The 288,358-nt window shown below is 43.1% G+C and overlaps 3 protein-coding genes and 1 pseudogene across 4 annotated transcripts; 1 reads left to right on the top strand and 3 right to left on the bottom strand.

Annotated features, from left to right (window-relative positions):
- Positions 1 to 69,158: 69,158 nt before the first annotated feature.
- On the top strand, positions 69,159 to 70,350 carry S1PR3 (sphingosine-1-phosphate receptor 3; the record flags this gene model as incomplete). The annotated part of the gene is made up of 1 exon (XM_079705981.1): positions 69,159 to 70,350. The coding sequence occupies exon 1, from the start codon at positions 69,214 to 69,216 to the stop codon at positions 70,348 to 70,350; it is 1,137 nt and encodes a 378-aa protein (XP_079562107.1). The 5' UTR covers positions 69,159 to 69,213.
- Positions 70,351 to 81,201: 10,851 nt separating this feature from the next.
- On the bottom strand, positions 81,202 to 229,344 carry SHC3 (SHC adaptor protein 3; the record flags this gene model as incomplete). The annotated part of the gene is made up of 12 exons (XM_079706246.1): positions 81,202 to 81,330; positions 106,245 to 106,540; positions 110,443 to 110,601; positions 114,022 to 114,109; positions 115,068 to 115,218; positions 128,672 to 128,798; positions 138,725 to 138,776; positions 143,649 to 143,702; positions 147,218 to 147,337; positions 149,648 to 149,711; positions 186,490 to 186,560; positions 228,889 to 229,344. The coding sequence occupies 12 exons, from the start codon at positions 229,342 to 229,344 to the stop codon at positions 81,202 to 81,204; spliced, it is 1,767 nt and encodes a 588-aa protein (XP_079562372.1).
- LOC307054259 (keratin, type I cytoskeletal 25-like) lies at positions 208,832 to 211,123 on the bottom strand (the record flags this gene model as incomplete). The annotated part of the gene is given in 3 exon segments (XM_079705861.1): positions 208,832 to 209,080; positions 209,084 to 209,422; positions 211,043 to 211,123. Coding segments are annotated over 3 exon segments (669 nt in total).
- Positions 229,345 to 248,127: 18,783 nt separating the features above from the next.
- LOC307054881 (kelch-like protein 7) lies at positions 248,128 to 249,230 on the bottom strand (annotated as a pseudogene). The gene is made up of 2 exons: positions 249,112 to 249,230; positions 248,128 to 249,011 (listed from the first exon to the last, which is right to left on the bottom strand). The product of its transcript is annotated as a kelch-like protein 7 (transcript).
- Positions 249,231 to 288,358: the final 39,128 nt, after the last annotated feature.

Here is a 288,358-nt window from a genome sequence, read left to right as displayed (position 1 = left end):
CTTGAAAGATATTTCAAGAGCACTTAAAAGCTTTTAAACACACAGGTCCCCACAGATCTGAGGTTCTGATGCGTGTGTCTGGGAACACTTGACCTTGATGGCTTATTAAGATGCCATCCAACAATTGGTTTTGTAGTTCTATGCTGTTACTACTGTTTTTCTTACCGATGCAGAATGAGCCCCTAATTACAGCAATCATAGAAGATGTCATTTTCATCTGTAAGAAGTATGAAAAAACCTATTGTCATTATCATTTACTCTATTTTTGTAACTAGCTAAGTTTAAAAAAAAGAGTTTTGTTCTGTAGCGATACAAATATTTGTTTTTTAAATAATTCAATATTAATTGTTGTTAAAACTGTTTCTTAATATTGGGAAAAAAAGAGTGTTGAGAGCTAAAGGTTTGAACAGCCAGAAAGAAAGTAATATCCATTGGTATTTAAAATCAAGTATGGTTTAAAATTTGCTCTAATGATAAAGCTCATTTGTACTGAGTTGTGGTTATTACTCATTGCCAGCCTCTGTGCTAGGTAGGAAGAACTTAATCCTCCTGATAAACTCAGAGGTTGATCTTGCTTTGCACCCAGCTCACAGGGGAGACGGCAGCTACACGGGGTCACACAGCTCATTCATCGCAGTGACGGGAGCCAGTGTGGGGCCAGGAGACAACCCTGTTATTAAACGCTTTTAACTTCTGCTGTGTTTTGAAATAGAAGCAAGAAGAGAGCCGTGAGACTGTAAAGACAAAAACTTCTCACGTGCTACATTGGGAGCCTCAGGGGACCACTTACCCGGGAGGAGGCAGGCTGTTCCCAGAAGCACATGGTAGTTGCGCACAGACATGCCTCCAGCTCCGAAAATGCTCATAAGACGAACACCCTTGGGTCACCAGCACCTTGATCACGACATGAAGCATGACCACCACCAAATGGCCCCTATCGACCCCTTCACTATCACTATTCTCCCAAATACGACTATGCTGATTTCCAGTCCTATACATGCTTGCCTGGTTTTTAGATTTTGGAATTGTAACCATGCCATGTGGACTTGTTTGAGTCTTCATGGGGGCTTCTTCTGCTCCACGTTATATCGGTGAGATTCACATGTGTGGCTGCGTGTAGATGTGGCTCTTCATTCTCCAGCTGAGTGGTGCTCTTTTCCAGCAGAAGACCACCACTGGTGCGACCATCCCACCGGAGGCTGGCATTGGGCGGGTTCCAATTTGGGGCTTTTGTGAATAGTTTCCACACATGCTCTCAGGCATGTCTCCTGTGGAACATCTGGACACACTTCTACTGGGCATATTCTTAGAGGTGGAACTGCTAGGTCATCCAGTAGGCATATGTTCAGCTTGAGCAGATGTTGCCAAGCAATTTTCCAAAGTCTTGTGTCAGTGTATCTTTCCACCAGCCGTGTAGAAGGGTTCCATATGTTTATTATTCATTATTGTTCCTCCTTATTGATTTGTGGAAATTCCTTACATATGATATGAGCCCTTTACTGAGTATTTGTATAAATAGCAACTATCTTCTGCCACTTTCTAGCTTGCCTTCTTATGCTCTTACTATTGTCTTCTGATGGACAAATTCTGTATGGTCCTTTTTTAAACATATTACCAGTTATTTCTCCTCTTCTCTCTTCTTCCTCCTCACTCTCCTCTTTCTTCCCCTTCTTATTCTCTTACAGTCTTTCTGAAGGTCTATCAATTTTATTAGTCTTTTCAAAGAACCAGCTGTTGCCTTTTGAGTTTCTGTGTTGCATGTTTGTTTCCATTTCATTGGTTCTGCTCTTATCATTATTCCCTTCCATCAAGTTAAACTTGCATTTTTTTCTAACTTTTGAGAGGCTCACATGAGTAATGAACTTCAGTCTTTATTCTTTCTTGATAAATACTTTTAAGGCTATAATTTTCCTTCTAAGCACTGCTGTATTTGTATCCTACAAGTCTTGATATAACATTTTTATTAATGTTCCATCTAAAATAGTTTCTAATAGTCATTGAATTTTTTTGATCAGTGGGTTATTTTAAAATGTATTTAAAATGTTCATTTCTGAACATTTATGGATTTTCTGGTTGCCCTTCTATTATTAATTTGTAACTTACTTCCACTGTGGCCAGGGAGCATACAATGTAATATGTATGCTTTTAATATGCTTAAGGTCTCTGACTCTGACCAAGGTCCCACCACCCCAGAGTCACAACTTATCCAATCACAGTTATGTGTCCTTGTAGGAGTAGAAAATGTTCAAGAACTGTGCCAGAAATACAAGTCTAAAAAGTAACTGTAGTGAAGAAGTCTAAAGAACACTGGAATACTTCCTCCAGGAGGTAAAGCTTAATTCCATTCTCCCTCCCCCTTTGAGAATGGGCTAGACTTAGTAACTTGCAAAGAATAAAATAGGACAAGGGAAAATAGTAACTTGACAGTGGAGAAACCAGGCAGACACCATCTTAACCAGTGATGAAGGTTAACGCGTACCTGTGATGTTGAGCAAATGTCCTGTACTCCTGATAAGATGTCTTGAGTAGGTGCTTCACCTCGGTAGTACTATTTCTAAAAACCCATAACCTGAGTCTAACTAAGAAAAAGAAATCAGACAAGCCCAGATTGGGGAACATTTTACAGGATATCTGGCCAGTCCTCCTCAAGATGGTCAAAGTCATCAAAAATGAGGAAACACTGAGAAACTTATCACTGACCAAAGGAGGCTGGACAGGCATGACTAGTAAAAGCAATGTGATGCCCTGGACTGGATCCTGGGAGACAAAGAGAATGTTACTGGAAAAGCTGGTGAAATGGAATAAACTGTGAGCTTTAGTTGTGACAAATGTACTAAGGTAAGGTAAGATCTTAACAATGGGGGAAACTGGTGGAGAGGGTTACAGCAACTCTTTGTACCATCTTTGCAGTTTTCCTGTAAATCTAACACTGTTATAAAATAAATAGTTTATTAAAAGAAGAAAGAGGAAGAGAAGTAGAAGAAGCTGCAGCAAACCACATGGCTACCAGTTCCTGCTCAGGGAGCTCCTGAGGCTGTTCAGGCATAGTGTTGTTTCTCCACCGGAAATCAAAACCTGGAGCTTATAGTGGGTAGACTCTCCCAAAGAATCTCAGATGCACTTGTCACTTGAACTGACATGGAAAGAGGAGTCTGGCTCTTTCAGATCATATTCTATCAACATTGAGAATATCATGCAATGCCTACAACTTTGGGTGGTAAAATTTAATTAGAGCCTTTCATTTTGCTAGTGAGAGACAACTACTAGTTTGTTCCTCCTCTCAAATCCAAACCAACCCAAATCTTAAAGTTTAATTCTGCTGGTTTTGGAAATTTTTTTATTTATGCCTGTTGTATTTTTCCTTTTCAGGTCTTCCTGCAGTCCCAGGTGGGAGCAGAATCACAAATGGCCAAGTCCTGTGAAAAGGCTCTTCTCAGCAGTGCTGCTGTGAGATTGGGATGGATGAAGTCCCAGAACCCACAGAAAAGCCCATTCTCATGTGCTTTCTGGCTGAGTTATAAAGCCGCAGGTGGTTTATATTATGGGGTTTATATTATTTTGGACACACATGTGTGTGTGTTTGGAGACACCTCCAATGAAGTGTCCAATGAACCTGAACTTTAAACTTCCATCCTGCTTCTCACCACATCACCACAAAGAAGGGAATTTTGGAGATCACTGCCCAACTGTGCTAACACTCATATCTTAGAATAAATACCTCATTTCCCTTCTTTCAAAAGCAAAGAAATGGTGTTGACTTGCAGGGGCCAAACATTGAACCTAAAAACAGGTAAATGTAAAGGATTCTCATTCCTATCTGGTCACGGCCACTGAAAAGAGCAGCAGATGTGAGCAGGTGAGCTGATGAAGGCCATTCGAGGACCCCTTAGGAGAAAGAATGCAGGGCTACCAGGAACCATGTGGACTCCATGCTTTCATCTGAGCCTTGGGAATGACCCTATAGCTTAAGCAATTCACAAACCAGGTATGAGCTGCTCCTGTTCCTGGAAAACAGCCAGGTGGTCAGGAGAGAAGGGAGGAAGAACCAATGCTGTTCCTTCTGGCTGTTGCCAGCCTCCTGGGTCTCAGGTCCTGCCTTCTGGGAAGTTCAACTGATGAGTAGCATTAATTCCTTTCTTATGATTTCAGTGCAATGACCCCTGCGATCACCAAACCAATCACATCACTTCACAACAGAAAACTGAAGCCTCCCATGAAATAAAACGGCTCATCCAGAAAAACGCCAGAGCTGAGGTTGGGCCTGAGACTCCTGACTCACTTGGAGGATAATCAACTAGTCACCTGGTACCAGCCACTGAGAGCCCTGGTGGCTGGAAGCATCTTGAGAGCCCTCAGTCTCCCCTCATTCTGATAGAAGTTCAGAATGAAATGTGTTGTTAATAAATCATGGTTAGTATTTACCCCCCAAAATTGAATTCAAGGTCTTGAAGAGATATTCGTATACCCACATTCATAGCAGCATTATTCACAATAGCCAAAAGGTGTCCACTGACCAGATGAGATGCATACAATGGAATATCATTCAACCTTAAAAAAGGAAGGAAATTCTGACACGTGCTACAACATGGATGAAGCTTGAGGGATGCATACAATGGAATATCATTCAGCCTTAAAAAAGGAAGGAAATTCTGACACATGTTACAACACGGATGAAGCTTGAGGGCATTATGCTAAGTGAAATAAGCCAGTCACAAAAGGACAAATCCTGCATGGTTCCACTTATATGAGGTTCCTAGAATAGTCAAATTCATAGAGACAGAAAGTAGAACAGTGGGTGCCAGGGGTTGGGGAGAAGGGGTAATTGGGAGTTGTTGTTTAATGGGGATGGAGTTTTAGTTTGGGAAGATGAAAAAGTTCTTGGATGGTGGTGATGGTTGTGCAAACTATGTGAATGCACTTAACCCTATTGAACTGTGTATTCTAAAATGGTTAAGATCACAAACTTTACATTATTTGTATTTTACTGCAATTAACATCTTTTAAAGATGCTAAAAGAGCTGACTGTGGGTTTTGCTGTCTTCAACCTTGTATGGATGTCATTTGCCATATGAGTGGAGGGTTGGAGCCACACCGGCTGCACAGACATTGACTGAGGAGCTGCTTTGCATGACCAGGACTCCAAGCTGCCTTTGGGGTGCCCTTGCCCAAGCCTCTCCTCAGACATTGATATGATGGTGGTGGTGGGGTGGTGGTGATGATGGTGTCACCTACTGGTAAAATCCAAATGGTACTCATATCTCCACTATATGACTGAGAAGAGTGACACTCAAGAGTTTCACAGGGCTTCCCTGGTGGCGCAGTGGTTGGGAGTCCGCCTGCCGATGCAGGGGACACGGGTTCGTGCCCCGGTCTGGGAGGATCCCACATGTCGCGGAGCGGCTGGGCCCGTGAGCCACGGCCGCTGGGCCTGCGCGTCCGGAGCCTGTGCTCCGCAATGGGAGAGGCCACAGCAGTGAGAGGCCCACGTACAGCAAAAAAAAAAAAAAAAAAAAAAAAGAGTTTCACAGAAGACACCCAGGGCCAAGGTCGGCAAGTAAAACAACTGTGTGTATGCAGAGGAGGCCATCTCTGGAGGCCATTAGCCTTTCAGAAATGGTTGCTTAAATTATTTTTTATTCCAAACCTTATTTCTCACATATCTCCCCCTACCAACCTCAGTCTCTTTGTTCTCAAGCTACTAAGAAGCCTGTATAGTTCTGGCCATCCAAAGCTAGCAGATTTCCTGGAGTCTGTTTGGATTCCTGGGAAATTCTAAGGCCCTTCTAGAATAAAGGTTTGATGTGTTTCGTAAAATACAGACATTTTCATCTGAATTGTTCCACAGACTGTAAACCCCATCATAGGTGTGGTCATTGGTGTGTCTTTGACCAGGAAGCCAGGGTCTGGGAAGGGCTAAGGATCTGCCAAAGTCCTGAGCGAAGAAAGGAAGAATAAGGGCCCAGTGAATATCCTGGGTGTAAACTGGATACCCAGGATAAACCCAGGATACCTTGTAAACAAGAGCTCAGGGTGTAAACTGATGAACAGACTGCTCTGACTAGAAGGCATTGCTGAGAGTAGGGCCACTCCTCCCTGAATTGGAGGAGAATAATCACATTTTGGAATAGCCCCTCCAGGACTCCAGGTTAAGGAGTGGGTGGGGCTGAACTTGACACCCTCAGCTCCTGCTGGAGGTTCCCCTTCAAGCTGACCCTGCCCTGCTCTTGGGAATCTCGGTCATCTTCACCTGGGTGGGGTCTGTAACGAGCTCCATGTTGATTTTAAGTCTACCTTCTAATGATGACGGATTGTATTGAAGAAACTTCCAAATCTCTTTGCCTCCAAAAAGAACAAAGACAAAAAAAAAAAAAAAAAAAAGAACAAAGGCTCAAGCCAGGAAACTGGCTGATGATGTCTGGTGGAGGGAGAGACTCAGTGGATTAATTCTGCAAGTGTCACAGGTAGCCAGGCCTTGGGATGGCAAAGTGGAGTATCTGACTACTTCGGCAGTAAGAGAAATATCTTTTCTAAGTTTCAAATTGACCATGCTTTTGAACAGTGTTTTTACTTTAATCTTAAACACACACACACACACACACACACGCACACATGGAAGATTTAGAACTTCTACCATTAACAAAAGGGGAATCCCAATGGGAATGCATAAATTCCCAGCAAATTCTTACCAGATACACCCCTCATGCCAACAGTAAGATTTACTCTACTGCAATGTTTCTTTGTATGGATCAGAAGATGATGCCAATGATGATGATGATCTATAAGAAGCAAAATCTAGAGATTCCCTGAAATCCAGTTGCTTCAATAGAACAAACAGTTCTTTTTACATTGGCTTAATAGTTGATGGTTGCTTTTAGAAACTTAGTCCCTGTGTGGTCTAAGAACAATGCAGTGAAACACCCAGGCAGAGCCTCATTCAGCTGGTCAGCGTGGGCCCTGAGGTTCTGTACATCAGCAAAGCTCTCAGGCAGTGTCTGTGCAGGCAGTCTGTAGACCATACTTTGAGTAGCAAAGTTAAAGGCATTTAATTCCCCAAAGTGACAATGAAAGGTGGCCTCAGATCCTCCAGGCCCACCCGGAAGTACTGAATAAAACTGACATTGCAACAGCATCCCCATGAGATTTGGGGGACCACCCAAGAGATCCCAAATTAGCGGGCATGGGGAGGGCCTGGGAGTCTATACATTTACAAATCTCCGAAAGTGATTCACACACAAGCAGAAGGAAGAGGGATGTGGGATGCAGGAAAACAGAGCAATGGGTTCTAAAATTACACGGTCTTTACATGACCACAGATCCTCTCTGCCCCCAAATATGTAGGCCCAGTGTACGCATTTGCTAGGGCTGCTGTAACAAAGCACCACACAAGCGGCTTAGACAAGAGAAAATCATCATCTCACAGCTCTGAAGGCTGGAAAGCCTGAGATGAAGGTATCAGTAGGGCTGGTTCTTTCTGAGGCGGTGGGAGAAAATCTGTTCCAGGCCTCTCTTCCTGGCTTGAAGGTGGCTGCCTTTACTTCACATGGGTCCCCTGTGTGCATGTTTCTGTGTCCAAATTTCCCTTTTCTATAAGGACACCAGTCATACTGGATTAGGGCTCACCCTAATGACCTCGTTTTAACTTGATTACTCCTGCAAAGACCCTATCCCCAAATAATGTCACATTCTGAAGTGCTGAAGATTAGAACTTCAGCTTATGAATTTTTGAGGTGGGGGGAGACACAATTCAGCCTATAACACCCAGAAAGGTGGGGTCAGGGGAAGCCCAGAGATATTGTATAATGCAAGCACTAGAAACCTCTGGAACAGATCGGCCCCTTGTGCACGACCAGACCCCTCCTTTCTCCAGTGTTGCAGTGGAACAAATGAACCTCAGCTGTGAGGCTGTAATGACATTTTTTGGTGGCAAAAACAAGGCCTTGAGCCTTAATCGTTGAGGTTTGCTTGCAGTTTCATGGGTTAGAAAGTTCACAGGCACAAGCTCTGCAGGTTTATCACACATGAAAAAGCAAAAAGCTTGTTTTCATCTTCAGAGACTTTGGGGCTCATTGACTGGACCACCATTGTTTCTCCTTTTTATCAGTTTCACATATGTTTTACTGCCTGGGAAAACTGAAAAACGAATGAAAACCTCAGTCTTCAGATCAGTTGTTTCACTTGAATCCAATCTACTAAACATAATAATATAGGTGTTTTTTCATTCTTATACCTAAGATCATAAAGTCGAACACTCTGAGAATCTCCAGCTTTATTTGTCCCAATATAAGAACTGAAAACTAACATTTGATTTCAAGCGAACATGTTGAGATATGGCTCATTTGAATTTTTTGTATGTACACGTGATACTTCAAGGTCATAAATTCTTCAAATCTGAAGGTCCAGATAATCTCCCAAATAAAGGTGTATAAAAAGAGCTTATTTTTTTTCAATTTTTAGTCATGCTAAAAGGATCTCCGGTCTCTCAGTACCTTTCCATTTTCTTTTGCTATTCCCGTCTTTCATTCTTTCTTCTGTGTGCTTTTGTTTCATGGCGCTAATTTTCTCTAATTTTCCAACATGTTTTCATCCTTGTAGTTTCCCACCTCTTTCTTTTCCTCGATTCTTAAGTTCAACTTTTACTTGTCCTGACAAAACACTAGTTATTAAAATTCAGTGCAGAAAGAGTTTCTTCCTTTTTCTTTTTTGTCATTTTGTGTGTTCTTCCTCATTGGATTATAAACATAGATATATTGTGGTGTGGTGACAAGATTTCAGAATGTTAGGAAGTGTGAGATCCCTGGTCTGGAGGTGCCATCCACACAGCATCACTCACTGGTGACCAGAGCTGCCAAATGTGGGGACTGGGGCAGTTTTGAATGTCACTCCTTTGGCCTCTCTGCACAGTTATCTTCACCCTCAGAGGAGTCACCCCAGCTTCAGAGCACGAAGGATGAGAAAGGCCACTTCACCAACAGGATTCTGGTTCATTCAGCTAGCTTTCCTTTGCCTGTTTCCGGGTGTTTTTAAAATGCACTACTGGTTCTCCCCTACTAACACAGAGCTTCAAGGTGGGCATGTGCTTTTTCACTCTCCCTCATATATTTCACTCCTTCCCAATTTTCTCTCCTCAGTTGTTTGCAGAGAACAGATTTCTTCATTCTCAGGAAAATCAGCCTAATCCCGGACCTCTGAAGCTGGACATTTCCATTAATCATGAACCAAGGCCAGGCTGTGCCTCTTCGCATGTGTTCTTCTTGCTGCTCTGTCTACTGAGCCCGAGGAGTTAATCATGTGGGTCCTGATTTGTCACCTGGTGGCATGCTGGCTCCAGCGCTGTGGCCTCCCTGCGCTCCCAGTGCTGGGAGAAGCTGGTGGGTGGTCGAGAAAGCCACCCTTGGAGCGCACGGTGTCACGGGGTCCATGTGACAATCAGACCAATCCGACCTGGAGATACCGCTGCTCCAGTGCCTTTGAAGAGTAAGTGCCCCTTGCAGGATCCAGACTCAGTCTCTGAAAGACAAACGTCCACTTCCAAAATGCTCCTGAGACTAAAGTGCCCACTGGGAGCTCCCCCGGTTACTGTCCACGTGGGCCACTCACACTGCTCTGCAAATAGGCTGCATGGAAATCAAGTCATAACCAGAAGCCACTTGACCAATTCACCATGAAGAAAAAGACTATCCAAAAGCCCAGGAATCAGCACAGCACATGCTTTCTCTGGAGAGGGTCACAGCAGTTAAGTCACTTACCCAGGACAGGCTGTAGGAGCTGCAGAGCCAACAGGTGACCCAGAGCCTGTGCTTTGGGCTGGCTTTCACTGCCACCAACACTGGTTTTGCACAGAACCCTCAGAGGTGTGTCACAAACACCAAGAGCCCGGTAAAACCATTTAAAAGGTTGACATTGGTTACTTGGTGGGTGTGCTAGTTTCCATTTGGTTCAGGAAGCAAGAAGTAGAAGGGTGACCATGAAGTACTGTGGAAGGATGAGCAGCTCCAGCCAGGCTCCAGCCAGCTCTGCCGCCAACCAGCTGTCGCTAACCACCTTGGAAAGTTGGGCAACCTCTCTGGTCATTCACCCTGTCCGTGGTCAGGTGAGGTCAGGCCCACTTGGGGTGCATCCTGGGGCATCACAGCTGCATCATGACCTGTGGAGCAGCTGGCTGGCATTTCAGAAAACCCTCTCCAGGTGATGCATTTTCCTGCCCTGTTAACACACCACAGCCAGGTGCCCTTGCAGATTCCTTCCAGAGCTAATGGGTTGTTTGGGGGTTGCTCTGCAGGTTTCTGAGTGTGAGGACCCACACGTATTTAAGTTTACAAAGAACATTCACACAGATTGTCTCATTCATTGGAGCACTCAAACCCTAGTGGGTGCTGTTCTTTCCCAAGCACACAGAGCCAATAAATGCCACACGAGCTCTGGGTGAGACCCCTGGACCCCAAGTCCAGGGTCTCATGACTCTCCTCCACTGGTTCCTGGGTAAATGGCACCAGTAGCATCCTCCCCACCCTTTCCTGACCCAAAACATCAACAGCCTCCTTCAAACAGTGGAGAAAACCATGTTCAGAGTTCTGTCAACTCAGTTTTTATTTTTATTTCAGGTTTGAGCCAATCCTTGTCAAGGTCAATAGCATCTTCATTAATAGAATCCTTTAAAACACTTAAAGAACCTCAAGTTGCCTTTGGCAAAACACGTTTCAGAAACATTTTCAATGGGATTTGACTGGGACAGTTGAGCCATGTGTTCTGTGGGAGGGGCAGTCTGTCCCTGGAGCATCCTTTGAGGCAGGCATAGAAAGGTAACTTCAGTGACTCAGGTAAGGGATTCATTCTTAGCAGCTATAAATATCCTCTAGCCCTTTCTCCGTCTGTATCTCAAACCTAATATCCTCATTCTTTTGCTGGGAACTAACTAGCTCAATCCCCATCTCAGGTCATTTCTATGAAAAACAGATTGTTTATTTAGCAAATTCCATCTTTCATAACCCCTTATCTGTCCAACACGGATGTCCGGGCACATGGACTACCCCATGCTGGCTTCCTCCCCATTTCTCCTGCACCTGGCAGATCAGCTATTTTTCTTGAAGAGGCAGTTGAATAGCGCTGGCGACCAGAAGGAGTTACTCCTTCAGCAGAAACTCACAAGCGGTATGAACCCCACCTGCTGCCCAGATGTCTCTCGCACCCTGCGGGGCCATTCTGCCAAAGGGCTATGGCCTCCAAGCAAGACTATTATTCCTGGAGACCTCTGAAATCAACCCTAAGTCTTTTCCCAGAGACTTCTCTCGCCGAGGAGGAAAGACCCTGCTGGGGACAGTGCAAACGTAGGCCAACCTCCAGGAACAAGAGGAGCTGCCTGTGCCAGCATCCCCCAGAGGGGAGCAGCCTTCACTGGCCCTGGGTCTACCTCCTGTCAAGCAGGAGGTGCTGGGACAAGAGTTTCAGAGGGAAATTTCCTTTTGTTCTTTTTGCCAACAAATGCTGATCTAACATGCAGAGCTTGAGCCCATAGCAGCTGCGGACCCCTAAAACTGTGGAGGGGGAAGGGTAAGCTGGGACAAATGGAGACAGTGGCATGGACGTACATATACTACCAAACGTAAAATACGTAGCTAGTGGGAAGCAGCCCCATAGCACAGGGAGATCAGCTCGGTGCTTTGTGACCACCTAGAGGGGTGGCATAGGGAGGGTGGGAGGGAGGGAGACGCAAGGGGGAAGAGATATGGGAACATAGGTATATGTATAACTGATTCACTTTGTTATAAAGCAGAAACTAACACACCATTGTAAAGCAATTATACTCCAATAAACATGTTAAAAAAAAACAAAAACAAAAAAAACTGTGAATCGCATAAACTCGTTCTATGAATGAGGTGTATCTCCTGGGAGGAAAACTGATTGTAGAGGGTGGATTTGGGATATGCAGAGGGTGTATGTAGAGAGTAAATGAAGAGGGTATATATGGAAGGTGTGTGTGGAGGGTGTTATGAACTGAAGGTTAAGATGAAGCAAGTTTCCGGTTTGTGTTTAGTGTGAGAAAGGGCACAGAATAAATGTTTTCGGTGATTCTCCTGAAACTAACACAATCATTTAAGGTCTTTGTAAACATGAAACAACTCACATCAAAACTTTTCCAGATTAATTACAAGGAGCCTTTAAAAGGCAATGGGGAGATTTTTACTGGAGCACAATGAGAAATGCTTTGAGGGCAACTTATTTTCCTCAACCTATTAAAATTTTAAATGCACTGGCCTCTCAGCAGTTTACCTTCCTCCCAAATACTTAAGATTCTATAAATCCTCAATTAGCTTTTAGGGAAGGGTTGTGCTGTGGCTCTTAAAACAAGTCTCCCTTAATTTGAAGGGGTTAAAGTGTAGAAAGAAAATGTAAAGAGGAAAGGGAGAGAAGTTTCTGGCAGAAAATCCAGTTTAAAAATAAATTGCTCAGTTCAGGGAAAGAAATATCTCTTGAGAACGGAATCTGTGAGGGGAGAAAAGGGAGATCGGTGAGATAGGGGGAATTCTGAGAGAGCGCCATGAACTCCCCACCTCCGTGTGTCCAGTGTGAGCCCATCCCCTTGCTTGTGGGTGGGACCTAGAGCCTGCTTCCAATCAGGAGGACACAGCAGAGGGGGTGGAGATGTAGCTGCTGTGAGGAGGTTACAATACTTTGTGTCTTTGTTGTGCTTCATATGTAAGAAACAGACGCCTGCTGTCCTTGAAGAAGCAAACTACCATCTTGTGAAGTGCCTAAGGATAGGTCGGAAACTCAGAAGGTCTTTAGAAACTGAGCCAGGAGCAACTAAATTATGCGAACAACCATGGGAGCTCTGGGGGGCACCACAAACTTCAGAGGAAAATGCAGCCTGACTACTCCCTGATCGCAGCCCTATGAGACCCTGAGCAGAAAACTCAGCCAAGCCATGCCCTGACTCCTGACTCATGGGTACAGTGAGATAATCAACAGGTGTTTTTTTGGGTTTTCAAAACAGTTTTATTATAATCATTTCACATACATACAATTCATCCATAAAGGTGTATAATTCACTGTATTTTAATATATTTACAGCGTTAGGCAGTCATCAACACCAATTCTAGAACATTTTGATCCCTCCTGAAAGAACTCCCATTCCCATTAGCTGTCACTCCATATTTTTCCCCCAACTCCTGCCCAGCCCTAAGGAACCACTAATCTAGTTTCTAGCTCTATGAATTTGTCTGTTCTGGACATTTCATATAAATGGAATCATATAATATGAGGTCTTTAGTGACTGGGTACATTCAGTTACCATATTATATACAAGGTTCATCTATGTATTAACATGTATAATTACTGTATTCGTTTCTTTATGGCTGAATATTATTATATTGTATGGATATACCATATTTTATTTACTCATTCATAAGTTGGTGGACATTTGGGTTGTCTCCACTTTTTGGCTATTATGAATAACACTGCTACAAATATTTGTGTACATGTTTCTGTATGGATATATATTTTGCTCCTCTTAGCTATATACCTAGGGGTGGAATTTATGGATCCTGTGGTCATTCTAGGTTTGCCATTTGAGGAACTGCCAGACTGTTTTCCAAGGTGACTGCACCATTTTACATTCCCAACAGTAGGTATGAATGTTCCAATTTCTCCACGTACTAGTCAGCATTTGTCATATCTATTATAGCTATTCTAGTGGATGTGAGGTATGTTTTGATTTGCATTTCCCTAATGACTAATGACGTATTTTCATGTACACATTGGCCATTTGTTTGTTTCCTTTAGAGAAATATCTCCTCAAATCTTTTGTGTATTTTTAATTGAATTGTCTTTTTAATATTGAGTAGTAAGTGCTCTTTATATGTTCTAGAAACAAGCCCCTTGTCACATATATGATTTTCAAATACTTTCTCCCATTCTGTGGGTTGTTTTTTTCACCTTTTTGATGTATCTTTTGCAGCACAAAATTTTTAATTTTGATGAAGTCTAATTTATACCTACTTTTTCTTTTGCTATTTGTGCTTTTGGTGTCATTATGTAAGAACACTTTGGCTAGGCCAACATCATGAAGATTCAGTCCTATATTTTCTTTTAAGAGTTTTATAGCTTTAGCTCTTACATTTAGGTTGATAATTCATTTTGAGTTCATTTTTGTGTATGGTGTGTGGTATGGGACCAACTTCATTTTTAGCATGTGGATATCCAGTTGTCCCAACACCACTTTTTAAAAAGACTATTCTTTCCCTCATGGAATTGTCTTGGCACCTTTTTCAAAACTCAATTGACCATAAATGTCAAGATTTATTTTTTAACTCTCACTTCTGTTCCATTGACCTATATGACTATCCTTATACTTTGATTACTGCAGCTTTGTATTAAGTTTTAAAATTGAGATGTTGAGTCCTAAATCTTATTCTTTGTTTTCAAGATTGTTTTGGCTATTCTGGGACTCTTGCATTTCTATATGAATTATAGGATCAGCATGTCAATTTCTGCCCAAAACACCAACTTGGATTTTAATTCACATTGAATATGTAGATTATTTGGGGGAGTATAGAAATCTTAATAATATTAACTCCTATAAACCATGAAAATGGAATGTCTTTACATTTAGTTAGCTCTACTTTAATTAATTTCAACAACGTTTTACAGTATTTAGTGTAAAAGTTTTGCACTTCTTTTGTTAAATTTACTCCCAAGTGTCTTCTTCTTTTTGATACTATTGAAAATTGAATTATTTCCTTTAAAATTGTTTTTTCAAAATGTTCATGGCCACTATATAGAAATACAATTGCCTTTTGGATATTGATATTATCTTCAGAGACCTTAATGAACTGATTTATTAGGTTCAAAAGGTGGATTTTTATGGTAGATTCCTTAGTATTTTGTATATACAATGTCATGCCATCTGTGATTATAGTTTTACCTCTTCTCTAATCTGGATGCCTTTTATTTTATTTTCTTGCGTAATGGTCCTGACTAGAACTTTCAGTGCAAGTTTGAACAGAAATGTTAAGAGCAGACATCCCTGTCATGTTCTGATCTTAGAGGGAAATCATTCAGTTTTTCACCATTAACATGATGTTAGCTGTGAGTTTTTCATAAATGTCCTTTATCTGGTTTAAGTTCCCTTCTACTTTTCTTTGTTGAGTGGTTTTATTATGAAAGGGTTTTGGAATTTTTTCATGTGATTTTTCTGCATCTATTGATATGATTATATTTTTTGTTTTTGTTCCATTAAATATTGCATTATACCAATTGATTTTTAATGATTTTTAATGAATTTATTGGTTTTAATGCAACTTTGAATTACTCAGACAAATCCTATTTGCTAAGGGTGTATAATACTATTTATATGTTGCTGGATTCAGTTTGTTTTTATTTTGTTGAGGATTTCTACATCTATATTCATATGGGGTAGTGGTCTGTAGTTTTCTTTGGTGTCTTTGGTTTCAGTATCAGGATAATATTAGCCTTATTATGAAGTTTGGAAGTGTTTCTTCTTCCATTATTTGGATAAATTTGTGAAAGATTAATATTAATTCTTTATTAAATATTTCGTAGAATTCACCAGTGAAATCATCTGGGCATGAGCTTTTCTTTATAGTTCGTGTAGTTTTTAAAATTGCTAATTGAATCTCTTGTTTAAGGTACATTTAGATACTCTCTTTTGAGTCGGTTTCAATAATTTGTATCTTGCTATGAATTTATCCATTTCATCTGAGTTAACTAATTTACTGGCATAAAATTCATAATTGAGGCTTCCCTGGTGGCACAGTGGTTGAGAGTCCACCTGCCGCTTCAGGGGATACGGGTTCGTGCCCCGGTCTGGGAAGATCCCACATGCCGTGGAGCGGCTGGGCCCCTGAGTCATGGCCGCTAAGCCTGCGCGTCCAGAGCCTGTGCTCCGCAGTGGGAGGGGCCACAACAGTGAGAGGCCCACGTACTGCAAAAAAAAAAAAAAAAAAAGTCATAATTGGCCCTTATAATTCTCTTTATTTCTATAATGTCATGTCTTCTCTTTATTTTTTTTTCTTCATCTATGTAGGTAAAGATTTGTCAATTTTGTTGATCGTTTTAAAAACCAACTTTGGTTTGCATTGATTTTCCCTATTGTTTTACTTTTCTCTTTCATTAATTTCTGCTCTAATCTTTATTTCTTTCCTTTTGTTCACTTCAGGTTTATTTTATTCTTTTTCCAGCGTCTTAAGGGAGAATCTTAGGTTATTCATTAGAGACTATTATTCTTTTTTAAATATAGTCATTTATAGCCATACATTTTCCTCTAAACCTTACTTTAGCTGCATCTCATAAGTTTTACTATGTTATGTCTTAATTTTCATTCATTTCAAAGACTTTCCTAATGTCCCTTGTGATTTTCTTCTTTAAGTCATTGGTTATTTAGGAATGTGTTGTTTACTTTCCACATATTTATGAATTACCCCAATTTCCTTTTGTTAATGATTTTTAATTTCCATTCCATTGCAGGTATTGGAATGGAATACTTTGTATGACTTCAATCCTTTTAAATTTATAAGGCTTGTTTTATAGTCTAGCATATGGTATATCCTGGATAATATTCCATGTGTGCTTGAGAATATGTATTTTCTTGCAGAAGGGTGAAGTGTTCTTTATATGTCTATTAGGTCTCTTTGATTATAGTGCTGTTCAAGTCTCTTACTTTCTTGTCGATCATCTACCTAGCTTTTCTATTCATTATTGAAAGTGGGGAATTAAAGTCTCCATCTTTTATTGTCAAACTCTCTATTTCTCCCTTGAGTCATGTCAGCTTTTGCTTCATGTATTTTGGATGTGTTTTGTTGTTATATATATGTATGTTTTTAATTGTTATATCTTCCTGATGGATTGACCCTTTTATTGTTATATAGTGACCCCACTTTATCTTAGTGACTTTTTTTGTTTTAAAGTTTATTTGGGGGATGTTATCATAACCATTCCACTTTCTTCTGCTTACTGTTTTTAAGGTATGTATATTTTCATTCTTTTACTTTCAGCCTATTTGAACTTCTGAATCTAAAGTGTGTCTCCTACAAACAGCATATAACTTGATCTTTTTAAATTTTACCCACCTGGACAATCTCTGCCTTTGATTAATTGTTTAATTCATCTGCAATTTTACTTTTTGTTTTCTGTCTCATGCTTCTTTGTTCCTTTCTTCCTCCTTTACTTGTTTTGTATTTAGTGAATATTTTCTAGTGTAAAGTTTTAATTCCTTTAATGATTTAATGATTTTTTTTACCATTTTTAAAGTTATTTCCTTAGTGATTGCTCTAGGGTTTACAATATACATCTTAATGTATCAGAATCTAGTTCAGATTGACACTAACAATTTCAGTGACATATATATAGTCCCTATAACCGTTTTTGTGTTATTATTACTCTATATATTATGTCTATATATGTTACAAACTCAATAATACATTGCTATAATTATTACTTTATGTAATTTTGTATCCTTTTTGAAAGCTTGGAGGAAAAAATGAGCTAGTATATATTTTTAGTGTTGGTTCAACCACAGTTTTTTGCTTTTATTTTCAAATATATTACATTTTATATCTATAGGGCGAATAATACAAATTATATATATAAATATATAATACAAATTATATATATATAATATATATAGCAATTTATACAATTATTTTCCAAATCAGTTAACAGGAAAGAGAAGACAAATAGAAAATTTTATCTCTTTTATAACTAACTGCATATTTATCTCTACTGGCACACTTTGTTTTTTCACGTGGATTTGAATTTTTGTCTAGTATCTTTTACTTTCAGCCTAAAGAACTTCCTTTAATATTTCTTATAAGGTAGATCTTGAAACAACAAATTTTCTGTTTCTGCTTCTCTAGTAATGTCTTAATTTCTTCCTCATTTTTGGAGAATAGTTTCTGCTATATATGGTATTCTGGTTTGATAGTTTGGGGGTTTTCTTTTGGCATTTTGAGCATGTTATCCCACTGCTTTCTAGCCACCATTGCTTCTGTTGAGAAGTCAGGTATCCATTGTATTGGTGTTCCCTTGTACATTATGCGTCATTTTTCCCTTGCTGCTTTCAAGATTTTCTCCTCGTCTTTCAATATTTTTGACCTTGATTTGTGTGTCTAAGTAATCCTGTCTTTGTGTTTATCCTACCTGGATTTTATTGAGCTCCTTGGATATATAGAAAAGAATGTTTTAAATCAAATTTGGGAAGTCTTCAGCCATAATTCTTCAATATTCTTCCTGTTCCTTTTTCTCTCTCTCTCCTCTCTTCTGGTATTCTCTTTACTTGCATATTGATGTGTCTAATGGTGTCCCACATTTCTCTGCTCTTCTGCTCATTTTGCTATATCTTGGAATTAGCCTTCTCTTTACTTCTTTTCACCAAGATATGGCTCATTTCCCCCAACACCTTCAGGCATAGATTCTCCACTTTCTGTACCAAATAGACAGTCCTTTCCACTAGAGACACAGAACTATCTTCTGGCCTTCCTATCCACTGGACAAGATGCCTGCACCAGAGCTGGGAGGCCAGACCTTGCTTCTCTGGGAGTGACACCTCTACTTTACAGATGGATTCTGGATGGGGGGTGGGTAGCAGCCCCTGGTCTTCTCTGCTTGCTTCTTCCAGCATGGCAGGGGGTGGTTGGGGCCCCTGTATACCCAGCCTGACACACAGGGGATATAATATTCACCCTATGAGCCGGGCTGTGTGGGGAAAGAGAGACCTGGTCTTCTTGTCTGTGCCTGCCAGCCTTCTTGTCTCTGTAGAGCTTCTGCAACACAGAGGTGGGGGATGAGAAACATCACAATCTGCTTATCCCAAGATGGGCCTATAGTAACTGCAGACTGGGGGAGAGAGAACCCCTGAATTCTTGGCTGCATATACCCAGGGCAGAGCTTCAATCACATGGAGCTGTTGGGGGAGGAGGGTTAATAGAGCAAGTTGTGGTTCAAATTCCATGGCTCTCACTGTTCTTTATGAGATTTAGTAGATTTTCTTAAAAGAATGTTTCACCATTTGTTGTATGGCCTTAGGACAATTTCCAGAGACTTTAAATCATTGGGTTTGGGGTTTTGTTTAATAAGTTCACCAGTTAAATTGTTGTTTTGTTGGAGACAGGATCCATGGAGCTCTTTACTCAGCCATTCCAGAAGTTCTGTAAGTCTTTTTTTTTTTTTTTTAACTGTCAAATGTGTGGTAATTTGTTGCATGGCAATAGAAAACTAATAAAAGTGTGGTTTGTATTCAGATAGCTATTCTATTGAGAATGGCAAAGCAACTGTAGCAAAGTGTAGGAAAAATACCTCTTCAGAAGATTTATCCTTTCTGGCCACCACCCAAGAGCACAAAGGCTGAGGGCATGTATTCCTGGAGGCCCCTGCCTCTTCCTGGCAAACTCATGGGGACTGAGATGGAGCCCAGGTACAGTAAAAGTCCCAAGGAGCTTCAGGGCTCTCTTTCTATTTTTATTGAAGTATAGGTCACATACAATATTATATTATATTATATTATATTATATTATATTATATTATATTATGTTAGTTTCAGGTATACAACTTAGTGATTGACATTTATATACATTACAAATTGATCACCACAATAAGTCTAATAACCATATGTCAGCAAAGAAAGTTATTACAGTATTATTGACTATATTCTCTATGCTGTGTATTACATCCCTGTGACTGCTTTATTTTATAACTAGAGGTTTATATCTCTTAATTCCCTTTACCTATTTCGTCCAACACCCTACTTCCCTCTTTTCTGGTGACCATCAGTTTGTTCTCTGTATCTATAAGTCTGTTTCTGCTTTGTTTTGTTTGTTCATTTGTTTTCTTTCTTAGATTTCACATATAAATTAGATCAGATGGTATGGTTCTCTGTCTGACTTATTTTGCTTAAGACAATACCCTCTAGATCCATCCATATTGTCACAGGTGGCACAATTTCATTCTTTTTTACGGCTGAGTAATGTTTCATTGTATATGTGTACCACATCTTCTTTATCCATTCATCTGTTGATGGACACTTAGGTTACTTCCATATTATGGCCATTGTAAATAATGCTGCAGTGAACATTGGGGTGCAAATATCTTTCTGAATTAGTGTTTTCATGTTCTTCAGATAAATATCAAGAAGTGGAAATGTTGGCTCATATGATAATTCTGGGTTCTTTTCTTTTAGGAATCTCCATACTGTTCTCCATAGGGGCTGCACCAATTTACATTCCCACCAACGGCAGAGGAGGTTTCCCTTTTCTGCACATTATCACCAACACTTGCTAATTGTTGTCTTTCTGATAATAGCCATTCTGACAGGTGTGAGGTGATATTTCTTTGTGGTTTGGGTTTGCATTTCCCTCATGATTAGTAGTGTTGAGTATGTTTTCATCTTTTTGTTAGCTGTCTTTATGTCTTCCTTAGAAAAAAGTCTGTTCCGTTTCTCTGCCCATTTTTAAATGGGATTGTTTGGTTTTTTGATATTGAGTTGTATGAGTTCTTTATATATTTTGGATATTAACCCCTTATTGGATATGTCATTTGCAAATATCTTCTCTCATTCAAGTAAGTTGACTGCAGGGCTCTCTCTTTGCCTCTGCTCAGCAACCCAGGGGTGTTGATAACACCACAGCCCAACATCTGAGCCTGAAGCACCTCTACTCAGAGCAAATTAGCCCCAAATTATGACCAAGAAAAACTATGCATTTAACTTGAGAGATTAAATGCAGATGTGCCTTTAACAGTTAAATTTAATAAGAAGTTCTCAGCAAATAACTACGATTTGTTTTTCTTTTAATCATCCTGTTTGAGGTTGTTGGTAAGTTATAACTAGCCATGATTAGATTTACTAAATTCCTGTGTCTTATTTTAGAAAAAGGGTTCCATTTATATAAGTCAAATTGACTTCTTTCAGTAATCCAACCATTGGGAAAGATTCATGCAACCTCATTTTCAGGAACCATCATATGCCAATTGGCAGGTCCATGTGTTGTAGCCAGCCATCCTAGGGGAAAATTGTTAACCTACTCTGGAGAAGTGGTGTGAGACCTTCAGGTGAAGCAGACATTACATAGGAAGGAAACAAACTGAATTGGAGGCCTGACAAGGCACAGAATCTCATTAGATGCTGCTGCCCTCCTTGGGAGGGCCAAGGGCAGAAACGCACCACCAAGTGAGGCTGGTGAGGCTTTGCATAGGAAGTTCATTACAGGAGTATCAAGACCTATGAAGATTCAGAACATGTTAGCCATCAGACTGTAGGTGAGTGTAACTTGACAATCATGCATCCATGTCATGGAAAACAGCTATTGAAAATCATGTTTTTGATATTTTATGGTATAAAGAAAAAAATACCAGTTATTTTTACAAGTAGGATAGAGACTTTATGTCATACAACACTAATTTATAGTATACAATACATGGTAGCTCCCTATAGATTTCATACATATGTGTTCTAGGTACATACAAATACACAGACAGTACATGGTATCTTCCTATACGTTGCACACACACATACACACATCATATGGTAGCTCTCTCTCTCTCTCTCTCTCTCTCTCTATATATATATATATATATATATATATATATATATATATATATATAGTGGTCCTACTGTGTGCCTTGCCGTGCACAGTACTAAGTGCTTTATAACCATTATCTCATTTATTCCTGTGACAACCTGGTGAGGGATGTATGTACTGAGTTGAATAATGTCCTCCAAAATTCATGTCCGCCTGGAAACTGACTGTAATCTTATTTGGATATAGAGTCTTTGCAGATGTGATCAAGTTAGGATGAGGTCATACTGGATTACGGAGGTCCCCCAATTCAATGACTGGTGTCTTTATAAGAAGAAGAAAATTTGGACACAGACATATAGGGGAAAAGCCTATGTGAAGACAGAGATTGGAGTGATGTGTCTATAAGCCAAGGAACATCAAGGATTTCTAGCAACCACCAGAAGCTGGGAGAGCAAGGAAGCATCCTCCCTAGAACCTTCTGAGGGAGCATGACCCTGACATCACCTGGATTTGAGGCTTCTGGCATCCAGAACCGTGAGATGATAAATTTCTCTTGTTTTAAGCCACTCTTTTTATGGTACTTTGTGGTACTTTGTTATGGTGGCTCTAGGACATTATTACACAGTATCAATATATTTATTCCCACTGGCTACATAAAGACAGTTAGAATCAGTAGGTTTAAGGCCACACAGTTAATAGGTGCAGAGACAGAATTCAAATGCTAGTAAAGTGGTGCCTGAGAGACCCAGAACCCAAGCACACTGACTCCCAGTTTTCGATAAAGTTCACAGGAAAGAAAATTTTAAACATTTCAGCATTTATTGGGGGTAGCTGAACAATAGATGATTTTAATTTTTTTATTATACTTTTTTGTAGATTCCAGTTTTTTATGGTGAATGTAGATAATGTTTATAAATCCAAGGAAAAGAACGTTATTAAAGAATTATGGCTCCACATTAGATGAGACTGTGGTCACCTGTGAAGGGCCCTTCTCACCTTTGCATTCTAGGCCCTTCCTCAGGGAGCCAGGCTGAGGCTAAATGCAGAAAACAGCAGTAAGAAACAGCAGTGATTTCTTTCCTAGGAGAAAGTCCTACAGCCAGTGGGGCAGCCAAACCACTAGCAGCTTCAACTCCCAGGGCAATTCTAAATTAGTATTGGGTGAGATTTCCAGGTGAAAGCAGAGCCCATCCTTCAAGGCCTTGGTTCCCCAGGAGACTCGCTGATGAGGCGAGAAAGTCGGGGGGGGAGGGGGTGTTTCTCAAGGGAATTCTGCCTCACTCTACGCTGCCCTATGACCCAGCAGCACCCATGTTAACCTATTCAAGAAAGCAGGCCACAAGCACATTTATTTCCACCGAGAATGCTGATTGTTTCTATTTCCCAGTCGAGGCTTTTGGAAATGCCACCACATGAGGGCTTGAATCTGGTATGTTTTCCTCTTCCTCCCAACTCCTACTCTGGAGTAAATCCCGGGGCAACATCAAGGCTGCCCCCTGGTGCCCAGGACCTGCAGATGATCCAGACAGCCCTGCGGGGGGCCTGGTGTGAACTGCAGCTGTGTGCTTGTCCACACGAGTACTCACGAAAAAGGCTGACACGGCTCAGGGTAGTGTTCCAGGGACCTGATGCTCTGCAGACCTTCCGGAGGCCTGAGAGCAGACATCCTGTTGGGCCGATGGCTCTTGGTCCCCAAGAGCAGGAGAAAACAGTCTCCTGCCCCTCCCACCAGAGACACAAAAACCACTGCTTCTTCACCCTTCCAGCCAAGATTGATATGACCTGTGTGTCGGTCCAAGTGGCCTCCCTGAAGGAACTCCTGTGGGAACTCCTCCAACCAAAGGATGCTGACATGAGAAGCACAGCGGGGTGAGTAAACGGGCCAACAGGGCATGCAAGTATAGAGTGGGATGTTCTCTGAGTCACAGGGACAGTGAAGGTGGTGATATGGCCGAGTGTGGGTAGGCAGGCATTGTAGATGATTTCAAACAAAGAGACATACGATATTTTCAAATCAAATGATGGCCTAGAACTACAAGTTCTAAATTCTTCTTTTGGGGGGCTGTTGGGGTGAAGTGAGGAGGGAGATGAAGGAAGGAAAGGACTAAAACATTCTGGAGGAACTTATTTACTGCTTTTATAGTTATTAATAAAGATTTAATTATAAATGTTGAAAACAGGAAGTTTGTTGTAAATATAATCCCAATGTGAGTCAAATAAAACTGACCGTGAGGCTTCCCTGGTGGCGCAGTGGTTGAGAGTCCGCCTGCCGATGCAGGGGACATGGGTTCGTGCCCCGGTCCGGGAAGATCCCACATGACGCAGAGCGGCTGGGCCCGTGAGCCATGGCCGCTGAGCCTGCTCGTCCGGAGCCTGTGCTCCGCAACGGGAGAGGCCACAACAGTGAGAGGCCCGCGTACCGCAAAAAAAAAAAAAAAAAAAAAAGATAACAGCACGTTCAGTTTTTTTTTGTTTGTTTGTTTTGTTTGTTTTTTTGCGGCACGCGGGCCTCTCACTGCTGTGGCCTCTCCCGTTGCGGAGCACAGGCTCCGGACGAGCAGGCTCAGCGGCCATGGCTCACGGGCCCAGCCGCTCTGCGTCTTGTGGGATCTTCCCGGACCGGGGCACGAACCCGTGTCCCCTGCATCGGCAGGCGGACTCTCAACCGCTGTGCCACCAGGGAAGCCCTGAATGTGCTGTTATGACCTACTTTCACACGTGTGTTATTTTAGATAAGTGCATTCAGTGATCGGAGAATACTTACTATGTAGAGTGTTCATTAGAAAACAATGACATCAGGAAGGCAGGCAACCTGCTGACCACCATCCTAAAAGTTCTCCAAATGACAGGAAATTTGGGAAAGAATGTCAGTCCTAAATGCATGGCTGGCTAAAGGAGAACGCTTTCCTAAATCAGAGTGACGTTACCAGAAGCCCACCATAACCCTGTCTCCTTCACTGTTACAAGTCCTGACACCTCTGCTTCATTGGTCCTGCAAGCAATGGGTCGTGGAAACTTCTCCTGCTTTTAATGCGTGGGTGCACCCTTTGGAGGAGTGTGCAGGCAGTAACAGGCCCTTTTCACATTTTTCTTGTTTATATAAAAGCAGAATCCAAATGGAAGTAGAGGGGCAGGTGGGAGTCAGGGCATCTCGGCAGAGGTGTGGACGGAGGACCAGGGAGGGCTTGTCATGCATGTGTCTAATATCTATGAGGTGAGATGTCCAGGAGTAAGAAGGAGCCAGGAGAGAGGACGAGATGAAGGATGATTGATTGGAAACATTGCATGGAAACAGGGTTTGACCCTGGAGGAAGAAGGCGGGGACCGGAAGTCAAAGGTGGATGCAGCGTCCTTGAAGGGAGTCAGAGAAAGGAGGCAAGGGATGTGCCAGTGCAGGTCGTGCAGAGGCGGTGCAGCATCTCCCCTTCCTGAGAGGGGCATGGGTGGGACAGCTGGCGTGAGGTGAGGTGATGCTGGGGACAGTGTGGGTGGGACCAGGACGGGGGATGGAATGTACAGCCATCAGCTCTGAGAGCCAGGCTGAGGTGAGAGGCTTGAAAGCTGTGGTTTTACCCATCTGTAGGATGAAGCCTTAGGGGGCAAGAAGGCAGGTGGCTGGAAGGATTTGAAATGCGACATTGACAGGGCAGCTGTGGCAGATGGACAAGAGGACCAGGAATTTGAGGGTATAGAAAAGAGGTAAAATAGTGCATGAGGAGAGCTGGGTTGTGAGGGAAGACAGTAAAACCTTGGGCAGGGGGTCAAAGGACTAGACAACTCCATGAAGTCAGAGCACTCTTCACAAATGGAGGAAGGAGAGGGCTGGGGTTATGCTCAGAATGTTGGAAGTGGAATTCTTCAGACAATCACAAGATGACACATGGCATGGGTACGAAGTGAGGTGTGTAAAGGTTGTTGGGACACTGGCTGTTCACAGACACTGTAGTGGTCCAAGATGCTGGCAGGAGTGTCCCTGGCTGGTGGGAGAATTGTGTTTAACATGGAATTTGTTCAAAGTCTAAATGTTACTGAATCACCCTTGGGTCTGCTTGCCTGCATGCAGTAAAGACAATCTACTGACACCAGGGTGTGGTGAAGGAAAGTGTAGCATTTATTGCAGGCTGCCAAGCAAGTAGTCCAACTAGCTAGTACTTAAAAGGCCTGAACTCCCTGATGGCTTTCAGGGAAAGGTTTTTAAAGATAGAGTGAGGGAGGAGTGTCAGGGGGATGTGTGATCAGCTCATGGACATTCTTCTGAGTGGTTGGTGGTGAGGTGATTGGGAGTCAACATCATCAACCTTCTGGTTCCAGTACGTCTGGGGTCTACTGCTTGTGGGCAGCATACAGTTAACTTCTTCCATCTGGTGGGGGTTTCAGTATCTGCAAAACAGCTCAAAGGATATGGCCCAGAATATCATCTACAGTCCTTGAGGAGGAACTAAAAGCCCTTGACTTTGTTTAATGGCTGAACTATTATTATTTTGTCTTGCTTGACTGTTTTCCTTTCTTTGGTCATTTTCTCACTTCTCTGATTAAATTTTCTCTTTGGAATGTGGGGAAGGCCTAGGAGGCTAATATTTTTCTACAGGCAAGAGGTAGACAGAGGATATGGGGGGGTGGAGGAGGATCTGTTCTGGGAAGGCCCCATAGGGTCCTGCTCATTTACATAAAGTGCTACACAAACTCAAGGTGAAGACCATCAATCTATTTTTCCAATAATTTATTCCTATAGCTTCAGAAAATATTATCAAGAATAAGATTCAAAAGGAACTCCACATCCTGTATTCAGATCTTTTGGTGCCATCACAGAGCTTCTGGATCAATCCCTACCTGAACCCCACCTGTATTGTTTCAGGCATGTGATTTGGGTCCTCTGTTATTTGCAGCTGAAAGCATCCAAACAGATACAGGAACTATTTGTGTAAGATTTATTTCTTTGCTTACAATTCTTCTTCCCCTCCCCTATACTAACTCAGCTAGATTAATTCTTCTAACAGAAATTAACAGTGAATTTCTCCTCAAAAAACTTTTGCATGCAAATCAGCTGCATTTTAAGGTAATGAAGCAACAAAAGTTTACTTATGAAAATGATATGCTAGAGTATTGTGAAACACTAAAATAAGAATATAAAGTTAAAAACATTTCCACAAAATTCAGATGTGTAGGAGTCCAGAACAAGAATATTAAAACAACAATCCCGAAAATAAAATTTTCTCTATTATCAAGACCAAATCTACAGGTCGTTGAAACATCTGGAAGATCGTCCTTGCAGGGGACAAAATGCAAACACGTGGATGGTCACTCTCAGTCTTTGGTAACATAAGAGAAACTGCCGAAGAGTAAATCCAGACAAACCTGGGTATGCTAGCAAAATCTGTGACAGAGAGCTTACGGAAGTACAGAGGACCAACATCATTTGTCATTTTCTTCCCTACCTGTGTTTCTTGCTGTCCTAATCTGTGAAAGCAGCCAGGCTGTTTCCTGGGGGCAGTTCGTGTATGGCCCAAAGCAGAGGTTGCCTGCAAGACTCTTCCTTTGCTGGCCTTTGTTTTCCTAAGGCCTGAGTTTATGAAAAAGACTATCCTAAGAGCCTCTGTGGACAACCAGGTAGACAGAATGGGTGTGAGGGTTGGGAGTAGAAATAAGGGAACCAGAGGAGGAGGAAGGCCAGAGAGGGACAGCCTCCAGGCACTATCAGCTTGGCTACAGTTCTCGTTTCCTGCCTGGCATGTGGGGACAGACAGCTCCCCAGTTCTCCAGGCCACACCCAGCCTAGACAGTGAGGACACAGGCAACCACCAAGATGGATTTCAGCTTAGAGGCCCCTCCCATCATGTAAACCTTCCAGGGTGCCATCTGGGGGAAAAGGAGATTCCAAGACTGCCTGAGGTCCAATTCTCCACCAGCCTAGAAGCATAAAGTTTCAGAGTCAGATTTCAAGGAAAATGAAGACATGACTGTGTTTTGCTGACCTGAGTCCATATGATCCAGCAACTCTACTCCTGGGTATATATCCCAAAAAATAACAAAGACACGAATTCAAAAAGATACAGGCATCTCAATGTTTGTAGCAGCACTATTTACAATTGCCAAGATATGGAAGCAGCCTAGGTGCCCATCAACAGCTGAATGGATAAAGAAGGTGTGGTACACACACACACACACACACACACACACACACACACAATGGAATATTACTCAGCCATAAAGAATGAAATTTTGCCATTTGCAGCAACATGGATAGACTTAGAAAGAGGGCATTATGCTAAATGAAATAAGTCAAACAGAGAAAGACAAATGCTGTATGATACCACTTATATATGGAATCTAAAAAATACAACAAACTAATGAATAAAACAAAAAAGAAGCAGACTCATATAGAGAACAAACTAGTGGTTACCAGTGGGGAGGGGGGAGGAAAAATATAAGGGTAGTGGATTAAGAGGTACAAATTATTAGGTATAAAATAAGCTACAAAGATATATTGTACAGCACAGGGAATATGGCCAATATTGTATAATAACTATAAATGGAGTGTAAGCTTTTGAAATTGTGAATCACTGTACTATACACTCATAACTTATATAATATTGTACAGCAACTATGCTTCAATTTAAAAAAATAAAAGTAAAATAAAAAAGAAATGGTATTTTTAACATTTCTTGTTCTAAATCTAACTAAAATATCAATAGACTGATGATGGAATAAAGCTAAAGACATTGGTTAGAATTCATGTTTGTTTTCATATAGAAAAGCGCAGATAGAGAACGAAATAAATGTCGATCAGTGTGCATTAAAGGTTAGCCTGCACTAAGCTCTAAGCATTAAAGGTTAGGGTCACTAACTAGCTCTGTCCACCATGAGGGTCTTGAAGCAGTGATATTCCAGGAGCAACAAGCAGATCCAGGTCCCAGATCTTAGTGTCTAAACACCAATTTCCAACAAATGGAACCACAACTCCCTGGGAAAATGGCTGATTCTAGGACAGGGACAAAGAAAATACCAGATGAGCTCAGAACATCTTGTTGTGCCAGAAATTAAGAAAGTGCTCAAAAAAAGAACAAAAAGATAACAGCTGGGGCATTTTGAAAGAGCATAGGAACCAACCTGGAAAAACTCCCAGTGGCCGAAGCTGGAACAAGTTGAGCAAGAAAATAAATAAGGAGAATATTAGGTTGTAACCCAGAGAAGAAGATAAATACCTATGAGTACACACTGACATAAGCAACTGATTGAAAAATAAATAACGGGGGAAATGGGAAAAAACTTCCTTCCCGAATTCCAAACAATAAACGTAGGACTGAGGGAAAGGGAAAATCCCCATGAGAACACCGCAATAATCATTGCTGCAGGCAAGGTCCACCGATGATGCTAAAATCAGTGGATATTGGCATAGCCTCAAAGTACCTACTGCAAAATGTTTATTAATTACTGTGGTGGTTTATCATAGTCCACATACTCTTTGATCAACCTCCAGGAGGAGGATCTTACTTCCTCTGCCCTTGAGTGTGAACTGGACTTAGTGCCTTGTTACCAACTTACTGAAAGAGGACTTAGTGCCTCGTTACCAACTAACAGAGACCCCCCTGTAACCAGGAGAACCAGGGACGTACCTCCTGATATGAGCGTATGAGGAGACACTTACCCCTATAATATTCTCTCCCGAATACTCATGAGAAAGCATCAGACACACTCACACTAAGGGACATTCTACAAAATACCTGACCCATGCTCTTCAAAACCATCAAAGTCACAAAAACAAAGAAACACCATAAACTGTCCCAGGTCCCAGGGGGAGTCATACAACTAATCTCAACGTGGAATCCTGGATTGGATTCTGGGGTAGAAACAGGACATTGGTGGGAAAACATGTGACATTGGAATGGTCTGGATTTCAGTAAGTAGTGCAGTACCAATGCTAGATTCTTAGTTTTGACAAATGTACCATGGTTACATAAGATTTCAGCATCAGTGCAATGGTGAAGTTGAGCGTGCCCTATCCTATTTTTGATGCTTTGTAAATATAAATTATCTCAAAATAAAAAATTAAATTGTTTTAAAGCAAGAAGGTAGGCCATCAAATGCTGGAGGACGAGAGGCTATTGAGGAAATAGCCATACAAAAGGCCTGATACATCTGATATATTCAAAAAATGTTGGTCTCTTCTCTTCCCATCCTAAGTACTTCCTCTTGCTGAAGAAACAGAATAGGCCCCCTAAGTAAGCCCAAAGTGGAAGCCATTAGCTGCCTTTTTTCCTTAAGAAGGGTTGTAACTATCACTGGAGAGCCGTTGGAATAAGATACATTTTTAGAGGCAGAATTTCAGGCAACAGAGACCAGTGAGGGGGCCACTTGCACCAAAGTAAAAGGCTAGTACCTCCTGTAGCTACTAAGAAAATATCCTCTCCCACTGACTCAGCAATTCCATTTCTTCCTAGGAATTTGTCCTAAGGAAAAAGCAGGTATGTGTGCAAATATTTAGCTATGAAAATATCCACTGTTGTGTTGCTTATAATAATAAAAAAGTGGAAATACATCAAGCCTCTAAGAATACAGAATTCGTTAAACCATGGTACCATCTGCCAAAGAAATATTATGAAGTCATTTAAGAAGATGTCGAAATACAATGGAATATTATTCAGCCTTTAAAAGGAAGGAATTCTGGCACATGCTACAACATGGATAAACTTGAGGACATTATGCTAAGTGAGATAAACTAGTCACGAAGGACAAATACTGTATGATTCCACCTGTATGACATCCCTAGAGGAGTCAAATACATAGAGACGGGAAGCAGAATGGTGGCTGCCAGGGGCTGGGTTGGGGAGGAAAAGCCGGGAGTTAGTGTTTCATAAGGGCACAGTTTCAGTTTGGGAAAATGAAAAAGTTCTGGCCCTGCGCCAAGGGCCCGGCTCAAGGTGAAGGTCAGCCAAGAGGGATGGTGGGGGTGTTACCATAAGGGGTGTGTGTGTGTGTGTGTGTGTGTGTGTGTGTCTACAGTGGGGGACGGCTAAGGTGTTATCTGCTGCCTTTCTTCCAATCAAAATTCTTCCTTCTATTTGGCCAAATGGATTTTCCTATGTACCCCTGCCAACATTTTCAAGTGACCCTTTTTCCTTTGGGACTGGAGAGGTGTGTTGGTTGATTTTTGACTTTCTCTAAGGCATGCAAGTCTCCGTTCATTCCAGGTGATCATCAGGAAGGTTTTAATGCTCTCAAGGCAATTGTTTCAGAGCCAGTCTGCCCTCCATCTATGGTACTGTCCCTTAGGTGGGGGGCCTGGCCGGGAGTGGTTATGTCTTCCAGGAGAGTTCTGAGGCACGGGCACCCAAAAGTATTCAAAGGGAAAAGAGAATTAAACAAAAAAATATTAACATCCCTATGAATGAAGCTTGTCAGAGAAGTACCCTTGAGGTTACAGAAAGTAAGTTTAAAAAAAGAAAAGATGCAGTGGATGCCATCACGTCGATGTTCTGTGCGAGTGCACATTCTGTAGGGAAACGTCCTGGAACAAGTCAGAGATCGCTGAGTTTCTGCACAGCCAGGAGACTTCATTTCTGGACACGTGCCTCATTCAGCAATCAAGGCAGAGCATCACTTCCCTGAGAGGTTTCTTTGTTTGTTTGTTTTTAGGTTTTTTTGTGTGCTTTTTTTCCCTCATTGTCCGGCATCTGGAATCTGACCCTGGAGGCTCAACACAGTTTATTTTAAGACCCAGCCACTCAACAATGCCCACACACTCCTTACTGATAGGCGAAGTTCAAAGGTGGCGTAGACGGTTCCCAGAATAGAAGCGTCTCTGCTGCTTCCGGCAGCGCTCCCTGCGTGACTGACTCAGGCAGTCCCAGCCCGGCTCACTGTGGGTGCCCTCGCTGGCTCACCTGCGTGTGGCCACGTGCTCGGTAGACCGGCGTCTTCATCCTTTGCCTGGAGACCAGGGTCCCCAAAACGTGCACGGACAGCAGATGAACAGGAGTCCTAGGACAGCCTATTTGTAGCACAGTCATAAAAATGCACTGTGATTTTTTTAAATGTATATAGAAATTGCCCAAGAGCAATGGAGTTCAAACTTTCATATTCCAAAGGTGACCTGACCAACCTTCCAGCACCGTGAACTTACAAGTGTGTGCATGCTCTAATGCTTACTGTTGAAAGGTTTATTTTGCCCCCTCCCTGACAAAAGTCACTACACCTCTTAACACTCTTCAAAATTTAAACCACCCGCCTAAAGAGCTGACACTTCTTTTAGGACTTATCTAATCCGTTTTGACAATCTTTCGAACAGAAGGTCCAGGCTTGATTTCACAGACGTGCAGACTTGAATAGAAAATGACTTGTCCAAATTAGTACCTGCTCATTAGGCCAATACCAATACACTCTGGAAAACCCTCTCTTTAGCTGGCTTGCCCATTCTGGAGACGCCCCTTGCAGCCACCAGCTGGAAGCTGAAACCCTGCATCGTGTCATCCATCATCCACTGAGAGTCATTGGCACCCTGTGGGACAGTCCCCTTGCTCTGCCCACCACCCTGGAGGCCCTGCAATCTCACTTTCTATACCACTGACCAACACTACTCTCCCTACAGCATGCGGTTTACCCTACCCCCACCCCAGTTCAGGTGTCCCTTTGAAACTTTGATGAAAGCCAAGGAGAACAAAGGCACTTGTTCATACAAGCATTCTGCCCGCCTGTCCTTCAATTGCCAGTGACATCTTCCCAGCCAATCTCAGCAGCTGCTGCTTCTCCTCCCTTACCTGTCAGTTACCTCTGGCTTTGCTCAAGAGATGACCAAATCCTCCTAGAGGCTCCTGCATTCTCCTGACGTCCCTGGGGGCTGGGCTGGCTCCCTCTCACACTCACGGCTTTGCTTTCTGCATGATTGTAATCACCTGGGACTTTGTTGGAGCTTGTTTATCCTATTGCGTTATTTGTGTCTTTCACAATAACACATTTATGAAACATTTTTATACAAACACATCACAGACAGAGACAAACAAGACAAAAACTTCTACAATTTTTCACTGAAATGTACTCACTGTCATTATTAGTTTAAAAGGATCAAAAGTTTCATGAGGGCTTTCCTGGTGGCGCAGTGGCTGGGAGTCCGCCTGCCGATGCAGGGGACACGGGTTCGTGCCCCGGTCCGGGAGGATCTCACATGCCGCAGGATAAATTTTTTAATTTAATTAATTTTTTTTATACAGCAGGTTCTTATTAGTCATCACTTTTATACACATCAGTGTATACATGTCAATCCCAATCGCCCAATTCATCACACCACCACCCCCACCCCCCTGCCGCTTTCCCCCCTTGGTGTCCATACATTTGTTCTCATGAAACATTCAAAGTTTCATGAATGTAAAGCTTGGGAAAATTCACACTTCTCTATTATTTACTCCTCTATTATTACTATTACAAGAATGCATGCATCCGTGAGACAGGTGCAGTTTGAAACTTAGAGAATTCAATGATGTGGCTCTTTGATCACTTTTATTTTTATCCCCATTGTTTTTAAAAATAAGGAGAGAAATGGATGGTGGTAAAAAGAAAGGGCCAAAGCAAAAACGAAGTCATAGTTGCCTAAAGGTCAAAAGCCTGAATCTGAACCCTTCAGAGAGCCATCCATCACATAGAATATTTTTTGTGAGGTAAACACCATGGGGGAAAAGGACTGAGTCGAACTGGTTAGGAGTGGCCAACATGGCACAACTTAGCTGTAGATATTGAAAAATTAATTCCTCATAAACTAAGGGTTATTTTCTTAGCCCTCAGCTGATTAGGAAGGTCAAAGCAGAAACCAGCAAAATTCTGTAGGTTTTGAATTGTTTTGACCTGCCTGGGTTCTCAGTGGTGTTCTCTGAGCTTTTGGTAAACACAGAGTGTCTTTTGACCTGCTTTTGTGTTACAAACAGAAATGTATATTTAGAAGGTGGTGCAAATGAAAACCCCAGTGTGACAATTTCACCTCAGAGGCACTCTTGGGTGGTTATTGCCACATTCTGTAACCCATGTATGTGTGTGTTTGCATGAGAGTGTGTCCCTAAGCAGATGCACATGCATCTAACCCAGCTTAACAATGGTTGCCCCCTGGCTCTTGTCCATGTAGTTCCAAAAAGTGTATTGCTTCCACGATGTCACTAGTGTGATGTTTAATTATTTTTTTTTGGCCTCGCCGCACAGCTTGCGGGATCTCAGTTCCCTGACCAGGGATTGAACCTGGGCCACGGCAGTGACAGCACTGAGTCTTAACCACTGGACTGCCAGGGAATTCCCCGTGTGATGTTTAATTTTAACTGTCAACTTGGTTAGGACATGGTACCCAGATGTTTGGCCCAATGTCTGCTGTGAAGGTAGTTTTAGTTGTGATTAACATCTCAATCAGTAGACTTTGAGAAAAGCAGAGAGCCCTCCATAAAATGGGTGGGCCTCATCAATCATTTGAAGACCTTAGGAGAAAAAAGACTTGAGATCCCCAAGAAAGAGAGGATTCTGACTCCAGATGACCTTTGGACTCAAGCTGCAACATCAACACTTCCCTGGGTCTCCAACCTGCCGACTTGCCATGTAGATTTGGACTTGCCAACCTCCAAAATCGTGTTAGCCAATTCCTTAAAATAAGTCTCTTATCTGGTTCTGTTTCTCTGGAGAACCCTGACTAAAACTCCAGATGATGAGTTCATGGCACCTTTCTCTTGAGTGGAATCCAAGCAAAGCCACCATCAGTGATGTTCTGTGATCATCATGGTACACCTTCTCAGCTCCAGACCCATGCAGTGAGACACAGTCTTCACTCTCCAGGGGCCCCAGTCAGGGAAGGATGTATCAGACAGAGACACTGGGTAGCTGAGAGGAGGCAGACATAACCCAGTCTTCAGTGAGGATGTCAGAGAGTGTTTCTGGTGGGAGAAAAGCCAGCTTGGAAAGAGACAGCTAGAGAGGTGGAACGCCTTCTGGTTCTTCTGGAAAAATGGGTGCCAGAATAATGGCATCAAGGGCCACTAGCCTTGGTGTTAGGGAGCATGGACTTAATTTTGCCTCAACTGATTTGCATTGTTATGAGACTTATTATTTTTTTCATTGCAATGGTTCCTGGCATCAGGGGCCCCTGCAGAACTCTTTGAAATGCAGAGTAAGGGGCCCTACCCCAGAATTTCTGACTTAGTCGGTCTGGGTGGGGCCCAATAATTTACATTTCTCAGGTGATGCTGCTGGCCTTGGGGCCACACTTTGAGAATCCATCTGACTGGGATAGATTTTTAAGGATCTGTGGTACTTCTAGATTGAGGGGTGGGTGAACTGTCGCATATGCTAATCTATAGGACCATTTAATCATCAACTTTACCCAGAACCCAAAAGAAAGCCACCCAAGAAAAGATGAGGTTTTTAGTACCAGCTTCTCATTGAAGGAGAAGGAGGTCACAGGTGAACCCCTCCCCAGCACTCACCTGTCTCCACCACCACACACATCCAGCTTCCTGGGTCACCCAGGCAAGAATCTGGGTTAGAAGGTGGACTCCTACACAACTTATGTCCTTCTCTCAGGATGATTTTTATATCTTTTCAATCCAACAGCCCCTGGAAAACTCTGTTTCCATAGGTGTGATCAGCAGGGTGCTGAGGAATGCTGGTTGAGTCTCATCTCACAGCCACGTTTCTGTTATGTCCTGACTGGATCTGGCTTTTTCTGGTGGCTGCCACAGTGGGGAGACGGCATGTCCAGAGGCTTGCCGTGTTCTGTCTCAGTGTCAACATCAGGGTCCCTCTGCCTCTGGCTGTCTTCATCCGCCCTCTGCTAAGACCTCACGCTCTCACAGACCAGAGTGATTGCAGGCTATCCCTCAGCCAGCTTGCCTTCCCTCCAACTTGTGGATGAAATCCCACAATTAAAGGCCCCTATCTCTGTCCCCCCAGAAGAGTGCAAGATGCTCATGCTTCTCAGAGCAGAGCATTGTCCATTGAATACCTGGGGACATTTATTTAAAATTAAAATGAAAAGCTGCTTCCTGAGGTGATCAAATCCAACGTTGTGGAGCCAGAGCCCCATCACCTGCATCTCAGAGCACCCCTGATCCCATCAGGCAAACTGAGGTTTGAGAGTCGACAAGAGGAAGCCTTATCTTTAGGGACCATGCAGGCTGCAGAGCAGGGAGGCGTCCTCAGCCACTGCTCCGGACCAGGCTACCTCCACCCATTCAGCCAACACATTCACTGTCACTCCAAGAGGGGGTTTCCTAGACCATCACAGAGAAGGGGTGGGAGAGGGGAAGCAGAAACTCTCCCAGGCAAAGGTCAGCCGGAGACCAGCTGGAAGGGCCACTAAGAAGAGCCAGCCTTCCAGGTGGCCGGGGCAGAGGGGTGCTTGACCATGTGACGCTGCAGCCTCAGCCTTGCGGACTCAGCCTTGTGGACTCTGCAGTGATCACTGTGCACCAGAGAGCGAGTCGTCTTGCAGGGAACTGATCATTTTCTCCGCTGTGATAGACCTGCCTTGTCTTCCACACTGAATTTGAAAACTCTGGGAACGGTGTTCTCTGCAGACTTCTCACCTGTGTGTATGCACGAACGCTCTGTGAACACCAACAGACCACTTGAGAGAGGCCTGCTAAACAGAGAATGTCACCTTCTGTGCAGAAACAGCCAACTGCCCCTGGGAGTTCCGGGGTGGGCTGGATCCCTGGGGTCTGCGCCGGCTTGGGGGCGAGAGCAGGAGGCTCTGCCAGCATGTTTTGTTTTTGTTTTTGTTTTTGCGGTACTCGGGCCTCTCACTGCTGTGGCCTCTCCCGTTGCAGAGCACAGGATCTGGACGCGCAGGCTCAGCGGCCATGGCTCACGGGCCCAGCTGCTCCACGGTACGTGGGATCTTCCCGGACCGGGGCACAAACCCGTGTCCCCTGCATCAGCAGGCAGAGTCTCAACCACTGCGCCACCAGGGAAGCCCTGCCAGCATGTTTTGATTCAGAGCTTCTCTGGGCCTGTCCAGGAGCTCTCTTGGGAAGCGGCCTAGACCCATCGGGTCCCACACAGGACCTCCCTCCCCAGGGGCCGGGCCCAACCCTTGGTGGAGAGCTCACTAGTGTAGCCTCAAGGCTGCCCAAAGGCCTGCAGCCAAGGAAGGGCCAAGCCCAGGGCTCCCAGAGTCAGTCACAGAGGCGGGAGCGGGGAGAATGAGGCTGCTTTAGGGTGGCATCAGGCAGCTCAGCTCAGCTCTCCCCTACTCGACTCTTCCAAGGGGCCCCCTCAAATTCACAGCTCTGTGTCCACGGGGTCAGCGTGCAGCCGGGGGCAGGCGGCATTCCTGCAGAGCCCAGAGCTGCCCCCTCAGTGGGGTGGGCCTCTGGACCAGCACAATGACAGCCCTGACAATACCATCACAGGAGCACCTGTATACTTTTAGGGATGTTCTGGAATTAGGATGCCACTTTGAAACTCCTTCAGACGCTCTATAACAGTGGTTCTCAGCTGAATGTGATTTTGTACCCCCCCTCCAGGGAATATTTGGCAGTGCTTGGAAGATATTTTTAGTTGTCACAACTGGGAGGAAGGGATGCTACTGGCATCTCATGGATAGAGGCTCAACATCCTACAGCACACAGGACAGGACCCATAAGAAAGAATTTTCTGGCCCCAAATGCCAGTGGTACCAAGGATAAGAAACCCTGCTTTACATGTTTTTTTTTTTAAAAAGTTCATTTGTGTATTTTAATGATTCAGTTAAAAAGATCTCCCAAGCATGCTGTGCTTTCTCACGTCTCCAAGCGTTGCATCTGTTCCCACCCTCACCCCCATGCCAGCTCCCCAGACCACCCCACCCTGCCTGCTGGGTGGAGCCCTAGACCCTTGACCCCACCTGGCTCCAGGCTGTTTGCGTTTGTGTCTTAGTTTGAGTCTTTCCCAGAGCAGCTGCTGAGACAAAGTTTCGTTGCAGTAGTTCATTTGGAGATAGTTGCAGGAAACACTTACTTGGAGAGAGGGGAGGAGGGCTGCTGAAGTGTGTGCTGCTGAGGCGCTAGGAGCACCTGGGTCTCAGTCCTGCTGGGAACCCTCAAGGCTGAGGGGAGCCCCTTACCATGGGGCAAGGAAGACTGTGATCGGCAATCCCAGCCGCTCTTGGGTGAGGGGTGACCCCGGGCATTGGCTCCCCATCCCTTCCTGACATTGGGGTCTGGGCCTGCTTGGGGCGGGGTGTCTGTGGGAGGAGCAGGTGACCTCTGGAGTGGGCCAGGGGCAAGGGCAGGGCTTTCGCCGCAGCTGCTCTCACTGAACTCTCCCAGCAAATGTGGGCATCACACCGCAACCATCGCCATTTCCCCATAAACTCCTGTCCAACAGTGATCATGTCTTTCAGCTTTGTGTTCCCAGAGACAGAGGCCTGGTACCCTCAAGAGATAATTGATACAGGAAGGAAGGAACTGAATACCTGTAACATCCAAGTGGCTGCTGAAGGGATCAGTTACTTTGTTTCCACTGACCCTGCCTGGTTTGCCAACATAATAAGAAATACACTGTGAGAGCCAATTAGCCAATCCACCCTGGTAAAATTATATTTGAAAATGCATTTTGTAAGGGCTTCCCTGGTGGCACAGTGGTTGAGAGTCTGCCTGCCGATGCAGAGGACACAGGTTCATGCCCCAGTCCGGGAAGATCCCACATGTGTGGAGCGGCTGGGCCCGTGAGCCATGGCCGCTAAGCCTGCGCGTCCGGAGCCTGTGCTCCGCAACAGGAGAGGCCACAACAGTGAGAGGCCCACGTACCACAAAAAAAATAAAATAAAATAAAATAAAAAATATAAAATGTGGTAAAGGGGAGTCAAAAGATAAAGCTTTGGAATGTGTTCAAATTTAGGTTACTACCAATTAAACAGGCTACTACTTAAATAGGATGTTATATATTATATGTGAGCTTCATGGTAACCACAAGGAAAAATCTTATAGCAAATACACAAAAGAAAATGAGAAAGGAATCTAAACATAACACTATAGAAAACCATCAATACATGAGGGAAGAGAGAAAGAGAAGAAGAAAGGAAAGAGATAAACTACATAAACAGCCGCAAAACAATTTACAAAATGTCAATAAGCACATACCTACAATAATTATTTTAAACATAAACAGCTAAATTCACCAATCAAAAGACATAGAGTAGCTGGAAAAAAAAAAAGACATAGAGTAGCTGAATGAATAACAAAACAAGACACATCTATATGCTGCCTACAAGAGACTCCCTTCAGAAAACAAGGGCACACAGACTGAAAGTGAAAGGATGGAGAAAGATATTCCATACAAATGGAAATAAAAAGAAAGCTGGAGCAGCTATGCTCATATCAGACAAAATAAACTTTAAAACAAAGACTAATAAAAAGACAAAGAAAGACATTACACAATGATAAAGGAGTCAATCAAGTAAGAAGATACAACATTCATAAATGTAAATTTACCCAACAGAGGAGCACCAAGATATATAAAGCAAATGTTAATGTACTTAAAGGGAGAAATTGAAAGCAATAAAATCATAGTAGGGGATTTAACACCCCACTTACAATGGATAGATCATCCAGACAGAAAATCAGTAAGGAAATATCGGACTTAGGCAACATATTAGATCAATGAACTTAATAGATATATACAGAACATTCCATCCAAAAGCAACAGAATATACATTCTTCCCAAGTACACAAGGAACATTCTCTAGGAAATGTGACATGTTAGGTCACAAGAAAAGTCTCTATAAATTCAGGAAGATTGAAATTATATCAAACATCTTCTCCAACCACAATGGTATGAAAGTAGAAATCAATCACAAGGAAAAAAAACTAAAAAAATCACAAAAACATGAAGATTAAACAACATGCTACTGAACAACCAAGGGGTCATTGAAGAAATCAAAGGAGAAATTTTAAAATACCTAGGACAAAAAACCCCAGAAATACTAAAAGGGAAGTTCATAGCAATATGGACCTACCTCAAGAAACAAGAAAAATCCCAAATGAACAATCTAACTACACCTAAAGGAACTAAAAAAAAAAAAAAAAAAAAAAAAGAAAATAGGACACTGACTCCCACTTTAACAGCACTGCTCCTTAAATGCTTCAATACATTCAAGGCCACTACAATTTATCCTGCGAATAGGCATTCAGGGACTTGTACAAATATATATTAAGTATGATGGATTATGTTAGAGTTCATATTTTGTCTATAATGGAGTATAGATGTTAGCACTTGTCCAGTAACTGACTAGTTAGATTATCTGAATATAAAGATAGCCCCTGTTCCATACAACTAATCCTGGCTTTAAAGCTAAAACCTTGAGCAGGATATTGAAGAAACCTCTGTTTTAAGAGATCTTTGATATCTCATGTTCTCTCAAGAGCATTAAATATTCTACAGAATTCTGTCCAATTAATTAAAACTGACTTGCATTTTTCTCTTTTATATATTAACCTCATATCACATACTAACCAATAAAAAAAGAAGCCCAAAATTAGTAGAAGAAAGGAAATAACAAAGATCAAAGCAGAAATTAATGAAATAGAAACTAAAAAAAAAAATAGAAAAGATCAAACTAAGAGCCAATTCTTAGAAAGGATAAATAAAATCAACACACCTTTAACTAGACTCAACAAGAAAATAAAAAAGAACTCAAATAAATAAAATCAAAGATGAAAGATGTTACAACTGATACATAGATGTACAAAGTGTCATAAAAGACTGCTACAATCAATGATACGTCAACAATTTAGACAATCTAGAAAAAATGGATAAATTCATAGAAACATATAATCTTCCAAGACTGAGTCTTGGGGAAATAAAAAATCTGAGTAAAGCAATTACTAGCAAGGATATTGAAACAGTAATCAAAATCTCCCAACAACCAAAAGGCCAGGACTAAATGGTTTCACTGATGAATTCTGCAAGACATTCAAGGAAGATTTACTACCTATGCTTCTCAAATTCTTACAGAAAATTGAAGGGAAGGGAAACCTTCTAAACACATTTTACAGAGCCAGCATTACCCTATACCAAAACCAGCCAAGGACACCGCAAAAAAATAAAATTACAGCCCAATATCCTTGATGAACACAGATGCAAAAATCCTCAACAAAATGGTAGCAAACCAAATCCAACAGTACATTAAAAATATCATACACCACAATCAAGTGGGATTTATTCCACGGACGCAAGGATGTTCAACATCAACAAATCAATCAATGTGATACATCATATTAACAAAATGAAACAATAAAAATCATATGATTATCTCACAGATGCAGAAAAATATTTGACAAAATTAAACATCCATTCATGATAAACACTCTCAACAAACTGGCTATAGAGGGAACATACCTCAACATAATAATGACTATGTATGACAAACTCACAGCTAACATCATACTCAATGGTGAAAAGCTGAAAGCTTTTCCTGTAATATCAGAAATGAGACAAGGATGCCCACTCTTGCCATTTTTTTTTTAAAGAAGATGTTGGGGGTAGGAGTTTATTAATTAATTTATTTATTTTTGCTGTGTTGGGTCTTCATTTCTGTGCGAGGGCTTTCTCTAGTTGTGGCAAGCGGGGGGCCACTCTTCATCGCAGTGTGCGGGCCTCTCACTATCACGGCCTCTCTTGCTGCGGAGCACAGGCTCCAGACGCGCAGGCTCAGTAGTTGTGGCTCACGGGCCCAGTTGCTCCGCGGCATGTGGGATCTTCCCAGACCAGAGCTTGAACCCGTGTCCCCTGCATTAGCAGGCAGATTCTCAACCACTGCGCCACCAGGGAAGCCCCTCTTGCCATTTTTATTCAACAGGCTATTGGTAGTCCTAGCCACAGCAGTTAGACAAGAAAAAGAAATAAAAGGCATCCAAACTGAAAAGGACGAAATAAAATGTCACTTTATATGATGTCATATCATATCATGTAGATGATATGATATTATATATAGAAAACCCTAAAGACTCCATCAAAAAACTGTTGAACTAATAAATCAACTTAGAAAAGTTGCAGGATATAAAATCAATAAACAGAAATCTGTGACATTTCTACACACTAATAACAAACTATCATAAAGAGAAATTAGGGAAACAATCCCATTTACAATAGCATCAAAAAGAATAAAATACTTAGGAATAAATTTAACCTAGGAGGTAAAAATACCTATACAACTGAAAACTAAGACACTGATGAAAGAAACTGAAGAAGACACAAATAAATGGAAAGGTATTCCATGTTATATGTTATATGTGAACTTCATGGTAACCACAAGGAAAAATCTTACAGCAAATACACAAAAGAAAATGAGAAAGGAATCTAAACATAACACTATAGAAAACCACCAATACATGAGGGAAGAGAGAAAGAGAAGAAGAAAGGCAAGAGATAAACTACATGAATAGAAGATAAACATGGGCTTCCCTGGTGGCGCAGTGGTTGAGAGTCCGCCTGCCGATGCAGGGGACACGGGTTCATGCCCCGGTCTGGGAAGATCCCCACATGCCGTGGAGCGGCTGGGCCTGTGAGCCGTGGCCATTGAGCCTGCGCGTCCGGAGCCTGTGCTCCGCAACGGGAGAGGCCACAACAGTGAGAGGCCCACATACCGCAAAAAAAAAAAAGAAGATAAACCATGAATAGATAAACATGAATAGAAGTATTAATATTGTTAAAATGTCCATACTACCTAAAGCAATCTGCAGATTCAGTGCAATCCCTATCAAATTTCCAATAGCATATTTCACTGAACTAGAACAAATAATTCTAAAAATTTTATGGAATCACAAAGGTCCCAAGTAGCCAAGACAATCTTAAGAAAGAAGAACAAAGTTGGAGGTATCACACACCCTGATTTCAAACTATACTACTATATAGTATAGTAGTTATAGTAATCTGAATAGTATGATACTGGCATATAAACATACAGAATAATAGAACAGATTGAGAACCCAGAAATAAACTTACACATATATGGACAATGAATTTATGGCAAAGAGAAGAATGTACAATGGAGAAAGGATAGTCTCCTCAATAAATGGTGTTGAAAAGAACTGGACAGTCACATGCAAAAAAACCTAGATCACTATCTTACACCATACACAAAAATTAACTCAAAATGGATTAAAGATTTGCATGTAAGACCCAAAAACATAAAATTCCTAGAAGAAAACATAGGTGGTAATTTCACTGTCATTGGTCTTAGTGATGTTTTTGTGATCTGACTCCAAAGGCAAGGGAAACAAAAGCAAAAATAAACAATTTGGACTACATCAAACTACAAAGCTTCTGCTCAGTTGAAGGAAACCATTATCAAAATCAACAGGCAACCTCCCTAATGGGAGAAGATACTTGCATTAATATCTGAAATATGTTTATAAACCTCATACTACTCAACAACAAATAAATAAAAACCCACTTAAAAATGACATGCTTGAATAGACATTTTTCCAAAGAATGCATCCAGATGGCCAGCAGGCACATGAAAAGATGTTCAGCATCACCAGTTATTGGGGAAATGCAAATCAAAATGCAATGAGATATCACCTCACACCTGTTAGAATGGCTATTATGGAAAAGACAAGAAATAACAAATGTTGGAGAGGATGTGGAGAAAAAGGAACGCTTGTACACTGTTGGTAGGGATGTAACTTGGTGCAGCCACTATGGAGAAAAGAATGGAGGTTCCTCAAAAAATTAAGAATAGAACGACCATATGATCTAGCTATTCCACTTGGGGTATTTACCCAAAGAACACGAAAACACTAATTTGAAAAGATCTGTATATCTCTATGTTCATTGCAGCATTATTTACAATTGCCAAGAGAGGGAAACATGGAAGCAACCTAAGTACCCATCAATGGATGAATTGATAAAGAAGACGTGGCATATATATATATTTTTAAATAAAATATACATATATTATATATATAGAATACTATTCAGCTGTAAAAAAATGAAATGAAATTTTGCCATTTGCAACAACATGGCTGGACCTAGAGGGTATTATGCTAAGTGAACTAAGTCAGATGGAGAAAGACATATGCTGTATGATTTCACTCATATGTAAAAGCTATAAAAACAAAACAAACAAACAAACAAAATCAAACAAAACAAACTCATAGATACAGAGGACAGATTAGTAGTTACCAGATGTGAAGGGGGTTGAGGGGAGGGCAAAATGGTTAAAAGGGGTCAAAGATACGGTGATGGACAGCAATTAGACTTGTAGCTAGGATCACTCTGTAGTGTGTACAGATGGCAAATTGTATTGAATAATTCTGTACACCTGAAACTGATATAATAGGGAAAAAAGAAAAGATAGAAAGTCATGGCCAGTAAAGTAATACATTTTCAAATCATCATTATGTTTAATGGAAAAAATCTGAAAAGACTATATATATATAACTGAATCATTTTGCTGAAACTAACACAACAGTGTAAATCAACTATGCTTCAGTTTTTTTAAAAAAGTGACAAACTATTGATGCATGCAACAACATAGATGGATCTCAAAAACATCATGTTGAATAAAACAAGCCAAACAAATAAAACAAACACAAAAGTCATCGTTATGAAGAGTGGATGTCCCCAGACTACCAGCCTAGGGGTTCCCCCACCTCCCTCCTGCTGACCTGTCTTGGAAACTTCTGAGGGGTCTGTGAGCCACTACGAGGCTGGTGACTGCAGAAGTCATGTGGCCTCGGTTCCCACCCACCCGGCTCACCATAGCTGGCCACATCCTGCCCTGTCTCAGACCATTCTGGGAACCTTTGGTCGCAGTTCCTGACAGCCAGTTGAAACTAAGAGGGGAAGCTGTCTCCTGTTCTCTGCCCCAAGGTAGGGCACTGATCAGGGCCAGAAGAGCCCTGCACCTCCTCAGGAGCCACCTGGGTCCTGTCACCAGGTTCTGCACGGCAGTGCCTTTCCCGTGGTGGGCTTTTCCACCTGTCACCTGGCCAAAGCCCTTCCTCTTCACGCGGGACCTATGGTTCCCTGTGATGTACTTGCTTATATGCCACCTCAGAGCCAACGTTTTTACCCCTATTAGGCCATCTGAGCCCTGGCACATCACATTGCTGCTAGGCTTGTGGGTGCTCTGGATCCACTCACAGCCCTGCTCTGGACAGTCGGCCCACATCGTACAGCGAGCTGACCTCTGCCCACACCACACCCCAGGTCCCAGTTCCTGTCACACCCTGCAGTGCTCCATGCTTGCCCTTTGCCCTGTCTGGATCCCAAGGCCCTCAGGCTTCTCAGAAACCTGCATGGTGGGGGGGGCTTTGTCATGGTCCATGGGCTTCTGGCCATCAGCTATCATTTTGGAGCCATTATTAGGGCCCTGCGGGGTGAAATCTTGCTTGGATGTTCAGTTAAAGAGGTAGTTGTAAAAGTAAATTGTCTCCATGTGGTAGGAGAATGGATTAGGCCCTGGCCTCGGCCACTTCCAGCTAAGACTCTCAGGACCTCAGGGAGAGGCAGGCTATGGTGCACCCCATCTCTCTGAATGGCACACTGGTCTCCCCCAACTGAAATGCCTGGTATGCTGAATGCCACGCTTTTCTCTCCCCAGTTCTTGCCCTGAGGTCACTCTCAAAGTTCGTCTTTTGATTTAGTGCTTACACTTAACTTTTTTCTTAAAGTAAAAGACAATTTTCAAACGTACATTTGTGATGTTTGCCTTCCGCTCTCCCTGTCATCTTGCTGTGACTCAGGCTCGGGGAACCGGGAACCTAGAAATGGCAAGTGAACATCAAACTATGCAAAGAGTCTCAGCTCTGAAGATGAGCTCATGTGAAACCTTAGGTGACTCACTTTGAAAGTGACCATCCTCAGGCCACAAGCCTGCAAAGAATCACAGGCAGGAAGAACACAGTTATAGACGCAGTTGGATTTTAATAAAACAAGTGAAAATAATTCCTACAGCATTTACTTGCTTAGTAGAAACTTCAGGACCGGAACAGATGTGTGTGTGAATGTGTGCGAGTGTATGTGTAGTGAGTGTGTGTATCATGTGAGTGTGTGTGTGTGAATGTGTGCGAGTGTATGTGTAGTGAGTGTGTGTATCATGTGAGTGTGTGTGTGTGTGTGTACCCATATTAAAGCTTAGGTACAAAGCAGAAACTAACACACCAGTGTAAAGCAATTATACTCCAATAAAGATGTAAAAAAAAAAAGAAAGCTTAGGTACCTTTGTTAGATGAGTGTTGGTTTGAGAGGAGGGTGTGTTGAATTTGCATACATGCCTGTATACCTGTATTATATACATGTATGTTGATTATACACATATATGTTGCTGTATGTTGAATTTGAACATACATGTTGGGCTTGAGGAGTTGGAGTTTGAGGTCTAGGGTCTCCATGTACCCCTCAACAAGATTCAGGGGTTGAAGCCAGGGGTGGGGAGATCACCCTGCAAGTGGAGGTGGAGACAGACGTGGATCCAGCAGATGGAGCCACTCTCAGTGCTGGCTGCGCAGGGCACCGCCTGACCAGCTGGCTGCATTGGTCTGGCCTGTGGCTGGATCCGGACAGTGTGAGATCTCGCGGGTGATGCTAACATGCAGGGAGGTGGGGAATTGCTCCTGCAGCCCAGGGCTCCTCCCACTCCCGTGCCTCCGAAAACACCTGCGGGTCGGTTAACACACAGATTCTGGTGCAGGAAGTCCGGTGGGACCTCAGAGTCTGCATTTCTCATGAGTTCCCAGGCGATGCCAGACCTCTGCCCTTGCTTCCATAAAGAAAGTGGGCTCTTTAACAAGGTTTTCTTCTGCCCAGTTGCTTGCACCAGCCATCAGGGACACACCTCGCAGTGCCCTGGAGGTTGACGGATAACCTATTGCATTTATAGAGCAATCGACGGGGAGCACACGTCACCACCTCTAAGACATTCTCAGTTAGCGATGACGCTATAGTCCACACCCACCAGTCTGCCTGCCCACACCGGAGCTCGCGTCTCCAGCGGCTAAGAGGGTGAAGGTTCTTGCAGCCCCTAGCCAGGCCTCCCCAAGCCTCAGCCTCACCTCTCCTCCGAGGCTGCACAGGGAGCACTTCCTCACCGTGTGCGCGCCGAGGCCTGAGGGCGGAGAGTGAGGCTGATGTGTCTCCTCACAGGCCCATTGGGTCAGGAAACCCCTGCTTTGAAGCCTGCAAAGGCCCTTGGTCTAAAAGGACATTTGGAAATCCTCAGTGTGACGACTGAGAGGTCGGACCCTTCCCACCACCTTGCCAACCCTGACTTCCCACTCCACCCTGATACACACACTGATCTCAAGCCGCGTCTAACCTCACACAGCGCCCAGAGGGCACACGCTCTCCAGGCTTGGCGCCGGCCACCCGGCCCTCCGCTGCTGGGCCCTGCGTGTTTGTATCCGTTCTGTAAGACGGAGGTCAGGCCCCCCCGCCTTCAGTAAGCCTTACCCACCCCCCAGTCTGGGCTGGGAGCGCCCCCTGCACCCTCCTTAAGAGCAGCCCTGTCATCGCCTCCACCTTCTGGTTCTTCCCACTCTACTAGATTAGAAGGGTTTTGAGGACAGACGTTTGGTCCTATTCACAGGATCCGATATCAGTTCTGGGTGTGGCCCCACAAATGTTAGTTGTTAGTTGATAAATTGAGTTAAAAAAAAAAAACAGGGCTTCCCTGGTGGCGCAGTGGTTGAGAGTCCTCCTGCCGATGCAGGGGACATGGGTTCGTGCCCCAGTCCGGGAAGATCCCACATGCCGCGGAGCGGCTAGGCCCGTGAGCCATGGCTGCTGGGCCTGCGTGTCCGGAGGCTGTGCTCTGCAGCGGGAGAGGCCACAGCAGTGAGAGGCCCACATACTGCAAAAAAAAAAAAAAAATGAATAACAGATGAGAAGGAGGGAGGGAAGTTGGGAGAGAGGAAAGAATTTAGCTGTCCAAAGCCTGTTTCCTATTTCTTTTTAAGGCCTTGGGACTTACTCTCCATGTGGCACCATGCATAAGCAAGAGGGCCCGCTGAAAGTAGCTGGTGCACCACCTTTATAGCCGTCAGTGCAAAGTGACAAGTGTGTAAACGTTTGTTGCTGAAGGGATGAGTAGATCTACACTTCAACTTGGTGGATACTCATGGCGTGGTTACTATCCTGCAAATTCAGGTGAAAGTGCTCTAAAGGCCAGCAGGAATATTTAAAAATTCAAGGTGAACACAGATAATACTTTGCTTCATTGTAATCCGGATCAAATAATGTTGAGAGTGGAGAGGGAAATAAGAGAGAAATAAGAATAACTTCTTCTTAAATTGTCTTTCAACACAGTTAACAGAAAACAGGGTAAAAATACTATATACCAAAGCAGTAATTAGCATAAAACTCAAAAACCATTGTCAGAGCCACCAGCCATCAGAGACAACTGCTAAGCAAGGAGCTCAGTGGGATGACATGGCAGTCACTCCGAAGGCAGCCTGCAGAGAAGTGTTGTCTGGACCTGAGACCTCTGCTCCGTACGTGCCCAGACACACATGTACACACATACACACACAGACACACATGCAGACACACACGTACATAGACACACATGCAGACACACACGTACACACACGCACACTGTACACTTTTCCCAGAGTCACTCTGAGCTCCAGACCACAGAGTTGCTGAGCCTACATTTCTTCCATCTCCGGGTTTGGAATCCATCCAAAGGGGCCGTCTGTTTTCCCAGAGCCCTGGTTCCAAGTGTAGATTTCCCTCCTGCCCACTTATATTAAGCAATCAACTGTCAAACATTTTAATTTAGTGAATGAAAACCTCTTGACCCTGGAAGGCTGTGAATTAAATGAAACCTCATCTACACACCTGGCCACCTCCGGGGCTTCATCCCCCAGGTAAGCAGCCACCCAGCCACAGGGCATCAGGATTCCCAGGTGTTTCCTGGGGCTGCGGTGAACCAGGTCCCACCGTGGGGTGGCTGTGGCATGTCAGTGTGAGAACAAAAACACTACCCACATCCTGAAAGGTCACTGATGTTACATGCGCATTTTAATTACATTAATTCAAAAAATAAAAATATCACTTCATGTAAAATATTGGAAAAAATAGAAATCACACCCTCTCCTCAGAAAAGGGGCCAGGAACTGCATACTTCTAAGCACGCCAGCAGAGTGAATGTAAATTGTGTTTCCACTACATGGGAGACCAGAACACCCTACACTCTGCGTTGGGACTGGCTGAAATGAGGCAAAACCCTCAGGAATGTGTTGCTCAAATACCCCAGAGATCCAAGCCCTCTTGATAATGGAGCCTAGGGTCTGGAGGCAGATGCAGAATCCAGATGGGGGTGAGGGGAGGAGGAATTAGGGGAGCATTTATCTCTTCCGTGGCCAGGAGGGAACACAGAGAGAATCAGATGCATCAAGGAGGACTTCCTGCAGGAAGAGCCTCTTCATCCAGAAGCCAAAGTGTGGGTAGGATCTAATGAGATGAGGATGGTGAGAGAACAGCATGTGCAAAGGCCCTGTGGTGGGAAGCAGTGTGGCAAGGAAGAGGTTTCCACAGGTGGAGGGGAGAGGTAAGAGAGATGGGGTGTGACAAGGTAGGAGGTTGGCTGGAGAAATGACATGCAGGGCACCAGGCCATGAAGAATGGGGACTATCCTAGGAGCTGGGAGGGGCTGGGGTAAGGAGAGAAGTAATCACTTGTGCATTTTTTTTTTTGCGGTACGCAGGCCTCTCACTGTTGTGGCCTCTCCCGTTGTGGAGCACAGGCTCTGGATGCACAGGCTCAGCGGCCATGGCTTACGGGTCTAGCCGCTCCGCAGCATGTGGGATCCTCCCGGACCGGGGCACAAACCTGTGTCCCCTGCATCAGCAGGCGGACTCTCAACCACTGCGCCACCAGGGAAGCCCCACTTGTGCATTTTGAAAAGATCCTTTAGGCTGCAGTGTGAAAGGAGAATTAGGGGCATCTCAGCTGTGTTTGTGTATGCCCACTGTGGAAGTTAAAGATGAGAAGGTCTTAGATCCAGCCCTGAGGAAAGTCAAAGGTTAGCCTCTAGTGAAGCCAGAGTTACCCACACAGAAGAGCAAGGGAACATCAGAGAGGAGGATAAATAGATGATGATAGAAAGAAGGACGGCCCAAAAGGTGTGTCAATGTGACAGTCGGCTGAGGGGCCACAGTGAAAGAAATAGGGTGCTGGGCTTAGCAGCATGTAGGTCCTTGGTGACCTTAGTAAGAGATGTTATGGTTGGAGCAACAGGTCCAAGCTAAATGGGAGTGAACTGAGGAGAGAGGCAGAAAGAGAGGGAACAGCAACTTTCTAGGAAGGAGAGGAAAGACGGTAGCCATGGGGAGGAGGCAGTTATCAAGGGAGGGGCTTGTTTTGCTGCTGTTGCTGTTATCTTTGTTTAGAATGAGAATGTTTAAAAACCCATCGTGGGCTTTCCAGCTGAATATATTGCATTGACCAAACACTTGCCTCCTCTCCTTCTTAAAACCCCACGAGAATGGCAATAAATGTATGAGGTTTGGAGGCCTAAGGGACAAAGAGAAATGGAACAGCGACATCAGGGAAAGACATTCATGGTACTTTTGGGAAAGAACACCTGGATGCAGGGGCAGGAACTGCCTTAGGAGGGCTTGCAGGGATAGATGCTGACAAGGAGAAGCCCAGGGAGCCTTCAGTCTGTGAGCCGAAACAGGAGAATCCAGCTGGGAGCCTATGTCCCCATCCCACCTGTTCTCAGAGCACAGCCAGTTGATGGTTACAAAAATCTACACAAGGGGCTTCCCTCATGGTGCAGTGGTTGAGAGTCCGCCTGCCGATGCAGGGGACGCGGGTTCGTGCCCCGGTCCGGGAAGATCCCACATGCCGCGGAGCAGCTGGGCCCGTGAGCCATGGCCGCTGAGCCTGCGCGTCCGGAGCTTGTGCTCCGCAACGGGAGAGGCCACAAGAGTGAGAGGCCCGCATACCGAAAAAAAAATATGTATAAATAAATAAATAAATAAAAAATCTACACAGTGATTAAAAGGCACAGAACTACACAGATACTCTCCATGTCAATTTCCTGGTTTTGATATTGTACTAAAACTATGTAAGCTGTGACCATCAGGGAACTGGGTGAAGGGTACCTTGCAGATTCCTATGCATCTATAATTACTTCAGAATAAAAAGTTAAAATTTTAAATAATTAAAAATCAGAAAAGTCCTTTTTTTCTGGTGAAAGGTTTAACACATGACATCCCTGTTCCAGTGGGACAATTGAAGGGTAAATATGTTCTAACAATATTTATGAGAACTAGGGTACAGACCCTCAGTGAGAAAGAACTGAGTACCTCTCTGTTTACAAAGAATGGGGAGGAGGCAGAAAGACCCCATGTAAAGGGCCCGTGGGCCTGCTGCTCCTGAGCTTGTGGTCTCAACGTGGAGTGGGTTTTTTCTGAGATACCCCTTTCTGGACAATGCAGTAGAATGCACAGAACTGAAAACACTTGAGCCAGCAAGTCCTGGGATCCCAAGGTGACGGGCGAAGCTAGAGGAAGACCATGGAGCTGCAGGCTCTGTGGGCGCCTGGAGAAGTATTCAGAGCCAGGGCTGCTGGCCATTTCCTCCTTCTAGGCACAAAGCCTGGCCCTGCCTTCTTTCAGGTTCTCAAGTGGCTCATTGCCTCTGACTCAGCTTTTTTGATAACCACAGTCTCCGCAGCTCGGGCATTTGTTTCTCCTGGGTTTACCCACCGTTCTCCACTGACTCAGCCTGAGCCTCTACGTTTAAAAATCATAATGCTCCAAAGGTTTTTATCCTTTTTGTCCTCTTTGTTTATTTTTAAGTGCCTAGGTGAGCATTATAGCCTATGGAGCCCTGGAACATTCCCTGTGGCCTTTATTGAATGGAATTGACTCTACTCTTTATGAATCAAAGTATATTCCTTCCAGCATAATGGAATCTGTTTTCAGATGACTGGGGAGGATTCTCAGTTATCCTGGGACTTCAGGCAGCAGGTTAGCCTTGCAGGCAGCATTTATTTCCGGTTTATGATTTGCCTCTGCTTTTGTCTGACTTTGCAAGATCCTATAGCCCATAGAACTAGGAGTCTGGGGCACTTTGGTTGGCTTTACTAGTTAGAGATTGAATCCCTGAAGCAAGGATGATCTGATGTCTTCACAGACTTCTGGGCCGAGGGACTAGAGAGATCCCTTTATTTTTTCCCTGTTGTTTGGAATAGAGAAGGGAGCAAGAGAGTCACTGTGGGAGGACAGGGTGGATTTATGTGCTGGGTTTATAGAAGACTGAAAGCATTTATACAGAAGACCTTCTGTGTTCACGCTATTCTTATTAGCATGAACCTCATGAAATTACCATATTAGTGGTTTAAAGTAGCCCAGTGTGGTCATTTCACATGGTTCATTCTAATGTATTCCTTTGGTAGCTAACCCCCTCCCTCTACCAAAAACACAGCAATGTCTTTCCTCTCTTTCCCTTCCTGGTTATGCTTCCCCAGCAAGCCTCTGCTTATTCCAAATGCTCCCATCCTAAATAATTGCAAGATTTTCCCATTCCCCAGAGACAGCAATATTTGATGTGGTTCACACACAGAGGCCTTAAAGACAAAGGGGGAATAACTACAAAGAAAAGTGAGGGAAGATTATTTTCCAGGCCTGACCCTTTTAAACTTTCCATTGGTGTGAAAGAAGGGTAAAGATAATCACAGATGAGCCTCCTTAGAGCCATCATCCAGAAAAGTTCCTTCTCAGGAAGGCATCATGGGATTTGCTCTCCACATGTGCTTTAGATTTCTTACTTTCAGGGCCCATGCTGTTCTCTTTCTTAGTTTACTCTCTCATTTTGCCAAACCTCATTCTCAAGTAACTTCCTAAGAAAGGGGCATAGGAGGAGAATTGTTTCCATACTTGCTTTGTCTGAAAACATCTTTATAATGCCCTCAGACTTGGTTGATAATTTGGCTAAGTGTAGGATTCTGGGCTCCGTCATCTGTCAAAGCTACCATTGAGAAATCTGGTGCTGTTATGACGACCATTTCCTGGCATGTGGCCTGGCTTATCTTTCCTTTCGTTGGAAGTCGTTAGGAATTGTGTTAAACCTTATATCAGTTTTGGAGAATTGACCCCTTTTAATAAGTTGAATCTTCCAATCCATGAACATGGTATATCCCTCCATTCATTAAGATCTTTGATATCTTTTTTCAGCACTTTGTAGTTTTCAGGATACAAGTCCCGTGCGTATTTTGTTAGATTTACACCTAAGAGTTTCTTTTTGTTTAGTGATTATCAGTCATATTATATTATATTTTAAATTTCAGTTTCCTTATGTTTATTGCTAGTATATAAAAATACAGTTCATTTTTGTACATGGATCTTGTATCCTGCAAACTTGTTTATTAGTTCTAGGAGTTTTTATGTTTGTTTTTGTTTGTTTGTCTTTCATAGATTCTTTCGGATTTTTATGAAGTCTATCATGCCATCTACAAATTGGGGCAGTTTTATTTCTTCCTTTATGACCTATATATTTTTATTCCTTTCTTTTCCTTATTTTGCTGTCTAGGACTTAACAGTACCATGTTGAATAGAAGTGGTGTCAGTGAGCATACTTGTCCTGTGCCTGATCTTAGGGGAAAGCATTCAGTCTTTCATCATCAGGTATAATGTTAGCAGTAGGGATTTTGCAGATGCTCTTTATCAAGTTGAGGAAGGTTCACTATATTTCTAGTTATCTGAGAGTTTTATCGTAAATGAGTGTTGAATTTTGTCAAACGCTTTTTCTGCATCAATTGATAGATCATATGGTTTGTCTTCTTTAGCCTATAAGTATTATGGATTATGTTTCTTGATTTGTGAATATTAAACCAGCATTTCATCCTTAGAATAAGTTCGTTTTGCTCATGGTAATAACTATTTTATATATTGCTGAATTCTATTTGCTAATGTTTTCTTAAGAATGCACGTGTCTATATTTATGAGGAATAGTGGTCTGTAGTCTTTTTCTGTACTTTCTTTGTCTGGTTTTGGTATCAAGATAATACTTGCTTTATAAAATGAGTTGAGAAGTGTTCTCACCTCTTCTATTTTCTGACAGAATTGTTCAGAATTGGCATCAATTGTTCTTTGTACACTTTGGTAGAATTTCCAGAAAAACCATCTGGGCCTGAAGATTTCTGAGAATTTAAAAATTATGAATTCCTTTTCTTTAATAGTTATAGGGCTATTCAAATGGTTTATTTCACATTGGGAGAATGGTGGTAGATTGCACTTTTCAAGGAATTGGTTCATTATATCTAAGTTGTTGAATATTATATGTGTGGAGTTGTTCCTAGTTTTCCCTTATTATCTTTCTGATGTCTACAGGGAATGTAGTGATCACTTGTTTCATTCCTGATACTGCTAATTTCTGTCTTCCCCCATTTTTTTCTTTGTCCGTCCTGCTAGAGATTCGATTTATTGATCTTTGAGAGAACCACTGTTCATTTCATTGATTATTTTTCTGTTTTCATTTAATGAATTTCTGCTCTTATCTTTCTTGCTTCCTTCTTTCTGCTTGCTTTGGGTTTGTTTTGCCTTCCTTTTCTTGTTTCCTGAGGTGAGAGCTTAGATTATTGATTTGAGACATTTTTCTTTTCTAATCTCAGCTTTTTAAAACATGTTTTAATCAAGAAGAGTCTGTGCATTGTTTCAGTTCAATGAATATGGAAGGAAAAACTTTTCCTTTTTTTGTGAAAAACTGTAGAATTTCTATGACCCATTTAAATGCCCAGATAGTTAGTTTAATTCTACCCATTAAACGTGGTAAAACGTACCATTTTACAGATGTGAACCCTGACACTCAGAAGTTTAACAGTTTCTTTATTAATTAAGAATGATGGTGGAAGCAAGATTCCCCACCCTTCTCCCCACTATAGCATTCCATCCTGTGCTAGCCATCCTCACCAGTTGGGGCAGAGGCTGTCCATAAGGGACCTAGGCAGGTTCCATTCAGTCTCCCCCAAACCAGCCATGCACAGTCCACAACCCAGAGTAGATGTGGGGACTGTAAGAGAGAGGGTCAGTGAGTGGCATCTACCATCCTCTTCCTGCCCTCAGGCTCCAGTCAAGCCAGATGAAGGGAGCCAGGGACCCAGATATTGGGCATCCATGCATAAAGTCCAGCCTATGTTTTTCAGGAGGGTTTCAACCTCCAAAGTGCTAAAATAAATCAGCAAACTCCAAACAGACAGGGTGTTCCAACTCTGCTACTTACCAGCTATGTGACTTTGGGCAAATGTATGATTATCTCTGTGTCTCAATTTCCTCATCTGAAAAATGGAATGATATTGGTTTTCATCTCCTAGAGTTGTTCTGAGGGCTAAGGAGTTACTCTGTGTGAAGCTCTTTGAACAGTGCCTAGCAGGAGTAAGCACCAAGTCAATGCTGGTATTTGTTCTTACTGCCCCCAACCAAACTCCTTCAGCCCTTTCTGCTTAAGATCCATAGTGTCTGATGGTGGAGGAGGGAGGAAATTGGCAACTACTGTTGCAGTTCGTCTCACCACCTTCTCTCTCCACCCCATCACCAACCAACACTTCGGCAGCCAAGAAAAAGCCAAGTTATTCAACAATGTTGTAGACACTTGTTCAAAAAGCCAGGGGCGCGGGAGGAATACACAGAAGTGGACCAAGCAGAGGGCGGACAGGTGTGCACGGAACAACCCCATCCACTGCGTGCTATCTGAATGACTGGATAAACACAACTGGGGCATTTTTGTTGAATTACACCCATCCCCAGACTGTATACATCAACAGTCCTCCATAAACGGAAAACGCTTCTCCAGCAAGCCAGCCCCCACCACGTTTTCCCAGGCGCAGCATCCAACAAGAAGGGCATGTTTTTGGACTACTTTGACTCAAAGCATCAGGCTGCTGAAGACTGGGCTACCCGGTTTGTGGGATTCAGTGCCTGCATCGCCGCGAGCCCTCAGACAGCTCTCCTCATCAAAACAACGGAGAGAATCAAGGGTTCCTCCACCCAGTGGGTACCTTCCAGACCACCCTTTCTCCTCTTACTTTCAGAGCACATGGGCTTCCGCTGAAAACACACCACGTGGGCATACACACAAACGCGCTAGACCCTCACCACCTCCCCCTCAACCCCAGGCTGAGTTCACATTTCCCTGTCTATCTGCTCCCATTGAACATTCTGTCCAGCTGACTACCTACCTACCTACTTATTTATTTGTTTGTTTGTTTATTTATTTAGCGGTACACGGGCCTCTCACTGCTGTGGCCTCTCCCATTGAGGAGCACGGGAGATCCGGGGCACGAACCCATGTGCCCTGCATCGGCAGGCGGACACTCAACAACTGCGCCACCAGGGAAGCCCCAGCTGACTACAAATTTGGAGGTTCCACACCCTCCTCAAGTTTGGTCATTTGCCGGAACAATTCACAGAACTCAAGGAAACACTTTACTTATGTCACTGGTTTATTATAAAGGATACAGCTCAGGAAAGGCTAAATGGAAGAGATACATAGAGCAAGGTATGGGGAAAGGGCTTGGGGCTTCCATGCCCTCTCTGGGTGTATCATCTTCCTAGCACATAGCTGTGTTCACCAGCCCAGGATCTCCCCAAACTCAGTTGTTTAGGGGCTTTTATGGAGGATTCATTATTTAGGCTTCATTGATAAAAATCATTGGCCTTTAGTGATTAACTCCAGCTCCAGCCCCTCTCCTCTCCCCAGAATGGGGCTGAAAGCTCCAACCCTGTAATCACATGGTTGGTTCTTTTGCTAACCAGCCCCCATCCTGAACCTATCTAGGGCCCAGCCACCAGCCATCTCATTAGCATGTGAAAGACAGTAAATTCAGGGATTTTAGGAGCTCTGTGCCAAGAACCAGGAGCAAAGACCGAATATTTATTTTGTTTTATACTACAAGGTCCATCAGCTTATCTTCCAGGGATGGTCAGACACATTACCTCCCTCACCAGGAGTACAGTCCTTCTGCAGCACACACAAGCACACACAAACACACATGTGCACACACATGCGTGCACACACACATATGCATAAATACATGCACACATGCATGCATACACACACATACACCCCTATACACATACATACACTCATGCACCTATACACACGCAAACACATACACACAGTTACACACTTACATGAACACGCATGCACACACTAGTCAGGTGTCTGAATATTAGAGATATCTTTATAAAATATTAAATGTGAAAAGAACAATTCTTGGAATCTCTGTTGTCCTTGACTGACAGTGTGAGTGGAGAAAGGGGATGCATGAGGCATAAAGATGGGGACAGACGATTTACTAAAGTCACAAAGTCGTGAGGTCCAGGTGTAGGCGTCTCTGTCAGCGAATGAGTGCTTATCGGGAAAGAGTTCGGACAGCTAGTCAGAGGCTTCACTTGGCCCCAGCCAGGGTTGTTAGGTACAAAAGTTCAAGTTTCATTTTTGCAAATCCAATCCAGATGGATGTTTCAGAGCTATTCCTCTCCAGCACTATGTAAATGACTTCCATCGTGGTGATCTTCTGGAGGACCACAAGACCTCAGTCCCCAACACTGCCCAGGGCTCCCCAAGGATTCTTTTCCACCAGGTTCCCTTCCCTGTGGCCCATCCAGCCTACCCTATGCCCTGCCCAGGGCTCCTGCCACAGCCTTGTCCGCATGTGTGAACTCATACCACATTGTCCTGACTGTAGGCTTGAGGATCGGCCTCTGAAACCCCAAAAAAGTGGCAGGCACAATGACTCAAGATAAAAGCAAGACAGAGATCCAAGAGGCAGAGGCTGGGAGGGAGGAACAAAGGGAGAGAGAAGGTGCATTTATAGGCACAATTGTCTGGCCTTCCCAGCTTCTCCGTTCCTGCAGTCGGGTCCTTCAATGTCTCAGCTCTGCTGGGGAAGGCTTCCCTGTGGGTTAGAGTCTTAAAATTGGATGTCTTTTAACCAAGTGGTACCTGCATGCCAGGCTGCAGGCACTAATGTGTTGGGAAAATAAAATGTATTTCCTTTTTAAAAATTACAAATTAGTATATAATATTATATTACATATATCAATATAACATAATATATATTTGCTCAAATGATGTTCAAGTTTGGGGCCACGTGGTTTTCAAAAGTATACAGATATAAATCATCCTATCTTTTTATTTTATTCCCATAAGCCTAGATTTGATTTGATAGTTTGAGACAGAGATGGACACATTTTTAAAATTATTTAGTACCTGGCATTTTCTTTTTCGCCAACTTTTTACTATGGGAAAATTTCAAGCACATAGAGAAGGGGAACCCATCGTACAACTCCCCCGATCCACCCCTGAAATCCCATAACTGCTAACATTTTGTCATATCAGCTTTATGTGTACATACTGTTTTTGCTGAATTATTTAAAAACAAGTTTAAGGTATCAAGACATTCCACTCTTCAATAGTTCAGCAGGCATCTCCTAAAAATAAGGTCATTCTAGACACGTAGTGTGCTGTTATCACACCTAATAACACAAACAATAATTCTACAATAGCATTCAATACACCATCATGTTGAAACGTCCTCCAAATTCTTTAATGCTTGTTAGTTGACCGAGGAGTTGATCAGGGTCCATGTTTGTTATGAATGTCACTGCTTTTTAGCTGTTTTTGTACTAGAACCATTCCCATTCTTTCTCTGACACTGACTTTTTTGAGGAGACCACGCCAACTGATACAGAATGCCCTGCTCTCTGGACGTGTCTGATCGTTTCTCCCCGGCGTCATTTATCCTGCTGTTTAAGACCTTCTTCCCCGTAAACCGGAAGTGAAGGTCACAGGCTTGACCTCTGACTGAATTTTAGCATTTTTAGCAAGAACACAGCCTTGATGATGTGTGCTGGATTCTGGATCCCATAATATCAGGTTGATCCAATATGAGAGATGCTAAGCTTGATCCCTCCTTGAGCCCCTGACAGCCAGATGTCTCCATTAAAAACAGAGAACGTTCTTCCTTTTCCAGTTAGCATTGTGTGCTTCACCAATTCTCCACACTTTCACCGTGCTGTGCATGAATTCACCTGGTTCAACTCAGTTATTTCAGCGAGAGGTGAACAATGGGAACTTCCTAATTCTCCTATTCCTTCTACCTTTATGAGCTACCATTCCTCTGTAAAGAGCTGTCGCTGCAGAGGGGGGGATTTTTGTTCAACAGACTCAGGGAGAGCTGGTTCTCTCCAGAGAAGTTATGAGCGAATATGATGTCTAGAGGTTGTGTGAGGGCACACAGGGCCCTCCAGCCAGGGCCCAGTGACTGAGCTTTAGGGCCCACGGAGGGGGGAGCAAGCAGGGGTGCACAGTAGGGCAGCCAGAGGACTGTGTTTGGAGAGAGCTGCTCAGGGTGGGGAATCTTTGGGAAAAAGGAGTCTTACCAAAAGAGGAGTTTCAGGAATCCTCTGGTCTCCCTTGGGACATTTACAGTAAACAGTCCCACTGTTTTCCAGCCTTCTGGAGTCCAGGTCCTGAGGCTGCTTTTGGAGGCATCACTAGACCTCAAGGTTGCCCTAGTAATGTCTGGATTTCAGACTTTGTCCAGTGAATGAAGACATGAGCACCAATCAAAACAAACTTCAGCCAGTAACCTAGTAGTGCATTTTTCGTAGTGTGACGCAACTAAATGAACAGATTTGTTGATGAACTAACTGATAGTTTTGGTCAGGTGTAAGCACAGTGGCCAGTACCCTGTTTGGTTACCCTGGCCACGGTGAGTGGCTAAAGATGCATAGTCTCTCCTCTCCTTTTCCTGACTTGGTACTGTAGGAGTGGAAAAATTAAGGAACCCTAATTATAAAGGTCCCCTTATAATTTGGGGCAGAAATGGCTTCTCAGAGCTTGCACAAGACACCCTGAGCCAGTTTGGAAGGCTACCATACTGGAGGGGTCTCACAGCAGTGCAGGCAGAGTACAGTAGATTAAGTGGAAACAGGGACAGGGCAGCACCAGCCCTCCACTGAGCCCCAGAGGTCAGCCAGAGCTCTCCGGTACCCCCCACCCCACCAGCCCGCTTTTTCTCCAGGGCCGGGGTTTCTCAACAGGGAACAACTGAGAAGGCCAGCAAAAGTGCTGGCAACTTGCACTCTGTTGTCTATGCCTCTCAGGGCTCAGTCCCACCCCTAATAAGCATTTGCTCCCAGCTCTAGGGGAAGGATGCTTGGGGCTCTTCCTCTGGAGGCGAGCGCAAATCACAAGCCAGGTAACTAGGGACACTTTACCCAAGATTCCCCAACTTGCTCCAGGGACCCCTGCAGTGCCTGTCTGGTCTGCCCAGGAACGCACAGCCTTGCTTTGGATAGCAGGCCTTCTGGTTCCTTTTTCTTGCCTCTCTCCTTTCCTCCTACCCTGTTCTCTTTCTTTCTCCCTCCCGCTAGAAGCTTCCAGGGTCGGTTGCTGTGTTCACTTACTCAGGACCTTCACTTTCCGTGTCCAATAGATTTGGTAGTCCCCTCCCTCGGAATTCTTCTTTCGGAAGCTCTTCGCATAGATTTTCTCATTTATCCACACAAAAGGGGCGAATCCCCCTGAGCTGTGCCACGGAAGATCCACGAACTCTTGTGCCCAGGGCGGGTCCGGGGATTCGGAGCTTGTGTGTGCCCCAGGGGAACAGCCTCTGCGCTGGAGGCCCAGAGCACGAGGGAGGTGGAAGGCGCAGGGTCCAAACCAAAACGTTGCCAGATGTTACCCCTCAAGTTGGGGGTCAGTCAGTTCCAACCCAAAATGATCATGATCGCGACAATTATGATAATGATAACAATAATCTGTCAGACACTCGCCCTCCGTGCGCCCTGCCCAAGTCCAACCCCGGACCCGGTTTGGATCTGCCGGCTGGGTCCTGAGCCCCTGGGTCGGCAGCCGGGGAGCTCAGGAGGAGCGCAGGATCTGAAGGCCGTTCTGGGGCAGAGGCGGAGGGACAAGCCAAGCCCAGGGGGACTGCGGAGGGAGGCGGGAGGCCATGGGAGAATGTCTAGGACCCATCAGAAAGGGCCTCGACTGTGTGGGCAGGCAAGGGAGGCAGGAAGACCGGAGCACGAGTTCGGGGGCGGGAGTCCGGGAGCAGGACGCAGGGCTTTGGGGGCAAGTGCGGGCGCGGAGTGCGGGGGATGCTGGGGCGGGGGGGCGGGGAAGGAGGGACGCGGAGATGGGGGCGCGGCGCTGAGGGAAGGGGTATGAAGGTGGCGGGGGACAAAGAAGTGAGGGCAGAGGGCCAGGAGATGGGGGAGGGGGCAAAGGGTAGATGGGTGGGCGGGGAGATGCCGGGAGGCCGGGGGATGGAGCAGGGTGGGGGGAGGTGGGGTACGAGGCCAGGGGAGGAGGGGGCGTGGGTAGGGGGCCGGGGCTCGGGGAGGTGGAGGTGGGGCCCGGGATGTGGGCGTGGGGCGGCCGGGCGGGGAGGCGGAGCTCGGGCCCCGCCCCGGCGGGCCGCTGGAAAAGTTTGCGCCCCGGCTGGCGGGGACAGAGGCTAAAGAAGCTGGTCTGGGAGACACGCGACAGGAAACCAGCGCCAAGCGCGGTGGCAGGACGAACCCGAGCGAGACGCTCCGGCCCGCGAACGTGCCTCCACTCCCGAGCCCCAGGACTATCCCGGCGTCCCAGCCCAGCTCGCATCTGAGCGGAGAAAGGGGTGTCAGGATGCCGGTGGCCCAAGTGCCCTTCCCAGACGGAGGTGAGACGGCACGGCCGAAGGCCCGGGGCACCCGGGGTGGGGTGGGGGCAGCCGGGTCCACTTTTCTCACAAATTTCCAGCCAGTCCTCGGCGCGACGGTGACCTGGGTGGGCGAGCACATTACATCAGCATCACCCCCTCCACACAGGTCATCCATCCTGGTGACTGAGCCGAGGCGGGGTGGGGGAGGGGATGGTCCCTTTTTTAAGTACAGTTGGAGCATTAAAATGCCGAAGGGAAGAGTAGTGACTCTTCACAGGGACGTTCCGTCAGTCGCTTTCCTGGGACAATTAAAAAGTTAGGCTCCCGCCCAGGATGAGGACCTGGGGACTCTGGAAGCGTGTGTATATGTGCTTGTTCTCTTGGGGAAATTATTCTATTGAATTTTATTCGCCACAAAATTCCAGTTTTCCTTCTATGTCTCAAACAAGGCAGTCAGGGCTGTCAGAATCAGGGGGGCTGGAAGAAAAAGTGCCTACCGTGCTATAAATGAGGTTCCCAGGGAAGATCAGTATGTTACATTCATAACAGATAAAGCTGGGGAAGGTCCTTCTTTGGCCTGGTGCAGGAAAGTGCTAACTTTGCCACTTTTAACCCTCCAGTCTCCAAATGGTTCTCTCTCCGGATCCCTCTCCTTCTTCCTTTCTCTCTCTTCCTGACATTGGACACTCCCAAGGACGTATTACTTTGTGGTGTTTATGTATTTAGAGGTAAGAGAGGGACTTCTTGTTGGATTTTTAAAGTGAACATGCTTTACTTTGAAAATGAAGAAAGGTAGCAGCATGAACTGAGTCTGGCTCTTCTGGAGCTCTGGGTGCTTCCAGAATTAGGCGTCTTTTTCAAGTCTGGAGTTAGAAGTTGCAGACCTTGTATATAATCACATGTTCCTAATTTATCTTTTCAACATTTATTTCTTCATTGATGAAAATCTTGCCGGCGTGGTTAACAAAAACATAATTCCTAGAAAGTACGAGGGCAGGATTGTGGTCTGTGGGTATATGAGTAATAAGGGATGGCCAAGCCTGTTGCTGGTGTAGGTGGTGGTTCTGGTGTGTATATGTGTGTGGAGTGTGGTAGGGTGTGGTGTGTGTGTGTGTAGTACTCAAGGAGTTGTGGAAGTATCCACATCTGTACAAGTTCTCAATTGATGCAGAGCTCAGTGCCAGTATGAATACTTTTGTTGCCGGAGGAGAACCATACACTGGATGTTCTCAGTCAGCAAACATTCACTTAGGGCCTACTAGTCCAGGCTCTCTTGTTGCCTGACACCAGAGATCTGAAACACGAAGTCAGCCCTTGAGATATAGACAAAATGCTTCCTCAACCAGTTTTCATCTCTGAAAATGCTGCTTTCCTCTTTACATGTGTGAATTTCATTAAAGGCATGACTCTCCTAATTTTCTACCATATGTGGATACTGAAACTCCCATTTCCTGTACAAGGAGCCTTACCTATTGGCCTAATGAATTTATTTCTCAAAATTTACAAACTGATTTTTCTTTGTCTGGAAATAATGACACTAATTTGATTCCATGGTCTCTCTTCCACCTCCTAAAAATGTTTCAGGACCTACAGTGTATACATATATTTTTGTTGCAAAGACATGGGGATTTGAGCATACCATAATCTCAAAACATTTGGGGTTGCCCAATTGGAGAAACCCTTTTTTTTCTGCCAGGACTTGGGACTATGACTCTGGTGCTGCCACAGGTGGCAAGGCAGCCTCAGGCGATCTGTTACGTTGGCCAGTTAGCCAAGACTGCTGTGCCGTGGGCTACACGAGCCTTTCTGTTTCCTCACATTTGGCTTCGTGATTCCTTTCTTATCAGTTTTGGAGCCATTTCATATTATTCCTTTGCCATACATTTTCTGTAAAATTAATTAATTGCCTTAAGAGATATTCCATGAACTTTGGGAGTTACTATGATATACCGAGTGGAATCCTGTCTAGTTTTAGTTAATAATACTTTTAAGTTGTTGTTACAGTTACTAGGCATAAAGTTGCCTTTTCTTCTCTTTTGTTTTCATTCTATTTTTGAGGAATTACAGCTGCATCTAGAAGAGGCCAGGCAATAGGCCAGTCAGGTAAATCAGTGCCAAGGTGGTTCCAAGGACAGTGTGGTACCGATTGGGTGGCTCTAACGTCCCATCAGCACCGTGAGCTGGAGTGAGAGACCTGAGTCAGTTGACTAGGCTCTTGGACCTTGAAGATGCCGCTCCATTTCCTTGGGGTCAGAGTTTTCCATATATTTCAGTCAAGCCCTCACATTAGCATTCCAGCATTCTGCTATCAGTTCCAAGCATGGTGGTGACACTCTTGTCACTATCGAGGTGAGGAACACATGGAAAGGTGACAGCCTCCGGAAGAGCTTATCCCTAATGTGGTGCACTGGAATCCAATGACACAGGCATCTGGCCCAGCGCAGCCTCTTCCAAGCTGTGCTACAAAGGACACTGCGCCCGCACACCCAACCCCCCGGACTCAGTTTCCTCCTATGTTCATTTGGAAGGCAGATGCTGTAGTGGGGATCAGACATGGTACCTGCAACGTGCAACATGCGGTACATGTGCAGTATCACCGAGTAAGAGCCCTGCTGTGGGAAAGGATGACAGGGACCCCACAGTTAGGACTTCCTGGGCAGAACACCTCTTATTTGCATATGCCTGGAGGAGCTCATTTCCACACACTTTCATTCGTCCTGTGGCAGTCTTGGTAGGAATTCAGTCCCGTGCCCTTCCTTAGAACAAGTACAGAAGAGAAAGTTTGATAAGGCTGGTTGAAAACCAATGAAGGTAAAGACCTTTTGCATCTAAAGCAGTTGCCCTCGATCGACGAGCCAGGATGCCCAGGAGAGCACGCACGGAGGCAGATGCTCGAGCTGCACCAGGTCCTGGGTACAACCTGCTTTCCTGGGGCTCCCTGGACTGCCCCCAGATCTGTGTTAGCATCCGACCCTTGTTTACCGAGAGAAAGAGCTGTGGAGAAGCCACTGAAAAGCAGGAATCCTGATCAGGGACCAACTCACTTCCACACTCGAGAGAAGAAAGGGGAAGTTGTGGAATCCTGACGTGGTTCATCTGTAACAGCCCTTTTCTCACTGGGAGCTCCACTAATGGGCACAGAGCAACTCGCAGGCGTGCAAGGCTGAGTGTGTGAAGCCTCTTGTTATGAACTATCTCTGAAAGCAGAGTGAGGTCACCTAAGATGCTCGGAGTGAGGGGAAATACTCATTAGCAAAGGAATTTTGCTGGGGCCATGAAATGGCCAACTCATTATTTCCTTTCTAAATTCTTCTAAACAAAAAACCCAAAAAAAACCCCTTGCTTTCCAAGAAATTTGGCTTGTTGGCAAATGCTTCATGTTTTAATTCAGTTTTGGGGATGAACTGGGAGAACGTGCCTTTAAAAATACAGTGTCCTGCATCTGACCAGGAGAAATAAATTTCTCACTATCTTATTGTGTGTGTGCGTGCGCTTTTTTGTTTGTTCGTTTGGTTTTTTTTTTTGGCCTTTACAGAGAGAAAGAAACAGACCCCAGATTGTGGAAATATTTTCCTTTGTTTTTTTCCTTTTCCTTCTTTTTACAGTTTGTTTATTTTTCAAATTGACATGTGTAGAGAAAGTGAATCGCTAGCACGGAAAGCACATCTGGAATCCATCGGCCCCTGCCGGGCTCACCCCTCCCCACAGATACTCCAACTTGGAATGGAGGGAAGAGGTGTGGGGTGACACACCTCTGAACCACCTTCTAGAAAGTGTCGTATTCCTTCTCTGCAAAAAGATAAAGGCTTGGTGTTGAAATGCCTTGAGGTAGACTTGAAGACCCCAACTGAATGAGGTTGAAGTGAAAACTCTTAGGTGTAGCGGGTCTCTGTTGAGTAGATGTAAGGGAAGCTCAGGTGTGGTCAGTATACTTCAGGGGACGGGTCTGTGGGGGTCTGGGCCACTTGAGCACAGTTTGAAAGTGAGAACTCTGCCTATGGACATAAGCAAGGCACAGCTCTGTCGGAATCTGGGTTTGTTGGAAGACCACTGCCCATAAGCAGGAGCATCTCTGTCCTGAGTATCTTCTATAACATGCCTGGCTTTTTGAATGTGTACACGACTAGCCAGCACCCAGCCACACTTCTCAGCATCAGGCTGTATTTTTAAGTATTCAGGTGGAAATTAAGCAGTGATCAGCCTTTTACAATGGAAAGGCAGATGCTGGTCACTGCCAGCCCCAGACACCTATCTTTTAAAATAAAACAAAACGTGAGCATTTGTAGTGTGTGACTCTCACCCTCTATGTGGACTTCTCCAGCTTCCTACAAAAACCATTCGCAGGACCAGGGGCTAAGACCCATAAGCCTCTGCAGGGACCCTCCCATCAAAGCCCAACCTAGACATCAATGCTAGGAAATCCACGGTACTCCTTGGAAACACAGGCACATGCTCGCCACAAGGACATCCTCAACCCGTCCTAGCACCACTGCTAAGGACAACAACACTTGGAAACCACTCCATGTCCACAACCGGGAATGAATGGAGGCTGTTGCATCCACCCACACGGTGGGAGCAATGGGAAGGAATTACCGGCATCTCCACGCGTGGCTCACAGGAGCATCACATTGAGAGGACGATGCCAGGCACACTGTATATCGTATGGCTCCATTTATATGCAGGTCAGACACAGGCTAAATTACTCTAGGGGACGAGATGTCCAGAGAGTGGTACTCTCTGGGAGTGGTTAGTGACTAGAAGAGGCCATGAGGGATAGGATAGGTTGGTCTCCCAGGAGCCCTGGTGCCCGCAGTGCCCAGCAGCAGCAGGATGGTTGAGCCAGGGAGGGCCAATGCCCCACCTCACCATGAGCAGGACCTGGGAGGGGCAGGGCGTTCTTCCGGCAAACTCGGAGTCTGTGCTGCACCCCTCGGGATGGAGGCCCAAACTCGCCCGTGAGATGGTTGGACTATGCACAGTGGTGTTCAGATGCATCCAAAATCAATTTGATCTTTAAACCAGCACTTAACTCTCAGATGGGGTCTACTTTCTAATGTTGATAATCCAAAGAAAATAAGCTTTTAGATTCCAAAGAGAGATGGATATCTTCCAGTTACGCAAAATGCGGAGATTCACATTTAATAAAAGAGGTTCTGAAAATATGTGCTCCCTGAGCGATAAATATTTAATTAAGGGAAACTATAAATCAAGAATTAATGGGAAAATATGTTCACCCTCAAGATTCATGGTCTGGATGAGTTTCTGGCACATGTTAGGCAATTTTTGTTTTGGTTGTTTTCTTGCTGGTTATCAGTTTTTATTGTTTCCTTTTGTTTCCTCCATTTTATCAAAACTCTACATATTCAGAAAAAAAAAAGTTGATGTGAGTCTGCGAAGCCTGTGGTGTATTTCCTCTGCCCTTTATTTCCAAGAGAAGTCCAGATCCAGCAGTTTTAAAGGGACTTGCTTCCCTGCTATCCATACTATACAGCCTAGTCGGAGGGGTGGAGACTGTCCAAGAGGGATTCAAATGCCCTGGAGTTATCATGGGGGAAACTAAGGCACAGGAGACAAACTTTGGACACACCCTGGTTTCAAAAGCCTTTCAGCTGCAGATGCCTAGAGCCCTTTCAGCCCAGTGTGAGTGGGAATTCCTGTACAATTCATGTTCCTATCCTTTTAGGTAATATTAGTATGTTTTTTTATCATTCAGACGGCTCTGGTGCTGAGTCAGTTACCATTATAAATCCTCTTGTTATGTTGGCCAATATCAGGTCCTGGGAGAGAAACCCCTGATGGGAAAGCAGATGTCTCAGAGGCATTTGAGGCAAACCCGACATGATGGTGTCATGGACAGGGGGGCGGCCACTTGGATGTGGCAGCAGGGGGTCTGGCATGGGGGGGTTTGCGTGTGTAGGGCCCTCGGGCCAGCCATGTGACCCCATTGCCGTCGGGGAAATAGCCGCTCTCAGGATGCTGCTGCTTTGTGGCTCTTGGTGGAGTGGCACATGTGTTCCTCTTCCCTGCCTTTGTGCCACGCCTTTTCCAAGAATGAGGTCACACGTGGTGCAGTGGTGGTGCATCTGTGTGGGGATGCAGAGTACAGTCGCCAGGGTTGTGCTCTGGGGTGGCAAGTGGTGGGAAGATAACCAGGCGGCTAAGTTCTCCTGTGCCTGGTTTCCTACGACAGCCAGGAAGGGTCAGCAAAGTGGGAGCATGGATTCTCCATTCGCCGCCCACAGATGAGAGTACTTAGAGGAGCAGTAATAAAGGGCACAGACGTTTACTGGGCACCATTAATATACATGGTGCTGTGAGAGGAGAGATGCTGCGATCTTCACGGTGTCGGCATGGGGATTAAATAAGGGGCTCCAGGGAAAGTGCTCTGAGAGTGTCAGCTGCTGCGCCTATTTCTACTCTTAAAAAGACAGCTTGCAATTTGTTTTAAAAAGTGGTGTGTGGGCTTCCCTGGTGGCGCAGTGGTTGAGAGTCTGCCTGCTGATGCAGGGGACGCGGGTTCGTGCCCCGGTCCGGGAAGATCCCACATGCCACGGAGTGGCTGGGCCCGTGAGCCGTGGCCGCTGAGCCTGTGCGTCCGGAGCCTGTGCTCCGCAACGGGAGAGGCCACAACAGTGAGAGGCCCGCGTACCGCAAAAAAAAAAAAAAAAAAAAAAAAAAAAAGTTAAAAAACTGCACACAGTCGGCTGTTGTAAATTAAGCTCGTATGATCTTAATTATATATTTAAATACTCAAATAATTTTAATTTAGAATAAGTGAGTTTAGTGAAATCCATTTCTGCCTTGGTCGCTGGGTCTGCTTCACTGTGGACATCACAGGAGGCTGATGGATAAAGCCACAGGTGGGGTGGGATGCATCCAAAGTCCAGTGGGGGAAGGACCATCGGAAGTCTGGCTCTTGGGTTTTCCACCCCGCCCTCTCACTAGTGCTCCCAGGTTGGTTTCTTTCAGTTCACACACACCGATTTAGTTTTGGCAGTTTAGACAGTTAGAGTTAAACTCTGAATTTTAAGCCAAACTCGAAAATCCAGTTGGTTGTCCTCTCTTTTCTTCCTTTAGTCTCAATAGCTGTTGATTCCACTTTTACAGGTTTGTATTTCTTCCTCCCCTGGCTCCACGCTCAGCTGCTTGCTAGGGGAGTGGCCATGTGGGCCACGCCTGGCCTGTGCTCTTCTTCCTTTGGTGGCCAGGTGGTCGGTTTTCAAGCTCTCCGCTGGGCAGACCTGGGGGCCGTCTAGACTCAATTTCTGGCCCTGGCCCTGATCCCCGGGGATCCCATCCAGGAAGTGTGAGTACTTCCCACAATGTTGCTCCAAAACCCACCAAGGATGTTTCAGAAATCGGACGGGCATTATTCCAGATTCTATTCTATTTTTTGGACCTGGCATAATACTGTTTCTCTCTCAGTAACTGGGAATAAGGGTTTACCAGCTCCTGTGCAGTAGATGGGTATGAACTGGTTAGCGTTCCAAAGTGCCTTGAGGCCCGCACACCGCGATGAAGAGTGGCTCCCGCTTGCCACAACTAGAGAAAGCCCTCGCACAGAAACGAAGACCCAACATAGCAAAAATAAATAAATTAATTAATAAACTCCTACCCCCAACATCTAAAAAAAAAGAGAGATTTCCAGATGGAAGTATTACTTGGGTGTGTGTGTGATGATGTGACTGAATGATGGTGGTGCTCATGCACTGAATTTCCCTCCTCAGCAGCTGCAGACACAGAACTGCTCCCTCCGTCTCCACGGTCACTTAGGATCTTGACCTGTGTTAAAGGCCCTCTCTGGGCCCATGCGGACCAGCCGTCCAAATACTTCCAAATTTTTAGTGCCTTTCCCCAACTTTATTGTCGCCGTTGATCTCAGGTGCTGTTACTTTATCACTGGGCACCCCCTCCTTTTATCTTTTTGCAGGAGCCTATTCTCAACACCCTAGCCGGGGTCTGGCTTGGATCACTATTGCAGCCTGAGCGGCAGGCTTTCTTTGCCCGGGAAATGGACGTTCCCAGGGCGCCTTCTGGTGGATTCTGGAGCTAACTGATCGTGAGTTCCAAGTGATGGCGACGGTTCTCACGCTGCACCCCAGACCCTACACCTCCAACGAGACCCTGCACAAACATTACAGCTATGTCGGCAAGCTGAAGGACAGGCTGAAGGATGCCCCCGAGGGCAGCACGCTCACCACCATTGTTTTCTTGATAATCTGCAGCTTCATTGTCTTGGAGAACCTGATGGTTTTGATTGCCATCTGGAAAAACAATAAATTTCACAACCGCATGTACTTTTTCATTGGCAACCTGGCTCTCTGCGACCTGCTGGCCGGCATAGCCTACAAGGTCAACATTCTGATGTCGGGCAAGAGGACCCTGAGCCTGTCTCTGACGGTCTGGTTCCTACGGGAAGGCAGCATGTTCGTGGCCCTTGGGGCGTCCACCTGTAGCCTACTGGCCATTGCTATCGAGCGGCACTTGACCATGATCAAAATGAGACCTTACGATGCCAATAAGAAGCACCGCGTCTTTCTCCTGATCGGGATGTGCTGGCTGATCGCGTTCTCGCTGGGCGCCTTACCCATCCTGGGCTGGAACTGCCTGCACAACCTCCCTGACTGCTCCACCATCCTGCCCCTCTATTCCAAGAAGTACATCGCGTTCTGCATCAGCATCTTCACGGCCATCCTGGTGACCATCGTGATCCTGTACACACGCATCTACTTCCTGGTGAAGTCCAGCAGCCGCAGGGTGGCCAGCCCTCACAACTCGGAGCGGTCCATGGCCCTGCTGCGGACCGTGGTGATCGTGGTGAGTGTCTTCATCGCCTGCTGGTCCCCACTCTTCATCCTCTTCCTCGTGGATGTGGCCTGCAAGGTGAAGGAATGTGCCATCCTGTTCAAGGCCCAGTGGTTCATCGTGCTGGCCGTGCTCAACTCCGCCATGAACCCCATCATCTACACGCTGGCCAGCAAGGAGATGCGGCGGGCCTTCTTCCGGCTGGTCTGCACCTGCCTGGTCAGGGGCCAGGGTGCCCGTTCCTTCCCCATCCAGCCTGCTCTCGACCCAAGCAGAAGCAAATCCAGCGGCAGCAACAACAGCAGCCCCTCCCCGAAGAGCAAGGAAGACCTCCCGCAAATAGCTGCCCCGCCCTGCATAACAGACAGAAACAAAACCCTGCAGAATGGGATCCTCTGCAAGTGAGGGCGCCGGGCTCCAGGAACGTGGGGTCCTTGCATCTCCATGGAACAAGTGGCAGCTAGCCCTGCAGCCACATTCTTATCGAGTGCACGCCTCACCCACGGGGGCTATTCCAGAGCTGGGACTCAGGAAACCTATTCTGCCAACAGCCTGCCTGGTGTGGACGTCTCTTAAGGAGGGAAACCAAGGAATTGCCAACCCACTTCAGTGTAGACTGCGTGCCTTGTCCGTTTAGGCTCCAGGGTCTTCCAAATGTACCAAGCTGCCAATGTCATCAGTCGCTTTACCCTGAATTCCACTGACCATTGTCTGCTGTGCCTAGAGAAGGAAGGTCGTGGACCACACAGTGTACAATGTGTGTCCCAGAACATCAGGATGACGTCTGGTAACTTTACACTACACTCTGTGCACAGGATAGATGCTGTATATTTGTCATTTCTGTGTCACAGAGCACTTGCGTTTCATGTCTGCCATTGGTACATGCATAAGCTGCAGTATGTGATACTGTTACATAACAGGGAGTACAGGTATGTTCTGACTGAAGCACCAGGTATGAGGCTATGGCTGGGAACTAGGTGGACACACTGGTCCCAGCCTCCTCAGACTGACATGAAGTCTCACGTTAAGCAGGTTTTGAAAGCCCAAATCCCCCCAAAGGGCTTGTCCGAGGCTAGTCTCAGATGTGTGGGTCTGACTCCAGACTGTCCTGAGACATACCCTTGACAACGTCTGGAGTATCCTGGTGAGAATGAGCAAGTTCTGTGGGCGTACATCCCCCAAGGGGACCCCTGATTCTCTTCTGTCATTTGTCCCTGCAGAGTCTTAAGCACATCTAAGAGCCAAATTAGCCAAATTATGTGATTGTTTGGGGTTTCTCCAAATCACAGAAAAGCCAGCCAATGTATTCCAGGAGGCTGTGCCCCAGACCAACCAAGAAAAGAACCCACGAGGGGGAAGCAGAGGACAGACCCCTGGCTCATTTCACCTTTCCAATGTAATGGGGAGTTTCTATTGAATTAGAAGAGGTTTGCAAGGCAGCACTGTGATCCTATGTTGAGTTTGAATCTGTATCAGAAAGCACCAAGTCAACAACTCCCTGTGTTGTCACAGCTGAGCAGCTGGGGCCGTCAGCAGCCTCATGGATTCCTGAAAGCTGACCCTGACCATGACTATTAGAGCAGTTTAACTGTGATCTGGCAGCTTGTGCTTTCTTCAAAGAAATATAGCAATACTGTAATCTTCCTTTTTCAACACAGGTTGACCCTGTATCACTGTTTACCTTAAGAAGCAATTACTTAGAAGGTATTTTTGTACACAGTCATCCCCAGTGATTCTTCATGCAGTACAAATGGGTGCAAAATACACAAATTTGTAGAGCTGTCATAAGCATATAGTTGATGTATTGAGTTTTTTGTTAAAAAAAAAAAAAAGCAACCTTTAAAAGGATTCTTTCTTGGGTAAGCGTCACATCAGAACCCCCTGAAGTTTTTAGGTTCAGTGGGACTTTTGCCTGAGTAAAGACTAAAAGAGTAGTCTTAATACATGAATAACTTTTCAAAGAGAAAGAGACTCCTCTTTGTTATATGATGCCAGTTCCTCTTTATTAAGGAAGATTTCTGTGGGTCCTGGGTGATCATGTACCGACCAACATCTTTCTTAATTTTTGTTACTGATGAGATAAATCCTATTTGTAAGGAGATGCTCATGGGTGGCATTTTTGTTGTCTTCATTACATCACTGAAAAGCAGCTGATTCTCTTGTCAAATAGCATGAGAAAATCCAGGGTATTTCTGGAAAAGTTAAGCATTCAAATACTGGGATAAGAGAACAACAACAACAGAATGGCCTCAGAGAGCCAAAATATTGAGTATTGCATTTTACCTTAGGTAGTGAAATGACTTAAGAAATGTATATGTTAGTTCTGAGTTGCTTGGGGGCCCCAGATATCTGGCACTAATATTAATAACACTATAACCTCAACTTTTTTTTGAGGTAGTGCAAAACTTTCAATCAATCTGAATGAAAAATACTCCAAAAAAGTAATTGTGTTTATTTGATATATGCAAAAAGTCATCAAAGTTAGTACCGATGTGTACATTCCTAACTAGCTAGCTGGAGCTCATTTAGAAGTTGAGTATGTCAAAGCCACGGAGAACCTGTGCATTAGATCTCGTTCAGTGAGTAATCTTTACTGCGTCCCATGTATGTTTGTTAAAAAAATAAATAAAACTCAAAGCCTTTGTATAAACTCATTCTTGGGAGTCCATGTGAGGGGCTGTGTACACTGGGGCTGCCCCTGGTGATGTGCAGAGTGGCAGTGTGACCTCTCACCTGAGGCCAGTGTTTCTCTAGGAGTTAAAACACTCTGAGAATTCCAGTAACATGTCCCCTAGGCTTCCCACTAGCAGAGCTGGTGTTTTAGGAAACTTCAGGGTATTGGGTGCTTTTCCACCAATTTTGGTAGGTCAATAGGGAAGGAGGTCAATGGACTACCCTTTTGATAGGGGGAAAATTGTAAGGGTCATGGCAGCCAAAGTACAGCTGAAAGAGATGGGATGATGGGTTCTGTTCCATTTGGTGTAATTGAAGCAACAGGAGAGACTAGATCAGAACTGACCCTTTCTCTAGCTTTCTCCAGCACAAATGGCTAAGTTTTCGCTTCTCCACCCTACATTCTATGTAGAAGGAGACCAGTATTTGGCATCACTAGTTGGTAGTGACATTCTGCCACCTTTGACACTGCCCAAAGCCAAGTGGACAGAAGTTAACATAAATCTCAACAGGAATGCCTTTGCCAGGCCGCCATTTTCATCCCACACCTTTGGTGTCCCTGACGGGGTTCTGCTGTGATTGTATTTTAAGAGGTCTCCTGGGGAATAATTGAGAATGTCTGCTTTCTATGGAAAGGTTTCAAACTCCACTCCTCTCCTTCATGAGGCAATACAAGATCCACCAACCAGATGAGAGACTTTTCACGATATTCTTTATTGCCTTCAGACCCACATTGACAGTTAACATCGGACTATTTACAGAACAGTTGTTTCCACCCTTGACCCATGTTGCTTCTGCACTGGTAAAGAGCCTTTCACAGAAATGTAACAAGGTGTACTTTATAGAAAACTTCTAGTTAAATGACCAAGTCCATGCTTTTAAATGTATCTACGAGTGCAAAACTTCCACACCCAAATGTTTTTAGTATCTAAGTCAAATATCAAAGGGTTTGCTACATAATCGGAAATGCACACACCACTATTCTGAAAATGAAGGCACGTTTTCCAATAACCAGTGATAAGAAGTGCAGCATTGCCTAAGTGGGTGTGACAGCCTCTGCCCCTGGGCCACAGTGATGGCATCCAGGGATGACATGTGGCATCTCCAGTTGGCTGCCCTACAAGCTCAGGGATGTGCCCAGCGTGGCAGCAGGGCTCACAACTGGAAGCCACATCATTTACTGAAGGAGTGAAGTGGATTCACTGAATGTGAGGAGGGAACTTAAGCCAATTCTCTTTACCCGTTGTGTTAACAAATATCCCAAATGTTGGCCAGATAATTTAGGTTTTATTATTTTTCGTAGAACAGAGATTAGAAAACTTGAAATTGGTTTTGTATTTCCACTCCTCAGAGATGTCCAAATACTGATTCTGTTCCAATATCAACGTAGAAAGTGGTAAATTGGCAATAAACCATAGACCTTCACAGTAATTCTTTTTTGTTTCACAAAAGTTAACAGAAAACAAAACACAGAATTTTCAAATATTTATCAATATGTATAATTTGCCATCCAAATGCTTTTTGAAAATTAATAAATATCTCATTATTACACATTAGATGTACACGGAGTTCTCTCCTAATCCTTGGATTTAAACATCAAATTTTAATTCTTATTTAGTTCTGGATACAAAGAAACATTCATGTACTTAACTTTACAATATTTATTCTGGAACAAGTTATATTCAAAAGTCAAATGAACAGAGACCATTCCACTTGCAACCAACATACAGCTGTTACAAAAAAGTTAATTCAGTGTTCAAAAATGGATTTGCCCATTGATTTCTGCTTTAGTTGTCACTTGATTTGTGGTTAGAAACTTTGGTTGTGGTAAAAATGTCCCAGACAAGTGTGAATTCATGACCTCAAACACCAGGGCCACAGTGTGTGTCCCACTTGCATATATTCCTGCCTACAGCATTTCAAGGTGAAACAACAAAAGAGAAACTTTACATTGCATGAGATTTCCTTTCTGGTGCCTTCTTCCATGAGAATGGCTCTTCCAGCCCTTGGGAGGGAGCCCTGTGTATTTGGGCCCAGGAGAGTCGTTATTCTGGGCACCTGTGAATGCAGGAAGGAGGCGAGAGCAGGCAGGAGCAGTCTCACCTCCACCTCCAGCATCCCTAACACCGACCACTTTTCATGCACAAGGGGGTCCCGGCCTCCTCCTGGGCCATCCACGCCTCGTCTGCCTGTCCTTACCCTCCCCATCCCGTCTGCAGCCTAGTTTGCAAAGCCTTTAGACTCCCCAGACCCACCCAGGAGTTCCACCCTCCAGGGTCCTAGTGAAGTTGGCCACACCAGCCATCAGGCCTGTCACGCTCCCACACCCTTTGTGCGTTTATTTCCTACTGGACTGTATCCTCAGGCAGACAGAACCTTTGCACACTCACAGGAGCCCAGAACAGTGCCTGCCTCACGTGAACGAACGTAAGTTGAAGCCAAGAGAAAGCTGGTTAGAAAAGCCGACCAGCAGTGCGGCTGTACCCAGGAAGACCACAATCAGCCCCCAAGCACGCCTGCCCGGGCAGCCTCACCAACACCCACCCCTGCTTGTTTTTTTGACATGCTGCTGGATGAACAGGGGATGTAGATCTGGACTTGCTGCCTTCTCCCTTCTTTTTTCTTTTTCTTCCTCTGTCCTCCCATCCTCTCCTTTCCTGTCTTCTCCCATGGACTTCTCTTCCCTTGTGTCCCTTTGTCACTTTCCACAGTGGACCCCCCGTGGCCCTCTTGTCCTGTTCCTGCAGCATCCAGGACCCTCCTCCCTGTGTCTGCAAATTCCAACATGTCGGTCCCCAGACTCTCCACATTTGTGTAACTTTCTAGTTGTCTAGTTGTCTAGTTGTTAGTTAAAATACCAAAACCCAGGGAGGAGTCCCGAGGTGCAAATTGCCCAGTCAACCTGCGTGTGCACACATACAGACAGAGATGCACGTCCGTTGTAATCAATGTAGGTATATGCATGTGTATATATGTATATACAGACAGATATGCACATCTGTCGTAATCAGTAGGTATATGTATGTGTGTGTGTATATATGTATATATACATACGCAATTGATATTCACAGGTCCTGGTAAAAAGTTGCAATTTTTCTGGCTGCTATAAAATTTGCCAGTTTTAAAACTGTTTATTTGTTGCTTGCAAACTTATAAATATGTATAAACTCCATTATAAATAAATTGTGGCTGGCAGATGGCATTTTATCTGCCAGCAATGATTGCATGGAGTTATAAATGCTTATTAATCCTCCACATTTAATCTCACAGCATGGACGCTGGGATCTATAACATGAAGTGGCATGAAAATATAATCGTATATTAGAGGGGAAAAACCGTCAGTGAGACAGGTAAGGGCTAGCAATTCACACCTGAGGATGGTTCTCAAAGTCAAGACTGCCTACCAGCTTCGCCCGCAATTTATTAGAAATGCAAATTCTCTGGCCCCATCCAGAACTACTGAGTCAGGAACTCCGGGAAGGACTCCCGATGGCTCTGATGCCTGCCTTTCACCCCAAGTCTGCTTATGAAGGCCTGTCTCTCTGCCAAAGGATTCCCTGGCTTGGTGTGCATCGGACTGGCCAGGACACTGGGGCTAGAAACAGCCTTCCACCAGTGCTGGGCTGTTTGGGTAAATGTCTAGCTCTCTCCCCACGCTGGTGGATTAGCTCTGAGGTATGTCCAGCCCTGCCACCCTCAGTCCCCCGTGCAATTCGTTATCCACATCCTGGTGACTTGCCTGACCACGCCTTCCTCATCAGCTTCCTTCCTTTCCCCACCCCTAAGTCTACATACGCTCTGAGCTTCTCTCAAGGTCTGCTTCTGAGGGACCCCAAACTAAACAAAGGAATAGAAACACTTCCTTGCCTGCGTGAAGGACTGATGCCTTTATGCATTTGGAAAAAAAGATGGAACATAAATGTAAACTCAAGGAGGGAAGCACTACTGGCCATTTTCCATCAGGGGCTGAGCGTTATGTACAAGCCCTAAAGGACCCTAATAAGTCCTGCACTCTGTCCTAGATTCAGTCCCTGACTGTCGCCACCCTCCAGCAAGTCAATTGGCTCTGGTTTCCTCACTGAAAAATGGGTCCCTCCAGCTGTATTATCCCAGGACGCTCCCTTACTTGCTGTCCTCTGAGGAGCAGGGACAGTTCCAGGTTTACAACACGTGACAGTCGTTTTTCCACTTCTCTTTCTCAGGACCAACTTAGAGTTTTACTACAGAACCCTAGAGTATCCTTCTGAAACCCAAGGCCAAGATCTGTGTACCCTACAGTTACCTATTTGCAATCTTTCCACAATCTCCTTCCCATTTCCCACCGGGCTGTCACCGTTCACAGAAAGGCGTTTATGGATGGCGTCCTTACATACTTGGCCAGTGAGAGAGCACAGATGTACACTTTTGAGAGTGAAGCATCCCAGGAAACAACGGTCCTCCATGCTTACACATAGTCACCGGCCCCCACAGCCTCACAGGACAGGGTCTGCACAGCCCGGTGGTGCAGGCAGAGAGCCAGGGCTCAGAGAAACTGAGCAACCAGCTCAAGGCCACATGGCTCTGTGCATGCAGGAGCCAAGGTAGGCTGCCCGGGGAGCCTGGGATCCAAGGAAACGTGTGACTGGCCTTCAAGAAGAGGCCGATTCAGGGAAATAAGGACCAGGACATTTGTTTTCAAGTGTTACTTATATAAAGGAGTCCCCCAGGCATCTGATGCTACCTGAAAGGAGAGCTCCATTTCAGGAAGCGGGCATCTTCAGGACAGCAGGCTGGACATGGAGCCAGGAGACATGAGTCGACGCTGTCCCCAAGCACGGGGCCCTCTGAGGGGTCCGCACAAAGTGCTGTTCCATCCGCTCCTCCCCCAGGCCTGCCCTGCTTTCAGGTCAGGCCTTTCCCTTCGCACTTGGCTTCTCACCATCTGTCCTCATTGGAAATGATCAGTGCTACCCTCCTCCACCGGGAGGACCCCAGTTGGGTCTTTGTCCAGCCACCCCAACAGCTGAGATGGCCCAAAACAGAATCATTGCTCAAATGAAACACAGGTAAAAGCCAGGAAGACTCCTGGTCCTCTGGCCTCTCCAATATAAAAAGTCCAGAAGTGGTGGCTTAAGCATAGGATTTAGGTGGGGAGTTATTTGATTTGAACACACCATCTGACTGTCCACCTGCTTCTTTTTTTTTTTTTTTTTTCCGGCCATACCATGTGGCTTGCAAGATCTTAGTTCCCCAACCAGGGATCAAACCCTTGGCCCCGGCAGTGAGAGTACCGAGTCCTAACCACTGGACCACCAGGGAATTCCCCACCTGCCTCTACTATGAGCTCTTCAGAGTACCCCTAGTAGTCAGGCGTCAAAGCTGACTGAAACCAGTGACCAGCGGCCCCACAGAAGCCCCGCAGGCCCCCAGCAGATAGGAGTGTCCCTGGAAAGCACAGCCAATTCACATAGGATGGTGTGAGTAGGAAGGGGAAGGGGTGTCTCAGAGCCATTTAGCAAGATGGGCCATTTTAGGACTGCTGGACCCTGCCTGGCTCTCCCAGCAGACACAGAGGCCTGGGTCAAGTGGCAGGGGGCCCACGAGAGGGGCAGCAGGTCCTGGCACACTCCGAGGGCCCAGGGTGGCCCGGCACGGCGCTCAGTGACCACGCCCTGGGAGTTGGAGGCCCTGGAGCTGCCCCGCCTGAGGCTGCAGCGAAGTTTGCCTCTGAATCCCGAGCTCCCTGTGGGGCAGAGCTCGGGAAGCGCTGAGAGAGTGGAACAGCTCTGCTGCCCACTGACCCTGTAGCCTTGAGCAAGGTGGGCACTACCTGAGCCTCAATGTCCCCATCTGTGAGTGAGGCTCCGTGATACCCAGTACGTGGCGCTTGAAGGAAGAGATGAGATGACCCAGGTGAGCTCTTACATGCTTTACATGCTTTACAAATGGGAGAAAACGAAGACTAGAAAATTGCTGCCATCTGCTACACCTCAAATCTGCTCCAATGGCTACAAAGGAGTGCCAGTTATGTCCCACTAGCACTGTTCTGTGGGAAGCGATCTTAAAACCTGAGCTTAAAAATACATATTTTGGGGCTTCCCTGGTGGCGCAGTGGTTGAGAGTCCGCCTGCCGATGCAGGGGACACGGGTTCGTGCCCCGGTCCGGGAAGATCCCACATGCCGCGGAGCGGCTGGGCCCGTGAGCCATGGCCGCTGAGCCTGCACGTCCGGAGCCTGTACTCTGCAACGGGAGAGGCCACAACAGTGAGAGGCCCGCGTACCACAAAAAATAATAATAAAAAAAAAATACATATTTTGAATGACTATTGAAACAATAGTTGATCCCCCGTTACTTTTAATTTTCTATATTGATTCTCATGCAAAAAAACATATATTGCTTATCACCATTGAGATAAACACTAACTTCAGAGCAGAGAGCTACTAAACCTGCAGATTACCATTTCTTATACTCCCAAGAGAAAAACAAAACAGATCAAGTGTTCAGGGGCTCTCAGTTCTTAACTCTTGTTCCCTACTTTCCTTTGGCCTTAACATGAGCGTTTTGGCCTTATGCAGGGGGGCGTGCAAGTCTGTTGAAAGAAGTCATTTGATCCATTTTTATATGTGTGTACACTCGCACACAGAGAAGGATCATGCATTCCCCACAGAGGTCGGATTTTTATGTATACGTCTGCAGGGCTGCAGGCCTCAAGGAGACAGAGTGCAGGGCAATTCTCACAGCCACCCCAAAGTCTACATTGTCGCAGGGGAAGAGCCCGACCTGGCTGCTGTCCGGCATCCCTGTTCAGGCCCCACTGCTTTTGGATAACTTGGAGCAGGGTATCTGTTCTGCACCTGAAAACAGACCATTCTAGGAAGAGGCAGGGTGGTCTAGATTAGTGCCAGACTCCCCATAAAGTTCCAATTCACTGCATAACATTCTAGAAGATTGAAGCCACTGTCAGCTTTGGTTCATTGGACCTTCAAAGGGTAAAAACTCCACAGAAGGCTAACATGAATCCTTGGACCTGCCCCAAGCCGTCCTCAGCCATCAGGTCTACCTCATCCTCCCATCCTGGCCACACACACCCTCTAAAAGTAGAAACAGGGTTCACACACGTAGCATTAGAACTTTGTGGAATTAGCGCTCATTCGAATTTTTTAAATCTACCATTAACTCCACATTCTGGAAGCATCAAACTTATTACTCTCCAATGCCAAGTGTGTGCAGAGCGTCCTTCCGTTGCACTGATGAAGGGGGTGCTGCCCACAATGCATTTCACTGGGACAAGAGCCAACGTGGCAGCACAAGTGAGAAGGTGCTAACGAATGAGTGAATCCTTCCATCTTTTAAAAGACAGCACCTGTAAATCATATGGTAATCTCAAGCCAAACATTTTTTAAAAGTTAGAAACGCTGTCTGTCGACTTCCTAACACCAAACGACCCAGTAGGAAATCAGTGTTTGATCCCGAAGGAAGGAGCCGGCAGAAAGCGCTGCCCAGGACATGAGTCCTTTTCATGAAGCAATTGGGAAACCATTGTAGAGACAAACCAGCCAATTTACCAGCAATCTCTCCAGAAGTGGGACCTCAAACTGATTCCCAAAGCTCTTGAGCCTGGTCCCGAGCTTCAGGGAAACCTGAATCAGCCACAGCTGATGGAATGTCTCCAGGCAGGAACTCTGAGCACACGTGTTTGCACCCGTCTTCCGCAGATCGTACACATGCTTCTTCCTCTACTAAATATAAAGGGGGCGGGGTTTTACTAGCAGGTACTGCAGCAGCCCGTTGGCTAAGAGGATGTACAAACCCCCATCTACCCCTCCACACCTCCTCATTTTGTCCTTATACAGATAAAAACAAAGGAAGCACTGACCTGTCAAGATCTTGATCAGTGAGGCTTATTTTGTGCCCTATTTGGCAGTAAAGTGGATCCCCAAGAACCCCTGGACAACCAGGGTCATGGGAGACAGCATTCCTGTGCTCAGCCCTACCTGAAACAGCTGGAGTAATGCCTACTCTTCAGTGCAGCAGCCCTAATCTCTGGTGCTGGAAACCCCGTGCACACAGGAGTGATGCAGACAGCCTGGGAGGCGTCGCCAAGGAGGAGGGACAGCCATGAGGACCAGCACTTCACAGGGCTTTACATGCAGAGCATAGACAGCATCTTGCCTTATTTTATTACAATCCCAACCCTCCTGCTGCTTCTATTCCCTGTATTGTGCTTAGTAGGTAACACCTTCCCAGTGGAATGGGTCAGCTGAATTAACATTTTGCCCGGACAACTACAGTCAAACTTTGTTTTCATTAAAAACATACAGCACGGGACATCAGTCTTACATCTTTCTTAGTCTTAAAAAATATAAATATAGAGGGATAATTTGTACAGGATGTATAGGTATGTACACCTTTAATATGCACATGAGAATTCGGAACAAGTTTATGAAACTTGCACTTTAAGGAGGCCTTCCTCCTGGGGCTTTTGAACAAAGCTCTGAGCCAGCGGGCAGATGCTTGAGTTCCCCTGGCCCAGTACCCATCTACCGAGAAGACGTGAGCCCTCCTGACTGCAGGTGCGGTGTCGGGACGGGGCAGCTGGCAGGTCACGGGTTCCTCTCCACCGGCTGCTGAAGGCAGAGCTCACTCCCGGCAGAGACGATGGGCAGGCTGTTCTCCAGGTGGTGGTTGATGAGGTCGTTGATACTGTCAAAGATCCTGTCCTTTGTGCGGATCTGTGAGGGTGCGGAGGGAAGGTTAGCACCACCCACAGGCAAAGGAAGGAGAACGCCCCCCACTGGGAGTCAGAACTGGAGACGCAGCCTCCTTAGTGACCCAGGGTTTCCCTGTGCTTTCAGAGGTGGTGTGTGCTAAGTCCCTGGTCCCTGTCACTGGCCAGTAAATTCAGTCTGTTCATCTGTCCACCCCTCTGGGACTGAGCCATGGCCTCCGCCACCTTTAGCAACCAGGGGCCGTGGTGAGATCCTCTGCCTCCCAACAGCCTCCTCTCTCTGGTTCCCCTCCTGCCCTCATGGGATCCATCCCAGAAACCTCTGTCCTGCACCACCCAGCGGTGTCTGCAGGCTCCCCTGCCCCTGCCATCTGCAGCCCTTTGCCCGGCAGTACTGGCCCAGACCACTTCTTCCACCTGGGGACCTAGCTCAGCCTCCAGGTCAGCACCTTCAGGCCCCCGCCCTTCCTCACCACCCCTCCCCAGGCCAGCTGTCAGCATCCTGTGCACCTGCCAGGAAGGAGCCCACAGTTGTGAGGAGGGGATCCAAGTTCCCACTGGAGGGTGACCCTTGCTGGGATGGAGGGTCAGTGCTGCACGTTTCTGGTCACTCAGTTCTAAAGCTTAGTAGGGTGCCTGTCCATGAACTTCTCCTGACTAGATGAAGGCCTGAGATGGGGTGAGGGTGCTGGGTGGCACTTTGCCTCTTCCCTCTGCACAATGGCCCTGTGCTCTGGTCCCTGGGGGCCACCAGTCCCCCCCACCCTGAGCCGGTACACTCACAGTATAGACTGAAGGAGGCAGTATGAGTTCTGGCCAGGAGCAGTCTCCCAGCGTGCTCTGGATACAGCCCCGGGGGCCTGCTTCTTTGAGAGGGAACGGAGATGGGGTAGGGAGCAGGCACCTGGCTGTACCCACTAGTGCTCCAGGCCCTCACAATGGGTCTGGGATGCCTGGGTACCCCAGCCTCTCTCTCCAGCCTCATTGCTGGGACCCCTCCCTCCCTTGGAACAATCAGGGAACAACCATCCCTCCCTCAAGGATCTGAAGGCACATCTATTCTCTCACTTACTTGTCCCAATATTCTTTCCCCAAGTTCTTTTTTTCTTAATTTTATTGGAGTATAGTTGATTTACAATGTTGCGTTAGTTCCTGCTGCACAGCAATATGAGTCAGTTATACATAAACATGTATCCACTCTTCTTTAGATTCTTTTCCCATATCGGTCATTACAGAGTACTGAGTAGAGCTCCCTGTGCTATACCGTAGGCTCTTATTGGTTATCTATTTTATATATAATGGTGTGCACAGGCCAATCCCAATCTCCCAATTTATCCCTCCCCCCTTTTCCCCCCTGGTAACCATAAGTGTGTTTTCTACATCTGTGACTCTATTTCTGTTTTGTAAATAAGTTATTTGTAACATTTTTTTAGATTCCACATATAAGTGATATCATATGATATTTGTCTTTCTCTGTCTGAATTACTTCACTCAATATGACAATCTCTAGGTCCATCCATCCTTCTCCAAGTTCTTAATCTCACTCTCCGTCCATAATGTGACCACCCTTGTTTCTCCCCCTCCATCAACCCACAAATGGGATGTCCATCTCTGGGTCTTCAGTCCCATATATCATTCTCTCTCTAAATCTATGCTTCAGGTGTGCATATCAGAAGCCCCTGCCCAGGCCATCTGCCCTGGGCTTTAAACTTTTTAAAATAAGGATGCTCTCCTCTCCTGGGTTCCAACTCTGATGTGAGGCTCCTCCCAACCCACCTCTGTAAGCACTGAAGGGGAAGAAACTTCCCAGGCCATGGGGTCCCCTGACTCTTGGGTATTAAGCCTCAGTAAGGGTGTAATCTGATGGGCACATTCAGAAAAAAATCTTTTTGCAAGACTTTCTGGCATCTTTGCATCAAGGTTGTTTAATCCTCCTGGGGCTCCTTAGAATTCCCCACCCAGAAAGGCTCCCTGGGTAACACAACAGGCCCCTTCCTTGGATGCTGAAGGCACCCAGGAGCTCAGCTTGAGCCTAGTATTATCGGGGTGTTGCCTTTACATCATTGACTCCTTATTTCCACTTCTTAATGATTGACACTCATTTATGTTCTGGGGCAATAGAGACAGATGAAGAAGGATTTATGCTGCGGAAGTGTCTGGGACAGTGGTCTAAACCTGGGCTCATGTTGGCATCACCTGAATTGCTCTCAGTAACCCCATGCCCAGGCCAACTCCACCAGGAGCTTGGGATGGGGCCTGGGCACTAGCGTGTTTTATGTTCCCTCCATGATTCCAACATGCTGCCAAGCTGAGGACCACTGGTCAGTGTTTTTGTAGTACATAGGCTGGCCAGTATAAACATGCACACATGTAAGCACACAGAAGAGTAAGCCATATAAAGAAATAGGCAGTTTACTTTACTCCTATAAATACTTGCTGAAACTCTGATCTGGCTCCTGCCCAGAGAACTTGCAGCCCACAGAGCCATCTGTGTGGACTCACCTGCCATGTGCTGGAAATGCCAATGGCTGATTTTAAAAGCCCAGCAGCCCAGACAAACCTAGGACAAACTTCTCCAGATATATAAAGGGATTCTGCTACAGTGATGACACATGAATGTTAACCCCAGAAAACTATGTTAGGCTTTGCATAGCCAAAAAAGCATATAAAAGTGAGGATGAAAACCTTTGTTTTAGTTCAATATGCATATATTGAAAAAGGAGAAAAATCTGAAATCAATAATCTAAGCTTCCACTTTAGGATACTAGAGAAGGAAAAGCAAGTTAAGTTCAAATTAAGTAAAGGGAAAGAAATAATAAAAATTAGGGCAGAAATCAATGAAATTGAAATAGGAAATCAATACAGAAAATCAATGATTCCCAAAGCTAGTTCTTTGAAAAGATAAATAAAATCAATAAGCCTCTAACCAGGCTAAGTAAGAAAAAATGAAAGAAGACACAAATTACTAATATCAGAAGTGAAAGAGGGGTCATCACTACAGATCTCATGGACGTTAAAGGATAATAAAGGAATATTACAAATAACTTGAAGTTTTCCCAGTAAGACCAGGAACAAGGCAAGGATGTCCCATCTCATTACTCCTTTTCAACATCATAGTGGAAGTCCCAGCTAACACAATAAGTCAAGAAAAGGAAATAAAATGTATGCTGATTGGAAAGGAAGAAATAAAACTGTCTTTGCTCACAGATGATATGATTGTCTATGAATAAAATCCAAAATAATCAACAGCAACAACAACCAAAAACAACCAACCAACCAAACATTCCTGGAACTAATAAATGATTGTAGCAAGATTGCAGGATAAGAGGTTACTATACAAAAGTCAGTTGCTTTCCTATGTACAAGCAATGGACAAGTTGAATTTGAAATTAAAAACATAATACTATTTATTGGGTTGGCCAAAAAGTTTGTTTGGGTTTTTCCCAAAACATCTTATGGAAACCCCTGAACAAACTTTTTGGCCAACCCAGTATATTTAGCACCCCCAAAATGAAATATTTAGTTATAAATCTAACAAAATACATACACAATTATATGAGGGAAACTACAAAATTATAATGAGAGAAAGTTTTAAAAACTAAATAAATGAAGATATATTCGGTATCCATGGATAGAAAGACTCAATATTGTCAAGATGTCAGTTCTTCCCAACTTGATCTATAGATTCAATGCAGTCCCAATCAAAATCCCAGTAAGATACTGTGTATATTGACAAACTTATTCTAAAGTTTATACGGAAAAGCAAAAGACCAAGTGTAGCCAACACAATACCAAAGGAGAAGAATAAAATTGGAGGACTGATAATATTCAACTTCAAGTTTTACTATAAAGCTTCAGTAATCAAGATAGTGTGGTATTAGTGAAAGAATAGGCAAATAGATCAATGGGGCAGAATAGAGAGCCCAGAAATAGACCCACACAAATATAGACAACTGATCTCTGACAAAGAAGCAAAGGCAATACAATGGAGTAAATATTGTCTTTTCAACAAATGGTCCTAGAACAGCAAATCGTGCTAGACAACCACATGCAAAAAACTAAACCTAGACACAAACCGTACATTCGTCACAAAAATTGACTCAAAATGGATGATAAACCTAAATGTAAAATGCAAAACTGTAAAACTCTTACAAGGTAACATAGGAGAAAACCTAGATGACTGTGGGTTTGGTGATGACTTTTTATTTATGATATCAAAGGCATGATCCATGAAAGAAGGAAATGAGAAGCTGGATTTCATTAAAATTAAAACCTTCTGCCCTTCAAATGACCCTGTCAGGCGAATGAGCAGACATGCCACAGATGGGAAGAAAATATTTGCAAGAGACTTATCTAATAAATAAAATAATATATAATGACAATAAATAATAAAAATAAAATAATAAGTTTGGACTATTATCCAATACAATATTCTACTATACAAAGAACTCTTAAAACCAACAATAAGAAAACAAACAACCAGACTTAAAAACGGGCCAAATCAAGAATATATAATGGGGAAAAACAGCCTCTTCAATAAACGGTGTTGGGAAAACTGGACATACAAAAGAATCAAACGAGAATACTTTCTCACACCATATACAGAAATAAAATGGATTAAAGACTTAAATGTAAGACCTGAAACCATAAAAATTCTAGAAGAAGACCTAGGCAGACACTCTCTGACATTGGTTTTAGCAATAGTTTTTTGGACATGTCTCCTCAGGCAAGGGAAATGTAAGCAAAAATGAACAAATGAGATTACATCGAACTAAAAAGCTTTTGTACAGTGAAGGGAGCTATCAACAACAAAAAAAGGAATGGGAGAAGATATTTGCAACTAATAAACCCAGTACAGGGTTAGTATCCAAAATATACAAAGAATTCACACAGCTCAACATAAAAAAAGAAAAATAACCTGATTAAAATTGGTCAAAGGACCTGAATGGACATTTTTCCAAAGAAGACATACAGATGGCCCACAGGCATGGAAAGATGCTCAACATCACTAATCACCACAGAAATACAAATTAAAACCACAGTGAAATATCACCTCACACCTGTCAGAAGGGCTATTGTCAAAAAGACAAAAAATAACAAGTGTTGACCAGGATGCAAAGAAAAGGGAACCCTCCTACGCTGTTGGTGGGAATGTAAATTGATGCAGCCACTGTGGAAAAGCAGCATGGAGATTCCTCAAAAAATTAAAAATAGATTTCCCATGTGATCCAGCAATTCCACCTCACTGTCCTAGAAGTATCTGCAAGGGTGGGAGCAGCAGTGGAGGTGGGAAGTGGTGGGTCAACCTCAGGATGTTAATTTTTGGAGTAGAATATCAGGTTTGGGATCTGAGGGCACAGGAGAGACGGAGTGAAGTCTCTGAGCTCTTCTCACCACTCCCCTTCATTGATTCTGGACGTTTTCTCCATCAAGGTTGACTAAGCCAGGTGTGGACATCTGTCAGAAGGGACACCCTATGCCCGGGTTTTGCTCTGTAGTCTGGGCTCTTCACCTTGATGAGCAGTAGAAGAGGGTAGTGGTGGACGTGAGTGCCATGAGGATGGGGTGATGCAGGGGGCAGTCATCCGGGAGGGCAGAGGAGAGGAGAGCTAAGTTGCAGCCTGGTCTGACCACACCTGATCACCTCACAGGTGAGCCTCCATGCCCTCGCAGATGTGGGGCTGCTTGATCAGCCCTTTGGAACTCTAACTTTCCAGCAGTATTGGGTTTATGAACTTTTGTTCTAACTGTTCAGAAAGTGTAATAATTCCTTGTTGTTTGTATCAACTAGCACAGCAAATTCTACCTTAAAAATAATTTGTTAGGAGCTCTGTAGATGGATGGAATTGTAGTCTCTCTAAATGCAGAACTTTCATCCCAGGAAGATCCTCCGGGGCCCTGCTAGTTCTAAGTGCTCACCTCTGTGAGGCTTCCAGGGTGCCAGCTGATAAGGCACTGCTCAAGAAAGCACCAAAAAAAGTCCTAATTCCAGCTTAAAGGAGGAAGGCTGGGGCACTCAATGCATCCCCAAGCTGTCTGACCCTGCAGAGCTCACCACCAGAGACCATGCCAAATGTACTTTGGCGGGGGAGAACCCTGGGCCCAGAATGCAGACCCAGGGAGGACACAGCCATCCCACAAAGCTAACCTGATAACTTTGTGAAAATCTGTGAACACAGAGCAAACTAGGAAGAGAAGAAGCGCAGAGTACCGTGGACAGCAGGCTCTCCTGCAAGCCTGCCTGGACTGCTGAGAAGCGGAGGTTGGACGCTCACTTGCGTCCTTATAGGTGAGGCTCAGCCATCCCTTTCCCAGGATAGAAGCTGTGTGCCTTTTGCTCCCTCTAGTGGCTGGCAGACCACAATGGCAAAGAAATTGAACTGAAAGCTGGAAGCTTCCTTCAATATTATCTGGTGTTGCCCTCCCCAAACATTTTCTTCTTAGCCGTGAGGCAACCCTGTGACACAAAGCCCCAGGCAGAGGCCCCAAAATGTACAAGCCAGGAAGGATGCATTCACTAGATGGTGGTTCTCAGCTTGAGCAGCATCAAAAGCCCCTGGGGTCTTCTGGAAGCACAGACTGCCTGGCACCCCCACCCCAAGAGATTCTGACTCAGCAGGTGGAGCCTGAGAATTTGCATTTCTAGCAGGTTCCTGTGGACAGGGGACCCCACTCTGAGAACCACTGAGCGAGAAGAGTACAGCTCGAGGCTCTGTGGGTCTAATTGCATTGTTGACAGGAACGTGACAGTACCTGTCCTGTTTATTCTGCCCCTCCACCCACCCAGTATCAAAACAGAAATGATGGGACATTCTCAAGATGCTCCACTGAGATGTAAACCAGCCAGACCCCAGCGCCTTCCTTCGTCACCCAGCTGGGTGCCAAGCAGCATCCTGTGTGCTTTGTGAACTACCATCGGACCTCCCCCCTAACCCCCAAGATAACTGTCTGGTGTAGTGACAAGAAGCCAGTTTCAAGCACCTGGGTTCCCCTCCCCACCTGCCACCTCCTAATGGTGCCCTTTAGGGAAAGTTACTGACCTCTCTGAGCCTTCATTCCCATGTAAAATGGTTATATCACAATAGTCCTACTTCATAGGATTCTCATCAGAAGTAATTGATGAATGTGCATGAAAAATTTCACACAGTGCAGGGCCCCTAGGACGTGCTCAGTAAATGTTTGCTGTTCCTGTTTTTCATACCATACTGAGTAGTTTAAACTTACCACAAGAGGGAAGAGATATGGGAACATATGTATATGTATAACTGATTCACTTTGTTATAAAGCAGAAACTAACACACCATTGTAAAGCAATTATACTCCAATAAAGAGGTAAAAAAAATAAAAAATATAAAAAGTTTTAAAAAATAAAAAATTTTAAGAAATTAAAAACTTACCCTGAAGGCAACGCCATCCTGGAGAGATTTAGAGCAGGAAATGACATTAGCGGAGCCTCCTGCTGGCAGTGAAGGGTGGGGGGAAATGCACTGACAATCCAGGGAGAGAGGGACCCTTTCAGAGATATTTAGGGGATTGGTCAGTCAGAGAATGTGGAGTGTGAGAGGGAGGTGCTGGTGGCAGAGGCTTGCTGACTGGGCAAGCCATGGGAAGGCATCCAGGGGGCAGCTGGTGTGAGGAGCTGGGAATGATGGGATGATACCTTCCCCTTTAGACGTGGTGGGCTCAAGTTGCCTAGAACACTTATGTGGAGTTGCTCTGTAGGCATTTAGAAATTGTGCATTTAAAAATGGTACATTAAGGGAGTTCCCTGGGGGCCTAGTGGTTAGGATTCCAGGCTTTCACTGCCACGGCCCGGGTTCAATCCCTGGTTTGGGAACTGAGATCTCACAAGCCACGTGGTGTGGCCAAAAAAAAAAAAAAAAAAAATCTTGCCTTAAGGAGTACACTCAATCGATGACAAAATGATTACATTCAGCCCCGTCCAAAGGGTGGCACTAGAACAGGCAAAGCTGTCAGTTGAAGATGTCTCCTGATGAAAACTCTGATTCCACAGGAACAGTTGCACCTACAGACCTGCAGCCCTCTGTCTACTGTCTCAGCTTTGGCTGGATCCACTGGGACATCCTCCCACCCCCAAAAGTTCATGCCTAACACAGATAGGATGTAGACCCACCCTGGTCACATTGCCTGGCCTCTTCCAGACTTGAAATTAAGGTGCAGTCCAGGTCCCTCCTAAACCCAATGGCCACAGTGCTGGCTCCACATCAGCCCCCGGGGCTGCAATGCCAAGGGTCGTACTTGGAATCTTGCATGCCAATTGCTTACATTTTCCAATTGATGCCTTGCTCCACATGAACACTCATTTTCCATCCAAATTGTAAGCCTGGTCATGAATCCCTGCACAGCTGGGATCCTGGACATCTTCCAATCTCTCCCTCCCACCCCATGGTTTCCCTGACCAGCCACATCCAGGGTGAGGGGGACTATTTGGGGCTGCCTGGCCCTGGTTCCTTCTAGGTGTAACGTCCCTTCCTTTTCCAGTTCCAAGGTACTAAGGAGCCCCAATCATCCTCAAGTTTGCCCAAAAGTCAGCAAAGTCTGTTTCTGATCATAGAAGAGAAAAAAGGTATAAGCCTGACCATGGTATCCAAAAGGGAAATTCATAGGAAATGTTCACCAATCAGGGTTTCTTCAGAGCCATGCCAGAGAAGCACAGAAATGTTGTGGACACGTTAGCTCCAAGTTCCCCTAGGGCACTGGTGTATTTACAGAAAAAAGGAGGGAAGGTCCCTTACCAAATATTGAGTGGGGAAGATATTAAAATGTACCTATGTGTTTTTACTTCTTTAATTTAATTTTTACTTCTTGTAATTGTTGATAGAAAATAGAGATGGGTGAACAGCTGATGTTTCACATAATTAAATGATTCTCTTTTTACAGGAAAGGTATGAGTAAAGGAATTCTAATTTAAAATGTAAGGCTGAGTATAGGCATTGTCTTATCCCATCTTCACCAACCCCAGTGAAATGACAGTAGAGGAATAAACTTCTAAAACAAAAGAGAAGGAGGTGGATTGCCAGTGGATACTGTAACATCAGCACACTGTGGGCTAGCAGAAAAGAGGAAGCCTGTTGAAATAAAAGAGTGAGGAGGAGGGTAGCCTAGAATGTAGGGGGGAGGGCAGATCCTGGAGCTGAGGAGAGAGAGGAGCAATGGTGGGAGGGAGAGCAGTTAGGCTGCCTGGAGAATGCTCCAGAGTAACTGAGCCAGCAGCTCCACCACCCCCTCCTTCCCCTTTGCCTCCTTATAGCTAAACTAGTATTTTGCCTTCAGGGAAGAAGCCAGAGAATGTTTATCCAAAGAAATTAAATAAGACGTCTGGGGAAAATCAAGACTATAGGAGGGTAAAGGTGATTCCAAGTAAAACGCTCCTGGGAGGTACCCAGCATAAAAGTCCGAGCCTCCTCCTCTCCTTCTCACCCTACAGTCCTGTAATCTGTCATACAACAGCTCCCCTTAACCTAATCCCCTCCAAAATATCCCTACCCCATGCCTCACCCACCACACACACATAATCTCAGTCAGTCTTCAATGCTAATGCCAGGAAAGACTAGAGGGAAAGATACCTAAACGTATTACAGCAGAGGAGATCCATCCCAGGAAAATCAATCTAGTCTCTTGTTCTTATATATGGCAAGGAAATGTACTGGGCATCTTAAGAATGTCAGTACCATGAAAAGAAAAATCATGATAAGCAAACAAACACCTGACCCCAGAAGTTAAGTTGGAAAATAGACAAAATATTTAAAACAACTCATATTAATAACACCAAAAAGTAAAAATGTTCTTCTTCTTTTTAACCATGAAAAAGAACAAGAAGAACAAGATGCACAAAAAAGTAAAACGATCAGAAGATAACAAATTTTCCTTTAGAAATTAAATATACAATTTGTAAAATTATACATATATTAAGTTTGGAAGATCATCAAGGAAAGCTTTCAGAACATAAGAGCAAATTTTCAAAGAACTGGAAACTTGCATGAAAGAAGAGACAGAAGATCAATCCAAGAGATCCATCCCCTCAACCAGGTGTTCTAAGGGGAAAGAATAAAGAAGGTAAGAAATTATCAAAGAAATAATATAAGGAAATTGCTCTGACCTAAGAAAAAACAAAAATTTTCAGATGGAAAGGGTTCATCACATCTCTGGAAAAATGAATAAGAAAAGGTACACACAGATTCATGACCATGTCATTGTAGAAGGTAAAGAAAAAACTAAAAATGTCTAGTAGGTAAAGAAAAAGTAATCCACGAAAGATTAAGAATCAGAGCAGCCATGCTACAGCCAACCATAAGGTGAATCAAAGTGACTTCAAAATATTTTTTCAGACATGTAGGAATGAGAAAGTTCATGCCCATGCACCTGTTTTGAGGAAGAACTCCAATTAAAGTGAGTGAAAACCATAAAAGAGGAAGACATAGTATACACAACAGGTTGAAACTCACCCAGGACTCGAATGAGACTATGTCCTTAGAATAATGGGTTTGCTTTAGAAATCTATTAGTCCACATTAGAAGAGAAAATCAGACTGTCTTCATGCATGTTCCAAAAACAGATGGAATGAGCTGGATAATAGTAATGACATGGTGAGGAAAACTTAGGTCTCTTCTCTCAAGAAGAAGGCAATTGGAAACTTCAAGATTAACTTATTTAAAAGTAATTGTATAAAATAATATGAATATAATGTAATGTTGGGCCTAACATAGAAATGTAATATATGTATAACATATTTGCCAATAACAGTACAAAGGAGGTGGGCAGAGCAAAGCTGCATTAGGCTAGGGAAATAATTTCAGAGGGTAAGGTAATATAACAATGCATTGTTAAGTCTGTAACACTAATATAATAGATTTAATATGTATAACAATAATGCCACACTAAGGGGATACATTCTCTGACCAAAATGGAATGAAACTGGGACTCAACAGCAGGAAAAAAATTCAGAAACTCACAAATACATAGAAATTCAAAAAAACTCCTACGTAATCAATGAGTCAAAGAGATATCAGGAGGGAAATAAGAAAATACTTAAAGTAAATGAAAACAAAGACACAACAGACCAAACTTATGAGCTACAGTTATACTTAAGAAATTTATAGCTGTAAATGTCTATATTAAGACAGAAAAAATCTCAAATCAATAACATAACCCCTCACCTAAAGACCCTGAAAAAAAGAAGAGCATACTAAACTTAAGGCAAGCAGAAGAAAGAAAATCATAAAGATTAAAGCAGAGATAAACAAAATGGAGAATGGAGAAACAATAGAAAAAATCAATGAAACCAAAAGCTGGTTCTTTGAAAATGTCAACAAACTTGACAAACCTTTAGCTAGATTGACCAAATTAAAAAACAAAGAAGACTCAAACTACTATACTTAGAAATGAAAAGGGGAGCATTTTCCTCACATTATAGAAATAAAAAAGATTATAAAAGAATACCATGGAAAATTTTATGCCAACCAATTTGATATCAGTGAAATGGACAAATTTTTAGAAAGACACAAACTATCAAAACTGACACAAGAAGAAATACAAAATCTGAATACACCTATAACAAATGAAGATATTAAGCAGTAAACAGATGTACCCCAAAAGAAAAGCCTGGGACCAGATAGCTTCACTGCTGAATTCTATCAAATGTTTAAAGAAGAATTAATATAAATTCTTTGGAATTTCTTCCAAAAAATAGAAGATGAGGGAATACTTCCAAATTCAATCAATGAGGCCAGTAGTACCCTGATACCAAAACCAGACAAAGAAACTACAAGAAAAGAGAACTACAGACTAATATCTCTTATGAATATGGATGCAAAAAATCCTCAACAAAAAATACTAGCAAACCAAATCCAGAAACGTATAAAAGGAATTATACACCATGACCAAGTGGAATTTATTCCAGGAATGCAAGGTTGGTTTAACATCTGAAAACCGATTGATGGAGTTGAACATATCAATAGAATAAAAAACAAAAATCACATAATTACTTCAATAGGTACATAAAGAGCATTTGACAAAATCCAACAATTTTTTTTTTTTTTTTTTTTTTTGCGGTACGCGGGCCTCTCACTGTTGTGGCCTCTCCCGTTGCGGAGCACAGGCTCCGGATGCACAGGCTCAGCGGCCGTGTCCGCGGCATGTGGGATCTTCCCGGACTGGGGCACGAACCCGTGTCCCCTGCATCAGCAGGCAGTCCCTCAACCACTGTGCCACTAGGGAAGCCGTCCAACACTTTTTCGTGTTAAAAGATACTCAAAAAAGTAGAAGGAAATTTACTTAACCTGATAAAGGACATCCACAAAAAACTCACAATATCGTACTTAATGGTGAAAGATTGGATGCTTTCCCCTTAAGATAAGTAAAAAGTTAAAGACGACCACTCTTGCCACTTCTATTATTCTATTGGATGTTCTAGCCAGGGCAAAGAGTCAATAAAAAGAAATAAAATGCGTCCAGATTTGAAAGAAGTAAACTATCTCTATTCACAGATAATATGATCTTATATGTAGAAAACACTAAGGAGTCACTAAAAACTACTATTAGAACTAATAAATGAGTTCAGCAAGTTTGCAGGATACAAGATTAATATAAACAATTAATTGTAGTTATATACTTGCAAAGAACACAATGAGAATGAAATTGAGAAAACAAGTGCATTCATGAGTGCATCCAAGAAACAAATATATAGAGAGGAATAAACTTACTAAAGTAAGTGGAAAACTTACACTCTGAAAACTAAAAAAAACATTGTCAAAAGATATTAAAGAGGATCTAAATAAGTGGAAAAACATCCCATGTTCATGGACAGAAGACAGCACTGTTAAGATGGCAATACTCTCTATCCCCCAATTGATCTATACATTCAACACAATTCCTATAAGAACCCCATCTGACTTCTTTGTAAAAATTGACAAGCTGTTTCTAAAATGTATATAAAATTGTGAGGTTCCCTGAATAGCTAAAACAATCTTGAAAAAGAACAAAGTCAGAGGACTCACTCTCTTTGATTTAAAAACTTACTACTAAGCAACAGTAATCAAGACAATGTGGTACTGCCACAAAGGTAGACATAGAGATCAACAGAATGGAATTGAGATCCAGAAATACACCCACACATATATGGTCAATCAATTTTCAGCAATGCCAAAAATATTCAATGGGGTAAACAATAGTCTTTTCAACAAATGATGCTGAGAAAACTGGATATCCACCTGTAAAATAATAAAATCGAAACATTACCTCACCCCAAATATACAAATTTACTCAAAATGCACCAAAAGCCTAAATGGAAAAGCTAACACTATGAAACTCTTAGAAAAAACAGAGGGATAAATATTCATGAAAAAGACTTTAAAATAACTTGAAGGTGCCTTAAAGATGCTCAAAGAACTAAATGAAGATGCGGAGAAAGTCAAGAAAATGATGTATGAAAATAATAGAAACATCAATAAAACCTATCTAGAAAACCTAAATAGGAACCAAAATGAAACTCTGGAGTGGAAAAGCACAAGACAGAAGAAAGACTCAGGGATCTTGAAGATAGGAAAATTGAAATTTTTGAGTCCCAGGAACAGAAGGAAAAAAGATTGAAGAAAAGTGAACAGAGCCTAAAGGACCTGTGGGATACCATAAAATAGATCAACATATGCATTGCTAGAATGCTAGAAGGAGAAGAGAGGAAAAAGAGAAAGACATAGTACTTGAAGAAATAATGACAGAAAATTTCCAAATCTGATTAAATACATGAGTATAAACGTCCAAAAAGCTCAATGAACACTAATAAGGATGAATATAAAGAGACCCACACCAAGACAAATTATAATCAAACTGTCAAAGCCAAGGACAAAGAGAGAATCTTGAAAGCAGCGAGAAAGAAGTGACTTGTCACATACAAGAGATCTTCAAGAATGTTGTCAGCAGATTGTTCATCAGAAACTTTGGAGGACTTCCCTGGTGGTGCAGTGGTTAAGAATCCGCCTGCCAATGCAGGGGACATGGGTTCAAGCCCTGGTCCAGGAAGATCCCACATGCCGCAGAGCAACAAAGTCTGTGCACCACAACTACTCTAGAGCCTGCGAGCCACAACTACTGAGCCCACACACTGCAACTACTGAGCCTGTGCACCTAGAGACCATGCTCTGCAACAAGAGAAGCGACCGCAGTGAGAAGCCTACACGATGTAACAAAGAGTAGCCCCTGCTCGCCGCAACTAGAGAAAGCCCGCACTCAGCAACAAAAACCCAAGGCAGCCAAAAATAAATAAATAAATTTATTTTTTTTAAAAAGAAAGAAACTTTGGAGACCAGAAAGGCAGTTGGTTGATATATTTAAAAGCTAAAAGAAAAAGAACACATCAATTAAGAATCTTATTTCCAACAAAACTGTCTTTCAAAAGTGAAGGAGAGATTAAGACATTCACTGATAAGCAAAAGCTGAGGGAGTTCATTTCCACTAGGCTTTCCCAGCAAGAAATGCTAAAAAGAGCCCTGCAGGTTGAAATGAAAAACACTAGATAGTAACTCAAAACTGTATAAAGAAATAAAGATCACAGTAGAGGTAAAATCATGGACAATTATAAAAGCTAGTATTATTGTAACTTTGGCTTGTAACTTCACATTTTGTTTTCTACATAATTAAAGAGATTATTAAAAATGTTAGTTTATGCTTTTGGAGACAGAGTGTATAAAGATGTAATTTTGGAACATCAACAACTGAAAGGAGTGGGAACAGAGCTGTAAAGGAGCAGAGATTTTGTATGCTATTGAAGTTAAGATGCTACAAATTCAAATTAGAATGTTATAACTTTAAGATGTTAAATACAATCCCCATAGAAACTACAAAGAAAATAGAATAAACACTAAAGAAAATTAGAAGGGAATTAAGACATTTCACTACAAAAAAATCAACTAAACACAAAAGAAGACAGTAATGCAGGAAATAAGAGGGGAAAAAAAGCTATAGGGTATATAGAACACAGATAGCAAAATTACAGAAGTCCCTTCTTATCAGTAATTACTTTAAATGTAAATGGACTGAATTCTCCAATCAAAACACAGAAATGTAAATAATAGATTAAAAAAATTTTTTAAGTTCCAACTAAAAGCTATCTACAAGAGACTCATTTTAGATCCAAAGACACAAACACGTTGAAAGTGAAAGGATAGAAATATATATTCTATGCAAATAGTAAGCAAAAGAGACTCAGAGTAGCTATACAAATATCAGACAACATAGACTTTAAATAAAGTTTGCAAGAGACAAAGAAGGACATCATATACTAATAAAAGTTTCAATACAGCAAGAAGGTACAACAGTTATACATTGAAACATCTAATAATAGACCATCAAATTATATGAAGCAAAACCTGACAGAATTGAAGGGAGAAATGGACAGTTTTCCAACAGTAGTTGAAGACTTCAATACTCCACCCTCAATAATGATAAGTAAGGAAATAGAGGAATTGAACAACACAATACACCAACTATATCAAACAGACTATGCACAACACTCTAACATCAGAATATACATTTTTCTCAATTACAATTTCCTAGATAGACCATATGTTAGGTCACAGATCAAATTTCAATAGATTTTAAAAGATAGATATCATACAAATTCAGCAAAGTAGCAGGATATAAAGTTGACACAAATAAATCAGTTGCATTTCTATATACTAACAATGAACAATCTAAAAATGAAAATAAGAATGCAATTCCATTTACAATTACACCAAAAAGAATAAAATACTTGGGAATTAACTTAGCCAAGAAGGGAAAAGACTTGTACAATGAAGGCTGCAAAACACTGCTGAAAGAGACTAAAGAAGATAGATATTTTAAAAAGTGGAAAGACATTCCATGTTCATGAATTGGATGACTTAATATTGTTAAGATGTCAATACTACACAAAGCAAGCTGCAAGTTCAATGTAATCCCTATCAAAGGCCCAATGACTTTTTTGCAGAAATGGAAAACTCCAATCTAAAATTCATATAGAATATCAAGGGACATGAATAGTCAAAACAATCTTGAAAAAAAAAAAAGTTAGAGGACTCCCAGTTCCTGATTTCAAAACTCACTACAAAGCTACAGTAATCAAAACAATATGTTACTGGTATAAAGACAGGCATCTAGACAAATGGAATAGAATAGAGAGCCCAGAAACAAATCCTCACACATATGGTCAAGTGTTTTTTTACTAGGGTGCTAAGACCATTCACTAGAGAAAGGACAGTCTCTTCAACAAAATAGTACTGGGAAAACTGGATATCCACATGCAAAGAATAAAGGTGTACCCTTAGCTAACACAATATACAAAAACTAACTGAAACTGGATCAAAGACTTAAATGTAAGACCTAAAACTTTTAGAAGAAAACACAGGATAAAAGTTTCAAGACATTGAACGTTCAATGATGTCTTAGATATGACACCAAAGGCACAGGCAATCAAAGAAAAAATAGACAAATTAAACTTCATGAAAAGTTTAAAAGTTTGTGTATCAAAAGACACTATCAACAATATAAAAAGGCAACACAGAGAATGGAAGAAAATATGTGTAGATCATGTATTTAATAAGGAATTAATATCCAGAATATCTAGAAAACTCCTACAACTCAAAAATAAAAAACCCCAAACAACTCAATTAAAAAAATGCACAAAGAACTTGAGCTGCCATTTATCTAAAGAAGATATATAAATGACCAATAAGCACATAAAAAGATGCTCAACAAAACTGATCATTAGGGAAATGCAAATCAAAACTACAATGAAATACCATCTCATGTCCATTAGGATGGCTACTATCAAGAAAATAGAAAATAAATGTTGGAGAGGATGTGTAGAAATTGGTACCCTTGTATACTGTTGGTGGGAATGTAAGATGGTGCAGCCACTGTGGAAAAAATATGATGGTTTCTCAAGAAAATATTACAAATGAATTACCATATGATCCAGCAAATCCACCTCTGGATATATACTATAAAAATTGAAAGCAGGGGCTTCCCTGGTGGCGCAGGGGTTGAGAGTCCGCCTGCCGATGCAGGGGACGCGGGTTCGTGCCCTGGTCCGGGAAGATCCCACATGCTGCAGAGCGGCTGGGCCCATGAGCCATGGCCGCTGAGCCTGCGCGTCCGGAGCCCGTGCTCCGCAATGGGAAAGGCCACAACAGTGAGAGGCCCGCGTACCGCAAAAAAAAAAAAAAAAAATTGAAAGCGGGGTCTGGAAGAGATATTTGCATACCCATGTTCATAGCAGCATTTTTCACAATAGCTAAAACATGGAAGCAACCCAAATGTCCATCCACTGATGAATGGATAAGCAAAATGTGATACATACATATAATGGAATATTGTTTAGCCTTAAAAAGGAAGGAAATTCTGACACATTCTACAATGTGAATGAAACCTGAGGGCATTGTGCTAAGTGAAATAAACCAATTACAAAAGACAAATACTGTATGATTCCACTTATATGAGGTATACTTAGAGTAGTCAAAATCATAGATACAGAAAGTAAAATGGTGGATGCCAGGGACTAGGGGGTGGGAATGGGAAGTTATTGTTCAATAGGTATAAAGTTTCAGTTTTGAAAGATGAGAAGAGTTCTGGAGATGGATGGCGGTGGTGGTTGCATAACTATATAAACATACTTAATATCATTGAACTGTACACTCAAAAAGTGGTTAAGATGGTAAACTTTATATTACATATATTTTACCACAATAAAAAGTGAAGAGAAAAAAAAAGAAAAGGAAGAAAAAGTAGGCAAAGGATCTGAATAGACACTTCTCCAAAGAAGATACACACATGGCCAATAAGCACATCAAAAGATGCTCAACCTCATTAGTCATCAAGGAAAATGCAAATCAAAACCACAATGGTATACCACTTTACATCCACTAGTATGTCTAGAATCAAAAAGTCAGATAATAACAAGTGTTGGTGATGATATAGAGGAATTGGAACCCTTATACACTGCTGGTTGGAATGTAAAATGGTATAGCTGCTTTGGAAAACCATCTGGCATTTCATCAAGTGACAAATTATAGAGTTACCATTTGACCTAGCAATCCCACTCCTAGATATATATCCAAGAGAAATGAAACATATGTCCATGCAAAAACTTGTACGTACCATTTATAGCTGCATTATTCACAATAGCCAAGTGCCCATCAACAGACTAATCATAAAATGTGGTATGTCCAAAAATGGAATATTATTCATCCATAAAAAGGAATGGAGTGCTGACACATATTACAGCATGGGTAAGCCTTCAAAACATTATGTTAAGTGAAAGAAGTTAGTCAAAAGTCCACATATTATATAATTCTATTCACACATATGTCCAGAATTGGATAATCTATAGAGACAGAAAATAGCTGAGTGGTTCCTAGGGCTGCGGGATGGGAGGTATATAGGGAGGTGATAGCTAAATGGTACAGCATGAAAATATTCCAAAATGGACGGTGATGATGGATGCTCGTATCTGCGAATATACTAAAAACCACAGAATTGTACACTTCAAGTATGTATTATGTAAATTCTGTCCCAACAGAGCTGTTTTTAAAGATCTTTATGTTTACCAGTTCATAGATAATACAAGAGACAAGAAGCAAGTTAAATAATGCCACAAGAAAGCAAGGACACAAATCACAACGTGGGAAATTCTACAGACAAATGTCCAGTTCATCAAACAAATCAAAGTGTAGAGGGAAACAGAAAGAAAGCTTCTACAGAGTGCGAATCTTAAGAGACATAATGAAATGCGTGATGTGGACCATCTATGGATTCTGATTCCAACAAATTTACTATAAAAAGAATATCTTTGAGATAATCAGGAAATTTTGAGTATGTTTAGTAATTAGTTTTGGCTTTTGTTGGCTATAACAATGACATGTTGTTGTTGTTGTTTTAATGTCCTTATTGGTAGAGATGTGTGCTAAGGTAGTTATAGTAGGAATGATAGGAGGCCCAGGACCTGTTATGAAATACTTTGCAAAGCTCCTCTTCCCCTTGCTTTCCTCTCCTTTTCCGTCCTAAGCGAACAAAAAGTCCAAATGCCAAGAAGACAGGTGTCTGTGCTGTGGGGGTCATGTAGCCACAAGGGCCCCAAATGGCATCCCGGAGTGCGGGCAGAGTGGGCGTGCCCAAGGGCTGGGTGGATGGATGGACTGGCACAGGGTGTCAGAAGCATCCATGCCAAGGAGAAGGTTGGGCAGCCCACTATGGAAGTCACAGCCAAGGAGGGGGAGGGCGTGTATGTAAGAGGATCGAGCAGTGTGGGTGTCAAAACATGAACAGGGTGAGGAGGGAACCCATGTGGGGAGCAGTTGGGCAGAGGAGTCGAAATCCAGGCTTGGTGAGGAAGGTTTCCACCTACAAGGAAGTTCATCAAATAGGTAAAAACATTAAGAATAATGGGAGTCAGGTTTCTCATTGTTGGAGAAGGGAGTCCCTTATTTGTTACGGCAGCACAGGCTAGACTGACTGGTACAAAGGAATTTAAAAATAACAACAGGACTTTACTAAGTGGAGAGATCAGGGGGCTTTTTGTTTTCTTAATTACCCTGAGAAGAAAATAAAAACCTGATAAATGTGGATGTTGGATGGTTGTCATGGTTTGGTGAGTTCAGGAATGCAAAAGCCCCTGTACACGCTCTCAAACATGCCGTAACCTGAGACCACGTTAACGAAGCCCATGGAATACCCAGCAACATGCGGCTGTAGCTTGTTCAAATGCAAGCACAGTGACCACATCACTTTGCTGGCCCTTCAAGGGCAAAGTGATGAATCAATGATAAATGACTCAGGGAATAATTTTAGACACAGAGGGCTGACTAAATGATTCTGAAAGATGTTGAAAAGAAAAAAAAGTGCACCAGACTCCATATCTGAGGCTGTTCCTACAGACCCACTCGCCGGCTTCTTTCCAGCTGCTGTTATCTAGGGTCGGTAGCCTCAGCACCTCTGCAGGAGCTCAGAAGCCCTGCCACAGTGATCCTTGTCACCCACATTTCCAGCACCCCCAGGCGCCCTCGTCTTGAACAATCAGTGCACAGTGGGAAGGCACATAGGTTGGTATACTCTGGAGTAAATTTAGACGTAGAACTGTTTTGCATCCTTACTTATCTGAGTAATCTGTTCTGCCAAGTTTCCGCCTTTATAGTCAGGGACCAACCAATTACCATGAAAATCAGATGAATAAATATTGAAGAGAATGTGTTCATCGTCTATTTTGGTGTCCTCAAAGCAAGGAAGTGACATTACGTTTTTAATTAAGTCTTTCATTTCCATTTTCTTTTTCAGCTAAAGCTGTCCTCCATAGGATCAATTAAGCTAGATAATCAGATCCAACAAAAAGCCCCCCAAAAGAACAGTTATTAGTAGGTGTGATTTACAGATTTTCCCAACCATACTGCAAATTTCTCCTCCAAAATTAAAGCTGTAGAGACAGCACAGCTTGGGGTGTTTGGGCTTGCTCAGACACCCAGTCTAACTTCATGTCCTCCTTGTCTTCTACATTATCTTGATACTGGTTCATGAATGTATAATATATTAGTAGTAGTACATATCTTTTGTAAATCATATTTTTGTCTATAAGGACTGAGTGAACAAAAAAATGAATCGTCTTTGATCTATAACGAGGTATAATTTAGCTAATTTTTTTTTTTTTTTTTTTTTTTTTTTTGCGGTATGCAGGCCTCTCACTGCTGTGGCCTCTCCCGCTGCGGAGCACAGGCCCCGGACGCACAGGCCCAGCGGCCATGGCTCACGGGCCCAGCCGCTCCGCGGCATGTGGGATCTTCCCAGACTGGGCGGGGCACGAACCCGTGTCCCCTGCATCGGCAGGCGGACTCTCAACCACTGCGCCACCAGGCAAGCCCTAGCTAAATTTTAACTTTAAAAAAATACCTAACATTTTCAACTGAAATATTTATATTCTCATAGGATTTCTATTTCCCTCCTATTTTCCTTTAGATAACTACAACTAATTTAATAGGCAGCCAATGCAAATGGAAAGAACTCTGGACGAAGTCTGTGTAGAAAATCTCATTTGTGACCCCAGGTCACCTTCTTTGGTCCTCAACTCCTAACCTGAAAAACCCTGAGGCTGATTTATGTATTCAGTTATCTAATGCTTATTGAACACCAGCTATGTGCCAGGCACTATTCTAGATGGTGGGAAATACTGCAATGAACAAGACTGCTACCCTCATGCAGATTATAGTCTAGTGGGGGAAACGAAATAATAAACAAATTAGCAAATAAACGAGTGCTTGTTTGTGACAAGTGCTTAAGGGTAAAAATAAATCAGGGTAAAGAAATAGGGGGTATCTAGGGGATTCTATTTGAGGTAAAATGGTGGGGGAAGTCTCCTCTGACCTGAGTAAGCCTAGATCATTGTAAGAGGTGTGTATAACCACGTGATCTTGACACCCAAACCAGACGAGCACACACAAGTGAAGGAAGCAAAGACAATGAAGACAGATTTCTCTTATGAACTGTGCCTGAAAAAATCCTAAAGGAAATATTAGGACTCCAAATCCATGATTACTATGTCAAGACCAAGCAGGGTTTATGCCAGGATGCAACATCAGAAAAGTCTACCTGTGTAATTTCCCACATGAATGGACTTTAGGAAAAAAATCATGGTATTATCTCAAAAGCTGCTGAAGAAGCATTTGATAAAGTTCAATACCTATACATGATAAAAGTAGTTGGGCCATTAATATGTATAAATAGGTAATGAGAGCAGAGATTGCCATTTTAACTGGCTCATGGACATATCTCAGGTGCCAAAAACAATGCCTGGATTAGTAGTCATCCAGTACACATTTGTTGAGTGAATGAATGAATGAAGTCTTTTAGGTTGATAAGGACATCTACCAAAGCTTACATCATCCTTAAGGGAACAAAACCTCAAACATTCCTTCAGGTTGGAAACTGAACAAGGGCGCCCTCTCCTGGCCAATGCTCAAAGGTGCCCTCTAATGTCTGGGATTGGAAGGCAGGCGGAAAAAACTCAGTGTTTGCAATGGCAATGACCGCTGGTCCAGTAAAACGACCGCAATCAGCAAAATTTCCAGGCTCAAGATCACACTACTTTCCTCTCCCTGCAGCCACAACTACTGAGAAAAAGTGATCAAAAATAACATACCACTTACAACAGGAACTAAAACTAGACACCCTAGGAAGTAACCTAACAGTGGAAACAGAAGAACTTTCTGGAGAGAATTTTAAAATTCTAACAAAAGACATCTTAAAACTAAATAAGTGGAGACATGCCATGTTTATGGAGGTGATGATTTAGTATTGAAAAATGTCAGCTCGTCCCAAATTAATCTGTAAATTCAGTGCAAGTCCTATCGAAACCCCAGCATGTATTTTTGGTGACTTGATAAACTGAATCTAAAATCAGAACAAAGAATAAAGGTCTAGAACAGCTAAGACAACTTATAAAAAGGAGACTCAAGAGGAAGGACGCACATCACCAGATATGAAGACAGTTTAAAGCCGTAACGACTAAAGCAGTATGGAACTTGCACAAGGAATAGACAGTCAAATCAGTAGAACAAAACTGAGAGTCCAGAAACTGACCCATGACACGGAGACTTAGTGTGTAATAGAAGGAGCATCACTACCACAGAGAAAAGATGAATTATTTGGTAAATAGTGATGGGGGAATTGGCTCACTACATGGCGATTTTTAAAATGTTGGGTCCTATCTTATATCATCTTCCAAAGTAACTTCAGTTGGAATTGAAAGGTAAATGTGAAAGATAAACAATAAAGCTAGTAGGAGAAAATATAGAGTACCATACATCTGTGATTTGTAGGTGAGAAACCTTTTAAAACTCAAAACGATAAACCATAAAGGGGAAAATTGATGGATTCAGCTACATTCCCCCCCAAAAAAGACTTTTATCTGATGAAGAATGTCACAGACAAAACTATCTGATAGGTGAAGATGTGGGAGAGTATCTATGGAGATTCCATTGCTGGAATAAACTCAAGAAAACCCAATAAGAAGATTAAAAGAGAAACATGGGGGAAAGACAGGAACATAAAATTTATGGAGAAACCTGTTAAAGTGCAATCAAAGAATTGCACAGCAAACAATGAGACATCACTTCACTCCTCACCCGCACCAGATTAGCAAAACTAGATAGAGAAGGGGTGGGTGTGGGACCCTCACACTCTGCTGCTGTGCATGTCAGTAGCCCAGCCATTCTGGAAGCAGATGCAACCCCTGATGACATTAAACGTATGTCCATCCTGTGATCAATACACTCCTGGGATATGCCCCAGAGAGACCATCCCAGGTGCAGGGGAAACAGGCACGAGGTTTGCAGCACCTTCAGTTTTTCAATCCTTCACAAGAGAGCTCAGGAAGTGATGTGCAGATGGTGTATCCAGTGAGCCCCAGATGGCCCACCCAAGTAACAATTCAGTATACGGAAGCCACCACTGACAGATCTTAAAAACATGTACCGAAGGGAAAAAGAAAGAAATGATTTGTGGAATAACATCATGTTTGTTTGCAAATTTCTGAAACACACAAACACAAAATATGTATTTTCCCTGTTGTGCATATATGTAAAAAAAATCCACACAACAAAAGAAGGTGAATTGGATATATGTTACATTCATGGGGAGTGGTTGCCCAGCTGGAGAGTGGAAGGGAAGAGAAGAAAAGGTGCAGAGGTCTAGGGAGCTGAGGTGTGCAGGCAACTTAGTCTAGACATCTGAGGCAACAAATCATCTCAGGTAACACCGCCTCTTTCCCCAAACACACACAGTTAAATTGTGTCCAAGTCCAAATGAAGACTGTCTTCATCCCTACCTGTCAATAAAAAAATGCAACGTCCTTCATAGAGAACAGACTTATGGTTGCCAAGGGGAAGGGGAGGTTGGGGAGGAAAGGATTAGAAGTTTGGGTTTAGCAGATGCAAACTATTATATATAGAATGGATAAACAGCAAGGTCCTACTGTAGAACACAGGGAACTATATTCAGTATCCTGTGATAAATCATCATGGAAAAGAATATGAAAAAGAATATATATATATATATATGCATAACTAAGTCACTTTGCTGTACAGCAGAAATTAACACAACATTGTGAATCAACTACACTTCAATAATTTTTTTTAAAAATGCCATGTTCTTAACCACTATTGAGATAACTACCTGCTCCTTTGTTTTCACTGGATAAAAAAATTTTAAACAACAATCCTGGAATTTACTCAATGGTTAGGCTAAGGTAACTACATTTATTAAACTTAGTAATTCTTGGACTGTGCCAGGGTGAAGTCAAATTTATTTATTGACTGAAAGATGGTCTATTCAGTCAACCCCATAGAATTATTTAGACACAACTGTACTGCCAGGAAGTGCCAAAATCACTGTCATGAGGTATTACTTCTCTGGGTGGGAAAGCAAGAGACTAATGAATACGAGGCTTACTTACTGCTTCATCACATTTTATAACCTGCAAATTAAAAACTGGTGATTCAACTTGTAGAGATATTTGAGGTAAATATTAAAAGCCCAGGAGCCCTGTACTTCTTTGTCCACTATGAACATATTTGGAAAGAAAACTTTCTCAGTGTTTGTATTTATTTTAAAGAACGTGAGAATTAAGCCTTTCAACCTGGGCCCTGGGGATTTCCAAGTTTTATAACTTGCACAGGAGGCCCTGACCATGGGCTCCTGTAGCCTGGCTCTGGCCTGAAAGCATAAGTCCTCTGGGCCTGGTCTCCAGGGCCCTGGAGAAATGACCATCAGGACTTAGCAGGCATATGTGAGTAGAGGAGGGAAAGTGGCCCCCAGTGCAGTGACCCAGGGTAGACTGTCGGAGGGAGGTTGGCCAGTGCAGGCCACACTCCACCCTGTGCTCACCGTGCCTTCCGGGTCCACGAGCAGCAGGTGCTTGGCCTGGCCATTGTGCATGCCAGTGAGGACAAAGGAGCCTGGGTTGGTGGTGCTCTTCCTGACCAGGAAGTCTCCATCTCTCTTCAGTAGCCCCTCTGCCTCCTTCCTGCTCATCTCCCCTTGGTACCAAGGCTCTGCTTTCAGCTCTTCCAGCATCTTGGCATCCGGGGCTCTGGGTGAGATGGGGCTGATGCACTCCACGGAGGCTGCCTTGCTCAACACAGGCCCCAAGGACTGGTTCTTGAGAGCATCTTCAAAAGGTTCTGCCAAAAACATTTGCCAGCAATACATCAATCCCAAGGAGAACAAATGATAGACAGTACAGTGTGAGGGTTGGAAATGCAAAGGCAACTTCTACCAGAAAAATAAGAAGTAGAGAAAAATGACAGGCTGGTAATACAACAAGACTCATCATAACAAGCATTTGAAAGCAAAGCCCAAATCTTGGCATGACTCATTCTGATGAGTCTGCTTTCCCAAGACAGCTGGGCATTGTGTCTTGTGCCAAAGACTCAAGCACACCCTTTGCCTCACTAGTTAGAATGACTCCCTTTTTGCACGCTGCAAGAGGCCATGAATATTACATGCCATCTACTTTCTCTGGAACATTGGCTAGCCTCTTCAACAAATGTGTTCTCTTCTGAATAAAAACCTGCCAATACCAAAGAAAATACACAAAGGAAAAGAAACGTTGCAAGGTTTTGATTTCATGCAAAACTGAAACCCAGCCCAACAAATGTTTCTTTCAAAATTTTTGTATTAGGTGAATTCTTAAAAGAGAAGAAAACTGACATTTATTGGGTGCCTTTTGTGTGACTTGCCCCAGGCTAGGAGCTCTACCTCCCCTTGACCTTCACTTGTTTCCCTGTAGAAAAAGGCTCTTGTGTGAGTGTTTGAGATTGAGCTTGACTTTATGCCCTTCAGAACATACTTCTCACTGCAGGCCATGGCTCTAACAGCAACAAATATCAGCAGTAAGAGAAGTCACCAGGCTCATCTAATTAAATCTCAATGTTCGATTTTCAAACAAGGCCATATGTACAACAGCACTCTGAAAAATGCCCACAGTGCCACACAAGTGTAAGCTGTTGTGATGATTATTTAGGACCCCACTGCCAACCTGCCACAATGCAAGCACCACAAGAACAAGAATGGTTCTCTCCTGGGCACAGCTACATCCCTCTAGTCCAACATTGTTCCTGGGACATAGTTTGTACCCATAAATATTCAGTGAGTGCTGTAAAATCAGACCAGTTTGCTAAATGTTGGTAGAGAATGGGCAGATGTGAAGTGAATACATGAAACCAAAACTAAATCATTTTGACACTTGTTAAATGATTTACAGATTTGGGGCAAAAAAGAGGTTAAAACTACAGACTAAAATTCTGTTCATAGATTTTCTCTTTTTATGCTACTTTTTTCCCTGATTACCTGGAGTAGTTGAAAATTTGTATTCTGTTCCTGTACCATCACCATCATCACCACCATCACCATCACCACAACATAATCACCACCATCATCATCACCATCACCTCAGCCCCACCACTAGCATCAACATCATCACCATCACTATCAACATCATCATCACCATCATCATCATCACCAACACCACTATCACCATCTTATCATTATTATCACCTTCATTACCACCATTACCATCATCACCATCACCATATCATTACCCTCATCACCATCACTGCCATCACCATCACCACAACATCATCACCATCATAATCACCATCACCTCAGCCCCACCACTAGCACCAACATCATCACCATCACTATCAACATCATCATCACCATCATCATCATCACCAACACCACTATCACCATCTTATCATTATTATCACCTTCATTACCACTATTACCATCATCACCATCACCATATCATTACCCTCATCACCATCACCACCATCACCATCACCACAACATCATCACCACAACATCATCATCACCATCACCTCAGCGCCACCACTAGCATCAACATCATCATCACTATCAACATCATCATCACCATCATCATCACCAACACCACTATCACCATCTTATCATTATTATCACCTTCATTACCACCATTACCATCATCACCATCACCATATCATTACCTTCATCACCATCACCACCATCACCATCACCACAATCATCAGCATCACCACCACCATCAGTACCATTACCATCACTATCAGCACCACTACCACCATCATTATTTAGCTATAGTGGTTCAAGATAAACACAGAGTGCTAGGTCTATCTTTCCATACTTTTCAATAGATACTAGCCTCTCCAGGGCTCTTTATACTTTCGGTTTCCCCTTCTCTAGTTTTGGGAGTAGGAGTAGAAATTGATGGATGAAAAAAGGGAGGTCTGGCGTTCATTTTTCCCATCTCAAACCCCAGCCCGGTCTAACTCTCCTCAGGCTCTGGGGCCAAGAGTCACTGGTATATTGACTAAATTAAACAGTGAAAATTGTCTGACCATAAATACAACTACTAAACTGAAGTTGGGCGATATCGTTACAACAGGAGTTACCACTTTGCTCTGCATCTTGAGAAGTTGCTTCATACCTCCTAGGCTATTTCCATATTTTTTTAAATGAAGAGATTAGACGAGATGATTCTACAGTTCTTCTGGCTCTGGTGATTTTTAAAATCAGAATGGGAGTCCAGTGTCCCGTTCTGGGGGAAAATAGACATTTGTTGTCATGGTACAGCCTGATTATAAAAGCACTCAGCCCTGTCCTCACCCACATACAATACCAGGTGTGTATTGTATGTGGTGAACCAGCAGTGAAGTTACCAGACCTCTAGGGTTCTCTGTTTCCTCCTCTATAAAATGGTAATAATAATAATATCTACCCGTAGGACTACTGCAAAAATTAAATAAAATAATAAGCACCTAGCCACGTGGTAGAAACTCACGAAGTGCTAGTCTCCTCTCCCTCCTTCTTCAGCCTGTAAAATTCTCAAGGAAATTGAAAAAGAAATTTGGGGATGTAAAGCTGTTCATGGCTTGGGAAGCTCTTTCAAAATTCCTTAACAACAATTTACACTTTCATTAATCAGTTCACGGATGATTTATTTTTCCCAATCTATATGCCAAACAGAGGTCCATGGTACACATCATACTACAGTGCAATCAGCAGGAGCTTGGGGTTACTCTTCTTATCCCATTTTATTTTTCATCAGAGTACCTGTCACTACCTGTAACACACAGTGGTTATTTAAACTTCATGGGAGTAGGGACTTTGTCTATTTGGTTTTCCTGTATATCCCCAGTAAGTAGACTAGTATTTGACACATGGTAGGTGTTCAGTAGAGAGGAAGAAGGGGAGAGACAAAGAGAAAAAGTGAGAGGGAAAGTGAGTGTATGTAGGCAAACAAGAGGGTATATTACAATTTCTTGCTTATATGTTAGTCTTATTCAACAGCCTAACAGCTCTATGAAAACAGGGGCCAAGCCATTTCATCTTGGCATCCTTAAAACTGATACAGTATTTGGCACACAATTAATACCTAAGTATTACCCAATAATACTTATTAATAATAATACTTATTAATAACAATAATTAATAATAATCCAATTAATACCTAAGTGAATAAATAAATGAATGCATTTATGTATATCATTTGTCTCAATACGATCTTCAAGAGCAAAGTCAATTATAAAACGGAGGTGGGGGGACTTCCCTTGTGGTCCAGTGGTTAAGAATCCGCCTTCCAATGCAGGAGACGCGGGTTCGATCCCTGGTCGGGGAACTAAGATCCCACATGCCGTGGGGCAACTAATCCTGCATGCTGCAACTACTGAGCCCATGTGCTCTGGAGCCTGCATGCCACAACTGGAGAGAAATCAGCATGCCACCACGAAGATCCCATGTGCTGCAACTAAGACCCAACACAGCCAAATAAATTAATTAATTTAAAAAAAAAAAGAGGGGGAAGCTGCTTTGCCTCTGGACTGTAGAGAAGGTTGTAATTCCAAAGCAGGGGTTGGCCAAGTTCAAAGCCTTGAAAAGCTCAATCATAACCCAGAAAAAGACAGCTCATCAGTGTCATTAACCAAAACCCCACTAGAAGAAAATTCAGTAATTGCACAGATTTCAAACAAAAGGCAATGTAAAAAAACAGCCTCAAAAGTGAAAAATCCAGTGGCAAATGGAAACCCACTCATGTCAAAGAGGTCTTTCCGTGGGCTGCTTTCTGCACTGCTGCCCGTGGCCAGCCCAGCCTGCAGCGGGATGCACTGGGTGTTGACATAGGTGGGGGCTTCTCCTGTAGGGGCCACATGCGATTTCCTTTCCGGCATGCTGTAGATGTCCAAGGACCCTGCAACAAGAAAACAGCCCTCTTTTCTCTTCTGATTGTAATGCTATTCACGTTAAGCTATCCAGTGATTCACAGAAAAGTTCCTTTAGCCCATTCATTAAAAAGATCCTTCTTTCAGATGCCCATCCGTTAAGTCTCCTCTCTGGCCCTCTCACACCCTGTTGTACTCTGCTAGGATGCTCTCCACTCCTTCCTGTCAAAATGGGACCTACTGGCCCAGGATGATGGACGCTGTGAAGGTTAGGAGCCTTACCAAGACCCTAGGCACCTCTGACCTGGGCTGGGGGAGTGGCGGGGGTGGGTGCACACCTGCTGCAGAAGCTGCCTCAGCCTCCTCATCCCCTTTACAAAGGCCTGAGATCAAAATCACTGAGCAGGGCTTCCCTGGTGGCGCAGTGGTTGAGAGTCCGCCTGCCAATGCAGGGAACATGGGTTCGTGCCCTGGTCCGGGAAGATCCCACGTGCCGCGGAGCGGCTGGGCCCGTGAGCCATGGCCACTGATACTGCGCGTCCGGAGCCTGTGCTCCACAACAGGAGAGGCCACAACAGTGAGAGTCCCACATACCACAAAAAAAAAAAAAAAAAAAACCTGAGCAGAAGAACAACGGGCCTTATTTTCATTGCTCTTTTTTTAAGTGTAGGGGAATGCTTCATATCTTAACTCCATTAGAAATGCACTGCAGGTGCTGTGACCCCATTTTATTAGAAAGTTACTTCCTCATGAATGAGGCACCTTCCTTATAAAACAGAGTCAGGCTTGTGCCTTCATGGGACTTCCCAACTGGACCAAGACTCTGTCAAGGCAGGGTCAGGCTGTCCCTGTTCTTGTTGCCTGAGGCGAATGAAGTGTGTCGCCCTGCTTGAGCCACTATCCGATTCTTTGTATGGGATCGCTGTTTCTGACAGGCTTCCACAGACACTCTCAAGATCGCCTTGGGCCTGGAGAGAGGTCACCTCTCCAGGTGGTGGGCTGTGGAAGTCGGCTCAATCCAGCCGGCAAGAGTGGGTTCAGGGCTTTTGGAGAAGTCTTCCCAAGAGCCCACTGAAGGACTTTTGGCAGCACCACTGTCTCTGGCCTGTAAGCGTGAGAATGCAGGTGTCCTGCGAAAATCCCGTCTCTGGGAAGCATCTCCACAAATTCCTGAGCTGTGTCTCCTCCTCTCCCTGGATGTGGTTTCTATGTGTCACTGGTCATTCCTGAGCTACGAGTCCTGGCTTAGGGATGACTGCCGTTCAGACGTCTGTATGAACTGCAGACAACTCAGTCTGTAAAAACGACTTTACAAGCTAATCTTTAAAAAGATCAAAAGCCCAATGAATAAGGTGCTGACGACGGACCTTTCCCACTTCAGACATTGGCAGGTGCTGAGTCGGGGGCAGGGAGACACACCCTCCCTGGTGTTGGTACCCAGAGTTCAGTTTCATTTAGGGGAAATGGCTGCTAGTAGATCAATAAGGAACATTTGTATTTGTTCTATGGAAAAGATATTTATTGCTTACAAATAAGAACTTGACATTTATTTATTCTCTTTACACAAGAACTTGTGTAAGGCTCATTTTTGCCCTGGTGAACTTCTTACATTGTCTGTTCTTGGAACAGGCTGGAATAACTTGAATATCAAAAAAGACCTCATTTTCAAATAAACCTGATAAATTTTCAATAGAGTAAATATCTCATATAAGTAATGTGTCTCCTTTAGTCTTTAGCAGTTATATGTCTATGTACGCAATTGCTGTATAATACTTTTTAAATGTATATAGAACAAAGATGAAAAATGTTAAAAAAAAAAAGTGCCTCTGGCAAAGTTATAACTTTAATGTGCTATTTCCATCCTATTCTGAGATAGAGCCATGTGGTGTACTGACTGGGTTTTAGGGATTATTGGCTGGGCAGTATGGAAGGGTCATCTTTCAGCTGGGGAAGGCAAGACATGAAATTCTTTCATCAGGGGGAAATTTTAAAAATATATTGTCAAGGGTTTCCCTGGTGGCGCAGTGGTTGAGAGTCTGCCTGCCGATGCAGGGGACACAGGTTCGTGCTCCGGTCCAGGAAGATCCCACATGCCTCGGAGCGGCTGGGCCTGTGAGCCGTGGCCACTAGGCCTGCGCGTCCAGAGCCTGTGCTCCACAACGGGAGAGGCCACAACAGTGGGAGGCCCGTGTACCACAAAAAAAAAATATATATATATATATATATACATATATATATATATATATATATATATATATATATATATATAGTCAATTACTCGCCAGTACAAATGGCAATAATGAATGGAAAAGCCTTAATGTTAAACCAACAAATGTAAATTTCTATACCCAGAAGTGTACATTGGATTTAGCTCATTTGTCACTCCGTCTCCTCCAGGCCCTGAACAGTTAGTAGTCAGGGCCCCAGAGCTATTGAAAATTATAGAAATGTTTGAGGTGGGAAAAAGTTTAAAATTAAAAGAGACTTTAAAATTGTATGTATACATACACACACATATATGTATGTGTAGAAATAACTGTCTAGAGAATAGAGACATGTTAGCGGTTAGTTTAAATTAAATGGTCCTTAAATAGCCATATAATTTTTGTGTGTGTGTGTGGTACGCGGGCCTGTCACTGTTGTGGCCTCTCCCATTGCGGAGCACAGGCTCCGGACGCGCAGGCTCAGCGGCCACAGCTCACGGGCCCAGCCGCTCCGCGGCATGTGGGATCCTCTCGGACCAGGGCACGAACCCGTGTCCCCTGCATCGGCAGGCGGACTCTCAACCACTGCGCCACCAGGGAAGCCCGCCATATAATTTTTAATGTGGGAGTTAGGTGCATGCTAAGAGTTTGGATAAGAGGTGGAAGTGTCCTCTAAGAGGACCCAGGGCTTGTGAGGGATTTGTATCCCTGGTACTATCTCTGCCAAGGGCCGGCATTGCTCCGCTCTTCCTGAAGCTGACCCTGGAGAGGGAAGGCAGGGGTGAGGCAAGGAAGGGAAAGCTACAAGCTACTGTTGGGAGCCACCGGGGTTCAGCCCTGCCAGGGAGCTGATGGACAACACAAAGCACGCCCCACAGTCTCCCAAGCCAGCCCCATTTGAAATGGGTACAGGTGCCCCTGGGGAGGTGAATTCCTCAGCCCCTGGGCAGGCGAGCCCTCCTGCCAGAGAAAGGCCTTAGGAGGAAAGTCTCAGGGTGCAGGAAGCAATGGGGCAGGTGGGGGCAGTGAGCTGGTCCTGGTGCCAGGGGCGGCATCATCTGATGTGTGCCCTCAGACATGCCCGACAGCCATTATTTCTATTTCTATGATCTGGCTTGGAACCTGCAGCCACACCCACAGCAGGTATTTCCAGTGGGTCACTCTGCCACTCCACAGGAGAGGAACTACCCACTAGGGAGCACGTCACTTTTGAAAAGTATTTTTTATGTTTCTTGTCCACCTCACCTTGCCTGACAGGTGTTTGCTGCCAGTCTTCGCCAAGCGGGTCTCCTAAGTGTCTCCCCTGGTAGTAAGTTTGCTCTTTTCCTGCAAACTATAGACATATGTAAATACACAGAGTGAAAAAGTCATCCTCTTCTTGTTTCTGCATCTTTAAAAGCCATAGTACAGTAGAAGGGCCTTCAATGGTCAATGGATTGCATGCCTATTACACCCAATTTTCCCTTCATGCTTCTCGGTTGGCATTAAGATTTGGGGAATAAGTTTGTGTGGGCATGAGAAAGAGGCTGTATCTCATCAAAACTAAAACTGCCCCCTGTTTTCATTACCCCCCACATCCCTCCCCTAAGTGTGACCATAAATTGAACTCTTTTACATGTAGCCACATCACTCAACATGACCTAAAATAGATTTCAGTTAAAGATTATCTCTGTGTCAGAACATACTGCCCATCCAGCACATACACCCATAATCATTCATGCCTTGGCAAGTCCACCTTGCTGATTCCTTCTCAGTGTTAGAGCTACTGAAACTTGGTTTCAATGTTATTTGCCACTTTCATTGGTGTCATTGTCATTCACATAAGGTAGGTGACATCAAAAAATTCCCTATAACGAAGAGATATCATGGAGATACCATAACTCTAGGAAACGAATGCCTTACTAGAATTTCGAGTTAGAGGGAAAATCAGGGAAATGAGCAAAACAGAAAAACTCAAAAATATCTCATGTTAAAGGCTTACATCCACTCTCCTTTCAGAGAACCCAAAGCACCCCAGGCCTTTTAGAAGTCTTGAACTCTCTCTTTTCCTCATTAAGTTCACAGTAGAATGGGATTTGTGCTAGGATGAAGAGGGAACTCCCAGACTCAGGAATCACAATATAGCTCCAAGGCATTTGACGTTAAAACAAAAGCTTCCCTACTTGTCTGCTTTGTGAAATTCAAGGGGAAAAAGTTTGTGAGTTTTTCTGTCTGGACCTGAAAATAAAGGTGAAGAAAGCAAAAGGAAAGTTCAGTTAGCCACCATCCAAGCAAAAAGGTATAAGACTCACCTGGGCTGTGTCAGGACCGTGGGGTCTGGCTTTCAGTCGAGCATCTACAAACCCCCCTGGAGGAGGCATCTTGCTTGGAATGCTGTTGTAGTATGGGTGGTCTGAGCCATCACCCTCCTCTTCAGTCCATGGCTCATCTAGACTCTGCATTCTGTTAAAAGAGGATTTTCAGGGACTTTAGCCAAAAGTTGAGCTTGCAGTCAAAACCAAAAAATCTAATGTTAGTCATTGTTGCCCCAGAAAGCAGAGTTTAGTCACTGCCCCTTTAGCCATCTAGGTCTCAGGCACATATATAAAGCAGATGAGTGGTTTGGCCAAATTTGCCTGACTTATTCACAGTTCTACCCTTTAGGAAATTCTGGTCATATTTGAAACAGGAAAGAACTCCTTTTTTAAAATTACACTTTAATAAGGAAAAATATAATTTATATGTAAGGATAACCAGTTTCTCAAGGCATAGACACACATTTTAGTACATTATGAATTTTACCCAAAACAAAATTAACTTTAAAATGGAGATTCAGTGACCTCAGGGAAAATGGCAGAGTAAGGACCTCTGTAATAGCAACAAGAAAGCTAGCAAAGAAAGTTTAATAATCAACTTTTTCATAACTCTGGTAATTAACCAGAAGCTTGTAGCAACCTAGAGCATGTTTATTAAACAAACAAAAAACCACAAACAGCTGTCAGAACAACAGCTTTGTTGCATTTTAACTTGCTTTATTGTCATTTCCATGGTAGCCTTAAAAACCCAAATCCCACAGTCACAGTGAAAACCAGCAGCCTAATAGCCATGGGAGGGGGCAAAAGAGCATTTCTTCAAAGCCCTATTCTTAGAGAACAGTCATTATGACGCTTCTGGTCATTCTCTAGAATCCTCCACTCCAAAGGTTGTCTTTATTTGACCTGATTCAGAGCTTGTCCAGGGAACATAGCTTCTTCCCCAGGGTCATTTGTCAAAAACAATTAGAGGCACTTCTTTAACATTGTGGCTCCCCGAAACAGTAGATAACATTTGGGGTTAAGAGTAAGCTAATCAGAAAGCTTAAAAGAAAAGCTGGGAAATAATAAGCTTTGAGATAATTCTGACAATCTAGAAGGCTACATGTATACCAGGGCTGTTTTCATGGCCAGGGTTCTGTTCCTGCTCAGAAAAGATGTAAAAAAGCTCTAGTTCTCACCTGTGACTGACTTTGAAGCTTTGCACAAGCAGGAAGTAAACGCTAACGCAGAGTTGTCAGCTGCCTAACTGAGTGTTGAAGGAGTGCCCCAACACACACACAGAACCCCTCAGCAAAAACTGTGGGACTTAGTGGTTTCAGACATTGAAGGAAATCTCTTTTCAGTCATTAGCTGTCTACTAAATGAGCTGAGCTGAGTTGTCAGTGGCCATATATGACAAAAAATACAGACTTTACTAAGTTAGTTTAGAAAAGTCATTACAACAAACAACCACAACAAACAGCAACAACAAATCCTGAGGAGGGGAGAAATCTGATTTCCAGAGTTGTCACACCATTTTATTTAAAATTTCCAATTTCAACAAAAAATTATGGGATGCAAAGAAACAAAAAAATTTGGCTCATACACAAGAAAGAAAAAAGCAATCAACAGAAACTGTCCCTGAGAAAACTCAGGTTTTGGACTAACTAGACAAAGACTTTAGCTACTTTCAATATGTTCTGAGAACTAAAGGAAACAAAAAATCAAAGACTTTAAATTAGCTACTTTCAATATGTTCTGAGAACTAAAGGAAACAAAAAATCAAACATGACAATGCTGTCTCACCAAATGGGGAATAACAAAGAGATTCAAACCTAGACACCTCATAATCAAACTGATTAAAGCCAAAGAGAAAGAATCACGAAAGTAGCAAGAGAGAAGCAGCTCATCATATATAAAGGATCCTCAATAATATTAACAGTGGATTTCTTATCAGAACCAATGGAGGCCAGAAGGCAGTGAGATGTCACATTCCAAGTACCAAAAGAAAAAGACTATCTACCAAGAACTCTACACAGGCATAGTTTGTTTTATTGTGCTTCACTTCATTGTATTTCACAGATTTCACAATTTGCATGTTTCACAAATTGAAGGTTTGTAGCAACCCTGCACTGAGCAAGTTTTCAGTGCCATTTTTCCAACAGCATTTGCTCACTTCCTGTGTCTGTGTCACGTTTTGGTAATTTTCACAATATTTCAAACTTTTTCATTATTCTTATATTTGTTATGGTCATCTGTGATCAGTGATCTCTGATGTTACTATTGTAATTGTTTTGGGGTGCCACAAACTTCATCCATATAAGATGGCAAACTTAATCAATAAATGTGTGTTCTGACTGCTCCACCAACTGACTGTTCCCCCATCTTTATCCCTCTTCTCCAGCCTCCTTATTCCCTGAGACACGACAGCATTGAAATTAGGCCCATTAATAACCTTGCAATGGCCCCTAAGTGTTCAAATGAAAGGAAGAGTCATATGTCTCTCACTTTAAATCAAAAGCTAGAAAAAGATTAAACTTTGTGAGGAAGGCATGTCAAAAGCTGAGACAGTCCAAAAGCTAGGCCTCTTGTGCCAAACAGTTAGCCAAGTTGTGAATGCAAAGGAAACATTCTTGAAGGAAATTAAAAGTGCTACTCCAGTGAACACATGAATGATAAGAAAGTGAAACAGCCTTATTGCTAATATGGAGAAAGTTTTAAGGGTCTGGATAGAATATAAAACCAACCACGACATTACCTTAAGCCAAAGCCTAATGTAGAGCAAGTCTAACTCTCTTCAATTCTATGAAGGCTAAGAAAGATGAGGAAGCTGCAGAAGAAAAACTTGCATCTAGCACAGGTTGGTTCATGAGGCTTATGGAAAGAAGCCATTTACATAACATCAAAGAGCAAGGTAAAGCCCCAAGTGCTGATGTAGAAGCTGCAGCAAGTTATCCAGAGGATCTAGCTAAGATAATTAATGAAGGTGGCTACACTAAACAACAGATTTTCAGTGCAGATAAAATAACCTCATATTTGAAGGAGATTCCATCTAGGAATTTCATAGCTAGAGAGAAGTCAATGCCTGGCTTTAAAACTTCAAAGGACAGACTGACTCTCTTGTTAGGGGCTAATGCAGCTGGTGACTTTAAGTTGAAGCCAATGCTCATTTACCATTCTGAAAATCCTAGGGCCCTTGAGAATTATGCTAAATCTGCTCTGCTTATGCTCTATAAATGCAACAACAAAGCCTGGATGACAGCACGTCTGCTTACAGCATGGTTAACTGAATATTTCAAGCCCCCTATTGAGGGCTACTGCTTGGAAAAAAGATTCCTTTCAAAATATTACTACTCATTGGCAATGCACCTGGTCACCCAAGAGCTCCGATTGAGATGCCAATGAGATTAATGTTGTTTTCATGCCTGCTAACACAACACCTATTCTGCAGCCCATGGATCAAGGAGTAACTTCAATTTCAAGTCTTATTATTTAAGAAATGCATTTCATAAGGCTGCAGCTGCCATACATAGTTATTCCTCTGATCGATCTGAGCAGAGTCAATTGAAAACTTCTGGAAAGGATTGACCATTCTAGATGCCATCAAAAACACTCATGATTCATGGAAAGAGGTAAAATCATCACCATTAACAGGAGTTTGGAATAAGTTAATTCCAACCCTTATGGATGACTTTGAGGGGTTCAAGACGTCAGTTGAGGAAGTAACTGCAGATGTGGTGGAAATAGCAAGAGAACCAGAATTAGAAATGGAGCCTGAAGATGTGACTGAATTGCTGGAATGTTATGATAAAAATTTAATGGATGAGGAGCTTCGTCTTAGGGATGGGCAAAGAGAGTGGTTTCTTGAGATGGAATCTACTCCTGGTGAAGATGCTGTGAAGATTGCTGAAATGAAAACAAAGGGTTAGAATGTTATATAAACTTAGTTGATAAGCAGTGGCAGGGTTTGAGAGGACTGACTCTAATTTTGAAGGTAATTCTGCGAGGGAAATGCTATCAAACAGCATCACATGCTACAGAGAAATCATTCATGAAAGCAAGAGTCAATCAGTGTGGCAAAATTCATTGTTGTCTTGTTTTAAGAATATGTCACAGTCACCCCAACCTTCAGCAACAATCACCCCTGATCAGTAAGCAACCATCAACACTGAGGCAAGACCCTCTACCAGCAAAATGGTTGCAACTTGCTCAGATGATGGTTAGCTATAAAGTTTTTAGCAATAAAGTATTGATAATTAAGGTGTGTACATTATTTTTTAGACATAATACTATTGCACACTTAATAGACTACAGTATATTGTAAACATAACTTCTAAAGGCACTAGGAAACCAAAAAATTTGTGTGACTTGCTTTATTGTGATATTCACTTTATTGCAGTGGTCTGGAACCAAACCCTCAATATCTCTGAGGTATGCCTGTACCCAGAAGAACTATCCTTCAAAATGAATCAAAAGTTAAAACAGTGCCAGATAAATAAAAACCTAGAAAATTCATCACTAACAAATCTGCACTATGAAAAAATATGAAAGGAAGTACTTCAGGCTAAAATGAAAGCCACTAAACAATAATTCATGTCACATGAAAAAGTAGAGGATAATGGTAAAGTTAAATACATAGGCAAATATTAAAACAGTAAAAATGTAGTTTTTGTTCATAACTCTTTTCCTCTCCTCTCTGATTTAAAAGACAACTGAATAAAGTAATAATTATAAACCTGTGTTGATGAGCACTCAATGTATAAATATGGACTCTTCATAACATAACAGCACAATGGAAGGTGGAGAAATAGAGCCGCATAGGAGCAAAGTTTTTGTATACTATTGCAATTAAATTGGTGTTAATCTGAACTAAATTGTTACAAATTAAGATGTTAGTTGTAATCCCCAGGGCAACCACTAAGAAAATAACTTTTAGAAGACAGTTAAAAAAAAAGAAAAAAAACCAAGGTAATGAAAAGAGTTCACTCATAAAATATTTATTTGACACCAAAGAAAGCAGTTATGGAGAAACAAAGGGACAAAAAAATGACATAACACATATAGAAAAAAATAGCAAAATGTCAGGTAAAATCCTAATTTATCAGTAATTACATTAAATGTAAATATATTAAACACTCCAATTAAAAAACAAAGATTGGCAGAATGGATTTTTAAGATAACGTGATCTGACTATATGCTTTCTACAAGAGACACATTTTGAAATGGAAAGACACAGATTGAAAGACATTTTAGATTTAAAACACATATTAGATTTAAAGATTTAGGTTGAAAGAAAAAGGATGTAAAAAGGTATTTCATGCAAACAGTAACCAAAAGAGAGCTACGGTAACTCTACTAATATCAGACAAAATAGACTTCAAGACAAAATTTTTACTAGAGACAAAGATAAAAGAGCAACCAGTCAAGAAGATACAATAATTATAAAGCTATATGTACCTCACAACAGACCCTAAACTGTATGCAGCAAAATCTGACAGAATCAAAGGGAGAAATAGTGCAGTACTAATATTTGAAGACATCAATACCCACTTTCAATAATGGATAGAACAACCAGAGAGAAGATTGGGAAATAGAAGATTGAACACTATACATCAACTAGACTTAATAGCATCTATGGAACACTCCATTCAATAACAGAATATAAATTTTTCTCGAGTCCACATGTAACATTCTCCAGGATAGACCATATGTTAAGCCACAAAAAAAGACTCAAAATTTTTAAAAGATTAAAATCATACAACATATGTTTTCAGACCATAATGGAATTAAAGCATAAATCAATACTAGAAAGAAATTTGGGAAATTCACAGATATGTAGAAATTAAATAACACATGCCTAAATAACAAATGGATCAGAAAATAAATCACAGGGAAATTGGAAGAAACTTTCAGATGAATAAAAACAAAAACAACATACCAATACTTATGGGCTGAACGTAAAGCAGTGCTTAGAGGGAAATGTATGAACTGTAAATGCCTATATGATAACAGACAATCTCAAATCAATAACCTGACCTTCTACTTTAATAAACTAGAAAATAAGAGCTAAACCCAAAGCAAGCAGAAGGAAGAATAATAAATATTAAGGTGGAAATAAATAAAATATTTAGTAGAAAATCAATAGAGAAAAGCAATGAAACCAAGAGTTGGTTCGTAGAAAGATCAACAATATTGACAAAGCTATAGCTAGACTGACCAAGAAAAAAGAGAGAAGACTAAAATTACCAAAACTAGGAAGGAAAGAGGAAAGACTGCTACCAGACTGCTACACAGAAAGTAAAAGGATTATAAGAGACACTATTAAAAATCATATGCCAACAAATTAGATAACCTAGATGAAATGGAAAAATTCCTATAAAGACTCAATCTACCAAAATGACTCAAGAAGAAATAGAAAATCTAAACAGAACTGTAACAGATAAAGAGATTAAATTAGTAATCAAAATCTTGCATCCCAAGAAAAGCCCAGCATCATATGGCTTCTTGGTGATTTCTACCTAACATCTAAAGGAGAATTAACAGCAATTCTTCATAACTCTTCCAAAAAAACAGAAGAGGACAGAAGTTTCCAAATTCAGTCTATGATGCCAGTATTACCCTGATATGAAAACCTGACAAAGACACCACAAGAAAAAAAAACACAAAAAACTGCAGACCAACATCTCTTATGAATATGGATGTAAAACAAAATACTAGCAAACCAAGTCGAGCAACACACAAAAAGAATCATACACCATGACTGAGTGGGATTTCTTCCAGCAATGTAAGATTGGTTCAACGTTCAAAAATCAACTAATGGGACAGGTACATGTAGAAGTATGAGATTAGATCACTCCCTAAAACCATACACAAAAATAAGCTCAAAATGGATTAAAGACCTAAATGTAAGGCCAGAAACTATCAAACTCTTAGAGGAAAACATAGGCAGAACACTCTATGACATAAATCACAGCAAGATCCTTTTTGACCCACCTCCTAGAGAAATGGAAATAAAAACAAAAATAAACAAATGGGACCTAATGAAACTTGAAAGCTTTTGCACAGCAAAGGAAACCATAAACAAGACTAAAAGACAACCCTCAGAATGGGAGAAAATATTTGCAAATGAAGCAACTGACAAAGGATTAATCTCCAAAATTAATAAGCAGCTCATGCAGCTCAATAACAAAAAAACAAACAACCCAATCCAAAAATGGGCAGAAGACCTCAATAGACATTTCTCCAAAGAAGATATACAGACTGCCAACAAACACATGAAAGAATGTTCAACATCATTAATCATTAGAGAAATGCAAATCAAAACTACAATGAGATATCATCTCACACCAGTAAGAATGGCCATCATCAAAAAATCTAGAAAGAATAAATGCTGGAGAGGGTGTGGAGAAAAGGAACCCTCTTGCACTGCTGGTGGGAATGTGAATTGGTACAGCCACTATGGAGAACAGTATGGAGGTTCCTTAAAAAACTAAAAATAGAACTACCATATGACCCCGCAATCCCACTACTAGGCATATACCCTGAGAAAACCATAATTCAAAAAGAGACATGTACCAAAATGTTCATTGCAGCTCTATTCACAATAGCCCGGAGCTGGAAACAACCTAAGTGTCCATCATCGGATGAATGGATAAAGAAGATGTGGCACATATATACAATGGAATATTACTGAGCCATAAAAAGAAACAAAGTTGAGCTATTTGTAATGAGGTGGATGGACCTAGAGTCTGTCATACAGAGTGAAGTAAGTCAGAAAGAGAAAGACAAATACCGTATGCTAACACATATATATGGAATTTAAGAAAAAAAAATGTCATGAAGAACCTAGGGGTAAGACAGGAATAAAGACACAGACCTACTTGAGAATGGACTTGAGGATATGGGGAGGGGGAAGGGTAAGCTGTGACAAAGCGAGAGAGTGGCATGGACATATATACACTATCAAACGTAAAATAGATAGCTAGTGGGAAGCAGCCGCATAGCACAGGGAGATCAGCTCGGTGCTTTGTGACCACCTAGAGGGTTGGGATAGGGAGGGAGACGCAAGAGGGAAGAGATATGGGAACATATGTATATGTATAACTGATTCACTTTGTTATAAAGCAGAAACTAGCACACCATTGTAAAGCAATTATACTCCAATAAAGATGTAAAAAAAATCAACTAATGTAATATGTCATACCAGTAGAATAAAAACAAATACCAAATACTCATCTCAGTAGACACAGAAAAACCATTTGACAAAATCCAACAGTTTTCTACGATAAAAACCCTCAAAAAACTTGGAATAGAAGGGCATTTTCTCAACCTGCAAAAGGATCTATGGAAAGACCACAGCTAAGAAAACAATTAATGTGAAAGTCTGAATGCTTTCCTCCTAAAATTAGGAACATGACAAGGTTGTCCTGTCTTTCCACCTCTATTCATTGTACTAGAGATTCTAGCCAGGACAATTAGATAATAAAAAGAAATAAAAGAATTCAGATTAGGAAGTAAGAAGTAATAAAACTATATTTATTTGCACAGGACATGATCTTGTATATAAAAAATACTAAGGAATACACACACACACACACACACAAATGATTAGAACTAATAAATGAATTCTGTAAGTTTGCAGGATACATAATGAACATTCAAAAATCAATTGTATTTTTATACATTAACAATGAAAAAATAAAATTAACAAGCAATTCCTTTTATTATAGTATCAAAAAGAATAAAAGGTTTATCTTTTTGGTAGTAAAAATTATCAAAGCAAGTGCAAGACTTGTACAATGAAAATTACAAAACACTGTTGAAAGAAATTAAAGAAACTCTAAATAAATGGAAAGACATCCTGTGTTCAGTGATTGGAAGACTAAATATTGTTAAGATGGAAGTACTCCTCAAATTGGTCTATGGATTCAAGACAATCTCTATAAACATCCCAAGTGCTCTTTTGTAAAAGTAGACAAGCTATGCTAAAATTTATTTGAAATTGCAAGGGGCCCAGAATAGTGAATACAATCTTAACAAAGAAGAATGTAGTTGGAGGACTTATATTTCCTGAATTCAAACTAACTATAAAGCTATACTATTCAAGGCTATGTGGTACTGGCATAAGGACAGACATATAAATCAATGGAATAGAATTAAGAGTCCATAAATAAACCCATACATTTATGGTCAATTGATTTCAACATGGATGCCCAGACAATTCAATGTGTGAAATACTCTTTTCAACAAATGGTGCTGTGACAACGGGATAGCCATTTGTGAAAGAATGAAGTTGGGCCCTTACCTCACACCATATACAAAAATTAAGTCAACTGGATTAAAGGCCTGAAAATAAGAGCTAAAACTTAGAAGAAAACATAGATGTAAACCTTCATGACCTTGGATTAGGCAATGGTTTCTTACATATGACACCAAAAACAAAAGCAACCAAAGAAAAAATAAGTACATTAATTGGACTTCATCAAAATTAAAAACTATTGTGCTTCAAAGGACATTATCAAAAAAATGTGAAGACAACACAAAAAATAGGAGAAAATATTTGCTAATCATATACCTGAAAAGAGACTTATATCTACAATATATAAAGAACTTCTTTACAAGTCAACAATAAAAAGACAAATAACTCAATCTTAAAAATGAGCTAAGGATTTGAGCAGAACTTTCTCCAAAGAAGATATACAAATAGCCAATAAGCACATGAAAGGATGCTTGACATCATTAGTCAACAAGAAAATGCAAATCAAAACCACAATCAGAGACCACTTTGTACTCACTAGGATAGCTAAAATCAAAATGATGGACAGTAACAAATGTCGGTGAAATTGGAACTTTCATACATTGCTGGTGAAAATATGAAATGGTACAGCCACTTTGGAAAACAGTTTGGTAGTTTCTCAAAATTTTAGCATAGAGTTCCCATATGACTGAGCAATTCAGCTCCTAGTTATATACCCAAGAGTATTGAAACATCTGTCCACACAGGAACTTGTACACATCTTCATAGCAGCGTTATTCATAAGAACTAAAAGGTGAAAATAACCCAATGTCCATAAACTGATGAATGAATAAACAAAAGGTAACATATGCATACAAAGGAATATTATTCAGCCTTAAAAAAAATGCCATACTGATACATGCTACTATATGGATTTACCTTGAAAACATTCCAATAAGTGAAAGAAGTCAGGCACATATTATATGATAACATTTATATAAAATGTCCAGAATTGACAAATCAATAAAGACAGAAAGTAGAGTAGTGGTTGTCTGGGGAAAGGGGGTTGGAAAATGGGGAGTAACTGCTAATGAGTATGAGGTTTCTTTCTGGGGTGATGAAAAATGCTCTGGAATTAGATAGTGGTGATGATTGTACTTGTGCTATCTTTGACAATACTAAATACCACAGAACTGTATATTTTTAAAGGGTAATTTTATCATAAATAAACTATATATCAATTAAAAATAATAATAAATGGAGCTTTGGCTACATTTGAATTCTTTTTCATTGTCTTCTCTGGTTTTGTGTTGAAAATAACCTTGGATTTCTGCAAGAAAAATCAGAGGAAAAAATCTTCTAAGGAAAATCATACCATACCAAAAAACCCATTCATTTAAAAGTATTGTTTTTTATTTCCAGTTGGAGATGGGCGATGAATCCAGATCACAGAGTCTCTCCCCCAGTGATTAATACAATGAACAAAAAATAATTCACGAATAAGTAAAGCCATCCACTCACTAGCAGCAAGAGAAGAAGGAAAGAGGAAGTCATGTGCCACCAACATGAAACTTTGAGATGCTGGGGCAGCTTGCTGGGACCTAATGCGGCCCCACTCACTCCACGCTCCCCTGTCCCCAGCTCTACACCGAGGAATGTGGACAAACAAGCGGACTGTGACAATTCTCATACCTCCAGCTCATGCCCAATTTGAAGAGAAATGGCCTGAGCAAGTGAGCAGAAAACCCAAGGAGAACTGCTCACAAATAGAACCTCCTGTTTTGCTGGCCCCTGGGAAATCTAGAAGGAAAATGGGCCAGTGCCCTAAACAGTCCAGGCTCCCCATAACAGGGCAGGGAGGGGAAGAGGGACATGGCAGCTGGAAGCAAAGTGCATTCTCTCATGGCCCAGGATGTCCCCAGCTGGGACGGAAGGTGGTGCATTCCCACCTGCTCCCTGGATCTCAGACCTGCTCAGTGGACACAACAAGCAGCTTGTCAGACAAGATGAGACTGACGTCAGGGAACACAGGTCCCCTTGTTCCTGCTCTGCTTTAGAAATATTATACCATTACTTGCATATTGGGTTGAAAGTTTTCTCGGTAGATAAGATCTCTCTACTTCATTCTCTTTCCGCAAAACTTCTTCAAACTTTATTATATAGAAACATATACAGGACTTCACACCTTAAGTTTGTTCCTGGAGAAGGATGGTAGTTCAATTAACTCCCCCCACTCATTTTTTGACATATTATTTTAATAGGATTTATTTGACTTCTTTGCAACATTTCAAAAGTACAGAAAAGCCTAAATTAATATAAAAGCCACCTACACATCCACCACTGAGATTAAACAAGTGTGAACATTTTGCTATATTTGATACCTTTTTTTTAAAGAAATAAAACTTGTCAAACTTGCTTTGGATGAAAAAATACGTGATATTAACTGTAAAATGCTAATGGTAGAATCTAGACAGTGGGTATACAGGTGTTACCTGAAAATTCTTTTTGTATATTGGAACACGGTTGTTATAAAATGTTAGGGAGGAAATACACTTAACAAAATCAGTTAAAGCCCACCCATGTCCCTGTTATCCTAAGACGTCCTCGAGTTGGTATGTAATATTCTTGCATGTTTTTATACTCTTTATACACATGCACTTATCCATAAACTATATATACAATTGTTTATGTGTTTTTTAAATTTCCATAGATGGTTCATATCCTTTTACACTCCATTTAAAGTATTTGAGATTAATTCTGGTAATACACATATACTGATGAATTCTGTTTAATGACTATGTCCCATGATAATATAAAATTTAGAACTTTTTGTTCACCCACTCTCCTGCCAAGGGCTATCGGGTCCCCTCCACTTTCTAACTCTTTTTTCACACAACTTGTATGAGTTTGCAGAAGTCTTTATCAACCAGGAAAAAATGGGGCCTTCACAGGCACCTCCAGAATGAATGTCTTAACAGAAATTTTCCAGTGGATGAAGGAAATAAAAATTAAAAGTCTCTTTCAAGAAAGGTGAAGGGCTTCCCTGGTGGCGCAGTGGTTGAGAATCTGCCTGCTAATTCAGGGGACACGGGTTCGAGCCCTGGTCTGGGAGGATCCCACATGCCGCAGAGCAACTGGGCCCGTGAGCCACAACTACTGAGCCTGCACGTCTGGAGCCTGTGCTCCACAACAAGAGAGGCCGCGATAGTAAGAGGCCCGCGCACCGCGATGAAGAGTGGCCCCCGCTTGCCACAACTAGAGAAAACCCTCACACAGAAACGAAGATCCAACACAGCCAAAAATAAATAAATAAACAAATGTGGGGTTTAAAAAAAAAAACAAAAACAGGAGAAAAAGTGGGTTAATAGCTAAATACTATTTCAAAATTACCAAATCATACCTCATTTCTAGCATGAAATAGTAAAGCAAAGTTTAAAAAAAAAAAAAAAGAAAGGTGAAGACTTCAGAGAGATGAAAGGAGGCTTCATAATAATGAAGGTAGAGGTAGGCACTGCCTTCACAACTAAGTCCTGGAATGTGGCTGCAGAAGTTGGAAAAAACATAAAAAGTAAATTCAGGAGAAATAAAATTTTATTGACAGCGAATGCACCATTGTAATAGGCTTTCAATAGGACAGGTGACTGAATAACCAACATGCCCCATATTATTTTTTTTTAATGCTGCATGGAATATTCTTATGTCCTAAGGAAACTCAAGGATAGACTCTGAACATTTTTTATAATAAACTAAACATCTCACAATTCCTGTTTACATTTACTATTTCAGTTAACACTTAAAATACTGCCAAGCCACTATTATTCTTATTTTACAGAGAAAACTGCTGAGACCCAGACTGGTTAAAGAACTTGCCCAGGGCCACACAGGCCATCAAGTCTGAAAGCTATGAAAGCCAATAAAGCAGAATCAATGCTCGTCATTCCAAGTGGAGCGCCTCACGAAGGGAGCCTCTGAATCAGGACTTTGGCTAACCCTGAGGACAAGGACAATGGGACAGGTAGAACCTGTGGTGACACCGACCCAAGGAAGCAACATATGGAAACATCACGTGTTTGCAGAGGAAACAGAACAAAAACATATTACAATTTTTTTTTTGTAACCTTGGCTACTGTCACTATAGTTTCAAGAAAATGTTTTTCTAAACATTGGGACCATCGCCCATATGTCGGCTTCCATCTGTCAGTTTCCTGAGCCATGGCCCAGCACCAGCCAGGTGTCTCTGGGCCCAGGAAGCCCTGGGATTAACTGTGTCTGTTCAGAGCACTCCTCGGGGAGGTGGTTTTGTGGTTTCCTCCTTTTAAGTGTTTTTAAGAGGAAAGATCAGAAAATGCAGAGAGGCCACTGCAAACGGTGTCACAGCACTACTCACCGGTCGTGAAGAGCAGGGATCTTGGAAGGACACTGCAAATATTGCTTAAACCGGAGCTCAAAGGCTTGTCCGATGGAGCCGATGACCTCCTGGGCCAGCCCGTCACAACATTCCAGAATGTGACAAGCTGTAGGAGCAAGGGACACAGGCTCATTAGAGACAGACACTGGAGCTACCCAGGCTCCTCCTTCCTGAGGGTGAAAGCCCGCAGCCTAGGGAAGAAGAGAGGGACAAGGAGGTGCCTTTCATGACATGTCCTGTCATCTCTGCGTGCAGCTGAATCCCTGAGAGCCCCCAGCGGTAACGTTTCACCGCAGAGATCCATTTCTTAATAGCCTATTCTCTCCCAAAGTAAAGGTTCTATTTGTAAGTACGTTTTAACATTTTAAAGTTCAACTTGATTGCTCTTCTATTGCTTTGGAGTCTATAAAATATCAACTCAGAACTTAGTAGGGAAACAGGGTTTGGAAGGAAACCTTAACAAGACAAAGAACCTGATAGTAACAAGAAATGAATCCCTTTAAGACCCTGTGAGGCGTAACAAATGGACTTAAACCGGCTCTTATTGAATGAATCCTGAGGTATCCGATGGACTTAGAGCAAGCTGTTTGCTTACTTCCTAGTTGGAGTAAAGTGTCACCACCAGACGTGGCAACTCAAAGCAATAAGATCAACAACCTTGTAAGATGAGTTTAAAGGGATATTAATTAACCACTATGACCATTCCACCACATGCCACCTGCACCTACACTGGACGAGACTGGATATTCATGCCAGTTCTCAGAAAAGGGGTGTTGGCAGCCAGACGAGGGCCCCTCAGAGACCTGGAGCAACCCCTAACCCCTTTGGGGTGCCCGCTGTCTTGGTGGCCAGGCTGTGGTGTAATCCATGCAAAACCTTTGGAGAAAAGAGGATTGAGTGGGGGAAGGCACCAAAGAAGGTCCCATCTCTGCTCTACAAGGAAGTAGAATGTCTTCTCCCCAGACATACGTCCATGGCATCCCACAGAAGAGTCCCAGCCCCTTCACATTGTCCCGTGACCAGCGTGACATGCTCTGTTACTAACGGGATAAAAGCATCTCCCTGGAGAAAATGACAGATGCATGTGTCACACTCCATCTTTCTCTTGCCACCAGTTAGGATACAATTGTGTTTCAAGGAGGTTCCTCCAGGAGCACAGTGGGTGCCCAGCAGTGAGAAGAGGCATTGCTACAGGGGTTGCCATTCCCCAGCAGTGATTAGGGAGCTGCAGAAGCATCCCTCTGCTGCAGGAGAAGCGAGCACAGAAAGAGGACTCATTAAGGTGGGAACTGCGAGGGAAGGAACAGAGACATCACCACCTCCACAGTTTGGCCGCTCTTCCATCACGATGCCGCCTTCTACACGCACAAAGACATCCAGGCACCACAGAGCTCACCCTGATGGAGGCTGCTAGGGTGGGGGCCTCAGGCTTCTTCTCTCCCCAGGCTCGAGGAGGGAGCATGCTCCTGAGGACACAGGGACAAGCATTTCTTGGGAAGAGCAAGTGTAACCGGATTGCTGCTTCAGACTGCAATGCAATCCCTTGGATACATTAGCCCTATCTCAGATATGGCCAAGGGATTTGTCCAAGGAGACAGGTGTCCTGGCTGTACCTTATTATTGAGCATTGATATTGTTTTATGTTATTATTGATATTAGTATTTATTATCAACCCGATTAGGCACAAAGCAAGGCCATATTAAGCAGCTGTTGGAGTCATGGGGTTGTTCGTTAACGGATAGCAGTGGAGGTGTCTTTCCAGCCAATAAGGAAGCAGGAGTCTAAGACAGAGTGAGAGAAAGACACCTGGCTCCCCCACCTGCCCTGTGTTTCCAGCCACACCTGCCCCCTTCACGCAGCATCAGCACCAGCCAAGAAAACTGGCTGGCCAGTACTTCGGAGAAACAGAATAAAAACTGGGGACGGGCCAAGAAAGTGAAGCTTATTTTTCTTTTAAGGAGAAAAGCAGTGCCCTAGCCTTAGTGAATGAAGAGCAAGGTTTCTGCAGAGGGGGCCATATGATCAATCCACACGGCCCCGTCATCTTCTACACACTAGAGAGCACGAGGTTGGAAGTGAGTCTTCTTTAAATCAGGTCCTGGGACATTGGGAAGATGCAGGGCTCTGGGTGGAAGCACCCTCACTCGGTGAGGGTGGAGCCCTGGCATCTGGTCTAGATACCAGAGGGTGACAGGAACTGCAGATGCAGAATTAAAGCACGACTGCAGGCTCTGGGGCCTGGCTCATTCCTCGGTGGACCGTGAAAACGTCATCTGTTGGCTAGGTCTGAGGATCCTTCCATAGAATGGCCCCTCTGTGTTCCAGAAACCCACTCCAAATCCAGATCTAACCCTGAGCTGACAGTCTCTCTGGACCTGTATTTTCTCTGACTGTTGCAACAGTCCTTAGCTAAAAGCCACTGTCTTCTAACCTCACCTGTGTGACTCAGCGTGTGTGAGGAGTGATGAGGTTCTCGCCACAGGTAATCATCAGGGCTGCTTGTTTTACATACCATGAGGAAAGGATGGATGGAGGTGTCATTCATGAGCAAGAAGGAGAAGAACTGGATGAGAGGCAGGTACAGAGTGGTGGGGCCCAGAATCAAGACTCAGAATGATGTTGTAAAACCTAAAACATGGCCCAAAACAAACATAGGAGCAGCAAAATGGGGTCATTCCTCATTCTATCCCTTCTGAAGGGGACGGGCTCTTTGGCAGTGGTGCAGTAGTGGGGGGGGGTCTCCAGGGTGGAGGTGGGGGGTGCTTGTCTGCCCATGGTGGTCTCACTCTCTGACCAATAAGCAAGGCTGATGTCGCTTTCCAGGAAAGCCAGCTCAGACCCCACAGCAGCCAGCTCAGCCCTGACACTAGTGAGGGGACTTCATCAGGCCTCACCACAAAGGCCACTCCCCACCTGGGATGAGCCACTTGAGAGCAGGATGTGCTGCGGCCCTTGTAATCATGCCAGATAGAACTGGGGCACAGCGTCTTTCCTCACACAGCAGCCTCCTAATGGGTCAACCACACATCTTCCCCGCACAGTAGACACTGGCAGGTCCGAAGTCCCTCCGCAAGTTTCCCAATGGCTCCAAATAAGTCCAGAGGCCAGTGGCTGCACCTGTTCATCGGTGTTCAAGACTGCCCTGGCCATCTGACTTATAAATGGACTGCAGGCCAACTGGGGCCTCCATTCATCTGAGCTAGCTCTCTGAGCCCTGCCTGGGATGGCTGCTCCGTTAGTCAGCACAGGCAAGTGATGCCACCATAACAAACAGCCCCAGCATCTTAGTGACTGAAAACAATCCCATTCTCACTTGTTCATTTCTGGGCAACTCTCCAGGTGGTGACGCCGTGAACCAAGCTGCTTTGATCTTTCAATCCTGAATTTCAACACAAGGCCTGCTCCCAAGCCAGGGAAGAAAGAGACAGCAGGGCCTTGCACCAGCACTAACTGCCTCATCCATTCTGCTCTCACACAGAACTGTCGCCTGGCTCCTCCTCCACCCAGGAGAGGCTGGTAGTACAGTCTCCTGGGAGCTTGGAAGGAGTGAGGTCAGGACATCAGTGAGCACTAGCAATGCCTATCACAGGCACCAAACACCTAAAAAGGCTTTACTTCTCTTTTTTTTTTTTTTTAACAGTACGTGGGCCTCTCACTGTTGTGGCCTCTCCCATTGCGGAGCACAGACTCCGGACGCGCAGGCTCAGCGGCCATGGCTCACGGGCCCAGCCGCTCCGCGGCATGTGGGATCTTCCTGGATCGGGGCATGAACCCGTGTCCCCTGCATTGGCAGGCGGACTCTCAACCACTGCGCCACGGGGGAAGCCCTCAAGGCTTTACTTCTGTAAATAAGAAATTGTCAAGATTTTCTCATGCTTACTAGTGAAGAACTCTCTACTATACTGAGCATGTGTCCCAAATATGCATCTACTTATTTATAAATTATGAACATATATTCCTGTGTTAATATAATAGTATGTATATTATAAAAATATCTTTTAAAAGATGTTAAAAATAATACAATAAAGATAAAATAAAGTTCAAGATGTCTTGTTGGCCGTGAAAGCATCACACTGTCATTTATTATCTCAAATCAAGATAAATACTTTGGGTGAGGTTCATCATAATGATGATGGATAGAAATTCATCCTTCCATCTTTGAAATATTTTTCTTTATCATTTTGAGTCTGGAGGGGTTGATTCCTTATCTTAGCTGATTAGATTATTGTTGGGTTTTTGTTTTTATTTTATTTTTTTTGCTTTGTAAAAGTAAGACCCCACTTCCCCACCCCCTCTGTGGTCAGGAGCAGCTGACATACAGAAAGGGTGTCACTGGCTCACTGCACCCTTTACGTATGAATATGGGGTAATACCCGCTCTGTCTCAGATCAGTGACTATAGACAGAGGCTCCAGCATGTGTTTCCCACCACAGTCGCTGCTTCCACACCCTGTGGGATGGGCCACCCCACCTCAGTGGGCATTGTTTTCATGGGGCGACTCTGCAAGTATGAGCAGAAAACCTCTCAGGATCTGTGCTGCTCTTTTAAGAAGTCATGACCCCTCCCACCCACACCCACACCAACCCAACTCATACTTCACAGCCATCTGGCCTCCACAAGGCAGCCCAGCCCTTGAAAGGGTCCCATCTCAGACTGTCCCACTGTCCTCTTATCTAGACTCACGGACTCTCCAAGAGTTCAAATTCATAGCCAAGTTCTCTACCAACTGGTAACTGACATAGGGAACCTCGGAGACACCTGGAGTCATTACCTAATCAGAAAAAAATCCTACCAAACAATGACTGCTGTCTCTTCCTCTTAGTGGGCTGATAACTCTCACCCCTTAAAAGGAACACTGAACACCAGTGAATTCTTACCAGAGAACTGGAGACTCCAAACTCAAGCATAGTTTTCAGCCAACCCTAGTCTGTTCACGTCATATATCCACATGTTCCTCATTGTTCCCAATTTTTTTGATCTGAGACAGGTAAGAACTCCAAGATTCAGCTCCCATGCTCTTAATTAAGAGTTGTTTAATATCTGTCCTAGCCCCAGAGTGGAAAACTAAAACTTATGAGGAGATAATGTTGCACCCATCAGACTGGCAGGGATTTAAAAGTCTGAAAATTCCAAGTGTTGAACAAGAGCTGAAGCCAAGGAGCCCTCCTGTGCCACTTGTGGAATTATAAAGTGAAATAACCATTTTTAAAAAACTGAAGATGTCCCAGAACACAGTGATTTGTCCCAGAGGTATAAACCCTAAGAAAATTCTTGCACATGAGCACAAGGCAAATGTACAAAATATTTACTGCAGACTTCACTCAATAGACACTTATGGAGCACCAGCTCTGTACCAGGCTCTGCCCCAGGATCTCCAGATACAGCAAGTAACAAAACCGATTCCTGCTCTCACTGACCTTACAGTCTAGAAGGTGGACACTGAAAATAAAGAAGGAAAAATATACCATTAGAATGGGTTGAATGGTGCCCCCCCCAGTAGCCAAAGCCCTGTCTACATCCTGACCCCCTGAACTTGTGAAAATGAGTCTTTACAGATGTAATTAAGGACTCAAAATGAGATCATTCTGGATTAGGGTGGGCCCTAAATCCAATGACAAGTGTCTTATAAGGGTCAGAAGAGGAGGTGACAAAGACACAGAGGAGGAGGTGATGTGAAGATGGAGGCCAAGACTAGAGTGATGCAGCTACAAGCCAAGGACTCCTGGAGCCAACAGACGCTGGAAGAAGCAGGAAGCCTTCCCCCCTGGAACGTTTGGAGGGAGCACGGCCCTGCTGACACCTTGATTTCAGACCCTTAGCCTCCAGAATTGTGAGAGAGCAAACTTTTGTTGTCTTGAGCCACAAAGTTTGTAGTAATTTGTTACAGCAGTCACAGAAAACTAATACAACCATAAAGACCATAATGTGAAATAAAGGGGGTGATGAGAATGATGTTGTAGGGTGACATGTAAGATGACCAGGGAAAGCCATGTAGGAGGTGGCATCGCAGAAGAAGCCTGAAGGAAGTCAGGAAGTGAGCCATGGGAAGGTCTAGTTGAAGAATGTTGCAGGCATAGGGCTCAACAGGTGCAAAGGCCCTGAGGCAGGTGCTTGCTTGACATGTTCAAGGAAGAGCCAGAAGATCTGTGGAGCTGGAGTGGAGGTGAGGGGAGATCACAGGAAACAAGATAGGGGATAGAGCAGGAGTGAGCTCACATCGTGATGAGTGAGACAAGCAGATACTTTGTGGTGGAAGGAAAGACTTAGCTCTGTGGGTTGTCAAGGTGAGGGGGCTAGGAGGCTTCTGAGCAGAGATGTGCAGCAGGCTGGTAACTACACAAGTCTGACTTTCAGCCAGAAGCCTGAGCTACACAGGAACATTCACAGTCTTTGGCACAGGGTATTTAGAGCCCAGGGACTGGCTTGTTTATTTAAAAAAAAAAAAAAAAACACACACACACCAAAAAATGGCTGACGAAAGCCAGATATGGGAAACAACCTAATCATTCACTCACAGGAAAATTAACCTCCCACCACAGTGTTATGAGATGGAATTTAACCTCCTGGCTTAAAAAAATAAATCATTGCTTTCACCTATTATACAGAAGAGGTTTTACTCCTAGGGGAAAGAAAAGCCAGAGAAGGTTCTGTATTATTTAAGGAGTTCATACTCTTTAAGTTTCTCCCAGAAAGTCACCTCCTGCGGCCTACAACTGTCTGAGGCCAGAGAAACCCTAAATTCAGTGTTGAAATGACCGTGAGCTAGTAGAGAAGCCTGGAGAAGGAAGCGCAGCCATGTGAGGCAGGGTCCATGGGGGGCTTCCCTCTCAAGCCCAATCACCACGTTTCCCCCTTATTCAGGAAATCCTGGGGAAAGGGCAGCAGGATGTGTTAGAAGCTATACTGGCTGAACACTCAGGCCTCTCTACCATCAGGTCAGCACCATAGGATATGACTTTCCAGGCAAGTTCAGGAGTTCCAGAAGGCACCTGAACAGGGATGCTACTGTGGTTATAAATTATAGGAATTACATGCCACCTGCAGACAGCCATATGTCTAATTAGGACATTAATTTTTATGTACTTTTGTGACCCAAATAGTCCATTTTGAACCAATAGACATTAGGTTTCAGGGAATGGCAGTCCTTGGGTAGTAATATAAATTCCAATGTGAAAAGAAAATGGTATATTAGGATCCAGCAAAGCCTGATTTGTTGGGCGTTTTATCCTACATATATCAGTAGTCACCTTCCAGGTCTCCTGTCAGCCCTGCCTTTCAGCTCTAAGGTGCCAACCTCATGAAACTTCACTCATTTGCCATCTCTATCCCCTCAGGATGGTGGTGGTTACCATAGAGCTTAATGACATGGGTCAGAGATCCTTTGCCCTTCCACCAGATTAATTATATAAGCCATGGATTCTTGATACTAGAGAGAAAAATATAATTTTTTTCTCACTGTAAATACTGCTAGATTACCCAAACACACACACCAGAATGTATAAGCAGGAATCAGTGTGGAAAGGACAAATAATAACGGTGAGGGACTTTGACCCATCTCTGCAGGATTTTGACAGAAGACTTTCTGGGCTCCAAATGTGCCTCGAGTAGCCTGCCTGCCTTGAGTAGCTCTGCCTGCCTTGAGTAGCTCTGCCTGCAGTCAGGGAACCACAATGGGGTCAGCACATCCACTGGGGCCTCTGCGTGGGGAGTTGGATATTTAAGAGTCCAAATAAGAACATTCACTCCCAGAATTTCTTGCTAATCTGACTCCTGCATGGCAGAGGCCATTCTTATTCAATTAAACTCTCTTCCCAGCCTAGGGCAGGAGGAAAGAGAAGAGAGCAGCCGGGGGAGCCCTCCCCCAGCTCCTTGCGGAAGGAGGCAACGGTGGGTGGACACATAACGGTGGGTGGACACATATCGGATGGAGGCAAAGCGTGCTCTGACATACTGTTCATGGCCAGATCTATGACTCCCCTACCTTCCCACACTGCCTCCCAGGAGGCTGGGGCTGCCTGTGTTCGTGCGGGAACAGAGATGTGATAGATAAGGAAGCCTGCAAATTCCTGTCGGAGGGCAGGTCTGGTTCCCCTCCCCTGAATCTGAGCTGCCTGGGACAGCTTTGACTAGTCAACTATGACAGAGATGAAGCGGTGCCTGGTCTTTGGCATCCACTTTGGCATCATGGAGCCCAGAGTTGCTATGTGGGAAGTCCTACTGCCCTGATTCAGGGGCCACTTGGAGGGACCCTGAGACTCCTTGCAGAGGGAGAAGGACCCTGCTGGCTTTGGCTTCTTGTCCTCCCTGCCAAGGTCCAAGGCGTGGAAGTGAAGTCAGCTTGGACCCTCTAGACCAGGCCAGCCACCAGCCAAAGACCACCCAATACCCCATTGATGCCACAGAGAGCAGAAGAATTGGCCAACTGAGCCCTGCCTGGACACTTGATACTTCATCATATCAAAAGATATTTTTAAATGATGGCTGTTAGGCCATTAAGATTTGTTACAGGCAACAGATAACTGGAAGGAGGGAGTGATCCTCCCCTATCAAGCATCTCAAAGGACCCCTATGCTGCTGGTGCCCCCAAAGCACCAGCAACAGCTCAGAGGTCTGGCGTTTGTCTTCACACCAGCACTGCATGAGGGTCCCAAAGGGAGCTGGTCCAGCAACCACGGAGCACATGGAGTGGATCCTGATTTCCAAGACTTTGAAAAGGTACTGTGGACAGAAGGTGCTGCTGCTGGTTTGCAGCCGTAAAACAAGGTATCAGCTTGTATGCTTCCACGGCCCTAAGTCAAATTGCACAGGGTTAAACTCCTTCAGGGTCTGGACCTAGAGCCTGATTTCTCAGCCCTGGCTGTACATGGGAATCATCTGGAGAGCTTTTAAAAAATACAGTTGCCTGGGCACCCCTCTCTGAGGCCTGAACATTGAGTTTTTTTAAAGCTCCCCAGGTGATTCTGAAGTATAGTTCATTTTCAGAACCATTGACCTAGGAGCCATTAAGGGTGTGAAAAAAAAAGTCTAGGGTTACTTGAAGTTAACTTAGAACAAACAAAAATAAAGGAAGAACTTCAACAAGTGTTAACTCTGGGATGAGTGCAGCCTGCCACCTCCCCCTCCCCCAAGGTTGGTGGGAAAACTGAATGCTAAAATCTCATCTATGGTGAAATTTTAAAAGAAGAAGAGTATATATATGTATATGGACAGATATAAAACTTCTGCAAAGCCAACTAGGAAATCTTAACAATGGGTACCTGGGGTAGAGGGTGGGAGGAGGTGGGAAAGCAATGGGTGGTAGAGGGAAGTGCCATTTGTAGTGTTACAAACCCCACAGGTGACCTCCGTCAGTGAGTTCTAAATTGGAGTTGTGCAGCACCCGGTGGCTGCTCGGGATTCAAGGGTAGCGTCCCCTAATCAGCCCACCTGCCCAAGCTTGTTAACATTGGAGTGGGGACCCTTTGGTTTTGTAAATGATGAAAGAAATGGGGTGGTGGGTATGGAGGGAGGGTCTAGGAATAAAGGTTCCATGAAGATGGGAAGTACTTGGATGTTTCAAATCCCCTACGCAGCCTGTGTCTGAGGCCCTAGCACCTTTGGGCAGCACCTGAGCTTGGACACTGGCTTCCAGGGCCATGCAGAGCAGCATGAGGCTTCTCGGGGAGACTTCGTTGGCAGTGGATGCACAAGGAGCTGTAGCTGGTCAGGAGGCCAGCGGTTTGCGAAGTCTTCAGGTGTAACTGAGGGCACCTTCGGAGTATGAGTGGGAGCTGCCGTGTGCAGGTCAGGTGTACCAAGCTCTAGCCATCTGGATACAGGTGTGTGTTTAAAGCTCCCAGACATCCAGCATCTCCTAACCCAGCCAGGTGTGCCGCCACGCTTCACTGCCTGCAAACCTCAATTATTGCTAACAGTACCATATGACACTGTTAGTTTGGAGGAAGAGGGCTGAGATCATGAGGACCATCTGGTATCCATTGTTAAGCCTGGCTGCTCATGAGTGAGAGATGACGAAAGTCACACATGGCTTACCTCTGCGATTAACAGGGTCCTTAGCTACGTAGGCAACGTAGTCTGTTGTATCCTGTGAAAGAAAAATGAGATGTCACATCACTAATCACAGGTGAAGACAGGACAGCAGACACATCATGCATACAGCAGCTCAGTCATCAAGAGTAGCCCTGCTGACAGCCCAGCATTTCTCAGACTGTACAGTGGGCAGGAATCACCGGGGATCTTGTGAAATGCAGATTCTGACTCCGCAGGCCAGGAGCTGGGCCCGAGGTTCTGCATCTGCAGACTGGCTCTCACGAGACACGGATGCGGCTTCGCCACACCCACACTTCGAGCAGCAAGGGTGTGAACGGCATCCATTCTCAGCATGTCGGATCACCGAGGAGCTATAAAAACACCAATACCTGAGTCCCACCTCCCAGATAAGCTGATTTAACTGGAGTGGATGTGAGGCCCAGGCATCAAGGAATTTTAAAAGCTCCCCAGATGATTCTATCATGAACCAAGGCTGAGAGCCACTGCTGTCAGGTGTCTCCACCAACGATCCTCAAATCTGAGCTGGGGTCAGAATCCCCGGCAGGGCTTGTGACAGCACAGATTGCTGAGCTCCAGCCCAGGGTATCCGATTCAGCAGGTCTGAGGCAAGGCCCCGAAATGTACATTTCTGACAAGCAACCAGGTGCTGCTGCTGATCTGGGGACCACACTGAGAAAATGAGAAGTGATGTTCAAAGGCTGGTTGCAAACATCCTTCGTGGGTGGATGAGATACGGATACGAGGACATAAGTAGTCATTTTAATCCTTTTAAGATGTTTCCAAAGCATGAGTTCTATTTAGAAGTCTCACCCTTACACATGAAATATAAGTCTCCTCGCCTGCCTCATCTACTTGGCACGCAGAGGAAACGATGACCTCAGGAGTGATCCGAGGCGACCACGTGAATTTTAGTTTCTAAACAGAGGAAACAATAACTCTCTTAATTCTTGAAAGCCAAAGAAAGACTTTCCTGCAAAGTTGACATTTTCAACATTCAAAAAGTCTCGGGGGGGGCAACTGGTAAAGGTCTCCCCACTGTTTTGGATATTTCCCCCATGTGATGGTTTTGGAGGACTCCAAGGTTATTGATGAGCTCCCAATGCTTTCAGCATCTGCAAGATTCTCTGTCGTGAGTTCCCTTCTTTGTGATACTCTATGGGCAGGAGAAACGACCCTTTCTTTCTCCACAGGGCTCCAGAAAACCCTCCCATGTGGGAGGGGAAGAGGGAAAGTGAGTGTGGAGGCAGGGGAGGAGGATGCTGTGCTTATGAGCACCCACTGCAGGGTGCAAGTCACTTTTCCAAACATCACTGCCCTGGAACTCAAAAACACCCATTAAGACTAAGAAGGGAGAGAGCTCTTCCAGCAGCTCTTGACGTATTGGACAGCTACCCTGAGGTCATTCTCCATCATGTAACCTATCTAAGCTGTTTCCCCTTCCTGCTCAGGCCACTGCCCTTTGGTGTATTCACAGACTGACCTGGGAAAGGGAGTGGGAGACCATCAAACCGGTCGACCTGACTTCCTGCCATTTCATCAAGGAAGATCGGGTCAGAATCTGAAGTTACTGGCAAAAATAAGGATTGTAGCTTGTAATCATAGACACTCTTCCTGGATTCAGGAGATGTGAATGTCAGAAGTGGACTTAGGGAGCACTCGTTTCTCAGTCTGAGATCCATGGAACCCTAGGGTGGGGCAGGTATATTCTCCAGTGTTTGAGATGTCACCAGAATCTCTTTTTATGCTTTCATTTCTATGATAATCTTAAAAGTTAGTACAGTAATATGCAGGATCATCTGAATGACACCTGTGCCATCAAGCTCTGCACACAATTTCAGTGCCAAGATTTTCAGTGGGGTTTCCAACATTATGGGTGCCAGGTTTTTAAAGAATCAGAGAGAAAAGAACAGTCAGATGGCTTTGCCCCACCTGAAGCAAATTAACGTCACATTTGTACACAATGATGTACGACTGAAGTGTTTACTTGAATAGAAGAAATTAGTGGAAGGAGTGAGTCATCTGGCGCCTGTGGTAGTAGAGAGATGCTGACCTCAAAGGCTTCTGCACCATGGTAGCCAGTTCTAGAGTCACATTGGGAGCAGAGATTTAGTTTCAACAAAACTTCACTCATCACAGTAACTTAACTTTACTTTGAATGTTATTGACTTTACTGTGTTTATTTGTACTTAATTTCCAAGTTTGATTGGGATTTACAGTTTAATGAAAGGAATAAACATAAGGAGTCTATACGTAATTTATTTTGTACATATTTGTGTAACAAAATTAAGTTGAGTCCACCTTAGTAGCATATACAAGGAAATTCTTCTTTTTAAATTCTTACTCCAGTCTGAGAAATGCTCCTCTGGCTCCAAGCTAGGAAAGAAAGACTAGGCAAGAGATGTGATGTGTCCCTGTCACTCAGATGATCAGTGGCCAAGCCAAGGACACAGCTTTTCCAATGCCAATATTGATGCATTCCCGGCACAGTGGGGGAGTGTATTGCTGTTAAAACAATGTTCTTGACATCACCCAGTCACACAGTGAGCACTCTAAGTGCCAAAGATGGGGATGCCAAGTGCTTGTTCTGTATTTACCCATGTTTGTTCTCACTCCCCAAGTTTTTCTGAGCCTGACCATTATTCTGGCATTCTTTTGGTGATCTTTTAGAACTGCTAATAATAGTACATTATAATTGTAGTATGCCTTTTTTAATTGCAGGGATTAACTGTGTTTTCCAGTCTGTCTTATTTGACATTTCAAAATACCATTTTCTTACCCAGTAAACTGAGGCACAAAGCAAAAAGTAGATACATACTTAGCAGCAGAACAAGGAATAGGACCTGGAATTGTTGGTTTTATTTAAAAGGTATACCAATTGTAATGGTTATAAATAAATTTGGAATGAGAACTCATGCACAATGTGATGTGCATTTGAATTGGTTAAAATAAAAAGTAACCAGGCTTCCTGTCCCCTGGAATCATGACATTTTCTGTATCAGAAAAAAAAATATTAAAAGTTATGAATTACTTTAAGGGTCACTGAATGTTTCCTTTTTTTAAGAAGAGGTGATAGGGAAAATTGAAAATAGTTCACGGGTCTTTGTGCATAGTGGAGAATAAAATAATTTTAACACAGGACAATGTCTTTGGCTTTCCATTTCTAGATCTCTGCATCTCCACTCAATGTCAACATGAAGATGAGGTTTGAGACAAGTTCTTGAAAGGAGATATTGATGCAGGTGTGCAACGTTTCTGCCTCTTATTTTTCAAACTGGGTTACCTTCCAAATTTAAGAAACTATGGTTCTAAGCATCCCATTAGGCAAGCAAGTAGACAGCCACTGCAAATTAACTAGATCCAGTTACAGATATAAGTATAGATATGTGTGTATGTGTAGTCCAGGTAGAGAATGAGTGTATACCTATGTCTAGATGTAATCTTCAGAAATGCTCCTTAGATGGGCTTGATTCTGGAACACTTCCACTTTCTAAACATACATCTCAGTGAGGTATTTCATTTTGCAGTGGATCATAAGACATTAAAGGATTGGAAAGAAAGTAAAGGAAGGGAAGGGAAGGAAAAAAGAAGAGGAAAGCATCCTGGAAGACTTCTGAAAATTAGACCCTAAGTATGAGATAGGGCCAAAGCCAGTGGAACCCACTGAATGAGATGTTTCAATAATGCTCTGGTCATCCTGCGACAATTTAGCAGAGGATTAAGGGCCAAGAACTATCTGCAGGGTGGCCAAATCCCTCTCCTGCCAGTGCCCTTGGCTCAAGGGTCTGAGACAGGGAGACGCCTGGGGACTCTCCCTGCAGCCTGCATCTCCCCAGCAGGAGCTCAGTGCTAGGGAGATAGGAGTGATGCTTCCCTGGAGGCTGTAGCAGGTGGGAACATGGAGATTGGAGCCAGCAGTGGAGATCACTCCCTCGATTTGGGTTTCAATGTGCCCACAGCAGTTCTGCAATCAGGTTACCCAGGTAGGAGTATGGGAGGAAAGATATATGAGTTAAACACAGGGCATGGGAAAAAATCCCCTTCCCGGGCTAGAAATAGACAAGGTTCCTGGCCTTGGGATAAGGAGTCATATAATGCACTAACTACTCAGGCTACCTTGGACCAGTAAACTCTTTCATAAAATCTGAGCATTGCCTACCGATAATTTGACAAAATAATACCAACAACAATAATGATAACAGAAACACTGCCCTGCCTGAGGAGGAAGTGGTTTTCTGAGTCCTGCCTTTCCTGACACTGAAACTGAATGCTGGCATTGTATCGCAGAATTCCTGACCGAATGTGGGGAGCAAATTCCCTTGTTATTCCACCTTCTTAATAAAAGAAGCAATGAAAACTAGAACATTCTCGTATTCTCTATCCTCTCTCTTTTTCTCTCTCTATCTCTGAAACTCCTTCCCTGTTGGCAAAACAAAGCATTAAAAGACTACAGTGTTAAATTTGGAGAGAAAAATACCAATTTCAAATATTTATGAATAAACCAGACTAAGTAAATTCACAGCCTTTGAATAGACTTAAAATCCAAAAACGGAAGACTCCAAGGGAGAGCCAGTAGAAAAACAGGAACAAAGCAGGATTAGCAGAGTCACAAGTGCATTCCAGCAACTTGAGAAACCAGGGAGCTATGTCATTACCCCTTAAGAAAGCCAGTGCTTCAGGGATTTTTGACAGCTTTTTACTAATGGAATGAAATTTAACGGTAGGTCCTTGTCCTGGGTTACCCCTAAAAAGAAAATGAGAGTCAGGAAGAGCTTATGAAAGGGAAGTGGAAATAGTTGGTATCACAGTTAACTTTCTTTATAGGGTCCTAAGAGGCATGCTTCTGAAGCAGGGGCCCTTCGCAGCAATTCTGACAAGAGCAAGAGGAAACAACTCCAAGGGCACTTACCGGGTCTCCGCCAGAGGCAAAGGAGATGGACTGCATGTGATGATTCGCTATAATCTGCCAGGTCCAAAACAAGAAATGAGATGTGCCGTTATTACCCTTCCCATGTCTTGGAAAACTTAACTGTTTGTTGGCAGGAAATACAAATCCACAAGGATTCCTGAAAATTGGTAAACTTCATACCCAATGAAAATAACAATGATAAAAGTAATAACAATAGATAACCCTGAATGAACTTTCACAACGTCAGCCGCTCATCTAGCTGCTTTGCCAGAATTATCTCATTTAAGTCTCACAGCAGCCCTATGAGGTAGGAACTATTGCAATCCCATTTTACAATCCCATGAAGAGCCTGAGGCCCAGAGGGACTAAGCAGCTGGCTCAAAGCTCTACAGCTAGTTAAAGGCAGAGCTGCGACTGAACACAGGTGATCTTAACAACCATGCCTCTCTGAGAAGGAAAACGTCTCAGCCACACACCAAAACATGTCAATTGTGCAGTTTCTGTTTCCAAAGACACATGGGGTCTTTGGTACAGACCCCATAGCTGGAGTGGAGGGAAGTGTGGCTGTCCCCTACTTCATCCCATTTGTATCATGAGCACATGAATTAGAAAGCCTGCATCCAAGATCAAAATTGGTGTCTTCTCAGGCACTCTTGTAATTTATCAATTTAAAAACCACCGAGGATGTTCCAAGTTAATTTTAAATTGGGAAATTTCCATTAGCATTATAAACTGCAGCATACAGTGGGGTTTAGTAGACATCTGAGTAAATTAGGAGCTGCCCTAAATTTAAAAGGCTACATAAGTCTTCCATGCTATTTTTATCTTTTTAAAGACAACATAGTGACATTGAAGTAAATTTCCGGGGGTGGGAACAGCACTCTCATCTCCATCCCAGCATAACCAGGTTTCTTTCTGCACAGCCCCCTCAGGTCCTCGCCGGCAGGCAGGCAGGCAGAATTTACAGAGCTGTAATCCTACCATCGAAGGGATTTTTCCAACCATGCTCCAGGAAAACTCAAAGCAAAACTATAACTGAATTACAAGATAAAATGAGATATTTTTAAATGCCTACTTCACTTGTTGGCACTTGCAAAACTACTCAGGATCTGAAAAACCCGAGTATACAGATGAATAAAAACAATGAGTCCAGCTCTGTAGCCTGTACCCAAACCCAGCTGGATCAGACTGATAGTTGCCCTTTGCAGCTTTCTGAATTCTGCCTCTAGTCCAGTCCCCAGATGATGACAAACTATGACTTCTAAAGTTGTTCATTTTTTGCTTATTGAATTTTTTGTTTATTTAATTTTTGATTCTAAAGCAGCTCTAAAGCTGGGGTTTGGAAATCAAAGTGAACACAAAGATTTAAGAAAAAAATGGAAATCATATTTGGCCAATGTGACCGTTACTGCGTGATTGTATGTTGTCCCTTTGGGTGAGATAGAAATTGAAAAGGAGAGTAAGAAAATTAGAGCTAATTAACTAAAGGATGTGTTTTGCTCTGAGGGTGTTTCATCTTGCTTCTTCTCCTTGAGAGCTCTGAGAAGGAGAGCTAGCTTTGCCTTTCTGCTGGCTCTCTGGTTTGGGAAGGGTCTGCCCACTTGGGCTCCTTCTGTTTGCTACAGCCCGGCCCTTAACTCAGGAAAGGCAGAGGGAGGTGAGCTCTGGGTCCTGCCAAACCTTCCTCAGACTGTGCTCATGTCACCCGAACTGCCATTCCCCAGGCATCCCCCCAGCCCCGCACTCCCTCCCACATCCACATAAACCAAGGGCAGGACAATGATATCTGGACACGCCCAACCAGCCCCCAACCTGAGGATGGGAAGGCCAACCATGGTGACCTCATTGTTTCTGCTCTGAGAGTCTGCCTCTCTCTCCCTATTTTTATTTTTTGAGGTAGAAGGGGGAATTAGGAGATAAGATCTCACAGAATTGAGGACTGTGGTCTGAGGATTCCTAGAAACAAAAGGTGCAGCAGCCACATGAATAAGAGTGAAAGAGAACAGACCTGTGGTTGCCCAGGCAGAGAGGGCGGAGGGACGGATTGGGAGTTTGGGGTTAGCAAATGCAAACCATTACGTATAGAATAGATAAACAACAAGTCCTACTGCATAGCACAGGGAACTGGATTCAATATCCTGTGATAAACCATAACGGAAGAGGATGTTCAAAAGAATGTATATAAATGTATAACGGAATCACTTGGCTGTACAGCAGAATTAACACAACATTGTAAATCAACTGTACTTCAGTTAAAAACAAAAAGAATGGAAGTGAGCGTGTGAGGGCAGCGCCGAGCGAGGTGCACCCCGAGCCACCACGTGCTCAGCAGGAGGCGGCTCCAGAGAAACGCTGAGCCTCTTGCACGTTCTTAATCTGCCACCTAACGACTGGTTACCCATCCCTCGGAAGGGCCGATGAGAAAAGACAGGGGATTATCCATCCATTGCGTGAGGACAAGGGAATGGAGTGAGAAGTGGCATCCACTATGTCAAAACCCAGCCCAGGTGTTGCCTCTCATTTCTATGCTAGATCTAGAATTTATTTCAACATCTTGGGTTGGGGCAGGGGTGCGGTGGTGTCCCATTCATCCTAAATGAAGCTGGGGATGCTGCTTGCTTACCTGGGGAATATGGAATCAATAAATATGAATATGTATAGCAACATGAAGGTACCCCTGGGCATCCCTGGTAATACACTGCCAGAGTCAGGAAGTGTGTCCTTCAGAGGTCTGGTGGATTGCCCATCCCTCTCCATGTAGGCACATCTGAATCCCAGCTCACACTGCCAGCAACAGAGGCCCAGACTGGGCAGAGCAAGTGAGGGGTGGCTTCGCTCCACCTCCCACCTTTATGGTTTATGAGCATCTTCACCTCCTTTGCCTCCTTTGGCCTTCAGAACTCCCCTGCTGGCTCCAGGACAGCTACTCATACACCCACTTTCCCAGCTAAAGGAACTAACAATCAGAGAAACTTAAGATATAGACACTGAAGAAAAACCCAACTCTCGTAAGAGTTTGCCTCAGTAAGCATCGTCGTCCCCACCTCAGTCAGTAAGGACCCCGTCCGCACTGGACATGCCACACATGCGCCATACTGCATCAACCCATGACCCTGTCAACTGAGAGAGGCTCCAAAATAACAACCCACAAAGAAATAAAAAATACTGTCAATTAAACCATGACATGCCACCATCTCAAAGATGATAAATGTGAAAATAAAATGTGGACTCTAGAACCAACAAAATACAATATTAAAGAAAGCAAAATAGGTCAAGGACATTGAGAGGAGACTTCTGCACATACACACACCTCTTTTTACACTGTAAGTAAACCAATGAGTTCATGCATTATCCTCAGAAAAAAAAGGTAATTTATGGCAGAATTCAAGAGACCCAATTCCATCTATCATTCTGTTGGCGACCTTGGGAAGTGGCCAGAGTTTGTGGACTGGTGAAGATTTTACACAAATGTGCTCCGCAGGGACCTGGTAAAGGTGGAAATGGGAAGCCCTGTGCAACAGCCACGGTTTGGGGGCTATGGGCAGGGCAGGGCCTGAGCATCTACAGACCTGTTTCGAGTCTGGGGTCCGCAGGTTCAGGCTGGCGGTGGATATGGTCAGGGAGATGCTCATCCCCGCAAACTGGAGGTTGCTCTTGCCCAGGATGCTGGACAACATTTTGCTCGGAGGCTGTGAAATCAAGCAGCATTATTTTAGCTTTCCGTTCACAGGAGGCCACATTGTCAAGGCCTCTACGCTGTTATCTTCCACACCTTCAACCTCCACCGTCCCCTCTCATCGGGCACGTAAAGGCAACATTCCAGGAATGAGCTGGGAGTGTGGGATCTGACACTAACACACAAACTCTAGAGTACGCAATAGGCAAACTGTAAAGCACCTAATATACACACACTGAGATGAGGACTCTGCTGGAAGGTCAGAGGTGTCAGTATACCAGGCAGCTCCTGTTGGGATGTGTTTCATGGGGTCACTCATAAGTCCCAGGAAGGTGCCACAGGCCAGGGCCTGAAGCTTTGCAGCCTCAGAAACCAGTTTCATCCTACCGGGAATCAAACTACTCAGGACCAGACTGAAATGGAGCAGCTCATGGGGCTGATGAGCAACTAAATGGACCAGTTAAAACTCAGGGGTCTGGAGCCAGCACAAGGATGGACAGACCCAGTGCTGCTCTAACTGGTGCATCAACCAGCCCTTCAGAACTGTCCTTGGCACAGGGACCCACTAGCTGTCCCTTCCTTCCTTTTCAGAGTAGAACATGCCCTCTTTTGAGATGCCCATTAAGACTAGTTCTTAACCAAGCAGGCATCGCTTTTGAATTCCCTACCAGAGCTATTTAAAAATAGAGATGTCTGGGCCCCACCCCAGAGATTCTGATTAAGCATACCAGGGGTGAAGCCCAGAAATCGACATTGTTTCCACCACTTTCACCAAGAGGCCTGAGAAGGAACCCCGAGACTTGACGGTCGGGTACCCAGTGGCTGTGAAAGATGAGGTTCCTTATCTCAGTTCTCAGATGCCCTCCTAGTCCCTGTATTCAAGATTCTGGAGCCTTGCCTGGCTTCTATGTCCCCTGTGGGCTGACTGGAACACAGGCTGGCATATCTAGATGAGTCTTCATCCAAAGTTCTCTGCCTGAAACCCAGTTGCTCTGAGGGCTCACAAGTGTCTCCAGGCTACGAAGACAGAGCTGACCCTCAGCCCTGGGAGCATCAGAGGCAATCACACTGGTTCAACCACCTCCAGGATGAAAAGGTTGAGTCCAGGGGTTGAACGTGCAGCCTGTGGAGCCAGGTGGACTGAGCTTGAGCTCAGCTCCACCACCTTCTCGCATTGTGGGTTCTCATACCTGTGCCTCAGTTTTTATCATCTGTAAAATGGGGATATTCAACGGTGTTCTAGAGCTTTCTTGTTCCAGATAATGAGAGACAATTATTAAATTTTTAGGAATTTTATGAGCTGGCCATTAAAAAGAGCTGCTATTAAAAATTAATTTACGTAAACTTACAATTAAATCAATTACGTTTTTAAAAAAACAATGAATACTCAAAACTCATCATTTCCTAATTGCTTCCACATTAGCTATTGCCTCTGCTGTTCAGGTTATTTAGTGTGGATAATGTCCTTGTCCACTTCATGTAGTGGGGACACTGTAACGGTGATCTACTGCACATCTCTTCCCAACTCCACTTTAGAAATGTCAGGTTAGAGCTTGAAATCGGCCATTGGGGAAGCATTTATGCCACAGAAACTGGCAAACACAGCAAATTTAGTGCTTCTCAGTCTCCACCTCCAGCCCCAAGAGCCTGTTGTTAAACTATTACCAGCACACCACTGAGGGCATCAACCACAGAGTCATTCTAATGAAATGAACTAATATACATAAAGGCTGAGAAGAATGCCTGGCACTGGTTTACGTGTCTTTCAGTGTAGACCTGGGGTGTTTATTTTGACAACACTATCAATTAGCCTTGATAGCTAACTGTCCTCGTCAACCACGTGGCAAAGAGGGAATATAAGCTCTTTTTGTTTTTAAAAGTGACAAGAGTCACTGTGAGTTACCTCCTTTATTTTTATTTATTTATTTATTTATTTTTGCAGTACGCGGGCCTCTCACTGTTGTGGCCTCTCCCGTTGCGGAGCACAGGCTCCGGACGCACAGGCTCAGCGGCCATGGCTCACGGGCCCAGCCGCTCCACGGCATGTGGGATCTTCCCGGACTGGGGCACAAACCCGTGTCCCCTGCATCGGCAGGCGGATTCTGAACCACTGCGCCACCAGGGAAGCCCGAGTTACTGCCTTTAAATCAACAGATGTCTCTTGGATCCCCTCTGTCCAGCAAAAAAAAAAAAAAAAGTGACAAGAGCCGGGCCATGGAAAAGAGAAACGGGACAATTGTGTATGATTAAAGATGCTGAGTGGTGACAGAAGAGAGAAAAAGTAAAGGAGACGCAGGTGGACACGGAGCCGAGAGAACAGTACCTTTCTTTTCCTGAAGGCTCCCTTGGCGCCAGGGACGGCTTCGCAAACCCGGCTGATGGCTTCCCTTAAGAGAACAGGAAGAGAGAGATCCATTTTAACCCATCCTTCAGGATTACATAACCCAGACATTCTACATGTGCCAAAAACAAAACTAAGCAAACCACATCTTAGAGCCTCTGGCTGGCAGTATCCTAATTCTTTCTGTTGCTGTGGTTGTATCCTAAGGGTGCGATATGAATCGATGCCACACTTTCTTTTTTCTGTTTTTAATGTTTGCTTAAGATTATATTTTAGAAAATCAGTACCCTGAAGTGCTGAAGTGTACTCTTCTGGATGTCCTTTCCATGACCATGGTCATGGCACAAGGCCCAAACCTAATCAAGCATTGCTATTGATTAAGATCTTTCTGAAGTGAGTCAGAATGTAATTAAAAGAAATGTGGTCCTCTGAGTTTTATTCCCAGCTTGTGCAGTTACTAAATATCATAAAATCAAGAGGATTTTGAAGGAGGACAGGAACTCCAGGGGTACACAAATGAGACAGAAATGAGGCTCTGCGTAGGCATTTCTAAAGCATCTACAGTGTGCTGGGCATTGTCTTCAGGAAGGAAGCAAGGAGCATCCTAGGTACCAAGGGGGCCTGACAAAAGGACCAGCTGCAGAGGGTCTGACCCACAGGTCTGCCCGGGGCAGGAGGGCACGGGAGCAGTGGGAGGGTGAAAAAGTAAGACTAGATAGAGGCTGCTACAGTCCAGAAGCTGGAGGCTGGTGGGGACGTGGCTTGGGCAGGTGCTTGAAAGCAAGCATAGCTCAACTTTGCGACTTGGCCTCAGTGAGAAATAATGGGTGATATGCCAAAGGCAGCTCCAAATTCAGGAGCCCAGAAAGGAGCTGGGTGAACTTCTCAACTCCCGCATGGGGAAGGACAAAATAGTAAAAGAACACAGGAAAAAAAAAAAAAAAAAAGGAATATGGAGAAACCCTGAATGATAGAGAAGATAATAGGTCCTTAGAAACATTCCACAAAAGTTCTCAGCTGAATACTTCTTGAAATTATTTTCTATCATCTAGAAACATAATTACTGTCACAATACAATGCTTTTAAGAGAAATATGACCTTGTCAAATTAGGTGAGAGACTATAAAGATAGGCTTCACATTTGCCATTCAATTCATTGTACAGAGAGAAGAAAGAAATACTATTCTAAAAGTTCAGGTGCCATAAAAACTATAGATTATGAATCACCATGACTCAGAAAAAGTTTGTTTGAAAGAAACAAATGTTTTTTTGATGTTTATCCTTAGTCATTTATTTTATAATAATATTCTAAAAGTGGTTCTATAAAAATAATCATCCAAAGTATTTTCTAAAGGTAAATTCCTTATTGAAGAGAGTCAAGTTGTTTCTCTAGAGAAACATGTATAAAAAGTATCGATATTTTATCTGTTTAATTTTTAAAGCTTGATGTGTGTCTGCACTGTGCTTATTATATTAAATGATACATTTAGCTGAGCAAAGCAGCTCAGTCCCTGATAGTCCCAATAGGCTGGAAAGACATTATTTAGTGGAAAGTTTCCAGTAAGTCATTCCTGAAATACCCTTAGTAAGCATCGTATTTCTTTCCCCATCCACTGACGTAGAGGACAAGAGAAAAAAATCAGTCTTGGATGACAGTTTTCAAAAAGGAAATGTCAAATGTCTAATTTATTATATAGGTTCCACATCATCAAACGTCTAATCTAGTCAGGCTATGAAGCTTGGGCAGAAGGCCTTGCTACTTATGTGCCACTTTGGGAGACGGAGGTGGAAACAACCAGTGAGCATTAAGAGCGGGATTGTGGAGAAAATGTTGCAAATCATAAACATGGTCTATCAAACAAATCCTCCCACAGAGAGGCAAGCAAGCATCTCAGAGAACATTCAGAGCCTCAATATTCTGGCCTTAAATTTTGCAAATGTAAGACATTCCAGAAATTTATCAGAGCTCATGGACTCAAGAAAGTCCTAGGGGTCCCCCTGTGAGCCAACCTTTAGAATCCCCTAAGAGATTTGCAAACCAAGCTGCTTTTCAGATGAATGATCTCCTTTCATCACTGGCAAAAATTTGTTTCTGATGCTCATATAAATTGTGTGTGTGTGAATTCTCACTTCAACCAGGTTGATGGTATCTATTTCTGTTTGAAATAGAAATGTGACCTAACTATTAGCAATTGCAATAGTTAGATGACTGAAATTAGTAACTTGAACTCCAAAGTCTAATTTAAATCTACCATTCTTATCGTCTCTTCTTATTGCCTAGCAGAGTGCCTTTTGGTGAGTAATGCTATTTTAATTGGTTCTTTTAGCAATAATTATTTACCTTTGTGTAAATCCATTTAATCCCAGTTGGAGCCTCAGGTAGTGACTTTGCCCTGTTTTTAGTAATGGAGAGTGCTTCCCAACATTCTGTCCAGTAAGACCCCATTTTGGTAAGCCAACCCATGACCTTGGATTTCAGTTAATATGAAAATGGAATATTTGGCACCTCCAGAGTCATCTGAAAGTAACTGAAGCCAGCCCCAAATGCTAATCCTTACTTTCTCATGACTTCACCATCTTCCCCTTTTGTCTAAAATTCTCATCATTAGAGCCAGTACCTTTGACATTTTAATAGCTTTTTCATTAGAATGTAGTATTGGATCCTTTGAAATCATGCAGCACCATCTTACTCCCTACTCACCCATCTCATTGCTACCCACCCAGCCTCCCCAAACGCACATACACACACACACACTCGTATTTTACAGACTAAAAAATAAATAAAAATAGGACATCTGGGTTACTTCTACACTCATTCACTCCTATTCTAGTGGGGGGGGGTGTGTGTGCAACAAACGAACACATATAATGGTAAATTGCAGTCAATTTCATGAAGAAACAAGAAGAACGTGTAGATAAATAGTACATGCCACCCCCAAATATGTCTCTCTGGTATAAGGATCATTTTGAGCTGAAGGCAATTGAGAAGAAGCAGATACAAGAAAAGTCCCCTGCACTTCCCCTATTGGCCTAAAAGCAGGACATAAATTTGTAAAGGCATCCCTTTCCCCTCTCTTCCAAGAAGGACAGACATTAATCAGTGGAGACAACTCTAGACCCTGATCAACTAAGAGATGCACCAGAGGAATCTGCATAACAAACCTTGCTACTAGCTCTTATCTTCCATAAGTTTCTTCATAAACTTACCTTCCCACAGCTTGTCACTCCCAGAAACTCAAAGTCTTTTTTTCTGTGTCTGTCAATTCTGTACAGATTTTTCATCTTCGATTAAGATATAAGCCCAAGTTCTAACCACTTCTTTGAGTTACTCATCACTGAATTTCACTGTGAGCGTGTGTACTTCGTACTTTAATCAAGTTTGTTTTTCTCTTGTTAATCTGTCTTCTGTTAGTCTAATTTGCAGGGTCGCAGCCAAAGAATATAGGAGGGCAGAGCACAAAAGTTTTTTTCCTTCCCTACAGAATAAATGCTGTAATGCATGTCAGTAGGGGGGAAGAGTTACCCAGTGAGTGGCATTTGAGTGCCTGGGCAACTATCCAAGAAAAAGTAAGTTGAGTTCCTATCTTACGCCTTACATGCAAATAAATCCTAGATGGATTGCAAATTTAATTTGTTTGTGATGAAACCGTAAAAGTACTAAAAGAAATTGGGAAGACATTTTTAATCTCTGAATCTTAGAATGATACAGAAACCATAAAAGAAAATATGGACACAATATCATAAAAATAAAACTTTATGCACAAGAAAAAAAATGGTAACATTTCACAGCCAAAGAGATAATTGTCCTAATATAAGTCAATAAGGAAAACATCAAAAACCCAATAGAAAATGAGTGAAAGATATGAACAACGAGTTCACACAGGAGATAAATGGCACTTGAAAATATGAAAAGATTCTCAGCTTTACTCATAATAAGAATACAAATTAAAGCCTATACTAAAAGTCAATTTTCACAGCCAAAGATTTAAGCTTGATAAGAACTTGTAGGTAAAGTATCCCACATCAGTGAGAATGAAGCTTGGTGCAGCCTCCGTGGGGGCAGACTGGTCATATCCCTAACAAAACCCTTTCATCCAGCAGTTCTACTTCTGGGAATGCATCCTCTAAATACTCTCAGAAACAGGCCAGAAGACTCACATACACACTAGTGATTGCAGCAATGTTTTAATAGAATGATAGGAAACAATCAATACCTATCAGGGGCCAGTTCAATAAATTATGGTACCTCCATAAGATGGATCGTCAACAGCGTTGTTGATGGTGCCCTCTCCACTCTCACCTCCCTTTTCTCCTCAGCTCCCCCCAGGCCACTCTTGTTCCTACTAAGTGTTCTGCAAAGTCGCCAACACCCTCCCTGGCACCCAATCGACAGGCAATCTGCTGTCCTCACTTCCTTGACACACTTCTTGTTCTTGACTTCTTGATCCCACAGTCCTCTGACGTCCTCCACTATCCTGGGTGCTCCTGGTCAGTTTCTCGCCTTCTCCGTGACTCTACCTCTAAATCACGGACAGCCCCAAGGATCCGTTCCACCCACCTCCTCTCTGTCCTCTGTGTGACCTGCACGAGTGGATGGTACAATCTGTGAACGAGTTTACTGCCCCAGCGTCTTCTGTCTAAATCCACTCGGGGCCAGCTCCTCCCTGGCCCCGGACGAAGCCCCGGGCATGCCCTGTATCTAGTCCACTCACTTCCAGAGAAGAAAATATCCTCAATAACTTACAACTTACTCCATTTTCCTATTTTTAAGGTAAAAATTCTCAGTCCCAGCATAATAATAAAAACCCAGAACATCATTTAGAGTTAGAGCTCTCCTCCTTCCCTTAGCACTGTCTGGGGCCCCAAACCTCCCAGTGGCCAAAGAAGGAGGTGCCTCCCAACCTTCTGGCTGCAGTTTCTGACCCCTTGGCTGCGATGGTGGTCTGGGGGTGCCTATGAAGAAGTCAGGGAGCACTGAGTGACACTGACAGCCCCGGCTGGGCCCTCTGGCCAGGGCTGAGGTTTGTAGCCGGCTCCTCCCACAGCCACTTTCCTTGTTTCTTTAAGGCTCCTCCCCCAACCCCGGGAATATTAGGGTGCCCGTGCTGTGAAATGGACAGTGTCTGTTCTTCATCCGCCCACACACCTTCCCCCTCCTGGCACCAACACCCATGGGGCAGGTCCAGCCTCTTGCTGCTGACACGGCCCCAATCTTTAGCAGTAAGCTTTCCAGGGCGGGTCCAGTGGGCTCATGGCCCCATTAGGGTGCCTCCTGCCCACAGCACCTTCCATCAGTGGGAGGTAGTTTCTCCCCAAACACACTCACTCCTGCTTCAGGTCTCAGTGATGTGGTCCAATGGGCTCCCCAGGCTCTGGGTGACACATGTCAAAGTCAGCGTCATCTGCTGAAAGCCCCTCACTCTATCTGAAGCAAGGGGGAACCACCTGGCCCCTCCCACATTATCAGGGTAGGGATCACAGGACACAGGACTCTAGCCAAAGAAATCCTCTCTGTAATTCCCAACCTCATTCATTATACTTTCCAGGTGAGTGTTGGACAAATAACAGCAAAATAGATTCCCACACCCATCTTGTCTTCTCAAACCCTGCCTGGGTGGTCCCACACCATAGCTCTTCAGGACTGCTGGAGCCATGCCCTGATTTGGATCTCAGCTAAACGAAGACGGAGTCTAACTGTACTCTGCAGTTACCTCCATCCACTCCTGTTCTAAGGTGTCTTATTGTCTCTAGCTCCAAAGGCCTCATATGTCTTTATCTCCAGCCTCATTTGTCTTCATCTCCCAGGATGTTGGTACCAAGATTTTATAGACAATTACCACATGCAATTGATATCTCCAGCTCATTGTCTAAAGTCTCCTCAGACTTAATCTTTTCAAACAAAGCCTTGACTGTCCCCACCAAAAGTATTCCTACACTGGTCTTCCCACGGCAGAAAACGAGACCATGGTTCTCTAGAGAGCTGCCCTCACCCCCACCCAGGAACTGTCCTTGACCCTCCTGTGCCACGCCCACACCAAATCCATCACAGCCCTGACCACCTTGGAGAAGGCAAGACATTGTGTTCTCAAGAAACCTACAGGGGGCTTCCCTGGTGGCGCAGTGGTTGAGAATCTGCCTGCCAATGCAGGGGACACGGGTTCGAGCCCTGGTCTGGGAAGATCCCACATGCCGCAGAGCAAATGGGCCCATGAGCCACAACTACTGAGCCTGAGCGTCTGGAGCCTGTGCTCCGCAACAAGAGAGGCCGCGATAGTGAGAGGCCCGCGCACCGTGATGAACAGTGGCCCCTGCTTGCCACAACTAGAGAAAGCCTTCGCACAGAAACGAAGACCCAACACAGCCATAAATTAAAAAAAAAAAAAAAAAAAAAAAAAGAAACCTACAGGGCAGCGGAGGAGATGAACAACTCATGGAATAGCCTAGAGAAAAAAGTAGCCACAGCATGGGCACTATTAACTACTAGAGGGCGATTCTGTCTTTCAGAGAAACGAGAGGGCATGTACACCCAGTCCACAGAGAAGCCTCATCACTAAAGAAGCTGGAACCCAGGGGCGGTAGAAGATCTCTGGAGAAAGTACAGGTTGGAACTGGGACCAGAGGAGCGTGACACGATGGAAGTGTGAGAAGCAGCCTTGCGGAGCTGTGGCTATGCCGGGAAAGGGCAGACTGGCTCAGATCTGCAGAAGGACGGCAAAAAGAGGCAGAGGAATTTAGAATTCAGACTCAGGCCCGAGAAGCATCCAGGGATGCGCTGAGGGGTGATAAACAGCAGAGGCCTTTTAAATAGGGCTAATGTGATCGAAACAGGATTGAATGGACATTAACCTAGCAGCAGTGTGCAAGACACAGAAAGGGCTGAGAAACAGCAGGCAGGGAGACCAGCCCAGACTTCTGTGGCGAAAATGACAATGAAAAGAGGCCCGTTTGGAGAAGAAAACTCACAGGCCTGCCTGATCATGGAGAGTAAAGCTGAGGGGAGGGCCATAGACAGCTCACTCTCACCGTGGGGACAGCCTCTCTCCCTCCCCAAGGACGCATGAAGGCAGCCAGTTATCTCCATAGTGAAGCCATGAGACAGGCAGGTAATGTATGAGAGCCAACACACAGCAAGGATGGGGCCAGGAGGCTGCCAGCCAGGGTGAGAGGGCATGCAGGGGCCCAGAGTGCTAAGAGGGGCACTTAGAGCAAATGGCTTCTTCCCAGCTTCGTCCACACAAATGAATTGAAACTTCCCAGCACCTATAACCTAAAGCATCATACAGAGTTAAACACAATTTTAGGCATCAAAAATACCTCAACCTTAATTTGCCAAAAGTAATTTCACCAGAAATTGAAACCGCTTAAATCTTCCAACCATAGGTATGTTGCAAGCATAAGTAGAGCCGTGAATTTTGAAATCTGTGCACCACTTGAAAAATCAGTGAGATAACAAAGCAAGTTCCTTAACTGTCATAATTTTACAGAGTCACCCCTGCTATTTTTATCCCAACATTCCTAATGTTTGTGATTTGCCCCAGACACACATACATAGTAGGTGTCAATAACTACTGATTGAGGATTATTAAACAGATGCAAAAAAAACAGTATCCTATAATTTCTCATTTTGAAAAAAAGCCCAATAGGAAACTAGAAAAGAGATTCCTTAACCTTGCTGTACAATATCTCACAAGATGAAAGATAAACCCTTAGGATTGCTAAAAATGTAGAACCAAAGAATAAAGCCCTCCCGAGACAATAGTGAAGCTAATATTCCTAATGGTTTAAATAACTAAAGTTCGCTCAAGGTCACAGGTGGTGTCACAGACATCTTTGTTTGAGAGATCAGGAACTTGCTTCATTCCTATGAATAGTTTCAATGAATTTTCTTTTCCCTTTTAAAATTCTAACCGTTGGGTTAGAAAAAGTTCTCTACTCCCAATTCAGCTGCTTCAAGATGCTGATAAGCCAATCAAAAAGAAAGTTACACCTCATAATTGCTGTTTACGGCAGGTACAATATTATAAAAAGCCAAGGTCGGGCTTCCCTAGTGGCGCAGTGGTTGGGAGTCCGCCTGCCAATGCAGGGGACGCGGGTTCGTGCCCCGGTCCAGGAGCATCCCGCATGCCGCAGAGCGGCTGGACCCGTGAGCCATGGCTGTTGAGCCTGTGCGTCCGGAGCCTGTACTCTGCAACGGGAGAGGCCACAACAGTGAGAGGCCCACATACTGCAAAAATAATAATAATAATAAAATAAAATAAAAAGCCAAGGTCTCAGATAATCGGGATGGGTCCACCCAACCACATTATGCTCCAGGCAAGATGGTGCCACTTGCCTTCAGAGCGCCAACCATGAAGGGGCTGAGAGGGGCTGCCCAAAGCAGCGTGGAATCCACAGACCTTGGAAACCTTGCATATATCTGTCTTTACTGCCAACTTTTTGGAGAGATGCATCATCTGAGATCAACTACCACAAGCTTTAAAGAGCCTAACTCTGCTGAAATCTGCTTCCTAATAGCAAAGCGGAAATACAGGAGAAGCAAGCAAACCTGATCCCAAAGTCTCTGACCCTTTGGATACAAATACCAAAAACACAAGGGGACCTGACATTTGCCAGGCTCTGTGCTATGTGCTTTCAAGGGATGGCCTCATTTAATCGTCCCACATCCTTGGAAGGTAGGAGCATTGATGCTGGTTTTATAGTTGAGGAGATGGAGGCACAAAGTAGTTAAGCAACGTGCCTGAGATCACACAACCAGCAAGCACCTACACCTGCTCAGAGCCCAGGGAGTGAACCCACAGCTTTAAGAACAGGCCACGTGGGAGGTCCAGGGAGATGGCACGTTTTCTGAACTCCAGTCTCTCTCTGGACCTAGGGAGAGCCCATCCGCTTGTTCCTCCGCAAGGTCACCCACAACAGGACTCAGAATCTTAAGAGTTCTAACAATCACAGAACCACATAAGGCCTTGGAAATCATCAACACCAATTCTAACCCACCAGAAGTGGTGTGCAAGTTGGGAACCGTGGGAACCAGAAACCAGGTGCCCTATGTACAAAATCTACCTTGAGTGGATAAACAAACCACGTTCAGAGGGCTCAAGAGAAACTGCGCTGGGAGTGAAAAAGAGCAGCGACGCACACACAACATCAACCAGCCTGAACAAAATTATGTGGCATGAAGGAGATGAGACAAAAAACGAGTCTGTGCTGCATGATTCCACACATATGAAAACTCCAGGAAACGCACACTAATTATAAGTGCTGATGCTGTGTGGGTGTCTGGGAGGCGGCAGGAGGAAGGAGGGGGCCTGTTCCCATACTCCCTGGGAGAAGCCTAGGCCCAGGATTTCCCATCATATCCCCCGAAGGTCAGGGCAGGCCTCCATCACCAAGTCTCTCTGTGGCTCTAGTCTTGACTGAACCGCCTAAACCTGGACCAAACAAACACCTGGTCTTCCTTCCCTCCGTCCTCTGTGTTCACTTTTCTTTGTAAAATGGTAGCTACATCGTTGTGGGTGACTCTTTGGCCAGGCAGCTCAGACACCTGGGCCACGCCTGCTCCCGTGCTGTGCTCTCGACCGCACTGCAGACTGAGAAGCCATTTCCCAATGAGACCTTTCCTTTTAGAATCCTGCGGGTGGATGGATGCAGGTCTTGGAGGAGGCAGCTAAAAATAGGCTCAGCCAACAGGAGGATCTCGAATGCAGCCCTGTTAAGAGCCCTGTGTCACACACAGACACGTCCTCTGTCATTATTTTCTGTCTATCATGACATTCTGACATCTTAAAGAACTTTTCTAGCTGGGGAGACACCACCCCTCTGGGGTTAGTCAATTCTTAGAGACAGCAAAGGGCCCATTCGGATCACCTATGACATGCAGATTAAGCAGTGCAGGGCAAGGCCTCCTCTCCTGGCCCCTGCACCCCCAGAGGCAACATTCCTCTGCCTTACTCATCTCAGGACCAGGTGCCAGGCAACTGCCACCAGCCCTATAGCTCAGAGCCCGCAGGAGGTGCCCGAACTAGCCATCCCGAGCTGTCCACCCTGCCCTGCCTTGCCTTTCCCATGGAGACGCCAGTAAAGGCTCTGGCCGAAACCTCTCTCCTGTCCTCTGCCTCCTGCCCACCCTGGTGTTTCCCCCTGTGGCCCCCGATATCAAGGTGCACTGGGGAGCGGGGAGCTCATGCCAGCCTCACAGCAACTCAGGAGGCCGTCTCGGTCAGACAGCTCCTCCTCTGTACTCTTGCGGGGGGGGCCCTCTTTTTTTTTTTTTTTTTTTTTTGCGGTACGCGGGCCGCTCACTGTGTGGCCTCTCCCGTTGCGGAGCACCGGCTCCGGACGTGCAGGCTCAGTGGCCATGGCTCACGGGCCCAGCCGCTCCACAGCATGTGGGATCCTCCCGGACCGGGGCACGAACCCGTGTCTCCTTCATGGGCAGGCAGACTCTCAAACACTGCGCCACCAGGGAAGCTCGGGGGGGCCCTCTTAGTGAGCTCCCCCTTTCGGGGCAGCTGCTGAGGGTCGCAGGCCGGGGAGGAGCCCTGGGGAGTCAGAGGAGGGGAGGGGAGGGAGAGCCAGGTGACTCCGCCCACCCACACCCCACGCCCACCTCTTTCGGCGGTCTACTTCGCTGGTCCCAAAACGTCCTCCCTGTCACCATTTTATTAATAATAAGACAACGACAGATTATTATATAACTCTAGAAGACGAGCAGCATGGAATTCAGGAAGCCAAAGTACAAATTCCTAGAAATAAATGCTCCATAGACACAATGGGTTGTTTTTCTCAGAAATATGTTTAATATCAGGCAAAAGCTACAAGGCAATCAGTCAAAAGGACGATCGCCGGGCCCCGTGGGAAAGGACGGGGAGGCCCCCAAAGAGGTGGGGAAGTGCAGGGCAGGGGCCAGGGGAGGAGCCGCAGGAGGGACATGAACAGGCCGGCGGGCGGAGGGCTGGAGAATTCGGAGCACGGGAGTCAGCACCCCCCGCCGCCGTGGGCCGCAGAGGTGGCGAGGGGTGCTCCTGGGGCATGGGGCCCCCCTCCGCGGATCCTCAGAAAGTGCCTTTCAGTGAGAGAGTACATCTGCAAGGCAAGAGAGAACATGCTGGTTTGATTCGTCCTCAGGTATAAATGGTGTTAATCCCACCCCTTCCTGGGGGAGGCACAGCCTCATGGTGGCTTTTATCTAGACAAGCTCTGTTTCCTTTCTCTGATCATTCAACGAGCTCCATTCATCATAGGCTGCTCTATTTGGAGAGGGTTCCCTTCTTAGTCCTCTTGTCTGGCTTTCTGTCGGTATTTGCCTGTTTCTATGTAGATGTGAATTTGTGGAATTTGTGGTTGAATTTGTGGAGGAGAAAGGACAAGAGGGCACAAGACAGGGGCCTGAGGGAAACATTAGGAATAAACTTTCAAAGAAATATACTTGGGCAGTTGCTGTGTGGAGGTAATTCTCTCAATTTAAGGGGCAGAGTGAGAGGGGACTGGGGGTCTGGGACCTGGAGGGTGGGTGTTCAGGGTCCCTGCAAATGAGGACTCTAAGCTGTAGGAAGGGGGCTCGCACGCACGCACGCACGCACACACACACACACACGCCGTGCTAAGTCAGCACCCCAAGAGTGAGGGAGCTAGCCTCTGCGGTGTGCCTTCACGCCCCTCATCTCCCTGAGCTGCCACCCGTAAGATGTAGGCACCACCCTTCCCCTTTGGGAAAAATAAACTAAGATAAAAGGAATTAAGCTCAGAGAAGGTACTTAATTCTTCCCAGAATCACATCGTATTAGAAGAGTCAAAATCTGAATTAGATCCTCGAGGCTCCACAGCCAGGCCTTTCCCAGCCCTGAGTCTCCTTAGAGGCTGTGGTGGGGAGGCCCTGGCCACCTTAACTCATCAGATGCACCCAGTGACCCAGGGGCCGTCCTGCCATCAGCCTCCATGAGCGAAGAAGCAGGCACCCCACGGTCACACAGGAAGAAGCGGCGAGCCCTGTCAGGCCGGGACATCGGCCGTGGGTTGTGATCTTGCCCCGTTGTCACAGTGCACAACCACCAGGGGCAGCCCCACTGGGTGTGCCGTGCTGCTCAGTGACACTGGGCACGGCCCCAGAGCCCTGTGACTTCGTCTCTCGGGAGGATGCTCAACACTCCCGAGCTGCCTTCCAAAGCTACCCAAGCACAGCATCGGGTCCACACAGAATCCCATAAACACACACGATGGATGGGCGCCCAGCATTGACGAGCCAGGTCAGGAGAGGGCCTTCAGATGCAGCGTCTCACTAAGATGACAAGACACGGGGGGCAGACATCAAACCCCTGTCCATTTCCCTCTGCTGGGGAGGCCAGCAGGTCAGCCGAGACCACGAGGCCAGCACTGGCACTGGGGTGGGCCTGGGCCAGTCCCTCCCTCATGGGGCTTGAGCGTGTGCAGAGCAGCCAGACCCTGTGGGCAGCAGGGATGGACAAGAAGAGCCGTCCACACAGGGTGGGCTCAGAACTTACATGAGAAGGGAAACCAAATGCACGAAGTGAGGAGAGGAAGGACCACATCCAGCCCCACACTATGTGACATGGCCTCAGAGAAAGGAAAGACCATGGGCCTCCCAGTGCAGGGTCAGAGCAGGGAAATCCTTGGCCCTCTGGGCACAGGCTGACCCCCTGGGGGTTTTGGCAGGCTCCCTGTTGAGAAGAGTGCCAAGCCCAGTGCAGGAAAGGGGAGGGCAAGCAAAGACACAGAAATGAAGAGAAGGGAGGTTGGGCCTGGAAGGCAGCTCCAGAGCACAGAGGATGCCCAGAAGCAGGACCTTGAACGGGAGCCAAGGCTGCAGGCACGTAAGCCACAAGGGTGGTGTCATGAACGCTGGGAGAAATTGTGTTGTTGAAGAGACATAAGGAAGAAAACTACTGGGAAGTAATATGAAGGTTTGGTAATGTAGAGACAAATAAGAAAGACTCTTTTCCTTCCAACAGCAGTGAGCACATAGAAAGGGGAATGTTGGGGTGAAGGGTGGGGAGCCCCATGCACATCGAGGCCGAAACTGTGCAAGACCCAGGATGGAGTGTAACACGTGGTGCAGGGCCTGCATGAAGACACGTTAAAATGTTACCACAGGACATAACAAGGTCTGAATCAACGTCCCCAGATATAAAGACATACTAATAGTATATGTAAATTCTCTCCAAAGCAATAACTTAATTTGATTATAATTGTAATCCTAATGAGACCTTTTTGAACTGAGCAGTATGATGTTAGACTGCATTAAAAAGTTCAAATATTGTGAAGAAATGTTTTTAAACAAAAAGAAAGTCTAGCAAGGGGCAACACCTCCTACGAGATCAGAAATAGGACACCATCACCACAAAGATCAGAGCCGTAGGTTATTGGTACACGGAAGAAAAATCCATCCGTGGACTGAAATAGGGCCCAGAAACAGAGCCAAAGAGATAAGGGAATTTAGTAGATGATAAGGTGGAATTTCAACTCAGTGGGAGATTCCAGTTTGGGCACCTGTATCTTATTACAGGTGAAAAAAAGACCCAAGTATAAAAAGTAAAGTGAAATATTAAAAAATCATTAGTATAATCTCACAGTGAGGGAGATATTGTGTTGCAAAATATTTCCAGCACATATAAAATGTGCAAAAAGCGCCCCAAAATTGATAAGACAATGAAAAAGAACCCAGTAGAAAAACAGGCAAGTGAGGTAAAAGTGATTCATTAAAGAAATGAGGGGCTTCCCTGCTGGCGCAGTGGTTGAGAGTCCACCTGCCGATGCAGGGGACACAGGTTCGTGCCCCGGTCCGGGAAGATCCCACATGCCGCGGAGCGGCTGGGCCCGTGAGCCATGAACGCTGAGCCTGCGCGTCCGGAGCCTGTATTCTGCAATGGTAGAGGCCACAGCAGTGAGAGGCCCGCACGTACTGCAAAAAAAAAAAAAAAAATGGAAATGAAACCAGCCAGCAAATATGCGTGAGAAGATGCCACCTTTCTGGAACACAAAAACCTCAAAGGAAAACAACAGCAACATTGTTTTGACCATAAAACTGGTAAATTAACAACATTAAGACCCCGTGCTACAAATTTGTGAAGAAAGGACTGCGTTCATAAATTGCTCGAGATGGTGTGAACTTGAGAAGCGACCCTGTAGCAGCCCCACATCGAAGAATCCTATGGAAATCAGATCAGCGCAAAGGATAGAGACCTGTGTGACCTTGCAGCACGGCTTTGTCCAGCAAAACAACAAAAATGGGAGGAATTGCCTAAATCGTCATGTAGCCATTATGACTTGCAACTATAAAAAAATGAGTTAGACCCAAAGCTACTGATCCATTCCTGAGGAAGGCAAATTGTGGAGAAATGAGTGTGGTACCAATCCATTTTCAACAAAAAGATGGGGAGTTCCTGTGTGTGTGTGTATGTGTGTGCTATGTGTGTGTGGTGTGTGATATGTGGTGCATCTGTGTGTGTGTAGTGTGTGAATGCAAAAAAATGCGGTTACCTGTTACCTTACCTCAAGTAGGTGTGATTGGAACAGAGAGAAACTTTATCTTTTCTTTCTGTACTTGTATACTATTTGACATGTTACAATAAGCATCTATTGTTTTAATTAAAATTTTAAAAGAAAAAAGTTTAATAGAACAAGAAATTAGTCCGTGGGGTCACATGCATCAATAATTCATTCTTTTTTATCACTGAGTGGTATTTCTAGCAGGTACGTACCAGAATTTGTTTATTTATTCACTGGTTGATTGATGGTTGGGTTGTTTCTAGCTTGGGTCTATTATGAATTATAATGCTATGAACATTGACCTACTGTGGACATATGTTTTGCTGGGTTGTATGGTAACTTTGTATGAACTTATTTAAAAAACTGTCCAACTGTTTTCCAAAGTGCTGTGCCCTTTTGCATCCCTACCAGCGATGGCACACAACAAGATGGGGGTCCTCAAAGCATTGTGCTGAATGAAAGAAGGCAGACACAGAAGACCTCATTTGGTATGAATCTATTTATGTGAACTTAGAGAAAAGGTAAAATTATAGGACCAGAAAGTACTATGGTTGCCTGGGGCAGACTTGGGGATGGCTATTGACTACAAAAAGCATAAGGGAATTTGGAAGGGGAGATAAAAATGTTCTGAATCTTCTTTGTGGTGGTAATTAAATGACTATACAACTGCCAACATTAATCAAACTGTACACTTAAAATGAGTGGGTTTTCTTTATGTAAGTCAGACCTCAATGAATCAAGGGGAACATTTATAGTCACAAAAAACTTTTTTTAATAAAATAAGAAACATAGCCTACACTTTGACCACCACTGCACACTAAAGTACATATCCCAGAGGAAAGATGCACACGTTCCCTGGAAGACACGCACAAGAATATGCATAGCAGCTGTGGGGTATCACACTCCCTGGGTACCACTCATCAGTAGAAAAGAACAGACAACAGCAGGAATTAAGGTCAAAGAGAATATGATGAGGGAAAGGAAAAAGGCAGGCACAAGGACAGCCTATATCCCCCCATTTATGAGAAGTTCAAGAACAGGGTGGGGTTTTACTAGCTTGGGAAGGCACAGAAGGCATTCTGGGGTCTGGTAATGTTCTAAGTCTTGATCTGGGTGTCAGCTATTCAGCGTGTGCACGTGTAAAATTCCAGTGAGTTTTACACTGAATATTTGTCCACTGTACTGGAGGTATGCTATACCTCAACAAATTCATTGTTAAACACAAAACAAGAATGAGAAGTCAAACAGGAAAACCAACCAGCATGATTGGAATGTATTCTGCTCTGTCATTAGGGCCCAATGTAGCTTCTGAAGCTAGAGAAAAAGGGGTGAAAATAGTTTGGGGATGGGAATATGATCTTATTTAAGGAGAAACTGGAGGAAGAAGTGTTTCTGGGCAAATACTTAGGGGTCTAATGCGAAAGTGAGTCTCTGTGGTAAAGAATGCTGGGAAGAGCTGAGGTGGGATGGAAGGAAGGTGGGAACCCGAGAAGCATTTTCAAGAAGAGCACACACAATTTGAAGACACCGACTCTGAGGCTGGTGACGGGGTGATGTTATTGCCAAGGTAGGAAGATTGTAAAAGTAATAATAATAGCCCCAACTAACACTTCTGGAGAGTTTGCTAAGCGTCTGGCCCTGTTCTATGATTTTGAGCATATTAATATTTTAATATGGGAGGAATCATTATGATTCCCATTTTACAGGTGAAAAACCTAAGACCAGAGAGGTTAAGTGGCCTGTCCGAGGTCACACAGCTGGGAGGTGGCTGTGGGGAGTGGATCTAGTTTGTAGCATAAGCCCTGGATGCTGGAAGACATTGGACGAATTCAGACTGGGGCACCTGGCGTTAGAGTCACAACGAACACCCATCACCTAGGAGGGGATCAAATGTAAACTCACATGTGAAAGGAATTTGAAATAAAAAAGCAAAACACTCTACAAGTATAAATGATCATTCCTGTTGAAGCCACAGTGAGATGCCATGTCATACCTATCAGGATGACTATTATTAAAATAAAATTTTAAACGAAGCCTAAAATAGTAAGTGTTGGCAAGGATGTGGAGAAACTGGAACACGTGTGCATTGCTGGCAGGAACGTAAAATGCTGCTGCTGCTGTGGGAACCGGTATGAAAGTCCCTCAAAAAATTAAACGCAGATTGACCATATGATCCAGCAATTCCACTTCTGGGTATATATCAATATATCAATATATCTATATATATCTATCTATATATATATATATATATATATACACACACACACACATATATATATATATATATATACTATATATCTCCAAAAAAGCAGGGACTTAGGTATTTGTACACTCATGTTCATAGCAGCACTATTCACAATAGCCAAAAGGTGGTAGCAACCCGTGTCCATTGACCAGATGAATGGATAAACCAAATGTGGAATATACATACAGTGGAATATTATTTGGCCTTAAAAAAGGAGGAAATTGACACATGCCACATGGATGAACTTTGAGGACATTCTGCTAAGTGAAATCAGCCAGTTATAGAAAGATAAATACTGTATGATTCCTCCTATAGGAGGTCCCTAGAGGGTCAAATTCACAGAGACATAAAGTAGAATGGAGGTTGCCAGGGGCTGAGGGGAGCAAAGAATGGGAAGGGATTATCTAATGGGGACAGAATTCTAGTTTGGGAAGATGAAAAAGTCCTAGAGATGGTTGATGGTGACGGCGGTACAACAATGTGAATGTACTTAACGCCACTAGGCTGTACAGTTAAAAATGGTTAAATGGTTAAAATGGTAAATTTGATGTTTAGCCAAAATAAAAATAACAGCAATCATTGCTGTCAGAGCCAGACACCAAGGGGCGTGTGTACAACCACGAGCACCCTGGCAGCAGCCTGGCATAAAAGTGTAGTGTGTCTCCCACCGGGTCATAGGTGACTGAGTGAGATTCATGGATTTTAATCTTGTCCTTCATTCTGGGTATAATTAAACCTTCAGTATTTCCTGTCAAGTGCATCATCATTTTTTAATACATTTTTTATGCCCAGAATGACAGAATTCCTGCCTGAGTCTATAAATAATTGAGCTAAGGCCCTTTCAAACCTAAATGATAACATGCTTCTCGTGGGACATCCTTCAGCACATCCTGTGCTCTGCAGCTATTAAAAGGCTTTGTGGGCGTCTGGCCACATGTCAGAAAGTGCTGCCTCAGATGTAAACAAACCACAGATAAGAAATAATGAATAACATCTATTTAGGCACATACATTTCAGAGGATCAGGGTCTACTCTACTACACGCACTAATGTTGAATACGGACAGATGAGAAAGTTGTATTCAGATGAAAACAAGAATTTTGTCAAACATACAAAATGTTACCAGCTAATAACTGGCCATGAGATGATTCTCAATTCCCCAAGAACAGGGACATCGTTACTTGCTTGTGTCCTGGATTCAAGGAGCCGGGTGGAGACTGCAAGGTAGAACCCATCCACCCCCAAGTGAGGTCTGTGCTCAGACTTGGCTCCCACCAGATGTGAAGGGCTGAGTTAATTTCCATTAAGACCCAGTGAATAGACTGGAGGGAGTGACCTGGAGATAATATATGCACATAACATAAAATTAAATTAATAATATGAACCTGATTACTTAATATTACATTTAAGAAAAAAATGAAGGCACAAAACTTTGCATAAAGTGTGATTGCAAAATTGTGAAAGATTAAGGGAAAACTTTCCCTTCCTTTTTTGTGTACTTTTCTTTGTTTTCTAAAATTTCTCTGGTGGGCGTGTATGTATGACTTTTATGATGAACTCAAATTTAGTTTTAAGGTGTGGAGGTTAGTGTAAAGCAGCAGTTTTAATCCAGGGGACACTGGGCAAGGTCTGAAGATGGTTTGAGCCATTGCAATGTTGGGGAAGGGGGTATCTAGTAAGTAGAGCTCAGAGGGGCTTCTAAACATCCTGAAATGCACAGAACAGTCACCACAGCAAAGCATGATCTGGCCCCAAATGTCAATGATGTCGAGGCCGAGAAACCCTGGCGTAGCGACTATTTTTTGTTTCCCATATGGGACCGCAGTGCCGGGACTCCCACTCTCCAGGTCACCAGCAGTACCAGGGGGGTGTGTGTGTGTGTGTGTGCGCGTGTGTGTGTGTTTTCCCAGGAGGAGCCCATGGGTGTGCTCTTTACACGAGAGAAAGATGTCCAAGGAAGGGAGGCTTGGTGTGAAAATCGCTGAAGTGGCTATACCCACTCTCCCAGTGCACATTCAGGGAGCGCCCGGTGTGCAGGCTGCAGGGATGGCCTGACCCCACCTTCACCGTCACCTGCCTGTCCTGCAGGTCTCAACAGGTCAAGGGGGAACAGGGGTGAGGACAGGCTGGGCCTCTGAGGGTCACAGGCAGCAGGGAGCATTTGCTGGTACTTCAGATGCTCCTCGAAGGGTCTGAAAACCAGAACCTCAGGATCTGCCACCGGCTTCCCTCCCCAGAAGGAGGGGCCCTGGGTTCTGGACAGAGTGGAGGTGGACAAGGGGTCCAGCAGCCACCTATGTGAGGCTGGTCCTGCTAAACTCAGGACCTGAGGAAGTGAGGATTGTTTTGTTAAAATAGAAGAGAGCATAACAAGGAGTGACCAGGGCCTCACAGAGTGTGGAAGACACTGCATGATGCAGCTGGGAGCCAGTCACCCCAGCCCTGCAAGGGGAGACTGCTGGCACAGGTGCTCCCATCCCAGGTGACAGGCAGAGTTACAAGTTCCACCAAAGGGGGCGCTGCAGAGACCCTGGGCCCTGAGGCGGATGCCGCAGAGCAAGGATACCAGCCAGGCCAGGTACCAGCAAGCAGAAGGAAGAGAAGGAGTTCATTCTTTTAAAAGAACACCAGCCACAAACCATGTCCCCCAGAGGAGGCAGGATCAGACTCACCATTCAACAATATGTCTCTCTCTCTCTCTGATACTTTAGGTATTAAAGTACATTAAGCTAAATTACAGATTAGCTAATTGAATTTAATTTCCAGTGCTTAAAGGCTTTACTTCCAAAGGAGTTATAAGTTGCTAATCTGGAAATTATCCAACAAGTCTTCATTTTTCCAGGTTATAAGTAGAAAATTAAAATATGAAGAGAAAGGACACTATCCCACAATATTATATTCCAACAAAGGAAGCCAGGTCTTCTAAAACAAGTGCCTTCCATTTTGCTCAGCACATATAGCTGCACTAATTTTCATAGAAAAGGCCCAGGGGGCAAAAGGAAGGAGAAATTTAATATCATTTTTTCCACTCAGAGTTTGTCATATTAATCACATCTTTTGGGCTGCCACTATTAGCAATTTGCTTTTTCTGGTGCTTTATTTTTAGTCATTTCCCTAGATTCATGAAACTTTAAGATTTCAAAAAACATTGATTGAGCACCTACTATGTGCTGGCCCAGGGCCTAGGTCTCTTCTAGGGACAGCCTGTCGCCTTTGTGGGCCGTGAGAATACCTCCCTGAGAGCTCATCAAGGAAACTCAAACCCAACTTTCAAGATAACTTGGCTCAGTCCCCACTGCATTCAGACATTTTGGACTTTATTCTTTTTAAATAATAAACAATAAATATTGAAAGCTTTTAATGATGAGAAATGTTTATGATTCTAAAGGAGGAAAGATGAACATAAACTTTTATATACAGTCTGAACACTATTATATGAACAATGTGTATGAAAAATACCCCATCTTAACTCATCAAAGTTGACGTCATCAATATGGAGACAAAGTGACACCATGTACCTCCTAATGTCATGCACTGAGAAGGACATGACAATTTCTATTGTTTACTGCCAGAAATACATAACCTGAAATGAATCATGGGAAAGCAACAGGAAAATTAAAAGTGACGGAAATTCTACAAAATAACTGACATGGACTCTTAATAAATGTCAATGTCAAGAAAGACAAAGAAAGGCTGGGGAACTGTTCCAGATTAAAGGACTCCAAAGAGACACAACAACTAAATGCCATGTGCGAGCCTGGATGGAATCCTGGACTGGACAAAAACAGCTATGGGGGACATTACTGGGAGAACTGCTGAAATGCGGAGATGGGGTGTAGATTCGATAATAGTGTTCTCTCAGTGTTATAGTTCCAGATTTGATCATTGTGCTCTGGCTATGTAAGAAAATGTCATTGTCCTTAGGAAAGACACTCTTACATAGTTAAGGTCTAAGAAGCACAATATCTCCAACTTATTCTGAAATGGTTCAGGAAAAAAAAATAGAGATTTGCAAGAATCCTGTGTCCTATTCTTACACCTTTTCTGTTAGTTTAAAATCACATAAAATATTTTTAAATGCATAGAAAACATGAAGGAAATGCTACATTTAGTCAAACTGAAGATGCAATTGACTACAAAATGGTTCATATTTTATGTCTCTGAAATAAAGGAAAAAATGCATATTGTATGTCCCACAACTAAAGAAAAAAATTTGACACAATACTTCATCACTTAAAACTTTTCTTTTATACTTTCAGAGCACTTTTTTAGACTTGTTAATGCATAGATTTATAGATATATATATAATATATATATATTATATATATATATATATCACTCTTCTGTATATGTAAAAAGGAATAGGTAAGTGAAATAAATAGACTAAAATATTCCTCCAACCTCTTTGCATTGTGGTTTCAACACTTCTGAATCACATTCTGATTCAGTTGTTGGTATCTGTGCCTTTCTATGTAAAATCATCCTCTGAGCCATCAAGAATGTAGGTGAGACAGCAGTTTTTAAAAGATCACTCCATGACTATTTTGGTATTTTCTTCGAAGCCACTGAAGCCTATTATACAAGAGTTAACCCTTGGCCTTTCCAAAAGGGCTTCGGGGAAGGATTTTGACCAACTCTGAAGACTCATGGTCCCTTAAATGGTTGGTGGACTGACCATTGAGGGTCAAAGTTGTCTACTTGAGCTGACATGAACAACAATCAGATTGTCAGGTGCTCAGCAATAACAGCAAACATACAACTGTAGTCCACTGGGCAGGAAGAGGTTAAGATATGACTAAATATAGATGCATCCAGATTTCAGAGATGTTAAAATGTGAAAAGAGTGCATCTGAAAGTTGGAATGTGGTGCTGGGTTTGTGGGTAGGAGGTTACACTGCTTCTATACGGTCCAATTTTCTACCAATATGCACACATTAATTTCTTGGTGTCATTTTTATACCCAGAAAAAAAAAGAATACATATTGATCTACAGAATAGAGTTATTTCATGAAAATTTTATGCCTGATTATTGTCTGTGCATTCCCTATGTTTCCCAAGGCACAAAATTCTCCACCTTCTAGTTCAGGTCTAAGAAGCTTCTCTGATGTAAAATGCATTAACCGACCCAATAATTATTAATCAAAGTCTGTGAAGTGTAAGGAAAAGCCCATCTCTGATGATGCTATCAAAGGTCTTAGAAGTTTAGAGGGTTCTCTTTCCTAGGGAAGAGAAGGAAGCACAATGAATTGATTCTAAGAGGCACATTTTTTCATATTTTAACATTTCTGAAACCTCTGTGGGCTAGGCAGCAGTCATTATGTAGTTACCATTTCCTGCATATACACATCACAATTTGCAGAATGAGTATCATTAGTTTGAAAAAAATTTTTCAGAGACAATAGTGGAAAGACGGGTTTCTTGAGATATTTTATATAAGGTAAAATTCACTCTTTTAGATGTTCAGTTCTATGAGTTTTGAAAAGCATGTACAGTCATGTAACCACCACAAAATCAAAAGATAGAATATTTCCATTATCCCTGAAAGGTTTCCGCATGCCCTTTTTGTGGTCAATCCTCTCCCCCGACCTCCAGATCTTGGCCACTGGTGATCTAGTGATCTGATCTCCGCCTCTAGCTTTACCTTTTCCAGAATGTCATATAAATGGAATCATATAGCATGCAGCCTTTTGTGTCTGGCTTCTTTCACTCAGCACAGTGCTTTTGAGATTTATCTATATTATTGCATGTATAAAGATTTTGTTGAACAGACCATTAGTAAGATAGAATCAGTAATCAAAAACTTCCCAACATAGAAAACCCCAGGACCAGATGGCTTCACTGGTGAATTCTACAGAAGTACAGGCCAATATCCCTGATCAACATAGATGCAAAAATCCTCAATAAAATCTTAGCAAACTAAATTCAACAACCATTAAAGCATACCCCATGATCCAGTGGGATTTATTCCAGAGAGGTAAGGATGGTTCAACATTTGCAAATCAATAAATGTGATACACCACATTAACAAAAGGAATGGTAAAAATTATAACGATAATATCAGTAGATGCAGAAAAAGCATTTGACAAAATTCAATATCCAATCATGATAAAAACTCTCAACAAACTGTGTATAGAGGGAACATACCTCAATATAATAAAGGACATATGTAACAAACCCACAGCCAACATCATACTCAATGCTGAAAGCCTGAAAGCTACTCCAAGATCAGGAACAAGACAAGGATGCCCATTCTCGCCACTTGTATACCACATAGTACTGGAAGTTCTAACCGGAGCAATTAAGCAAGAAAAATATATGAAAGGCATCCAAACTGGAAAGGAAGAAGTAAAACCGTCTCTATTTGCAAATGACATATTATGTATAGAAAACCCTAAAGACTCCACCAAAAAAAACTGTTAGAACTAATAAAATTCAGTAAAGTTGTAGGAAACAAAATCAATACACAAAAATCATTTGTGTTTCTATACACTAACAATGAACTATCAGAAAGAAATTAAGAAAACAATCCCATTTACAGTTGCATCAAAAAGAATAAAACACCTATGAATAAATTTAACCAAGAATGTGAAAGATCTATACACTGAAAACTGTAAGATACTGATGAAAGAAACTGAAGAAGGCACAAATAAATGGAAAGATATTCCATGCTCATGGGTTGACAGAATTAATACTGTTAAAATATCCATACCATATACAGCAATATACAGATTCAGTGCAATCCCTATCAAAATTCCAATAACATTTCTCACAGAAATGGGCGTGATACAACCAAAAAAAAAAAAAACAACAACTAACAAACAAACCTTTCACAGAGAAAACTCTAGGGGCACATGGTTCCATTGGTGAATTCTACCAAACATTTAAAGAAGAGATAACACCAATTTTTCACAGTCTCTTCCAGAAAATAAGAGGGAACATTTCCCAGTTCATTTTTTGAGGCCAACATTACCCTGATACCAAAATCAGACAAAGGCATTATAAAACAAAAACAAAAACAAAACAACTTATGAACTTACATACAAAACACTGACAACATAGTAGCAAACTGAATCTAGCAATATATCAAAAAGATAATAATACATCATACACTGGAGGGGTTATCCATGGCTTGAGAGGTTGGTTCAACATTAAAAAAATCAATCAATGTAATTACCCATATCAGCAGACTAAGAAAGAAAAAATATATGACAATCTCAATAGATGCAGAAAAGCCTTTGATAAAATTCAACACACATTCATGACAAAAACTCTCAGCACACTACCAATAGAAGGAAACTTCCTTAATCTAATAACAAGACATCCACAAGAACCCTATAGCCCATATTACAGTTAATGGTGGAAAACTAAATACTTTCCCTCTAATATCAGGAACAAGGCAGGAATGTCTACTTTCACAACTCATTTAATATTGTACTAGAGATCTTAGTCTGTGCAGTAAGACAAGAAACAAAGAAAAGTAAAAGCCATACAAATTAGATAGGAAGAAATAAAACTGCCTTTATTTGTAGATGACATATCATCTATATAGAAACTCCTGAAGACTCTACATCAAAACTATTAGAACTAATAAGTGAGTTTAGCAAACTGTGGGAAGGTTTGTTTGTTGTTTGGTTTTGTTTTTTAATTAATTGATTTATTTTTATTTTTTGGCCGTGTCGCATGGCATGTGGGATTTTAGTTCCTCGACCAGGGATCAAACCCATGCCACTTGCACTGGAAGCTTGGAGTCTTAACCACTGGCTTACCAGGGAAGTTCCCTGTTTATTGTTTTTACCATGAATTTAATTTCTTTAATAGATACAGACCTATTATGTTTACCTATTTTTTCTTTAAGCCACTTTGGTAGTTGTACCTTTAAGGGAATTTGTCTATTTTATCTAAGTTATTCAATTTGTTGATATAAAATTGTTGATAATATTCCCTTCTTATTCTAGCAGTGTCTGTAGTATCTGTAGTAATGTGTCCTTGCTGTTACTTGTAATCTGAATTTTCTCTCTCTTTCCTTGACCAGTCTAAGTAGTAGTTTATCAATTTTAGTGCTTTTTAAAAAACACTTTTCAGGTTCAAATATCTTTTCTGTTCTTTTTCGGATTCCAATTTTACTGATTTCTCATGCTCTTGAAATAGTCTAAAGGACAATAAAGCTTTAAAAAAACATAGATAGCAAGGTTCTAAGTCAAAGAAAAAAGAAGATTCACTATATTCAGACTCTGAAATAGAAGAAATTTTTAGGAATACCTTTTTCATATTACTTATATTTTCCTTCTAACAAACATAGAAGTATTATAATGATATAAATCTGTGTCTGCAAAATTCCAAAATAGCTTTTTCAATATATGTAAATGGAATCTAAGTGATGTGAAAGCATTGTGTCATATTTTAATAGGCAGTGCTTTCTTTTTTTTTTTTTTTAGTGGTTATAAAAAAATGAAGTGTTTTGTATAGGAGATGGTATTTTAGAGTAGATGAAATATGGCCTGTGTCTTTAAAAGTCTAATACAATGTGCAAGAAAGTAAAAGCCTGCAGAGCAATTCAAACAAAGTGGTCTTATAGCTCAGGGCAAAAGCAAATACTTCTTGTGGCTGAATCTTTGCCCTTGAGGTGTGACAGTGGACCAGGAGAATGGGGCAGTGTGTAGGTCGGTGTGGTTGTGCAAAGGAAGCATAATGGGGAGTTATAAGAAATATATTTGGAAAGTTATGCTGGGGCAGGTCAAACAGAACATTGAATAACAAGTTAAAATTGTTTTCATTGTATTCTGCAGGTAGTGGATAAAACAATGAAACTTAACAGGAAGTAATATGTTTCAGGCACATTCAGGATTAGCAAGTAGAAAGAGAATTGAAGGAGAGAGAGACTAGAAGAAAGGAGAGAAATTATTCAGGAGGCTTCCAAGGGAGAATCAACAGCATTGGTAATTGAACAGGGAGGAGAGATGATATAAGACTGACTCCCTGGTTTCTACTTCGGGAGAATGCGTGGGTTGTAGTTATGACAAGCATTCAAGGAGACGTGAGCTGGACCTAACTATGGTAATAGAGGTGAGAATGGAGGGATGTAAACAGAACAGAGAGGCAGAGATAGGTTGCTTAGCACTTGGCAACTGACCGAGCATCTCCAAGAAGACACAGGTCCAGTCAGCTGCTAAAAATACAGGGCTGGACTTAAGAGAAGATCCAGAGGTACAGATACAGATTTGTAGCTTATATACCTAGAAGTGGTATTTAAAGCAATGAGATTACCAACAAGGAGAGGATATAATAAAAATGAAAATATTAGTATTAGTTAACATGCCTTGAGCCCTTCCATGTACTAGACAGCATGTTAAGTGCTTTTCAGATATTAACACAATTTCTTCTCAACCCAATGAAGAAGGTACCATTATGATGCCCATTTTAAAGATGGGGAAAGTGAGACACAGAGAACTTAAGTTATTTGCACAAGATCACACAGCTGGAATGTTGTTCAGCCTAGTAGAAGCCCGGATAATCTGGCTCCAAAACCTGCAACACTAGCTGCCCTCGGCAAGGGCAAAGGGTTCCTTATGGAATGATATATTTGGGGTAAGTGAACTCAGAGAAAGAGTCAGAAAAGGAGCAATTAGAGGGGTACATTCTTATACAAATGTGCTTCTGGAATGAGTATTATAAATATACACCATACCAGATGGTCCTTAAGGAGAGTATGGAATGAATGCCACGTATTCATCTTATGGATTCTATTTAAACCATTCTAAGCCACCAAGCCATGGATGCTCTCCATTTTTTAAATTTTTGGATGAGTGGGATCACTTGAAAAAATAATAAATGGACCTATTTTCAAAGCTGTGGCTTTATAGATGGTAGTTGCAAATGGTTCAGAAGTTAAAAATAGAACTCTGGAACATTGCTTCTCAAAGTGTGGTACCTGATCTGGCAGCATCAGCACCCCCTGAAAACTTGACAGAAATGGAAATTCTCAGCTCCCACCCTAGTCCTACTGATCAAAAACTCTGGGGGCCCAGCCATCTGTTGTAACAAGGTCTCCACGTGATTTTGATTTATGTCCAAGTTTGAGAACCACTGCTCTAGAAAATGAGATGATATGTGTATGTGTGTTAAATCTTTGGGGACCCTGTCCCAGGTCAGGACATATCTGTGTGGCCCCTCTATGCCCAGCCTGCTGGATTCTTCAAGAAATCCATAGTACAGTGGAGCCCAGGTTAGGTGAGAATTCCTTTCCATGTGGTGTAATATGGTAGAGAAGAGACAAAGATCTTCTGTTCCTATTACCGTCATCCAGAGATATTAGCAGGCAACCTCGGGTATCACCCAAGGGCTCGCCCCAACCCAGTGCAGCAGAATCTCCATGGCAGGGCAACATGGTAATTGACAAGTTTCCTGTTTCCTCTGCCTTCACGTAAAGAGCGACATGTCTTTACCAACCAAAGGTTTCACCAGGAGACACAGCCAGCTGCTAAAGAAGTAAATAAATAACCAAATAAACAAACAAACAAATAAATCTTGAGGCTTTGCACATGAGGCTCTGCAAAGTCCTCGACTAGCTCAGGTTAAACTCTTAGACACTCTATCTAACCCGTTTCTCTGTATTTCAATGATAACATTTCAATGAACTTATCCTAGCCACTTTCCCTTCCTAGCCACACATCCTGTGAGATCCTGGCTCATCTGTACAGTCAACTGGAGGTCCAAGCCCATGCCAAGCCCTGAGCTGCCTGTCCATGCATGCCCAGTTGACCTTGACACACCCAGCCAGTAGAAAGATATCTCCACCCAGGTTCATAGGAACAGGTCCCATGGTTGGAAGTTTTCATGCCCTTGGGCACTATGCCCTCACTGGGAGAAACAGCTACATAACTTGCACCTGATCTCCATAACCAGCTTGCCAGAAAATTACGATGATGGGGTCATCCTGACAACGTGTTAACCAGTGTTTGAAATGAAAGGAGAAACAAGGAAGTAGAATAATGTCTGTATTTTCCAGTTTGGGAAAAAGACAAGAATCAGGCTGGTTTATTCCAATGGTCAAGGCGAGAAAAGGAATACGACTCACCCGGAACCTCTGGGAGAGAAAGATGGCACCTCGTCCTTCCCACCCAGCCCCCTCCACCTTACCCAGCCCACCCCGTCTCACCCCACTCCTACGCAGCCTTTCCCATTTCGCAGCCCCTCACCCAGCCCACCCTTCCTCATCTCATCTACCCTCTCACCCCCCAGTCACCCCCTTCCCACTCCCCCTCTCCCCATTCTAACCCACCCTACTCACTTTGAGCTAGTTAAGGTGGCAAGGGCCTCATCCTGTCTACAAACTTTTCATATGAGAAGTTTTTAAGGACACTTTTATTATATTTCTTTCCATTATTTAGTGGAATTCAATGAAGTGTTGCTGAAGCACAGGACAAACATTCCCAGGATGAATAAAGCAAGTAGAGTGGGAGTAGCACAGTCTCTACCCCCAACTGACCCTTTTCCTTATGTATATTTGCCCCATTCATCCCAACTGGACTGCAAGTGCCTCATTTTCTTTGTGCCCTGCTCAAGGCCATCATGTCAATGTAGTCAGGAAAGGAGTTTTATAATTAGCATTGAATTTCCATCTTCCAAGTGTGCCCCCCTGCCCAATGTGTCTGGGGTTTGCCAGCACGTGTGGCTTCCTGAAGGATGCAACCCTCTTGATCAAGCAGCAACAGGAGACTCTTGATTCTAGAGTACGACTTGCTCTGGTTCCAATCTCGAGTTTGCCACTTGCTGGCTCTGTGATCTTAGACAGTTTTTGTAAACTTTCTGATCCTCAGCTTCCTCATCTCCAAAATGCACACAACCCACTTCCCAGGGATCCTGAGAGAAGACCCCACACGCTCTCACCACTATCTGAAATTATTAGGCGAAACGACATGAAATGGCTGACATTTGATGACTTTCAACTACATAAGCGACAAGTTCATGTGGTTCACCTGAACACCCTTCTTTTGTATATGTCTGTGTGCTTATTTTCTCTCTCTGCTGTGGAAGGTTTGCTTTTATTTAGTGTTCTGTTCCTAATACCTAAACAGTGACTAGACATGGTACGTGATCAATAAAAATTTGTTGAATGAATGAATAACATGCTTAGAGCAATACAGTAAGTATTCAATACTAGTGCTATTATTATTATCAGCAGCAGCAGCAATTGGCAAAGCAGGAAGATAGAATGAAATACTAGACAATATTGGCTCAAGTGAAAATTAATGCCACGTTACCAAATATTTTATCCTTTTCAGTAACTTCAGTTTGTTGCCTCAAACCAAAGTTTCTTTTCAGCTAGAAAACCTACCCTGAATGGAACTGATTGATATTGATAATTAGAGTAATATCAATCTGCAGTTGATATTATCATATACAGAAATTTGGAAACGGTGAACTGCAAAATTAAATCCATGGTAAAAACCCTATCCAGATTTGCTGAATACCTACTATGTGCCAGGTGCAGCCCCAGAGTTGTGTAGGTCTCCTTTCTAAGACTCTCAACAAGCCCGCTTATGTGGGTTCCATCCCTGTTCCATGGGTGAGAAACCAATGCTGAGAGGTAAGGAGAAGCTGGAATGCACCTCTCTGGTGAGAGGTAATTCTGGGCCAGTATGCAAGGATCCCTTTACTCACCTGCTAGGTGAGGAACCCCAACCATGTAAATACAGCTCTGCTATGTGGGTCAGAAGACTGCTGTCCAAAGATCAGGCTGGGACAGCTGCTCAGAGAGGAGGTCCCAAGAGAAAAATCCAATTCAGAGAGACAGGCCCAGGAGCTGAGTGATTGGAGCAGCGAGCCTTCAGCCAGAGCTGTCATCTCGCAGCCCCCAGCCTACTCTGGGCTCCAGAGACGTCCGCATAAGCATGGCCACGCTGCCTCCAGGGCCAGGGTCTGGCCTCTGCTGCTCTGATGGAGGCTTTGCCAGCACCCTCAGCCCACTCCCACCCTCTGCTCCCTACCACACCCTCCCTAGTACGCTCCCCACACCAAATCTCAGGGTCTGCTCAGGGGACAGATTAAGGCACATACATGTACGTGTGGGTCTGGTCAAGGGAATGGCCTTGAGACCTTTCCTGTACATAGCCTGTGCCAGGTGTTTCCAGAAGTAATGTCTCATTTAATCCTCACAAAGCGGGTGAATGCCTCAAGATGTATTAGCATGAAGAGACAGAACATGAAATTGAGGCCTGTCGGAAAGCAGACACCCGTGTCCCTTTGCCCCAGGGCCCAGGTGTCCTAAGGCAGCCGGGCTCGGGGCAGGACCTCAGATGGGTGCAGACTGTGCCCTGTGTTCCTTCACTGCATCCGACTCAGGCCCCACCCTTTGGCAGGCATTAGAATTACTGCACAGAGGCAGACAGGCAGAACCCCTTGTGGGGCCCAAGTGGAAGCAACTGCCTCCGTTTAATGCTTCCTTCTGGTCTGCCATGTGGTCAGGGGAGAAATTCACCAGGGGTTAAATGCCCCCTTCCCCAGGAAGTCCTTCCAGACTTGTCCAGGCCCCAGGGACCTTCTTCCATGTTTCTGTGGTACTTTTCCCATGCTTCCTGCTGCCTGTCCCACTGCCTTGTGACTCTGGGCCTCTTTCCCCAGTCGCGGTTTCTTGGACACCTGTGATCCGTGCACCCCTGTCTAGCACATTCTCGCACGCAAATGATGACGAAGGAGGCACAGGGGCACAAAACTATTCTGGTTGGTGTTAAGCCCCGAGTAACGATGTAGAAGTAAAGCGGAAGGACACAGCCTGCTTCATCCAAAGCCCGGATGCGTTTGCACGCAGGCAAGCTGGTGTTTTCAAAAAGAATTCTAAACTGAGAAAACACTAACTACCCCCCCTTGCCAGGCCTCGCCCCCCTGGGGGTGGAAGGCTTCGAGAGACTCAGTCTGAAAAACGTGTTCAGAAAAAGTAAATTTAGAACAAGCCAGTGGGGCTAAAATCACAAGTTAACCAACCTGCGCTAGTCGAGTACACAGGGACGGGTGTGCAGGCTGTTCACACCTGCCGCTTTCCTTTCTAATCCTGAGAGTCAACCAGCCTCAGGGAAGACTTTTACAGATTTGCTCCTTTTCCTGGCATGTTGAACTTAAATCAACATTACAGGTGTTTATGTTGTAGCGAAAAAGGAATTCTCCAGTATCATGACCGAGGAGTCTAATTGGAGAGATCAGATCCGTGGAGCACCAAGGCACCTAAGCAAAAGTCAGCCTTGTTTTCCATGTCACCTGCCAGGCGTCAAGCACACATCTTAACATCCCTGATACGCTGGGTTTACAAACAAGGGACCTTCCAAATTCTTCCTCTCAGCCTGCAAAGTGAGAAAGCCACAGAACCAAAGTCCTGCCGGTTTGGTGCAGCATGTGGAATCCATGCCACAGTCCAAGAGGCAATGATCACCCCAAACCTGAAAAGAAGATGTTCAGAGCCCCATCCCCCCCACCTTTCCTGGGTGTTTCCATCTTTCTACTGTTCAGGGTAGTGCCACCAGACCCCGTGTCATTCCCTGGACTGTGTGCAGTCCTCCCAGAGGCAGAGGTGTCCAACGCCTTACCTGTCCTTTGTCCTCTGCATCCATCTTCTGCCTCCGCAGCTCCTCCCAGGTGAATGCTGCCCTGAGGATGGGAAAGCCTCCACAAACAAGACAAATATCTTGTTAGTAAATATGGCCTTTGCCCAAACTACACCCTGTGCACTGCTCCGATCCCCGTGAACTGGTGATGAAATGGCCACACGACACAAACGTTTGAAGCAAGATGGTGAAGGGTTGCAGTGGATACGGTGTGGGGGGAAGGGGACCAGGGCTCCTGGCCCGCAGCCTGGTTGGCCCCTCTCTTGCAGGGAGTCCAACGAGGGCGCACGGTGCCGGGGGGCCTTCAAGTACACGAGGGGAAATGCACTGCGGCTGGGATGGCTGCACACGGATGAGGACGCGTGGGGACTGGATGGAGCTGAAGGACTGCGTGGTGAAAGGTTTTACCTTGGCCTTTTTCTCTTCTTTTTTGAGAGCACTGAGCCGGAAGGGACTGGAGGAGTGAGTGTTAACCAAGCCTGCCAGGTCGACTCGGGGAAGGGAGGGTGGACAGAGTGGAGATGCTGCACCGAGGCCGTCTGACTTGCCTTCCTTCAGGCTGAGGATGGACCCCTCCATGCACCCGACTGGCGAGAAACGCCCCTGCAAGCCAGGCCGCCATTCTCACTGTAGCAGGAGCATCCGTGATTCTGAACACCTCGTCTCCGGGCTCCCTTCTCCCCCTGGCCTCCAGGCAGTGCTGGCTATTTTGTTCAAACTCACAGCCCTGCAGCTATCACAGTGCCCAGCACTGTCAGACCAATTCCACGTGGTTACACATCTACCTTCTAACCAAAGTGTCTGCATGAAACATCAGACAGAGAAGATCCCAATGTCACAGCGTTCAGTCCAGCTCACGGCTGATTCTGTGTCCATTACACTCTGCCTCCTCGGGCTGTGGTAACATGAGAAGGTCATGGCCAGGTGACCCTGAACTTCAACACATGTGCTAGCATCCGCGATCAAAGTCTCTGGAGACCCCATCAGTAGGTTGAATAAGAACAGAGGGAAATACTTTCCCCAAAGAAGAGTGTTCTCCTTTTACAAATTTTGAGTTGGGTTTCAAACCAAAAGGATTTTACGCATGTTCCTGGGGAATTTTTGAAAAGCCCCAATTCCAAAGCAGAACACTTCAGAGTGTGGACGCAAAGTGGAATGCCAGGGAATGGTCACATCCACGGGCAGTGCTGGCCAAGGTCTGGGCCAAACCAGTATCTTCAGGGCTCATTGAAAATATGACAACTTTAAAATGAGGGAAACAAAGACCGTTAACTAGATCCAACTGTTTACTCTCTACAATTTGGAAAAGCAGGTTTGTCTTGGGCCCTGGACAACATTTTATTAACAGGAGCTCACCCAGGAAGTGTAGCAAAACCACGCACACTGAGCGCACATGTCTACATGGGCCTGAGTGGGAAGCAAACTCAGCAGTTATCGGATGAGCCCAAGCGGTGCAGGAGGTCAGCTGGGGTCGTTTAGAACCAAAAATACACATCAGACGTTCACACTTACTGTTGGAGAAGGACCACCTTGCTGAGTGCCCTGGGTTTAACTGTGTATATATTTATAGCCTTCCATGCCCTAAAAACCGCTTAAGGTGATTTCCAATAATAGATAAAATTTAACACGATAAATCAAATGAAGATTAGCAGATGGGATGGGGGAAAGAAAGTAAGGCCATGCTATTCCCATGACCACAGCACATGGGAGCTTCCTGTCGCCCTGCAGGGCGGCCCAACAGCCTGCTCTCCAAGTGTCAGACCGAGAGCACGATCTCCCCGGAGTGGGCCCCATCTGATGAGGCACATCTCGCTCGGATGGGAAGTACAGTAACTCAGTTCCACCCCTCCCCCAAGGCAAGGTGAGAGAAGTCACAGGAGAGGACGTCTCAGGGAGGCACAGGTTGTGGTCCCCATGGGCAGAGTGGCCAGTCCCTGGAGCAGTGGCCGTCAGCGTTGTGCCACGGTCACCTCGTGTGGAGACCCAGTGGCTAAACTCAGATGAAAGCCGAGGTCTCTGACTGAACTCTGACTGGGGAGCTGGGTCCTCCCTGCTTGGGACCTCCACCTTCCTCAGGGTGACACCAAGCTGAGACCCTCCCCCAAGGCCCTCAGGGGCTGTACAGCATGGTGTGAAATCTATGCAGGGAGAACAGTCCCTTGTGGGTTTCAAGGACTGTGACATGTTCCTGGTGGTGGGGCAGCGAGCAGAGTGCAGTTGCCACAAGCTCTAGAGTGACCCACCTGCAGCAGCTGGATTCCTGTATGGCCTTAACAGTGCCTTGTCATAGGGAGTAGGGAGTCTTCCCGGACAGAGGACACATTGCGGGAAAGGAGCTCAAGAGATTCGCCCTCTGCGAGGCCATGCCGGGTGTGTGACCAGGGGCACGTTGGGAAGCTAGTTCTTCTACAGGAGCTATTTCTTCTTCTGGTGTGCGTCTGTCCCCTGGGCAGACTTTCACAAATACCCAGTCTCTCAACTCCTCCATGTACCCCACCAGCAGGCTGACCCGGGGAAGCAGTGGCTGTCGAGGCCACGATCTATATGCCCTCAAAGGCCCCCATGCTTGCCAACACACTTCTTTGGACACTGGGGTCTTGTGTCCCAGTACGTGTTGAATACAAGCTCAGGCAACAGGAGGGAGCAAACACTTAAGCAAGGCTGCCCTTTTGCCAGGGCTTGTCCTGTGGGCATCCGATATAGAAAGTGTTCTATTTCCCACAACAACCATTGGGGTAGAAATTAGCAGAGCTGGGCTCCACATACAGGCCATCTCCTCCACACGGCGGGCACTGATTACTGTGAACGAGTCACCAAGCGCCTCTGCCCAGAGTGCTAGGAGGGCAAGGCCATAAACAGTCACCATCAATGGCAGCTCCCAGGTAGTTTATTAAGTGACCTATTAGTAAGAGATCAGTAATCCAATGCTGGTGTGATTGCAAGCACCACAATCAATCTGAACGCCGACTCAGGAACAGCATAAAACTAAACTGACCCCAACAAAAGGACATCTGGTTTGGCTGTCAGAACCTCTAAAAGACACATCTAAACCTTGAAATAGTGGAACAGATGAGGAAGGATTGGTTGTTTCCTTATAAAAGATATATATATATATATAGAGATAGATAGATAGATAGATAGATAGATAGATAGATAGATAGATGTATGTATTTTTATGAAAGGCATGGCCAAGAAGCTTTGGAAACAGGTTTTACTAGGGCCTAATATAACAATTACATTAGATTTCCCTACAACCTTTCAAGAATGACTTTAGTATATAAAGTAAACCTCGGTGGTAGAGTTTAATCATAGGGTGTTTAACACTCAGCTACCACCTAGGCTTTAAAATATGCCATGTCTACAGGACATCATTGGGCATTCCTGTCCTGGGTGCAAAGGCTTCTTTCTGATGCTGACTTGTCAAATTGTTTCCTACAAGTGGTCTCTGGCTATTAACTAAAATAAGAAACATGTCACATGATAAAAATGAGGCAAACAATAGAAAGCATCATAAAGAAAAGCAAACATAGTTTTCAAAAATCTAAGAAACCCAAAAGGATGTATATATATATATATATATGTATAACTGAATCACTTTGCTGTACAGCAGAAATTAATACAACATTGTAAATCAACTATACTTCAATTAAGATAAATAAATTGATTTTTTCTTAAAAGTCTAATAAACCCAAAGCAATTATGGTATAACCAGAATGCAACACCAAGTTTTCTGAGTCAAAGAATGGCACTCCACTTGGCTCATTACATTGCTGTACCTTTGCTGAAATCTAAATGGAATGGGATTAGATATCTGTTCCACGGCTTTCTTCTACCACTACTACAGGTGGTCTCAAATAGTGCTGAGACCTTCATCCAAGGGCACACTGGGCATGCTCACTGGTCCCCACCCACCTCCAGTCCTGAGGAGCAGGACTTGCTCTGTGCCCCTCGCAGTCCCCTCAGTCATTTGGATGTGCATCTTTCTCCCCCCAAACCAGGAGGTCTTGCAAAGCGGGACAGCCCAAGTTGGCCAGCATGCTGCATGTGCACAGCCACAGTAAACACTCGATAAATACATCAGAAGAATTAAACTGACATAAAATCATCTCAGAAGTTCTAATATCTATAAAGTGAATTCAGTAGAAATGGTCGACAATTCTCTTAAAAAAAAAAAAACGCACCATACACAACACTGTAAATCAAATATACTTCAATTTTTTTAAGTTTTTAAAAAAAAAAAACAACTGCCACCGCCCACAAGAAGGTGACCAGTGTCACAGATTCCAGTATCCCCAGGCCCGTGGCCAAGCACTCTACACACCCTGCATGGCACGTGCATTATTCATGGCTGGGATGAATGAATGATTGATTAAACATTCAAACTTTTCTTTTAAATGCTCTCACTTTAAAATACCATTCTTTTGCCTTGGCAATTTCCATGAACCATTTTGTACAAATATGTAGAGATGGATTATTCCCTTGGTGTAGATTACTACTGTTGGTGTGCTCCCAATACGTGTGTCTTGAGTTGCTTTAGAGAGAAGGGGAACATCAACCCTTTGAACAAGAATTTCTTCAATGAGCAAGAAGAGGTTTCATTGTTGTACTTAAAGCATAGAATTGAGGCAATGTACACTACTGAGTAGCTAATTACTACCAATAATTGCTTTCTAAAGCTCAATCTTTAGTGTTTGGCTTGCTAGTCCAAAGATATCCAATAGAGAGATTTGAATGAAATAAAAATGAGGCATATTCTGATATCACTATTTAGATTAAACAATTCCAGGACTGCCAAAGCAATATAAGCTCATCACCCTCAGAAATGTAGCTATTTCACAGACCCAGTCCTAGCGTTCTGGTTCTCTTCTTCAAGATGACTTGAAATTGGCATTTTTCTAAAGGTACACGCTCTACTAGGCTATGAATTTTTTAAAAACAATGTTCAAAAACAGAACTGACCCTCAAGAAGTTTAAAATCGAGTTGATGTTGGAGAATATATAAACCTGTTCAAAACCACTGACACCTTAAAAGAATTGGTCAGCTTTCTAAATGACTACTCCCTTTAAGATTTCTACTTCCAATTCTATGCATTTTATTCTCTATGTATACTGTTGGAAATTCTCTCTGACATCTTGATTTTCCTTTTAAAAAGAAATAACACAGTTCAGTAGATTTTAAAATATCAGTCTGGTCTTAGAGTTTCATTTATTAAAGAAGCAAACATAAACACTCCATTTGTCTGCAGCTTAATTATAAAAAGAGCTTAGAAGTGGAGAGTGTCCTTCAGGGGGTTTGTATTAAGACACACATGTCACAAACATGGATGAACACTAGAGAGACTTGAAACAGTGGGTCCTCACTACCTGTCACCAGTCGCCAGCACTCAAGGGGCAGACTTCCCCTCTGGAAATTTCTAGTTGTTAACCTCAGAAAGCATTCCTTTCCAAAGTAAAATCACAGGAGTCCATTTTCAAGAGGGCTTACCTGGTAATTTGAGTCCTCGTACTGAAGTCAAGTGACCTCATTGAGCGAAGAACTTCAATGCACCCCAAGTACTGCAAGGGGAGAAAACGTAAATCATGAGCACGGAGAACTGACATGAAGAGACAATTCCTAACTACAACAAGGCCATTTTGGGAGGCATACACATTTCTTAGCCACATTTTAACTTTTTATTCATGGTGACACTTGGTTCTGTTTCTATAAAAATAATAAAATTAATAACTCATACCCATCAGCAAATACCCTGAGTGCTGACATTTGACACTATGCTTAACTTTTCTGAAACCCATTAGTATTTTCACTTTCTTTAGAAATACGTTTTCGAAAACTTTTGTCATGGTATAACTAGCATGCTGTAAAATGCAGAAATTTGTTTTTTTCAAGATTTTTTTTGATGTGGACCTTTTTTTTAAAGTCCTTTTTTTTTTTTTTTTTTTGCGGTACGCGGGCCTCTCACTGTTGTGGCCTCTCCCGTTGCGGAGCACAGGCTCCGGACGCGCAGGCTCATGGGCCCAGTCACTCCGCGGCATGTGGTATCCTCCTGGACCGGGACACGAACCCGCATCCCCTGCACCGGCAGGCAGACTCTCAACCACTGCGCCACCAGGGAAGCCCCTTTAAAGTCCTTATTGAATTTGTTTTATGTTTTGGTTTTTTGGCCGTGAGGCATGTGGGATCTTAGCTCCCCAACCAGGGACTGAACCCGCACCCCCTGCATTGGAAGGAGAGGTCTTAACCACTGGACTGCCAGGGAAGTCCCCAGAAATCTTAAATGTGTAAGTCAATGATTCTTTAAACATGTACCTGTCATGTAACCACCACCCAAACCCCAACATTCCAGCAACACATTTCCAGTCCTTTACAAAGCTTTTAAAGAAAGAATGAAAACACTATAATACCAACATTTTGGCCAACATTAAACTTCATTATTTAATAAATGTATTGTGGGTTATATGAATAAACTATAGATTAGCCCCAAAGGTGCTTTATTTTGGTTTACCAGAAAGACCCCTTCTGCATTATTTAACATAAATTTTCAGAATTTCAACTTACACATCTAAATTTGTAGCTAAATTTTTTATCAGTTTTACACGTGAAAATGTATGTGTATATGGCCACAACTAAAGATATAGACAAACCACTAGAGTGGAAGAGATAGAATATTTGTGTTCCAAAGCCCTTGGGGAGTTTGACAGTACAGATGTTTTATACCAATGTCTTTAAATTTAGACTTAGCAGGAAGAGATCTCATGGTGTAATACAGAAAAGACTGCATTTGAATTATTCAGAAAGCCTCAATTTGAGCCTGACTCTGTCATATATTCTTATATAACTTTAAACTTCTCTGAAATGTGTATTAATCTAACCACTGCACAGTCACAGAGTTTTTTAAATACTGTCACCTCCATCAGTTATGTGGGTGCCATGAATGGTCACAGAGACATAAGAATTAGACGACCACTAACATTGCAGAGTCATGTGATTAAAATGACAATATCACAGAATCATGTGAATACAAAGACTAGCATCGCAGGGTTATATGACTACCTCCACCACCAAAGTCGAAGACTTATACAACATCATCACAAAGTTACATGAATACCATGACCAACATTGCAGAATTATGTAAATGCTACAACCACGTCACAAGTCACATGAAAACAATGAACAACAGTGCATGGTTATGTGACTGTCACCACCGCTATTATAGTTGTGTGGATGCCATCACCACCACAGCAGAGTTATATGACGACCACTGTCACTAAGGTATGTGGAGACCACAATACACTTTACCGAGTTATAGGATTGCCACACCCAACATTGTCACAGTTACGTGAACATCACAACAACATCCCAGAGATAGGTGAATACCACCATGAGCAACATTACAAAGTAATGTTAATTACTTCCACCAAAGTAATTACTTCCACCAAAGTGGCAAAGTTGTATCAGTATCTCTCAGAGATATATGACTACCATCACCACTACCATTTCAGGGTTATGCAAATTCCACATCCATGGTCACAGGCTTAGGGAAGCCCCATGACCACCGTTGCAGATGTGTGAGTATGACATGGCCACTGTAGATCATCTGATTACTATGCCCACTGTCACAGAGTTATTGAAGACCACTTTATAACATTGCAGAGATATGTGAATACTACCAACACCACCACAGCATAATGTGAATTCTGTAAATGCTCTCTCAGTTATGGGAATATCACTACCTCACAGTGATATGTTAATGCCAACACTACCATTGTCATAGAGCTATGTAAGTTCCATGACCAAGTCCTGTTGTTATCTAAATTACACCATCACCACCAACACAAGATATGTGAGTAGCACCACAAATGTTGCACAATTATGCCAACACCATAAGAAAATAATGTCTTAGGGTTATAGGAATACCGTGATGAATTTCACAGCATCTGTGAACACAACTTCCACCAACGTTGCAGGGTCATGTGAATACATGACCTTTGCCACATAGTTATTTGAATACCACCTGTTGGGTTGCACCCTACAGGCCTGCAAGCCCTGCATTTGCCCAGCCTCAAGACCCAAGAAAGAGCTCAGAGTCAGTGACAGAGACATCAACAATTTAATGGATAGGGGGATCTTACAGGTCTGAAGCAAGGTCCTAGAGTGGCAACCAGCCGCGTGCAGCAGAGGGCAGGCAGGACATGGCAGTAGTCTTCACTCCCGGGGGAGAGGGAGGTTACCAATTATAGGGGGAATTGACATCAGGTTGGCAATCAGTTACCAGGGAAACCAGCAGAGGAGCACATCCCTCACTGCCCCTTTGATAAGCTGTCACAGTGGAGATGCCCTGATCTAAATCTTAGAATGATCACTAGCTGGGGCTGAGGGCAAGTATGTAGGAAGGTCAGTCATGTGAGTAGGGTGTAAGTGAAGCAAGTATTGGTCAAGCAGGGAATGCACAGAGAACCAAAGAACAGCCATCCTGGGTTGCCTCATCATACACCACCTCTGCCCCCACCATGGTAGTATGTGAAATGTGAACACTTGGCCAACCACAGAGCCATGGAAATAACATCAGCAACAACATCATAAAATCACATGAACACACCTACCACAGTTGCTGATTATGTGTATGCAGACATCCCCACCATGACAGGGCTATGTGGATACCGTGACCAAAGTCACAGAGCTTTGGGAATAGAGAGCCAATGATGAGGTTATGGGAAGACTACCACCAACGAAACCATTGAGTTATGTGACTACCACAACCAACACCACATGTTGTATAAATACCATAACCAACATCCAACATCAACTGAATATCATCAGCACCACACTATCACAGTTATGTGAATATCATGGCCACCACAGCAGAGTTATGTGAAGACCACCTGCACCCACGTCACAGAGTAACCAATAACATGACCAACATTGCAGAGTTAGATGAATACTATCACCTTGATCATTGCAGAGTCATGTGAATACCTCCAACAACAACTTTGCAGAATTATTTGAATAACACAGCCAACTCTGCAGGGTTATATGAATGTGACTACAACCAATGTCACAGATTCTTGTGAATACCATCACCACCACTAACGCAAAGCCACGTGAATCCCCTGACAAATGTAGCTGAGTAACATGTAGACTAACTTCTCAGAGTTATATGATTACCACCACAACCTTCACAGATAGGTCAGTACCTCCACTGCTGTCACAGTTATATAAAGACCATGACCAACTTCAGGGAATTATATGATGACCACCACCACCAACATCGCCAAGTTGAGTTACCCTCCCAAGGGGCTGTAGCAATTTGTCCTCTCAGCACCGTTGTCTAAGAAAGTGTATTTATCTATCCTTCATAACAGTGGACAGCAACAGTCTTTTGAACCTTTGCCTCTCATGGGCAAAGATTTCTTTTTTTAGTTTTGCTTTAATTTGAATCTCTTTGATATCTAATAAGATTATGTAGTTTTTTCATTTGTTTATTGGCTATTTGCACTTCTTTTTCTGTTAATTGACTATTCATATCTTTGGCCCAATTTTCTATTAAGTTCTTTATCTTTTTCTTATAGATTAATGTGATATTAATCTCCCATTCAGTCATTTTTCTTTTGATGGTCAGTTTCTACATTTTACCTAAAAGAATTGTTACTGTAGAAATATGGTAATAATTACTGTGATCACATGTCTATCCTTTTCTGTATGGCTTTGGAATGCCCTGTCTTACTTAAGAAGGTCTTGTGTCCCTAGATTCTTATTATATTCTCCCAAATTTTATTTTAACAATATTTATCATTTATTTATCTATACATCCACTTTAATGTTTTTCATTTACCGTTTTTATCGATTTGGTATTTTTCTATACAGGCTATGACATGAATTATAATACTAGCCTCCAAATGGACTACTACTTATATCAGTAGCACTGATTTAATAATTCATCCATGTCTTCCTGGATTGATGTGCCAATTTTGTGGTATATCAAAGTCCTATTTCTGTATGAACTTTTACCTAAACTCTATTCTATGTCATTTGTCAATTTCTGTGTCTCTTGTATATATTTTTCCTTGAGAACTTTAAGATCATTTTGTCAAGTTCTCCTGCCCTCAAAAACTATTTGGATTACGATCAAAATTTCATATATTACCTTGAAGAGAATTACATTTATTATTAATTTTTTGTATCCATAAACATGAGAGTTGTTTCCATTTCAGATATTACTTATCACCTTTAATAAGACTATCTGATTTTATTATATATATATCTCCTACACTTTTCTTCTTCAGTGTATTCCAAGGCATTATTTTCTAAGTTTTGGTAACCACAGGGAATGAGAGTTTGATTTTTCCATCCCATGTCTACCTGGTTTTTACTACATAGAAAATTCAATCAGTGGGCTCCAGAGATGTACAAAACTGAATTGTGAAAGCCTGGGCAATGGAGCCTAGAAAACCTCCCAGAACTGAAGACAACCTCCTAACGCCAAAGAGATTAAAATACAAAAGAGAGTGTACATTCGTGGAATTTAGATGCAGAAGTCCCTGCATCAGCCTCACAGGAATTCCAGGAAAAGAAAGAAGAAAAAAGTAGAGGGAAAGAAATATTTAAAAACAAAGAGAGTAAAATTTATAGTGTTGTAGGGAGGCTACAAGGCTCAAGAAGAAATATGAAGAAAGATCCACTTTTTTCATATTTCAGTACAAAAGGACCAAGAGAGAAACATCCTGAAAACATTCCATGAGGGGGAAAGAAAATAGGTTACTTGCAAAGAAAGTTCTCTTTCAGCATCAAATACATGAAAACAAACAACATCAGAAGACTGAAAAAGAGAAGTACTAAGCCAAGAATCTTATATCCATCCAAACTACCATTCAAGTGGGAGGGCAAAGCAAAGACTCAGAAAGTTAACCACCTACAGATGCTCTCTGAAAGAATTATTCCAGGAAAACAGGAATACAAAAATCAGAAGGATGTGGGCTACGAGAAACAATGATATGAAAAGAATAAAAAAAAATTACAGGTACACCTTATGCCTTAATAATTACTGATGCATAACTCCAAATATTTTTTTACAATGACAGGGAGCTAAAATCTCAGAAGACCTCAACATGGCTGGTAGGGGACAGATAAAAAAGAGTGGTTGAAGAGGATGAGAGAAGCTTGCTAAAGGCAGTTGTGTTTTGTGAAAGTAGGGCCAGAACTAATTCTAGGTAGCAGTAGAAAAATGTAAAAAATTGTGTAAAAAATTGTAAGCCACTATAAAAATAAGAATGAAATGATCAACTTCCAAACTAAATAGCCCCAAAAGCAAAAAGAAGGAAAAAAATTAAAATGCACAAATGAAAGGGAAAGAAAAAACATTAAACAAAACATCAGTGATAGGTCCAAACACCTCACTGGTCACAAGAATCATGAATGGATGAAACCCACTAATTAAAGGTCAAAGACTTTCACACTGATTAAAAATATGTGTGCATTGATGAACCCAGTGGCAGGGCAGGAATAAAGACACAGATGTAGAGAATGGACTTGAGGACATGGGATGGAAAGGGAAGCTGGGATGAAGTGAGAGAGTAGCACTGACATATATACACTACCAAATGTAAAATGGATGGCTAGCGGTAAGCTGCTGCATAGCACGGGGAGATCAGCTTGATGCTTTGTGACCACCTAGAGGGGTGGGATAGTGAGGGTGGAAGGGAGGCTAAAGAGGGAGGGGATATAGGGATATATGTATACATATAGCTGATTCACTTTGTTGTAGAGCAGAAACTAGCACAAAACATTGTAAAGTAGTTATACTCTCAATAAAGATATAAAAAGGATATATGTGTATTAAATAAACTGACAAAGAAAATACTAAGAAGATAAAACAGATTCAAATCAGGCAAATGCTAACAAAAGAAAGCAGGGAAATAATATCCCATTTACAATCAAAAGAAACAAGAAACATGAAATAAACAAGAAATTTGTGAGATTAAGTTGAAAAAAAACTTTAATGAAGGATGAGTAAATTTTTTAAAACCTGCTTATATGGAAAGACGTACCATGATTTCTGGATTGGATGATTTAATACTAAAAACATGCCAATCCTCCTCCAAATTCATCTATAATTTCACTGTGATGCCAGTTAAAGTCCCAACAGGACTTTACCCCCAGAACGAGAAAAATTAATTCCAAAACTTATATCATAAAGGAGCATCCTTAAGAACACAAAGAAATTTCTGAAGAAAATAAAAATGAAAAGTAACTGGTGAAAATTATGTGATATTGACATGGGAATAGACAAATCATGCAAGAGACTAGAATGGGGCTGAGAAGAAAAAGGTATACAGATCTGTGGGTGTCACTAAAGAAAAGATAAGCCAGTCAGCAAGTGTGAGGATTTGACTAGCTGTACATTAGGAAAAGATCTATCTAGATAGCCCTGCCCACAGCTGTTGTGTATGGTGTATAAGGTGTGCGTTACGTATGAAAGGCATGCCCTCTCCAAAATGCTCACCTAACCCCATGCACAAAAATAATCACAAAAGGATTAAAGAGCTAAAGCTAAGAAATAAAATTATTGAAACATTACAAGAAATAGAAAATTATATTTCTATCAAAAGACCTAAAACTCAAAGGCCATAAGTGAGCTCATGAAAATTAATCATTTTTGAAGAAAAAGACAAACGATATAAACAATATGAAAAGGCAAGTGAAAGACTGAGAAAAATCCAAAACAGACAAAAAAATTAAGCAAGCCCATCAACTTAATAGACAAAATGTGGGCAAAGGATCCAAACAGAAGATTCACAGAGGAAGAAAGACAATTGGCCAGCATGCATCTGTAAAGACGAGTGCCCAGATGGATGGATCAGAGAAATTAAAATAACACCAGAAAGAGATACAATTTTTCACCCAGCAGAATAGTGAGTTGGGTGAGGAAGCAGGAAAATGGGCCCTGTCACACATTCTTGTAACACATGTAATTTGGTGAAAACTTTTTGGAAGACTATTTGGGTATCCATGGATATGGAAAATGTGCTTGCCTTTTACCCAGTAATGTTATTTGTAGGTCTCTATTCATGCATAAGTGCATGAAATTGTACATGCAAAATACTCATTACTTCATTGCCTCTAAAGAGTGAAAATTTGAACCCCCTCCTCAAATGTTGATCAATAAATGTATAGTTAAACACTTAGGGCACATCCAAACTGTGGTTCCAAAGGCAGCCATTTTTTTAATGATTTAAGTTTAGTCTCAAAAAAACACTGTTACTTCCTCCACATTTTACTGGTTAAAGCAAGTCACAGTGTCAGCTCAGATTCAAGGAGAGGGGACCACTTAAGGGTGTGAACAAAAGGATGCTTGGTTCACTGGGTCCACCTTTGAAGACATAAGGGCACAGAGAGGAGACAAAGATGGCGCAGATACTGCTGGGAAGCACAGTGGGAAGGAGGAATGATTAGGAAGGAGTATTATCCCTGAATACTTCTACATTATTTAGACATTTTATAACAAAAACATGTTCATTTATTAATCATACAATTACAAAATGAGGAAAAAATAAAAAAATTTTCCACCAAAAGGAAAAGACCATGCTTAATAAAATTGGACCTCCAAGCTATGATGTAGAATTGATCACAAAGTGATCAAGGTCATCTGGTATCTCAAATTACAAGGGATCTGGAACAGCCCGCCTGAATCTTCTGGAGAGCTACCTTGTTCTGATAACGCAATGGAAAGTGAAGTGGTTAGTGAAAACAGCCACACCTCTCGGGTAGGCTATTCCTATCATGGGCGTCTTTGAATTCCATCCCCCAGCCTCAGCAATTGGTCAAGGGTGGGTGTGTGATCCCAGGCAGGCCAAGTCACAGACCTGGGAGTTTTGGTGGAATTGCCTGGACTGTCTACTCTCTAGGAGCCACAAGCTCCAACACAGCTTCTGAGAGCTGAAATGATCAACAGTTAACAGTAAGTGTTCCTCAGTCCCCATACCTTTCTGGCCAGAGGAGGTTAGAAGAATTTATGAATAATTAACCCTGGTGATTTCTAGCTTCAGTGCCTATCAGAGGCCCCTTTCAAATTTCATTTGGAATTATGGTAAGCCCAGGCTTGTTATTTACAAGCATGGCCCATAAATGGGGATGTTGTCCATCTAGACCTGAAGAAAAGTCTATTATATCTTCAATATTTTGTTAGCCTACTGAGTAATTTGCCTTTTAGGCTTCTGGTACTGAGCAAAGAAGCATCTCTTAAATGACTGTAAAATGCTTAAGTAATCATTAAATCATAGTTATTAATAAGATAAGCATTTGTTTACTAACAACAGGTAACAAGACCCTACATCATTCATGACACAATTAATAAACACTTATCTGCACCTGTAGAGAGAATTTGAACAGGTATTGTGCCTTTGAAGACCTTACAGTTTCTGGTCATCCTTTGACAGCTACACCATGGGGCAGCAAAAGAAATGTGCCAGAGCCAGGATGAAAGACAAATTGCTAGGAAATTGAAGGAGAGACCACGAAGCACTGTCCATATGAACTGTTCATCTGAGGCAGTGACTCTCTATGTGTGGTCCCCTGTCCAGTAGCAGCATCTGGGAACTTGTTAGAAATGCAGGTTCCTAACTTACTGCAAGCTCTCTATGGATTCTGATGTCCACTTAGGTCTGAGATTTATCTGTATAAAGACGGATCTAACTTTCTGAACTTTCTTTAACTGATCAGTGTTGTATGCAGGCTATGTAAGTTCAAATCTTGGTTTTTCCATTTAATAGTTGAAGGCTTAGGGGGTTTTTTTTGTTTGTTTGTTTGTTTGTTTTTGCGGTACGCAGGCCTCCCACCATTGTGGCCTCTCCCGTTGCGGAGCACAGGCTCCGGACGAGCAGGCTCAGCGGCCATGGCTCACGGGCCCAGCCGCTCCGCGGCATGTGGGATCTTCCCAGACCGGGGCACGAACCCGCGTCCCCTGCATCGGCAGGCGGACTCTCAACCACTGCACCACCAGGGAAACCCAACGCTTAGTTTTTTGAAATAAATCTCCCAGAGCCTTGCTTTCCTTAAACAAGAACGGTGATGTCAATATCTATGTCCTGAATTTGCCATGAGTATAAAACTCACCTGTAAAGTATTTCACATAACTCCTGGCACACATGTGGCTCAAGATACCAGTAATATTATTTGTACACTTCAGGCCAGGTTCCTAGGGTACCTTCATACACGGGGCTGAGGGCTCAGCTACAGTTCATACTTAGCTAAAAATGGCATATGTTTCAGTGTGTTTTATTATTTTCAAACTCCAGCTAACCTTGAGGGTCCCAGGACTTTGTGGCTTTTGGCTCCTGTTTTCTGCAATAAGCCCTGGACACAGCCCTCAGGTAGGGCCTCCGAACATCCCAAATCTTAGGAAACCGAAAGCATAACATTGGTAAATGGACTTTGTGAAAACCCAAGTTCACAATATTAAAATAAAGTATTTCCAATTGTGTCGGAAGGATTTCTTCAGGAAACAGAGGAATATGGGCAAACTGCACTATTATTAGCAATAATAACTTAAGAGCTCAGAATAAAATCAGCTTTCTGGATGAGAAACATTAAAAGCAAAAACATCTAGGGTTGGAGACAGAGTTCCTATAACAGAAATAAGTGTCACCGATAGAATAAGCTGAGCCAGCTTGTTCAAGAATTCAAAGAAAATTTTTTAAAAAGGAATTCAAAGAAATAATGGGGTGTGTGGGCAAGAATCCAGAGCCATCAGAAAAAGAACTAAAACTTACAAAGATCCTGAAAGAAAACTCAATTCATTCGGGACAGGAGGAAAATAAGGGAAAATGTTGTGCCTTCAATATGTAAGAAAAGAGTGGTAACCGCCGATAGCACTAAGACAAAAGGCATTATTTCGTAAAAGAGGGTCTTGATAAAGACGTTTCTTGGCAACTGTGTGCCTGAGCCAGCTACAAATGAACGGAAAGGGCAGGAAGCCAAAAATGAGTTGGGAAAGATTAGTCACAGGGCTGTCACCCTCCAGGGGTTCTGATGGCTGTCGCCTTACCCGGAGAGCCAGGAGCTGCCATCTCAGAGGTCTACAGAGACCTGGAGACCCAGAGCCTCGGCCGTGAGTGTCTAAGGACAAGGGGGACATCGGAATTGTCCTAGCAGGTGTGTTTTTCCCTGCCCCACCAGGAGTTTTAGGGAGTGAAGGGGTCTGAGAGATGGGGACACATTTGGGGGCCAGAATTGCAAAACTTCCCCATGGGATGCAGGAATTTAAGGACCGAGGGACCGGGTCCTAGAACAGCAGAAGACTGGACTCGCAGGAGGGCTGAGAGGCCAGGGGAGGTGTGTAGTGCTCACTGAAACCTGCCACTCTGAACCGACAGCTCCCAGGCCCCGAAATTTATCCCAGTCTTGCTGGTTGCTTGGGCCCTCCGGAACCTGAAGGGCAGAGCCTCTTGCATGGTTAGTTAGAGTGTAGTGTGCTTCACAAACTGGCAGGCAATATTCAGATTACAAATACACTCCTCACTCTTCGGGGAGAGGGAGATACCACTGCGCCCACCCTCAGGGCATTGAGAAATACCCAGACTTTCAAAGCTGTGCCCACCCTTCTTGGGCCTTCAGGGGCAGCTGGGGTTGTTTCCTGAGCCCTAGTGCTTGTTCTTCAGGACCATGGGCAAATCTGAATTTTCACCATGAGGATCCATCTGCAAAGGACGGTATTTAAAGAAAGATAAAGTCTAGCTTGAAATTCCATGAACCTGAGTAATAGAAGGGTAAACCATAAAAAAAAAAAAGTCTGCAAATGTTAAAAGAAAAGCAGGGCAATACTGTCTTTTTTTTTTAATAATAATAATCTAATAAATGCCTTCTTTTTCCTCATATTTTCTCTGCCTAATCAAACACACATCCACATTTCTCTCTCTCTCTCTCTCTCTCTCTCTCTGTGTTTATATTGATAAAGGTTATGACACGATACACATCTGGCATGCCACAGGGAGTATGCTGAGGGAGAGAAGTGGCCTCGTACTTTGATGTTATATCATTAAGGATGGTTGGATTTTCACGTGTGTGTGTGTGTAACAAGTACAAAAAGAGTAGATGCATTAACCTTATAATAAAAATATTTTTAATCTGTACAACCACATAGAAAATAATTTTTCTATACATATAAAGAGGCTCTGTTCTTTTGCTCCAGAAACTTCATTGCTGAAATTATAAGGAATGGGTCTTAATGATCCTCACTCCTAAAAAAGCTTCATACACAAAGATGCTTTATCAACTATTATTTACTACAAGAACAACAAAGACACAAACTAAACACTCCTCAGGAGATGAGGGTCAGTGTGGTGAAGCTATTGGATGGACTATGTCATCATCACATATTTATGAAAACTGTATAAATACCGGGAAAAGAATGCAACATAGTCAATTTTTAAAAACTATATAGTATGATAATAACCAGGTCTTTCAAAAGCTACATATAAAAATGGAAGTAATTATACCAAAATGTTAATCATTAAGAGCAAACATTTATTAAGCACTCACTATGTGCCACACACGGTGCTGACCATTTTGAGTGGTAATTCCTGCAATAGCCCCACACAACAGGTGCTATCACTAGCTCCATTGTACAACGTGGAAACGGAGGCAGAGTATGAAGAGGGAATTTCCAGGACATACCCAGGTGACCACCAAACACGTGAAGGTATATTCAACTTCATTGGCACTCAAAGCTATGCAGTGTAAACTGCACCAAGAAATTGAAAATTGGCAAAAATTGAAAAGTTTAATGACATTAGTGTTGGTGGAAGTGAGATGAAACAGTGCTTATTTACTGTTGGTGGGACCATAATTGGTACAAGCATTTCAGAGAATGCCTCAGAAATTTAGATGTGCACTCTTCTCTTTTGATCCAAAACTTCTCTCGTGGAAAATTACTCGAGGGAGATTCTCACACATTTTAAGAGCGGACATGTGCAAAGATTTTTACTGTGTGATTGTATTAGAAAGAAATTAAATCATGGTTGATCCAAGAAGTAATTTTTTAATGGATCTGTTTTTGAAAAATTCCCAAGGCAAGTAAAATAATAATAATAATAGTAATAATAATAATAATAATAAAAACTTCGGGAAAGTATGATACCATTTATGTTAAAACTGAAAAAGGAAAACCCACAAAACTACATATTCCTAGTAACATGTATGTCTGCATAGATGCATGTATACGCACAGAGAAAAAGATCTGCAAGAACAGGCAGCAAACTGGTAACTGCAGTGATCACTGGGAAGGAATCTTATACCTGACTGTTGTGAAGAGGGACTTTTGCTTTTTCACTCTATGTGACATAATTTTTTTCAGAAAGAATGTACCCATGTATTACTTATGCAATTACAAATAATTACATAGCTAAAGGGCAAATGAAATAAACCATGCTTAGAGTAATGGTTCTCAAAATTGAGCATACGTTAGAAGCACCTGGGCTTGTTGAGCCCAGAGTGCTAGGCCCTCCCCATTGTAGAGTTTTTGACTCAGTAGGTCTGCATGGGGTCTGATGCTGATATCTGGTCAGAGGCCACACTTGGAAAACCAGTCCTTAGAAAGGTGAAATGCTGATCTTACAGGGTCACAGAAGAGCCAAGATTTGAACCCAGATCACGTCATATCGGACCCTAACTCTTGATCTCAATCACCTGCTGCCTAGGGATATCTTTATGTTGTGGGATTAAAGGGGATTTGTTTTTTGACCATTTTTTAAAATATATATTTTAAATATACTTATTGGGTTTTTAAATATAATATCAATCATCCTGAAAATCCATAAACAATACTTTCTATATTTTCTAAAGTTCATAAGTATTCATTGCTTTGGTAATTTTTTTAAAATTACATAACAAGCTCCCTTTGTCTCAGTGAAGCATCTGACAGAGACAGGGACTTCCTGGTGTGAACCTGAGCTGAGCTCCGAACAGGACTTAGCTCTCTGGGGTGGGAGACGAGCTCTCACTCCATTTATGATGGGCACGCAGAGCTGGCAACACATATCCTTTCCCTAATAGAAGGGCATCACCCCAAAATACAAATAGGCTTAACTAAGCCAAGGAAATTAAGAAGGAAGTGCATTCATATTATGAATGAGAATTTTTTTTCTGTTTAAAAATTGATAAAAGTTCTGGATGATGTTAGCTGCCTGCAGGCACACTGCAGCCTCCCCCGTCCACTCAAATCCCCAGTACTGGCAGAAGAGCTATAAAGAATAGGTGAATCCCTAATTACAATGGAAGGCAGAAGAAGGGGCATATCAGTGGACCAAACACTGTGTGCACAGCCGAGGACTGACACAGGAGCAATGATAAGCACAGACAGCATCAAGAGGATGTTGCCAAGAGAATGCCTTGTTCAGGCTTCATCCTGGTTCTTGAGCTAACTGCTTACAGGGGGACTCTGATTACAATGACTGACTTAGAGTAATCAAGACCACACCTAGAGATGGGCACAGTTCCTGAAATCCATTGCTGCTACATATGTGGAAAGAGCAAATGGAGACTGAGGAATCAACCACACTAAACACCAACGGTATACAAGTACAAAGACTGGGCTGAGGAAAAGAAAATTTAAAAGACATTGAAGATAGATTCAGACATTTCAACACCCATCAATATAAGATGCAGGCATCAGAATACAGAGAAGTAATAGAGAAGACCCAATTTCTCCTTTGAAATGTTCCAACAAGTACTAAGCAAGATTAAAAGAACAGGGAATTCCCTGGTGGTCCAGTGGTTAGGACTCTACGCTTCCACTGCAGGGGACATGTTCGATCCCTGGTCAGGGAACTAAGATCCCACAAGCCACACAGTGCAGCCCCCCACAAAAAAAAAATGACTAAAAGAACAAATGAACAAAAACTCCCAAGTCTTGGTGTAATGTCAGAACGAAGATAAAGAAGAAATTCTAGAAAGTTTGGGAGTTGGAGATGAACATTCAATTACTTAAAAAAGAATTAGACACAAAAATGTGAAGGTAGTTAATGCCTTCTGAACTGTGCACTTAAAATGGTTAAAATGGTAAATTTTCTGTTTGTATGTTTTAACACAGTTTAAAATACATACATACATGAATACATAGATAAAAGAATGAGCAGATGGACAGCAGACCTCTCATCCACAACTTCAGACACAAAAAGACAATGGAGCAACATCTTCAAAATTCTGAAGGAAGATAATTTTTAAACCTAGAATTCAACACCCAGCTAAACTACACTGTGGAGGGGGACAGGTAGAGAACATTCTCAGATGCACATAGATTCAGAAAGTTTACTGCACAGAAACTCTCTTGAAAGAATTACTTGAGGTTGTACTCAGCAAGAATTAAAATAAATCCTAGAAAAAGAAATGGGAAATAGGATGCAATATTTAATAATCAATGAAATTAACTGTTAAGTCTAAACATCTATGGCTGCATCTTAATATAATAATAATCTGGAACTAAAGTTCTATGTAGGCATGGAAGGTAGAAGGAGCATAGCAGAGGGAGGATGGCAATGAAGAGAAATGAAAGGTGGTGAGGCTCTTGTCTCCTTTGGACTAGAATACTGACTAACTTCAGATACTAAAGCTAGTATTAGAAAATACCAGTTTAAACTGTGCATTATATTTTAAGGTAACTTCAAGGGGAAAATACGCAAATGAAAGGTGATCGGTTTCATTAGTCATCAGGTAACTGCTCATTGAACCACAATGCACACACTACACACCCACCCTAGTGGTAAAGTGGAAAATATAATATCAAGAGTGGGGGAGGATGTGGAGCAACAGGAACTCTTTCACTGCTGGTAGGAGTGTAAATTAGGGCAAACACTTGGGAAAACTGTTTGGCATTTTCTTCTGAAACTGAATATGTGCATACCCTGTGATCCAGCAATTCCACTCCAAGAGAAATAAATCCATCTGCCACCAAAAGAAATGTATGAAAATATTCAGAGTAGCACTATTCATAATAGTCCCAAACTGAAGGAAAACCAAATATCCATCAATGGTGTAATGAATAAATAAATAGTAATATATTCACAAAATATAGTGATTGATGGTACAGCAATGAGAATTGGAAGAACCTCAACTATATGCAAAAGCTTATCTCTGTAATTGACAAAAAAGACTCTTCAACCACGTCATTCGTTCTCTAAATGTTGGCAGAGCCCCCACTCTGTGCCAGAACTAGTCTAAGCAGATGGTAGGATACCAGCGAACAGGATAGGTGAGGTCGTGCACTGACTGAGGGTCCATTCGAGTCAGGAAAGTAGGTAATAAATATAAATAAATAATTGTTCTATCCTTCACCTGCCTTTTGGGCTTCATGCACTAACTCCACACCCATACTCCTAACCAAACCGAATTTTCCATCACCACCTTCTCCACCCCACCTTCTCACACCTCCCGTGTCCATATATGCAATGAACTGCTGCCTGCAATCCCTTCTTTCCTCCCCTCCCTTCCACTTCCCCTTCTCAGATCCCCTCCAATCCTTAACGATCCACATCAAATATCAGACACCCAGAAAGTGCCCCTCCCCCCTCAAGTAATAACATCCCTTATTGTATGAGAGCGCTATTTGTGTTCTGCTGCCATGGACCTCTTTGCCTGTTTGCATGATGCCTTTTCACCATTTTATCACGGCACAAGGCTTTGCACAGAAAATGTAACAAAGTTACGCTGCCAAAATTAAAAATGAAGAAAAGTTAAACCTTTAGGGCTCTTTGTCATTGCCATGCCATCCCTCCCTATCAATTCCCTCACATCCCAGGATGCCTCCAAAATGTCGAGTTAGTGCCCTGCATCATTGTCCCCTAACCTAGTGCAGGCTCCAGCACCCATTTACACATTTTGTCACCCAGAAGAAGCTGCAGGATTGTGTCTCTATTCCTCTTTGCATTCCTAATGCTTCACCTGGAATGGGTACAAAATAAATGTTTGGTGAATGTATTCACTAAAGGCTAACGAAGTTAAAGATGCTTTCAACATCCCTCCAGTAATCAGAACTAGAAAGCTTATAACACTTCATTTGATAATGCAGAAATCTCATGAATCACAATTTTTTCATTAACTTTTCATTTCACTTATTAGCACCAATTTACAATGGTTTGTGATATGTAATGTACTTGAACATTCTCTGATTGTGTTTCCCTGAAATTATTCTGGAATGTAGATATTTGACTGTTAAATAAGCCTTTTCACTTAGCTATATTAATCCAAGTGAATGTCTGAGACTGTATTTTAAGTTAAAGAACAATACGAAAAAACAAGGTGGGGGACGGGAATGCTGATCCTAGCAAAGGAAGAGAGGAGTAAAAAGCACAATAAATATTTGTGACAATATTCTGTAATTATTTCAAAATAAAAAGTTTTTAAAAAATATTCAGGAATGGAAAAAAGCAGACTATAATACTATTGCTATAAATTTCAACATTTTCTCCAGTTTACCTAGGTGTCAATTTTTCCCCATCTAGAGCAGTATCCTGGAAATGGATACAGGTAACATTCAATTGGGATTACAGGTGCATTTCCTAAAAGACCAGCAAATTGATAGTTTTCCAATTGAATCACATACTTAGTTTCCCAATGACTAATTACAATTTTTAAATGAATATATATTCTATGAGTTAGCCACCTAATCTCTAAGTCTGTATGTTAACTGGCATGTGTTCTTTTAAGCCGAGTACGCCATAATGACACAATTCAACATGAATTTAATGCTTCTATGTGCCAAGCGCTACGATATAAAAATGAACAAGAAAAACCACTGACCTCAAATTTCACTCCTCTGTCTTCCGTTCTTTTAAAAGCATAAGAAGATAGTTCTAAGAAAGGCACATGTCACTTTTGCTGGCTGGCGAATGACAAAGCCTTGTGAAGCTTTGCATATTTCTGCATTCAGCTCGATAGACAAGAGTGAACTTTGGATTCATACTGCCCTAGGTTACAGACCCACCTCGTGGTTGTGTGAACTGCAGCAAACCACTGAGACTTTCTGAGTCTCTTTTTCCTCATCTGTAAAATGGGATTATTGTGAGAAATACACGAGACATCATGGATTTTAAACAAATGGCATTAATTAAGCCAGTCACAATGAGTGAAAGCTACCTATACTATATTCAGAACACTGACTATTCATCCACAACACACTCCTGTGATAAGTATTTCAATTGGCTTTTCATAAAACTTGTACCGATTTATACATCAGCTCATGGTGTCTGAGAGTACCTTTCCCCTCCCTCTTTGCCAACTCTGCAGGATGTGATTTATTTTCATTTTACTATTTACCTGAAAATCATAATTTTTACAACGAACTTCATTGCCTCGGAAATGAGATTTTATTTACACTTTAATGCCTAGTCTCTTTCACCTAATCTAAGGAAATAATGAGGGGCCCATCAGAAAAGGCATGGCCCCTCCACACCCCGCTCCTGAGACCTTTCACGCTGTGCCCTGTTATCTAAAACACTTTCTTCCTTTCTTCACCTAGATGACTGCTCTGACATTCAGACTTCACATGCTTGATGAAGTCAAGTCCCCTCTTCCCTCTGGCTCATTTTATTTAACATACCCACATTTTTAGCAATTCTGTTTGATTGAGATATAATTCATCTGCTATAAAAAGTCATCCTTTGAACATGTACAATTGTCAGTTTTAGTATATTCACAATATTGTACAATCTTCCCCACTATTTAACTCCAGAACATTCTTGTCACCCCCAAAATAAACCTGGGTAGAGACTCATTAGCAGTCTCCATCCTCTCTCCACCCTAGCTCCTGGCAACCACTAATCTACTTTTTATTTCTACAGAATGGCCAATTCTGGACATTCTATATAAATGGAATTATAAATATGTGCCCTTTTGTGTCTGGCTTCTTTCACTCAGCATGTTTTCAAGTCTCATCCATGTTACAGCACGTGTTGGTGTTTCATTCCTTCTCCTAGGTGAATACTATTCCATTGTATCCATTCAGCAGCTGATGGACATTTGGGTTATTTCCACTTTGGGGCTATTATAAAGAAAGCTGCCATGAACATTCATGTAAATTTTCATGTGAACATATGCTTTCAGTTCTCTTGGGTGTATACGTAGGAGTGGAATTGCTGGGTCATGTGGTAACTCTATGTTTAACATTCTGAAGAACCACCAAAACTTCTTCCAAAGCAGGTGTAGCATTTTACATTCCCATCAGCAACATATGAGTTCCAATTCCTCCACATCTTCACCAACAGCACTCGATATTGTTTGTCTTTTTAATTTCAGCTATCCTAGTGGGTGTGAAGTGATATCTTATTGTGGTTTTGATTTGCATTTCCCTAATGACTAAAGATGTTGAGCATCTTTTCATGTGATTACTGGCCATCTGTATGTCTTTTTTGGAGAAATGTCTGTTCAAATCCTTTGCTCATTTTTTAAATTGGGTTATTTTTGTCTTTAATGTTGAATTATAATAATTCCTTATATATTCTGGATGTCAGTCCCTTATCAGACATATGAGTTGCAAATATTTTCTCCCATTCTCTGGTTGTCTTTTCACTTTCTTGACAGTGTCCTTTGAAGCACAAAAATTTTCATTTTAATGAAGTTCAATTTATCTATTTTTCTTCTGTTGTTTGTGCTTTTCGTATCATAGCTGAAAAATGATTGCCTAATCCATGATCACAAAGATCTACTCCTATGTGTTTTCTAAGAGTTTTGTGGTTTTAGTTCTTAAAGTCTTTGATCCAGCATGAGTTTATTTTTATATAGGATGTGGGAAGGGGTCCAACTTCATTCTTTCGCATGTGGATATCTAGTTGTCTTAGCACCATCTGCTGAAAAGACAATTCCCCATTGAACAGTGTTGGAACCTATGTCAAAAATAAATTGACCATAAATGTATGGATTTATTTCTGGACTCCCAATTCTATTCCATTGATCTATATATCTATACTTAGGCCAGTACCATATTGTCTTGAAATCAGAAAATGTGAGTCCTCTAACTTTTTTCTTCTTTATCAAGATTATTTTGGCTCTTCTGGGCATGGCTGCATTTTAAATTATTTGATTAGTTTTTAAATTGTCTTTATTTGATTAGCTTATTTCATTTGTTTCTGACTTCCTAACCAGAATGTAAGCTCTATGAGGCAAAAGACCACATCTGGTTTTTTTTATCCCCAATTTGTACCCTCTGCAACTGTACAGGGCCTGAGTATAAACTCAGTGTGATTTACTGAGTAAATGAATGAATGATTGAATACCCAAGCTTTTATAGTGATAAATATTGGAAATAGCCTAAATATTAAAAAATAAGAAAATGTTTAATTAAGTTATAATGCTTTAATGGGATAGAATATTATGCAATCATTAAAAACAATGTCTTCTGGGAATTCCCTGGCCATCCAGCGGTTAGGACTCCCTTTCACTGCCAAGGGCCTAGGTTCAATCCCTGGTTGGGGAACTAAGATCCCACAAACCACACAGTGCAGCCAAAAAAAAAAAAAACTCTTCTAATAATATTGAATAATTTGGAGAATCATTGAACCTGATCTCAGTTTTGCATAAGTAAAAATAAAGGCTAAAAAACATCATGGAAATCTTAATAGCAGTTACTATGAAAATTGTGATTACAGGTAAGTTTAATTTTCTTTATTCTTTTCTCTAGTTTCTACTTTTTCTGCAGTTAGCATGCATCACTTTCATAAGAGAAAGCTAAACATTATTAACTAGAAGTATCCATATTTAGTAAGGTTGTGTACAGACTTTGGGTTTTGCAATAATGGTCAGTGAATCTCTTTTTAGGATTTTGTTGTTAGTGGCACCAACCCCTAGTGACTTGAATGGCTTCAGGTTCTATGGAGAACTGGCACATGCGATGAACTGTTCTCCAGGAAATCTGAGTTAAATATATGGGGCATAAAGTACACTATAAACGAGCTCCTGCTTAAGTCTCATCTCTGACTTGGTGAATCATCACTCAGCAACCTGTGAGAACCCAAAGGCCCAGGGCAGGCTGTGAACTTCACCTCTTTCACCCAAATCCCCAAATCCCCATTGGGTGACCCCAATGGTGAGCACATGTAAGGGCTACTATACCCACTATCAAATAGAGTTCAAATGTCATCAATTTATAGAATGTGTGGCAACTGGTTTTTTGTTTGTTTGTTTGTTTTTTAAATTTTATTATTTGGCTGTGTAGGGTGTTAGCTGCAGCACTTGGGATCTTCACTGCAGCATTCGGGATCTTTCATCACGGTGCACAGGCTCTTCATTATGGCGTGTGGGCTTCTCTAGTTGCGGCGCATGGGCTCTAGAGAGTTGAGCTCAGTAGTTACAGTGCGTGGGCTTAGTTGCCCCACGGCATGTGGGATCTTAGTTCCCTGACCAGGGATCGAACTCGCATCCCCTGCATTGGAAGGCGGATTCTTAACCACTGGAGCACCAGAGAAGTTCCTGTGTGGGGACTTTAAATTCAAGCAAAATTCTGTTCCAGAAATTTTAGGTTTGAAAAATCCTTTAGAACTACTGAAGTTAGCTGTGGCCCAACTATCTTAGCAAGTCGATCACAAACCCTTGTGTTCAAGAGCTACTTCTCTACAAATAACAAATGTTGGAGACAGTGTGGAGAAAAGGGAACAGTACTCTACACTGTTGATGGGAATGTAAAATGGTGCAGCCACTGTGGAAAACAGTATGGAGGTTCCTTTAAAAAGTAAAAATAGAGTTGCCATATAATCCAGCAATCCCACTCATGGCATATATACAGAGAAAACTGTTAATTCAAAAAGACACATGCACCCCAATGTTCATAGCAGCACTATTTATAAGCCAAGACATGGAAGTAACCTAAATGTCTGTCGACAGATGAATGGGTAAAGAAGAGGTGGTAAATATATATCTATGTATAGATATAATGGAAAATTACTCAGCCATAAAAAAGAATGAAACAATGCCATTTGCAGCAACATGGATGGACCTAGAGATTATCATACTAGGTGAAGTAAATCGGAACAAAAAGGGCAAATACCGTATGATATCATTTATATGTGGAATCTAAAATATGACACAAATGAACTTACTTATAAAACAGAAACAGACTCACGGACATAGAAAACAAACTTATGGTTATCAAAGGGGAAAGGGAGTGGTGGAGGGATAAATTAGGAGTTTGGGATTAGCAGATACCAACTATTATATACAAAATAGATAAACAACAAAGTCCTATTGGATAGCACAAGGAACTATATTCAATATCCTGTAATAAACCATACTGGAAAATAATATATGATATATATATATACATATATATATGCATATATATATATATATCACTTTGCTGTACACCAGAAACTAACATTTAAATCAGCTATATTTCAATTTTTTAAAAAAGAGCACCTTCTCACAATTTTCAAGTCAACCATGCCCACTCTCCCACTTATATAACATGGCATGTAATTCTGTCTGGTATTGCTATGAAATAATTTCAGGTTCCAAAATGATTTGATTTAGTGATGCTAAAGTTAAGATTATTTGTTATGTGTTTGTATATATATACATTTTTTTTAAAGGAAGAAGGTTTACTGACTACAAAGAATTGACATCATTTTCTGTACAGTAATCAAATGAGTCATCACATCTGTACATGACGTTCTTCCAAATGAATGCGAAGATGCTATTGATAATGCTATTGATTTCCCAGAGAAAGGTTATATTTCAGTAACAGAAAGGCAAGAGGACAGACCTTTTTCTTAGGCTTGCTCATTTTTCCAGACAGATATATAACACCTTCTCTTCTCAGAGAGTATTTGGCATATGCTCTCTCTTGTGTATCAAATTAATTGCTTTGAGATTTCTCCTCCAGGGAGTGGAGCCTGGTGATAAGTATTTTGCTGCTTTGGTCTACCTCCTCAAGGACTTTCTTAACCACTATGGGTTTGGCCAGATCTTTGATTTGGTTTCCCACATTTCCAGATACATAATCTTTAGACTTGTAACCTTTGGACTCACAAGCCCCATCATCTCCACCGATGAGGAGACAGTAGGTCTCGATTTCTTGTTCCAGGTGGACTTTGATGTCCAGGAGCTACTCGTACTCCAGTTTCTGGCCCTCGGTCTCCATCCTGACCTGGTGTAGCTGCTCCTCCAGGGCCCCGATCTGAGCCTGGATCTGGGCCAGATGCACACAGTAGGTGCCCTCGGTCTCTGTCAAGGAGCACTCCAGGGAGTGTTTCGTGGCTAGGAGAGACTGAAGTTCAATTTCCAGCGTTTGGGCTGAGGTGGTGGCTCCCATATCCTCAGAGATCTGCTGTTGCAGTGAAGCGCTCTTTTCATTGAACCAGGCCTCGGCGTCCCTGCGGTTCTGCTTGGCCAGGGCTTCGTACTCAGCCTGCATGCTGTTCAGCAGAACCGTGAGGTCCACACCGGGCTGTACATATTTGAGAAAAGAAAATTCTAGATTTCATCAATTAATTTGCCTAATCTACTTTATATGAGATTTGGTATCCTTAAAGTTATATATTTATAAGATTTCCTGTAAAAATAGCCTTGAGTTTATTGAAATGTTACTGCCCACACAAGAAGAATGGGCCATACTTAACAGCACTAATTTTGCCAATATCATAGCTTTTTTTAATTTAAAAGTTCATGGACATAAACTAATCAATGGTGGCAGAAGTCAGAAGAGTGGGTACTCTTGGATGGGTCCTGACTGGCTGGGGCACAAGGAAGCCTGGGAGGACCTGGGAATATGCTTTTGGTCTTTGTCAGGTACTTGTGTGGGTGTGATGTATTTGTATATATATGGTGCTCTTTGAGCTGAACATTCAAGGTTGCATGGTCTACTATGTAGTCAACAAAAAGAATAAAAGATCATTGCTTTTAAGAAAACCCTCGGGCTGCCCTGGTGGCGCAGTGGTTAAGAATACTCCTGTTAATGCAGGGGACACGGGTTTGAGCCCTGGTCTGGAAAGATCCCACATGCCATGGAACAATTAAGCCCGTGCGCCACAACTACTGAGCCTGTGCTCTAGAGCCCTCAAGCCACAACTACTGAGCCCACATGCCACAACTACTGAAGCCCGTGTGCCTAGAGCCTGTGCTCTGCAACAAAGAGAAGCCACCACAATGAGGAGCCCGCGCACCACAACAAAGAGTAGCCCCCACATGCCGCAACTAGAGAAAGCCCGCACACAGCAACGAAGACCCAATGCAGCCAAAAATAAATAAATAAATTTTTTTAAATAAATTTATTTTTGGCTGCATTGGGTCTTCGTTTCTGTGCAAGGGCTTTCTCTGGTTGCGGCGAGCGGGAGCCAGTCTTCATCGGGGTGCGCGGGCCTCTCACTGTCGCGGCCTCTCTTGTTGCAGAGGACAGGCTCCAGACGCGCGGGCTCAGTAAGTTGTGGCTCATGGGCCCAGTTGCTCTGCGGCATGTGGGATCTTCCCAGACCAGGGCTCGAACCCGTGTCCCCTGCATTGGCAGGCAGATTCTCAACCACTGTGTCACCAGAGAAGCTCCTAAATTAATTAATTTTTTTTAAAACTTAAAAAAAAAGAAAGCCCTCAAAGTCATTTTATTTTTAATACTCAACTTTTTCTGATGAATCATGTATGTTCATGGTACAAAAATTTGGAAAACACTAACAAGCATCAAAAGATGAAAATCATTTCTAATCAACCCACCAGAATAACTTGGCTTTATAATAAATGTTGTTTGAAGCCCTGTAACAGCTCAGTTTCTGTTCCCTGGCTTATAGGGCAGCTGTCAAGCTCTTTATGAGAACCTATCAACTTCAACACTGACACTGGAAGCTATGGCCGCATAGACACCACACACCCACAATGCAACCTGTTTCCAGCATCCATGCTGCTTCTTCCCAGCAGCAAAAACCAGTTGGCTGATTTTCAAAACCAGTTACTGGCAATTACCTTGTTATTCACCCTCCATGACAAAACCCATGCTGTTCATACTGCAGCCCCCAAGAAAATGTGCAGACGCTGTGAAGCTGAGAACCCAAAATAGGCACCAGGAAGACCGAGCAATCACTTCCCAGCTTTCATCCCATCGAGTCTCAGCCTCACGTTCACCTCGGTGGCATCGAGAGCAGTGCTGCACCATCACATCCATCTCCTGGAATGGATTCACATGTTAGGAGGTTGAGCTGACACAGAGTTGGAGTTATAATCTTGTGGTATGACAGTACTCTTTCTTGACTAAAGCAAATGAATAATCAATATCTTTGACTGAAGACAGAGGTCATCCCTGACTCATGGAACTTTGGAGAGGTGAGCTCCAGATTCAATAATAGGGACACAGATGGCTCAAATAGCAAACTTTCAGGAAGCCTCTGTCACCTGCCAGGCACTGTGCCGGTTGCCCTATTAATGTTCATTCACTGCACTCCTCCTGACTACTCTATAAGACGATGCTGTAGTCACCCCCATTTCAGACAAAGGACTTGAGGCTCAGATGCACCTCTTCCTGGTAGGCATCACCCTGTGGAAGGGAAAATTAAGAGTTAAGTAGAGTTGTCTGTCATGTGTCCAGAGAACCCGGGGTACCTGCTGTTAAGAGTAAAGCCAGAAATGTGTCTCCGGTGCAGTGGCACAAAGGTCACATGACGTGATGAGGTAGATGCCGCAGGACAGTCTTGTGGGAATAAATGGGTTGGATGTTGAGAGAGGTAACAACCCACTTTCAGTTTCCCTATTTCCTTCATCAGATTATTTTCAGCTCCCTTACAGGGAAGAAATTAGCCATTTGGTGCCATAGGAACCCTATGGCTTAACGTTTCCTTAGCTAGTGCGACAATTCTCTTTTAATCTTTCATCTCATGGGGAAAATTATTAATACAAATGCCATATAGGCTTTCATCAGAAGAGCCAGGATGTCATTGTAAATGTTAGCTGGTGGCGTGTGTCATCCATCTCATTTACGATGAGGAAGCTGAGTCAGAGAGAGGAAGTATGACTGGGGTTTGGTTAAAAGTAAATCACTGTGCTTCATTTCATCTGAAAATCACAGCAACGCAATAGGCCACATCTGCTATTCAAAGTCAAAGGAAAAGATGGAAGAAATATTCCCAAAATACATATGGGTATTACAGCTAAAGCCCTGTTCTAGTTCATGTGTAAAGGAGGCAAAGCTGACCAGCCCTCTTTATCCTATGGAGTGTGTCTCCATTCACCACTCTCATCCTCACTCTGACACTGAACTAGCTGCTTGGTCTCAGAAGATACATTCTCTCACCTTGAGCATTGGTTTTCTTCACCTCCCACTATCTGAAAAAATAAATAAAAAGATTATTGGACAAGATGGCCCCTGAGGTCTGCTTAGCTTCTCTCTGTGTAGGTGAACCCCTTGCAAGCCTAGTGCCAACAGCCACCTTCTTAGCCTAGCCAGCCTTCTTCTGTGGGCCCACTCATGGGCCCTGGAGCCCCAGTCTCAGTACTGGGCCTTCGTTTAATTGCACCAGACTGTATCTGGATTCCTGGCTTCGCATTCCACTCCTTGCCACACTCCCTTTGCCTGGAGCCCACCTCACTGTCCTGGCTCTTAGGGAGCTGCCGCCAGCCCAGGGTCTGGACTCTAACAAACTGAGAACAGGGCCAAGCTGTCTCGGAAGCCTTGTCAGGGCTACAGGATCTGTTGAAATAACCCCTTCTACATTCCTAGGATTGGTGACTTGTATCTTCTCTCTTTTGATCTTTGTCAGTCTTGCTGGGTTTATTCATCTTATTGATTTTTTTCAAAGAAACAGATTTTTGTTTTATTGACTTTTTTCTATTGATTTTGTTTTTCATTACCTTGATTTTGCTTTCATCTTTGTTATTTTCTTATGGCTGCTTGCTTTGGCTTTATTTTGTTCTTTTTTAGTGTTGAGCTAGATACTTGGATTATTGGTTGGAGAACTTTTTTCCAATGTAAGCATTTGTGGCTATATACTTCCCTCTTGGCACTATTCTAGCTGCGTCCCACATATTTTGATATGATGTAGTTTCATTTTCATTCAATTCTATGTACTTTAAAATTTTCTTTGAAATGTGTCCTTTGTCCCATGGATTATTTATAGGCATGTGGCTTAATTTCCAAGTGTTTGGATATTTTCCTGCTGTCTTTCCTTATAGCTTTCTAATTTGAATCCATTGTGGTCAGAGAACATACTCTGTATGATTCCAATTATTTTAAACTTGGTTAGATTTGCTTGTTTTATGGCTTGAGGAATGGTCTGTTTTGGTAGATGTTCCATGAGCACTTGATAAGAATGTTTTTTCTGCTGTGGTTTCATGGAGGACTCTATGGATGTCTACTAGATTCTGTGGTTGATTATGATGTTCAGTTTTGGATATCCTTGATGATTTTCAGCACAGTAGCCTATCAATTGCTCAGAGTGGGCTGTGGAAATCTCCATCTATAATTGTGGATAGAGACAAGCATTTCTGTACTTGTTTCTACTATAAGAATTAGTTCATATTACTCACACGTTGTTGCACCATGCTCTTCTCAGCCAGTGATGCCTCTTTTCCAATAAACCATAATAAAATTCTAACTCACTGTTTTAAATGTCTGTATGTTACTGCATGATTTTGAATGCATCAGAACTTATAGCACCACTGTATTGTGGGACATTCACTTTGTTCTATGGGTGGCATTATTCCCACTGATGATTTCACTGGCCTTCTTAATTGCAATTCTGAGCTTTGATGACAAAGGCTGATGGTTGGAAGGTCTCAATTGTTGAGTGGCCTATAGTAGGAGGGTGGGAGGGCAGAGGTGAGTTTACACTGGGCTTTTAGATAAAAGGAAGTGTGACTCTGAAAATCATCTGCTTGTAGATTATAACAAATAAGGCATAAAGAAAACCCTATCATCCTTTCTTGGAAAAAGGAGCAGCTGCATCTTAGACAAAGATGAATTTATCTCTGTCGTGTAGACATATGAACTAAGGTCCAAATTATTCTCAGGACAGGACAAAACTCTACAAATAGAATATACACCAACGCAAGCAATTCCACCAAATTCTTTACATGAGCAAAATCTCTTAAATGTAATTTACAAACTAAGACGTAAACAGGTAAGAGAATCCAGGATATCATGAGATCAGGACTGTTGACTGAGTGAGAAATGTTTAGCTTGGAGAGGAGAAAGTGAGGGAAATATACCTCCAGCTCCCAGCCTCATGAAGGGAGGTTGCCTAGTGTAATCCAACAAGGACCAGCAATGGACTGGTTCCCCCCATTGAAGAGGCAGCATCCTGACTCCAAGGGGCTACAGCCCCTGTTACCGACAAATGGCAGCCAACATCTCAGCGTCCCTCTGACTGTGGCCAGTCTGCAGTGGAATGTCTTTCCCACCCCCCGCTAGTCAAATGCCGTGCCCACTCCCACCTCCAAAGTGTCTCTCACTCTGGTTCTCCTGCTTGAACATCCTCCATCCCTCCACCTACCCAGATCTGGACAATCTTTCAGGACCCAGAAAAAACATCCCACACCCTCTGAGAAGCCTTTCTTAATAACTCAAGCCACCACCAATCTCTCACCACGCCTTTAGCACCTTATTAAACATGGTATTTTTTTCTTTCTTTTTAAAATGGAGCAGCTTTTCCTCCTCAACTGGATCACAAGTCCCTTTCGGAAAATCACCCTGTACCTCTTTGACAATCTACAATACCTTCCACAGGACAAGGCAAGTAACGGAGCCCTCAAAAAATACTTGTTGATACATTCATTTTCCCTCATTCTTTTTCATAAATCCACGTGCTTTAACTAAAGGTGGGGGCACATGGAAGTGTGCAGGAGTTTAGCTTTCTGTTTGGAAACGTCCTGGTGACATTTGGCTATACAATATTTTACCTTAATAATGCTTATTCATGGCTCTCATTAAAGTTGATTCTCTTACTGAAACCCTTCTGTAATTAGCTTTAAAGAAAAAGAGCAATAAAAACAGAATTCATGGGTCTGCTAATAAGGCTTCTCATCTATGGAACAGCCTGTAAAGACTTTGGGTGGGCTGTGTCATACATGTCAGTTCATGGAAAGAACAATCATCAAGGGATTTTTAAACAGAATGGAGCTCAAAATGTGCCTCTCTGAAGTTACATTCTTAATCACCAACCATATATAAATAGGCCCACAGGTCACCCTCCTCACCAGTCTCTTTTGTTCTGTCACATTCCCCAGTGTCCTACAGTCACCTTGATTCCTCCCTCTTCACATGTTAAGTGTTTATCACTGGCTCTTTCCCCAGGGAAGTTTTGGGAAGAGCCAGCTGACGTCCTTTTCCAGAATTCATGGCCTTCTATCAATCACACACCTGTAAAGCCCCCTCTGGAGAATGATTTCCTTGAAAGCAGGGACCATTTAATTCATCTTGGGTTCTCAGGAGCCCCAGCAATAGGCATCCGGTAGGTTCCCACTTAGCATGGATTGAATCAATGAACACAAAGACAAACCCACAGGGCTATGGAGATCCTAAGAAGTGATCATTAACTCTGCCTCGTACACTCTGCTGCTGAGTCTTGAAAGCTAACAGAGAGTTATTTCAGGCCAAGATGGAGTGGACAGAAAGGGCCCAGAGCGGGAGAATTTGAGCTAAGGCCAGAGTTGCAACTGGTTTGGGGAAAACAAGCTGTTTCATGTAGCTGAAATATTGGTGGTTGAGGGGCAAAAGATGAAGCTCAAGAGCTAAACTGAAGCCAAACCATGAAAGTTTGTGTGTCATAATAAGGCATTTGGATTGACTTCTACAAGCAAAGGCAAGCAACAGAGAGCTTTTAATTAGAAAGATGAGAGATATTTATTTTACAAAGGTAAATGATTCACCATATTAATAGAAAAAGGGTGAAAATATATACTTATCTCAAATGCTGAAAACTAATTTGGAAGTTCATTTGGAAAACTAGGGTTATAGGAAATGTTTATTAACTTGTAGAAGTGTATATAATAGTAAATGTCCTCCTTTATAATAAGTACAGAAGACTGACTTTGTAGCCAGAAGTGAAAAAGTCACCTTCAATGAATGGATAAAGATGTGGCACGGGCTTCCCTGGTGGCACAGTGGTTGAGAGTCCGCCTGCCGATGCAGGGGACACGGGTTCGTGCCCCGGTCTGGGAAGAGCCCACATGTCGCGGAGCGGCTAGGCCCGTGAGCCATGGCCGCTGGGCCTGCGCGTCCGGAGCCTGGGCTCCGCAACGGGAGAGGCCGCAACAGTGAGAGGCCCGCGTACCGCAAAAAATAAAAATAATAAAAAAAAGAAGATGTGGCACATATATACAATGGAATATTACTCAGCCATAAAAAGAAATGAAATTGAGTTATTTGTAGTGAGGTGGATGGACCTACAGTCTGTCATACAGAGAGTGAAGTAAGTCAGAAAGAGAAAAACAAATTCCGTATGCTAACACATATATATGGAGTCTAAAAAAAAAAATGGTTCTGAAGAACCTAGGGGCAGGAAAGGAATAAAGACACAGACGTAGAGAACGTACTTAAGGACACAGACATAGAGAACAGACTTAAGCATACAGGGAGGGGGAAGGGCAAGCTGGGACAAAGTGAGAGAGTGACATAGACATATATACACTACCAAATGTAAAATAGATAGCTAGTGGGAAGCAGCCGCATAGCACAGGGAGATCAGCTCGGTGCTCTGTGACCACCTAGAGGGGCGGGATAGGGAAGGTGGGAGGGAGATGCAAGAGGGAGGAGATATGGGGATATATGTATATGTATAGCTGATTCACTTTGTTATAAAGCAGAAACTAACACACCATTGTAAAACAATTATACTCCAATAAAAATGTTAAAAAAATTTTTAATTTAAAAAATAAAAAAGTCACCTTCACCAACAGAATTGATTACTGTACTCTAGGTCCCATGAATGTAATAAGAAAAGAAAAGATTAATATTAGCTAAAACTTATTGTACACAGAGGCAAAAATATTTGCCCAAATAGGAAGATTCATGTAGAAGAATGTTCATTATTTTACAATCTGTGATAAATTGGAAACTATCTACATGTCTAACAATAGGGAACTGACTGAATAAGTATTAGCACCTCCTTGTATACGAATATTAAGCAAATGCCAAAAAGAATGAAGCAGAATTATAGGTACTAATATTGAAAGATTTCCAAAGCATATTAAATGAAAAGAGCAAGTCACAGAACTATGTATGTAGACTACTTTGCTTTGTGAAACAGAAAAGAAAAAGAAAAGATAAAAGAAAGGAAGAAAAAAAAGTGTGTATGTGTGTGTCTGGAAATATAAATAACAAACAGGTGATGGTGATTACCTCTGAGAGGAAGAAAATTAGAAGGGAAAGCAGCTGAAGGGAAACTTTGAAACATCTAAGTTAAGACTATATTATATTTTTTAGCCAATTTTAAAAGAAAAGTCTTTGGCAAAGCAATCATCTGAAGACCAGTTCGTTTATTGTAATAATCACAGAAAGAAATGGTGAAGGTATGAATCAGGACAAAAGGAAAGGAAAAGAAGATTTGAAACCCTGTTGAGCAGAAATGATAGTTTAGTGACTGACAAGATGTAATAAGTTTAGGAAAAGGAGGTATTCAAGGATGGCGATGAGGTCTCAAGCTTGGGAAGCAGGTGAGCAGTGACACCATTGACTGAGGAACAGAATGTAGGTGGGAAAGGTCATGAATTCAGTTTGAGACCTGTTTCATTTAAGAGGCCATGAAACAGTGGATGGGTATGTTGCATGGTCAGTAAGCAATACAGACCTGGGCCCAATGTATGCCACTGCCCTTTGACACATGACACTGGTCCAAGCCACCGTCACCCCTCCTAATTGTCTCCCAACTGCCTCTACTTTCATTTCTGCCTTTCCAATCTGTTCTCCGCACAGAAGATAGAATAATCTTTCAGAAAATCTCCAGTGGTTTCCCACTGCACTTGCCTGGTGCGGGGCCACCTCCTAGGTACCCTCTCCCTGACTCAATACACTAATTACATTGGATACTGTCCGTTTCTATCTCCTTCTCCTAGAATGCAACACACACGCACGCACACACACACTCATGCACAAAAACATCTGCACACCAATCCCATCCATTTTCCTGGGTATCTAGGGCTCCACTTCCGTATCACCTCCTCAGAGAAGCCAACCTTGATTTCTGTATCTTCACTACCAATGCGATCTCCTGGTATTTTCTCTCATCTGTCTCTACTACTGACACTGAAAGAGCAGGAAGCATGCATATTTAATCACCTCTTTATCCCCAACTCCTAGCACAGGGCTACCCCAGAATGGCAATTCAATAAACACTAGTTGAATGAAATAATTGATTAGTATATTGATGGGGGAATAAATTAATAAGTAGAGGGTAAGTCTGTTCACAAATAATCAGAAATAAGAAAAAATAAAGAGGAACCTGCACAGCAGATGCCGGGAGTTTGGGAGAAAGATTGTGAGGTGACAGCACGAGGTGAAAAGGAGTTTTTGATTTTATAATTAGGGGGTCACCAAGGAACCTTTTCCAGACACTGTCCGCGGGTCGGGAGAAGCCAACTGTCTCATGTTGGTGTGAATAAGATGAGAGAAAGTGAAATGAGGAAGGAGGGGGTGGGAGAGGGAAGAAGGGATGCTTGGAGGGGAAGCTGTTTTAGGTACAAGAAGCCTAAGGACAGGGTCACAAAAATAAGTTATATATATTTTAAAGGTAATACTCAAAACTCATCACTTGCTAATCCTTGTGTGACATGTTACTATCGTCCACACCCTTGAAGTTAAGACTCTGCAAAGCTGTGTTACTGCACATCCTTTCCCATCTCCCAGTGGCAGCAGGGTATAACTATTTATACCACAGGAATTGGCAAACCCTATAAATCATGACGTTTTTGTCCACAAAGCCAGCTGTTAATGTTTCCCAGCATACCCCTGCCCTGGGAGCCTTAACCAACAGATAGTACAGGAATGAGGATTGGGGCGGGGGTGGTATTTGCAATAAAAGGACAGGAGTTTGTGGGCCACACTGGAACATCAGAATCCCCTCTCCTGGCCATCATTTGATGACCTTTATTTTCTTCTCCCACGTGAGTAAATAAGTCTCTCTGCAAACAAGGTTATTATCTATTATAGGAGTTGCTACTTCCAGCGAAAAAATCACAGCTCAGTCCTTTAGATGGTGCAGCCACCGCCGCCTCACAAATAACCATCCATAAAATAGCAGTGTCTCCAGCTCAGAGACCAGGAGGAGAGTCTGGAGGGGGGCGGTCCTGAAGGAGTGAGACCAGTGGGACCAGTGAACTTGTTACGACTTCTGGTGATGACGTTAGGTGTGACACCATCATTTATCAGGTGCAGGAGGCCGTTCCAGCCTCCATTCTGGGCACACTATTATCACTGGTCCTATAAAGACCTATTTCACAGCTCTTCTGGTGAGCAGGGGTCATAGTTCATCTGTCTCATATTCCAGGACCTCAGTTTGAGGGTTAGGCTTGAGGAATTTTTAAAGGTGTCTCCATATGGTGCCCACAGAAATGGTAAAGAAACCTGAGACTCTTCCAGGTGAGTTATTTTGTCATTTCTTCCTCTCATCTCCATTCTTCCAGAGAATATGAATCTCCTTAAGTGGTTGAGTCAGCTAGTGGCCACTCTAGATGAGACTCCAAAAGTTTGGGTACAGCCTGTGATGGTAAATTTCACGTGTTAACTTGGCTGGGCCACTGGGTGCCCAGACACGTGATCAAAGATGATTCTGGGTGTTTCCGTGAGGGTGTTTTTGGATGACTTTAGCATTCAAATGGATAGACTGAGTACAGCAGACTGCTCTCCCTAATGTGGGTGGGCCGCATCGAATCAACTGAAGGCCTGACTAGAACAAAAGACTGACCCTCCTGGGAAAAGAGGGAATTCCTCCTACCTGATGGCCTTCAAGCTGGGATAATGGCTTTTTCCTGCCTTTGGACTCAAACGGAAGCACTGGCTCTTCCTGGGTCTCGAGCCTGCTGACTCACCCTGCAGACTTCTCAGTCTCCATCATCACATGCACCAATGCCTCATCACAAATCTCCTTCTATATATATGCACATCCTATTGGTCCTCTTTCTCTGGAGACCCTGGACTAATCCACTACTATAAAAACCGTTTGGGAGAAAACCTGTTCCTAAAAGGATCATCTGATTGCTAGAGGAGAACCCACCCAGGCCAGGAGGTAGGGTGGTCCAGGGGAGCCTGAGCAGGGTGGGTGTGGAGGTACAGCTCCCACCCCATCCCCTGGGGGTGCCCATCAGAGGCGTCTCCTGAATCCCAATATCATCACCTCTGAAGGAGAAATCACAGAGGCTGGCCCACCTCCTCTGCCTTGGGGACCACAGAGTCGGATGCAGGGATGTTCCAGTGCCTGTGACCCTGACCGCGTTCTGCCAGACTTGGAACCGCTATTAAGCCTAATCCTGCAACTTACTCATCAGAACCTTGAGTTCTGTCAGTGCTGATGTGGGAGCCCCCCCACCAGCTCTGCAGGATTCAGGAAGCGGGGGAGGGGTGCCGATGGCTGTGAGCTGACACCTGTAGAAGCTGGCTACCGGGTACCTTTTAGATCATTTCTCTTTTGTTTATGTTGATATGTTTTGTATGTTGTATGTATGTTTGAAAATGTCCACAGCAAACGTCTACATTTTATAAAGAAAGGTTTACAAAAGAACCAGGTTAGTGACATCACAAGAGTGACATCTCTGCTGCCAGCAAGAGAAGGTGGCCGTTCAGTCTCTGCCTTTCGAGTCCATGACCCTGTTTCTCTGGGGGCCCTGGGGCCCATCTGAAGAGTCCCAGCCTCCGGAGGCTGCCTTTCTCTGCCTGTCCCTCTCAACATTCCTGCCTTTTAGAAGTAATTCAGTGTTGGCGGAAGCAGGCTGTGGGGACTTCTGCTTGAACAGGCCTCTGCTCGGGAAGATCAGAGGGTCCAAACTGAGGTCCGGAGGGAAAGGAAGTGAGATGGACGTGCCAAATCCTAGGAGGTAAAGGGCTCTTCAGCATCCAACATGGCGCAGCCCAGTGGTCCCAGCAGGACCGAGATGCGTGCATACACTGCATTCACCTCCAGGAGGACTGATGTGTCGTGAAAGGGGCTGGCTCTTCCACACAAAGAACTCTCAAAACAGTTATGTTTTCATTGTTTTCTCCCAAGAGGTAAAAGCACTGTTACTCCCTCTTTGGGGGAAAGCATAAGGGACCCCGATTTTATAGTGTTTCTGCTGAAAACCAGGCTAGGGCTAGTTTTCCATCAACAGAGCTAAAACTGTGTTGTGGTTTTTCAAGATGTTTTTAAACAGAAGGTTTCTATATGGGCCAATGGTATTAGAAATGCTGAATATTTGCAAAGCAAAAAGCAATAGGATTGAACCTGGTCTGTCGGTCCCTCTAGAATGCCAAACAATTATATTTAATGGAATTTGATAAAATAAAGTCTGTCAGAAGGATCCCAGCAGAGAGCACTACTGGTGTGAAGTTGGGTAAAAGTCAAGTTCCACTGAGTTTGCAGGTTTGGTACAAGTATAAGCTCTTAAAATTCGGAAAGAAATCTTTGCTGTTTTTTCTGCCCATTCAATAGACAGGAGTGAGGAAATGCTCTTCTGAGGGGCCTTCACTTAAGGAAAACTACACATTTCAAATGACACACTAGGATGGCTTCAAGTCTAAAGTAAGCAGCCAGCGTTGGGAATTCCCTGGCGGTCCAGTGGTTAAAACTCCACGTTTCCACTGCAGGGGGCGCTGGTTCGATCCCTGGTGGGGGAAGTAAGATCCCACATGCTGTGGCCAATAAATAAATAAATAAATAAATAAATAAATAAATAAATACATACATATAATAATAAATAAAGTAAGCAGCATCGTAACAACAAGTTCTTTGAACATTCTTTCTCAGAAAGCCTTGGCTTTGAGGGGTTTCAGATATTCTGATTCTGTTGGGCATCGAGAACACCAGTGATAAGGTGAGGTTCCAGTCCCTCAGCTCTCCCTTCTCTGCAGCTTCTCTTCCAGCATCTAGGTTTCCCTAGAGCTCCCACAGGAGATGAGATCATGGCTAGAAACCCAGATCTCCGCTGGAAGGTGGTGGAACTTGCCAGACCTCTCTTGTAGACAGGTAAGGCAAGTCTGAGCCCAGAATCCGAGGGCCAAAGACCATGGATGCCCTGAGCTGCCATCATCTGCCAGAGCAAGAGCAGAGGCTGATCCGAGCCTGAGGCACCGCACAGAGTCAAGAGGATGCAAGGGGATGCCCGCTCCCCAAGAAGAGCAGCAACTGGTCCTCTCCTCCCAGGCATATCAGGGGTGCACACGGCACCTTCTGCCCACCAAGGTGAAGAGCACAGCATTGCCTGAACCATGGAAACTCAGTCTTTGGCTTGGCATCTTGCTGGAATCCAGTGGTTCTCATGGAGATTCCTGGCCCCTCCACCCTCCAAGTTTAACTAGTGCCGTTCTGTTTGTTTTAGGGAAACCTCACCAATCCTAGTGCTGGGAGGCACAGACTGACACACAGCAGCATGCCACCCCGGTGGGTGGGGGGGGAGGGGAGAGGCAAAACCACATGGGGACAGAATGATTTGTCGTTTCTTCACCTCAACGGAAAATCAATACTTATGAATTTACAGGACCAAAAGCAACTTGTAAGATTATTGAATGATTGCACACCCACACACACACACCTCCCATGGTCAGCGTCCATCCTGTTGTGCACTTACACACACACACACACACACACACAGAGTTAACATCCACCTACTCAGTAGGCCATTCTTACACTTAATGCCTCCCACCATAAAGACATTCTTTATCCACTGCATATTGTAGATTTTTTATGCTAAAATTCTAATTCTTTTCTTGTCCTTTACCCAGGGAATATGCACAACTGATCATTTCTTTCCATTTCATCTGAAACTGTCTTATTTCTTCTTTTTTATAACATCTTTATTGGAGTATAATTGCTTTACAATGGTGTGTTAGTTTCTGCTGTATAACAAAGTGAATCAGCTCTACGTATACATATATCCCCATATCTCTTCCCTCTTGCGTCTCCCTCCCACCCTCCCTATCCCACCCCTCTAGGTGGTCACAAAGCCCCGAGCTGATCTCCCTGTGCTATGCAGCTTCTTCCCACTAGCTATCTGTTTTACGTTTAGTAGTGTGTATATGTCCATGCCACTCTCTCACTTTGTCCTCCCTTCCCCCTTTCCATGTCCTCAAGTCCATTCTCTACATCTGTGTCTTTACCCCTGTCCTGCCTCTAGGTTCTTCAGAACCATTTTTTTCTTTAGATTCCATATATGTGTGTTAGCATATGGTATTTGTTTTTCTCTTTCTGACTTACTTCACTCTGTATGACAGACTCTAGGTCCATCCACCTCACTACAAATAACTCAATTTCATGAAACCATCTTATTTCTAAATTAAGTAATTCTATTTAACTTCATTTGCCCTTGGGTATTTTCATTTAAAATGCTGAAGCCTCATTGTACTTCTCTCTGAACCCCACAAAACTTTCTGGGCAGCAGCACCATGGGGTCTGGCCCTGGCCCGGAGAAGCACACCCTGATACCGCGGTGCAGCCCAGAAGCCCCGTTCTTCCAGATGCATGAGGTGCAGGAGCAAGGAACTGCCCCAGCCATGATACCACCTCCTCCCCCATGCCACAGGAGCCTCGCTGAGCTTGTGCTCAGCCCACCCTCTACTTCCTGCGGCCCCATGTAAAGGTCCAGAGAGGCGGGCTGACCTCTTGAGCTCCACACTCTGAGGTGGCCAAGCGGATCTGGGGTCCCAGTGTCCAGGCACCCCCCAGACCCTCCACGTCCAGGCCACGTCCCTGCTGGGAGACACGACAACCAAGCAAGGGGCTGCAGGCTTCACACACCCTTCAGGATGAGCCTGTTGGCTGGAAAGCCAGCCTATTACATGTTTTACATGTTTGCTGCCCAAGTGTCCCATTACCACTACTTTGCTTCAATGATATTTATCATGTATTCCCCAAAAACATGACATATATTCAAAGACAGAACAGAGTGGTAGCGTAGAAGATCAAGAAATCTACTCTTTGTGAGATTAAAGTTTCATCAAATGCTTATTTTTTGGAATTATTGTCTCTTAAACATGAATATAAAAGCGATGAATGAAATAATCAGGTATTTCTGGAAATAAAACAGTTACTATTTTCTAACGACCCTGTCCAAAGTCATTACAAGTTGTGTGTGTGTGGTGTATGTGTGATGTGTTGTGTGTGTGATGTGGTGTGTGTGTGATGTGGTGTGTGTGTGTGTGTATGTGGGGGGGCAGGATATATATGTGTGTGTGTATGTAAATGTGTGGTGTGTGTGTATATGTGGGGGGAAGGGGTATGTATGTGTGTGTGTGGTGTATGTGGGGAGGTGGGCTATGTATGTGTGTATGTGTGGTGTGTGCGGTGTGGGGTATGTATGTGTGTATGTGTGGTGTATGTGTGATGTAGTGTATATGTGCACACACACATTTAATGAATCTGTTATACTTCTGTCACATAAAAAAAGAGATGTCCAGATCAAATTAGTAATTTTGTCTATTAATCTCAAAAGGGTTTCTTAAACTGTTTTTCAAACTATTTAGACAATTTACATGTAAGCCACCCATTTATGAGATTTTTCAACAATTTTAAGAAAAAAATCAACTTTTAAAGTTGTATTCTACATCAAGGAACAATTTTTTAATCTAGAATTAAAACAAAATTCACTCAATCTCACCATAATGATATATCATGGCTATACTTGAAATAGCTTTGTTGATGACAGTTTAATATGACCTTAGCTCACAGGTATCAAAAGAACACAATGTTAAGAAAAAAAGTTTAGATATTTTTGCTAAGAAAAAGATTTAAAATGTTTTTAAAGACAGTGAAAAATATACCAACTGAGAATAAATTTTAGAGTACAGTTAATAAAGACCATCTATAAAAAGCAATAGAACATTTATAAATAAAATGAATAATTTATACCACCCTAAATATCATCAGAGTCGCAAATAGGAGAAACAAAATATTTTTTAAAGAGCTCTTGTAAAAACAAGGCTTCATTCCAAAAGAAAAACAATCCAGCACACCAGGAAATAATTCAGTAGTTCTCTGTTAAAATCTCCTGTAAACAGCTCGTATCATAGAGCTCTTGTCAGTAAAGATATAACACTCTTTGCAGACCAAAACCTCAGCCATCTGAGGGAGGCATCACGGGATTAATGGACACATAACCTACTTTCTCACTGTGTTGCTGGTGATCAGCGAACACTTGGGCCTCTTGATTCTTGCCATGGGCCCTCAGGTCAGTCCTAAATGCGGTCACTTTTATCCTGTTTTGAGTCTGTGGCGTGATGTGCTGTAAAGAGAGCCCTTCTTTTGGGGAACCCCCCCCAGGGCTGCCAGCTAACCCAGGTACCTCCCGCACAGTATTGCCTTCCACTGCTGGGGGGTGGGCGGTGTCAAGGCTGAACCTCAAGACCACGCTTGTCTTCAAATGGCTACTCCACCTCAGCCAGTGCCTATTTTTAAGAACTGACTACCAACCGTTCATGTCTATCTTCGCTTCCTAAACTGTTCTCTCTGTGGATCTGCAGGTGGAACACCCAAAGAGCGCCTTCGGGACCTGCTAAAGACTCTTATCAGCCCCCATGGGCACTCAGGCTCTTCGCCAGCTTGGACTTTTAGGCAATAGAATTTGAAAGTGGGCAGCAGCGTAATCAACACTTGTCTGTATTTCTCTAGGCCTCTCAAGTTCAAATTTAAAATAGTCTTAAAATAGAATTGTAGGGGCTTCCCTGGTTGCGCAGTGGTTGAGAGTCCGCCTGCCAATGCAAGGGACACGGGTTCATGCCCCGGTCTGGGAGGATCCCACATGCCACGGAGCGGCTGGGCCCGTGAGCCATGGCTGCTGAGCCTGCGCGTCCGGAGCCTGTGCTCCGCAACAGGAGAGGTCACAACAGTGAGAGGCCCGTGTACCGCAAAAAAAAAAAAAAAAAAAAAAGAATTGTAATGAAAATATTCACTGCTCTTTGCTGTTATGATGTTCCTTTTCTGTCTATAAAAGGCATATTTTCTTGGTCTTTCTCTTTTGTGTCACCAAAAGAAAAAACCCAGTGTCAGGCATACTTAGGCAGGTACGAAGATGCTGCCAGTGGGGTCTCCTGATGTAAATAAATACAAACCTGGAGGCTGCCTGGACTCTTCCTCACCTGCATACCCTCATGCTGCTATTAAAAGCAGACTCAAGTGATGGCATGAAGGAGAAATTAAACATGCTCTGAGCTTGGAATTCTACTGCTGCTCAGGTACGTCTATTTTTAAATTTTAAATCCTTCATTAATTAATATTACAACCTTTTGTTCAAATAGTTCGATGTTTCCTAATGGATCAAAACCAGCCAGACTTCGGGATTTTACAATGTCCACTTTCATGTAAGTAGATTACGTTAAAATATCTTTGAAGAATATATCTGTGTGCAATATCTTAATATTGTCTGTAGGTAGGTATTTCTATGAGGCAGGAAATCTATAATTAGACAGCAGATGAATCTTCCAGGAAACTGGAAAACATTTGGGGGTTTTCCTTAATTTAGAAATACATTTAAATCAAAGAGAATAAGAAGTTCTTTCCCAAACCCTAAGCCTTTAGATTTTGCAGCTGACTTAACAGGCATGTTATAAAGATTGCCTCTTTCTATCTACCAGAGATCTTTTAAAGTAAGGATACCAATATAACTATTTACAAGTCAGCAAAAAGACCAAATTAAGTTTTTTTCAGTTTTGTGATTTTTCAAGAGAATAAGTTCATGGTTCTAAATTCAATATGGGCAGTTCAGAAATGTGCACCAACAGAGGGCCACGTGATATTGTGAATCAAACGTGCACAGAAGAAATTGTCCTTTAGTGTCTGGTCTCCTTTGCTGTGTGATTTCAAACTTCTCCAGGGAAGCCTGAGCATCCTATGTTGCCACCATTCACCACTGAAAATGAATCAGACCACAGCAAGGGGCACTGACTGGCCGTGCTATATGTCCCCAGGTCACTACAGTCTCATGGCACAACAATGTGACCTGAAATCCAGAAGGCTCTGGGCAGACCCAGCCTTCTGCCTATTTGAGTGTTGCTGCTACTGCTGCGGGGTGTGTCACAACCTAATGGCCCAGCAGAGCAGACTAGTTTTAGCTGCTCATCATTCTTCAGCCACAGCTGACATTTAGAACTGGATGTCTGCCTTCATCCTTCAAAAAGCAAGAGTAAAGCCCTAAGCAAAGTGAATGATTTCTTTTTTTTAAGGAAAACTTTTAAGGCATAAGTTTGAAAATTCTCCCTCCATTTGGAAACTACCCTCTATGTTCAACATGACAGGTATACAAAGCTCTGCCAACATCTGTCTATTTCAAACATAGGCTGTTTTTTTCTTTAGATAGCAATTCTACTAATATGCCACACAATATACTCTGGCATCACCTCTTCACCTCAGAGCTGTCAGGGATTTTTGTTTGGTTTTGTTTTTTCTTTTTTTCTTTGGCTCCTGGTTATATAATTTAAAGAAGAAATACAAGAAGAATATTCTTCTTCTTTTATAATCAACTCCACCTGCTGTGCATACTTTATGCTGATCTTCATCCCTTTTGTAAAATATATTATTATTCCATTTTCAGAAGTTAAGAATGAAGATGAAATTAAAAAGCAGCTTCCAAAGGAGAAAAGGCTCATGTTTAACACTAATGATCACATTCCTTTGTCGGTACTTTTTAGATAGTTAAAGATAATCCACAAAGTTAACTGTTTCCTTTAGTATTTGGTTCAAAATTACCAAGATACAACATTTTCCCTGGGGATGTGATCTGTAGAATTTTTAAACTGGATCTGTAGCCAGTATGTATTGACTAGATGGCCTGCAGGTTTCTCAATGGGGTTGACGACACTGTGGAGACAGAGTTTGAGCCTCATTTCTTTTTTAAACAAAAAGCCATGCCTTGGAGTGACCAGTCTGAAACAATGTAGTTTTGACCCCTTCCCCCTGTCTGTAGGCTATCTGCCCAGCTGGAGAGCGCTGTGGTGGCTCTCTACTGCCCGGCAGCCAGGAGGACATGATAAGCATGTGGCAGGCCAGTTGAGTGCGGCTGAGTATTTGTTCTTTAAATATCATAGAATACTTGCATAAGGGAAGAATTTTGTGGACTACATCCGGCGTGATTGTATAATTCCTTGTGTTGGAGGAAAAAAATCTCCTTTCCAGCCTGTGGCTCAGCTCTCTTTAGCCTATTTAAATGGAAGACTACAGTCCCCAAGGAAAAACAGTCCCAAATTCTCCTTCTGCTGCTGTTAACCAACACAGTTAGGTATGGAATGAAAGGCAGACACTAAAGAATACCTTGCTGGGTGAGAAAGTACGACCCATCTGGTATAAAGCAAGGACAGCACTTGGCCTGCACTGAAAGGAGCTGGAAATTCTTGCTGTGGCAGAAATAAAACCACCTACCCTGCCGCCTGGGGCAAACACAGCAGAAGTAGTGACACCACCTGCCTTTCTCATCGCAGGGGCTGCCCAGTGCCTGCAAGTCTGTTCACTGTACCCTAGGTAGGCCTGACGCACAGTTTCCAAGGATAGTGGTCCATGCCGAGAGGGGTACTGGCCGGACACATGGCAAAGCGAGGTGGCAAAGGCATGCCAAAGGAGCGGAGCCAAGGGAAACCAGGACAGAGTGAGGTCACCGATTTCAAACCGTCTCCCAATGGATGCGCAACGGGCGCTTTTGCTGTGCCGGGTCCCCGCAGCCAGGCGAGCTGACTGCGAAGGAGTGCGCACCTCCCGGCCTCCAAGGCGACCCACTGTGCCGGACGCCCCTTCGCCCTGGCTTTCCCACCCGGCAGCCCGCGCCCGCACCCACCTTGACGACGTAGGTGACTCCGGCCCCCAGCACCTGGTCGCTAGCGTGCGGGGCGCGGGGCGGCGGCTCGTCGCCGGGTCGGCCCTTCCTGGCGGCGCGCATGGCCGGGGCGCGGGGGCCGGGGGGCGCGCTGCCGTCCGGGGCGGCCAGGCTGGGCGCGCTGCAGCTGCCCGAGAGCCGCGCGCCCGCCCGCTCCCTGGCCGCCGACAGGCCGCGGAGGCCCGAGCTGGAGAGTTTCAGGTGGGACACCTTGTGGAGCAGGTGGCCCAGGCTGCCCGGCCCATCGTCGGGCGCCCTGCGCAGCGCGTCTCCGGACACCAGGTAGGGGGCCGCCGCCGGGGCCGCGCGCGCCGCCGAGACCTTGCCACCGCCGCTCACCGACAGGTTGTGCAGAAGGTCATCGACCGATGTCACCGAGTCATTCCTGAAGCGATTGTACTTGGTGCGTGGAAGCATGCCCCTCCGTGGGCTCGCCGCATCCGCCCGGGCGCTGCAGGTGCCGGCCCCGGCGCGGGCTGCCGCGCATAGCAGGCGAGCCGCGGTCCCCGGGGCGGGACGGAGCGGCCGGGACAGCCGGCTGGGGGGCGCGAGCAGCGGCGCCGGTCTACCACCGCTAACACCCCGCACGGCCGCGGCCGCGCAGCCCCGGCCCCGGACTCGGCTGCTGAGGGCGGCACGTTTGCTTTGCAAAAGTCATAGTTTCCTCTGATGAGCGCCCAGCTGCTTGGGGCTGCTCACAGCAAAAGCATGACTCACTCCGAGAGGAGACCCTTCTCAACAAAGGCTCGGTGAGCACTGCAAATCACTTCCTGTAGCAAAAAAAAAAAAAAAGAAAGAAAGAAAAAAAGAAGAAAAAACCACATACACCCACTGACAGCACACTAGAGCCAATCAATTCTCAAATTTCCTTTCTCTACCTTCCCAGATATTTCCTTCCAACCTTTGGTTATTCACCTCCCCATCCCCCGACCCTCCTCAGCATTTGTGCCAGAGGTAAATCCAGTTCCTTCAGATGATCAGATGAACTTTCTGAAACCCATTATTCTATGCTAGGGGTTTTTTTTTCTTCCCTGTTCAGCCCATCTGTGTTAGCCTGGAAAAGTGTCTGACGGCGCAGCGTTAAAATGTGACGAAGGATTTTTAAGAATAAGATCTTCAGCGGATCCTCATGAATTCTGATTTGGAAAGCAGCAGGAATTGTTAAATAGCCAAAAAAGAAAAAAAAAAAAAAAAAGGAAGAAGAAGAAGAAGGGGAAATATTCACTCCCAGGTGAACATAAAATACCAATTTCCAGGGTACTTTTTCTTTTCAGATCGACAGAGCAGCCATGACAAGTGCCTTTGTGGCAATGCAGTTCCTCAAAAAAAAAAAAAAAAAAAAAAAAATCTGCATAGGAACTTCTGCCCAGAGCCAGTGAGGGTCTCTTCCCTGCTAATTTACAACAGTCTTTCTCAGCCAGGGTTAAGTTGAAAACCTACTTCCGAAAAAGAAGAGAGGTTCTTTGATGAATGGCAACAAGCCCCAGAAATGCATTCCAAAAAGGGGGCTGTGCTTGAAGCTTTATTCCAACTGAATGTGCTCAAGCTCTGGAAAAATGCCTAAAAACGCTACAAATACATTTCAATATCCCTTTAGTTGCTGCTTGCAATCCTGCAATAAGGAGGGGAAAAAAATGCAGCTGCTCTGATTACACATCCAATCCGCAGAAAAATGCCTTATCTTCAGGAGTCAGACACGGGCTGCAAGTGAAAAACACAGGCCTCCTTCCTGTCAGGCAGAACAGAGCATTGCCTGCCCCGCCCCCAGAAGGTCTCCGGAGGCGCAAACCCACTGACCTCTGTCACCATGCGCTCTGCCGGTCTTCATTGTCTATGAGAGAAGCGCTCCCTGTCCAAGTTTCCCGGCTACTTCTGTGCAAACAATGAATTTACCTCTAGCATGTTATCAGGTCCCCCTGAGTCTTCTCACACCCACGACTAGACATATGACACTTGAGGCACCGAGCCTTGAAGAGCTTTATGGAACAAGGTGTAAGGAGTGCCCCTGATGGCGGGCCAGGTGAGGCCCGCTGCGGGGAAGCAGGAGCGCAGAGGAGCGGCGGCCCGGGCCCTCCCAGGGCTGCAGGCCTAGCCGAGCAGCCGCATGGCACTCATTTTTTTCCTTCCCCTTGCTGGCATAGCAACAGCAAATGCACACCCCAGAGAGGATGGTGATGGGTATCCAAGTCCCCCCAAATCTAAAGCCAAACTGCCCTATCATTCCCAACCCGTGATCTTCATTAGAAGCAGACAAAAACAGCAAAATGTGAATGAAATGCTGTTTGTGTGAATGAAAGGGCTAGCGAGCGAGCCAGCGTTTCTGTGAATGAAGCAGGGCCTTGCAGCCGGCGCCAGGCAATCCCCTGGTTCCAGCGGACTCAGCCAATGAGCATCCGCCCTGATGACTCATTCAACAAAAGCTTGCTCAATAGTGGAAGATTCCATTTCAATCAAAGGCGGGATCTTTCATCCAACGGCAGTGTGGGAAAAAAAAAAAAAAAACAGCCAGCCTGATTACAAAGATGCAGGGAGGAAGGAGAACGCTGTTACGAAGAGAGGAAAAACTAGTTTTTCCAAGGAAATTCAAGAACCATTGGATAGGTATGAGTGTGAACAGGACTGCCCTCTTGGAAGTGAGCTGTGCCCTAAAACTTTCATTCAGCCATTCAGTTACATCAAGGAGCACCCATGAATGTGCCATTCTGTTCAGCATTTATTATGAATGTACAGTGAATGCACATTCAAACCTAGGCTCTTCGCCCTTGATTCTTTTTGTGAAAGGAATATAGAACAGGCATGCACGTTCTGAGTCTCCAAGGAGGAAAAAAAAAAAAAAAAAAAAAAAGCTACACGGTTAACCCTTTAGCCAACAGGAGACTTTTATTTCTTTTGTTATGATGAAGCAAGTAAAGGGAAATTGACCGTTTTAAAATGTAAATAGCAATATAAATTTACCACATGTAAGAAGATACATAATCTAAGAGTGTGATTAGTATTTTAAGAATACAATAGTACAGTAAAGCCTCACTTATCAGGAAAATGGTATCAGCATTTTGGAACGTAGGAGAAAAGCAGAAAGACAATCCCAAAGGCTTCTTAGCAGCAAAATAGAAGCTGCAAGCCCAGCCAAGAAGCACCCCCCACCCCCCCGCCTCTGGACAGCCTTGTGGGCCCTCAACGGGGCTGTTACTGCTTATTTTAGACATTAGCCCAAAAGCCCGAGTATTGAGTTTATCAGCCTGTGACTACGTAAAGATGGATGATGGATGAAATTTTCATAGTCTGGTGACACAGACAAAAACAGAAAAAAAAGGAAACCATTATTAAGTCAGCCTCAAGAAAGCCAGGCAGCCTTTCCAGAATATTTCAGTTTTTCTTTTTAAATCTATTCATTTAAAAGCATATTGATTTTCTATTGCCGCCATAACCACAAAATCAGTGGTTTAAAACAGTACAAATTTGTTATCTCCTGGTGCTGTAGGTCAGAAGTCCAAAATGGCTTACATGGGGATAAAGTCAAGATGTGGGCAGGGCTCATGCCTTTTGGAATTTCTGGAGAAGAATTCTTCTCCTTTTCTTCTTCTGCTTCTAGAGACTGTCCAAACAGGTATTCCTGAGGATGGGCCATAAGCTGGGCCCTGGGGAGTGTGGCTTTGCCCCATAGAAGGTTTCTTTCTAGCAAGAGAGGCAGAAAATTGAAAATTAATATTATAATGCAGTATGCTATGTAAATGTTTTAATATGTGTGAGATACAAAAACTATCCAGAGGGGGCCATGCTGAGCTTGGTTTAAGCATGTCAGGGGTGACTTCAGTGGGGAGATGACCCCCCAGGCAGAGTTTTGAGGGACTGCTGGGATCTTCCAGGTAGGCTGAGGGGAAAAGGTACTTTGGGGTGAGATGCTGTGTGGGGAACAGCTCAAGACTTGAGCGGGCTCAGGATTTCCAGAATCCTGTGTAGATTGGTTGGGCTGATGTGGAGTGTTGGGAAGCCAGGCCACTAAGAGGGCTGGACCTGGAGGGTCTAGGAATATCCGGTAACTTCCTCAAGATGCTCAAGCAGACCTGCAGTGGCTTGAGAGGGGTGACACAGTCAGGTTTGCATTTTATGTGGACACCTTGACAGTGATGCAGGGTGGCTCTGGGGAGTTGTTCACAGATGGGGTCTTAAAGGAAGGCCAGAACAGTGGTCTGGAAAGGAGACAGTAAAACGACCTGGATGACAAGGATGGGTGAGGGAAAGTGGGGCACGTTGGCTTGTCTGGAGGCAAAGTTGAGATGGAGTTTGGGGGGCGTGCAAGATGCATTAGGGACCAACCTCCATGGAAGGCAGGAGGAGGCTTCAGGATTGGGCATGGTGAGAAGTGCGGCTTTGTGAAGCCACATATGCCCCAGCCTGGTGACCCCCCCACTGAGGGTCCCCCTAGGGCCTGCAGGCCCCCCCTTGCTCCCTCACTCCTCACTCCCTCAACTGGCCCAGGAGTAATGGCCTCCAGCCAAGCAGCCTCTGCAGCTGAGCCCTTGAAAGAGTGGGCAGTGGAAACTACCTGCTCACCACAGCCTGGCAGCAGGGCAGGAGCTGGCTGTGGAGGAGTTTGATCAGGGGCTGCTGCATCTCCCCTGGAGAGGAATGCAGAGCAAAGGCTGTCATTCTGACTTGCATGGTGAGCCTGAGTGAGTCTCAACCATTAAGATAAAGAGCACAGGTGGCTGAGGAAAAAGTAAGGGCTCGGTTCTGAATGCATGTGAGTAGTGGCGCTTCCATGGAGAGCTGTCCAGAGCTGAGGAACAGTCAGGGCTGGAGGTGGAAACTTAAAAGCCATAGGCGTGCAGGTAATGTCGAGTCTCCGGAGGCTGGTGCAAACTTAGGCAGGAAGAACAAAAAGGAGGGATTCCCAAGGAAATGCCAGACTTCCCGCATGGGGGCTGAGAAAAAATGATCAGGATTTGGAGGATACATATGGAAATCAAATTTGATGGATGCCATGTGTCTTAGTTGGGATTGCTATAACAAAATACCATAGACTGGGCAGCTTTAATAATACACATTGATTTCTCACAGTTCTGGAAGCTGATCGAATCTCCAGCAGATTTGTGTCTGGTGAGGACCCACGTCCTGATTCATAGAGTGCCACCCTGAGTCCTCTCGTGGTGGAAGGGGCAAAGGAGTTCTCTGAGGTGTCTTTTCTAAAAACACGAATCCCACTCCTAAGGGCCCCATCCTCAACACCTACACACCTCCCAAACCCCAACCTCCATATACCTTCACACTGGAGGTTAGGTTTCAACATATGCATTTGTGGGGCACAAATATTGTTTTCAAGAGAAAATCAGTGATGGTTAATAAGAGTAGCAGTGGCAGTCATAACTTCTTTGAGCAGCCCCGCGTGCCAAGTGATGCACTCCCGTCATCTCCTTCAATCCCATGATCTTGAGATAGAGTTTACATCCCATTCTGCACAGAAAGAAACAGGGGATCCGAGGGGTTATGAGATGTGCCCAGGCCACACAGGGTTAGGAACTGGCCATTCTGTCTGACTCTCAACCCATGTTTACAACCACAGCCTCAGAGAGCTCAAGTAAGGACCTGCTGAGAATCACCTATGGAGGCGGTGATGACCCATCACAACACCTTAGCAGGAAAATGGAGGGGCTGCCACTTAAGTCACAGGATGGTGCCAACCGAATGGGAGATGATGAAATGTATGAAAAAAAAAGCGTACTTTTCAGAAGACTAACTGCAACCAAAGGGACAATGGTTGAAAATACAGCAGGGAGTATAGAACAGGTGATAGAAGAGTTATGGGCATGTTTAGAGTAAAGGTGAGGGCTTTAGAGTAGAACAGAATGGGAGAAATGGAGATCCAGGAAAGGGAGGGTCAAGAGGATAGGTGGAGCTATCACCCTAGAAAGGATGGTGGGGAGAGGGAGGAATGGGGGAGCAGATCATTTGGGGTTGAGTAGGAAACAGGTGGTTTCAAGGAGGAGGCCTTAGTGAAGAAATATTTTCAGAGATGGGGTTAAGGAAGGCCAAAGGATGGTGACTGTGGACAAGGAATGTACCAGTTCTATAAGCATCAAGCTATTAGCCACTGCAGCTGCCCAACTGTGCACCCTAAGGGGAATTCAGGATGGAGAAAAACAGGAAACATTCTGTGCCTTGGCTAGTTAAAATGCGTATATCAAGGAACAATTTCAATGAACCCAGATCCTTGCGCCTTCAAAAACATAGAAAAGCACTAAAATCATTAAGTTGAGATGTCTGTTTTTTGTGATGAGCAGTCATCTTCTGATGTTTGACTACATTTTTTTTTAACAGCAAAAAAACTCATATATATCCTGGCTCCTCCCTTACCTCTTCAGAAAAATTTCTTCAGAGCTATCTCAGAGGATGTGTCCTGGGTATAGTCCTCAATAAGACTCCCAAATAAAATTTAACTTGCAACTTTTAGGTTATGCATTTTTCTTCAGTCAATATAACACCCCAGGGATTCCTAAGAGCCAGAAGACATTCCCACCTTTAGGGCTGAAGGAATGGGAAGACAACTGAATTTCTGGAGCCAGTGGAGTTCCAGCTGGAACTTTGGAGGTAGGGCCTCCAGGAGGAGTTATAGTTTGGGAGGAATAAAGTTGCTGACAGAGAAGTAGGACCAATGATGTGGAAGGAACAGAGATGAAATACCCCAGCTTCTCTCTCCCCGGGCTCTGACATCCTGTTATTGCCTCTTATTAGCCAAACTCACGGGGAGCCAGAGGTCCAAGGAGATGGGTAATGGGGAGTGAGGGGGCAGCCTCCCAGGCACAGAGCAGGCTGGGCAGGGGGCAGCCTCCCAGGCACAGAGCAGGCTGGGCAGGGTAAAGGGAGGTGGACCACAGCCAGCGCCGTGAGGATAAATCTGTCTGTGACCATGGTAAGAAGCCAAAAGATTTTTATACCTAATGTGGATGTTACACCTGATTTCTTCTGTAACACAAAAGGCAAGATTGTAGTTAAAAAGTAAGAGGGGGGCTTCCCTGGTGGCGCAGTGGTTGAGAGTCCGCCTGCCGATGCAGGGGACACGGGTTCGTGCCCCGGTCTGGGAAGATGCCACGTGCCGCGGAGCGACTGGGCCCGTGAGCCATGGCCGCTGAGCCTGCGCATCCGGAGCCTGTGCTCCGCCAACGGGAGAGGCCACAGCAGTGAGAGGCCCGCGTACTATAAAAAAAAAAAAAAAAAAAAAAAAGTGAGAGACCCACGTACCGCAAAAAAAAATTCAAAAAATAAGTAATTTAAGTAAGGAAACTGAGGTGAGAATGAACACTTAGAGTGCCTGCTGAGGGGAACAGAGGATGTTACTGAGGAAGAGCGATGGTATCCCTGCACAGCCTTATGAACCCACCATGACTCTGTGGTGTCCCCGAGGGCAGAGGTGTGATTTTTTCTAAAGGGTTCATCTGCCAACATATGAGCTGGAAGATAGTAGATCATCAGGTAGAGGGTTCATTCGAGGATGCAGGCAGAGGAGGAAAGGAGAGGAGAAGGCAGGCTAGCAGGAGTGGGACATGGGCTGTGGGGAGCAGAAGCACAGAGATGGAAGTGGCCATGGAAGGAACATCAAATGCAGCCCTGTGGCCTTGAAGAGGAGGAGCCCCGGGGAGGTGGCAGCCTGGATCCTTTGGGATGCAAATCTCAGGGTAGTGGCAGGGAGCAGAAGGTCCCTAATGGTGCCCCTGAGGCGGAGGAGCAGCCTCACAGGTCCCTGGATGTAGGAATGTCTGTGGTATAGGAATCCTCTGTAACAGGCCACCTGATGGCGAGAAACCTGGATGCTGAAAACTGGGTGTGCCAATGGTTCAGCACTGAGGATAGTTTCTTTTTAAAAATTTATTTTTGTTTTTTTTAAAACTGAGGTATAGTTGATTAACAATAGTATATAAGTTTCAGGTGTACAACATATTGATTCATAATTTTTAAAAATTACACTCCATGTATAGTTATTATAAAATGTTGACAGTGTTCCCTGTGCTGTACAATATATCCTTGTATCTTACTTATTTTATATCTAGTAGTTTGTATCTCTTAATCCCCGACTCCTATCTTGCCCCACCCACCCTTTCCTCTCCCCACTGGTAACCACTAGTTTGTTCTCTATATCTGTGAGTCCGTTTCTTTTTTGTTATATTCACTAGTTGGTTTTATTTTTTAGTTTCCACATAAAAGTGATAACATACAGTATTTGTCTTTCCCTCTCTGACTTATTTCACTAAGCATAATACCCTCCAGCTCCGTCCAAGTTGCTGCAGATGGCAAAATTTTATTCATTTTTATGGCTGAGTAATATTCCATTTTGTGTGTGTGTTTTGTGTGTGTGTATATATATATATACATATACATATATATATACACATATGTATATATATACACATCTGTTGATGGACAGTTAGGTTGCTTCCATATCTTGGCTATAGTAAATAATGCTGCCATGAACATTGGGGATGCATGTATCTTTTCAAATTAGTGTTTTTGTTTTCTTTGGCTAGATACCCAGGAGTACAATTGCTAGATCACATGGCAGTTCTATTTTTAGTTTTTTGAGGAATCTCCATACTGTTCTCCACAGTGGCTGACCAACTTACATTCCCACCAACAGTGCACAAGGGTTTCCTTTTCTCCACATCCTTGCCAACACTTGTTATTTGTTGTCTTTTTGATAATAGACATTCTGGCAGGTGTGAGGTGATATCTCATTGTGGTTTTGATTTGCGTTTCTCTGATTAGTGATGGTGAGCATCTTCTCACATGCCTATTGGCCAACTGTATGTCTTCTTTGGGAAAATTTCTGTTCAGATCCTCTGCCCATTTTTCAGTTGGGTTGTTTGTTTTTTTGATGTTGAGTTGTATGAGCTGTTTATGTATTTTGGATATTAACCCCTTATCAGATACATCGTTTTCAAATATCTTCTCCCATTCAGTAGGTGGTCTTTTCATCTTATTGACAGTTTTCTCCACTGTGCAAAAAACTTTTTAGTTTGATGTAGTCCCACTTGTTTATTTTTGCTTTTGTTTCCCTTGCCCGAGGAGGCATATCCAAAAAAATATTACTAAGACCAATGTCAAAGAGCTTACTGCCTATGTTTTCTTCTAGAAGTTTTATAGTTTCAGGTCTTACATTTAAGTCTTTAATCCATTTCAAATTTATTTTTGTGCATGGTATGAGAGAGTAGTCCAGTTTGATTCTTTTGCGTGTAGCTGTCCAGTTTACCCAACAGCATTTAAGAGGCTGTCTTTTCCTCATTGTATATTCTCACCTCCTTTGTCATAAATTAATTGCTCATATATGTGTAGGTTTATTTCTGGGCTCTCTATTCTATTCCATTGATCTATGTATCAGTATCATACTGTTTTGATTACTGTAGCTTTGCAATATAGTTTGAAATTAGGAAGCCTGATACCTCCAGCTTTGTTCTTCTTTCTCAAGATTGTTCTGAGTATTTTGGGTCTTTCGTATTTCCACACAAATTTTAGAATTATTTGTTCTAGTTCTGTGAAAAATGCCATTGGTGTTTTGATAGGTATTGCTTTGGGTCTGTAGATTGCCTTGGGTAATATGGTCATTTTAACAATATTAATTGCCAATCCATGAAGATGATATATCTTTCCATTTGTTTGTGTCATCTTCAATTTCTTTCATCAGTGTCGTATAGTTTTCCTTATATTCCTTTGTAAAATAAATTATAGCTTTTCCTGAAGAATTAATTCATTTAGAAAAAATTTAGGGACTTCCCTGGTGGCCCAGTAGTTAAGAATCTGCCTGCCAATGCAGGGGACACAGGTTCGATCCCTGGTCTGGGAAGATCCCACATGCCACAGGGCAACTAAGCCCATGCGCCACAAATAGTGAGCCTGCACTCTAGAGCCTGCAAGCTACAACTACTGAGCCCACACAACACAACCTCTGAGCCCATGCGCTACAACTACTAAACTTCATGTGCTCTAGGGCCCGCGTGCCACAACCACTGAGACAGCATGCTGCAACTACTGAAGCCCGCATGCCTAGAGCCTGTGCTCCACAACAAGAGAAGTCACAGCAATGAGAAGCCAACACACAGCAACAAAGACCCAATGCAGTCACAAAAAAAAAAAAGAAAAGAAAAAATTTAGTGGATTCTATAGTCCTGTCAATTCCTTGGTCATATGCACGTCTAGTTTTACGCAGAAACAATGTTTCTCTTTTTCCTCTAAAGAATCTATTTTCAGAGACAATTTGTTTTATAATATAATCTCCACAAATATATTTCATGGCTGAATAATGTTCCATGGAATTGAGAAAATATAATTCCCTTAGGCCTTCCCCATCACTGGACACTTTTGTTGTTCCTAATTTATCAGTGCCATAAACATTGCCATAATGAGAGCCTTTACACATCCAGCTTGCTTTGTATCATTGGATTATTTCTCAGTATAAATCACAGGGAAAGCAAACTTCCATAGCTCTTGATTAGTATTGCGAAGTGCCTTTCCTGAAGTCCTTTATGTATTCAGCTCTGACAGCAGTCAGTAGGAGTAGACCTGTGTCTCTGAAACCTTTTTTTGGTTTTCATATTTGTAAATGGTTTCTCTTATTTAATAGTTGCAGGATGGTTATTCAAGGGTCTGGGCTTTTAACTGGTGGAGACAATGCCATACCTCTGCCTTCATTCTGATTGGTTGGCTCCAAACCAAAAGTGGTGAGATTTGCCCAGACCTGGAATGGGGGCCAGGGGTGGGGGGTGGGGAGTCTGCCTGTGGACTTGAGCTTGTACAGACCCTCATCCATAACTTTCCATCAAACAGAGGCCTTGCTTTGAATCTCACACTCATCTTTCTGGACTCACAGTATTGTTTGGGCTATTTTTATTTTGGATTATTTTTGCCAGACGCTGTGTGGGTTTTTACTACAGTCAAATGTTTACCATCTTTACCTTTTTCAAAAAATATTGTAGTATATATATAATTATGTACAATATAGTTACATTGTTATATAATTACTTACATATTGTATAATATATTATGCATTATGATTTACACATAAATATATATACTAATATACTTATATAATCTATATTGGTATAATACTGATATATATTAATTAAAAGTACTACTTCTCTTTCATATGGCTATGTGCTGTGATTCATACATAATTATATATACTAATATATTTATATAGCCTACATTTGTACAATGTTTATATATATTAATTATATGTATTATTGCTCTTTCATATGGATGTATTATGTCTTATGATTTACACATAATTATATATACTAACATGCTTATACAATCTTTGTTGGTATAATATTTATATATATTAATTACATGTATTATTTCTCCTTCATGTGGAGAGTCAGAAGCAGCAACACTGGTGCATCAATATGCTGACACTGGTACCCTGGAAAGACCTTCACTGTCTCAGAGGCACTTAGCAAGACTTGAGAATGCAAATCCTGTAAGTTTTCCCACGGCAGTCACCATGCTGTGTTCCGTAGTTTTCAGATGAGGATCCCCTGGTGGGCTTAACACCACGAAAATGGCTGGCCCCATCTAGAGTTTCTGATTTAGTAGTTGTCAGTGGTTCCCAGGTGATCACCATGCTGCCCAGTTGGTTCGCACATAAACGATGCCTGCTGACCACTCAGCAGCTGTGCAAGCCAGTGATCCCCAACTGAAAACCAAACCCCTGGACATGTTCCAGCCACAGTGCACAACAGACTGCAATGGCTCCACCTGCCAGCATCTGGGAACATCAAGGTGGTTAACCTTGATAAGGCTGGCAAGACAAAATTCTGGCAAATTCCAGTCACGAGTCTTTGAGGAGCTCAGTAGAACTCTTGGAGACCTTCACAATGTGAAATCCTTCTGCAACAGAGTTTCCAATGTTGGCTGCACATTGGAAATCTTGAGAATTTCCTAATCAAAGAAGCCAGAAATTTAAACCAAGAACCCCCACAAATAAATAATAGCTAAAACAATGGGCCGAATACTTTTCTAAGTACTTTAAATATTCTTTCACTTTTACAAGCTCCCTAATCACATGTGCACTGCCATTGCCTTTTGTATGTGGGGAAACTGAGGCACAGAGAGCTTAAGTAATGGTTCACAGTCACAGGCTAGTTTCTCTCTCTCTCTCCCACTGAGGCTTTTCCACACAGAATGGTCTCTTTGTACCTGAATCCTGGTCAGTCTCAGTATTTATGTGCTTCAGTTCTGGGAAATTTTGCTGTGTTATTTCATTCTCTCTTCTTATTTTCCCTTCCTTCCTTCCTTTCTTTCTCTCTCTCCTTTCTTCCTTCCTTCTTTCTTTCCTTCCTTCCTTCCTCCCTGAAGTCCTTTATGTTTTCATAAAGCAGAAGCTAACACAACATTGTAAAGCAATTATACTCCAATAAAGATTTTTTTAAAAAAGAATCAGAATCAGGGAATTCCCTGATGGTCCAGTGGTTAGGAGTCTGCGTTCTTGGCTTCGGCACCTCTGGTCCACCAGGCTGTTGATGACTGACCTACAGCATTAGGAGTTAGCAACACCAGGTACCTGGGGACTTGCGTGCAAAGGAGAGGGGCTGACATAAGCAGGCATACTTGAAAGTCTTTTTAAAAGTAGTTGGATCCCAGGTCTTTTCCCCACACCACACATCCAGGCTGTAGCTTCCTGCCCACCCTGTCAAAGATAAGCTGTTTTTGCTTTGGAGAAGGTGGAATGGAGGTGTCTGTCCTAAGACACCAGGTGCAGACAAGAGTGAGCACAGCAGGGGAAAGACTGAGCTGGGAAATGTACCCACAGTGAGGCCACTGCAAAGGCCTCCTGTTCTTCCCTTTTGATAATTAAAACCCAACAGAAATTTAAAAATCCATTTCATACAGGGGTTGGAGAATAAAATTGCAGACGTCTAGAAAGCCAAACAAAATTACAAAATGATGGAAAGTAGAAAAGATAAGAAATTAGACCTCCAAAGCAGAAGATTCACTAGCCAAATTATAGGAGTTGCAGGAAGGAAAAAGAGAGATACAGATAGAGGGGAGAATGGAGGGGGGAGGGGAGGAGGAGGAAGGAAGGAAGGAAAGAAAGAAGGAAGGAAGAAAGGAGAGCGAGAAAGAAAGGAAGGAAGGAAGGGAAAATAAGAAGAGAGAATGAAAGAACACAGCAAAATTTCCCAGAACTGAAGCACATAAATACTGAGATGGACCAGGATTCAGGTACAAAGAGACCATTCTGTGTGGAAAAGCCTCAGTGGGAGAGAGAGAGAGAAAAACAGGTCACATATAAAGAATCCGGTTGGGGGGGGAGGGGGAAGTGTAAGCTGGGATGAAGTGAGAGAGAGGCATGGACATATATACACTACCAAACGTAAAATAGATAGCTAGTGGGAAGCAGCCGCATAGCACAGGGAGGTCAGCTCAGTGCTTCGTGTCCACCTAGAGGGGTGGGATAGGGAGGGTGGTAGGGAGACACAAGGAGGAGGGGATATGGGGATTATATGTATACGTACAGCTGATTCACTTTGTTATAAAGCAGAAACTAACACACCATGGTAAAGCAATTATACTCCAATAAAGATGTTGTTTAAAAAAAAATGAATCAGGATCAGGGAATTCCCTGACGGTCCAGTGGTTAGGAGTCTGCGCTCTCACCGCCGAGGGCCCGGGTTCAATACATGGTCGGGGAAGAAAGATCCCACAACCTGCATAGCACGGCCAAAAAAAAGAGAAGGAATCAGTATCCGTGGACTTCCCTGGTGGCACAGGGGTTAAGACTCCACATTCCCAATGCAGGAGGCCGGGCCCAGGTTCGCTCCCTGGTCAGGGAACTAGATCCCACATGCATGCCACAACTAAGAGTTCGCACACCACAACTAAGGAGCCCATGTTCTGCAACTAAGGAGACTGCGAGCCACAACTAAGAAGTCCACCTGCCAGGAGAGCACGGTACAGGAATGTAAAACCGGACACAGAGAGAGGCAGTTCAGACTGCTGATGGGGGCTTGGGGGAACTACTCATGATAAGTACAAAGAATACGAAACAAATTAGAAAGGCAACTTTTCATCTCCAAGGAATGTAAGGAGTTGGGGCAGAAAAGGAAGACTAACTGCAGCGTACTACATGGGTCAGTGCTCAGTAACATTTGCATAATCAAAATAATGTAAACACTGAATGTTCATCTAACCAAAATACACTATAATTGTATTGGGAGAACTGGGGTTTGGAAAGTGCATATGTGGTGTGAATGTATTATAAATTTCAAAGAACCAGTTGATTCTAAGGAATAATTGAAACTCATTGTTGCTGTGAGCAATAGAAAAAGAATAGATGGGGGCTGCCATTTCTCCAAACAGGCCTTGTACAACTGGTGGACCCCTCCGATGACGTGCACACATAACTTCAGCCCAGAGGTTTGTAGATCAAGTACTGCAATCAGAAACCCCAACCAGGAAAATCATTGTATTCTCCCTTAAGCCTCTGATTTTGACAGCTCTGTATCTTCATGGTCTTACCAGAAGTAACTGGCTGTACATGTATTTCCAGATATCTAAGTGAATTGACATGTTGGGTGAAATTTCTTATGATTGTTGGTCGGTCTGTGTAGTGAAAGATGCCTGGTTTTATAGAAATTCATACTGAGTGGTTCTGCCAGTCATTTGACCTGCGCTTTGGCTGATCTTTGGGTCACTCCTGCTGGCAGCCTCAAAGGCCCATCTATCCTCAGGGCAGGGTGTTACCATTTGCTAAGAGGGCATGCAGCTCATTCATAAAAATTTAATCTAGCAGGAATGCAAAGTGGTGCCAACACTTTGGAAGATAGTTTGGCAATTTCTTAAAAGGTTAAACATAGACTTATGCACCCGGCAATTCTACTCCTTAGAATCTACCCAAGAGGAAGGAAAATGTATGTCCACAAAAGACCTGTGCACAGAAGTTCATAACATCATTACTCATAGTTGCCCAATAGTGGAAACAACCCAGATGTCCATCAACTGGTGAATGAAACACTACTTTGCAGTAAAAAGGAACAAACTATGGATACACACTACAACATAGGTGAACCCAAAACTGCTATGCTGAGAGAAAGAAGCCAGACACGGCAGACCACCAGAATGATTCTATTTATACGAAATGTTCAGAAAAGGCAAACATATTGAGACAGGAAGCAGATCAGCGGATGCCTGCAGCGGGGGGCGGGGGGGCAATAGGGGGTGAGCAGTGATTGGGGACTGACTACAAATGGGCCCAAGGAAGGTGTTTAGGGTGATAGGAACATTTCAGGACTACATTGTGGTGATGCAGTACAATCCTGTAAATTTACTAAAAATTACTGAATTGTAAAGATTATTTACTAAAACATTAATTTTTAAAAGGGGGAATTTTATGGTATGCAAACAATCTGTCTTAAGAAAAATATTTTGAAATACTTCTTTATAAAGAGTGGAAACTAAGACATGATTTTGTGTAAAAGCATTCCCATTCTGATTCTCCCAGTGATATTACAGGTTAGACCTTCCTTTAAGTCCTTTATTCTTCATACAAGATATTACGTGAAGTCAGCTGCACTACACCTCACCAACAGCAAAGCTGTCTGAGGTGGGATGGGGTGAGATGGAGAGAGAGATATCTAGAAATATAAAGGATCTGCAATGGTAGCAAAAGAGAGAGAATATTTTCCAGCTTTTAAAATGAGGCATACTATAATTTGAGTTTTCTCTGAGGAGTTGTGCCCCCATGACACTGCATTTTGAAGTAGGAGATCTTCCCTTAGGGCACTTCTCAACATTGAATGTTAGTCGAGGGTGGTGATACTGGGTCCCATCTAGACAGAGTGTTGATGTAAATCTGGAATGATACAAATGTGTGAAGTGGAAAGATATAATCCTATCAGCAGTTAATGAAAACTGGTGTCCAATATTAATCTATGATGATCTACTATAAAAAGTCATTTTTTAGAATTCGTTTTAAAAGTTGAGTTCTTTTTGTGGGAACTTTTCAAAATTGCACGCTTTACTGCTTCCATTTGGCTTTGCTTGCAAGTTTTACCAAACCATCAAAGCATACTGGGTTTAAAGAGTTAGCGTGGGGCTTCCCTGGTGGCGCAGTGGTTGAGAGTCCGCCTGCCGATGCAGGAGACATGGGTTCGTGCCCTGGTCCGGGAAGATCCCACATGCCGCAGAGTGGCTGAGCCTGTGAGCCATCGCTGCTGAGCCTGCGCGTCCGGAGCCTGTGCTCCTCAACGGGAGAGGCCACAACAGTGAGAGGCCCGCGTACCGCAAAAAAAAAAAAAAAAAAAAAAAAAAGTTAGCATGGATATAGGGGGAAGCATGTATTTAGGGGGAGTATGACTACCTCTAGCTTGGCCTAAGACCTCCCTTTCAAGGATAGAGAATAATGGAGGACTGACTGATAATAATCTGTAATGTTATATAATCTATAATACTATAAATTAATACCAATATATGAATAATACATAATGATTCATACTACTATACGTGAACATTTCCCTACCCTGAGTCTACAGGCTGCCATCTAATACTGTTAGTTGTGATTATAGGTTAGCTTTGTCCTGTATTTCCCTTTCTGAATCAGACACTTACTTAGAGGTGTGGGCAAGAGGAAACAGCTTTTCAAATTCAGATTTTCCAAATGAGAGTTTAGAGTAACCATTACTTGATGCTAAGCATTCACATCTCCTATGACAGTAATATTAACTGACTGGAGCATAGAACGTATCAAATTCAAAACACTGTAAAGTTTGAGTTAGATATCTGAGTGATATTTATACCTTAACAAAAGGAGTTTGTGTATTTAGACATATCAGACCAGTTCTATCAGAGAGCCAGGTCAAGAACAAGAAAAATAATTGATATTTTTAGTTCCAGGAGACTAGGGAATTTTGCCTCTGTTACTAGTAGATCTGCATGATTGGTGCAGTATTGTCAGGATGGACTAGATTATACTGTGGTAACAAAAGATCCAACATCTCGTGGCACATTATTACTTCATCTACACAACAACCCTGGGTCAGCTGCACTCTGATCTCTGTTGCCTTCTCTCAGGGACTCAGTTAGCAGAGCAGCCTCTTATGTCCATGATCCTGTGCAGAGAGAACAGTGCTGGCAATGCTCACACCTTCAAGCTTCTCTCAGGAAGTGACACCTATAACTCTGCTCACATTTCACTGGCCAGAGTAAGTCATGTGACCATGCCTGAGTCGTGTATGGTGATGCTGTTCCATCTTCCTGAGAAGAGTGGAGCAGTGATTAGTGAATGGCTGGTAATGCAGTGTTACACAGCCACACTTGTCTCTACTGAGAAGTCTGTGAGGTCCCCAAGGGCAAAGGCTGCCCTAAGAATCCCTGCACCTTCAGCATCTCAATTCTGCCTGGCACAAGTTCTTGCTCAATCACATCTCAGGAAACACCAACCCAGTGAATGGTTGATAAATGGATGGATGAAGTATAAATGAATACTAAAGTCACATAATCTAGGGCTTGACTAGAGAAACAACACAATGATGCCTGTTTTCACCATTTTTATTCAGTATAGTACTAAAAGTCCTAGCCAAAGCAGTTGGGCAATTGGGCAAGAAAAAGAAATGGAATTGATTATAATTGGAAAGGAAGCAGAAAAATTATCTGTGTTCACAGATGACATGATCTTATAATGTAGGAAACTCTAAAGATTACACACACACTCACAAAGAAAAATTGACCTCCTTCAAAGAGACAACTGAGGTTTTTTTGCAACTTTTTCAGCAAAGTTTCAGGATACAAAATCAACAGACAAAAATCATTTGTGTTTTTATACAGTAGCAATAAGCAACCTGAAAAGGAAGTTAAGAAAACAATTCCATTTACGATAGCATCAAAAAGAAGAAAATACTTCAGAATAAACTTAACCAAGGAGGTGAAAAACTTATACATTGAAAACTATAAAATGTTACCAAAAGAAATTTTTAAATAAATGAAAAGACATCTGTGCACTTGGATTGGAAGACTTAATATAGTTAATATGTTAATACTTCCCAAAGCAATCTGCAGATTTAATGCAATCCTTGTCAAAATTGCAGTGGTGTGTTTTGCAAAAATAGAAAAATCCATCCAAAAATTCAGATGGAATATCAAGGGACCTGATAGCCAGCACAGTCTTTTTTTTTTTTTCAATTAAGTCAACTTTTATTTTGGCATCAATATTATAAAATATTCCCATGCTACAGTTTGAGAACACCAATCCTAAGAGAATAGAACACTGGATTCAGATAAATAACTCTTTTAGTAATCATTAAGCACTTGAAAACTTTAAAAACAGGTACAGGTGGGGAAGGGAAGATTCAGCAGGCTTCATGAAAGGACCATGACAAGAACAATATCATTTCAGTTCAGTATAGCAACGCAAGATTTCTTTATCTACTACTTTATCAACTTGTTTACTAGAAAAAATGTTAAGATTTTCTTTCTTATTATTTTTCAGTCAGCAATTAATACAAATATTTGCCGCCTCTCACAAATGCTATCCCAGGAATATCTAAAGGTAAGAGTTTATAGGAATATTGGCTTAATTCTAGATAATTCAATTAAGTAGTACTGCTTAAATTGTTCTCTTTGAAGGAGATCAATTCAGTGAAAATAATCATTTGGGGCTAGTATAGGACACACATCAATGGGTTCCATTTAATGATAGTTAAAACCATTTTAACATCTCTGAAAATATTAAGTTCAAGAATTTTAAAACAATTCTTATACGGTACTTATTATTAAGCAGTCTACTTGAATTGAATAATGAAATAATGTTAGCCTTGGGAGATTCAAGGTAAATAAGAATAACTTATAATGAAATCAGCCTCCCCAAATGTTTTAATATTAGAAATAATAAAGACAACCCATTTATATAAAAATATTACATTTAAATAATAGTAAATGGTGAAATTTTTCAAGATGAAGTTTTTAGAAGAAAGGAGAGGCTGGTACTTCTAATAGAAATATTTAATAAATATTGTAATGGGATTCTAATGGTATTATCATTAGGGAATAAATAATAATGGATGGAATGAGGATGTTTTCATTTGTAATTATATCCTCAGTTATTTAAATTTTTCCACTGGAAGTCTAAAAACTTGTGATTGAGTATACAGAAGAGCATTAAGTATGTGCCATTTATAAGAGCAAAGTAAGACATCAAATAAGAATTCTGAAGTTACAGTCTCATTTCCAGGGTCCTGCAGAATACTGATCTTGTTTTTTCAACTTTGGGTTAAAATATCTACAAGACTGTGGTTGGGAGCCTCCAAATGCAGTAGTTATGTTTCTTTCTTCTGGGACTTGTGCCTTCTACCAGTTCTTCTCAATCCTCTGGAGACAGGAGATGATACCTCATTCCACTTATTACCATCTTAAAGCATTCAGGATTGTCTTGAATAAGTGGTTCAGCTTGTACTGTTTTACTTAAGAAATTCTTTGATGCAAGACAAAACCTGACTTGAGCAAGGATGTCAACCATAAATGGCTGGCAGTGAGGTTCATCATATTTCAACCACCTGACTGCAGCATCATAAACCTGACCCTCTGCTCTTACAGTCAGAGTGTCCTGGTTGAGAAGATGTGTAACTCACTTGACATCAAGTTGTAGAAACTCATCAGTTTCATAAACTTCAGTAAAATGCTGATGAATAAAGTCATCTGCAGTTGCTTTCAATTCAGGACCCTCTAGACCCTCTACTAGCACACTTATACCAAGACCATTTGAAGCATCAACTTGTTCTTTCAAAAAAATCAACACACATTTTCTTCACAGGTTCAATCTGGTACTGGTTTGCTGCATCTAACAAAGACTGAACATTGTTGCTATTCACAGAAATTCTAGTGGTATAAGCGAATTCCACAAGTTGTTCAATAATGGTCAGGTTCAGCATCTTTGAGCTCTGCTTCAAAGGACGTTGATTCAAGCATGTTAGCTGTGAATATTAAGTTTAAAAAAATGACTGGCTGCAGCAAGGACAACACGATGAGCAGGTATCTTTCTTTCCTGGACTTTAAGGATCACATCACACAATATTTTCTTTGGATTTATGTCACTTGTCAACAAGGTTCTGTAATCAGTACCTCCCAGCGTGATTTCAAATTGACCCTGGGTACAAATCTCTGGGTAGACTGTAGATTCAACTACAGTTGGTGGTGGATTTAAATCACTGTTTCCACATGTTATTCATGTTGCTCATGAAGCCTGCCAACAATTTAGCTTCTTCTCGAGCAGCAAGTTTCTTCTCAATCTTCTTCTTGCTGCTCTTCTCCACACCGTAGGCTGCCATCCTCCCTCAGCACGGTTCATGTCCAGGGCTTGCCAGGCCAGGAGAGGGGCTGCATGCTCCTGGCACACTGAGGATTCTGCTTACCAAACACCAAAGCCAGGACTGCAGCTGCAACACCCTGCTCCCGAATGCGTGGGCAGTGGTGGCCTAGCCACTGTGGTAGGACAAGGTCGGATGGGCCCCTCAGAAGCTCACAGGGAGGAAATGTTGCTGGCTGGGCTGCATCTCCCATCTCCAGCAGAACTGGAGCCCAGAGGAGGAGCTTGCACTGCCAGCACAGTCTTGAAAGAGCAGAACAAAGTTGGAGGTCACACACTTCCTGATTTCAAAATATATTACAAAGCTACAGTAATCAAAACAGTGTGGTAGGGGCTTCCCTGGTGGCGCAGTGGTTGAGAGTCCGCCTGCCGATACAGGGGACACGGGTTCATGCCCCGGTCCGGGAAGATCCCACATGCCACGGAGTGGCTGGGCCCATGAGCCATGGCCTCTGAGCCTGCGCGTCTGGAGCCTGTGCTCCACAACGGGAGAGGCCACAACAGTGAGAGGCCCACGTACCACCAAAAAAAAAAAAAAAAAACAGTGTGGTACTTGCATAAAGACAGATCAGTGAAATAGAATAGGTAGCTCAGAAATATATCCTTGAACATAAGGACAAATGAGTTTTGACAGGGGTTCCAAGACAACTCAATGGGGAAAGGACTATCTTTTCAACAAATAGTGCTGAGAAAACAAGATATGCACATATAAAAGAATGAAGTTGGACCCTTACTTTACATCATATGGAAAAATTTATCAGAGGTACTTCCCTGGTGGTGCAGTGGTTAAGAATCTTCCTGCCAATGCAGGGGACACGGGTTCGATCCCTGGTCCAGGAAGATTCCACATGCCGTGGAGCAACTAAGCCCATGTGCCATGACTACTGAAGCCCTCATGCCTAGAGCCTGTGCTCTGCAACAAGAGAAGCCACTGCAAATGAGAAGCCCACGCACCTCAACGAAGACCCAATGTAGCCTAATAATAATAATAAATAAATAAAAACCTTAAAAACTTTATTAGAACTCAAAGGCCTAAACATAAGAGCTAAGACTATAAAACTTTTAGAAGAAAACAGGGAGAAAGGTTCATGACTTTGGGTTTGGCAATGATTTCCTAGATATAACACCAAAAGCACAGGTAACAAAGAACAAGTAGATAAATTGAACTGCATCTAAATTTAAAACTTCTATGCATCAAAAGACACCATCAACAGAGTGAAAAGACAACCCACAAAATAGAAAAAACATTTGCAAATGATGTATCTGATAAGAGGTTAATATTCAGAATATACAAACTGGATAAATATACAAATATGTATGTATAAATATACAAACTCATACAACTCAACAATTTTTAAATGAACTAAAAATGGGCAAAAGACTTGAATAAACATTTCTCCAAAGAAGATATACAAATGGACAATAAGCACATAAAAAAATGCTCAGCATCACTAATTATTAAGGAAATTGTTTCCTTAAATTATTAAGGAAATGTGCAAATGCTTTGAAGTTTCATTAGGTCCCATTTGTTTATTTTTGTTTTTGTTCTCATTACTCTAGGAGGTGGATCAAAAAACATTTTGCTGTGATTTATGTCAAAGAGTGTTCTTCCTATGTTTTCCTCTTAAGAGTTTTATAGTGTCTGGTCTTACATTTAGGTCTTTAATCCATTTTGAGCTTATTTTTGTGTGTGGTGTTAGGGAGTGTTCTAATTTCATTCTTTTACATGTAGCTGTCCAGTTTTCCCAACACCTCTTAATGAAGAGACTGTCTTTCCTCCATTGTATATCTTTGAATCCTTTGGCATAGATTAGTTGATCATAGGTGTGTGGGTTTATCTTTGGACTTTCTATCCTGTTCCATTGATCTATATTTCTGTTCTTGTGCCAGTATCATATGTCTTAATTACTGTAACTTTGTAGTATAGTCTGAAGTCAGGGTGCCTGATTCCTCCAGCTCCGTTTTTTTCCCTCAAGATTGCTTTAGCTATTTGGGGTCTTTTTTTCTCCATACAAATTTTAAGATTTTTTGTTCTAGTTCTGTAGAAAATGCCACTGGTAATTTGATAGGGATTGCATTGAATCTGTAGATTGCTTTGGGTAGTATAGTCATTTTCAGTATTGATTCTTCCAATCCAAGAACATGGTATATCTCTCCATCTGTTTGTGTCATCTTTGATTTCTTTCATCAGTGTCTTATAGTTTTCTGAGTACAGGTCTTTTACCTCCTTTGGTAGGTTTATTCCTAGGTATTTTATTTTTTTGTTGCAATGGTGAATGGGACTGTTTCCTTAATTTCTCTTTCTGATCTTTTGTTGTTAGTGTATAGGAATGCAAGAGATTTCTGTGCATTAATTTTGTAGCCTGCAACTTTACCAAATTCATTGATTAGCTCTAGTAGTTTTCTGGTAGCATCTTTAGGCTTCTCTATGTAGAGTATCATGTCATAGGCAAACAATGACAGTTTTACTTCTTCTTTTCCAATTTGTATTCATTTTATTTCTTTTTCTTCTCTGATTGCCATGGCTAGGACTTCCAAAACTATGTTGAATAAGAGTGGTGAGAGTGGACATCCTTGTCTTGTTCCTCATTTTAGAGGAAATGCTTTCAGTTTTTCACCACTGAGAATGATGTTTGCTGTGGGTTTGTCGTATATGGCCTCTATTATGTTGAGCTAGGTTCCCTCTATGCCCACTTTCTGGAGAGGTTTTATCATACATCGGTGTTGAATTTTGTAAAAAGCTTTTTGTGTATCTATTGAGTTGATCATATGGTTTTCATTCTTCAATTTGTTAATATGGTGTATCACATTGGTTGATTTGCATATACTGAAGAATCCTTGCATCCCTGGGGTAAGTCCCACTTGATCATGGTGTATGATCCTTTTAATGTGTTGTTGGATTCTGTTTGCTAGTATTTTGTTGAGGATTTTTGCATCTATATTCACCAGTGATATTGGTTTTTAATCTTCTTTTTTTGTAGTATCTCTGTCTGGTTTTGGTATCAGAGTGATGGTGACCTCATAGAATGAATTTGGGAGTGTTCCTTCCTCTGCAACTTTTTGGAAGAGTTTCAGAAGGATGGCTGCTAGCTCTTCTCTAAATGTTTGATAGAATTTGCCTGTGAAGCCATCTGGTCCTGGACTTTTGTTTGTTGGAAGATTTTTAATCACAATTTCAATTTCATTACTTGTGATTGTTCTGTACATATTTTCTAATTCTTCCTGGTTCAGTCTGGAAAGTTATACCTTTCTAAGAATTTGTCCATTTCTTCCAGGTTGTCCATTTTATTGGCATAGAGTTGCTTGTAGTAGTCTCTTAGGATGCTTTGTATTTCTGCGGTGTCTGTTGTAACCTCTCCTTTTACATTTCTAATTTTATTGATTTGAGTCCTCTCCCTCTTTTTCTTGATGAGTCTGGCTAAAGGTTTATCAATTTTGTTTATCTTCTCAAAGAACCAACTTTACTTTTATTCATCTTTGCTATTGTTTTCTTTGTTGCTATTTCATTTATTTCTGCTCTGGCCTTTATGATTTCTTTCCTCCTACTAACTTTGGGTTTTGTTTGTTCTTCTTTCTCTTGTTCCTTTAGGTGTAAGTTTAGATTGTTTATTCGAGATTTTTCTTGTTTGTTGAGGTAGGATTTTATTGCTATAAACTTCCCTCTTAGAACTGCTTTTGCTGCATCATTTTTTGATTTCCTCTTTGATTTCTTCAGTGATCCCTTGGTTATTTAGTAACGTATTGTTTAGCCTCCACGTGTTTGTGCTTTTTCCATTTTTTACCTGTAATTGATTTCTAATCTCATAGTGTTGTGATAGGCAAAGATGTTTGGTATGATATCAGTTTTCTTAAATTTATCGAGGCTTGACTTGTGACCCAAGATGTGATCTATCATGGAGAATGTTCTGTGTGCACTTGAGAAGAAAGTGTAATCTACTATTTTTGGATGGAATGTCCTAAAATATCAATTAAATCTATCTGGTCTATTGTGTCATTAAGGCTTGTGTTTCCTTATTAATTTTCTGTCTGGATGATCTGTCCTTTGGTGTAAGTGAGGTGTTAAAGTTCCCCACTATTACTGTGTTACTTTCGATTTCCTCTTTTATAGCTGTTAGCAGTTGCCTTATGTATTGAGGTGCTCCTATGTTGGGTGCATATATATTTATAATTGTTATGTGTTCTTCCTGGATTGATCCCTTGATCATTATGTAGTGTCCTTATCTCTTGTAACAGTCTTTACTTTAAAGTCTATTTTATCTGTTATGAGTATTGCTACTCCAGCTTCATTTGGATTTCCATTTGCATGGAATATCTTTTTTCATCCCCTCACTTTCAGTCTGTATGTGTCCTTAGGTCTGAAGTGGGTCTCTTGTAGACAGCATATATATGGCTCTTGTTTTTGTATCCATTCAGTGAGCTTATGTCTTTTGGTTGGAGCATTTGATCCATTCACATTTAAGGTAATTATCTATATGTATGTTCCTATTACCATTTTCTTAATTGTTATGGGTTTGTTTTTGTAGGTCCTTTTCTTCTCTTGTGTTTCCCACTTAGAGAAGTTCCTTTATCATGTGTTGTAGAGCTGGTTTGGTGGTGCTGAATTCTCTTAGCTTTTGCTTGTCTGTAAAGCTTTTGATTTCTCCATTGAATCTGAATGAGATCCTTGCCGGGTAATCTTGGTTGTAGGTTCTTCCCTTCCATCACTTTAAATATATTGTGCCACTCCCTTCTGGCTTGTAGAGTTTCTGCTGAGAAATCAGCCGTTAACCTTATGGGAGTTCCCTTGTATGTTATTTGTCATTTTTCCCTTGTTGCTTTCAATAATTTTTCTTTTTCTTTAATTTTTGTCAATTTGATTACTAAGTGTCTTGGCGTGTCCCTCCTTGGTTTTATCCTGGCTGGGACTCTCTGTGTTTCCTGGACTTGGGTCGCTGTTTCCTTTCCCATGTTAGGGAAGTTTTCAACTATAATCTCTTCAAATATTTTCTCGGGTCCTCTCCTTCTGGGACCCCTATAATGTGAATGTTGTTCATTTAATATTGTCCCAGAAGGCTCTTAGGCTGTGTTCATTTCTTTTCATTCTTTTTTCTTTATTCTGTTTCACAGCAGTGAATTCCACCATTCTGTCATCCAGGTCACTTATCTGTTCTTCTGCCTCAGTTATTCTGCTATTGATTCCTTCTAGTGTATTTTTCATTTCAGTTATTGTATTGTTCATCTCTGTTTGTTTGTTCTTTAATTCTTCTAGGTGTTTGTTCTTTCATTCTTCCAGGTCTTTGTTAAACATTTCTTGCATCTTCTCGATCTTTGCCTCCATTCTTTTTCCGAGATCCTGGATCATCTTCATTATCATCATTCTGAATTCTTTTTCTGGAAGGTTGCCTATCTCCACTTCATTTAGTTGTTTTTCTGGGGTCTTATCTTGTTTCTTCATCTGGTACATAGTCCTCTGCCTTTTCATTTTGTCTATCTTTCTGTGAATGTGGTTTTTGTTCCACAGGCTGCAGAATTGTAGTTCTTTTTGCTCCTGCTGTCTGCCCTCTTTTATCACAGTTTTTAACAAATATTTTTTTTAAACTATATGCCCATCAGAACAAGGAGGCTTTGTAGAAGAACAGAAAAAGGAGTTAGGTGTAGAGTTGCCATATTCAGGAGAAGAAGAAAAAATATAAGACACCCAGCTAAATCTGAACCTCACATGAGTCATCTTTAATTTTTTAGTATGAGTATACCCCATGCAATATTTGGGTCATAATTACATCCAAAAATCATTTGTTGTTTTTCTGAGATTCAAATTTGCCTTGGTGTCCTATATTTTATCCAGAAACCCTAGTTAGGTCCTGACCCAGGATCCTGAGCTATCTTCCTGGATATGTCTACTTCCAGAGCCTCTGCCGTGGGCCACATGCCTCCCCCTAATGTCCAGCTCACCCAGCACGTTCTTCTCTCCACTTGGATAGTGGAGCTGTTTTCCTACAGGAAGAGGACGTGCTGGGCCAGGGAACCCTGCACTGGAGGACATGCAAGTTCAAGTTCTCTCTGTCAATTGCACAATCCCAATTCTGCCAAGTATCTTTCCTTCAGCCTGGGTCAGGCATTGCGCTGCAGGTGCCAGAAACCACACAGGCATTACAGGGTGCTGGGTGCTTGTACAGCGAGTTTCATAGGGCAGAGGGAGCCCAGAGGAGAGGGAGGCAGCTGCACTGTGCTGGTGGGGCCAGAGCAGGCCCAGCAGAAGCCTCAAGATGATTATAAGAAGGTCAGGGGATTCAGTGTTCACTAAGTCTTGTGAGCCGGACTTTGAGTCTGAGTGGTTGGCATGGCTGCACAGAATGGGGGAGTGGACCTCCCCTCCGGAGAGCCCCTCTAGTGAGCCTAGGGCTTGTACTAACTCTTTGGTTAACAGGAACTTCTAGAAGTATATTAAACTGTCTTTTCATGTGACAAGGTTCACAGACTAGAAGCAGGATGGAGAATGGACTGGGAAGGTGAGACTGGAAACAGAATAACCCCTGGGAGACATCTGTTCCCCACCATTGCCCAGATGGGGAGGATGAGGGACTGATGACAGGATGGATAGAACAGGTGCGTCTCATCAGCAGGTGGGACTCCTGGTCTACAGACCAAGGGCCAGACAGCATGTTCTCCAAGTCAGAGTCCCCTGCGCAGCTTCTTTGAGAACCGCTGGCCCTGCCTCCTGGGGCACCCACTTTATCAGATACATTTCTCTTCCTGAAACTTCTCTCTCCATACCACCCCCACGCTCCAGTTTCTCTTTTGAAATTTTTTACACCTACAGAAGCGTTGGAGGCATAGGTTAATGAGCAGCCTTGTATCCCTCACCTGCATTCACAACTGTTTACCTTCTGCAGTACTTGATCACACCTTTTCTCTCTCAACACATTTTCAAACCCTTTGAAAGCCCACTGAAGACATCACACCCTTCATCTCCCTTGGCCTGAGGGACCTCATACTCTTCTCATGGTATCTCATCCTGTCTTTTGATCCATTGTCCCTACATTAAGTCCGAGCACTCAGGTTAAAGACACGGCCACCTGATCTTCCCATTGTAAAGGTATCTCTCTCCAACACAATCCACTTTTAAGAAATCCTATCTGTAATATGAGATTCCTTTTGAAAAGCATGTTGAGTGCTGAATTCATATATTAAATTTGCCTGAAGAGGGTGAGACCTATGGCACATCTTAACACTTGGCTTGCTTAAAGTGGGGGAAGTACCAAATTTGTACATTGTATCCACTGTGACACTAAGGGGTTATTTTTTCTTTAAACAACTTTGTTTATTTATGTAACAAACATTCTTATTGCTTCCATCACCTGCTAGTGGATGATACAAAGGTGATTAAAAAAAAAAAAGTGATCCTTCCCTTCAGTCTAGGGGGAAAAAATCCACATATCCTGCTAGTTCAACACCATGTGATAAGTGCTAAGAATCAAGAAATGATGGAGTACAAAAGAAGTGAGTAGTTTTGTGCCTCAGAGAAAGGGTCAGCAGATTGGTTTGGGGCCTTTCAGAGTTGTTTGGGCTGGGGGAGCCGGAGAGAGGGCAATGTGAAAAACACACCCCAGGCCTGCACCTCCCCCAGTTGAGACCCACTAACCTGGGTGGGAAGAGCTTGTTCTGTTTCCTGCGCTGTCAGGTCCCACTCAGGAACCCAGGGCTGTTGTGCTGTGTGATGGGTCCTCTGCCTATCCAAGCCCCCGCAGCCCTCATGAAACCGGCAGTCGGTGGTGTGCTGGGGTCTCAGAGTTGAAGACCAAGCCCCAGAAATGCTCAGGCTCCCTTCACAGTCCGTGACAGATCTGCCATCTGTAACTGAACCTACAAGTTTTAAGTCCCAGGCTCTATACGGTGAGCACATGTCCCTAACTGTCCCAGACACAAGCTCCATTCAGGGTGCTACCTGTGATAAGTCATTTCTTCCCTTGAACTTTTAGACCCTCACCCGCCGAGTTTTAAGTGGTTTCTCCAGTTCCAGGTATGGCAGCAGCTGCTGGAGTTCCTTTTCATACCACCCTGTGTTTCCTGGAGCAAGATCCTTGCCCCCCTGCCTTTGTCTTTTCAGACTGAACAGACCCTTTTCAATGCTCCTGACAGCAACCCACCCTCCCCTCCTTCCTACTGCTTCACCTGTGCATCTGCGACAGCCCTAAAGTGCTACCACTAGCATGGCAGTCAGTATTCTAGGTGCTGGAGTGGAGAGCAACTGTCTCACAGGGGTAGGAATCTACCACCATATCTGAGATTTACTTTAAAATGCTTCAGGAGAAGCAAAAAAAAAAAAAAAAAAGCTGGGGGATCCAGGAAACAAGATGGGTAAAATGTCGATAAGCAGGAAGGCACCATGAGAGTGCAAGGGAGGTCATTATAGGACTCTTTCTGCATTTTTGTGTGTTTGAAATTCTCCATAATGAAAAGTTAATAAGTGAAGATTGAAATGATGTACAAAACATCAAAAACAGCACCACAGAATCCAATTTCTTGTTGGGTTTTCTGTTACCATTCTGACATAAATGCACATTGTCTAAGCTCTTGATGCTTCCTGATAATTTAGAGAGTGTTTAGATATCAGTGGTTTCCCAAAGATAAAAATACAATATCCTTATTCACTAATACCATAGACTAGCTCATCATCCCATGCAGAAAAAAACGTTTTGATAGTTTGTTTCCATGCGTTCTGGGTCAGTCAGAGGGGCATGGACCCCACTCTACTGGAATGTCAAGGACAGTGGGCCATTTCTCCAGATTTGCTTTCCTATATCCACAATCAGAAGGTTCCAGACCATTCCAGACATTGAGGCATACTTCATCCTCTGCTAGCTCCTTCATTCATTTATTTAGCAAGTATTTATTGGGTGCTCGCATGTGCCCGTGACATATTGGCACACAGCAAGGAGGAGGACAGAAGCAGCCCCAGATAGTACACAACTCAGGAAACAAGCAATTACATCCACATCTGGGAGATCCAGGGGTCTAAGGAGCCCTTGCTCCAGCTTGGGTGGGTCAGGGAGACTCCTGCAGGAAGTGACATTTTAGCTAAGTCCAGAAGGTAGCAAAGGGCTTGTGGGAGGTTTCCCCCAAGCAAAGGGAAAGCATGTGAGCCGGCTGGGAGGTGAAGTAAAGCCTGTCCACAGAAGGAGCAAGAAGGAGGTGGCGCCCGCCTGCTGACGGAGACCAAAGCTGTAGCACATGCTTAGGGTTTAATGCCGTGGTCCACTCTCACCATCTCAAAATTCTTAATAATTGTATCTTTTTTTTTTTTTTTTTTTTTTTTTGCTGTACATGGGCCTCTCACTGCTGTGGCCTCTCCCGTTGTGGAGCACAGGCTCCGGATGCGCAGGCTCAGCGGCCATGGCTCATGGGCTCAGCCGCTCTGCAGCATGTGGGATCCTCCCGGACCTGGGCACGAACCCGTGTCCCCTGCATCAGCAGGCGGACTCTCAACCACTGCGCCACCGGGGAAGCCCCAATAACTGTAACTTTTGACTTTGTGTTTTGTAAGCAGAGTCAGTGGAACAGTGGAGCGTGCCCATGGAGGTTAGCTCATGGGGTCCCACCTCCATCTGTCTCCCCAGGATGAGTTCTCAGCTTCTTGCTTCCGCTTGCCTTTGCGGGGATCTGGCTCAGACGCACTGTCCCCATGCTGTGACCTCAGCTGCTCTCCTCTCCTATCAGAGAACCAGGCTCACATGGGCATGCCTGCAGCATCTCAGGTGGCGTGAGGTGGGCCTGTCCAGCTCCCCCAGCTCCAGGCTGGCTGTACCATTGCACACCCTGGTAGGCAGCCAGTGGGAGGTCATCTCTTGGCTGGAGTGAGCCTCTTGCCCATCCCTGTGGGAGTCAGCCATCTGCCATGAGTGGGCACAGTGGTCCCATGAGAATGGGGGAGGCTCTGCTTCCCCGGATCTCCCCTCACCTGGAGCATAGCACATCTGTTCTGAAGCTGGCAAGGGGGAACTCAGCAGCCCTGTGGTCGAGCCAGTGCCAGGACACCAAGTCATAGGCAGGCACCCAGGGAGCCTGGGAGCACTCCCTGAGCCAGCTGTGTGCCTGGGGTCTTCTCTGCCTCCTTCCCTCCTTGAGTGTCTGGGCCTGACTCTACTAGCCAGCTTGAGGAAGCCTCCCAGGACCAGCCAGGAAACATAAACTGTGTCATTTCAGTGACTGCATACAAGCCAGATGCTCTGCTGTTTGCACTTAAAATTGGCATTGCCCAGTATAAAGATGAACAATAACATTCATGACAACTCATTTTTTTTCCTTAGATCATTAAACACAAAAGAAGATAAATAAATAAACACCATTAGAAGTGGAGAAGGAACATACCTGAGAAAGAAAAAAGCTTTCGAAGTAAATTTAAGGCACATTTTCCCTACTTATTTGAACAAGGGGCTTCCACATTTTCACTGTGTGCTGGGCTTGCACATTTTGCAGCCAGCCCTGGAGGGAGGATGTGTGTGATGAAGCCAGTGAGTGAGGAGTGAAGAGGTCTAGAAAGACTTTGCAAAGGAGCTTGACCTCATCTCAAGGGCAACGGGAGCAGCTAAGGTGTCTGCAGTGCGCAGCTCTGGAAGGACAGAGCCATGCCAGGAAGATGCCCATTCCCCCTCCCTACCACCCAACCCGACAGCAGCTGACTGGACCAGAGGGAACCAACCTGTTGACGACTCAATGCTCAGTGGCCAATCAAATGCTTTCTTAAAAATTTGAACCAAGGAGAGCATGGCTGAGAGAGTTAGGAAATGAGCCAGGTAGATGAAGAGCTCAGAGTGAAGTTTCACAGAAACCTGCTGTGACACCTTAGAACTGCCCTGAGCTTTGTGCTTTCAGGTCTGGCTGCTCAGCTTGTCCTTGGGTCCCTATCTAGGGCCTACTTTTGTCACCATGTAAAGAGTAAAAGCATGCCTCCCTACATCCAGGCAGCTGGGGGTGTCCAGACACCCTGCTCAGTGTGCCAGCGTGAACTGACACTTCTCTGTGCCCCAGGTCAAGAGCAGGGACACACTTGAAACTTGTTTTATACCTCTAATAAGTGCTGATTGCTCAGGCAAACATGCAGGATACTGCCTAGCAGAGCAAGTTTTGCCCTAGAAATATCCTCTCTTCTAAGTGACGATCCTCCCGGTGACCTGGAATGCTAGCTCACCAAGTGGGTTTATTAAAAGAGTGCCACTGCATTGGGAACTGATCCTTAAAACATTGTCTTCCAAGCTCAGTCCAAAGGCCAACAAGAGGCTCTTCATGTCCCAGGGATGTTCTATTTCTCAGACGACCATATGGTTTTGCATTAATAATTACTCAGATATCTGATGTTTTGTCCAGAGCAGCACTGTTCTTTCAGTTGCACTGATGACAATTTGTATAGTTTGGCATGCTTCAAAGTTTCTCCAGTGGTGCTACAAAATCGTCAAATTCTCAAAGGAAATTAACTTAAATAACTTCAGTTTTTAAAATTTTTGAGATGTAATCGACCTATAACATATTAGTTTCAGGTGTACCGTGTAGTGATTTGACATATGTCTATATTGCAAAATAATCATCACATTAAAGTCTAGTTAACATCCATCACCGCATACAGTTAACAATTCTTTTTTCTTGTGATAAGAACTTTTAAGATCTACTGTCTTAGCAACTTTGAAATATACAATACAGTACTGTTAACTATAATCACCATGCTATACATTATATTCCCATGACTTATTTATTTTATAACTAGAAGTTTTCACCTTAGTTTTTAAAATGCATTATCATGTAGAGGAACATAAGAACTATGGATTTTAATCAATTGAAATATTGTAGAAAGGCCAGGCTGGGACCCCTATAGGGTAGAGAGGCAGGAGAGAGAGACATGTCTGGGCTGGATCAATTTGACAAAAGACGGGGACAAATGTGGGGATTAGAACCTTACAGCTTGTATACAATCTGACTGCTACTGGCAATTTGGTTGGGAGGTTGGACCAGCATTTACGGAGTGCTTCCAGGAGACAGAGACGGTGAGAAGCATTTTCTTTGGAGCAACTGATTAATTTCCACACCAAACCCCTATGAGACTGGAAGTATTGTCTGCAATTTTGCAGATGAGAAAGTGAAAAGAGAGAAGTTAGGCATCTTGGAAGCAGCAGTGGGGTATCAGGACCTCAGGACCACCACGTTCCCACAGCGCTGACTCTGGGGTTCAGTCTATTCTGTGGTATCAGAGAGAAAGCCTGAGACAACTCTTTAGTTTTCCAGAGGAAATACATGCAGAGTCAGGAAGCTAAACTCTGTGTGCCGGTTAACTGGAAATGTCGATACATGGTGATTAACCACCCATCTGTTCATCCTAAAATGGCAGATGAAGGGTTGAAGATGACTTTAAAATAGGTGATGGAGGCCAAAGCCCTGAGGGATGCCACACTGCATTTCCCATGGGAAGACTGGTGCCCTGGTGGAGCATTAAGGGCAGCCTCATGTCATCAGTGCAGCAGGGTTGCCACAAGCACAGCAGTCACTTGTCTACGCCTCGCATCACGCAGTATCTCCTACTGCAGCAGCATGTGGCAGAAGGCCTTCCAGTCACAGGAAAGGCAACCAGCTCCAGTTCCTGAGACTCTGCAAAAGGACTCCCACTGCCTCTCTTCACGTCGGCCCTGTCTCCCTGGCAACACGCTCCCCACGCAGCACACAAAACACAAACACGGACAGACAGCAGCTCAGTGCAGACGGGAAATCTGCATGAGGGCTTCTCCAAGAAGTCTGGCCACTGTCCTTCCACTTCCCAAGACTGCAGGGGGACTCACAGAAATTTGAGAAATATAGCTGGGCTGCCAGAAACCAGCATGACCACAAAGGCTGGTAGATGCGGCAAAATTATTATGGGCAGCCCCCAAGAGAAGAAAAACACAACTCAAGAAAATGAACTGGGGCTTCCCTGGTGGTGCAGTGGTTGAGACTCTGCCTGCCGATGCAGGGGACACGGGTTCGTGCCCCGGTCCGGGAATATCCCACATGCCGCGGAGAGGCTGGGCTTGCGCGTCCGGAGCCTGTGCTCTGCAATGGGAGAGGCCACAGCAGTGAGAGGCCCGCGTACCGCAAAAAAAAAAGAAAATGAACCAATTTTGACCTTACAGTGGAAGTAGGAATTAGCATCTAAAGGTTCAAAACATACTAATCCATGCAGTATTTTATATTTAATACAAAATTTCCTATCAACTTCAAGCACCTCCCCATTGCTTCCTGTGGATGAAAATATTTACTCCTAAATATCCCCTGGCAGCGAGGAAGCAGTCAGGACAAAAAGAAAGACATGCACTCAGGTTCTTTATCAAGCAGTGGTAGGCTGGAGCTAGCTGGTACTGGTCTTGGCAGTGTGGGGGTGGGAGGATGTGGCAGCTTGAAGCAGGACCTTGGTCCTCGTCTTCTTTGAAGAAAGAATTCAGCAAAGAGACAGACTGTGAAGCAGATAAAATGTTTATTAGAAGCAAATTACATGTGGAAGAACACACGGTGAACTGGCGGAATGAGTTGCATGGAATGGGGGTGAGTTAGAATGCTTATATGGGAGTAGTCTTCCTGGTTGTCTCTGGCCAATCATCTTGCTTGTGCCCATATTTGGCTTGACTCAGGGTCCTTCCTGGTGGATGAGTGTGCATCCCTCGGTCAAGATGGATTCCAACAGAAAGGTTTCTGGGAGGTTGGCAGCACAGATTACAGCCTGGCAGCTCCTTCCTCCTTTGACACCTTTTCTAGACTGACGACCTTCTCCGCACATGTGTGGGCTGGGAAATCCCCTTGACCCCAAGAATGAGAAAAATGTGGTCATTTTGTCTTTCACCCAATCAGGCCTGATGGCTGCTGCTAGTTAATTATCTCAAAGTGTCAGCACGGAGACTGGCTGCAGCTGCTCAGCCTGGGGTCCACCTGTCTCCTACCTCAGTACCAGCTCACAAGAGCTGGTTAAATTGTCAGGGATTTTGTGAGACTTATTTTCTTAGTAGCTTAAGATTAGCTGTGGTGGAGCATTGACACCACAGAAATTGGCAAACATTGATCAAGGTTTATTTGTTAGTTGTTTTCCAGAAAGCTGATTGTTAAACATTTACCAGCATCCCAACCCCCATCTGCTACTTCCCAGGTGGGCTTGTCACAGTTTCTTCACCATTTCAAATATTATTTTTCCTCTATTCATAAAATAGGAATCATAATTCATACCCCTCAAAACCAATTTTTCCTAAATGAGAACAATGAATGTGAAAGTGCTTTGTGAATTACAAAACAAATGGACACATACCTGCATTTTCTTATACCCTCACACACTTGTCCTTAAAAGATGCAAGAATGTCCCTGCCTTCCTTTGCCTGTGGATACCAGAAATTTCATTTCAACCCTTACGTACTTTCTTTCTTTCTTTTTTTTTCCATGTTCATACCTCTCTAGTTTTTAATTTAAACTGAGGATTGTCAGGTTTCTGCTCGTTCCTTCAAAAGGAATGTCAGGGCAAGCTATGGTGATATTAAAAAGCACAAGAGAGCCTAAAGCCCTCTTTCTATTTTCTGGGTTCTTTGCAAACATGGGCTTAGTGCCTACCAGGAGTCACTAAGTGGAACTAGAGGACACCTACCTTTCGGGACCTTAAGGCAGAGTGGCGGGGCAGGCATGGATCCACTCTGTGAAATGGGATCCACAGCCATCAAGCTACCCAAATCCTCCCCAAGTGGCCACCCCCATGTTGCTCTGGAGAGGTAAAACCTCCATTTGTTCACAAGTGGAAAGTTGCTCCCATCAGATGACGCCCACCAATGGGAGATGTCCCTCAAAAATGTTAAATTCTTGCTCTCCTTTCTGAACCATGAACTCCCCTCTCATTTTCCAGAACAGACACATTGCATCCCTAGAGAGCATGGCGAGGCAGATGACCCCATCCTCAGCAATCTCTGTGAATGTTGGCAGCTGCAACATCACTCTCTCTTTCTTCACAGCGATGCTGTGCAAATTCCAGCAGCCTCCAACCTAGGATCAGATGCCTCCTTGAGAGCACTGTTATCTCATGGCCTTCACAGGCTTGAACAATTCTCTGAATTTCTCCTGAGTTGGCCTGGGGCTGAGCCAGCACCTTGGGTGGTGACCTCGAGCCACATAGGGCTCCCCCTAGCACCTGTGGGTCTGGCTGAGGACCACGATGCTCACCTGGAGTGCTTTGCCCAGATTCTGATTCAGAATCTTTCTCACTCTCAGGTAGATGACACATCTTCAATGTTCCTTGACTTCTTGCCACTTAATTTTTGTATATTTCCACTTCTATTTTGTAAATGACACATTTCATTATTTCTCTTTTTTTTAACATCTTTACTGGAGTATAGTTGCTTTACAATGGTGTGTTAGTTTCTGCTTTATAACAAAGTGAATCAGTTATACATACACATATGTCCCCATATCTCTTCCCTCTTGTGTCTCCCTCCCTCCCACCCTCCCTATCCCACCCCTCTAGGTGGTCACAAAGCACTGAGCTGATCTCCCTGTGCTATGCGGCTGCTTCCCACTAGCTATCTATTTTACGTTTGGTAGTGTATATATGTCCATGTCACTCTCTCACTTTGTCACAGCTTACCCTTCTCCCTCCCCATGTCCTCTAGTAGGTCTGTGTCTTTATTCTCATCCTGCCCCTAGCTTCTTCATGACCATTTTTTTTCTTTTTTTTTCTTTTAGACTCCATATATATGTATTAGCATACGGTATTTGTTTTTCTCTTTCTGACTTACTTCACTCTGTATGACAGTCTCTATGTCCATCCACCTCACTACAAATAACTCAGTTTCGTTCCTTTTGATGGCTGAGTAATATTCCATTGTATATATGTGCCACATCTTCTTTATCCATTCATCTGTTCATTATTTCCCTTAATCAGATAAGCTGTACTGAGCTCCTGGCCACCTGGGACAGCAGGAAAAGTCCTCTTTGTCACCTGTGAGTACCAGAAAACTGGTGATGGGGCAGGTGTGCCTTTATTGCTCCTGATCTGAATCCTTACACATGCTCCCAGTTGCCCTGGGCAGTTGCGGGCTTGGCTCCAGGCTGACTTAGAGCTGCCTCTTGGAGGAGATTGTTATCTTCTCCTCAGACTCTTGATGCCAGTGATCAGTGCCACAAGCCTCTACAGATGTCCCTTTATTAGTGGTCCACACAGAGCCCCCAAGGGCTAAGGGGTCCTCCAGCTCTGTGTGTACACACACACACACACACACTCACACTCACACACATATATACACACACTCACTCTCACAAAACCCCAAAGCCTGTACTTCCTCTTACTCCAGGGCCCTCTCTTTCCTGGACACCCAACTCTACTGAGGGCCAAGCTCTGGTCTCCTTTTCCAAAACCACTGCCTCCAGCTCGTCTCCCTCTGGGGTCTGCCAGCTCAGCCCTCCTCCACAAAACTGAAACACGCTTTCTGAGGAAAGGACACCCTTGAAATCACCATGCAGGCAGCTCTTACCCAGGTGTTTCTGGTGTTTGCTGTGGCAGAAGGTACTAAAAACATCATTTAGTATTTTCTTAAATATCCAATTACTGAAAATCCAGGTTAGCAAAGGCTAACATAGTAGGTCCAATCAATAATGATTTCTGTTTGAGGCAGGCAAAGTTGACAGCTGTTTGCTCTGAGTAAATTCATTCCTCTCAACTATGCAAATACGTATTACTAGATCTCAGATGTTGAGCTAAAGGTTTACAAAGATAATCTCCTTGAATGCTCAGAGAAGTCCCATAGGAACGGTTACCCCATTTTATAGATGTAGAAATAGACTCAGAAGAGGTTAAAAATGTAGCTAAAGCGACACAGCTCTAGTGGGTAACTGGATTCTAATGCATATACGTCAAACTCCAAACCCAGTGCTTTTAGCCCCCTTTTAGTCTTATTATCAATGTCAGAATAAGGTAGATCTTCCCAGCTGGCTTAAGGAATATGACTGGATGACAAACAGGTACATGAAAAGTGCGCCATTTCTAACCCAATCATCGGGGAAATGCAAATCTTAATCACAACGTATGACCTCACATCTTTTATGATGGCTGCTATCAGAAAGAGGAAAGATAACAAATGTTGGTGAGGATATGAAGAAAAGGGAACCCTCCTACACTGTTGGTGGGAAAGTAAATTGGTTCAGCCACTATAAAAAGCTACTATGGAGGTTCCTCAAAATATTAAAAAATAGAACTACCATATGATCCAGCAATTCCACTTCTTGGCATATACCCAAAGGAAATGAAATCAGGATCTCAAAGAGATGTCTGTACTCCCATGTTCATTGCAGCATGATTTACAATAGCCAAGATAAGGAAACAATCTAAGTGTCCACTAACAGATGAATGAATAAAGAAGGAAATCCTGCCATTTGTGACAACATAGATGAACCAGGCGAACATTATGCTAAGTGAAATAAGCCAAGTGCAAAAAGGCAAGTACTGCATGATCTCACTTATATGTCGAATCTAAAATAGTTCAACTCATAGAAACAGAGAGTAGAATGATGGTTACCAGAGGCTTGAGGGTAGGAGAAATGGGCAGATGGTGGTCAAGGAGTACAAAGTCTCAGTTATGCAGGATGAATAAATTCTGGAGATCAAATATACAACAATGTGACTATAGTTAACAATATTGTATGGTAGTCTTAAAATTTGCTAAGAGGGTAGATCTTTAGTGTTCTTATCACACATACGCAAAAACGGTAATTCCAAAATCATCTTATGGTCAAGAAGTTTTGCCTACAAAATTCTCACTGCCAATTTAAATATACAATAGAAATTCATTTAAAGAAACTGCAGTTATTCATATATAATAATAATATGCAATCTTTAAAAATTATGACATATATTATGTTAATATAATTTTGCTAACTAAAAAAGCGTGTTACAAAACATTAAATACCCTGATCTCATATATTTAAAGCTGTATATATACATAGACATGTACATGTTATGTATATTATAAATATAACAAAATGTTAATATATTTTTGCTACACAAAAGACCCATGTTACAAAACATTATAAACTATGCTCCTGCATAGGTAAAATTTACATGGCATACATGTGTTGAGAGAGACAGTTCCCCACGACTGCTCCCACATCTTACCAGGTGTTCCAAGAATTTGAGGGCTTGACTCCTCTTTGTCCAGGCCATGTCTCAGGGTTGTGTTTGCAGCAAGCAACGCTGAGGCATGAGGTAATGTCCTCTCTGGGACAAAGAGCAGAGCTTACTGCCTGTTATAAAAAGCAGTGGGTTTCCCCAAGCTCACATTCTTCTCCTGCAGTGCAACTCACTACCTATGGGGTGCCATCCAGACTCTCCATGTCACAAACAGGCTGATGCTCAGGCTGCCTGCTATTTCGAAAGTAATGACATTCTTTGTCTCATGTCTTCTATCAAGATCCATGAAAAATAATCAGAGCTAAAAGCAAGCTACATAGATCCATATATGTCCAAATGCATTTTACTTTAGTGTATGTATATAAACAGACATGCTTATCTCCAGGTGATATTGTCACAAGTGATCACTTCCTGTGTTATGCTCGTTTTCCCTATTTCTATAATTAACTTGTATTATTTGCAACCAGAAATAAGCAATAAATGTACTTTTTAAACTAGATATTAAAAAAACTAGATGTAGTGTGATTTCGACTATATAAAATTCACTAAACATATACTATCATTTTTTGCATCCACTCCCTACTCTCCATGTAACCAGCATCATCTCTGGTGGCTGAGGATGTCATGGGGAGTAAGGTGACATGGGTCTATCTCATGGAACTCCACTGGAATCTCATAGAATTTACATTAAACGGAGGGGAAATGACATTTAAATAAATGAGGGGTGAAAAGATAAATTTGGAAGAGAATATTTGCAAACCACATATCCCACAAAGGACTAGTATCTACAATGTATAAAGAACTCACAAAACTCAATGGTAAAAAAGCAAACAATCCAATTAGAAAAATGGGCAAAAGACAAGAATAGACATTTCAGTGAAGACGATATACAGATGGTAAATAAGCACAATGAAAACAAGTTCAGCATTATTAGCCATTAGAGAAATGCAAATTAGAACCACAGTGAGAAACTAGGTCACTCATACATTGCTGATTGGGAATGTAAAATGGTAGAGCCACTCTAGAAAACTGTTTGGAAGTTTCTTAAAATACTACATATGTAGCTATCAGATGATCCAGCAATTACACTCCTGAGCATTTATCCCAGAGAAATGAAAGCTTATGTGCACCCCAAAACCTGTACATGAATATTTATAGCGGCTTTATTTGTAACGGCCAAAAACTGGAAACAACCCAGATGTCCTTCAATGGGTAAATGGTCAAACAAACATGTTACATCCATATCATGGCATATGACTCAACAATAAAAATAAACGAACAATAGTTCATTTATACACAACAATCTGGATGAATTTCCAGATAATTATGCTAAGTGAAAAAGCCTGTCTCAAAAGGTTATATACTATCTGTTTCCATTTATATAACATTCTTGAAATGAAAAAATTACAGAAATGGAGATCAGATTAGCACTTGCAGGGGATAAGGAGTGGTTGGGGTGGGGAAGTGGGTGTGGCTGTGAAAAGGCAACATGAGGGATCCTTGTGATGACCGCAATGCTCTGTATCAATGTCAATATGGGTGGTAGTATTGCCCTACAGCTTTGCAGATGTGACCATGGAGGGAAAGTGGGTTAAGTGTACATGGCATTTCTCATTTTTATTTCTTTACAATTGTAAGTGAATCTACACTGATCACAAAACTAAAAGTTTAAACAGATATTTAAAACTTAAATTTAAAAACAAAAATACAAATTGATTTTTCAAAAAAATGTAAGGTATAGAAGAGTGTATTTAGCATGCAACATTTTCATTAATAAGAGAGAAAATAAGAATTTAGAAATATCAAAGAAGAAATAAATGAAATAGTGACTAAGAAAACAATAGAAAAGATCAATGAAACTGAAAGCTGGTTCATTGAAAGATAAACAAAATTGATGAAACTGTAGCCAGACTCATCAAGAAAAAAAAGGAGAGGGTCCAAATCGATAAAATTAGAAATGAGAAAAGAGAAGTTACAACTGACACCATAGAAATACAAAGGACCATAAAAGACTACTGCAAGCAACTCTATGCCAATAAAATGGACAACCTAGAAGAAATGGACAAATTATTAGAAAGGTACAACCTTCCAAGACTGAACCAGGGAGAAATAGAAAATACGAACAGACCAATTACAAGTACTGAAATTGAATCTGTGATTTAAGAACTCCCAAGAAACAAAAGTCCAGGACCAGATGGCTTCCCAGGTGAATTCTATCAAACATTTATAGAATAGTTAACATTTATCTTTCTGAAACTCTTCCCAAAAATTGCAAAGAGAGGAACACTCCCAAACTCATTCTATGAGGCCACCATCACCCTGATACCAAAAGCAGGCAAAGATAGTACAAAAAAAGAATATGACAGACCAGTATCACTGTGAATATAGATGCAAAAATCCTCAACAAAATACTAGCAAACCAAATCCAACAGCACATTAAAAGGATCATACACCATGATCAAGTGGGATTTATCCCAGGGATGCAAGGATTCTTCAATATATGCAAATCAATCCATGTGATATACCATATTAACAAATTGAAGAATAAAAGCCATACGATCGTCTCAATAGATGCACAGAAAGCTACTGACAAAATTCAACACACATTTATGATAAAACCTTTCCAGAAAGTGGGCATAGAGGGAACCTAGCTCAACATAATAAAGGCCATATATGACAACACCACAGCAAACGTTAGTCTCAGTGGTGAAAAACAGAAAGCATTTCCTCTAAAATCAGGAACAAAACAAGGGTGCCCACTCTCGCCACTATTATTCAACATCGTTTTGGAAGTCTTAGTCATAGCAATCAGAGTAGAAAAAGAAATAAAAGGAATACAAATTGGAAAAGAAGAAGTAAAACGGTCACTGTTTGCCGATGACATGATACTATACATAGAAAATCCAAAAGATGCCACCAGAAAACTATTAGAGCTAATCAATGAATTTAATTACACAATGAAATAAACACACAGAAATCTCTTGCATTCCTATACACTAAAAACAAAAGATCAGAAAGAGAAATTAAGGAAACACACCCATTTACCATTGCAACAAAAAGAATAAAATACCTAGGAAGAAACCTACCTAAGGAGGCAAAAGACCTGTATACAGAAAACTACAAGATACTGATGAAAGAAATCAAAGACGACACAAACAGATGGAGAGATATACCAAGTTCTTGGACTGGAAGAATCAATACTGTGAGAATGACTATACTACCCAAAGCAATCTACAGATTCAATGCAATCCTTATCAAATTACCAATGGCATTTTTCACAGAACTAGAACAAAAAAATTATACAATTTATATGGAAACACAAAAGACCTCAAACAGCAAAAGCAATCTTGAGAAACTAAAATAGAGATGGAAGAATCAGGCTCCCCAGCTTCAGACTATGCTACAAACTACAGTCATCAAGACAGTTATGGTACTGGCACAAAAACAGAAATATAGATCAATGGAACAGGATAGAAAGCCCAGGGATAAACCCATGCACCTATGGTCACCTAATCTATGACAAAGAGGGTCAGAATATACAGTGGAGCAAAGACAGCCTCTTCAATAAGTGGTGCTGGGAAAACTGGACAGCAACACATAAAGGAATGAAATTAGAACACTCCCTAACACAATACACAAAAATAAAATGGATTAAAGACCGAAATGTAAGACCAGACACTATAAAACTCTTAGAGGAAAACATAAGAAGAACATTCTTTGACATAAATTGCAGCACGATCTTTTTTGACCCACCTCCTAGAGTAATGAGAATAAAAACAAAAATAAACAAATGGGACCTAATGAAACTTCAAAGCTTTGCACAGCAAAGGAACCATAAAGAAGACAAAAAGACAGCCCTCAGAATGGGAGAAACTATTTGCAGATGAAGCAACGGACAAAGGATTCATCTCCAAAATACATAAACAGTTCATGCAACTTAATATATATAAAAAAAGAAAAAACCCAATCAAAAAACGGGTGGAAGACCTAAATAGACATTTCTCCAAAGCAGACATACAGATGGCCAACAAACACATGGAAAAATGCTCAACATCACTAATTATTAGAGAAATGCAAATCCAAACTACAGTGAGATATCACCTCACACTGGTCAGAATGGCCATCATCACAAATTTACAAATAATAAATGCTGAAGAGGGTGTGGAGAAAAGGGAACCCTCTTGCACTGTTGGTGGGAATGTAAATTGATACAGCCACTATGGAGAACAGTATGGAGGTTCCTTAAAAAACTAAAAATAGAACTACCCTACGACCCAGCAATCCCACTACTGGCCATATACCGTGAGAAAACCATAATTCAAAAAGAGTCATGTACCACAATGTTCATTGCAGCACTATTTACAATAGCCAGGACATGGAAGCAACCTAACATCAACAGATGAATGGATAAAGAAGATGTGGCACATATATACAATGGAATATTAATCAACCATAAAAAAAGAAACGAAATTGAGTTATTTGTAGTGAGGTGGATGGACCTACAGTCTGTCATATAGAGTGAAGTAAGTCAGAAAGAGAAAAACAAATACTGTATGCTAACACATATATATGGAATCTAAGAAAAAAAAAAAAAAACGGTCATGAAGAACCTAGGAGCAGGATGGGAATAAAGATGCAAACCTACTAGAGAATGGACTTGAGGACACCGGGAGGGGGAAGGGGAAGCTGGGACAAAGTGAGTGAGTGGCATGGACATATATACACAAATGTAAAACAGATAGCTTGTGGGAAGCAGCCGCATAGCACAGGGAGATCAGCTCGGTGCTCTGTGACCACCTAGATAGATAGGGAGGGTGGGAGGGACGGAGACACAAGAGCGAAGAGATATGGGGATATATGTATATGTATAACTGATTCACTTTGTTATAAAGCAGAAACTAACACAGCATTTTAAAGCAATTATACTCCAATAAAGATGTAAAAATAAATAAATAAAATAAAATACATAATACTGAAATGTAGATGTATGTAGCCTTGGCATTAAAAGGTATGTGAAAATGAAAAAAAAAAGAAGATGTGGTACATATATACAATGGAATATTACTCAGCCATAAAATGGAACGAAATTGGGTCATTTTTAAAGATGTGGATGGACCTAGAGACTGTCATACAGAGTGAAATAAGTCAGAAAGAGAAAAACAAATATCGTACATTAATGCATGCATGTGGACTCTGAAAAAATTGGTATAGATGATCTTACTTACAAAGCAGAAATAGAGACACAGATGTAGAGAACAAACATATGGATACCAAGGGGGAAGCGGGAGGGTGGGATGAATTGGGAGATTGGGATTGACATATATACACTATTGATACTATGTACAAAATAGATAACTAATGAAAACCTACAGTGTAACACAGGGAGCTCTACTCAATGCTCGGTGGTGACCTAAATGGGAAGGAAATCCAAAAAAGAGGGGATATATGTATACGTATAAGTGATTCACTTTGCTGCACAGTAGAAACTAACACAACATTGTAAAGCAACTACACTCCAATAAACATTAAAAAAAAGGAAATAGGTATGTGATTACAAATCGTGACAAGAGCTTTGAAGAACAGTGAAAGGGTGATGGTGGTCTGAGATAGCAGCACAGATAATGCTGAGCTTATTCAAGAGTGTCTGAAGGCCTTTCCAATGAAATGACTCAATCTGTGACCAGAGTCCAGGAGCACTGCTGGGGCGGCAGAAAGAAAGGCATTCTGGGCCATGGAAGAGGGCAGAAGTGTGAGATGCTTTACTGCAGGTGTCCCCAGCCCCCAGGCCACAGGCCACTACCAGTGCTCGCCTGCTAGGAACAGGGCTGCACAGCAGCAGGTAAGTGGCGGGAGAGCGAGTGAAGCTTCATCTGCTGCTCCCCGTTGCTCCCCATTGCTCACGTTACCACCTGAACCATCCCCCCGTCACTGTCCGCGGAAAAATTGTCTTCCATGAAACCGGTCTCTGGTGACAAAAAGGTTGGGGATCGCTGCTCTGCTGGACCCGAGAGACTGGGCTGTGAGCAAGAGTGAAATATCAGGAGGCGAAGAGGCCAGGCGGGCAGGGACCGGCTCCAGGCAGACCTCGCAACCCATGGCACTGATTTTGGCCTTTATCTTAAGAGAGTCAGAAACTACTGGTGTTTGAAGCAGGGAACTGTCAGGTCTCCTTTTGAATTTTGGAGCATCCCTTTGAATGCTGAGTAGAGAATGGATTGGAGGGGGCACAGGGGAGAGCCAGCAGGTCCAGGTGAGGAGTCAGGTGACCATTTCAGTCTGTACTGTGGAGTCAGAGCAGACATGCAGGTCAGGGCACAATGAGAGAGTGGGCACATCATCTGTTTACCAAGAAGGAGACAGGAAGAAGGTCTGACTGGGGAGAGAAGATCAGGGGTTGGGTTTGAGTTCTCCTGAGACCCCCAAGTGCAGGTGCCCAGGGGAGATGGGGACTCAGAAGAGACATCAGGCTGGAGTGAAGCAAAGGTGGTGTTTGAAGAATCCTGCAGAAAAGTTGTGTCTGCTCCAGATCTGTAACAGAGGGAGGGACCACTAAGCCTACACCTGAGGCGAAGCAGCAGGATACGTATCCCTGGTAGAATGTGTGACCTTTCTTCCTTTCTTCTAGCTTTTCAAAACAGTGCAAATCAAATAATATTCCTGCTGACCCCATGACAACATTTTTGGTCAGAGCTTTTCCCTCTCAGCCCAGACCAGCACAGTCCTGGATACTCAGTAACAACTCCCCAGAAGCGATCAGTTCCCATTCTCCAAAACAAAACAAGTGATTTGCAGCCCAGAACTTGCAGGAAGTCCTGGCGGTTGTGACAGATCCCTTCTAGAAATGTCCAGGGACAATTCCTGTGGGCGGCATCTGAACTGGACAACAAATAGCTTTATTGAAAGATTCCAAAGGACTCTTTTCTTAAACGTTTATGATATTAGCAATGAGATGGCCAACACTGACAGAGGTCCTGGCAAAAGACTCTCAGGAACTGAGTCGCCACTGTTGTTAGTCTGCTAAGCGTTAGTCCCAGCTCTTTGTGGTTAACAGGGGCAGGTGGCAGCGATGATGAAATCAGGGCAGGAGCTTGGACGGTGGAAGTTTCCACCTAGGTACACGGCAGAGGGTACCCCACTTGATTTCGGTTTTTCACTTTCTTTTTCCCTGAAAGTTACACTTTTCTATACAAAAACTTTTTTTTCCCCTTAATTCACTGTGTAGATTAACCCAGTCACAGACTGTGATTTGCTGCCCTGCTCTCTCTGGTTCAGGGCAGTGAAGTGTGAAGGTCAATGGGAAGTTCACCAAGAGAAGGTGGCAAGTCTTCCCCAAGGGGCTGAGGGTGGGGTGCGAGGTAACCTGCATCCTCAGAGCAGCAACTGTCAGCACCCTGGCAGTGAGCACAGTTCCCAGCAGGAGTGAGAGCTGGTCCTGGGAGCAAAGCCACACTGGTGATTGGTTCTCTGCCTTAACTCCCACCACCGTCTCTTAAAATATGTCCATTCCCCACTTCACACCCATTAGGATGACCTCTACAAAAAAAAAAAAAAAAAAAAGAGAGAGAGAGAGAAAGAGAGAGAAAGAAAAGAATTGTTGATAGGGATGTGGAGAAATTGGAAACCTCACCATTCACACATTGCTGGTGAAAATGTAAAATGGTACAGCTGCTTTGGAGATAACTAGGGTGGTTCCTCAAAAAATTAAACAGAAGTACTCTATGTGATCCAGCAATTCCACTTCTGGGTATATACCCAAAAAAAATTAAAGGCAGGGATTTGAACTGATATTTGTATGCCTGTGTTCATGGCAGCATCATTCTCTATAGCCAAAGGATAGAAGTAATTGTGTGTGCATTGATGGATAAATGGATAAACAAAATATGGTATATCTATAAAATGAAATATTATGCAGCCTTCAGAAGGTCAGAAATTCTGACACATACTGCAATATGGTTGAAACTTGAGGATACTCTGGTAAGGGAAATAAACCACTCACAAAAGGGCAAATATTCTATGAAGAACTGAGGGTAGTCAAATTCCTCGAGACAGAAAGTAGAAGGCTGCCAGGGCCTGGGAGGAAGGGAATGAAGAGTTAGTGTTTAATGGGTTGGAGGTAAGAGTTGGGGTGATAAAAGCATTTTGGAAATGGATGGTGGTGATTGGTACAGAACATTGGGAGTATACTTACTGTCACACCATTGTACACTTAAAAATAGTTAAAATGACAAACTTTGTGCTAGGTATCTTTTACCACAATAAAACGTTTTCTGAAAAAGTCCTCCCTTGCCTTGTTGCTGGTAAACATGGTGGAAGAAAAAATTGCCTCAAGCACTTTCTTTGCTGCACATAGTGATATTCAAGTGACTTTCAACTCCTATAAAATATCTGTAGTAGGGCTTCCCTGGTGGCGCAGTGGTTGAGAGTCCGCCTGCCGATGCAGGGGACACGGGTTCGTGCCCCGGTCCGGGAGGATCCCACATGCCGCGGAGCGACTGGGCCTGTGAGCCATGGCCGCTGGGCCTGCGCGTCCAGAGCCTGTACTCCGCAACACGAGAGGCCACAACAGTGAGAGGCCCGCATACCGCAAAAAAAAAAAAAGTCTGTAGTAATGCAACCAGCTTCCAAATTCTCTTCAAAGGAAAAGAAATCCAGCCACTGATTAATTTAGTGAAAACTCCATCACTAACTGATTTGCAGGCTCTAGCCCAGCCCTTAGTTTCTAGATTGAGGTCTCATTATTCCGTATTCTGAGGTCTATATTCTGATGACAGCTCATAGAAGCTCCCAGAAGCCATGGACATGGCACCCTGGGCCTCCAGCTTGCCCACCGCTCATGGTCCTCTGCTCTGCTAAAGCGGTGCTGTGGTTAATGCAGGGAACCAAAGAACCCACACCCAGGATCCCTAGATGTGGAAGGATTTAGATTTCATTGTATTTTCTGCACAGTGTATAAACAATGTTATTATTTCAGAGAGTTATGTTGTTAGATGTTTTACTCATTACTGTCTTAATATAATGTATTCTTTCTAAGGTCCTGGGCCTAAGAAAACTCTGGATGTTCTTACATCAAAATAGATGAAAATTACAACTCGATAAACAATAATAGAGATTTATCAGGGCACCTAGTTCAGTGTCCACCCAGGTTAGCAGAGTGGAAAACCTGCCCCAGCCAACCTGAGCAGTTCTAACATTCAACCACCTCCCCAGGAGCAGGATCCTTGGAAAATCGCCTTCAGAAGTTAAAATAACAGCCAGAATCAATTTTCAAATAGTGTTTCCATAGTGAGCACTTTAATTAATTTCTCCATGGAGTACCATCTTTCTTGAGGGAAGAACCTCTCTGTATGTCAAACAACCTGTATGGCTTGTGCTTTAGTTTTTCTTCTTAGCTGAAGAACTTCTCATGAATGCTTTGCATGTTAAATGCCTGTCTCCTAAGTACTGTCCTGACCACAATCACTAAAATAAAAAACAACACATACACCTAAAAATAAAGACTTCAAGGAAGAGTGCAAAACCTTGATGATGAGTATCTCTCAGCAGGAGATTTCTGGAGAATCTTCATATTTGTCTTTGTGCTTTCGTATAATTTCTAAAAGTTTTACCAGGAACACATACAGGCTTTTCACCAGCATAAAAGGCTACTTTTTAAAATAAAAATCAGGTCGCCACTACAAAGAATCTTTAGAAGTAATTTATTAAATGACATTTTATTATTCTTTTAGTTCTGATTCAGAGAAGCACCTAATGTTTTCTAAATAGAAACAAAATCTCTCATAGCAGCCCTAGAATATCCCAAATGATCAGATATGCAAAAGGCTCAGTACTAGCTACAGTGCTGATACAATCCAACCCAAAAAAGTGATAATTCACTATAAAGAACATTGAATAAAAGCACAAATGGCACACAGTCATTCAATTAATACAAAATCATATCAAATCCTTAATTCTATAAAGAATAGATTTCACGTACATCGTTTCTGCCTCTGACATACATAACCAGTCCCCTCCATGGGATGTTCATGTCTGGACAAACATCTAAATGCATATGACACTCTGTATCCCCCCAAACACATTTTTCTTAAATACAATATGATTTAGATTTAAAATAGTAAGCATTTGTGCTAAACTCTTTGGAAGCAAGACTTGTCACAAACATGCTATGTAAAGGAAATTTTTTTGGAAAAGTCATGGTGCACTCATTTCTTAAACACACTGAGACCTACTGTAATTATTTCAATATGAAATTCGTGCAAACCCCTCCTGCTCTTGCTTGCTTCCTCTCAGTGAGTTACAATGTGTTTCCATGGTAATCCTGTTGCTAAGGGGGACCCGAGAGCATCAGCATGTTATCTGCACTTTGAGACGCTGTTAGTCTGAGCGGCCAGGCTGGCTGGAATATTGAGATTTAATTTAGGGTCATTTCCCTCCGTGTCTTCACAGTGAATTCAGCAGAAACTGTTAGAAGTCATCCCCGTGGGAGGGAGAAGTATGGACACTTCCTAGGATCACCTCTGAGCTTTTATGCCCTTTGGATTACATTAGCCTTGCTTTTCATCATCCTCCTATGACTTACACACTAGAATTCTAAGAAAAAACAATAATAGCAATTACCAACATTACTAAATGCCACATGAAACTGATTTTGTTGAATGTTTATAAATGGCAAATATAAACTAAACATCAGTAGTTGGAAATAAACATCATTTTGATTAATAATCTGAAAGATTTTAAACATTAAATATTTAGAAAGCCCCAAATGAAGCAAATCAAAATATTTATTGAAGTTTCCCTTTCAATGTCTCTGAAATCATATTCTGGCAAACAGATTGTAACATTTCATCAGAATCCTGATTGGAATCCAGAATCTTCCATCAAGCCAATTTTTATTGAATGCTTTCTTTCTTGGGGATAAGTTTTATTGTTGTAAGTTGTAATTCCTTAAAGTGGCCCAAGTTTCCTGATTCCATTTTCTTGTGCTCCTGAGCTTTGCACGAAGGAGGACCTTTCTGATGGCACCAAAGTGGTTGTCCTTGGCCAAAACAAGGGCGGAGAACCTAACGCAGCTCCTGGCCTAGCCCAAACAGGGGAAATGGGGGTGGCATCCTGGTTGCCTGGCCCTCACTACTCGGGAATAGCCATATCAAATCCCAGCTTCTAAGATGAGTTCTGGAGGCCAACATGGTGGGGAGCTGAGGAGGTTCTCCTGGGCTTTCAGACAGCCATCTTCTCACTGTCCCCAAATGGTGGAGACAAGGGGAGCAAGATCTGTGGTGTCTTTTCTCATAAGGGCACGAATTCCACATAGGGGTCCCACCCTCATGACCTCATCTAAACCCATAATTGTCTCCCAAAGGCCCCACCTCCAAACACCATCCCATTAAGGGGTAGGCCTTCAACATATGAATTTGGGGGACACAGACCTTCAGTCCAGAGCAGGATCCACACCTACACCCTTACTTGATAAGTAAGGAGGGTTTGGAAAAGAGTAGCATGCCAGGGCATCTGCTCTCAGGGTGACCAACCATCTCAGTCTGCTCAGGACCTCCATTCCTCCTGGACACACCTTCGATTTTCCTGCTGGTGAACACGTGCCTGGTGGAGCTGACAACTGTGCCATCAGCCGAGCTCCCTTCCCAGCTTTGTCATCCCTTCAGTTCCTCTCAAGCCATCACATCGGGATGCAGCATGGATTATACAAATGAGTGACGACGGACTGCCCATGTGTTTCCCTTGTATTTCACTGGCCCTTTCACATGTGAAAGGAAAATGTTTTCAGTTTGTTACCCCCATTTCATAGTCCAAATGTGGAGTGCCTGGTGAGTGAGGCCAACATGTGAACTCAGGATCCTTTGACTCTAACTTATGCTTCAAGAGAGGCCCCTGACCCCAGTGGCCACCCTCTGGGTAACTACCTCAAAATAAAAACATCAGCTCTTGAAGGGCTGAAAGCTCTGGAGTGCTGACCCAGACTAGAGAGGGGTTATGATGCAAGATGCCATTTCCATCAATATGCAGAGAACATAAAGACAACGAACACTCACTGGGTGTTACCCAACTAGTCCACGTTCACACAGTTCACTCATCCCTCCCTAGATAGACAACCCAGGAGACCAACCTAAATCCAGAGATGACTTCATCAGGCGATTTACAAAGCTGTGTGCATCACACACACACACACACACACACACACACACACACCAGACAACACACACACAGCACACCACACATACACACCCCATACATACCCTGAAATGGGATTTCTGGGGTTCCTGTCTCTGAATAGATACAGACCTATTTGGGGAGAGGGTGGCATTGCAGGAGAAGAAAGTTTGCCCTAACACACCCCCCAGGATGATACAGATAGTTCACCTAGTCTCAGGTAGGCCTGACTCTAGGAAGAAGATTAGTGGGAAGATATAGCATCTCTTCCCAAATTTTGCTGTGAGATAAAGTCAGGATAGGTCTTCCTCAGACTCTCTCAATCTGTGTAAGGCAGAATAAAGCTGGCTGCAAATACCCCTGCACTCCTTCCACAGAGGGGAGGGGTCCATCCTCTCCTCCCAACTCTGGGCTGGCTTTGACCCATCAAGAATGATGAAAACGGGGCTTCCCTGGTGGCGCAGTGGTTGAGAGTCTGCCTGCCGATGCAGGGGACACGGGTTCGTGCCCCGGTCTGGGAAGATCCCACATGCCGCGGAGCGGCTAGGCCCGTGAGCCATGGTCGCTGAGCCTGCACGTCTGGAGCCTGTGCTCCGCAATGGGAGAGGCCACAACAGTGAGAGGCCCGCGTATTGCAAAAAAAAAAAAAAAAAAAAAAAAGAATGGTGAAAATGGTACCATGCCAGTTCTGTAACTAGACTTACAGCTTCTGCCTTGATCTCGTGGAGCCCTGAGTCACCATCTATTGGTCTGACCACCTGGAGGCCTCCATATTGTAGGGGCGCTCAAGCTAACCATGTGGGGAGATTGCATAGATAGAGAGAAAAAAGAGAAAGAGAGACCCAGCCAAGTCCCAGCCAAGACCCAGCCATTTGAGTCCTCCCAGCTGAGGCCCCAAACATGGTAGAACAAGGATGAAGCATCCCTGTCCAAATTCCTGACCCTCAGAATCAAGATAATAATAATAAACAGTTGTTTTAAGCCACTAAGTTTTATAGGGATATGTCATGCAGCAATGCAAAATCAGAACACTGCCTGATTGGCAGTAGCTGCTCAGGGCTCCACCCCAAGCTCCATCTCCATCAACATGCTCCTTTTGGGTGAGCCCATCCAGCTCCACTTCTTTAAATCCCATTCCTATACCGATGAACTTTCCCCTTAGGTCCAGACATACATTTCCATTTGCTCACTAAGTCACTTCCACTCACACATGCCATATGCATCTCACACTTAACAGGGCCAAAATTCAACTCTTGTGGGTTGAATTGTGTTCCCCCAAAAGATGTGTCCATATCACATTCCTGGAATCTGAGAATGTGACCTTATTTGACAAAAGAATCTTGGCAGATGTAATAAAGCTAAGGATCCTGAAGTGAGGAGATCATCCTGGATTATCCAGTGGGCTCTAAATCCAATGTCAAGTGTCTTTATAAGAGACACACAGACAGAAGAAGAGAAACCCATGGGAAGAGAAAAGCTGAGACCAGAGTGATGTGTCCACAAATCAAGGAGTGTCGACAGCTTGCAGAGGCTGGAAGGGACAAAGAACAGGTCTCCCCGTAGAGCCTTCCAAGGGAACATGGCCCTGCTGACAACTTGATTTCAGACTTCTGGTCTCCAGAATATGAGAGGATAAATTCTCATTGTTTTAAGCCACCCAGTTTGAGGTACTTTGTTACAGTACCCACAGAAAACTAATACAATTAGCCTCTCTGGTTACCAAACACAAACATTAATTCTGGATTATTTGAGCAGGGAAGAAATGGGTGGTACATGGGCTGTAGGACCAGGCTTGGCTGTGAACCCAAAGATGCAAAGCAGAGCCAAGACCCTGCCCTGGAATAATGGCTTTGAGGTGCTGTCACCATTGGACACTCTGCTACACAAGGACATCTGGCCCAGGCCTCTGGACAGCTGTTTCTACAGCAGTTCCCTGACTGTGCCCCATGTCACCCTGGTAGGATGCTACACCTGAATGTCCAGTCAGCAGCCAGAGTGTGCTTCCCTCTGTACCAAGATTCCCACAAAACAAGATGTCACCAATCACAGATGTTTACTACCCACTCCCAAACGGCATCCCCTCAGGCTTACCCACCCCATTCATCTCACTACCACACACCCATTAGCAAGCAGAAACCCTAGTGCATCCTTGCTTCCTGCCTTTCCCTCACCTTCCACATCCAACCCAGCACAGGTCCTGATGGTCACACCTCCAAAACAGATCATCTACATTCCCTTGTCTCCACTGCTCCTCTCTGCTTTCACTTCTATGCCTTCCAAAAATGGCAGCCACAATGAGTCTTTTGAAACTGGAAAGCAGATCATATTAAACATATCACTCACTCCACCTGAAAGGTCCTTGCTCTTCTCTTGGCTCCTATGCCTTCTACTTGTTGCCTCTTCTGAAAATCCTTCCCTTTTTGCCTTCTGTAAAGCAGCCCCATCAGTTTCAACAATGGCCCCCAGTGTAAGTTGCATGAGGAAAGGGCCCGCAGTCTTGCCCACTGCTGGGTCTGCAGCAGTTCAGCCAGTGCCTCCTTAAACACTGAATGAAGGAAGGAACAGGTGGATAGATGGATGGGTGGGGGGGTGGATGGATGGGCAAGCTGTGCATAAATACTCATTTTTGTCAGTAATATGAATTTTTTTCCTCTTTGTGGATGATTTAGAGGAGGTTGGAAGAGGTTTTGAGGTGGGGAGCGGTGGATGGCCCAGACAGCCTTTTAAACTGGAAACACCTGTGTGTGTCATCTGATGCCAGTTTTGCACATGCATATGTGACTCACCCATGAGTCCCGTGAAACTTCACCTCCACAATGAGAGCATGTGTTTTCTGTTATCACATGAACCTCAGACCTGGAGGTGTAGGCAGCCAGTTGGCTTAGTCTGGAGGCTTGATGTCTCCTGTGGTGATACTTGATGGAAGGCCTGCATGGGGTGGAGAGCGGGCTGGGAGGCACCAAGTGTACAGAAGGAAGAAAGCCATTTACCCTCTCTGGACCTGGAGTTCTTGTTTGTGAGATGAGAAACATGATTGTGACAGTGTATTCCAGCTCTAAATTTATAAAAATATTAACTTAGTTATCAACAGTTTTTATGCTTGGAGCCTGAGCACCCACAGTGGGAAAGCACTGCTGGAGTGAGCCTCTGGCTGTGCATGGTTAAATGAGGGCTACAACATGGAAACGTGTGCAAACACAATGGCTGCTGCACAATCACCACCAAGCCATCCAGTATGACTGGAGAAAGGGTCTCATGGGCTGAGCTATGTCCCCCAAAATTCATATGTTAGAGTCTTAACCTGAGTACCTCAGAATTTGATTATATTTGGAGATAGGGTTTTTACAGAGATTAGTAAGGTCAAATGAGGTCATGAGGGTGGACCCTAATCCTATCTGAGTGGTGTCCTTATGAGAAGATATAAGACAAGGATGTGCACCCAGAGGGAAGACCATGTGAGGACACAGGGAGAAAGTAGCCATACACAAGCCAAGGAGAGAGGCCTCAGGAGAAACCCATTATGCCAACACCTTGATCTCAAGACTTCCAGCTTCCAGGACTATGAAAGAATAAATTTCTCATGCTTTAGATCCCAGTCTATGTACTTTGTTATGGCAGTCTGAGCAGATTGACATTAATCTTAGTAACAATACCTACTTGATTCTTTGCAGAGCCATGCATTAAACCTGTAAAACCTTTTACAGTACTTTCCAAATTCTAAAATGTGTTTCAAACTCCTTTGCCTTAATAAATAAAAATTTTAAATTACAAAATGTAATTAAATGTTTTGTGATGAATGATAAATTCAGTCATCATTAATTCTTCTGATGTGTATATCTTATGATATTGTAAATTATCTGAAGTATGAATACTGTCCAAGACACAATCTAGAATTTCTTTTTTCTTTAAACCATATACATGAGCTTTACTTTGATGAAATGTCCTTTTTTCTTCCTGAAATGAAGGTGAAGATGTGCCATTGGACTGACTTGCTTCCCAGTGTAAAATCACTGCCCCTTCAGTAAAATTAAGTTTTAACTTGCAGGACAGAGAAGTCCCCTCAGGAGGCACTGTTTATCCCACTGTCACTGGAGTGGCATTTAACCATCCAGTTACTTCAGATTCAGGAACAACCTTCACCCTCCCCCTGTGGGGTCGACAGCTTCAGAAGATTAACTCCTCAAGAGGGCAGGGAGGGCTACTGCAACTTTTGATCACCACACTCTTTTTTTTCTAGTAAAACATTGTCCTCTGCAGTGTTTCTGGGCTACTGAAGACCCTGAAAGTCAGCATAATTTTGGGTTCCTTACAGCTACCAGGGATACCTCCATGCTTGGTATTAGAGAGCATCTGACTCCAGGGGAACATTATGGTAACATACCAATCCAGTCAGGCTCTAGAGCAGACTCCCACACTGCCTTCCACATACCAAAAATCTCACTGAGAGATGCATCTGGGGCTAAGAGAAAACCTACCAAAACCACAGCTTAAACTAATAAGGAGGAGTCATTTTTCCCCCTATACAAAAAGCAGTCCCAGGGCAAGTAGTACTGCATTATTTCAGCAGGTCAAAAAGCTAAGGATTCTGTATCATCTTGGCCTTTCCCTCAGGGTGAAAGACGGCTACTATAGCTCCAGCCGTCACTTCCACATTCCATTCAGAAAGGAGGAGGAAGCAACAAGGAAAAAAGCAAAGCAAAACTTTCCCAGAAACTCACAGTGGGCATCCACTTATGTTTCTCCGTCCAGAACTGTGTTATGAACTGCCTCTGGCCACAAGGCAGAATGGACAATCCACCATGTTGGCTTCCTCCAGTGGAATCAGAGTACTGGCAATGAAGAAGAGGGGAGAATAGACGGTAAATAGGTCATTCACACTGGCTGGCCCATGATAGTCATTTAAAAACAAAATCTCCTTAAGTAATATATGCTTATAGAGTAAAAACAGATTTCATAAGATCCACCAGTCTCAATATTTCATTGTCATATTTTTATCACAAAGACTTTCCACATGTGAACATATCATTTTGATAAAACTCACTGGAATCTTGGGGGAGATATGGCAGCTTAAACACATCCCTTTACTTTCATCCCCTCCCCAAATCCTGCTAAAACAATAGTGAATAGAGATTTTGAAGACATTAACCCACAAGACAAAAGAGAATGGGAGAGGAGACAGTAAGAACTAAAACTGGGAATTTGGCAAGCATCTGATTCTGCAGACCTGAGAGAGCCAAATTCTGAGCTGGCTATGCAGATAGATGTTAAGCTGCAACCTGATTTTCACAGTGGAGCCCCTGAAAGACTCAGAAATCAGAGGTCCCAGTCCTCTGGAAGTGGGAGCACAGGTGGCCTTGGAGAAGAAGGTGGCTCAGAGGCTGGGACTGAGGTAGGGGCCAGCTATCCACTCCCACCCCCACTCTCACTCTCACCCCACCCCCACACTCACACCACCCTAGGGGAAGATGGAGGGTGATTCTCTGCAGAGGACAACACTGAGGCTTCTGCTTGGGAACACCACACAGTCAAGTGAGGGAACATTCTAAGTGTGATAATATGTTTATAATAACAAATATATGTTTGGTCTTCATCCCATTTCTGGCACAGAGCTCCTAAAACCCCTGGAATTTCCCAAGTAATGAGAGTGATAAAGGTGTCTTTTGTTATGTTAGCAAGGTGACTTCTGGAAAGCCCCTAGGTCACCTTAAGGATAGGAACTGCTTGTCAGGGGAAGCAACTAAGTGATTAGAGCATTGGAACATTCAGTCCCACCCCCCCACCTCCAGGGAGGAGAGAGGAGAGGAGCTGGGGGTTGAATCAATTGCCAATGACCAGGGATTTAATCAATCAAGCCCATGTAATGAAGCCTCCATAAAAACCCAAAAGGTCAGGGTTCAGAGAGCTTCCAGGTTGGTGAACACATGGAGATTCCAGGAGAATGGCACACCTGTAGGGGGCATAGAAGCTCCCTAACTTTTCCCCATACCTTGAAACATGCATCTCTTCCATCTGGCCATTCCCGTGTTATATCCTTTTATAATAAAACAATAATAATCTAGTAAGTGTTTAAAAAAGAAAAGACAACCAGCCCCAAATGGAGTCACTTATGCTAAGCCCCAAGTCACCAAACCAAGACTTAGTTACATTTTCAGCTCTCTCAGAAATGGAATCAGGAATCAGTTAATCAGGAATTTCCTGATCAGCCCCAGTTTGATAATCTGTCAGATAGACCCCTGCCATCCCCCAAAGAAAGTAACCTTGCAATAACTAACTCACTTTTTTGCCTAGTATAACTTTCTTTTTCCCACTTTTGCCTATGAAAGTCTTTCCTTTTGTACAGCTCTTCAGAGCCTCTTTTGCTAAAATCTGCTAAATTGTGAAACCAAGCAGTATCCTCCAGGGCCCTCCTGGGTACAAAAGCCCCCTCATGTCCCCTGTTTCTTGTTTGTAGAAAAAGGTTTTAGTCCCTTAGGCTTTTCCTGAGTTCCAAAGAGCAGACTCAAGCAGTTACTAATTGAGGAAGTGAGGGAATGCAGAAACAAAGGAAAAGCAGTCAAGTAAGGAAAGTAATAATAGCTTAAACAATAGTTCAGCAATAAAACAGAGTCCTAGTTCCTCCTCAAGGGCTACGCATAACAACCTGATGCATATCATTGAGTTGTTCTGCAGAAACAAAGACCCCCCAACCCAGGTGGCAGATGGTGACTACATGCTGATCACAAGCACATAGACCCCAGACTGGTTAGAATCAGAAATCTGATGATTAAGATTCTGAAAACATCACCCTGTTACCTCACTACAAACCAATCAGAAGAAAGTCCACATATTGCAACCCTCACCCCAGATGTTGCTTTTAAAACCTTCCCTGGAAAGCCATCATGGAGTTTGGGTCTTTTGAGCACGAGTTGCCCATTCTCCTTGCTTGGTCCTCTGCATATATAAACACTGTACTTTCCTTCACCACAATCCAGCTTCAGTAGATTAGCTTTGCTGTGAGACAGGCGAGTGGACCCAAGTTTAGTAACACCAGAGCCAGGAATTAGGCAACTAGAGACCATCCCTATAGCCCAAAGCCCACCAAATTATTCCAACTAGGCAATCCTAAACTCTTTACCCAGCTCTGCCTTGCCTTTTCACAGAAACCCCAATAAAGACTCTAGCCTAATGCTTTCCCCTTGCTCATTCTGCCACATGACCAAGCTTGGTGCTTCCCCTGTGGCACAGCATAGGGTGGCATGTCTCTCTCCTCTCAGGAAGTAACATATAAAAATCTTCTTTCAGTGGTATTGGCCTCTCTGTGCTGCCACTCAGTCACCTCTGTAAATTTAAATCCTGTGGGTACAACTGAAACAATTGTGAACAAAAGGAGTGTCCTACAAGGTGACAAAGGGGAAAAAGCAAGTTGAAGAAAGGATAAGGAGTTTGTAAAGGTAACGGAAAAATGCCTCCAAGATACTGGGAAAACTATTTCCAAAGCAGTACTCTATGACCAGCATATAATAATGTGTGAGTGTAGAATTAAAATTTTTTCAGACATTTGAGTTCTCCAACATTTATCTCTCATGCATCCTTTCTTAGGAAGCTACTGGAACTGTGCTTATCAAAATTTAGTGAGAGAATTCTAACTCGGTAGGTGAGGTATTGCCTGAGAGTCTGCATTTGTTGTAGCAAGTTCCCAGGTGATGTCAAAGCTTTCAGTCCTCCAGGCCACACTAGAGTAGCAAGATGTTATAGGATGTGTCCCAACCAAGGAAGGGAATACTCAGACAGGAAGAAGACAGGACACAAGAAATGGGGGGTTCAATCAAGACAGAGGAGGGGGGTCTCCAGGATGGTGATGCATGGAGATACCAGGAGGACAGGATAGTACAGGAGTGAGAGTAAATTGATGGGCCTTCTAAGGCAGCTAAACACATTAACAGAGATTACAACACGTGGTGGAAAGTTTGAGTTTGAGTTAGTGATAAGGGCACAGAAAAATTAAGCAAATGGGGAAAGAATCCAGGACAAATTTTAAAACTGTGCCAGAAAGAAAAGGTATTCTTAGTATACCCTGTGGCTCAGTGGTAAAAGACATAGTTATAATAATAGAACACTAGGTAGTGATCTTTAAAAGTTATGAAATAATTATCTTGGGGGGATGGACATAGGAAATGGGGATGTAAGGGAGGGACAAGAGCTGAAGGCTCCCAGCACTGCAAAATGAGTGACAGAAGGGACCAAGGGGAACCACAGGTTTTCACAGAGAGCATTGTAGAACTGTTGGGCTGCACCCAGCAGGCCTACAAGGCCTGCATTTGCCCAGCTATAAGACCAAAGAAAGAGCCTGGAGTCAGCAATAGAGACATCAATGGTTTAATGAATGGGGGAGCTTACATGTCTGAAGCAAGGTCCTGGAGTGACACCCCGCCATGTGTGGTGGACAGCAGGCAGAACACGGTGGCAGTCTTCGCTCCCCAGGGGAATGGGAGATTACCATTTATAGGGGAATTGACGTCAGGTGGGTTCATTAGTCACCAGGAAACCCAGTAGAGGGGCACACCTCTCACCACCCCTTTGAAAACAACAATCACTAGCTGGAGCCTGGGGCAAGTACATAGGAAAGTCAGTCATATGTGTAAGATACAGGTGAAGCATGCACTGGTTGAGCAGGGGATGTACGGAGAGCCAGAGAACAGCCAGCTTGAGTAGACTGTCCATGCAAGAACTATTTGTTTCTTAGAGCTATGTGTATGCATACCTGATTATAATAAAACAAAATTTTAAAAAGTCAGTGATGTAGA

The sequence above is a fragment of the Hyperoodon ampullatus genome (genome assembly GCF_949752795.1).
Source record: "Hyperoodon ampullatus genome assembly, chromosome: 6".
Lineage (NCBI taxonomy): Eukaryota > Metazoa > Chordata > Mammalia > Artiodactyla > Ziphiidae > Hyperoodon > Hyperoodon ampullatus.
This window is presented reverse-complemented; position numbering and strand designations above follow the sequence as displayed.